We start from the raw sequence: 266445 nt of genomic DNA, 5'->3' as shown, positions 1-266445 counted from the left end.
CTTCCCACCTGAGTATAAAGGGAACGTGTATGCTCAGTGTGGAAAACACAGACGAGAGGGAAAATGGAGCCCGTCCCCGGGCCTCCAGGCCCAGACACAAATGTTCTTTGTGCCATTTCTTTCCAGTCTCTCTCCCTTCCGGTTTGTAAGTGAGGAAGGATGCCGGAGAGACAGTCACTGTTCCCAAACTGTGCGACAGCGCCCCCCCGAGGTACAGCGGCCAACTTGGGGGCGGGCACCAGGTCAGAGGGGGCCTTGGCGGAGAGGGGTGGGGGCTCACCGTGGTGGCGTTGGTGGACCCCGGGTCACTGAGGGGGGACACCAGGAGCACTGGAGACGGCAATACTTCATAGGTGTTGTTGTCACCTGGAGCAGAGGACAAGGGGAGGAAACATCTGCAGGCCCACTGGGGCTGCTGTCGACATTCATTTATTTGTTCAGCTAACATTTGTGCAAATCCCTCTTTTCGCCCAGCCCTATGTCGGGGACAGACCTGTCCCCAGACAGGGAAGAGACAGAGCGAGTAGGGCTGGAGCTGGGGAGCCCAGACAGCTCCTGGAGTGGGGTCAGGGCCTGGAGAGGGATCATGGAGGGCTTCCTGGAGGAGGGGACACCTGAGACTGTAAGGAGAAGTGAAGGGTTTTAAAAAAATATATTTTATGTATTTATTTATACAGAGAGGGGAAAGGAGGGAGAAAGAGAAGGACAGAAACATTGTTGTGTGAGAGATACATTGATTGGCATGTGCCCTGACTGGGAATCAAACAGGTGACCTTTTTGTTTCACAGGCTGGCGCTCAGTCCACTGAGCCACACCAGCCAGGATGAACTTGCCATGTTTGAGGAACTGTTGGGTCTGTCTTTTGTTTTGTTTGTTTGTTTGAGGGTGGGAATGTTACATGGCAGAGACGAAGCCAGATAGACAGTGGGGACCAGTTTATGGGAGTCCCTGAGAGACACGTTAGGGAGCCTGAATTTTATCTTCAGGGCACTGGGGAGCCATGGAGGGTCTGGGAGTAGAGACGCGGTCCGAGTTTTAGAAGGACTCTGCCAGGAATGGGGTGAAGGCTGTCCTGGGAGCTGGGTGGAGGGATCTGGGGGGTGGAGTCTGAGGTGGGTGTGGCCTATTGATGGGTGTGGCCTGTGGGTGGCTTAGGTGGGTGTTAATGGTGACTGGGGACAGGGAGTGCCAGCCATTGAGGAGAAGAGAAAAACAGGTTTGGGGTGAGTACCAATGCACTCGGAATCTATGGGCTGAGTTTGGGAACCCTAGAGAGGTCCGGGTGGGGTAAGCAGTTGCGAGTCCCCCAGTAGCGGAGGGCAAGGGGGTTCCTTGCTGTAGGAGAAGAGGAAAGACTGTGAGGAAGCCCAGGTGGCAGGACAGGGCCCTTGTCTTACCACCGTTACGACGGGGGTCCAGCTCCGGTTTCCCTGTGGTCGCCATCCTGGGGGCACGTGGAGGGAACCAACATTAGTACCGTCAAATGCTCCAGCAGGTAGGCAGAGACCTAGGGGAGCTGGAAAGCCCACCAGTCCGCAGAGAGAGAGGTGGTCCCTGCTTCAGCGTGAGCCAGGATGAGGTCCCCCTCCCCATCTCTTCTCCCATAATCCCCAGCCACGCAGTCCTTCCTCAGTTTCCCAGCCTCCACCTTGCACCAATGAGCAACGTTTCCCCAAAGCTGCCATTTGCACAGACCATCTAAGCAATTCTGCTCCATCCGCCTGTTTCATGGTCTCCTTAACATTTCTCTTTAGGCTCTCTGTCTGTCTGTCTGTCTGTCTTTCTCCACCCTCTTCTTCCCTCAAGGCACGTACTTTCGTGCTCTCTCAGTTGTAAGCTCCAAGGCCCCTTCTTCCCCCTGTAACTTGTTTCCTGAGCCCCCAAAGCCCAGCTGGATTACTTTTATTTTCCAAAAACCCTGTGACTTTCTAAACAAACTTGTTTGTATTTGAAAAAATATTTCTCTGGGCTGTTTTAATTTTTTTGAATAAAAAATATGTTTATTGATTTTAGAAATAGAAGAGGAGAGAGAGAGAGAGAGAGAGAAACGCTAATGTGAGAAAGAAGCATTGATTGGTTGTCTCCCAAATGCACCCTGACTGGGAATCAAACCCGTAACCCAGATATGTGCCCTGACTGGGAATGGACCCCCCCAATCTTTCGGTGTATGAGATGACACTCCAACTAACTGAGCCACACTAGCCCGGGCAAAATATTTCTCTTTAAATAGGCTCATTTGAAGACTCTTATTTAAAAAGCGCACTTGGCATCACTACCTCCAATTTGTAAATTCACTGGATAAATATTTATGGAACACCGACCATGAGCTGGATGCTGTTGAAGGCACGGGGGACACAGCTGGGAACAAGACTGACAAAGATCCCTGGCATTCTGGAGCAGACACTCTAGTGGGGAAAGAGAAAGGTAGAGATAACACTAGATTAGCTGGTCCATAGGGAATTTGAATAAACAATCGACAGTAGAGTGAAAAAATATTATGAAGGAAAATGAGGATGGAAAAGAGCGGAGGGTGGAAGGGGTGCGTGTGTGTGGTTTTAAGTAGGATAGTCTGAGGATCCTTCAATAGCCAAGGGGACCAGATGCGCAGAAATCAGGAACAGAGAGTTCCAGGCAGAGGGGACAGTCTGTGCAAAGGCCCTGAGGCAGGAGCAGGAGCAGCAAAGGAACAGCACGGAGAGGAGAGTGGCTTGGAAGAGAGGCTGTGAGAGTGGGAAATGGTGAGGTCAGGGAGGTGAAGTTGGGTGCGGCAGAAGACGGAACTGGGTCCCGCGTTCACGGTGGCCTTGACTCTGAGGGACCCTGAGCTCATGGAGTTTAACAGGGTATCTCTGGCTGCTGAATGGGCAACAGACTGTGGGCCAGGAGTGGAAGCTGGGAGACCCTTCAGAAGCTGTTACATTATACACAAAAACTTATTCCAACTAGACATAAGCAGAAAACGACTGGGAAAAATTTAAAAAGCCCAACAATGATTTGTAGCTTGGTGTAGCCGCCAATTTTCTCTTGGTAAAAGCCAGCAAATATTAGAAAGGCATTAAAGGCTGACTAGAATTGAATTCTGTTCATTACCGCAATCAGAATGAGGCCAAGAGAACAGAAAAGGGATTTTTTTTGCCTCATGTTCCAAAGCCTTTAAAAATACCAAGCCATTAAAAAAATACTTTTTTATGTGAAACTATTTCAACTTAGAGAAAAAATGACAAAAATGGTACAAAAACCATCTATATAATTTTTACTCAAATTGGCCTATTATTTTTACTCCATTTGCTTCAGCATCTGTCTTCCTCTCTCTTCCCTCATGCATATTTCCCCCCTGAACCATCTCTGGGTAAGGTGCAAAAGGATGGCCTTTTACCCGGAAATACTTCCATGTATTTAAGTATTTTCATGATTCTGCGTTTTTAAAAATATTTTTATTTATTTATTTTTAGAGAGAGGGGAAGGGAAGGAGAAAGAGTGGGAGAGAAACATCAGTGTGTGGTTGCCTCTCATGTGTCCCCTACTGGGGACCTGGCCTGCAACCCATGCATGTGCCCTGACTAGGCATGGAACCAGTAACCCTTTGCTCAATCCACTGAGCAACACCAGCCAGGCTGATTCTGTGTTTTTAATGCCCTGGCCCAGAATGCCATGTTAAGTTGCCTGTAGTTTAGCCAGCACTTTGAGAATCTCTGAGAGTCTGTAGTGGGGGAAAAGCTGGTCAGAGGGTCAGGACACACGGAGCCTAGTTTTGGTCTGGAGCTTGCAAGTCACCGGGTTCTGTCCTGAGAAACTCTTGGCAGTCGCAAGCCAGTTCTAGGCCATTTGGCGAATGACTTCACGCCTCTAAGCTTCAGTTTTCTCTAGAGACTACAGCAAACTATGTGCCAAGGCGCAGATCCTCCCCATCAGCTCCTTAGGTTCCTCTTATGAATTAAGGAGTCTAGTGGGCACGGCTTCCGTGCCTGCTCTACCGTTGATAGGACGGCGTCAGAGCCATTAACCAATCACAGCATCCTTTCCCCTGAACTTAGTTGCAACCTCCAACCCGTTTCCGCGGAATTCTCTTGGGCCTAGAAGAGTGCCTAGTACCTAGTAGGTCCTCAGCAAATATGTGTTGACTGTTTTCCTGATCAGAATTGGGCTAGAAGGTGAAAGCTAAAAATAAAAGGCCAAAAGCAAGAGGCCATGGCTTTTACTTGAAATAAAAAAAAGAAGAGCTATTCAGCAACGGACTCAGGCAGAGATCCAAAAAGCGTTCCCAGGAGGCGGTGAAGCAGGAGGAAGGAAAGGGAAACGACACCAGTAGGAGGCGTTTCTGTTGGTGCCGCTAAGCACACAATGTGTCAAATTATTAAGCTAACAGTCACCAGTTGGGTAGTCACAGCGATCATGTCTGCTTCCGGTTGTCTTTGCAAACAGTGTTATCTTTGGACACAGCGCGGTGTTAGTCCCAGTCCAGAGCCTGTCTTATCCGGTTTTAACATTCCAAAGGTTTGAGAGATAAGAGGTGCAAGGTGCTTCCTCAGGACGGCTGCTCAGGCTCCATTTAATTAATTAGTTAATAGAATTTATCGGGGTGATGTTGGTTAATAAAACTATATAGGTTTTAGGTGTACGGTTCTATAATTCATCATCTATATATTGTAGTGTGTGTTCACCACCCCAAATCAAGTCTCCTTCCATCACCATTCCCCGCCCCTTATCCTCTCTTACTGTAACAGGGTGAAGTCAAGAGGGGGCCCCCAAATAAGGATTTATAATGGGGTCCAGAAGAGCTTGGAGATAATTGGCTCCATACCACAGGGTCACACCTGCCCGTAATGCTGGCAGCTGTGGTCAATTGTGGGAGGAGCCAGAAATGGGGCTGCAGAGGAAGACCGGCTCTGGGATTTAAACCTGGGCACGACAGCCATTAGGCGTCTCTTTTTGGGACCATGCATCTTTTTGGGGACCATGTGGCTTGGGTGTCTTGCTGGGACCATGTGGTTTAGGAAGTGCTCCCTTTTGCCACGTGGATGGTTCCGGGAGCCTGAATCACGGACTTCTACTTCTTTCCTGAGATACGATATTCCAGACCAGGCAGAGGAAGAAGGCAGGACTGTGCATCTGTGGGTATTCTAAAGAACTTTAGTCTGTATAACTTTTATTTTTTTATTTTTTAAAAGATTTCTGGTTCACAGGCCCACACTCAATTCACTGAGCTATACCAGCCAGGTGTATAACTTTTAAATAAATAATAATTCTTTTCCTTTTCACCAATCTCTGGCATTGAGAGACATCTTTCCTCTGGTGGGGGGCAAAACCAACCTAATATGGGGGAGGAACCCCCAGAGAAAAAGAGGAGGTCTTTTATATAGTTCAACCCCCTGCCCCGACTGTTCTGTAACATTACCTCCCCCTATCCCCCTTTCTTTCTGGTAATCACCATACTGTTGTCTGTTTTTTTCTTTTTTAATTTTTTAAATATTAAACTTCTGTTAAATCTTCATCTACATCTTTTTTTTTAAAGAATTTTATTTATTTACCTTTAGGGGGGAAGGGAAGGAGAGAGGGAGAGAAATATCAATGTATGGTTGCTTCTGGTGCACCCCTTGCTGGGAACTGGCCCCTGCTGGGAACTGGCCTGCAACCCACGAATGTGCCCTGACTGGGGATTGAACCGCAATCGTCTGGTTCACAGGCCCACACTCAATCCACTGAGCTACACCAGCCAGGGCTGTTTTTTTCTTAACACCTTCATCTTTTTCACCCAGACCCTCTACTCACTCCCCTCTGACAGCTGTCAGTCTGTCTTCTGTATCTATGAGTCTATTTTGTTTGTTGCTCTGGCTCCATTTTATTTTATTATTACTTTTAAAAATATTTTTTAAAGATTTTTATTTATCTTTAGAGGGGAAGGGAAGGAGAGAGGAAGAGAAACATCCATGTATGGTTGCCTTTCGTGTATCCCCTGCTGGGAACTGGCCTGCAGGGAACCTGCCTGCAACCCAGGCATGTGCCCTGACTGGGAATCAAACCGTGATTGTCTGGTTCGCAGGTCTGCACTCAATCCCCCGAGCTACACCAGCCAGGGCTTGGCTCCATTTTAAAGTGGCTCTGTTTATAGTATTTTTACAGCCCCTTGCCACCCCTAAATTAGGACATCTCAGTAGGAAGAGAAGTAAGGTGGCGAAGGTCAAGAAACCACAACATGCAAGCAAGAGTTGAGGGAAGAGAGAAGATTGCTGTCTTCATTTTCTGGGCATTATGGAGTGGCAGAAAAACTGGACAGTTTATCTCCAACCAGCTCAGAACCAAGTTCTGAAGAGGTTCATCTCAGGAGGGAGGAGTATTTCACGAACAGACTGTCTCCTGGGGGAACAGGTCCCAACTGCTCTCTCCCCACCCACACAGAAGTAGGCACTGTCTGCTGGCTTTGCCTGCTTGCCATTCATTCCACTTCTTTGGCAATAGCATCTAATTTGCCTTTGGGGAAGCCCTCCCCACTCTCAATCCATTTGGTCATGTGAAGCTGGGTCTGTTTCCAGCCCCAGGGCTGCCCAAATAGCCTATGTTTGGACAATTAGAGCATTCCAGTACCTGGCACAGTTATGAGTCCATGTGAGAACATGTGATTTAAGTCAGGCCTTGGGCTTTGGTTGGAACTATCAGGAACATGGGGCAGTTTGTTCTCTGTGGTGACTGATCTGGTGGCGCATAAGCCTGGAGCTACTAGAAGATTTCTTGTCACACTACAAGGTGAGAATCAGCATGAGAATAAAGCTACCATAGAGAAAGGCAGAGTTGAGAGGTGTGTGGAGGAGTTTTTTTCTTTCTTTTCTTTTTTTTTTTTTTCAAATTATTTACTTTTAGAGAAGGGAAAGGAGGGAGAAAGGGAGGGCACCAATGTGTGGTTGCCTCTCACATGCCCCCTACTGGAGACCTGACCTGCAACCCAGGCATGTGCCCTGACTGGGAATTAAACCAGCAACCCTTTGGTTCTCAGGCTTGATGCTCAATCCACTGAGCCTCACCAGCCAGGGCTTTCTTTTCTAAAAAAAATTTTTATTTATTTATTTTAGAGAGAGAGGGAGAGAGACATATTGATTGGTTGCCTCTCATAAAAACCCCAACCAGGCATGTGCCCTGACCAGGAATTGAACCCACAACCTCTTACTTTGCTGGGTGATGCCCAACCAACTAAACCACACTGGTCAGGGCTGAAGGAGTTTCTTCACAAAATTGAAGTCCCTGGATCCAGCCACACCTGAAGCTCAGATAGGACAAAAACATTTTCTAATTCTTTGTAAGTCAGTTCAAGTGTTGGGTTTTTGTCCCTTGCAATGCAGAATTCTATCCAAAATCAGGATGGGAAGATTCTTTCACTTCAGGGGTCCCAAGATTTGATGAAATTGTGTATTGGTCAGATGATGTGACTTGTGGGGTTGATTGAGAGGGCAGGGGGAGGAGAGAAAAGGAAAGCAGAGAGGCCTGGGTCCCCTGTACCTTTGGCTCCGGCCCCTCCAGCCTCTCGTTACCAGGAGATAGGCAATGATTCCGATGAAGAGGGACCCAGCAATAAGAGATCCGATGATGATGGCAGTCATGTTCCCAGTGCTTATGGGCAGCTTTTCTGAAAGATGAGAGAGAGACCAGGCTGTGTGATGACTCAGGAGCACCCTCTACCCCCCACATCAGTGACTATCCACCGAGAGCCGAGGTGTGATCTGGGCAACTTCCCAGCCCAGAGTTCTCTTGTGTGTTTCAGACCTGAGTATCCAACCACCTGTTGACTCCACTGCACGTAAAACCCAATGAGTTCCGGGTGGAGCTCCTTGGCTGCCCCACCTCAAGATTTCAGCTTCCCTAGGATTTTCTACCATTTCTGATGGTAGAAAACCTACCTCTTGATGTTATCCCCTGCCCCACCCCGCCTACCTGCTTTTTTGTGCCTCAGGTATGACATCTTCATTCTTCCAGTGAAAGCGGGAGGTTCTGGGCTGTGTTTTGTGGAGGATATAGAGGACTCGACCAGCAGGGTTCTCAAACTCAACGTGCCAGGTTTGGGACAAAGCCTACCAGACTTCTGGCCCCCAGCCTGAGGCCTCCAGCCTTTAATCTCAAGCTGGACACTTATATCCCAGCCCTCCTTGGTGGCTAAGTTCATAGAGTCTGAGGTCAGAATACTGGGGTTCTAGTCCCTGCTGCCTACTGGCTATGTGACCTTGGGCAGATCACTTAGCCTTTCTGTGTCTCAGTTTTCTCATCTGTGAAATGGGGATCATAAGAATACCTGCTTTGTAGGCTTGCGGGTAAAGACTGAATGGGTTTACACACACACACACACACACACACACACACACACACACCTCTCTCAATTTTCCACCAAAGTAGATTCTGTGCCATTGTACAGATGAGGAAACAGAGGTACAGAGAAGTGAACTGAGGGCTCATGGTAAGTTCATGGTAAGTGCAGTGCTGGGGTCACACCTGGGCTACCTGAACTCCTAATGACCCCTGTGTGTGGCTTCTGAAAGCGGTGCCTAGGTCCCGGGAGCCTTGAATGGTGGGAATGAGCCATTTCATGCTCTGAGCCAGTCAAGACTGTTATTTCCCAGTGGACTAGAGTCTCTCTCTCTTTCTCTTTATATATATATATATGTGTGTGTGTGTGTGTGTGTATGTGTGTATTCAAATTAATAAATGTTTGCCTATTTCATCCATCTTTCTGAAAGCTTATCTGTTCAAAGTGTTCAAAGCCCATGTTCAAGTTTAATCTTGTCCCTGGGAGGAAGTGGGTAGCTGTGTCCAGACTTGTCTGGTATTTGGGCATATTCAGTAGTTGTCTCCCTAACCCTCAGGGAGTTGGCTGAGTTAGGCCCATTTTGCAGATGTACAAACCAAGGCCCAGCAGGTCACTTGGGGCAGAGGGTAGAAGGCTGTCCCTCTTCCAGAAACTGTACCAACAACTTTTGCACCTTCTGTGTCTATGTTATCCAGTTCCCACAACAGCAGGTGGTTATAAGGCGAGTTTTCTGAGTGACTCTGGAGATGGGACGAGGCTGAGGCTGTGTTTGCTGGCTTAGGGAGCCTTCCAGTCCCTGCCCTTCCCCTTTCCTTCCACCAATCGACCAGTCTTCTTACAACATCTGGAGTCCCCTCCTGTCGGGAGCCGACCAGCAGCCGTGCCTTGACACAGTCGGGACGGATGAGATACATCTGCACAGCAGAGGCAACTGTGGCTGGACTTCCTGTCTATCTCTTCCTTGCATATTTGTCTTTGCGATTTTTAGACACCTGCATTTCATGCCCAATGACCCGCAGAATTCCAATGAAGTTGTTCAAAGTGGTTTCTTGGCCAGAGAACAAAGTCCCCCCTAATGAAGTAGCCCCTGAATATCTAAAAGTTGATGGAGTAACAGCCCCTCCTCTACCTTGGACAAGAATATATATCAAGTACAATTAGACAGATAAAAGAAGCAGGACAAGCTAGTTAACTGTTACAAACTAAGCACATAAAAATAATTACCAAAGAGTTACAGTTCATAGTACATAAAGAAATATTTCAGACAGGAAGATAGCTAGCTAAGTTGGACACCACAAATGCCTTGTAATAACTTTCCTATAACCACTGTTCAGTCTAGCGTGTCCTTTTGCCCCATGCCTAATTATAAGAGCTTTAATAAAAAGGCATCTAAAGCTCTGTACATACAGCTAGTTCTAATTCTCTGATTAATGACTCTCCTGGTCAGAATAACCTTTGTTTAACGTAACTGAAACTATGGAATTTCCTGTACTTTTTCTAGTTACCTCTGCATTAATCTTTTCTGCTTCACTGATCATACCATATACCTATTATGTTACAATCTCTATAAAAATAAAGGTTAAATCAAACTCTGGGAGTTTGGTCAGACCCTCAGAGGCTGGCTGTTCTCCGGCATCCAATTGGGTGTCTTACTCTTCATTTGTCGCCTGCGCCATCCATCCTTCGGGGACCCTGAGACCTGCTGAGGCTGGACCCCAGCACCTGCCCCCAGGACCTTCTTGCTCTGGCACCTGCTGTCCAGTCCATCCACCCAGTCTCACCACCCACGACTCCCTCCCTCACTCTCTGAGCTATCCAGCCTTTGTCTATGCTGTTCTCTCTGCCTGGCATGTTCTTCCCCACGTGCTACAACTCCTGCTCACTTTTCCATTCCCAGCTCCTTCTGGAAGCTTTCTTTTATAACCCTAGGCCAAGGAGACTCCTGATACACTTTTTCTTCATAGCTCATGACTTACTTAATTATGCAATTAGTTAATGTTGGTAGAATAGACATGTGGGTGTTTCCCCAGCACCTTCTACCATTCCACAGTTGTGAAGCCTCCAAGATTTCTGAAGGATTGAGGAATCGATTCCAACTCCAGTTCTGGGTGGGGCTCATTAGCATATTCCAATCAGTATAGTTCCACCCCTTGTCACAGTAATTGGATCAGGATGGGCAGACATCCAGATGTAAGCCAATCAGAACTCCTCATTCACTTGGCCTAAGTGATTGGTTTATGCTGGTCCAATCAGAGTGAAGTGAAGGGCTGTAGTTCAGAGCCTGGGAAAAGGACATCCCTTGTTCGGGAAGTTGGTTGTGAAGTTGGGAGGCCCGTGAGCACTGGAGTCCTATTGCTGCTGTTAAGACCTTACCTTTGCCTCCTTAGAAAGAGAACCCTGAGTTTTAACTGGCCAGAAGCCTGCCCCTAATAAAGACATTTTCCAGCCTCATGCATGGACCGCTCATTTAAACCTGCCTTAAAGCACTATGTTAACTAAACAAAACACTGATATTGCTTCTGACACTGAAACCCCCGGGCAACTTCACATACACATTTCTGTGTCCAAATTTCCCCAGTTTATGAGGACACCAAGCATACTAGGTCAGGGCCCCCGTTATGACCTCATTTTACCTTGATTGCCTCTGTAAAGATTCGATTTCCAAATAAGGTTCTATTCTGAGGGATTTCGGGTTAGGACTCAACATATCTTTTGGAGGAGACTTCATTCAACATAAAACACCTCCCAAGCCTGGTTTTCTGTCGTCCTGAGAGTCTGCAAGCTGTTCAGGATTCTTTAATCCATTCTTTTGCTGCCTAAATCAGCCAGAAGCAGTTTCTGGTGCTGAAGCAAGAACCCTGCCTAATTCATATAATTGCCCTCTTTTTATAACTTGATGTGTTTCCTGCCTTTTATAATAGACAGTGAGCATGTAAAGAGAAAGCCTGTGAATCATGGGATTTTCCAAAGTAGATTGCAACAGTATGCTCCTCTGTGATACGACCTCACTATTCCCCTGTCTAGCAGAAAGACCTATGCCCCAACCCCTGCCCCCCACCTTGAATCTGGGCCAACTGTAGTGACTTCCTTGTAACCAAAAGAATTCAGTGTAGTCCTGACCAGTGTGGCTTGGTAGGGCGTTGTCCCAAGAAGCGAAAGTTTGCCAGTTTGATTTCTGGTCAGGGCACATGCCTGGGTTTCAGGTTCAAGCCCTGCTTGGGTTGTGTGTCCATGTTTCTCTTTCACATCGATGTTTCTCTCCCTCTCTTCTTCCCTCCCATCCCCTCTCTCTAAAAATAAATAAACTATTTAAAGAGAAAGAATGCACCGTAGGTGACACTCAGGAGAAGCTGTCTATTTTCTGCCTTGGTCTTTTGGGATACCCACACTCTCTATGTCCGCTCCCTCAGAACCCGGCCACCGCGCTGTGAGGAGGCCCAGGCAGGCACATTGGAGGGGCCATGTGACGCTGATCTGGTCAACAGCCCAGCCGAGGCCCCAGCTGCCAGCCACACACGTGGGCGCAGACACCTCTGGATGGCGCAGCTGCCAGCACTGGGGTAACCGCGGCCTCCTGAGCCTTCTCATTGGAGGCTGCAGACATCGGCCTCCTCCTCCTCCACAAAGCTGAGGACCCATTCCCGCTGTGCCCTCTCTAAATGCCTCATCCCAGAAGTAGAAATCATAGGAAAATAGTGTTTGTTTTATGCCACCGATTGCTCTGCATCGAGGTATAACTGGAACTTGTCCTCACATCCTGTTTCACCTGCTGGGATTGAAAACTTTCTTTTTGGCATTTCTCCTCACTGGTCTCTGGGACCATTTGTACTCAACTCTACTAAAAAGGAATCATCTGGGCCTTCTTCTGCGGACAGGACTTGTCCGTGCTGATATTTGATTAGACACAATCACATCTGAAAGCTCTGAGAGACCATCGTACACACGGACAATGGCCAGACCATCTATTAAAGCAGAATTCTGACCCGCAGCCTGCAGCAAGCAGCCTGGGAAACCAACCCTCTCACAAACAGCCCCGGAAAAGCCAGCCTGCTCTACGCCAGACTGGCAGGAAGCCGGCTTGCTGGCTTTAGCGACTATGGTCCCAGAAGCTAAATAACTTCTGCAACAATCAGCCCCACACGCCCAGAACTTGGTTGATAACTGACAGTTTCCCTAATTTTCATCCCCATTTCTAACTTAGGACCAATTCCGGGGGAGCCAGATACGAGTCCCCACGATGCCCGGCTTCTAGATCGCTCCCCTGTGCCAACAGCCTCCACAGAGGGCGCCCTTGAGCTTTCCCTCCGCCTGCCTTGGAGTCTCCGCCACCGCCACCTTGTGGGTACCGGCTGCTGACTGCCTTGCTGTACAGAGCAAGCTCTGAATAAACAGCCTGTGCTTCTCTCATTTGGTTGGACTCTGTTGATTTGCAGAGCTTCAAAGGCAGCAGCGGCGTAAGGATTTGCCAAGCTCGGTCTGATAACAGCCCCACGCAGGGAGGTGTCATGATTGCCCCCATTGTCAGACGCAGCAATGGAGGCTCTGAGGGGCTTGGCCATCTGATTAAGGGTCAAATGGCCGGTGAGTAGTAAACCCCTGACACCTCACAGTTAGCCTCTCACGATGGCTGTTCACGATGAGACAGAATGCACCAGCCTCTCCTTTACCCACTGGGGATACATTCCAACACCCCCGGTGGATGTCTGAAACCACGGATAATACCAAACCCTACATATACTATGTTTTATTTAAAATTTTTTTATTGATTATGCTGTTACAGTTGTTCTATTCCCCCTTTAGTCCCCTCCACCCTACCCCTCATCCCCACCATTACCCCCCCTTTAGTTTATGACCATGTGTCTCAAGTCCTTTAGATTCTATATTTCCCATGCTATTCTTGCCCCCCCCCATCTATTTTCTATCTACTGTCTATGCTACTTATTTTCTGTACCTTCTCCCCCCTTCTCCTCCTCCCACTCCCCTGTTGCTAACCCTCCTTGAGATCTTCATTTCTATGTTTCCACTCCTGATCTAGCTGTCCTTTTAGTTTGCTTTTGTTTTAGGTGTGGTTGTTAATAACTGTGAGTTTGTTGTCCTTTCACTGTTCATGTTTCTTTAACTTCTTTTTCTTAGATAAGTCCCTTTAACATTTCATATAATAAGGGCTTGGTGATGATGAACTCCTTGAATTTGATCTTATCTGAGAAGCACTTTATCTGTCCTTCCATTCTAAATGAAAGTTTTGCTGGATAGAGCAATCTTGGTTGTAGGTCTTTAGATTTCATGACTTGGAATACCTCTTTCCAGCCCCTTCTTGCCTGTAAGGTCTCTTCTGAGAAATCTGCTGACAGTCTGATGGGGACTCCTTTGTAGGTGACTGTCCCCTTAGCTCTTGCTGCTTCTAGGATTCTCTCCTTCATTTTAATCTTGGCTAATGTAATTATGATGTGCCTTGGTGTGTTCCTTCTTGGGTCCAACTTCTTTGGGACTCTCTGAGCTTCCTGGATTTCCTGGAAGTCTATTTCCTTTGCCAGATTGGGGAAATTCTCCTTTATTATTTGTTCAAATAAGTTTTCCACTGGTGGCTGTGCCTTTCCCCCTTCTGGTACCCCTATAATTCGGATGTTGGAGCGTTTAAAGATGTCCTGGAGGTTCCTAAGACTCTCCTCATTTCTTTGAATTCTTGACTCTTTTCTGTTTGGCCATTATTTGCTTTCTTCTGGTCCACTCCATTGATTTGAGTCCCAGTTTCCTTTTCATTGCTATTGGTGTCCTGTGCAATTCCATTCATTTCAATTAGTTTCGCCTTCATATATTTGTCTAATTTGTCGGTATAATCAACCAGTTCTGTGAGGATCCTGATCACCAATGTTTTTAAACTGTGCGTCTGTGAGTTTTGCTATTTCTTCATCGCTTAGATCTATTGGCTCTGGGGCTCTGAGATCCTCCTGCACCATTCTTGATCTGTTCTGGCCCTTTAAGTGTGAGAAAAGGCGCCTTGGATTCCCAGGTCGCTGGGTTGTGACGCTGTATGTGGGGGCGTGGTCAGAGCGGGGAAATGGCGGCCCCCCTCTGCTGTTTCTCACAGCTGGGTGCGGAGGAACAGCGCCTTAGGTGGTTCACCTGGGCCGGGCCACTCAGAGTCGCTGGGTTATGACGCTGTATGTGGAGGTGGGGTCAGAGCAGGGAAATGGCGGCGCCCTCCACTGCCGCTCGTCGTGGGGACCCGCCCACTCCCTCGCCTGTCCACCCGCGCACAAATGCGCGACCTCAGTCAACATGCAGCCCCGCTGCCTCGCTGTCTCCCCTGCGGTCGCTCGCCTGGTTGCTCGCTCGGTCGCTCGCCTGGTTTCTCGCTCGGTCGCTCACTCGGTCTGACCCTGTGCCTGGATTCCACGCCTGAGTCCGTCTGACCGAATTTTCCTGTGCAACCCTGCTCCGCCAGCCGCTGGTTTCGCCCCTTACCGGTAAGGCTGAAGAATTTGTTGTTAATGGACTTCCGAAAAGTTCAATTTTCCGTGTTGTGGCTGTGTTTTCTGTTGCTAATATTTAGTTTTCTCTAATCTTGGTTGTGTGAGAAGGCACGGCACATCCACCTATGCCTCCATCTTGGCGGAAGTCCACTATGTTTTTTTTTTATACATACGTACCTCTAATAAAGTCTAATTTATAAATTAGGCATAGTAAGGCATTAACAACAATAATAAAACAATTATAACTATATTGTAATAAAAGTTATGTGAATGGGGTCTTTCTGTCTACTAAAGTGCACTGCACTGCACTCTCCTTTCACTTACAGGCAACACTTGAGATTCCGAGTTGAGTATTCGAGTTGCTAACATCACTACTCCTGCCCTTCAGGTGACTGACGGGCAGGGAATGCATTACAGGTCATGCTGGACAAAGGATGAGTGAGTCACATCCTGGGCAGGACGGAGCTGGGTGGCGGGACATTTCATCATGCTACTCAGAATGGCACACAATTGAAAACTTATGAATGGTTTATTTCTGGGACTTTCCATGTAGTATTTTCAGACCACAGGGTCACCAAAATGCAGAAAATGAAACTACAGATGAGGGATGGCGGGGGGGGGGTGAAGGGGGTGCTACTGTAAAGTCGTAGTTAAGAGTGTGGGTTCTGGAGCCAGCCAGCCTGGATTTAAGTCCTGCTCCCCAGCCGGGTGTCCTGGACGTGTTGCTTAAACTCCCTGTGCCTCAGTTTCCCCCCTGAATAATGGGGGTCATGATGCCATGGCTGGGAGGATGCAGAGGATAAATGTGTGTGAACTGCTCTGTGCGTGGCCTGTTAAGGGGTGTGCGGCCCCCTATTCACTGGCCTGGTTGTTGGGGGGCCCGGAAGTCTTTGAGGCGCCCATGTCGCGCAGCTTGAAATCCCCACGACTAGGTTTACAGAACAACAGACACCAGCTGTAAGTGACTGTGACTTCCCTCTGCGCTTTGGAGCCTGGTTTCTGCTGCTTCCTGGCTGTGGGACCTTGGGCCACTGACTTGCCCTCTCTGAGCCTCGGTTTCCTCATCTGTGCCTTGGAGACAGCCAGGCACAGGGTAGCTCCTTGGAGACAGCCAGGCACAGGGTACCTCCATGTCCTGGGTCTTTCTCGTGTTTCCAGGCTACCCTGTGCCTGGGAATCCTCCACCTCAGGAGTCCTGCCAGAGACCTACTTTCTTAGCCTCCTTTTCTTTTTCTTAAAAAAAAAAATATATATATATATATATATATATATATATATATATATATATATATTTATTTATTTTTGGAGAGAGGGGAAGGGAGGGAGAAAGAGAGGGAGAGAAACATCAGTGTGTGGTTGCCTCTCACGCGCCCCCTACTGGCAATCTGGCTGGCAACCCAGGCATGTGCCCTGACTGGGAATGGAACCAGCGACCCTTAGGTTCTCAGGCCAGCACTCAATCCACCCAGCCACACCAGCCGGGGCCTCAGCCTCCTTTTCAGTCTGACCCTCACGTGACCCAGGCTCCCTATCAGATGCATCCGCCGGAGACTAGACTATAGAAACCAGAGACACAGAGACAGTGGCATCGTTGGACCAAGTCTCCGATGGTGGGAACCAGGTCGCCAGGCCCACCGACCTACAAACACGAGGGCAGAACTGTCTGCCCCTTCCTTTTGTAAACGCAGTGCCTCTCACCCAGCAGGGGCTCAGCGGATGTTTGTGGAACGAATAAAGGGCTGAATGAATGCAGCTTCCCGGTGCCCCAGGGGCAGGGGTTCTGGGCCCGGTGCTGTCTGCTTGGGCCACGCTTGTTCCGGGGGTGGGGGTGGGGGTGGGAGCCGTTTTGCTGAGTAATTCATGTCTTGTTCCTGGTTCCCAGCCTTCTGGAGGCCCTGTGAGCACGCGGTGCCCTCTACTAACCCCGCTTCTGCACCCGCAGCTGGGGCGGCTTCTGTTACAGCCCAATCCCCTCATGATTAGGAGAGAGAGAGAGCACCTGAGTTAGGGGGCCGGGCTGGGGGGGGGTGCAGGAAGTGCAACCCCCACCCCACCCCTCACCACATAGCAGCGGAATTTGGGGCTAGGACTGCCCTCAAAAATAAATGCCCTGGTTGCCAAGGAGACCATCCTGACTTGAGGACACTCTCAACTCTGTTCCTAATTCCCACGAATTCAGCTTCCGCCTTTTCCTTTTTATTTATTTATTTTAAATGTTGTCATTAAAAAAATATATTTTTTTTACTGCCCTGACCGGGAAAGGAACCTGTGACCTTTCGCTTTGCAGGACAATGCCCTGCCGGCTGAGCCGCACGGGTCAGGGCCTCCGCCTTCTCCTTTGCTCTTCCTTTTCCATGGACCTGAATGGCTCTGCCTCCCCACTCCCTGTGCTCAGCTCAGCCCCCTGAGAGCCAGGGCGGTTCCCACCCCGTTACTCGCTGTATTCCAAGGGGACCCCTTGGTGCTTCCCTGGAGCCCCGGTTTGGTGGAAGCAGCCTGGATAGAGAATGAGCCAGGTGTCAGGGGCTCAAGGGAATGCGGTGGGACCCAGCTGGAGCCTCGGTCCCCCTCCTCCCAGCAGCATGGTCTAGGGTCCTCTCTGGCCTCAGTTTACCCCTCTGCAAAGACGGGATCGTTCCAGGGCCTTCCCAACAGGGTTCTTGTGGTAATGGAATGAGAGGAGGGGAGATCAGCGCAGGTGCAGGTCCGAGCCTGGCTGTCCCTCATATATATCAAGTTCTCCCTAGATGGGCGACAGCTTTGCAAATATGTATCGGATCCTTAGCGTGTGCTAAGCACTGCCCGGGACACCAGGGGATTCATGGTGAACAAAGTGATAATAAATACATATTATCACTACTAGAAATGGCAGGCGTTGAGTTCTTGCTCCTCTTCCCAGCCCTGACCCCCAGGTCCCAGCTCCGAATCTGGTTTGTCCTACTTGACCCCGCCCCCTTTGGACAAGGGGTGGGCCCTTGACTCAAGGGAAGCAAATGGAAGGCCAGACTCTACTGTCCAGATTCTCTGTCTGTCTGTCTGTTTGTCTTCAGCTCCTTCTAAAAAAAAAATTTCCACATTCTGCAAGAAGGGATTTGGAATTATGCAAAGAAGCTGGGCTAACACAGTCTTTGGTGTCACGTCCTGGTGGGGACACCAGGCTATGGAGAGGGGCACGGAGCCCAAGAGGAGGTGAGACCAGAGGCGGGCGGTGTCCTCTGGAGGAGGAGGGGGCACCGGCCTTCCTGACAACTATTTCCCCCCAGATCTCGTGGGGCTCCCCACCCATTCATTCACTCAGCAGTGGGTCCTGCCCTGCTCTAGGCTCCAGGGAGCAGCTGTGAACCCAGGCCTCGCGGCGCTCACTTCCCAGGGGCTCCCTCAGGGGTTTTACCAGCTCTCCCCACTTTGAGCCAGCCGGGGAGAGCTTCTGTCCTTACCACCTCAGCCCTGGCTCAAAGACATGCTTAGGATGCTCTCCTTGCTTTCAGGCCAGCTCGGCTTATAAGCCCTGCAGCTTCCTGCCACAGGCCCTTTGCACAGGCTGAGCTCTCTGTCGAACTCCTCCCAAAGCTTCTTTCCCTCAACTTAGAACGGCCAGTCATCCATCATTCAAGCTTTGCCGAAGGATCACCTTTCTGGCCCAACCTCCCTGCTACCCCACATACAAATGTATGTGGGTGCCCTACGTACAATCTCATAACCCCTGCACTTGCCTCTCCTTCCCTGCACTGTGTACAGTGATCTGTTTGTGTGTGTGCGCGTGCGTGTGTGTGATTATTTAGTTAATATCTGCCTTCCTTCCTGGGCTGTGAGCACCGGGAAGCCCTTGCCTCCCGGTGGGGCAGGGCTGCCTTGGTCACCGCTGTGTCCCCAGCACCGCTCAGGGTAGGTCGGACACAGACGAGGCTTCGAGGAGGAGGCGCCTGGGGAGTGTTTGCAGAAGGAATAAGTGAACGGGCAAGTTAGTGTCTTCAGAGACAGCCCTGCATTCGAATCCTGCCTCTGCCACTAATTCGAGGACTTGCTGCCTGAAATGGGAGGTGCCTCAAACCCCCTGGGCCTCAGGTGGCTCCTGGATAAAATGCAAATTCAACCTGCACTGAGCTCAACTGGTGGGTTAAACTGTGGCTTCTTGACCATTTATTACCCCACGGCCTACAAGCTTGTCCCCTGAGTGCCTCTCAGACTCACCTACCGACACCCAACTTGTTCATCACCCTGTAGGCCACAGGGTCCTTCTGTCTGTGCTTAGGACGCACCAAACTAGTCTGGCCTCAGGGCCTTTGCACGTGCTGCTCCCGCTGCCGGGAACTTTGTCCCGCAGAAACCTGCACGGCTCCCTCCCTCCCTTGCCTTCTTTTCGTCTCTGCTCAGTGTCCTGTCTCCAGCAAGGCCTCCCTGATTACCTCCCGTCCAAATCACATCATTCTGTTTCATTGGTTTTCACTGAGCAAGTCATAACCTTTCTGCGCCTCAGCTTACCCATCTGTAAAATCGGCCTAATGTACCTCACAGGGCTTCTGTGAGGATTAGATGAGAGACTATGTGCAAAGCTAACATAGGACAAGCTCTAAACAATGCTAGGTATCACTATTAGCATTGAGGTCACTATCTGAAGTGGCATCTTAATTGATTATACATGTTATTATCGGCACCCCACATTTCAATGACTGTGGGAGACTTTTCCTTTTCTCTTTGCAAGGACGTGGTTAACCTCCCAGATCCTGGCATTGTGATTTCATAGGATCATATCTCAGCTCTACCATTTTCTGTGCCACGGTTTTCTCATCTGTAAAATGGAAACAATAATGGCACCTGCCTCTTGGAGTTTTTTTTTAATTAAGATTTTCATTCATTCATTTATTTAGTTGACAAACATTAACTGAGAACCTACTACATCCCGCACACTGGGGTAGCTGTTGGATGATAAAAGGAAGAGTATGCTCCTGTTTCTATCACTTTGAAGAATTATCATCCCAGTGAGACCAGTGTGTAAACTGATACATTAGAATACAAGCCCTGGCTGGTGTGGCTCAGTGGCTCGAGTGCTGGCTGGCAAACTATAGGTTGCTCGTTCGATTCCCAGTCAGGGCACATGCCTGGGTTGCAGGCCAGGTCCCCAGTAGGGGGCGCACAAGAGGCAACCATACATTGATGTTTCTCTCCCTCTCTTTTTCCCTCCCTTCTCCTCTCTCTAAAAATAAATAAATAAAATCTTTAAACACAGAGAGTACATTATGACAGCCAGAAAGGTAGCTCTGGTGACAGAGATGATGAGTAGTCAGTTCTGCTTATCATTTGCCACTCCCTGCCAGCTCCTGCCAGATATCATTGACGTGTAACATTCCGTGGAGTTTTTTAAAGGCAAAAATGAGTTACTACAGGGCAGTGGTTCTCAGTCGGGGTGATTTCGTCCCCGGGGGACATTTGGCAATGTCTGGAGACATTTTGGGCTGTCATGACGGGAGGGGCACTACTGGCATGAAAAGGGGACAGGCCAGGGAGGCTGCTCAATGTCCACGGGGCACAGGATGGCCCCCCTGCCATAAAGAATTAGTGGGTTCAAATGTCAGCCATTCCTAGGCTGAGGAGCTACATTCTAGCAAGGGTGTCTGACCCGCGGCCCGCGGGCCACATGCCGCCCGGGATGGCTACGAATTTAGCCCAACACAAAAATGTAAATCTACTTAAAACATTACAAGTTTGTTTGCTTGCTTTTTTTGTGATTACTTGTCTCCATGTATTTCATGTGCGGCCCAAGACAACTCTTCTTCCAGTGTGTCCCAGAGTTTGGACACCCCGGCTCAGGGCGTGTTTACAATGGTCCCATAGCAAGTGCCCAAGAAATGTTAGCTTTTGCTGTTGTCCACTACCCTGATTCTAGCGCCTTCCTTGCCCACAGTGGGTTCACCAAAAAACACTTGAGTGTGAACATGAGGCTAGGCAAACACTAGGTGCTCAATAAATGTTTCATTGATGACTACACGTGAGGAGTCAGTGAGACGGTCCATTCTGCAGCTCTGGCTCCGTGTTTGGCGCTCTATAGATTTGTTTTACTCGTTAATGTGTGTGGGGAGTAAATCTCTTCAGGGCCTGGTACACAGTAAGCACTCAATCAATGTGTATTGAATAGAGGTAGTATCTGCACCGGGCTGAGCACACAGTAGCTGCTCAGGGAGCATTAACTCCCCACTTCCTCCCCCAGCATCCAGCACTCACCGAGTACCTGGACCTCGGTCTTGGCCCGCATGGTCCAGGCAGGGTTAATGGTGACTTCTACGTGATAGGTGCCGCTGTCGTTGGGCTGGGCGTTACGCAGCAGCATGGAGCCGTTGGGGAAGCCAACGATGTCTCGTTGCTTCATGGCATTGCCGTCTCTCTGGGGTCGCTGTAGATCAGGGATGTAGGAGAACAGCCTTGTGCCACCATCTGTCTCCTCCCCCTGGTACCACACAATGTCCTGGAAGGTGTCTGGGAGGCCCTGGACAGACAGGAGGAGGTTCTGGTTCTTTTGAGGTCGCTCTGGAATCTTCTGGATGTGGAGGGCTGCCCAGGAGCCTTGTAGGATGCAGAGGGCCAGGACTGAGGCTGTCGGGAGTGAAAGGGAGGCCTGAAGTCAGAAGTGTGTTGGGCAGGGATCACAGCATTCTCTGCCCTCTAAGTCTTCATCTGGGGGTTAGAACTCCGAGTGCTGTTCACTGGAAACAGTGCTGGGATCGATTAGTGATGTCTGCCCTGGGTTCAGGAGAGGACATCCAGGTATGCATGCCACAGGTTTGCCATCCCGTTGGTCCAGAAGATTTTTCTGCCCTGAGACGCTGTGTGGCCTGCCTGTAAGCACTCAGAGCCTCTGAATTCATTAATTCATTCACCTAACCAATACTTATAGGCACATATATTACTTATGCCACAACACCAATTATATATGATATATGTAAAATTCCCTAGATTTCTAGGCACTGGAGATACAGCAGGGGACTGAGTACAGATAAATTCCTGCCCTCGTGGTCCTAACATTCTAGAATATTCCATAGGTAAAATGGTGATGGGTTTGTACCTCTGCTGCTTTCCCCTTCATTTTACTCTAATAATTTCAACTTTCCTGACAATCCTCTGTTCTTCCACAGAAAAACCTCAACCCCCGGGTCGAATCCCGCCTTCTTGCCTAGGCCCTGGGGATACATTTCCTTCTTACCTGAGAGTAGGAGGCCCTTGGAGAAGTGGCAGTGGGTCCCCATGGGAATTTCCATCTTGATGTCCTGCGGAGACTCCAAGAGTCCACCCGCTGGACACTGAGGGGGCCCGAGGGCCGGGCCCTGGCTGTCTGCAGCGGGCCTGCTCAGTGAGGATCCTGGGGGTGCCTACGAGACATGGCCGAGCCAGGCACCCCCTTTCCGAAGGCTCCGGAGACTCCTCCTGTGCTCCCCAGAATGAATGTGTATACACTGGATCAACCAGTTTCCCAGGGTGGCGGGGGAGCTTCCCGGAGCTTCCCCACACTCCTCCCTTGACCTGCTTCCGTCTCTTCTCAGCACTCAGTGTGACTGTCAGTAGCAACTACAGTCACAGTGGCTCTTGGCTGAGCAACATACCCCAGCCTGTGCCGGGCCCAACACACATGACGTCATGCGACACCCACCATGCAGCGTGGTGCCCATTTCAGAGATGAGGAAACTGAGGAGAGGGAGAGAGACAGGGGAGTCTCCCAGAAGGGGCAGATGGGATTTGACCTATGGCTGGCTTACTCTAAAACTCTTCCCATGGTTTTTCAAAATCATTCATTCATTCATCTCAACTCACACTCCTTATGCCCAACCCCACGCTGGGCGGTCCTGGGGACGCAATGACTATTAAGACAGCTCCTGCCCTGCCCTCGGTCCACAGTGGGACAGACCCACCTCCAGATAATGATGGTCCAGAGTGATCAGGGCTGGCATGGAGGAGCCAGGGGGCTGGGAGAGCCCAAAGGGACGCTTCACTCAGTCTGACGGGCAGGAAGGGCTTCCTGGAGGAGGGGACAGCTGAGATTTGGAGTAGGAATAGGAATGAGGCAGATAATGGGATGGGGTGGGTTGAGGTGGGGTGCGGTGAGTGTAAACAGCGCAAGCAAGCAGAAGCAGAAGGCTACACGCCGTGGAGATGCTTCGAGGAAGCTGCGGAGTCATGGACTGGTGGGCGCAGGTGGCTAGAGAAGTGGGAGGGGTCGCTTACAGTTTTGAGCTCTGTCGGGACAGAGTCTGGGTGATGGAGAGTCCAGGGTTGTGCCAATACTGTAACCACTAGCTAAATATGGCCATTGAAATATACATTTACATTAATGAAAGTTTAATGCCTTAAAAAACTTAGTCCCCCCAAACCAGTCACTTCCAAGTGCTCAATAGCCCCCTGTGACTCATGGCTATGATGTTAGGCACAGAAGATGTGGAACAGTGGTCCCTGGCCTTTTTGGCACCAGCGACTGTTTTGTGGAAGATGACTTTTCCACGGGCCAGGGCTTGCAGGGGGCGGGATGGAGCTTCGATCACTGGCCCACCAGTCATCACCTGTTGTGCAGCTGGGTTCCTGATAGGCCACAGACTGGCACCTGTCTGGGGTCCCCGGGGGCTGGAGACCCCTGATCTGGAACGTTTCCATCATCACTGCAGAAAGTTCTCTCGGACAGCTCTGGTCTAGGGGTCGGGGAGGGGGCGGAAGGTGAAATAGAGCTATGGGAAACTTCTGGGTCTGCAGGGTGAGAGAACACCAAGTTGGTGTGTGTGTGTGTGTGTGTGTGTGTGTGTGTGTGTGTGTGTGTCCTGGGCACACATCAGACTGTGGGAGGTGAAGGCGTCTTTCAGAGTCTCCAGGTTGGAGTGAGAGAGAAATCTCGACTCTGAACCACCTGGAGGGCGATGTGGCCTTGGGCTGTACTGGTTTCCCAAACGGCCACGGTCTCCAGTGCGGTGCTATTGCCGGTTGTGAGCAATGCCAGGCAGTGTGTATAGCCAGTTACTCTGGATTTTCCAGTTGCGGAATCTCTCTCTCAATAAAAACTTTGATTCCATTTGCATGCTTTAAAAAGGAGTTGGTTTGCTACAGAAATTTAGACAGTAGAGACTCAAAAAGAAGAGAGTAAAATTCAGAGGGAGGGTTATTGCTAATAGTAGATGCCCAGGCTTCTATCTCCTCTCCTGTATCCTTCATCCCCTTTTCTCCCCAGCTCCAGAGGGCAGATCCTGATTGGTTCAAGCTTCCCAGGCCATCCCATGCTTCTGGCCAGGGATTGGTTGAGTGGTGGGCAGTACTGGCCAATGAGATCTAAGGAGAGTCCGCTGGGGAAGCTCCCCCAGGATGGGGTGGGCTGCTTCTCCGGGTCCAGATCTGGCTGCGATACCCAGAATGCAGCAGCCATCCTGGCACCAGCCTGTGGACGATGCCAATAAATGAAGGGAAAAAAACAAACGGCAGAGACTCAGAGCTGAACTCCACACATGGTGCCTGGGGTAGAACTAGACCATCCAGTGTCTTGTTTTTAATTCCAGCCTGGACATTACATTTTTAAAAAAGATTTTATTTATTTCTTTTTAGAGACAGTGGAAGAGAAGGAGAAAGAGAGGGAGAGAAACATCATTGTGTGTCTGTCGCTCGTGCGCCCCCTACTGGGGACCTGGCCCGAAACCCAGGCATGTGCCCTGACTGGGAATCCAACCGGTGACCCTTTGGTTCACAGGATTAAGCCTGTGCTTAATCCACTGGGCTACACCAGCCAGGGCCCTATTTCTATAGCCTGACAAAAATCCTCTCATTGACCAATTTCTACTCAGGATCCCCTGGACCCTCTTCTAACTCTGCTCTGACTTTTGGGCTCCCGTGTTCATCCCTTCATTGTCCAAACTTCAGCAAGAACCCTCCCAAATCAGTTCAACTGGAACTTCCCACCCTTGATACGTGAGCAGAGTTAGAAAAGGTTTCCGGGAGCCTCATCTTCCAGCGTCCCCAGGTGATGTCTGGTCGCCCTGGCCTGCCTTCTGCCAGATCCCATTAGGCGGGTTTACCCAGAATCCTTCCTGGCCCTGGATGTTTCCTCTCAGCGATTTCCATCCACTGACTCCCACCTGCTCTTGGGCCCCACACTCCCACGGGCCCATGCCGCACTTGGAGTTGAGTCCCATCTCTGCAGCCTCCCATTGCGGTGGTCCCCACGCCCCCCTTGAATGAAGTCTGTCGTATCACACATTAAGAAATGTCATTGTACAATGTTTTTCTTCACCAGTCAGAATATAACCTGTTCTTCAACAACTCACGCATCCTTCCAGTCGTGAATTTGGTTGGGTCCTGCAAATTCTGCCAGTAAGAGTGAGGAAACGAAAAGAAATTTTTTCTGTAAGAACTTTTTTTTATTGTGGTAAAACACATACCAAACTTAGAATTTGAGCTTCTTTAAAGCACACAGTCCAGTGGCACTTGGCACATTCCCAGTGTCGTGGGACCATCCCCACTGCTATTTCTACAACATAGTTTATCTCCCCGGAAGGAAACCTGGCACCCACTAAGCTCCTTTCTGTCTTTATGGGTTTGCCTATATCAGACACTTCTTGTAGACGGAATTCCACGACGTGTGGCCTTTGGTGTCTGTCTTCTTTCACTCAGCACGGTGTTCTCTCAAGGTTCACCCATGTTGTAGTGCGGGTCGGTTTTGTGGTTGAATAGTGTTGCGTTGTGTGGTTGGAGCACGGGTTGTTCATCCATTGAGCCACTGATCCCCCTGGGCTGTCTCTACGTTTTGACTGAGGTACAGAGTGCTGCTATGAGCGTCTGCGTCCATGAATTTATTTGGGTAGTCAATCATTTTGGGGATCTACCTAGGAGTGTAATTTTTGGGTCACCTCATTGGTTTTGTAATTTACTTAATCTTCACCTGGGGACACTTTTTCACTGCTTTGTAGAGACAGGGGAAGGGAGGGAGGGAGAGAAAGAAACATCAATGGTTGCCTCCCGTTCATGCCCAGACTGGGGATTAGACTCGAAATTTAGGTATACCCCCTGACTGGGAATCGAACCCATGGTCAAAAGGTTGTGGAACGACGCTCCAACCGACTGAGCCACTCGGGCTGAGGCAACATTGTTTTTTAGTAAGTCAGATTTCGGTAGCACACGCATGCTCACCCAGAGAGGTCCTCACCGCAGAGGCTTCTGGAACCTCACAGCCACTCACAGCGGGCGAATGTCTGCTCAGACCCCGCCCCCACTCACTGGGCGCAGAACAGTGCAGGGGTGGGGGTGCCCTTGCAGCCTCTACGTGACCTGCACCACGCCCTCTCCCTTCCCTCCTCTCATACCTGTACTTGTGGTTTTGTCAGTGTTACGTGAAGCCGTACAACACCTAAACCCAAATTCTGGGCCACTCCGCTGCTGCGGCGCCCACAGCTTCTTCCCCAAAACACAGGCCGTCACGTCCACTGCTGGTGGGAACAGAGATCAATCAGTTCCACTCCTACGAGACACGGTCTGTCAATGTCTACCGAGTCAATATCAACTCGGCAGTTGCGCCTCCAGTGGGTCCCCACACCCACGCTCAGTGACAGTCACTAGGACGCTGTGATTGTAAAAGGGCAGAAACCACACGAACGCCCGTCCCCAGGGGCCTGGTGGAAAAAGTCCACGTGGCGGCTGTGAAAGGGCTGAAAGACGCCCTCTGACCTTCCAGGAGCCTCCAGCGAGGGAACCAAGGTGCAGGGCGGAGTGCGAGACGTTGCCTCGCGGGCACAGACTAGTGCACACTGTTGTACCTAAACTCGCCAGGAGGCAGCGCTATGCTCATCGGCGGTGGGACAGGGGCCCTGGGTGGGGGTGGCAAATAATAATGGGCCCCCAAAGCCATCTGGGTCCCCATCCCAGGAACCTCTGAACATGCTATCTCACAGCAGCAGAGGCTTTGCAGATGTGATGGCGTGAAGGGCCTCGTGTGGGGAGTTATCGTGGATGAGCTGGATGGGCAGAGAAGTCACAGGGCCCTGGCTGGGGAAGGAGGGAGGCAGCACCCTCTCCCTGACCAGGGAGAGAGAGTCGGGGGCGGGGATGGCTGTGCGCGTGGGCTGCACACCCAGGTACACAGGCTGGAGAGGCCAGGGAAGGGTCCTGTCCTGAGGGAGGAGCCAGCTGCCCACAGCTTGATTTTAGCTCGGTGAGACCCATTTTGGACTTCGGATTTCCAGAACTTTAAGAGAAATTGTTTCATGTTTTTCAAGCCGCTAAGTTTGTGGTAATAGTCCCCCAAAGCGTACCATTGAATGATTTCGAAGCGTTGCATGAAACGGTTTAAAAAATTGTGTGTGGGGGGAGAGATGACAAAAATCTGCCACTTTAGCCACTTTTAAGTGTATAATTTCACGGCACTAGTGACATTCAAGTGTTCTGCAAAACTGGGCGTCCCCCTGAATAAGAAGGAAGCTGGACCCTTCCCTTTGCCCTACACAGAAATGAACGCAGAGGGGCCCCCTGATGTCTTTTTATGATTGTAGATTTGCAGATGGCTACGTGTTCCGTAGTTAAAAGAATCAAAAAGAGAGTCCCGGCCGGTGTGGCTCAAGTCAGTCGGGTGTCATCCTGCAAACTGCAAGGCAGCCGGTCTGATGCCCCACCAGGGTCACAGGTTCCATCCCCAGTCCGGGCGTGGAGGAAAGGCGGTCTGTGTTTCTTTCTCATTTCATGTTTCTCTCCTTCCTTCTCCCTCCCGCCCCCTCTTTCTAAAAATAAATAAATAAATAAATAGGAATCAGGCGAGCTCTCTGCACAGTGTCTGAGAACCCTGGGGACACGTGTCCACCTTGTGACCTTCCCAATTCAGGGTCTTGCTTCCATCTCTCCGGGTCCATCCCACACGGTAACAGCCCACTGTCTGGGGGCTGGGGACGGACGCAGGGTTTTTTACATGGCAGCAAAGCCGCTAGTCTTCCCCCTTGTCCTCGACACTGCGGGGGTCCCACTGGCCTGGCCACCCCCAGAAACCCTCACCCTCACCATCCCGCTGGGTCCTGTCTCTTCCCCAGCCCCACACTCTCCCGCTTCTGCCCAGAGCCAGTCCCAAATCCTTCCAGGTTTTCCTAGCACAGCAGCTCACGCCTCGCTCTCCGGTTCAGCATCCCAGCCCGAGGTGTCACCTCCCTGAGTTACATTCCCCAGCACACAGCTGTCACTCTGAGAGGAATTCTGATGATCACAGACCCTTTCAAAGGGAGCGCGTCAGGCTGGGCAGCTCTGCCTCCTGGTCTCGGGCCGGTCCGTTCTGCTCTGGGGGGCGTGTGTTGGGCACAGCGGCTCCCCGGGCACCTCTTCCTCTACCTTTCGGGAACAGACATCTGCTTTCCTTAGTGGGTTACTGGCACCCCTGTCCTGGGGTCCTGTCAACTCCAGCCAGCTGGTGACAGATGCTCTCCTCTGAAGGAGGTGCCCGGAGCTGCTAACCTCCAAATTCACATCTACAAGTTCCTCCTGCTCCTGGAACAGCCCCAGGCAGTTGTGTCCCAGCCTCTGGCTCTCTCCTTGGTGACGCGTCACAGCGGCTGTTTTTTTGGAGCCACAAAAATTCGACTGACGTGGAGATTCGGAAGCTCAAGGCCAAAGGTAAAAAGTCTCATCAAAATTCTCCGGCAGTTGGAACATCCAGTGTGACCCCGTGACCCCGCAGTGCAGGAAAAGATTGATTTTGCCCAGAGAGAGATTTGACCTTTTGTCACGGGAGATAACCTCTGAGTTCTTGCGGTGTCTTGGCTGATAGTGGCTCTTGTTTCCAGAGATTTATGATGGCCCCAGGCCACCACACCTGGGTCACCTGCGGGGGTGCTTGACACTAAGGTTGGCTATGTCAGCTTGACTGACCCCTAACGGGAGCTCTGGAAGCCGAGCCTGAGATGAGTTTTCCCAGTTGGTGGAAGCCTGTATGTTGTCACACGTCGTTCCTGGGAGAAGAAAGTGCTGTCCTGTGGCTCCCCCGGGAGCGGACAGCTGGGTGCGCAGGCCGGGTTCCTCCCACCGTGTCACATTGCTGACACGAACCTCACTGAACCGTGACCCGGAGTGTGGCACCGACCCTGAGTTCTGGGAGTCTTTAGTGAGTACGCCGAGCCTGAGGGGGCTCTGGGGTCTCTGAACAGACACCCGCCTGCTGCCTTGCAACACAGAGGGGGCGTCCTGAAGTCTGGTGCCGAGACGGTGGTCTGTTTCTTTGGAGAGAGACTTTACCCACTGCGGCGGGGGTCCAGCTGCAAGGCCCTCGTTCTCACTGGCTGCGGTCTCTCTCCATTCAGTCCAGAAGCCGTCACCCTGTGCTGACTGCCTGCAGGTCCTGGGGAGAGCTGGCCTCGGAGTTGACAGCGGAATAGGAGACTTCCTAGAAAAGGGACATTTCAACTTTAGCCTCAGGGCCCTTTCAGATAAGTCTTCCCCCTGAAGGCCTTGTGTGGAGCCGCAGGCCTGCCCCTCCCCTTCCCCCTCCCTGGGAGCCAGGGCAGAACTTTCAGGTGCAATGCGACCAGCAGGAAGGGGCACCAATGCCAGTGTAGATCCCAGGTCCCAGCACAGACCCATCAGACCAGACTCTCAGGGACTGAGCTCCAGGAACCTGCATCTCAGCAAACGTGCCGGGGGGCTTCTGCCCGGCAGGAAGGGCCGGGGATGGCTGGCTGCTCTGGGCATCTCCAGAAAAGATCCAGCACCCGGCTCCCGAGGCCATGCCGGCTTCTGGGCAAGGCCCACCCAGAGTTGTCTGCCCCCTCTTTGGGGGAAGCCCGCAGCAATCAGTATGTGGTTCATGCAGGAATGACCGCCCCCTGCCCCCCACACACTCTCTGCTCCGTCGACACACTTACATTGTTTTCGGAGGGGCTGCCTCGGTTCCGACCTGGGAAATAGGAGAAGTTGTCAGAGATGAATGACCGTGTGGGAAGCACAGGAAGTCAACACGGGTGGGTGGCAGGGACACTGAATGCTAGGACCAGCTCTGCTCTTGACACGGGGGGTGCCTCTTCCCAGAGCGGTTTATACATTTGTAGAACAGAAATGGGATAGGTTCTTCCTCCAGTTATTAAGGATAAATAAATTCTGTTTGCGGATGGCTCTGGAACCCGATGGAAGGGTTCAAATCCCAGCTCTGTCCTTTAGGAGCTGTGTGACCTTGGGCGAATGACTTAACCTCTCTGTGCCTCACTGTCCTCAACCATCAGAGATTTATTTAGCAAATAGTACATGTCTACATTGTGCCAGGGGCATTCTGGGAGCTGGGGATACAACTGTGAACAAAACAGACAACGCGGCCTGTTCTCATGGAGTTTCCACTAATAATTATAGTAACAGCAGCACCAATCAGAGCTTAGATACCTCGAGCATGGCTTACAATGAGCCAGATGTTGTGCTGACTGCTTCACCTGGATTATCAGGTACGGTTGCTCCCATTTCACAGATGAGGAAACTGAGTCATTTGCCCAAGGGCCATACAATGGATAAAGCGGCAGAGGGCCCGGACATAGGCAGCCTGGCTCTGCAGATGACACATCCAGCAAAGGCTCCCTCAAAGGCCCCCTTTGTGCCTGGTCTGGTGGTAGGTGGTGCTGGGGACATGGCTGTGACCGGGGGGGCAGTTCTAGTGCTGCCCTCCTGGGGCTCACAGTCCACTGGAGAGACAGACAAGTCCCCACAGAGTGATGTCCCAGAGTCAGCAAGGCATGGGTGAGGGAGCCCAGAGCAGATGCTTGGATCATGCTGGAGGATCAGGGAGGGCTTCCTGGAGGAGGGCACCCTGGCTGGGATGTGAGGAGGGAGTTTTGTTTAGTGGTTGAGGGAACAAGCTTTGTAGCCAAGGGAGTTGCCCTTCTACTCTAGTCTTACAAGCTGTGAGCCAACTGGCAGGTGACCTTTCTTCCTCTGTGACCGTGGGGCTCACAGGAGCACTCACTTTGCTGGGAGGTTTGTGAGCACTCAGGGGGGCTGTGCCCAGACAGTGCCTGGCACATAGAAAGAGCTTGGCAAACTGTAGCTCTTTTGAGGATAGAATTAGCTGAAGAAGCCCTGGCTGGCATGGCTCAGTGGATTGAGCACTGGCCTGAGAACCAAAGGGTCACTGGTTCAATTCCCAGTCAGGGCACATGCCTAGGTTGCAGGCTATGTCCCCAGTAGGGGGCGTGCAAGAGGCAACTATACATCGATGTTTCTCTGCCTCTCTTTCTCCCCTCTCTCTAAAAATAAATAAAATCTTAAAAATTAGCTGCAGGACTTTGCCAGAAGGAGCCATGTGGAGGGTGCTCCAGGCAGGGAAACAGCCTACGCGGAGCCTTTGAGGTGAGAGACCAGGGCTGCTTAGAGCTGGGGTTTGGGGTGTCGGTTCCTGCCACCCTCCCCCCTTTCTGTGAGGGCAGTTAGGGTGTCACTCCTGAGCAAGACCGACAGAGGAAAGCAGGGGGCAGTTAAGGCCTCGCCTGTCCTCCATTCACCCTGTGTCACCTGGATGAAAAGCCAAAATCCTTACTGTGGCCTTTGAGGCCTGACAGAATCTGTCCCGACTCCCTGAATATTTGTCAGATCAATCAATGATCCAATGACCAGGACTTCCTGATGTGACTGTCCCTGCCTGTAAAATGGTGGAACCTTGTGGCGTCAGGGGGCGGGTTCAGAGAGAAGCTGTCATGCGAAGGGTGAGCACACTAGGTGCTCAGCCAAGGCGGCTGTGGTGACGTTCGCTCATGGCAGACAGGCAGGGGATGTGTCAAAGAGGAGGGGACTCACAGGAGAATCTGGACCGTAGGAAATAAATCAGGAACCCCAGACCAACCAGACCAACCAGGACTGGGATCAGGATTGCAAATAAATGGTTGTCCGCAGAGGACTGATCCTTGGGACGTTCTCCTGAAAGAGAAGAAGGAAGCAGGGATTTAGGTTCAGAGATTTTGGGGTTTGACCTGCCCCGCAAATATCATCCCTTATTCCTTTCGGAAGTTACCATTCTGCCTCAGTCTGTACGGTTCAGGTGGACTCCACCCTACCCTCTGGTTCCTAGGATGGGACTTTGACCTAGACCTGGCCAATCAGAGCATTCCATTCTCTGTGGCTGCCGTGATTGATTCATAGGGTAGCTGTGACCTAAGTAGAGCCAATGAGAGCCAGCCCTGGGACTTTGGCTAGAGCTACTGAAAGTGGTGTATCTTTTGCCCTGGGAGTGCTACACTATGGGGATGTCAGCCTGCCGCTGTTTATTCTCAGGTGGAGCATCTGCCTGGAAATAAAACCAGCACGGAGAAAAACAGAGACAAGAGAAGTAAAGAAAAGCTCCTGGATTACACCCCTGGAGCACCTGGGTTTAATTATAACTGCAGGTACATTTTCAATGAAGTCCCCCTTTTGCTTGGATTATTTTGACTTGTTCTGCTATCGATTGCAACTGATAAAGTTCTGCCTAACGCGTTCGGACAGGCCTTTCTGCCAGGGGAAGGGGCACTGTATGATGGCCCCAGCCTGGGTTTGCAGAGCAGGGTACCCGAGCAGCTGTGCAGTGGGGCCAGTGGCACAGACGATGGGCCCACAGAAAGTGAAGCTGACCCTGTTGGTGCTTTCTCGAGAGAGCAGGGGGAGGATGGAAGTCAGAGAGTGGTCCTGGGGCTGAGGGACCCCCTCACCCAGGTACCCAGGTGCCTCCTCACCTCTGAGCAGGACAGTCTGCTCTGCCTTGCCTGTCCCTAGGGCATTGGTGGCACTGCAGATGAAAGTCGTGTTGATGGCCTCGTCCACGGGATGGATCAGGAGCTGGGGGCCCTGGGCGATGGCAGAGGGTGGCAGGGGACCCGTGGCCCTGGGAGAGACAGCTGGGTAAGGAAGTGGCCTCATGGGAGGCCTGGGTGGCAGGCGACTAGGCACTCTCGGCACGCCAGGGGTGCCGACACCCGCCCTGAAACTCTCCCGACGCCCTCTCTCACACCCACACCCACACCCAGCCTGTCGGCAGCTCCTGTCTGCCCGCCTTCAAAATCCATCCAGATTGGCCACTCCTTAAAGCCTCCCCTGCCACCACCCTGGTCTGATGCCCCTATGCCGCTGTGGCCACCTTCTCACTGGGCTCCCCGCTTCCACCCCTGTCCCCCCACTCCAATCTGTCCCCCGCTCAGCAGCCTGTGCCATCCCTCCCATGGCTCCCGCTTCACTGGGAGTAAAATCCAAAGTCCTTACCACGGCCACAGGCCCTACGTAAGCCAGCGTCGATACCACTGAATACATTGTCTGTTACGCCCCCCTGGCTGATTCTCGAACAATCCAGCTATGCTCCAGCTCAGAGTCTTCGCATATGCTGTTCCCTCTGCCTGGAATGCTCTTCCCCCAGGTACTGGTACAGCTCACCCTCACCTCCCTCAGGCCTCTGCTCACACGTCACCTCAGTGACACCTTCCTTGGCCACCCTATTTCAACTGCAGCAGCCCCTTCTCTGCTTCATCTTTTCCATGGCTTTATGTAGTTGACCATGCTATCCGATTACTTCTCTCCCCTCTGGAAGGAAGCTCCATGAGTGAAGGGAATCGGGTCTGCTTTATGTACCAAAGGCATGACAGGAAATAGCATCCGGCACACAGCGAACGGCCGAGCAACATTGGTTTAGTGGACGGAGGAGAGACAGGCATGGAGATTTGGGCATCTGCGGAGCTGGGGTGGAAACCCTGCCACGTGGCCTCGTGGCAGGGCCGGAAAGTGGCATCTGTCAACACCCGTGGGAAGCCTGTGACCGGCAGACAACACCTTTGGCAGATGATTAAGAATCATGGACTGTGGCTTCCACAGAGGTGGGCAGATCAGGATGGTTACCACCACGGCATTTGCAGAGATGAAAATGGGAGAGTGTGGCCACGTCCCACACTTGGGGGTTGGTGAAGTCATGGATGTCATGCACACAGAGGGAAGCCCAGCAGCATTAAAAAGGGGCTGCGGGCATTTTGACATGCGTAGAAGATGAGGACTGAGGGACGGATGGAGAGAGGGACGGACTGATGGGCAGAATGTGATAAAACAACCAACATAGTGGAATGTTAGCGGAAGAAGCCCCGTGGTGGGTTTTTGAATGTTCGCTGGGAAATTCTTACAATTTCTCTGTATGTTTGAAAATTGTCCTCATAAACCCCTGGCTGGTGTGGCTCAGTGGACTGAGTGGCGGCCTGTAAACCAAAGGGTCACTGGTTTGATTCCCAGGCAGGACATGTGCCTGGGTTGTGGGCCAGGTCCCCGGTAGGGGGCGTGTGAGAGGCAACCACACATGGATGTTTCTCTCTTTGTCTTTCACCCTCCCTTCCCCTCTCTAAAAATAAGTAAATAAAATCTTTAAAAAAAGACAAAGAAAATTTTCCTCATAAAATTTGGTAGAGACAGAGATGTGGATGTATGTGCTTTGATGTAGGAAGGGGTTCACAAGGTAGAAGAAAAGGTTAAATTTGCATCAGCAGCAGTTTTTGTTTAGAAACACACAGGAAAAAAGGACAGGAAGGGCCTGTGACAAGAGGTGACAGTGGCTATTTCTGGAAGTGGCTGGCTACTTTCACTGTATATGCAATATTCTTCTTTTGGTCACAATTGTCTGAAGTGTCCACAATGGTATCATGTTACTTTTGTAATAAGAAAAAAAGCCCGATAGAAATGATCTCATGCAATTTTCCCTTTTGCCTCTCGCTTCCGCCACCCTTAATGCCGGCGCTGGTAGGAATTTGAGGGTAACTTCTGTTTGCCCCGCGCCTCAGAGTGCTGGTCCAGAGTAGGAACAGCGTTCACTCCCTCAGAGATGACCACACAGGCTGCATGAGGTGACCGGGGAGGGGGCTCAGCCCAGAGGTCAGGGGACTGAGTTTGGAGTCAGCTGCCCTCATGGCTGTGTGACCTGGGCAAAGGATGGCACCTATTGGGGCCCAGCTGGTCTTTAACCCAGGGATGCGCTAGAATTCGAGGATCCCACGGGATGAGTTAAGTACTGGGCACACAGCGGGCAGGCCATAAAGAGCAGGGGTGGCCCTGACCGATGTGGCTCAGTGGGTTGAGCCTCGTCCCGCAAAGCGAAAGGTTTCTAGTTCAATTCCTGGTCAGGACACATGCGTACGTTGTGGGTTTGAGAGGCAACGGATCGATATTTCTCTCCCTCTCTTTCTCCCTCCCTCTCCCTCTCTCTAAAAATAAAAAAATAAATGAGAAAAAAAATTAGTGAAAACCTGAAAAAAAAAAAAAGAGCAGGTGTGTCAGTGAACCTGACCTAACCCCCTCATAAACTCTGAGTTTGCCATTCAGAAAAATTTTCAGGGTCCCAAGTTGACTTTTTCTTTTTTTTAAAGATTTTATTTATTTATTTATTTAAATAAAAGATTTTATTTTATTTCTTTATCTCTCTCATATTTAGAGAGAGAAGAAGAAAGGGAGGAAGAGAGGGAGAGAAACCTCAATGCGTGGTTGCCTCTCGTGCGCCCCCAACCGGCCACCCTGCCCACAACCCAGCAATGTGCCCTGACTGGGAATTGAACCAGCGACTCTTTGATTCACAGGCCGGTGCTCAATCCACTGAGCCACACAAGCCAGGGCCCTAGTCGACGTTTTTCTGTTTTTACTTTCCTGCATCTTCTCCTCCCTCGGACCCCCCCCCCCCCAGTCCAGGTCCCCCCAGGACTCACGTGCTCCAGACATAGTCTGTGGGCTCTGGCTTGCTGCGGACGTCACAACGCAGGGCAGCGTCACTGCGGCCGACGTACCAGTCGTCATCATAGCCCGAGATGGAGACCTCTGGGGGGTCTGGGTGAAACAGACACGCAAACTCAGAGACAGGGAGCCTTCGGAGGGGACTGAAGACCGGCGAGATTCACGCCAGGACAGGAAAAAGCCTCAGCACGTTTGGGGAACAGCCCCAGACAGAGAGGCCTGTGAGGAGTTTGGGGCAATGGGGACACAGCTCCCCAGAGCCGATGGCCTAGGTGACCGGGGACAACAGGGGCAGCGCTATGTGTGGGCTAGAGGAGCCAGTGTAGACTAGGGCGAGGCAGTGTAGACAGTGGACAAGGGAGCCGGTGCGGACAGCAGGCGAAGCAGTGTAGCACACGGGAAAGGTCAGTGCGGGCAGCGCCCAGGGAGCAGGCGGAGGTGGTGGGTGGAGACTGTGCTCCAGGAGCCGGTGCAGACAGGGTGGGGGTCAGGGCAGACCACCGGGGGAGCAGCGTGGACGGTGGCCTGAGAAGTTGCTGTAGTTCAAATGAAGAAGCGTGTTGCTCGTGGGCAGTGGTTCCCACGCTCGCTCACACGCGGGCACACTCACAGGGCACGCTGAGGATCACAGACAGCAGGACGGGTTTCTCGAAGGTCTCGTGCTCCACTGTGCAGCTGACATTTGTGCCGTCCACCTGGCTCGAGGGTGCTAAGATTAGGAGGCTGACAATGTTGAATGTGCCGGGCAGGGTTCCCGGCTCCTGGCTCTTATTGTCCTTCATGTCCGAGGACCAGGAGATTCGGGCAGGTGGGCGGCCGGCCATGGACATGCAGCGGGCCACAGGCACAAGCTCCTGGCCGAGCAGGTGGAGCGGGACCTCCTCCGTCTCAGCCTTGTTCTGGGGCTTGGCTGGGGAGAGGAGCAAAAGGGACAGGTCACTCCTCACCTGCAATCACTGATTAATGACAAACATGTCGGCAGCAGAGGAAGGTGGCTTAACCGAGGATGTGGGACAGACAGGTTCAAATCCCAGCTCTAGCCCTGAGTACTTGGGGGGCCTCCAGCAAATCTGTGCCTCAGTTTCCCTGTCTGTCAACCGGGGATAAAGACAGGACCACGGGCAATGAGAATCTGCACGCAAAGCTCTTAAAGTGGTATTGGCACATGATAAGGGCTCGGTAAATGTTGTTATTATTATGGGTCACTGAAGACACGGCCTGGCCTGGGATGGGCAGTGTTAGGAATCCAGCAATGACTGGGAGACCTCCACCCCTGCCTCCATGGGTTGTCCAGCACAAAGGGAGGGCAGATACTCCCCCAGGCAGTGACGCCTGAGGAAGGCTGAGATCGGGGGGCCCAGAGGGGTGCCTGGGTGGAGGTGGGCAGGGAGGGCTTTGTGGAGGAAAGGAGGGCAGAGCTGTGCTCTGGGGGTTAACAGGGGGAGCGCCTAGCTGGAGGCTGCGAGTGACAGAGCTGCTTTGTGCTCCAGGTGTTGCCTCTTAATCATCATTCTGGTTATTCCCAAACCTGGGGCTTCACTCGGTTCCTTCCCTATCATTCCCTGGGGTTATTAGTTACGGAAGGTTTCTCTTTAAGTTGACTCACGGGTGGTTTTCTGTCGCCCTCATCCTAAACCGAAAGACCTGAAGCCCTAGGCTCGCTGAAATGTCCACAACGGTTTTTCCTCGGGTGCTCCAAGCACTTGCCTCATCATGAGTCACTCAGCCAAAACCAGGAACAGTACCGGGCACATAAGTGGAAAATAAACGTCAGCTCTTATTCATCCTCATAGCTATGTCCGTTTCACAGAGAAGGAAACTGAGGCACAGAAACTTCCCTATTTCCAAGAAGGTCCTCTTCTTCCCGGTGCTCCAGAAAGTGAACCCACGAGTCCCTAATACGCCAGAGGGCGCCGGGGTCCCGCCGGTAAAGCAGCTCCCGGGCTGGGAACAAGAGCCCCTTCCCTTCCAGCCAGGCCTTTCAACAACCTGTTCCTAGAACTCGGGAGTGACAAGAGCTGGCAGCTCTCAGGGGCTCACGGGGACCTCTGTTCTAAGCGGGTCACCTGGATAACCTTCCGGGACCCCGTGGACAGCTTGCACTCGGAAACCCAAGCCACCAGGGTGGCCTGCAAGCCCACTCCCGCCACTTCCCAGGCTCTGCCTACTTTTGTCCCCGCAGGTCCTCTGCTCCCGGGGGGGCCTCGCTCCCTCCCGGGCCTTTTCCACTCTGCTTTCCCGCCTCCCCCTTTGTCCCCTTTCTCCCCGCTCACCCAGCACGCGGAGCCAGGTGCGGGCGCTCTTGCTGCCCTGCGGGAACGTGGCGATGTGGCAGGTGTAGTTCGCCTCGTCCGCGGCGCGCAGCCCCAACACCACCAGCGACGCGTCCCGCAGCTTCTCGCCGGGCCTGGCGGCCACGAACTGCAGCCGCCCGCTCTCGGGGAAGCTGCTGCCCTGGGTCGGGTGGAAGACGGCCACGGTGCGGGAGGCCCCCGTGGCGTCCTGCCGCTGCCACGTCACCAGCGTCACCTGCAGGTCGTCCTCCTGTGTGTGCACCTTACACTGCAGCGTGGCGTTGTGGTCCAGGAAGCCGCGCACCTCGGGGAGCACCCGCACCTCGAAGGACTGGGTGCTTGCCTCTGCCGGGAAACGGGGGCGGGGGGTGCGAGTCAGACCTGGGCATCCGGGTCTGGAGGGGGAGGGGCGCCTAGAAGGCCGTGCGCCTGGGGCCTAGAGTCCCTTGTGTGTGCGTGTGCGTGTTTTGGGGGGTCCAGTCCCCACCCGGGCGCTGGTGAGAGGGAGAGCGGATGGATGGGGTCTGCGACCTGGTGGATGCCGCTTCCCTGGGCTATGACTACCGTATTTTTTTCTATTACGACCGTTGCTCCATCCTAGCATCACTGATTTTTAAGATAGCGTTTAAAAAATTAAATTTGGCCCTGGCTGGTGTAGCTCGATGTATTGAGCGCGGGCCTGAGAACCAGACAACCACGGTTTTATTCCCAGTCAGGCCACATGCCTGGGTTGCAGGCCAGGTCCGAGCAGGGGACGCACGAGAGGCAACCATACATGGATATTTCTCTCTCTCTCTCTCCCTTCCCCTCTAAAGATAAATAAATAAAATCTTAAAAAAATAAAATTGCAGTGTAAGCCACTCTAAAGTGTACAGTTTAGTGAGATTAATTACATTCACGGTGCTTTGTAAACATCACCACTACCTAGTTCCACGCGGTGGGCACATTTTCATCACCCCACGCCATCAATTTTAAGATGCAATTTCTAGTGGTGCTGGCATTTACAGCAGGGCTCCATGTCAATATTTAGGGCATCTCTGATTTAGGGGAGTAAAGAAGGGGAGAGACTCCAGGTCTTAGAATCTATAAGAAATGTGGTATATTTATTATTATTATTATTATTATTATTACTCTGTGTGGACTCGGCCTGGGAGAATGTTTGTAGGGGATCCTGGCCCAAGAAAAGAGAGGCAATTAGAGCTCCAGGCTTTTGGATCCATTGCGATCTCTGCTGTGAGGCTTCAGGCAGTTTACTTAACCTCTCTGATTCTTTTCAGTTTGTGAACTGGGACCAACAACAGTGAATGCTCATGGGTCGCTTACACAGATCAGAGGCTGTTCTGCGTGCTTCACGCACCTCTCAGCATTTAGTCCTCCAAGAGCTCCTTGAGGCCAGTACCGCTGTCAGCCCCACTTTATAGACACTTTATAGACTTATGTACAGAGCCATGTGCTCTAGGTGATGCAGGGGGTAAGTGGCCGAGGTGGGATTTGAACCTGGGCCATCTGCAGTCAAGAGCCCCGCTAAGCCACCAGGTTCCACAGGAGACTCTCTCTGCTAGGGGCCCCAGCACATAATAGGCACTCGACATAGGTGAGCTCTTACTGACATGAATAAACACAATGCTGTGTGTGTATTAATAGTAACAAGGGTAACGGAGAAGGTGGGAAGGGAAAGAGTTACATTTTTGGAACCTCATCCCTGCCACTCACTCGATGTGGCCCTCTGTTCGGGTGGTTTCCCCCCTCAGAGCCTCAGTTTCCCCATTGGTAACATGCAGGTGCTCTAAACTTAGGGTTGCTGGGGGGACTCGGTGATGAAATCCACGTGGAGGGCTAGCAATGTCAAGCACTCTGAAGGGCAGATGTTATAATCATCATCATTGTGAGGAAGAGGAAGCCAGCGGGTAGTGGACGGGGGCTTCACGGAGGGGAGCGTGGTCTGGACACAGGGAACTGTGGCGTGATGGGCATGCTGGTCTGGGTTCGAATGCCAGCTCTACCACGGATGCGCTGTGCAGCTCTGGGCAAGGGAGTCTCCTTCTCTGGTGACCTCCTCCACCAGAGGGCGGAGTTTCCTTAACAAGGCTGCCATGCAGATGAAATTGGGTCAAGTGGCCTTTCTTTCAGCGTGTCCCTGTGTCATCCTCACACTGGAGCCAGACACTGAACTGCTCCCTGAAGTGTGACCTTGTCTAAACCTCTCCATGGCCCCAAGACATAGGTGCCGGTATTTTTATCACCTTGGTCAGAGGGGGCAAGTGAGCCCCTGAGGGTCAAGCCTCAGCCGGGGCTAACCAGCAAACAAGGGGCAGAGCCTGGGTTCAGACCCTGGCCGGGCCTGGCCACTGTCTCAGTTCACACTCATTGGCTCCGCTACCTCCTGCTGGGCGCCTTGGGGGAATTACTGTCCCTCTCTGTGCCTCAGTCTCCTCATCAAACCTTGGCACTCTCTTTCCTGGGGAGAAGCATCGGGTGTTCTGTGAATCGACTTCTCAGAGATGCTGAGATGAGGGACTCCGGCGTCCCTAGGTCTAGATTCAGTATCACTATTGTTCCTATGAACGATCATTGCCCTCTGTTCGTCTGGAGTGCCGGTGTGCTCAGCATCTCCCTAGGCAGGCGGGATTCCCCACCCCCAACACATTGTTAGGGGAGCAGGGAGCTCAGGTACCTTTTCTGAGCTCTCACGGGTATTAATGCCTAAAGATGTTTTGAACCCAGGGGTGTCTGACATCAGAGCGGTATCCCTGGGCCTGGCCAGGTGGCTCGCGGGTTTGGAGCGTCATCCCACGCACCAAAAGGTGGTGGGTTGGATCCCTGGTCAGGGCACATGCCTGGGTTGCAGGTTTGATCACCGGGCGGGGTTCTCTCTCACATCGATGTTTCTCTTTCTCTCTCTCCCTCACCCTCCCATCAATAACGACATCTTCTCGGGTGAGGGTGGGGGGCGGGGCGGGGGCGGGGAATGAATGAATGGCCAAGCCATTACAGCCCTACACGGGGTTAGAAGGAGGCCGACCCCGACCCCCTGTTCTCCATTAGACCTCTGTCTGGGCACGGTGAGCAGGGCCATGAATGACCTCCGCTGAGTGTTCTGGAGAATGAGTCACCCTTCTAATAGGAATGAGAAACCTGCTCTACGTTACAGGAAACCGGCGATTTCTGGGAGCCAGAGAAGGGTCCTGGCCCCTAGGATCCTCCAACCCTTGGAATGAAGGGGGTCTGAGTGCCCCGGCAGGTGGGGAGGGACAGAGGGAGCAGGGCCCGCGGACCGCGGGAACTCACCGGCGGGCGCCCAGGAAGGCCACAGCAGCAGCAGCAGCAGCAGCGTCAGCAGCGGCCCCGCAGCTCCGGCCATGGTGCGAGAGAACAGCTCCCCGCGCCGATCCAGACGTCCTAGGGACTTCGGAGACACCGGCCCAGAAACCAGTGCACACCAGCCGAGGGCGGTGCGCAGGGCGGGCGCGGGGAGGCGGGGCAGTTTCCGGGAGGCGTGGGTCCCGCGCGCCCGCAGATACGCGGATCCCCGCTGGACTCCCCTCTGAACCGGGTGAAGGCGCAGGCGACAGAGACAGTCAGGGACTTTCTGCAGCTCTTTGCTGTAAGTGACACAGCTGAGATTCAAAACCTACAATCGGGGCAGGCCGTGAGTTCTTAACCAACCTGTTGAACCTCCTCCCCCGCGCTCTGCGCCCCCGGACTTGGGAACCAGCCAGTGGTACGGTGCTGCTCCTCTTGGGAGCAGTTTCCTCTCCTCAGTTTCCTCACTGGGCTGATGATGTAAGACGTAGGCAACTGCTTAGCCCGATTCCTGGCAGCTCTAAGAATAACAAGTATCATCAGTCACCTTGTAGTTATCATCAAATACTAATGTTGGTGAGAGTTCGACTTGCCTTTATTGAGGGGGTTGCCAGGAGCTGGGGAGAGGCAGGAACGGGGAGTTCTTGTTTCATGGAGAAACAGTTTCTGTTTTGAAGATGAGAAAAGCTCTGGGGCTGGTTGGTGGTGAGAGCTGCTTAATACCAGGGAACCGTGTGCTTGAAATGGTTAAGATGTTGCATTTTACGTCCTGTGTATTTTACCACGATTAAAAAAATAAAACCCTAAAACACGAAACACAAATATGTTGTTTATTGAGCTAGACAGTATTCCAGGTACAGGGATGTGCCAGGAATAAATACAGCCCCAAATTCCTGCCTTTACGGAGCCCGCCCTGTTTGGGAGAGAAACAGACCATTCACGGGTTAGCACCCCGAAAGCTCTCCTAGTCCCCAGCCACGTGCTCCAGCAGCCTTTTCTCGGTGGTCTGTGTCGTACCCCCCAGCTCCCCCCTTCCCGCTCCTGCTGACATTCCGGCTCCAGATAGGGGACCTGACTCACCCCATACTCTGCATCTTCCCCTTGGGTATCTACCTAGGTGACTTCTTGGCGACAGGAACAAGAGCCTCTCTCTGAAAACAAAGCCCGAGCCTTGGTCCTGAACAGTTCCACACAATGGCAGTGATACAGGCTGCCGGCCGCTGAAACTCAAGAGTGGGGCCAAGGCAGGGCTGGGGACCCAGAGCGGGGTGAGGTTCAGGGATGTAATCAGAGGTGGGGTCAAGGAGAGGCAGGGTCTCAGGGATGGGGGCTAGGATGTGGTGAGGGCCGGTGGAGGGGGGAGGGTCTTCAGTGGCTGGTATTCCTGAGCCAGAAAAAAAAGTTAAGTTCGGTCAGTAAATACTTGGGAAGGCCAAAGGATCCAAGCTGTCAAAATGGCTGCATTCGCCCTGGCTGGTGTGGCTCAGTGGGGTAAGTGCAGGCCTGCGAATCACTGGGTTGACGGTTCGATTCCCAGTCAGGGCGCATGCCTGGGTTGTGGGCACTGGTCCCCAGTGCAAGGTATGCGAGAGGCAACCACACATGGATGTTTCTCTTCCTCTCTTTCTCTCTCCTTTCCTTTCTCTAAAAAATAAATAAGTAAAATCTTTTTTAAAATATTTTATTTATTTATTTTTAGAGAGAGGGGAAGGGAAGGAGAAAGAGTGGGAGAGAAACATCCATGTGTGGTTGCCTCTCCTGTGTCCCCTACTGGGGACCTGGCCTGCAAACCAGGCATGTGCCCTGACTGGGAATCCAACCCGTGACCCTTTGCTTCACAGGCCCGTGCTCATTCCACTGAGCTACACCAGCCAGGGCATAAGTAAAATCTTTTTAAAAATTGCTGCATTCAATAAAATGTCTTGTGTCAAGTCTAGATGAAATTGGGTGAGGATGTGCCATGGCTCAGTGGATTGAGCACTGGCCTGTGAAGCTCAAAGTTGCTGGTTCGATTCCCAGTCAGGGCACGTGCCTGGGTTGTGGGCTTGGTCTCTGGTTGGTGTGCATGTGATAGGCAAGCAATTGATGTTCCTCTCACACATTGATGTTTCTCTCCCCCTTCCTCTATATCTAAAAACAAATAAATAAAATCTGTAAAAAAAGGGAACAGAGTAAGGAGACGAGGAAGAATTTCTTCAAATGCCTTCCTTTGTGGCTGCCCAACACTTTTCGTCCCCTCCCCTCAAGGTCCCCTCCCCAAGGCGTAAATCAAAAGCTCCCAGCTCCCAGCTCCCAGGATTAGTATTTCTAGTAGCAGGTGGGAGCCTTTGAAGGGGACAATGCAACCTGGTTCTGAGCAGATGTTTTATTTGTTAATTTATTTTTTTTTAAATTATTGATTTTAGAGAGGGAGGAAGAGACATCTCATTATTCTACTTATTTATGTACTCAATGGTTGATTCTTGCATGGGTGTGCTGGTGAGGGATCGAACCTGCAACCTTGGCGTATCAGGACCACGCTCCGACCCAATGAGCCACGTGGCCAGGGCCCTGGGTGGATGTTTTAAAGCCGTGGCCTGATTTTTTTCCCTCCGCTCGCCCTGTCCCAGGTGGGGCTGCTCCTTCTGCCAGGACCTGAGGATGAGGACAATGTGGGAAGAGCCACAGCCCATGGGGGTCATGGGTAATATGAATGAGAAATTGATGATGCAAGCCACCAAGAATTGGGGGTGATTTCTTATTACAGCAAAATCTAATGGAAGCTGACGGATGGAAACACCACCTCTGAGCTGGCGAGTTTCAGCAGAGACCTAAATGAAGTCAGCTCCGCAAATGACTGCGGTATTTCAGGCACAGGAAGGAGCAAATGCAAAGGCCCTGAGGCAGAAACCTGTTTGATGACGGAGGACCGGCAAAGGGGCCACTGTGGCTAGAACAAAAGAGTGATGGAGAGTGAAAGGCATAATTGAAAGAGGTATGAAGGGGCCAATTGATGATGAACACTCCTGGGCCTAGTAGGCCGTGGAGAGATGTTTACGTTTCCTGGCGATGACAAGACCTGAGAGAGTTGCCTGCTGAGGGCGTGACTGGACTTGTGTTTTAACAGGATCCCTCTGTGGGGAGCGGGGCTGGGGGTGTGGAGGGGGAGGGTTGACGTCAGTTGGGAAGTGACTGCAATGGAGGGAGGCTCATTTCAGGGTGGTGGTGGGGGGAGGCGGGAAGTGGTTGGATTCCACCGCGCTCTGAAGGCGGGGTCCCAGGGCACTGCTTACAGTCTGGGTGTGGGGTATGCAGCCGCCTCTTTGTCACCCAGGACCTCAGGCTCTGGCCCGTGGGGAGGAGGTGGTCCCTTTGACAGACATGGGGGGACGGGGCGTAGCAGCAGGTTTGGAAGGAAGAGCGACTTTGGTTTGGGGAACATCTGCTTGTTTCTCTGTGTCTTCCAGGCACAGGGCTGCATGGTTCAAGGGTCAAGGTCGGTTCTAGCCACTTGTCTTCACTCGGGGGCCGATGTATCTATCGAAAGAATAAATAAGCGAATGAGTATCTCCAGTGGACCTGTTCAAGTTCCTTGGAGTCCGGCCATGGGTTTCCAACTTCTGGATGGAACTTCCTTACTCTCCCGTCCCAATTTAGAAAAATAAACAGTGGTATTGTTCTGCCTCTTCCTGCTTTTCACTTCCCTCCACGATCTTTCCACAAAAGGATGTAGCCAGCTACCTCATTCATTCCCTCCCTTCCTTACTCACTCACAGCTCTGTAATGTTCCGTGAACACGCCATACATTCCGAACCCGCTCCCAGCAGACCTTTGCCCTTACAGAGCGTGCCGCCCTGGGCAGCTGTGTCCCTGCCATTCCCCGCACGTGTGACTGCATCAGTTCCACACGTGCTCCGAAGCTGGGTCCAAGGCCATGCATGTGTGTGGTTTCGGGGGCTCTTGCCAGCCAGGTAGGAACCTGGCCCTGGATTCTACTTAGGGATGCTCAGGGTAGTGAACGGAATCTTTTACCATTTCAGGTGTGAAGCTTTGCCCCAAAGGATCTACTGTAGGAACCCAGGGGGTAAGGAGGTGAAGAGAAAGAAAGAAAGGGAGGCAGAAAGCAGAGTGGGAAGAAGAGAGGGAGGAAAGAGAAATTGCGGGGAGGGGAGGGGAGGGGTCTGGGAACCGGGGAGCAGGGGCAGGGCTTTCCGAGTGTGACTTCCTCCATTCAAACTCATTTCACCAGTTAATAGCTGGTGACCCTAAGACACCTGTATCGAGTCTCTCACCTTCTCTTTCTCCCTTGAAAAATAGGGGATCATAAAAACCTGGGGGTGATGGTTAAATGAGTTATTTGGCAATAAGTGACGTGGTCACAAAGCTGTGTATGTGTACAGCTGTTCAACACATGGCAGCAAGGACGATGGGTGTCCCGAGGCTGTGACAGCCCCCTGTGTGACCCTGCGGGGCACCCCTGATTGGGAACCATTGCCATGGGCAGGAGGGAGCCGTAGAGAATTTCATACGAGGCCAGGACCCGAGTGCAGCTGGATCTGGGGTCCCTCTCCAGAGGAACGGCGAGGGTCCCCATCCCTGCCCTCTTTGTGGTGCCGCGGAGGCGGGAAGAGAATGTGATGTCGGGTTGGGGCAGAGCTTCCCTCCTGCCCACTCTGAGGCTCAGCGGGAAAAAACTGGGGGAAAATCCCGCCCGCAAACAACAGCTACCTGCCTGTTTTCCCCGAGAGGTGGCTGGCCACCTGAGGGGTCGTTTCCACTTCCTCGCCTCCCACCAACCCCTGCCCACACGCCCATCCCCGTCCATTCCGAGTACAGCCAGGCTCCCAGCGGGTGATCCCCTCCCGGCTTCCCAAAGCCCAGAAAAGGAAGTGAAATCTACACCCCCCGCCCCACTTCTACTCTGTGATCTGCAACGGAAGCCACACCCAGTCTCCCAGGTCAGTGGGACAGAGGCCAGATTCCTTTTTTTTTTTCTTTTTTTAACAAAGACTAATTTTTTATTATTTTACTTTAGATTTTATTTATTTATGTATCTTTAGAAGGGAAAGGAAGGAGAGAGGGAGAGAAATATCAATGTATGGTTGCCTCTCGTAGGTCCCCTGCTGGGAACTGGCCTGCAACCCAGGCATGTGCCCGGACTGGGAATCAAACCGAGATTCTCTGGTTCGCAGGCCCGTGCTCAATCCGCTGAGCTACACCAGCCAGGGGTGACTTTATTTTAAACGTTTCAGTTAAAGTGTATTAGTTTCAGGTGTACAACGTAGTGTTGGACATTTCTATACCTTACAAGGTGATCACCAGGATAAGTCTAGTAATCACCCAGCAGTGCATGAAGTTATTATGTTATTACCAACATATTCCCCGTGCTGGCCATTGCAGCCCCGTGGCTTATTTATTTTACAACTGGAAATTTGTACCTCTTATTCCCCTTCATCTTTTCCACCCATCCTTCCACCCTTCTTCCCCTCTGGCAATCAGAAGTTTGCTATTTTTATTGTGGATGAAAAACACCCCAGGCACCACACCTGATGGACCAGCTCAGGGGAGGCCCCCGTGGCAAGAGTCACCAACTCCGAAAGTGAAAGTCACCTCCCAGGATGGTCTGAAATGAAAACTTGGCAATCCAAAGTGAGTCATGGTGGGTAGTGATGTCCTGGGGCTGTATCTTCCCTGAAGAAGGTCCCTCTTTACCTTCATTGTCTTTGGGCATCTCCGATGACGTACCTCATACCTCGGGAATGTCAGAGCTTCCCTTTTCCGGACCCCTGCAGACGGAGTTACTGCAGCGGAGCAGACGCTAAAGAACCGTTACTGTTGCCGTGTTAATTGCCGTTGCTAACTATTACCATCCTGTACTCACCAGTGTCAGGGAAATATTTGCCTCTTCGTTTTACCTCTTTCCCCAGTCTCAGAGATTACCCTCCTCTTTGCTTTCTCTTTCCTCCCTATTCTACCCCCAATGGATTTCCTGTAACCACCCCCCCCCACACACACACACAGGCCTCCTCCTTGGACTGTAGTGAATAAAACAATAAAACACTGTCCTCCCGAGCACCCCCTCCACCCACTGCGATTTTGTTTCCGGGCACTGGTTGTTAGTTGGTCTCCAATAAACTCAACACAAATTCTCACAGGGGTGTGAATCTTTCTCAAATCCGTGTTATTTACGGGTCCAGTTCTGTTTTGCATACAGAGATATAGACATTATTCATGTTGACGAAAGAAACACCCAGACTGTAGAGAATTTTTACTTTGGCCACACTGACAGTTGCCAGGAAGCACGGACTTAATAGATTGAGAAGAATGTTGTAGAGAATGCTTATTTTATACGTGAAAATCACAGAGAAACGGGGAAAGCTGGCGTTCCTGCTGCCTGTCACCTACCAGACAGATGGGAACTGGATCTTTATGGGCGCGTCATTCAGATGGCCGTTGATCTGAGAAGACCCTAATGGACCGTTTTAAAGTCCATTTTAAACGGACCCTTTTACTAGGGAAAAGAAAAGTGTAGGTAAGGGGTTTGGAATTCGGGGGGAAAAGTTAATCAGATGAGAGCTGTGGCATTCTTCATCCGTGTCCTGGGTGGTGGTCATCTGACCCCGGAGCACAATGCCTTGGATTCATTCCCTCGTGATGGCCCACAGTCCCTCCTGAGGCACAAAGGTGGAACCGCTCCTGGTCTCCTGGAGTCAGGGCGGGCCACACCTGCAGTTCCTGGAACCATAGCTTTTACAGGCATGGATTACTAAGCTTATTCACTATTATTTAGACCAAAAATTTTCCTACATTTGAATCCTCCATCAACAGGAGAAGACATGAGGAGGGTTACAGGAAATCCATTGATGGTAGAGGAAGTGGGGGCGGGGAGCAAAGCGGGGACCGCTCCGCGTGGATAAAAGCTGAGATGGAGAAGCGCATACTTCTTTTGCACTGGTGAGCACAGGATGTTTAACAATGAACATTTATATACACAGCACACAGAGGTGCTATTTGGAACACAATTAGGATGGCGGGATACAGAGTGTGGAGAGGTGTGTGGGAGAGCAATTTCTCAAGCCCTTATCTCACTCTGGGTACAGGTGCTCACCTGCCTCCCCGGGCCACCCACTGAGCCCCTCCTCTACCCTCACCTCCTCACCCTCGCCCGGCAACCACTACGCCCAGCCCCTGGGCTGGGTGGGCACACTCCCACCTGTGCACTGAGCCCCTCTTTGCCTGGACCTTTCCACAGCTGTGCACACAGCTCGCCCCTCACCTCCAGCTCATCTCTGCCCGAACGTTCCCTGCTCAGACAAACCCTCCTGACTTCAAGCAGCTGTCCTCTTTCTGCTTTTCATTCCTCCACGGCAGCATCACTATCTGATGCACTGTGTATATATGTGTGTGTGTGTGTGTGTGTGTATTAAAAGGTTTTATTTATTTGTCATATTTTTAGAGAGGAGAGAATGGAGAGAGAAAGCCAGGGAGAGAAACATTGATCGGTTGGCTCTCCTACGCGCCAAAACAGACCAAACCTGTAACCCAGGCATGGGCCCCAGCCAGGAATCAAACCAGCGACCTTTGGCTCTGTGGGAGGAAGCCCAGCCAAGCTGTACCGGTCGACCCACTATATACTTGACCTTTTGCCACGTTTTACAGCCCACCCCACCCTACCTGTGGAAGTGCCATTAAGGCAGACGTTGGTGAAGTCCCGAGGTGTAGGGACCACGGTCTGTCTGTTGGGGCTCTGTCACTCCAAGTGTGGGAAATACAGTTTCCAACGCAGAGTTGAGTTTCCAAATGCACCTTCATTGGTTAGGTTCTAAAGTCAGTTGTCCCGACCCCCCGTAAAGTCCTTGAGCGGCCTGTGAGCTCAGAGGCACCAACATGTCCCTGCTGCCCTCAGGTGACACCATGTACACTACCGGGCCCGGTCCCCTTCTGAGCCTGGCCCTCCCCAAGTTCAAAGCCGGGGACTGGGCCCAGCATTTCAGCGCTTCTTTCTCTTTTTGTTCTGGGTGCAGGGAATCCACGTAAATCACACGGAGTGGGGGGTGGGGATTCCACTGTGCTAAGCACTTTGCTGTGAGTGGTAAATTCTGCTTGGGCATGTTTCAAAAAAACACTTTGGTGAGTGTGTGAGAAAAGAGACAGAATCAGTGGGAGCAGTGGCGGGGGCACTGGGCATGAGTCAGGGCCCCTGTGTAGCCAGGGAGCACCTAACGGGTGCTTGTCTCTTTAATCCTCACCCAAGGATGGGTGGATGATGTTTTTTCGAGAGAGACAGGAAGGGAGGGACCGAGAGAGACAGAGAGAAACACTGATTGGTTGCCTCCCGTAGGGGCCCAGACCGGGATGGAGCCTGGAACCCAGGTGTGTGCCGTGACCAGGGAGCGAACCTGCGACCTGCTGGTGTACGGGACGAGGCTCCAAGCCACTGAGCAACCTGGCCAGGGCAAGGCCGCTGTCTTGCTGGCTGTCACCTCAGCACTGCACCTGCTCCTGCCGTTGGAGGGTGAGCCGAACAACGCCTCTTTGAAGACTAAGTGAATATCAGTTGAGACTTTAGACTTTTTTTTAATCAGTAAGGGCATTTCCGGAGTGGAAGGCGGTCTTCTGATGTGTGAGTCATAGAACAAAGTACACCTACCTGGCTAAGACAAGGCAGTCCCAGGTGTCACAGACTTTCGAGGGAATATCCAAAACAGTTCTTCCGTCCCAGCCGGCAGGGGTAGATGCCTCAGGTCACGTGTCCATTTGGAGCAACGTGAGTTTAGTTCAACTGCCACGCACGGTTTCATATAATGCAATGCTGATTCCATGTGTTCCCACGCGTCCCTCTCACTTTGTAGAATCCGTGTCCTCGTCACAGACGCCAGCCCCGTGTCCTGTCACGGCTGAGCCCCCCGCTGTCCCCTACCGGGACACATCCATTTTTCTCAGGTTTTTTCATCATTCCTGTTGCACAGCTTCTTACTACATGCTCTTTAACACGGTGTTTACGGCGCCATCCCACTGAGCCAGGCCAGTGAGCCAGGTCGAGTGGAGTTGGGAAACTGAGGCAGGCAGCTACACAAACTGGCTGAGCAATTTACAGCCAGGTGCAGAAGCTCCCCTCCCTGGACACAACATCCAGGCCTCAGCTGTACTTCAGCTCCAGGCCCAGAAAGGCGGCAAAACCAGGGAGCGGCACCAGGACCAGGTGCGGTGACTAAGGACCCCCTGCCCTGGCACTGACCGTTCAGCGGAGAGTGACTCTGACAGGGCTTGCCAGGAAAAGGGATGAATATTCTGCTGAAATCCTGCCTGGAGCCTCCCCTGAGGTTCTCACTTGCAAGAGGGAGATCAAAGCCTCAAGGTGAAGGGCCACCCACGTGCACTCTACCTCTGGGGAGCAAGCAGCCTGTGACATTCCTTTCCCCTCTTCTTCTCTCACTGCTTCCCCCAGAGGCACGTCCCAGGCTAATCCCCCCCATCCTGTCTCCAAGTCCCCCTTTTCTCTGACTTCCCAGTGAGCTAAGGCAGCCCAGCCCAGGCTCTCCTTTTGCTTCTTTTATGCTAAGCCCTTCCTGGTTTCACTCTCCCCAGCTTCACTAAACACACCCTACCCTTGGCGGGTGTAGCTCAGTGGACTGAGTGCGGGCCTGCAAACTGAAGGGTCGCTGGTTCGATTTCCAGTCAGGCCACATGCCTGGGTTGCGGGCCAGTCCCCGAACTGGGGGCGCTCTAGAGGCAACCACACGTTGATATTTCTCTTCCTCTCTTTCTCCTTCCCTTCCCCTCCCCTCTCTACAAATAAATAAATAAAATATTTTAAAAATTAAATATAAACTCACCCTCATAGTCACCTGGACTCATGTGAAAGGTTGCCTGCATGAAGCTAAGAACACACACGCTAGTGACTGGCCCCGGCCAGACCCCTGTCTGGAAACAGGGTTTCATGCCAGGAATAATTACTTCCCTGGTTTGGGCTTTTTTCTTTTGACTGCTTTCACCCAGGTGACCTCTAGAAAGCAGCATGTCACGCTGCTACTGAAGTCACTGCAACTTATGTTCTTCCTCACCCAGCAGTACTCTGTCTCAAGGAATTGAAACTGCCCTGTGATGTTAGGAATTGAAATTCCCAGCGACCCTCACTGTTCTGAGGGGAAATGAGGGAGGCTCGGGTGCAGGTTCAGGCGGATACAGGAGCTCAGAGCACTTGAAGGCAGGAAGGCAAAGCCATTCTCTTGGTGATGTAGAGGTTTGCTCTCCCCCTGGGACTTAGGGATCTTGGGCAAGCCCTGGAGGCAGGCTGAGCTCCTTGCCTTGGCCAGAAGGTCAGCAGGTATTTGTATTTGAAACTCTTCCAGCTGGGTGGGTGGGGACGGTGCAGAGGCTGTGGCGCTTGGCTGCTCTTCTAGGCCTGGTGGTTTTTCCTGGATCAGCGGAGCAAGTCTTGAGTCTCTGATAACTAATCAAAATAGAGTTGGCCCGGGCAGCTGTCTCTGGGGAGCACAGCCACGCGTTTTCCAGCCTCTCTCTTCCCGGCTCGTCCTCTCTTGCCACACAGACACTTGTCCCCCTTTGCTTTCTTTCTTCAAGGCGACTTCCATTTGCTTCTCTCTGTTCTAGAAGCTCCAAAAGCCCTTCCTTTTTAAACATTTTTATTGTATCCTCATCTGAGGACATTTTTCTCATCACTTTTTTCCAAGAGAGAGGGAGGGGGAAAGAGAAACACTCATATGAGAAAGAAACATTGATTACTTCCAGAATGTGGCTGGCCCCGGGGGGTGGAACCCGCAATCCTTTGGTTATGGGGGCGACGCTCCCACCAACTGAGATTCTGTAACTTGTTTCCTGAGCACATTTCTTCTATCACTCCCTTCTTCTTCCTCTGTGACTTTCTAAATAGACCTTCTCTTACACGTTGGGAAAAAAAACCCCAGAATCAATCTGCAGGCTGACCGCTTTGTGCCAGCTTCGTGAAGGCAGAGGCAAGGAAGTTTTCTTTCCAGGGCTCCGTTCTAATCGCCTAAGCGATACTCGTTGAGACTCGTGGAGTTCCCAAAACGAGTCCGCCTTTTAGTGACCAAGTCCCGCCTGTTTGACAAGTGCGGATGACTTGTTTATCCAGGTGGGTGCCGCTGGATTTGTTATTCTGTCCTTATTCTCTCCTGTCTGGACTTCCTTCTGTGTCAACAGCAGGGCATACAACCCAGCACCCGAGTCCCGCCCCGTCTGGGACGCACCCAAGGGCTGGACGTGATGGCGGCAGGAGGAGATGGAGGCCTGAGTGCTAACTCCTGACCGCAGCTCCAGCTGCCTTGGACAAGCCCTGTGACTTCCCCAGTCTCAGTTTTGTTATGCGGCTCTTGGGATTTTCTTGCCCGCCCTTGTCTGCCCGGTGACCTGCTGGCTCTCCAGTCTGGGTCTCTGAGGCTGGAGCTACCTTGGATGGTGGCCTTTACGTTCCAGGGACAGGTCTGGACCCTCAGTTTTACTGGAACGCTGGGAGGGAACCTGCCAGGGAGAACCGGTCCACGTTGCCCAACTTGTCCGAGAGCAGGAGAAAGACCATGGTGCCATCTTACAAGAGCGGAGAGTGAGCCCACAGCTCGGCGCTCCTTGGAGCATTTCTTTTCCAAAGGGCAAAACCGGGCGCAGCCAGATTTCTGGGCAGAGAAAGAATACTTGCAAATGTACCACAATTACAGGGACCATTTTGAGGAAGGAACGTCAAAGGAGCTGCCCATGCGAGAAACATAAAAAGTTTCTGTCTGTGTGTTTCTAGGTCAACAAGCCATCGAAATCCCCGCGACCCAGAGAAAAACGACTCTTGACATCGGCTGTGTACTACCCAGCTGGCCCTGGAACAACGCGGACCTGAGGGGTGCCGGCCCCCCACCCCCATTCAGCGTCACAAATCCACACGTAACCTTTCGCTCTCCCCAAACTTAACTACCAATAGCCCACTGTCAACCAGACACTCTACCGATAACATGAACAGTCAGTTAACACGTTTTGTATGTTTTCTATACTGTCTTCTTAGGATAAAGTAATCTAGAGAAAAACTGTTAACAAAATTGTAAGGAAGAAAAAATACATTTGTTGTGGTTATGGGAAAAAAAATCCATGCACGAGGGAACCCTCCCAGTTCCAACCCGTTGTGCAAGGGTCGGCCGTATAGGTAGACGCTCACTTTTTCTTCTTTCCTTATCTCCCCCTCTAGAAGCCCGAAGACTCCCTCCCGCCACCTGGCCCTCTGCAGAGACCCCCAGCCCACCAGCACCCGGGGAAGATGGAGCCCTGGTTTTATGCCGAGAGGTGAGGTCCAAGAAAAACTCAGTGCGTTTGTGGATTCCCAAGAAATAACCCAGAGGGCTGGCTGTGAAAGACATGAGTTTGCTAGGACCTGCGTGCATGCTGACCGGCCAGTGCTGTGTCCCTCAAACCAGGCTTCCCAGTGTGGGGTCACAGACAGCACAGGAAACTGAGCAGAACGGGCACTGAGGGTGGTTCTGTGAGACCAAAACACCGGTGCTTTCTGAGCCGTTGTTTGCCCTCCGGGCTCACATGCAGGGCAGTTTCTCCCTTGACTGAGTTGCTGGCCGGGCTCCCAAGGTCTCACAGTCCGCTTGCCAATGACCTTCGCTGTGCTCCCCCAGGGCGGGAGCAGGGAGCTGGCTCCTGGGAGCGGCCCATGTTCCCATACACCACACCCCTGGTAGCTGGGGCCCAGCGTGGGGCACGTTTGGGTGAGTCGTTTGCCCTCCCTGAGCCTCAGTTTCTTTCTCTGTAAAAAGGGGACTGTCATCATTGGTTACCACCCACGCTGCAAGGAGAGAACACCTGCTGAATACTGGTCCTGAGGCTTGACACATACTTGGCACCCAGAAGGGTTTTCTTTGGGGAAGAGGTGGAGGGGACATCCTGCCAGCTGCTGAGGCTCTGGGGGTTCACAGCTCCAGCCCCGTACTTCCCTCCTCTTCTTGGGGGAGAGAGGGAGGGGGAAAGATGGGGAGAAAGACGGGGAGCAAATAATTGTTTGCATTACCTGTACTGGGGGAGACCCCAGCGGAGCATGAGAAAGCTGCTATATGCAAAAAAAAAAAAAAAAAAAAAAAAAAAAAAAATCCGAGAGAGACTACACTGGCTGCTCTCAATCAGAAGCCAGGTGGAAAGACAGTGGGGCTACTGGGTGTCACCTGGAGAGCAGCCAGGCCTCACAGAACTGCAAGGAGGGCAGTGACCCCCAGTGTACACCGGGCTCTCCCACAGGGCTGGCATCTGAGATAGACAGACAGACACAGATGGTTGTGAAGGGATGGTCAGACCGCTGCCACAAGTTCCTGCCAATGCACACTTTTAAAGCAGAATCATGCTGCATGTACCGCTTTTACATTCCTTCTTCACTCAGTGCTCTATCAAGACCACTTTTCTGTCAATAAAAATAATTACATGATTTTTTGCAGGGGTGAGTACACTTACGCTGTGTAGGTAGACCAGATGGGCAGCCAATCCCCCTGGTTGAACGTTGAAAGTGAGTCAGAAAGAATGTACAGCCCTGACCCGTGTGGCTTGGCTGGGCGCCATCCCGAAAAGGGAAAGGTCGCTGGTTTGATTCCCAGTCCGGACACATGCCTGGGTTTCATGTTCAGTCCTGATCTGGGTACATTCTAGAGGCAACCGATCGAAGTTTCTTTCTTTCATCGATGTTTCTCTCCCTTTCCCTCTCTCTAAAAAGAAATAAATAGCCCTGGTTGGTGTAGCTCAGCGGATTGAGCGCGGGCCTGTGAACCACACGATCGCGGTTTGATTCCCAGTCAGGGCACATGCCTGGGTTGCAGGCCGGTTCCCTGCAGGCCAGTTCCCAGCAGGGGACGCACAAAAGGCAACCATACATTGATGTTTCTCTCCCTCTCTCCTTCCCCCCTTCCCCTCTAAAGATAAATAAATAAAATCTTTAAAAAAATAAATAAAATCTTTAAAAAAAAGAATCTATAGGTAGCAAAACTGTCAGCTATAAAGGTCGTGCTAACCTGCTCCACTGTGGCCTGTGCACTGTTGACCGGGAGTCACAGTGGTTTGCCAAGAGCTCAGCCCGGTGTACGCTGGGCGGTCACTGTCCTCCTTGCAGTTCCCTGAGGCCTGGCTGCTCTCCAGGTGACACCCAGTAGCCCCACTGTCTTTCCACCTGGCTTCTGGTTGAGAGCAGCCAATGTAGTCTCCCTCAGATTTTTTTTTTCATATGCCAGCTTTCTCATGCTCCACTGGAGTCTCCTCCAGTACAGGTCATGCAAACAATTATTTGCGTTTATGGAACCCCTGAGCTACCATGTAGTTCTCCATACACGACCTCTTCATACAGGACCTCATTTATGTCTCAGCAGAGCGCAGAGAAAACAGGCTCTAGACAGTTCAGTGGCCTGGTGGCTGGTGTGACACTTAGTTCGTGTGGGGACAGTCCCTGCCCTTCCTTCTGGCTTAGCCTGTGCCCTTGTGGCTCCAGCCTCCGCAATGTCAGGTGGAAGGGCACAGCTGGTCGCATTTGGGGACATTGGCTTAGGCTGCTGCGTTAGCTCTGATGGCTTGCCATGATACCTCCGATCAGGAGGGACGGGCAGGGCTGGGTGGAAGGGGAACGGGCTGGTGGGAAAACAAGAGCTGCTTTCCGGTCCTTTGCAGGTCTTGCCTTGAAGTATTTAGATACCTAAGGCATCAGATACTTCCAAGTTCAAGTGTAAAAAGAAATGGTTCGCAGCTACAGGGGATGCAATCAAAGGGAGGGGGGAGCGTCTCTCTGGTCCTGCCTCCGTTAGGAAGAACAGTGGAAAGCGGGCCGTGGTCGGTTCCCGCCGGCCGGTGCTGGACCTGGTCTCCGAGGGCCGGGCGGGGCGGCGGGAGCAGGAGGAAGCCGAGTCACTGGGAGCCCGCAAGGGGCGCTTCCCACTGAGGCAGCGCCTGCTCAGATCCCCGAGTTTCCCGCCCCGCCCCTGCCACTGCTGCTCTCGAGCGCCATCTCCCCCCCTGCTGGCCTGGTCTGGCTCCTGCTTTGGGTCCCGTCCTTCCGAACTTCCCCGGTCCCTTAGACTTTTCTGCGCGCCTTTGGTCACAGTTAGTGATTGGATTGGGGGGTTTTGGTGTGATTAGTAATACCTGCGCCCTCGCCCCGCCCCCACCACGTCATCGTAAGCTTCTGGAAGGCAGGGACTTTACCTCCCTCCCTTGCCTCTTCCCCAGCCTGTACCCTGCACTCGGCGCTACAAACGATCTTATGCCCAGACCCCGGGAATGAGGGAACAGGACCGTATGTGGCGTTACCCAGGGAGCCAGCAGTCACTCCTGACAAGCAGGTGCCCCAGTTCTCAGGACGCCTCACACCCTGTGATCCTTCATGGCTTACCCAGGTCCAGGTCACGGTTCCCACCCAGCGTCCAAAGTGGGCAAGTTGGGTGTGGGCCATGGAGTCACGAGTGGGCCAGGCCGCCCCGCCCCCCTCAAGGGAGGGGTGGGTGGGTGGGTGTGCCCTGAGGGGGTCTGAAGAAGGAGATCACTGATATTTCAAAGGTGTGTTATCACAGACACAAAAAGACCATAAACAATGATTTCACTCACGTGGAATCTAATGAACAAACTGAACTAACAAGCAAAGTAGAGACAGACTCATAGATGGAGAGCAGGCTGACTGCTCTGGAGACATGGGTTACAGGGTGGAGGGATCGGGCAAAAAAGAAAAAGGACTCACGGACACGGAGTGGCGATTGGGGGGAGGAGGGGGTGGGGGGAGGTGGAGAAGGGTATAAGGTAGACAAATGGTAATGGAGAAAATGCAATAAAAAAATATATATTTTAAAGAGACGCAGAGAAAAATCAATGTGTGGTTGCCTCTTACATGAGCCCCACTGGGGACTTGAATTGCAACCCCAGCATGTGCCCTGACTGGGAATCGAACTGGCGACCCTTTGGTTTGTGGCCCGTGCTCAATCCACTGAGCTACACCGGCCAGGGCCAATAAGAATAAATTTTTGAAAAATATGACAGGCTCACTTAGGGTAAAGATCGACTTTTGTCAAGGACTTTGAAGGCCTAGAGGACATGACTACCTGCTTTGACTCACTTTTAATCAGGAATTTTTATGTTCAGGCCTCCTGTGTGGTCACTTCAGGTCTCTGTGTTTATAAGCCCCACCGTGCAGGCCTCCCCTGGGCTGGGTAGATTTAACATGTGCCCCGCCCCCCTTTTTTATCCACACTCAGCAATGAAAAAAAAAAAGAAAAAAGAGAAATCTGGTCATTTGTGACAATACCCTCCATATGGATGAACCCAGAGGGCATTGTGCTAAGTGAAATAAGTCAGACATCAGTGAAATAAGAAACAAAACAGCATGATTTCCCTTATATGTGGGATCTAAAAAACAAAACAAATGAATAAACAGCTAGACTAAATAAAGCCACATTTGCTCACCTCCTGGATGGAGCACTTGTACTCACTTCTTCATCTAACTCATGGCCACTAACACTTCAGGTCATGGCTGAGCCACTCCTCCTCCAGGAAGCCTTCCTGGATTCCCAGGCTGGGCAGTCCCTTCTCTGGCCTCCCAAATGCTCCTCAGCTCCTCTGTCCCACTCTGACTTGTCACTCTGCAGGGCTGGGTCTGCGTCACTCACCAGACTGTAACTTCCAGGGAGATAGGTTTCAGGGCTGTGCAACCCACCGCTGGGCAGGGACAATTCAATTCAATTTCCTCATTTGTAAAGGGGAACTATTAATAGCATCCACTTTCCAGGGTTTGGGGAAATACAAGGAAATGATGCATGATAGCTCTTTAGCTGTCCTGTCTGATAAATAGCACCTTCCGGAGACATGAGTGCTCTCATTATTAATCATCTTAATGTGTTCGCCAAGAACGTTGACTCCTCCCCCGGGAAGCCTTCCTGGATCCCCAGGCTGGATCAGGAGCTCCATCTGGGCTTCCGCACCCCAGCCCTGGCTACTCTGGCTGTCGCTCTGTCTTTGCCACCGGACTGTGAACCCTGGGAGGCCAGGCCTGTGGCTGTCTGTCCAGAGGCAAGGGATCCCTACTGACTAGGCACTGGAAGGAGGCGTGCTGAGTGAGCAAATGAGCTAAGGGCTTTCGCCATTATTCTGCCTCTGATTGTTACGTGTCCATTAGCTCTCTTTCCCACGCACACCTACAGAACTGTTTTCTGTAAACACCATAACTTTGAGAAAATGTACTCAGGAAGTTGTGTGTGTGAGAGAGAGAGCTTGAGTGTGCCATCTATTATTTTAAATTTTATTTATTTTTTATTGAATTGATTGGGGTGACATCGGTTAGTGAAATTCTATAGGTTTCATCTGTATACATCATCTGTATATTGTATTGTGTGCCCACCACCCAAGCCAAGTCTCCTCCATCCCCATTTCTCCCCCTCCCCCTCCTCCCCTCCCCTCCCCCTCCCCTCTTCCCCTCCTCCCCCTCCCCCTCCTCCCCTCCCCCTTTCCCCCTGGTAATCACCATACTGTTGTCTGTGTCTATGAATTTTTTTCTTCTTCATCCCTTCATCTTTTTCTCCCAGCTGCCACACAACGACCTGCTCTGTGGTGTTGCTCTGACAGTTGTCATGGAGCAATCTGGACAGAGCTTGAGGAAGTGAGTTTAGACGTGTTTCAGAAAAGGGAAGAGGTTGGTGGGAAGCAGGGAGCGGGGAGGACCTGTGCAAGGAATGGCCGGCTTTTGGAGATGGAGTCTGTTCCTTCTGTGAGGGCAGAGGCCTTGCCTGTCTTGCTCGCGCTCTGTCTCCAGCACGTAGCACAGAGCCAGCCACTCGGAAGGGGCTCGGTGAACATTTACTGGGTGAATGAAGGAGCCAGGCATTGCTGAGGCGGCCCGGGCATCTTGCTGCCCCTCTGTAACTGTGAATCCCAGCATCCTCTGAGTAAGGAGTAAAGATCTTCTGGTCCCCCTCGGGGAGGAGAGAGGATGCCACACCGTGCAGAGGGGCAGGGGAGGCAGCTAGGGGACCCACGGCCACTCTCTGCCCCACGCTCTCAGCAGACATCCGTCACCAATGCCGGCACTCCTTCCACAGGCAGGACCTGTGTCTGTCATACAGCAGGTGTCAGTACACGTTTGCTAATGAGAGGATCGGGCAGACTTGAATTGGCATCACACGCAGCTGTGTGACCCTGGGCAAGTCACTTGCCCTCTCTGAGCCTCTGTACATGTGCACAGTGACATTTACCTGACATAGGAGGTGGGGGCCTGAGAGAAAAGGGGGAGGGGCTTCTGGCCTCAGGGAGGGAGCGACAGGGGAGTGGGGTGATTGGAGACAGAAGTCTCAGGCAGCCTGGTTTGGAGGCCATGTGTCACCTGGGTGACCCCATGTCACCTGGGTGACCCCGAACGAGTCACTTACCCTGTCTCGGAGCTTCACCTGTTCTATCTGTAAAATGGGGGTGGGTGCTCCTTTTCCCCCGTGGGTGCAGTGAGGGTGATGTAAGATGTGACTCACAAGAGGGACGTGAGTCCCTGCGGCTGGCACGGGGACAGCCCTCAACAGACGAGATTTCAACTCAGGTCGGCTACTGTTACTGCTGAGTGTGACGACCTGTAGGCGGCTCTCTGTTGGTCACAGAAGCACGGAATGGTCCCCGAATGATAGATATTTGCATATGGGAGTTTCAGCTGTACTCACTGCCCCTCTGCCTGCCACAGGCCAGGGCCAGGACTCCCCAGCAGCTCCGAGGCGAGTGGTCAATCTTTTTTTTTTAAAGACTTTATTTATTTATCTTTAGAGGGGAAGGGGAGGGAGAGAAACATCAATGTATGGTTGCCTCTCGTGGGTCCCCTGCTGGGAGCTGGCCTGCAACCCAGCCTGACTGGGAATTGAACCTCGATCCTCTGGTTCGCAGGGCCGGGCGCTCAATCCACTGAGCTACACCAGCCAGGGCTGTCTTTTCTTCTTTTTGAAAGGGGCAAACGTAAGCTGCATGTGTGGCAGACACATTTTGAGGTATCAACGGGGGCGGGTTAGGAGCTGGGACTAGGACTGAGGCAGGGTTTTGGCTTCGAATCCTTTCTCTCTGCAGCTGCTGGTCTGGGCCGGTGACTCCTCCTTGAGGCTTTAGTTCCTCATCGACAAAAATGAGATCTTCGTCCCAACCCCGCCCCTCCACCCTCGCCGAGCTCTTGTAGCAATTAAATAGAATGATGTCTACCAAGCCCATCATAGGTGCTCAATACTGGTAAGATATGGGAGTATTATAATAATAGGTAACACCTCTAAGATTAAAAGGTTTTCTCATCTCAGAGAAAATGCCAAGTCTTACATGACCAGCAAACCCTCCCTCTCTGATCTCACATCCTGTGTCTCTTCCCGCTCCTCACCTCATCTCAGCCGTACTGGCCTCGATGCTATTTCCTTACTGTTTTTAATCTTCACCTGAGGACATGCTGATTCATTTTAGAGAGAGCGAGGAAGGGAGTGGGGAGGAGAGGAAGAGAAATCGATGCAAGAAAGAAACATTGATTGGTGCCATGACCCGCCACGACCAGGGACCGAACCCACCGCCTGCGTATGTGCCTTGACTGGGAATCAAACCGGCGACTTACGGTTGACAGGACAGGGCTCCAACCAACTGAGTCACACCCGCCAGGGCCTTTCTTGAACATGACAGGCAAGTCCCACCTCAGGGCCTTTGCACTCACTGTTCCCTCTACTGGGTGAGCCCTTCCCCCACATACCCACTGGCTTCCGTCCTCCTTTCCTGTGCTTTAGTGCCTCTGCCGAAAGGTCTCTTTCTCAGGGAGGTCTTTGCTGACTTGGTTAAATGGCGCCTCATCCCCTCACTCCCCGTCCCCCTTCCGGCCCTTCTCCTGTCCTTCATGGTCCTTGTCTCTCAACATGTTATCTCCATTTCACTGGGTCACCACGTGGCTGTTGGTACGTCCACCTGGGATGAAAGGTGTCCCACTGTGAATTCCCACAATGTCCCCAGTGCCTGGCGCATCGTGGGAACTCAGCAGGTACGTGTAGAAGGAATGAATAGGACACTGTCCCAGACTCTGCTTTAAACGCTTTAGAAATAGTAGCTTGTTTAATCCTCACAGCAGCGCTGGGAGGCAGGTAGTACTAGTATCACCCCCATTTTGCAGGCAGACAAACTGAGGCACGGAAAGGGGAAGAGACTTGCCCATGGCTTCACTGCGGGTGAATAACGGAGCTGGGATTTGCCCCTGAGCAGACCAGCTCCAGAACCCTCTTCTGTCTCTTTTGGGGTCCCCATGGGAACTGACGAGGCAGAGGGCCTGGTCACCAGGGGTCCATGCCGTCTTCTCTGAGCGAGCCCAGACCTCCTGGCGCTGAGGCTGTTGGTTTGGTTTCTGTCTTGCTGCCGAGTGGGCTCCGTGTCTCCTCAATCCATCTCATCCTTCCATCCTCTGAGCCTCTGCCCCGGCCGATCGGCGGGTAAATACACACTCTCGGAGTCCGGAACCGAATTGATAAAAATTTTAATGGCCAAAGATTTTCCTGCGCAGGGGCGAACTTCCCCAACTGTGACCGGAGTCAGGTAGCTACTCAGAGCTACCAAATGGAAGTCGCGCCTGGCTTACAGACTACTGGGTATTTATATTTTCTAGCAAGCAAGCAAAGGCATACAGAAGCAGAGGTGGCGGTTAGCTATTGGCTTATTTAAAAACGGCGAGGGTCCCTGATTGGTGGGTGCTGCTGCTGCTGGCGGGCACTTTCTGGTGGGCCCGGGTTAGTTATCTTATTTGGCTAGAATTTTAAACCCAGTTGTTCCCGGATGTTTGTTCATTACCCTGTTCCAGGAACTGCAGATTTAGGGTTGGGTAATGCCCTAGCTGTAATTTTCCTAGCTGGGTGTAACACCCACCTCCTTGCCACAGGGAAGTCAGAGCCGTGTCTCTAAAGCTCAAACCGGGTCCTGTACCGCCTCTGCTCAGAATCTTGCCATGGCTCCCCAGGCCCCGGGGAAGGAAGTGTCCCTCACCTTGACCTTCCGGGCTCTGTCCCCTGGCCAAACTCATCTCTCTTCACCCCCAGCTTTATAACCCAGCCCCACTGAACTCCACTCAATTACCTAAGCTCACCCCTCTCTCTCCTGCTTCTGGGCCTTTGTTTGTGCCCCTAGAATGCCTTTTATACCATTTTCTCCCCTTTCGGCTGGATGATTCTTATGTATTCTGGTTTTAACTCAGATGTCTCCTCCTCCAGGAAGCCCTCCCTGAACCCCTTGCTGGGTCAGGCAGTCCCTTGGGTCCCACAGCCCTGGAGGCTCCCCCCCCCCCCCCCGCTCTGGCCATTACCATTTATGGACAGGTCTGCTCCCTGCAGGACTTGGGAGTCCTGGGGAGGCAGGGCCAGGGACATCCGTCTTCATCACCAGAGCATTCCCTAGCACTATCCAGCCCTGCCGGTAACACAAGCAGACCTGTTTATTGAGCGATTGAGTATCGCTCAATAAACATTTCCATAATAGTTGATGAATGAGTAAAGGCATTCTCAGAAGTTTTGCCATTTTCCATGAATACATCAGGGTCACCAGGTGCTACAGGATTTCACTTTGTCTTTTGTTTTTATCTCTCGGTGAATCATCTCCAAATCACATCCTGAAGCTCCCACTAGACGCGGGCTCTTTGGGACCCAGCCAAGCCAACCTTTCCGTCATCCCCACCCTTTCCACGTTCTGGACCTTTGCGCATGCGGCCTCTGCAGCCCGGCTCCTCCCGGTCCGCCGAGCCGCTTGTCCTCCGCAAATGAAAACAGGAAAAATGCTCGTCATGACCACTGCTGCTACTTAAGGCACCTGCTGCTAAGGCACCCATTCTGCCTCTTCATACCTGCATTATTTCAGTTCCTTACAACAACCCGCTAGACACGGGAGGAAAAAGAGGCTCAGAGAAGGGAAGTCACTTGTCCTAAGTCCCCTGGCCAGGGGGGCGCGGAGACAGCTTCCGCAAGCTCCCAAACCACTTTCCTGATCCCAGCAACTAGCTGTCCTTGTCGTTGCTGCCCGGGATTCCATGCACCCTCCTGCCTGTGGAAATCATCATAAAATTAATAGTATCAACAATGCTAATTGCAGTGAGGCTACTAGCTGGTGTTTATTGAGTACTCAGTAGTGTTCAATAATAGTACCAGGCACTCTTATGTTTAGCTGCCCACGTGCTCATCTCAAGGAATGCTCACCACCGCACTTTGGGTGGGCACTGTTAGTCTTCCAGTTTTACAGAGGGGGAAACTGAGGCACGGCGCTGTCCAGGTACTGGTCCTAAGTCGCGCAGCCAGGACATGGAGCCAGAATTCAAATCCCGAAGCCCATGCTTGTAACTATTCGCTATATTACCCCACACTTTCTTTCTTTTTTTTTTTTAATTTATTTTTTTAAATTGATTATGCTGTTACAGTTGTTCTATTCCCCCCTTCATTCCCCTCCACCCTGCCCCCCCATCCCCACCATTACCCCCCTTTAGTTTATGTCCATGTGTCTCAAGTCCTTCAGGTTCTATATTTCCCATGCTATTCTTGCCCCCCCCCATCTATTTTCTATCTACTGTCTATGCTACTTATTTTCTGTACCTTCTCCCCCCATCTCCTCCTCCCACTCCCCTGTTGCTAACCCTCCTTGAGATCTTCATTTCTATGTTTCCACTCCTGATCTAGCTGTTCTTTTAGTTTGCTTTCGTTTTAGGTGTGGTTGTTAATAACTGTGAGCTTGTTGTTCTTTCACTGTTCATGTTTCTTTAACTTCTTTTTCTTAGATAAGTCCCTTTAACATTTCATATAATAAGGGCTTGGTGATGATGAACTCCTTGAATTTGATCTTATCTGAGAAGCACCTTATCTGTCCTTCCATTCTAAATGAAAGTTTTGCTGGATAGAGCAATCTTGGTTGTAGGTCTTTAGATTTCATGACTTGGAATATTTCTTTCCAGCCCCTTCTTGCCTGTAAGGTCTCTTTTGAGAAATCTGCTGACAGTCTGATGGGGACTCCTTTGTAGGTGATTGTCCCCTTAGCTCTTGCTGCTTCTAGGATTCTCTCCTTCATTTGAATCTTGGCTAATGTAATTATGATATGCCTTGGTGTGTTTCTTCTTGAGTCCAACTTTTTTTGGTACTCTCTGAGCTTCTTGGATTTCTTGGAAGTCTATTTCCTTTGCCAGATTGGGGAAATTTTCTTTTATTATTTGTTCAAATAATTTTTCCACTGGTGGCTGTGACTTTCCCCCTTCTGGTACCCCTATAATTCGGATATTGGAGCGTTTAAAGATGTCCTGGAGGTTCCTAAGACTCTCCTCATTTCTTTGAATTCTTGCTCCTTGACTCTTTTCTGTTTGGCCATTATTTGCTTTCTTCTGGTCCACTCCATTGATTTGAGTCCCAGTTTCCTTTTCATCTCTATGGGTTTCCTGTGGAATTCCATTAATTTCCCTTAGTTTCGCCTTCATATGTTTCTCTAATTTGTCGGCTATAATCCACCAGATCTGTGAGGATCCTGATGACCAGTGTTTTAAACTGTGCGTCTGAGAGTTTTGCTATTTCTTCGTCGCTTAGATTTATCTCTGGGGCTTTGAGGTCTTCCTGCGACATTTTTGGTCTGTTCTGGCCCTTTAAATGTGAGAAGCGGCGCCTTGGACTCCCAGGTCGCTGGGTTGTGACGCTGTATGTGGGGGCGTGGTCAGAGCAGGGAAATGGCGGCGCCCTCTACTGCCGCAGGCCACGGGGACTGCCGGGGCCCCGGTCCAAGCGCCCACTCCCTCGCCTGTCCGCTCGCGCGCAGATAGGCGACCGCAGTCAACACGCAGCACCGCCTCCCCACTGTCTCCTCTGCAGTCGCTCACCCGGTGGGTTGCTCGGTCGCTCACTAGGTCCAATCCTGCGTTTGGAACCCGTGCGTCTGGATTCGCACGTCTGGATTCCGCGCCTGGGTCCGTCCGACCGGAGCCCTCCTGTGCAACCCCTCACGAGACGCCGGTTTCGCCCCTTACCGGTCAGGCTGAAGAATTTGTTGTTAACGGGCTTCCAAAAAGTTCAATTTTCCGTGTTCTGGTTGTGTTTTCTGATGCTAATATTTAGTTGTCCCTAAACTTGGTTGTGTGAGAAGGCATGGCACATCCACCTATACCTCCATCTTGGCGGAAGTCCTACCCCACACTTTCTTTCCCTGGCATGTGCCGAGACCCTGAGAGGCGCAAGGGCCTCCCAAATTCACACAGCCAGCAAACGGTGGGAGCTGGGACCTAGGCGGTGGCTCCAGACCCTGAGCGGAGCTTCCATTAGAGTTCACCCTTTGGAGATGCAGCTTCTCGTTTGTACAATGGGCTGATAGTGTGTTGTAGACAGCTCTGCCTGGTTTTAGGAATTGTATCTTGACCCCTTGTGACTAAGGGCAAGAGACAACCTTTGGAATGCCAGCTGCAGGAGACAAAGCCTGTCTCCAGTAGCAAATGCTGCCTCAGTTCCTCTCCCTGCCCCCAAAGCTTGGTCGGAAGTCAATGACGGGTAAGACCCCTCACAGCAGGGGGCAACCTAAGCCAGACTCGATCACCTGGGAGGCCTTCCTGGAAGGACTCGGGGGCCTGCAACAGAGAGCAATGGACTCTCGCCCCCCTGGCTTTGACAAAGCCTGAGTCCCCATGTTCTCTGGGAGAAGCGCTTCCTGGCTCTAATCCCCTTAAGCCTGAATACCTGTTGGGGAGAGGTACAGCTCCTTGCTTTGCTAGTGCTTATCCTGGGGGAAAATCTGGCATCACAAAGACTTCCTGATAAACCTGTGAAATCTGCTCTGCTAAGAGTGCTTTCATTCATATGTTAAGGGTCCGAGAGGAAATGAGTATGTCTCCCAAAGTTTCCGCAACTCTCTTCCTGACAGACTCTGACTCATAGTAAGCCCTCAGACCTCTTTGAAATGTTATCTACTGTTTGATCCTTGCCGCCCTGTATTCCTGTGTATTACAACCCAATAAAAGCCCTGAAGCAGGGAGGGGGTTTGGGGCCTTTTCCTCCTCGGAAAAAGTGACTGCTGGTGGCCTTTGTCTCCCCTGAGAAACTGGCCACTGCTCACTTCTCCTCCCCAAGCAGATCACCTCATATCTTGGTCATATTCACTCGTGTCCATGGTACCCGGGGGGACTCGCGAGGAAAGTCGCTCCCACAGTAGTGCCCAACCCACCAGGTGGATGGGAGAACGGGGATGACCTCTTGGTTATAAAGGGTCTCAGAGGGTTTTGCTCATAGAAGGTGGCTCGGTGGAACCAGGAAAGCTGGCCACCGACCAGCTAGGGCATAGGGCTCTGGGGCGGGAGCGGGGCCTCATGGGACAGTGAGATATTCATAGGCCTGGAGAAATGCTGCTTCAGGTCGTGGGTGACCATGCACACGTAGGAACCCAAGTGTTCCCCAGACAACCACTGGATGACCAGCCTGTCCTCGGTCCAGCAGGGCTTCCCACTGAAGGTCCAGTACAGCACGGGCTTGAGGCTGAGCACGGTCCGACACTCCAGGACCACGGCGTAGCTGAGGTCACTATGGATGAGTACTGGATGTTCTCTGGAAATGTCCGTATCCACACTAGCTCAGAGCTGGCTATGTGAGCAGGGAGTAAGGTCACAGGGGTGGGGAGCACTCAAAGAGGCTGAACACCTCTTCTGCCCACCACAGAGCCATTCATTCATTCATTCATTCACCAACAAGTGTGTTTGCCATGCCTGGTCTGTGCCTTGCGCTGCTCCAGACACTGGGTATGGCTGAGCTGTTGGGGCCCCGCTCCACATACTCTCCACTTCCAACAGCCAGCGCTGCACCTGTTGCCTGAGGGCGGTTGCTGGCTGCCAGAGCCTGTTCTGCCAGGAGGCAGCAGACCAGCAGCTGGGGAAACTGGGGGACAGGGAACGGACACCGTGTGGGCAGGTGGCTCTGAACCATGACTCACTTGGGAGGCATATTAATATCCCAGCTCTCTCACCTCGGCTGAACCAGGGCAAGGCCGAGGAGCTGGGAGGAACGGTTGGATTCTGGATTGGATGTGGGTCAGGGAGAAGGAATGCACTCAAGGGGTCTCCCAACGTTTGAGGCTTGAGCCACTGGCCGCTGCTGGGGGGTGCTCTTTACAGAGAAGGGACATACACAAGTCTCACCCTAGTCCTAGTTCCATGTTTTGTTTTTTTTCCTTCAGCTGAACTTTGAGGTTTGGTTTCTTAGAGACAGGTCTCCCGGTCAGAAAGAGCACAGCTGGAATTTGAACCTGGAGAGTGTGATGTCATGGTGAATGAATACTGGGAACTTCCTCACAGAGCTGATTTCTGATTTCAGGGCAATATAATGGAAAGGAACTTTAGCACACCTGGAGAACTCACCGAAGGCTTCCTGGAGGAGGAGGTGGTGCCTGCGCTAAAAGCCTTGCAGGAGGAGAAAGAGCCCAGAGGGGGGGGGGGACAAGAATCAATGGAACAGCCTCCTAGACTGTGCTCTTGCTACAAGCCAAATGCCGCTGTAAATACATTAACTCACAGTTTGTTATACTGCAAGAGAGACCCCGGCTTGGGGGAAATCATTTAATGGGTTGTTATCAGCATTGAAAATACAAAACGAAACAGTGGAAAATGACAGAAGGCATCAGTCATCACAGTAAGTATTATTTTATGACACCTGTCTTTTAGTTCTTTGTGGTGCGTGAATACAGGCATACTGGGTCATGTGTGAAATGCATTTCTTTTTTTGAAAAGATTTTGTTTGTTTGTTTTTAGAGTGGGGGGAAGGGAGGGAGAAAGAGAGGGAGAAGTACATCCAGGTGAGAGAGAAACATCAATCAGTCGCCTCTCACCCACCCTCCCGGACCGGGACTCAGCCCACAGGCCTGACTGGGCATCAAACCCGCGGCCTTTTGCTTTGCAGGGTGATTCCCAACCAGCGGAGCCACACCCATCAGGGCATGAAATGCATTTCTTAATGTGGGTCATGGCTGGAAACGTTTCAAAGGCACTGGATTTACTCGTTTACTCTTCCCAACAGCCCCAATGAGGTAGAGCTTCTTGTCGTTAACCCCATTTTGGTGGGAAAACAAAAGCTTCAGGAGGCCGAGTCCCTCGGCATACACACGTGTGACCTGCGCTGACCCTGTGCCGGCGTCCGGGCCGGGCACTTGACCTGCGCGAATGCATTCGCTCCCTACATCAGCTCCGTGAGGTGGGTTCTACAATGGCTCTATCTTACAGGTGAGGGCACTAAGGCACAGAAATGGGAAGGCCCCTTTTAGAGGACACAAGGCTGCTAAGTGGTGGAGCCGGGGCCTGAATGCAGGTTTTTCCTGTTTCAAAACCTGCGCTAGCACCAGGCTGAGAACCGCACAGACAGAGCTGTGGGGGCCAGGCCTCTAGGGAAAGAATCAACCTTCAACTTCTGCAAAGCAGACGGACGGACCTCAGCAGCCTTACCAGTCCCTGGTGGAGGTGAAAAAGCCTCCAGCACAAAAGCGGGGTGGCAAGCCATCAACCACACCTTTGCATTGTACCATAAAGATGTGGTTAGGCTAGAGAGGCAGCTTGGGGTGGGGGGAGGGGAGTTCTGGGATCTGCAGCCACGGAGAATCCCAGCTTGGCCTTTGCTTTCCTTGACCACAGGCTATTGACGTCACCTCTCTGAGCCTAAAGCTTCCTGACGGGTGCCAAGGGGTTGGTGCTAAAACTACCCGCTTTTCTCAGTTGTGAGATTGCCCCAGTGTTTTCTTTGATGTATGTCCCTTGCCCAAGGAGCTATACCAGAAAAAAAATAATTGGTAGGGTTTTACTGCCTGTTTTCATCTAGGATTCTAATGCTTTTGAGCCCGGCATTGAAGGCTTTAATCCATTTTGAGTTTATTGATGTATGTGTTGCAAGATGGTAGTCTAGTTTAAATTTTTTTTTTTTTTGCAGGGATCTGTTCACTTTTCTCAACATCATTTATTGAATAACCTAGCTTTACCCCATTGTATGTTCTTGCCTCCTTTGTCAAATATTAATTGACCATAAAGGTGTGGGTTTATTTTTGTATGTCTGTTTTTATGCCAGTACCATGCTTTTTTTTTTTAAAGATTTTTATTTATTTATCTTTTAGAGGGGAAGGGAAGGAGAGAGGGAGAGAAACATCAATGTGTGGTTGCTTTTCGTGCGTCCCCTGCTGGGAATTGGCCTGCAGGGAACTGGCCTGCAACCCAGGAATGTGCCCTGACTGGGAATCAAACCGCGATTGTCTGGTTTGCAGGCCCGTGCTCAATCCACTGAGCTACACCAGCCAGGGCCCAGTATCATGCTGTTTTGATTACTAGTGTGATTCCTCCAACTTTGTTCTTCTTTCTTAAGCTTGCTGTGGCTATTCAGGGTCTTTTGTGGTTCCATATACAGTTTTGGAATATTTGTTCTAGTTCTGTAAAATACACTATTGGTGTCTTGATAGGAATTGTGTTGAAACTACTGATTGCTTTGGGTAGTATGGGCAATTCTTCCTCTCCATAAACACGGTATTTGCTTTCACTTATTTGCATTTCCTTCAATTTCTTTCTTCTCTGTTAAAATTTTCCAAGTACAGGTGTTTTACATCCTTGGTTAAATTCATTCCTAGGTATTTTATTATTTTTAAAAGATTTTATTTACTTATTTATTTTTAGAGAGGGGAAGGGAAGGAGAAAGAGGGAAACAGCAATGTGTGATTGCCTCTCATGCGCCCCCTACTGGGGGCTTGACCTGCAACCCAGGCATGTGCGCTGACTGGGAATCGAATCTCGATCCCTTAGTTTGCAGGCCCACGCTCCATCCACTGAGCTACACCAGCCAGGGCTGTTCCTAATTTTTAAAAATTCTTTCTTCTTTTTGCTGCTCTGATTGATGTTTTTTTGTTACCTCAACTTCCAAACTGCTGATTAAATCCTCCGCTTCATCCAACCTACTACTTATTCCTTCTAGCGTCTTCTTCACTTCAGATATTGTAGTCTTCATTTCCGACTGGTTCTTTTTCGTGGATTCCACGTCCCTTTCCACAATGCTGTGGCTCTCACTGTGTTCTTGGGCATCCTTAGAACCATGTTTTTGAGCTCTATGTCTGACAAATTGCTCGACTCCATTTTATTTAGCTCTTTTTCTGGAGATTTCTCCTGTTCTTTCATTTGGTGGCACGTTTTTCTCTTCCCCATTTTGGCTTCCTCTTTGTTTGTTTTGAATATATTAGGTAGATCTGCCGAGACCTCCCAGTCTTGGCAGGGTGGCCTTATGTAGTAGTTGGGTCTCGCGTGGTCTTACGTAGTCACCTGTGACTGGTCCTGGGCAACATGTTCAGAGCTGCAGCCACAGTGACCTGCTGTTTGTGGGTTGCCTCTGCTGGGCCTGGATGTGTGTGAGAAGGAGCAAGCTGAGAACCAGAGCAGGCTTTTACCAGTACCAGGCCCAGGGGTAGGTCAGTGAAAGTCCCAAGAGATCTGCCTCCTCCTGCCTGCTGCCTCTTAGGCTCCGTCACTGGAAGAGTCTCGGGCAGGACGTGAGTTGGACGAGGCAGGTGCTCAGTGAGTCAGCAGGCAGGGCTGAGTGGCTTTCACCAGACTGATACAGGTTCAAATTCAGTGCTGGGTCTGAGGCCACTCAGCAAGCGTCCCGGGCTATACCGAATCTAGCTACCACCTGCTTGCACACTGTTGTGGGGGTGTGGGGAGTCTCAGGGAGTTGTCAGGGTGCGGAATTTGTCAGGCCCAAGCAGACTAAGATTTGGCCACGTGAAGGGAGGGCTCTGCACTGCTGTGGCATGGGACGGATAAATGGCATCTGTCCTAGAGCCACACAACTCAGTCTGTGCAAGATCCTGCTGGGAGGCCCAGCTGAGCAGGGCGGGACCACTGGGAGTCAGAGGGTGGGGCTGGTGAGGGGGAGGTGCGGGTCCTGCTTGGGAGAAGATGGAAGGTGTGAACCCATCCCAGCCACACATCCCCACTGGTCCTGGATCCTGCCCAGAGCTCCGGTGGGTGAGGCCACCAAGAGTAGGGAGGCTGGGGCTGCCAGCAGCTCCGAGGGTGGGCTGGTGGATCTCCCATGAGGTGGTGGTGCCAGTCAGGTTCACGGGAAAGTGGAGGGAACGGCCTCCACCCCAAACCCACACAACGCAGCCACTGACACTCCCTTAGTCTGGCCAGACCTCTGCGCCCAGGCAGCTGACTCCTCAGCAGGGCACAGTCCTTGCAGGGTGGGGCCATGGCTTTCTCCCATACAGATGCCCTGTGGAGGGGAGGGCTCCACCCAAGAACAAGGGCGACTGCAGTGTGGGGGAGGGACTCAGCACGGGGATCCTGGTGGCTCTCCCTTCAGTTTTCTCCCCAGAGCCACGGACCCCAGTCTCTCCTCCCACGAGTCTAGTCTCCTCTGCCCTCCCTCCGCTGGAGCCCAGGGTGAGCGGCTATGAACGAGACTTTGTGTGTTGGTCCTTTAAGAGGGCAACTGTGTCTCTAGCTGACTCCTATCTCAGCCTGGCAGGTGGAATCCCTCCCCCCCCCTCCCGATTTATGTGGGCTCCTCTTCCTGGTTCTCATGCTCTGGGCTGGGGAGCCCAGTTTATGCTTCTCAGGGCGAAACTGCGGCTGAGATATCTCTCTGGAATGTCAGCTGACACCTGTGGGGGCGGAGCCAGCCCTCTCACATCTCCGCCCTTCCTACAGGTCTCCGTGCAGCTTCTTCGCAAGGGTGGTTCTTCCCCTAAAGGCCTGCTGCCCACCTTTCCCTGTGCTGTTCTCAGCCTGGTGCTTGCACAGGGTTTGAAACCGGAAGAACCTGTATTCAAGCCCCAGCTCAACCGCTTAGCAGCCGTGTGTTCTCTAACAGGGGTTTCCCATCTGTTGCCCTAGGGCCCTCACCTGTGAGATGGAGTCAGAGTAGAATCAACCTCACAGGATGATTGCAGCTCTACGTGGTCCCCAGTGGGGTCAGACACCTTCTTTGGTTCTCACATCTCCCTGCCTAGCACTCCAGCACCATCGAAGACAGAGAAGGCACTTATGAAGCATTTGATAGCCCTGGCTGGTGTGGCTCAGTGGATTGAGCGTGGGCCTGTGCATCAAAGGGTCGCCAGTTTGATGCTCAGTCAGGGCACATGCCTGGGTTGCAGGCCAGTTCCCAGCAGGGGATGCACGAGAGGCAACCACACATTGATGTTTCTCTCCCTCTCTCCTCTTCCCCTCTAAAGATAAATCAATAAAAATCTTTAAAAAAATGTAGAAATGAAAGGGGACATGCACAAGAACCTCCTGTAAAGCCAGGTGCTGTTCTAAGCACTGAGCCTGTGATACCACACCCGTTCCTTATACATCGACCCCACAAAGCACGTACTACACTGGACCATTAGGTCCACTCTCTCACCTTTGCTCGGCTGTGCGCCCTGAAAGGCTGACTTCTCGGAGCTCCACTGTTGGGGTCCCTTGCCTTTTGCATCTGCCAGTGGGAGTGACCTTGAGGTTACGAGTCACAGCTCCAGCTCCCTCCCTGCTGCATCCTCACAGGCTGGCTGTGCCCTCTGCTAAAGCACCTATCGGGCGGCCATCTCCATGCACCGCTCTCTTTTGGTTGGGCATCCTCTGTCCCTCTTACAGCTTCTAGCCCAGGGGAGGTAACAGCTTCCCACTGCTGCTTGCCCCTGGGTGCCCCACAGTCCCTTGTCACTGCACCTGTACCCTGCCTACACCTCCGCAAATGGTCCCGTTAGCAAACCCTTCTCATTCCTCCTTTTTTTAAAATACTCACCCAAGATTGAGCGCGGGCCTGTGAACCAGAGTATTGCGGTTCGATTCCCAGTCAGGGCACATGCCTGGGTTGCAGGCCAGTTCCCAGCAGGGGACGCATAAGAGGCAACCATACATTGATATTTCTCTCCCTGTCTCCTTCCCTTCCCTTCTCTCAAAAAATAAATAAATAAAATATTTTTAAAAAATACTCACCCAAGAACATTTTTTCATTGTTTTTTTTGAGAGAGAGGGGCAGAGAGAGAGAGAGAGAGAGAGAGAGAAACATTGACTGGCTCTCTTCTTGTACATGCCCAAACCAGGGATGGAACCCGTAACATGGGTATGTGCCCTGACTGGGAATCGAACCTGTGACCTTTTGGTGTATGGGACGCTGCTCCAACCAACTGAGCCCCCACTGGCTAGGGCTCATGACTCCTTTTGAGTTGACTGTCTCTTTCTTGCCTCAATCCTTACCAGTACAACTATGCTACCCCTAGTAGAGGTGAAGAAGCAAAGATTCAGAGAGGTGAAGACATTTTTCCTGGATGTCATAGGTGATAAGGGCAAAATTCTCAACCACTGAACTATGTTGTCCAGTGTGTCCCCGGCCCCCAGCGTCTCTCACTTCCTTCACCAAGTTTCCGTGTTGCTTATGGCTTGGACAGAGTGCTGCCGGTCCGGCCCTGCCAGACGCTCAGCCTGCTGCTGCCTCTCACGGGGACGGGAGACTGTCGTGGTGAGAGCACAGGCTACAGCCAGAAAAGACGGAAAAGTTTGACATAAACATAAAAAGAAACTTCTGCCAAGGTTGCAAAACCAAACGCCACCCACAAACTCCAAAGAACAATGACATACTGGAAAAAATCATTTGCAGCTGATATCACAGAGAGCTCATTTCACTAACACATAAAGAGCTCCTAGATATCGATAAGCAAAATGTCAACAGCCTGCCAGAAAAATACAGGAAAGATAGGGGTAGGCAGTTACTAGAAAAGAAAATTCAAACGTCTCTGGAGGAAGGGAGGGTGTTCAGCTGTCCTCACAGTGAGAGACATGGAAATTAAATCAAACTGAGAGGATACTTTGCACCTAGCAGATTATCAAAGGTCCAAAAGTCTGACACTGTGTTGGTGAGGCCAAGGGACAGAAGTGTCACATGCCGCCACAACCCCATGCGGAGGGCAGGCCAGCAAAGTCTTTCAAGATCAGAAACTCCTACATCTAATGCTTGCGAAGTGCTTAGAACAGTGGACTAATGAGGCAGCTTCCAGATGACAATTCCAAGCACTGGGTGTATTGTAAATATGCCTTTTAAAGATTTTTTTAAAACCCACAAAATAAGTGGTTATGTATTAAGCATCAGGAATACCCAGTTATAGAACAAATGGCAAAACATCGGCTCTGTCTTTTAAGTTTTTTTAATCCTCACCCGAGCATGTTTTACTGATTTTAGAGAGGAAGGAAGGAAGAGAGAGAGAGAGAAAAACATCAATGTGAGAGAGAAACGTAAATCAGTTGCCTCCTGTACAATCCCCAGTTGGGGATCGAATCCACCATCCAGGTATGTGTCGTGACCATGTTTCAAACTCACAACCTTTCATTGCACAGGACAGCACTCTAACCAGCTGAGCCACCTGGCCATCAACTTCTCTTCTTGGTAAAAGAATGAGAAATAGTGGGGGGTAGAATGACTTCCAGGGCAGTGGCAGCAGCATCAGACACAAATGCTAAGCTCTGGAGGGGGTGTGAGAGGGAGTGGGGTGTGAGAGGGAGGGGTGTGAGGGGGAGTGGGGTGTGGGGGTGGTGGTGTGAGACAGAGGGGTGTGAGGGGGAAGGGTGTGAGAGGAGGGGTGTGAGAGGGAGGGATGTGAGGGGGTGGGGTGTGAGGGGGAGTGGGGTGAGGGGAGGGGGTGAGGGGTGGGGGGGGGAGAGGGTGGGGGGGAGGGGTGTGAGAGGAGGGGTGTGAGAGGGAGGGATGTGAGGGGGAGTGGGGTGTGAGGGGGAGGGGTGTGAGGGGAGGGGGTGAGGGGTGGGGGGGGAGTGGGGTGTGAGGGGGAGGGGTGTGAGGGGGAGTGGGGTGTGAGGGGGAGTGGGGTGTGAGGGGGAGGGGTGTGAGGGGGTGGGGTGTGAGGGGGAGGGGTGTGAGGGGGAGGGGTGTGAGAGGGAGGGGTGTGAGGGGGAGGGAGTGTGAGGGGGAGTGGGGTGTGAGGGGGGAGGGATGTGAGAGGGAGTGGGGTGTGAGGGGGAGTGGGGTGTGAGGGGGAGGGGTGTGAGGGGGGGGGCGTGAGAGGGAGGGGTGTGAGGGGGGGGGGTGTGAGGGGGTGGGGTGTGAGGGGGAGGGTGTGAGGGGAGGGGTGTGAGGGGGAGGGGTGTGAGGGGAGTGGGGTGTGAGGGGAGGGGTGTGAGGGGAGGGGTGTGAGGGGGTGGGGTGTGAGGGGGAGGGGTGTGAGGGGGAGGGGTGTGAGAGGGAGGGGTTTGAGGGGGAGGGGTGTGAGGGGGTGGGGTGTGAGGGGGAGGGGTGTGAGGGGGAGGGGTGTGAGAGGGAGGGGTGTGAGGGGAGGGAGGGGGGGGTGTGAGGGGAGGGGTGTGAGGGGGTGGGGTGTGAGGGGGAGGGGTGTGAGGGGGGGTGTGAGGGGAGGGGTGGAGGGGAGGGGTGTGAGGGGTGGGGTGTGAGGGGGAGGGGTGTAAGGGGAGGGGTGTGAGAGGGAGTGGGGTGTGAGGGGGAGTGGTGTGAGAGGGAGGGGTGTGAGAGGGAGTGGGGTGTGAGGGGGAGGGGTGTGAGGGGGTGGGGTGTGAGGGGGAGGGGTGTGAGAGGGAGTGGGTGTGAGAGGTCTCAGAAGGCAGCTCTAGGTGACCAGCCAGGGAACGTGCCAGATTCTCCCATCCATGACCTCACTGATCCCCTCAACAACAAAGGTTGGTTCTAATCTGTTTTACAGAAGGGAAACCGAGGCACAGTAAGCTTGAGTCTCAGACCCAAGGCCATAAGTGGGAGCTGGGAGTTCTTTCACTATAGGGTCTTCAGGGAGGCTCTTTCTTTCTACCTTCACTGGTTTTACTTCTGGGTTGGCAGCTGGTGGGACTTATCTACTCCCCTGCTCATACACCTTCCATGGCTGCCTAGTGCCCTCAGGACACCGTGCAGACTCCTTTGCAGGGCACCCCTGCTACACCCTGTGCTGTTCTCCCCGTTCTTCCCTCATTCTCTGCATCAGCCACACTGAGCTCTGTGCAGTCTTTGCCCATGCTATTCCCCCTACCTAGGATGCTGTTTCCCTCTCTCTTTCTGGCTGTGATTCGAGTTCAGCTCAGGTGTCTCCCTGAAGTCTTCCTGAAGACTTCCCAGGCCCTCTGCGGTGCTTGGTAACAGACGTTACAATGTTTGGGCAGGGATCTCAACTGCCTTGATGGGCTGGCGGGAGGGGCTCTTGCCACCAAGTGGCGGAATGAAGTCTCGCCCCCAAGCACCTGCTCAAGGTTTTACTTTCCTATCTTGGTGACTTTGCATTCTTTTTTTTTTTTTTTTTTTAAGATTTTATTTATTTTTAGAGAGGGGAAGGGAGGAAGAGAGAAACATCAGTGCCTGGCTGCCTCTCACATGGCCCCCACTGGGGACCCCGCCCACAACCCAGGCATGTCCCCTGACTGGGAACCAAACCTGTGACCCTTTGGTTTGCAGCCCGCGCTCAATCCACTGAGCCACACCAGCCAGGGCAAAGATTTGCATTCTTAGATGTTTATGAAACAAGGAGCACAGGGATTCCCTTTGCATAACTGATGTCATCCCTTTCTGAGGCCATGTTTTGATTTTGACAGCTTTGAAAGGTGCTTCTCCCTTCCCCCCGCCCAATGCCCCAGCTTCAGACCTCAGCCCTCTGGGTCCCCCCACCCCCACCCCATTCCTGCCCCACCCCAGTGCGTTACCACTGTGTTTTCCCTCTGGACTGGGAGCCCCAGGAGGCGGGGTTGGGGCCGGCTCCTTCACTGCTGCACCCCCAGCCCCACCCAGCACATGCTGGGCAGAGGACAGTGTCTGCTGAATAGGTGACCAAAGGGTCATGCAGTGTGCGTGCTGGAATCCGGTTCTGAATGTGACAGTTGCAGGCACCCGGGGAGCCGGGGAGCGCGCCCAAAGCATCCTCGGGAGAAGACGGGACACCTCAGCAATGCTCAGTCCGGCTGACGCAGAATCGTGGTTTCACTTGTGCGCGCAGAGGCCTTGGGGCCTGGTTTTATAACTTGGACTCTGCTGCGTATTACTTCTGGGCTCCGAGCCTCAGTTTCCCCACTTATCAAGGAGGGTGGTCGGCAGTAAGCATTTCACAGGGGTGCCTCAGATGCAATGAGATCATGAATTTTCAGGGCTGAGGACAGTCTAACTTTGGTATTTCATTCACAAATTAAATTATGTTAATAAATACAATATTAATACATTTATTATCTATAACTATATCCTATAATAATTATATATTATAGTAATTACATATAATATATAGGCCATATATAGAATACAATATATAGAATATATGTGTGTTCTATATATAGAATTATGTGTATAATTATATATAATAGTATATAGAATTATGTATATAATTATATATTTATAGATAGTGTATTGATTTTATAATTTAACAATACATAAATATAAATTATATTAATAAATATAAAGATATTTGACATTTATTTAAGATGTCTGTCTATGCAGGGTGGGGCAAAAGGTTTACGGTTGTGAGTATACTAAAACACAGACTTTATTCTTGTATTATTATTTATTAATTATTGCATTATCTTCCATACAAACAACTGTGAACCTACTTTTGCCCCACCCTGCATGATATATATAAACAAGTAAGTAAATATTCTTTTTAAGCATGCCAGATGAAGGATGGCATTTCAGGGCTGGAGCCCTAGAGAGGATTCCAGAACTCACTTTACAGGAGCATGGTGATTTTACTTAATCTCTAACCTTTAATCCAAGGAGAAGAAGTCGCTATTCAATTTTTCCCAGTTTGAGTCAGGGACACTCCCCGCATCACCGGATACAGCGCGGGGAGTCTAGTCAATAATATCGTAATAACTACGTGTGGGGCCGGGTGGGGACTGGAAATATTGGGGGAGCCCTTTGTCAAGTGTATGACAGCCTAACCTCTATGCTGTGCACCCAAAACTAAGACAGCACGATAATGAAAAATACAGAGCCATGGAGAGGGAGAGGGGGCGCAGAGCGGGGCCTCCAGGGTGGGAGGGCGGCCAGTTGAGAATGAACCTGAGTCCTGGGGGAGGGGGAGGGGGAGGGAGGGGAGATGTAGGGGAGGAGAAATGAGGGGGAGGGGAGGGGGAAGGAGGGAAGGGGGAGAAGAAGGGAGGGGGGTAGGGGTAGGAAGATTGAGGGCCACCCCGCTTTTCTCCTCCACAGGCCAAGGAGGGCAGCTCCAACGGGACCTCCTAGACAAACAGGGAAGTGTCCCTTCTAATTCTCCCGGGGCCCACACCTCCTCCAACACCTGAGAGAACAACAGAGGCGTCTACATGTTTCCCACGAGCCGGTGGCGGATGCCCCCTAAGGGCCCAGGCAGAGAGGCTGCCCTGGCAAAGACCCTCACGGGAGGGGGAGGGGGAGGCGGCTTGCTGACCTGTGACCTCGGCAGAAAGAGGCTGGAGGCCCGGGGAGGGCAGCGAGCCTCGGGGAAGCCACATCATGGAAGCCTTAGGAAGACCTGTAAAAGGAGGCAAATCACTTATTATCTGAGAGGCGGAGGCATGCGGCCTCTGGAAGGTGTGATGGCCGTAGCCAGACTATCAGGGTTCATATGCTCCCTCTGTCAGTTCCAAGCCTTGTGGCCCAGGGAGGGCACACAACCTCTCTGTGCCTCCATTGCCTCCTCTGTGAAATGGGGATCATAGGGCCCTCGCCTTGTGGGGTTCAGAATTAAATGTCGCGATGTGGAAGCACTTAGAACAGGAGGGCATGCAGAAATAGTCACAGTGACCTCTCTATATTAGGACTATTGTTGTTACTTTATGATTATTTCTATTGCTATTTTAAAATTATGATTGGATGTGGCGAGCTGGGCAAGACTGGGTGCGCTTGTGGAAGGGGGCTGGGGTGGGCTCCTGAATTCTGATTCTGCCCTCGCCAGCCCTGTGATCTCGGGCAGGTGGCCCCGGCCCAGTCTGCCCCCCCACCCGCACCCCCAGCGCCCTCCTGTGTGACAGGGGCCCGTAGCGCGGGTGCCTGCGCTGCATGGGATTCAGACTGACTGGAGCAGGAGCTCTGAGCACAGCAACTCGTTCTTGGATAGAGACTCTCCAAGGTGTACCCTCTCCTTGTCCCCATCCCTTGGGTGGAATCACCGTCTCTCACACACCTGGTAGGAGCAGTCTCCTCCATGCAGGGCTGTGGACGGAACTAGTGTTCAGCGGCCCTCTCATGTTGCGTTCTGTCCAGGGGCCAGAGAGGGGAGGTCACCCTGTCAGGAGTGGGGTTTCCAAGACAGCACAGTTAAGTCCTCAGCCTTGGCCCCGCCCCCGCACCTGCAGGCCTGGCCCCTGCCCCGGCCCCCCCCCCGCCCCCCCCTTCCGCCCAGCCCCAGGCTCCCTCCCGCTGCTGTTGGCTGGAAAGCCACCTCTGGGCCTGCGCTCTTCTCAAGCAGGGGGGTTGGTGGTAGTGGTGGGAGGGGAGCAGGCTAGGGGGCAGGGTTCCTGGGGGAGGAGCTCCGAGGCTTTGCTTCCCTCCCTCTCTGCACCCCCCTCTCCCAGGCTGGGAGAGCAATAAAGGTGAAGCAGAATTGTCACCCCAATCAGAGATGACAAATGGCCAAAGGTCATCATCAGGTAGGAGGTGGAGTAGCCTTGTGCTGTCCCTCTGGCTTTGCTCCAGACTGTGTGGCTCTCAGCTCTGAGCCTCAGTTTTCCTCATCTGTAAGATGGGGATGGTGGTACTAGTACCCACCCCAGAGTCAGGCCGGTGGCAGACATCTGGAGATAGTAGGTGCTCATCGAGTGGTTGTAGTTATTAAAATAATGCTCGTTATTAACATTGGTGTCCGGGATGTCTTGGGGCATGTTCAGAGGCCTATTTCAGGGCCTTGCTCAATACTACATCTTTAAATTTTTTTTAATCTTATTTATTTTTAGAGAAAGGGGAAGGGAGGGAGAAAGAAAGAAACGTCGATGTGTGAGAGAAACACCAATTGGTTGCCTCTTTCACATTCCCACCTGGGGACCTGGCCTGCAACCCAGGCATGTGCCCTGACTGGGAATTGAACCAGCGACCTTTCAGTTCGCAGGCTGGCGCTTAATTCACTGAGCCACACCAGCCAGGGCTCATGCTATATCTTGCAGTTTGGATTCGGGAAGGATAAGCCACAGAAGCTCCTTTCTCTCACCAAGCCAATTCTTTGATCCTCCAAGCCCACTCTCCTCGAATTAACAACTGTTTTGCTCAAACTCAGAGCTGGTGTTTATTGGACACCTATGCTCGCCAGGCACAGCATAAGCCCTTTAACAGGCATCTGACCGGATCCTCATAGCAACCCTGAGGGGTCTCCATGATCATCCTCATTTCCCAGGGGAATGCGGAGACTGAGTCACGTAACAGCCTACAGCATTCACAGAAGCTTTTCCCAGTTCTTTTTTAAAAATTAAAAAATATATATACTTGTAAAGATTTTATTTATTTATTTTTAGAGAGAGAGGAAGGGAGGGAGAAAGAGAAGGGGAGAAACATCAATGTGTGGTTGCCTGTTGTGCGCCCCCTACCGGGGATCTGGCCTGCAGTCAGGCATGTGCCCTGACTGGGAATTGAACCAGCAACCCTTTGGTTCACAGGCTGCTGCTCAATCCACTGAGCCACACCAGCCAGGGGCTTCTGTCAGTTCTCAGAGGAAGCTGCCTCAAGGTCTCAGCACTTGCTGCTCCTCCTTCTTAGAGTCTTACCCAAATCATCTCATGCTGACTACGCCTCACCACACGGTTACATTTCCTTTACAATATTTACTACTGTCTGAAACCCTTTCTTCCTTTGTCCATGTTTCATTACCTCTCTCCCCTCCTTCAGGGCCACCTTCCAGTGTCCCAGGTGCCTGGAACAGTCAGTACCTGGCTCAGCACATACTGTTCCAGTGAAGGGATAAGTAAGTAAGGTTCATGAGGGTACAGAGAATTAAAGGCAGATCTGACTGAGAAGCTTAGTCTATTCCTTCCCAGAGAGATTCCAGGCTCCATCTGGGGTAAAGTTTCACCCATGAGTCTCTAAAAATAATCCTTATCAAGTGACTTGGTTATGTGTTTACTGGCATCAGTGGCACTGCCTCTTATGATTTTGCCTCTGTCAGGCCAGGGGAGTACTAATGGGTGGTCCACAAACATCCGCAACACCATGAATAACCATCGCGTGTTGAGGACTCTGTGCTTTCTGCTCATCCAGCATCCATTCTCTTCTTTCTAGCTAACAGTTCCTTACGGTTCGCGCAGGCCTGGCCAGTCAGAGCACTTCATCCTACAACCACAGTGATTGGGTAAGGGCTAGCCATGTGACCCAAGCCTGGCCAATCAGAGCATTCCAACCCCAGGCTTCAGTGATTGCTTGAAAGCTGGGTACACCACCCAAAGCAGACTGGGGAAGAGCAGTCTGGGGACTTTTGTTAGAATTCTGGGGAATAAACCATTTTCTTTCTGCTGGGTTTGCTATGCCGAAGGGATCTAAGTGTGGAACTGTGGAGGGTCCTCTTTCTACCATGAGTAGAAAGAGGCCTATGTGAAGCCAACACATAGGAAAGGAAATCAGTAGATGGACAGAAATTTCTGATGACCTAATTTAAACGCCTAGATCCAGCTGTGCCTGAAGCTGTCAGTAATCTTGCAAATTTTGTGTTATGTGAGTCTACATATTCCCATTGATTTTCCCAGACAGTTTGATTTGGGATTCAACCACTTGCCTCCAAAATACCTTAGATTGAAAAGAAAGGCAAGAAACAGAGTTCCGAGAGCATGTGACTTGGAATCTGCCAAGACTGAAAAGGGGGAAGGGAAGCACCCTGGGGAGAAGATGGCTAGACTGACCCTGGGGGGTGGAAGGAGGAGGATTTAGCAGGTTTGCACTTCCAAACCTCATTCTTTCTCACACCACATCATAATTCCTTCCGTATGCACACCCCACCTAAACTTTCATTTATTTACTTAATAACTTTCTTTAAAACGACTCATCTAAAACAAGCTCAACCCAGTTTTTAAACAATAACATCGGCAAAATTATATATCCCTATGCTAATGATATTAATGCAGACAAAAAACAAAAACACAATGATAAAAATAAAACATCTGTCCACATAATGCTGCAAAGTTTGTTGGTGTGTCGCCAAAAGAACACGAGTCCCAATCAATGTGAAGATACTTAACGTTACTGCCCTGTACCTTAAACATGATTGAGATGGTGAATTTGAGCCCTGGCTGGTGTGGCTCAGTAGGTTGGAGCGCCCTCCCATAAACCAAAAGGTTGCAGGTTTGATCCCCTGTAGGGGCACATACGGGAGGCAACCAATCAATGTTTCTCTCTCACATTGATGTTTCTCTCTCTCTCTCCCCCTTCCTCTCCCTCTGGAATCAATGACTATATCCTCAGGTGAGGATTAAAAAAAAAAAGGATGGGAAGTTTTATATATTTAAACCACAATGAACGTTTTAAAAAATTGTTTAAAAAAAGAGAGAGAAGACCCGAGGCAATCATGTACATAGACTGCATTTACAGTCTAACTAAGGTAGAATAAAGTCGCTTATACTCCAAGAAATAGCTAAGTTACATCTGCAGAAAGCATATCAAACCATCATCAAATCCATAGGAAACTTGGGGAAGGGATTGACTACTCAAGGAGGAAGAAAGAAAGGGCAGATGTAACATCTAGTAAGTCACTCCTTTTAAAAAAGTTTTGATTTGTTGATTTGAGAGAGAGAGAGAGACATTTGTTGTTCCATTGATGTGTTCATTAGTTGCTTCTTGTATGCGACCTGAGATTTTGAACCTGCAACCTTGGAGTATTGGGATGACTCTCTAACCAACTGAACTACCGGGCCAGGGCCTAATCAGTCACTTCTCTTTCATTAGGGCCGCATAGTTTAACCAGCTGAGCAAGTGACTTTGGCATCGCTGTTGATGCCACGGGAATGTTATGTAGCACTGGGTATGTGATTAGGAGAGCAGTTCACCTCTGTGGCATTTCCCCCGCAAACCCAGACCCTCAGTCCCAGTCGGAGGAAAACTCAGACAAACCCCAACTGGGGCACATTCCGCAGAATATCTGACCAGCATTCTTCAAAACGGTCACAGCCACAGAAAACAAAATAAGATGGAAAAACTGTCCCCAAGGAGCCTTAGGAGATGTGGCAACAAAGGCAATGTGGCATCCGGATTGGGCCCTGGCACAGAGGGAGGACCTCAGTGGAAAAGTTGGTGAAGTTTGCCTGAAGGGTAGGGGGCCGTTTAAAAAGAAACAATGGCAACAGCAACATGTGAGTCCTGCCTGGAGGAAATGGGACAGTGGCTGACATTTACAGAGAACTTGACTCTGAGGTGGCCACTGCTCTAAATACTTGATATATATATAAAATATTTTATTTATCTATTTTTAGAGAGGGGAAGGGAGGGAGAAAGAGAGGGAGAGAAACATCAGCGTGTGGTTGCCTCTCACGTGGCCCCCAGTGGGGACCTGGCCTGCAACCCAGGTAGAAGCCCAGTTCAAACCCCAGTTTTCTGACTGGGAATTGAACTGGCGACCCCTTGCTTCACAGCCTGCACTCAATCCACTGAGCTACACCAGCCAGGGCTGATGCGTGACATATGTTAACTCATCTATCCCTTCAACAGCCCTGGGAGGCAGGTGCTGCCATTCTCCTATGACAGGATGAGGCACAGAGAGGGTAAGTGACTTACCCTACGGCAAACAGCTGCTGGGTGGCCGGGCAGACCCAGGCATCTGTGATCTTTTTAGAAGTGTTTTTTTTTTTTAAGATTATTTACTTATTTTTAGAGAAGGGAGGGGAGGGAGAAAGAGGGAGAGAAACATCACTGTGTGATGTTTCCCTCTCACACACTCCTCACTGGGGACTGGCCTATAACTCAGGCATGTGCCCTGACCAGAATTGAACCAGTGACCCCTTGGTTCTCAGGCTGGCGCTCAATCCACTGAGCCACACCCGCCGTGGCTGGCGTTTGTGGTCTGAAGCATTATACAAGTATACGACCATCTTTTCAAGTCACTTGGGCCTCCTCACATTCCTAGGTGGTATATTTTATTGTTTGCATTTTTTCATAGGAGAAAACACAGATACTTGGATGGGGTTAAATTTAAACAACAACCACCACACATAAGTCACTCTCAGCCCAATCCAGCCTCATTTCCTTCCTCCGGGCTTCAGACAATGAGTTTCCAGGGGGCAGAAGGTCCGTCCTGTTTTCCTGGCTCCTTGAGTCCTTGCCTCAACACTCTTTCCTCCTGTAGGGGGCGGTGTGGGGGGAGGTTAGGGTGAAGCTGTGCGGGAGGAAGCAGCAAAGCATTGTCTTGTTCACACAGGTAACGGGGCAAAGAGCCGGTATTTTTCCGGGTCTGGACGAAGCTGATTGTAAAAAAGCAGCCGGAAGACCAGAAGGACTCGCTGTCTCCCTAGGGGCTAAGTTGGGTCAGGGGACAACTTAATGCATGTGTCTCACTCACATTTCCGTGGAAGGACGCCTCTGTCATCCATCCGAGGCAGCCCCAGCCCCTTCCAGGAGGGTCAGGGAGAGAAAACCAAGCCTGTGCAGCTCAGACCCTTTCTCTCTCTGCTTTTGGTCCTGCCTCTGTCCAGAAATGGTACCTTTTGGTCTGCCATGTGGTCAAGGGCCTATTCGAGGTAAGTTTATATGGAGGAGAAACTATCAGTCCCTCCACCCCCGTCTATCAGCCCCCTCTTTCATAGCCAAAGGAGTTTTACCCTGGCTGGGGTAGCTCAGTGGATTGAGTGCTGGCCTGTGAACCAAAGGGTCACTGGTTCGATTCCCAGTCAGGGCACATGCCTGGGATGCGGGCCAGGTCCCCAGTAGGGGGGAGTGCAACAGACAATTGTACATTGATGTGTCTCTCCCTCTCTTTCTCCCTCCCTTCCCCTGTTTCTAAAATAAAATAATAAAATCTTTTTTTTAAAAGAAGTTTTAGGTGGGCACATGGTTGGCTGGAATAAAGATGCCATTTCCCAGGCTCCCTTGCAGCAAGCGTGGCCCCGGGGCCAGGCTCTGGTGGATGGGATGTGAGCAGAAGTACAGCTTTTACTCCTAAAGAGAGAGGGCTGTCCTTTCTCATTGTCCCTTCCTTCGGGCTGGAGTGGGGACATTGTGGGGTGGCATCTTGGGCCCCGGGGACGAGTGCAACACCAAATGGAGGGCCAGGAACAGGACAAAAGAGCCCGGGCAGCCTCTCGAGATCTTCCCAGAGCGGAGCTGCACCCCAGCTTGAAATGAGGGAAATGCATTTCCGTGTCATTGAAGCCATTGTTATTTTGAATCGGTCATAGGCAGCCCCATTTTTTTAATCCTCACCTGAGGACACTTTTTTCATTTATTTAGAGAAAGAGGAGAGGGGAGAGAAAGAGAAAGAGAGAGAGACATTGATTTATGCCATCTCGTACGTGCCCCAGTGACCGGGGATGGAAGCCGCAACCCAGGTGTGTGCCCCGACTGGGAATCGAACACGAGACCTTTCTGTTACAGGATGACGCTTCAGCAGACTGAGCCACAGGGGCCGGAGCCCGCAGCCACATTTTTGTCCAAAGCCGCTGCTCAGTGTAGGGGAGCAGGAAGGAGGGTGGGGGTGGCTAATTCGTTGGACCACACAGCTCGGCCTGTTCTCTGGTGTTGTTCACTGTTCAGGTGATCATACTGCCATATTGTCTTTCACTCTTGCCTCTCTCTCTGATTGGTTCCGCCTTCAGGCCCGGACCAATGGTGTTATTCACTGAGATCTTCAATCTCCACCCAGTTGCTAGGAGAAAAGGAGGTACAAGTGAACCAGACATTATCTTGACCTTCCTCTGCAAAGCAGGCCCTGTCTTCGCAGGGGAAAGGTCACGCGTGGGTTTCCCCGGGGTTGGAGGAGGCCGAGGAGAAAATGTCCCAGGGATTTTAGATGGTGCATTTGATGGCTCACCCTCGGAGCCTTCCCGTACTGCCGAGGCTGGGAAGCTAAAATGACACTTCCCTCACTTCCCTTGAAGCTAGAGTTCTGGTCAATCTGACATTCTCGCACTGACATCTGGAAAGTGGAAGTGAGATGCAGGTTGTGCTTACGAAGGCTCCATTTGTGGCAGGCACAGGCAGGGAGAAGTTGGTATTTTTCCCCAGGGCGCCACCAGTGACTGGTTTTGTGAGGCTCTCATCCGTGTGCATCCAGAAGGCTGGTGTTGGTTCTGCACTTCAGTCGAGGCAGCATTTTGACTTCTCACCTTTCTGTGTGGTGGGGGCTGTAGCTCCCACAACTGTGCCCCTCCCCCGCCCCCAGGGTCAGTTCTGCAACTTGGGGGTCCCGGTAGAGTGACCTTCCTTTCCCTTTTCCATCCGAGGGCTCCCAGGGTCTGTCTCCTTCAGCCTCCAGGCATTTGAATATCCAACCCATTAGATCAGGCTGAACAGTGAAGCATAAACTGAAACTACACTTTTTCACCTCCTTTGAAGGGAGGGTTCAAGCAGATAGCAAAACACAAGTGTGATGGATGGCACTTCCGAAGGGAAGTCGATTTTCTCACCTTGCTGTTTTCAGCCACAGCCCACAATTGGATGGGATGGAAAACATTAATCTACATGAGACCAAGACTATCCTTTGTTTAAGTACAAAGATCTAACAGACAGAGGGCAGGGGTGGGGGACTGGGTGAAAACGGTGAAGGGATTAAGAAGTACAAATCAGCCCTGGCTGGTGTGGTTCAGTGGACTGAGCACCGGCCTGTGAACCAAAGGGTTGCTGGTTGGATTCCCAGTCAGGGCACATGCCTGGCTTGCAGGCCAGGTCCCCACTGGGGGGCGCACAAGAGGCAACCACACATTGGTGTTTCTCTCCCTCTCTTTCTCCCCTCCTTCCCCTCTCTCTAAGTAAATAAATGAAATCTTTTTTAAAAAAAGTATAAGTCAGTAGGTAGTTACAGAGCTGACACAGACATGTAACTTACAATATGGGGAATATAGCCGATATTATCCTACTGTGTACAGTGCCAGGTGGGTACTGGAAGTATCGATGGACCACAGTGCAGTGTGAAGTAGCTGATTGTCTAACCAGTATGCTGTATATCTCATGTCCACTGTAATTGAAAAATAAATAAAAAAAGAAAAGAGAAAATCAGTGTTAAAAAAAAAGATCTAACAGAATGGTGGGTGTTTTTAGCTCCATGAGCATGAACGAGAGAAGTAGCGATGAAAACTCTCAATTCTTTGCACTTTTCAGGAAAAGGGGGGTCAGGGTAGAAGGTAACTTTGCCACCTCTGCTTTGCCCTTCCCCCAGCACCTCTGTGGTGACCCCCGTCTCTGCCATTCTCACGCTGTCACCTTAGGCACAGCCCACATCACGGAATCATTCTCCTTAGCTCGTGTCTGTCTTTCACTCCCGCACCCAATCTGTCAACGCATCCGGTCACTCCGCCTCCGCCTCCGCAATAGCTCGGAATCTCCCTTTGCTTTCCCTGCACCACCCCCATGCCGGTCTTCCTTTTCATCGCTGCATAGTGGTCCCTTGCGTGGGGACCCCACGGTTTGTTCATCCTGGCCCCTGGCTTGTCCCAGTTTGGAGAAATTAGGACCACTCTGGTCTGGGCACCACCACTGGGGGTCTGGGTGGTCGCAACCACCCCTCCCTGCTCTCCTGCTCCTGCCCTCTTCCCCCACATGTACCCATACGGATTTCATGAAAACCTAAATTGTGTCTCAAGTAGGGTCAAAGCCAAAATCCACGCCACACCCACCTATTCATCCCGCCCTTCCCTCACCTCGCAGGCTCTCCCTCCCTCATTCTCCTCCAGCCACACCCTGCCTTAGCTGGACGCTCAGTGACCACCTAGGCCAGGCCCCAGCTCCGGGCGCGCACCACACACTCAGGTGCTGCCCGGCTGTTCCCTCGTCTCGCGCCCCTCCCCGAGATCCGGCTGTTCTCTCGTCTCGCGCCCCTCCCCGAGATCCGCACTGGCTCCCCCACGCGCCTCCGCTTCCTCAGATTCCTCTGTGTCTTCCCAGCTTTCCCACCCCTTCTCTCCCTTCCCTGCTGTTTCTGACCCGCACTGATCACCGACTCGCGTACCCTGTCATTTACGCATTTGCACTGTCCATTACTGCCCCCGTCCCCAGTGGGCAGGGACTCTTACTCCCTGCCACACCCCAGCACCCAGCACAGTGCCCAGCACACAGTAGGTGCTCAGTGAGTGGCTAGGAGTGGACAGGCTTAACCGGCATCCCAGTTCTGCTGTGCTGTGTGAAGCTCCCCCCGCCCCCCATCCCTCTATTGGTGACCACAGCCTCTCCTATCACGGCCCAACTCCGGTGACCTCCCAGTCCCCAAAGCACCACGGGCCTCCTCTGTGCTCCTCCCTGTTTTGTTAATACTCTCACGAAGGCAAATTGTTCACCCTGTAAAAAAAGCCCACTCCCAGCTGCCTTCCCAGGCGACTCCAGGCCTGCAGAAAAGTGGCTAAGACTTTCCACGCCCCGGCGACACCTTCCCTCCTCCAGCCGCTGTCTCGGCCTTTCTCACATCACTGGGTACAAATGAACTTGCTTCTCTCTCTGAGGAGTCTCGATGACTGTCCACTGTGTTGTTAGGACCCAGGGATTCAAGGCATGTAAAGTCCCTGGCTCTGAGGAGACATTCTGTGGCAGTCAGTTCCCCCCACGCTGGGGGACGTCCAGCTGTGTCAGGCCTGGCATTTGTGCCTGGGAAATTTATGGTGCGGTGAGGACAGACCAAAGTCGTCAGGGCGACACGGGAAGGGGAAGCTGCGTTCTGGGAATCTGGAGAGGAGGTTGCTTCCTACTTGGTGCAGAAAGATGAGTCTTAAATCCTTCCAGCATTCATTCATCCCTGCGTTCATTCATTTCTTAGTTTGCTCAGCCACCATCCGCCCATGACGCACTCAGCTAACTTGCCTGGGTGTATGTGGTATGAACACTTCCTCAATCAGAATTACTTACACTAATTTGAGATTACCTTCACTTTATTTTTAATACATTTCAATTAACTCGAGCTCACTGAAATTCCTTTTGCACCTACGCACCGTAACTAGTGTTTTCTATAAAAATTTCAAGGCCACTTCCAAACCTGGATAAGATTGCCCTAGACCAAATTAGTGAATCGTTTTAGAATACCTAAATGCAAAACTGATTTTGTACTACAAATGACTGATGTCGAATATTGCTTAAAACCACGGAAAATGAATTTTCTACAGAACTGCAACCACCAAAATAGCTTTTTTAGGCTTTGTGCACATTGAAAAATAAATTGATTTATGTGTTTATCCCACTCACCACCACCCCCGCCTCTCTTGTGTTCTGCAACGATCAGCTTATTCTGTCTGTGGGTCTGTTTTTCTTTTGTTTTGTTTATTCACTTATTTTGAGGTGTGAAGACTTCAAACCAGCATGTGTTGCTTGGACCACACAGTGTTTGGAAAATTCCTTCCAGTCGCTGTCAACTTTTATAAGTGCAAAAATTGTGCAAATGAAGGCCGGGTTTCCAAACTCTCTTGAAAAACAGAAAGATGGGCTACAGGTGCCTGTACAACAGCCCGGCCCCTTCTGGTCTGTCGTCCTGGGAGGGGGCTCTCCCTGGTGAGGTCCTCCCCCTCTTGCTCCTGGTGGGGCGCCGCCATTAGAGGCATCTCTGAGAGACTGGAGGGAGGTTCAGAACGAGGTCTAGTCCAGGCTGGTGTGGCTTAGCTGATTGGAGTGTCGTCCCATAATCCAAAGTTTGCAGGTTCGATTCCCGGTCAGGGCACATACCTAGGTTGCTGGTTCAATCCCTCGTCCAGGTACATACAATCCCTAGCCCAGGCACATACAGGAGGCAACCAATCAACGTTTCTCACACTGATGTTTCTCTCTCTCCAAAAACAAAGAAAAAATGTCCTTGGATGAGGATTAAAAAATAACAGTATTGCAATGATCAAACTAAGTTTTAAAAATGATGTCTAATTTGTTTCCCTAGCATTCTCTGCTGTACTTCTCTGCAAAAGGCCGCACCCCCTATTGGGCAGCCCGTTCTGCACCTGCAGCGGTGGTTCTGGTCTGTCTGGGTCCTGGCACCAACCCCTCTCCCCCCTCCCCTCGCCCCGCCCCTCAGGCCATAGACTGGGCGTGGCCTCTTAGCTTTTGTTAGTCTCCATGAGCCACCTCAGCCATTATTGGCTCCACAAACCCGTCCAAACCTGAACACCACAAATGCTTCTTAAATAAAGTCTTCCTGAAGGCCATCTGTTTCCTGCTAGGACACGGACAAGAGCACCCCAAAATCCACCTCTCAGCCCTCACACAGAGTGTTCGTGATGTTTGCGCAGCATAACACACGCACAGAAACGGGCCCGTCACGATGCAAAGCTGGGTGAATTTTCACAAACAAACTGGGCACACCTGTCGAACCTGGACCCAGGTGGAAAACAGAGTGTTCTCCCAACACGCCAACCACCCCCCCAGCACCCCTCCCAGTCTTATCTCCGGAAGGGTGACTGCCATCCTGACTTCTACCAGCACAGGTTTGCTCTGCCCGTGTTTGTGTTTTATGTGTAAATGGAGTCGGCTGTCGTACACTCTTGGGTCTCACTTCCCTTGCTCAGCATTCCTTTTGCACGACTCAGAACTGCATTGTCGAAGTTGCTGATATTTAGCCATTTTTTCCAGATCAGACGAGATCGAGCACGTGCGGGGTGCTATGCCCGTAGACTTAGCCATTTTTTGATTTACACAAATGGCACGTTATAGGGTTTCATTCTCACCCCCTGTAGAATGCCGCCATCCGCACAGACCACCATGCGTTCACCCCATGTACTGGGACGTGCGGTGCTTTCCCGTCAACAGACGTAAGAGCAAAGTGAAATGCGGTTGACCCTTGAACAACACAGGGCTCAGTCGCGCTGAGCACCACAAAGTCGAACATCCAGGTATAACTGAAGTCGGCCCCCATATATGTGTCTTTCCAACTATACAGATCAGAAATACAGTTTACCCCGGAGCAACTGCATGGGTCTGCTTACACGCAGATTTTTAAAGTTTTAAATTCTGCACCTGCTTAGGCTTGACGCTTTTCAAAACCTGGGTTGCTCCAGGTCAACTGCATTTCTTGAAGCTGCGTCTCTCTCGATGGTGTGGGAATAGCCAGTGGAGCCAGAGGGCTACATGCATTTTTTGTAACGGTGGCGGGGAGCATGCGTCTCTGCGGAAGTGGGCGTAGTTTATAACACGGCGGATCTGCAGCCTGGACCTGCCGGCCTGGATTCTTTTCATTGCCCTGGACAGGGAGTGTGCAATCTCACTTCTCTGACATTCACACACTCTGTGCCAAGAGGAGTCAAGTGCAGAAAGATCAACTTACATACTTCAGCTTAGAGGACCTGGGCTGCAATAACAAAGTACCACGAACCAGGGGGTCAGAAGCAACAGACACTTAATTTTCCCACAGTTCTGGAGGCCAGAAATCCAAAACCAAGGTGTCGACAGGCTGGCTCCTTCTGAGCTTCAGTCTCTCTGAGCTTCTGCTGTCCTCAGGAGTACAACAGGCCTTGGTCCTTAGCCATTTTTTCCATTTCTTCACTTTGTCTTCCCTCTGTGGATGTGTGTCCCTCTGTCCAAATCTCCCCTTTGTATAAGGACACAGTCACATGGGGTTAGGGGCCACCCTAGGGATCCCATCTTAACTCGATCCTCTACAAAGACCCTATTTGCAAATAAGGCCCCATTCACAGGTCCCATTTTGGAGGACACGGTTGAAGCACATGGTAAGCCTTTTGCCTCAGTTTGGGCCGACCCAATCCCAGAACTCCCTGTGGGGTCTTGGGGTGGACCAATGCTTCACTTGCCACCTCACGAACATGGATCTGAGGCTGCTCCCATCGCTGTCTCAGAGTCTGTTTCCTGGACACCCAAGTCATCGAGCAAACCCAGGCACACCAACTTCCAGAGCCAATTTTGTGTGCAGCGAAGGCTGGCGATGTAGTCAGAAGGGGCCGCTGTCTTGGGCGCACACAGTGTGACCACGTCCTGTACCACGTGCTGCTTCGGTAGCAGGGCAGCAAAGGCCTCATGCTGGATGGCCCTGGTGCTGGATGGCCAGGCTTCCAATTCCGGTTCTGTGTGATCTTGTGAAATTGCTGAACCTCTCTGGTCATGTCTAATGGGGCTGAAAAGACGCTACACTCCAAACTCCCAGTTTCCTCCGACGGCCTCTTTCTTTATAAAAGCCCTTTTGAATTCCTCTGCCTTCCTCTATAAGAGAATGCTCCTCTTTTTCATTTTCCAGATTTGTTTATGGTTTTTCCATAGCCTATATACCCTGAGTTGCAATCACCTGCTATCCCTGGACAAACCCAGTTTTGCTGGTAAAGTAACTTTTATTTTGACGGTCATCAGTGCCTGAGGTCCTAGGTGGCTCCTGCTAGGGAATCAACGGCATTGCTTCTGATTAATTGGTTTTGTTAGCAGTGTATAAACAGCTCCGAGTGTCAGAGCTGTGGACTCAGAACCAACCTCAGTTCAGCAACCTCGGTACTTGAGTGCTGGCCAGGAAAGGATTCAGAGTCCAGTCTCAAGCTGTAAGAGAAAGTTCATTTAGAAAGTCACAGGGGTAGAAGAAGTGAGCTGTAGAAGACACAAGCTCAGGGGAAAAGTTACAGAGGCCAAAGAAGGGCCCTTGGATCTTAGAAGAGAGGGAGAGATGTGGATTTTGAAGGATGAAAGAGGGGAGAGAAGCACAGGTGTGCTCCAGAAAAGAGAGAGAGAGAGAGCAGGCGCTGGGTCCTCTTTCCTGAGGGTTTTTCTCTCCAGTCTCAGGAGAGAATCTCAACAGAAAATTCATCAGACGTGCCCCATCGTGGTCTCCCCTGATTGGTTGGCGCCAGAGGGTTGTTAGCCAATGCAGCTGGTCCTGATGTCAGCCAAGGTGTCTCTATGTCAGATTTTCCTGCCTCTCTGGGCCTGGAGCTGAAACACAGCCAAGGCCTAGATGCCATCTTCCAGGGGCTAATGCTTCAGGGAGTGGTCATGCAAGGGCTTATAGTTTTGCCCGTTGCTAGGCACCCAGGTTCTCCACCTGGTGACCCTCTGCACCTGGCCTATTGTTCCTACTCTGCTTCTGCATGTTTAACTGTCTACTATAGTTTGAGGTTTGTTCTTATATACTGCTCGTTATTTCTGATTCATAGCTCCTGCCTGGAAGTGTCTTCAAATCATGGGACTCCCATGTCAGTTTTTACGGTACCCCTGAGGAGAACGCAGGATCTTTTTTTTTTAAGACTTTATTTATTTATCTTTAGAGGGGAAGGGAAGGAGGGAGAGAAACATCAATGTATGGTTGCCTCTTGTGCGTCCCCTGCTGGGAACTGGCCCGCAACCCAGGCATGTGCCCTGACTGGGAATTGAACCACGATCCTTTGGTTCATAGGCCCGCGCTCAATCCGCTGAGCTACACCAGCCAGGGCAGCATGCAAGGTCTTTGATGTCCATGGGAAGTAAGTAAGCAGGACTGTGCCTGGATGCACTGCTCTCTCCCAAGCAGCCCCATATTCACCCTCTGTGCCTTCCCCATTCGTGAGAAATCAATGTTGACACGTGCCCAAGACTGATGTTTTTAAATGATCTTTATTTTCAGTTACAGTGGTATGCATTATTACATTAGTTTCAGGTGTAATATCGAATCACCCCAGTGATTCGATATTACGTAAGTTAGTAAGGGATCGTCCTGAGAAGTCTCACACACTTCTGACACCATACGTAGTCATTAGACTGTTATTGACTATAGTCCCTTTGCTGTGTTTTACATCCTGTGACTATTCTGTAACTACCGATTTATATTTCTTCATCCCTTCACCTTTTTGGCTCATCCTCTTAACCCCTCCCATCAGGCCACCATCAAAACATTCTCTGTATCTGTGATTCTGCTTCTGTTCTGCTTGTTCATTTATTTTGTTTTTCTTTTTTTTTTTTAAAGATTTTATTTATTTATCTTTAGAAGGGAAGGGAAGGAGAGAGGGAGAGAAACATCAATGTATGGTTGCCTTTTGTGCATCCTCTGCTGGGAATTGGCCTGCAGGGAACTGGTCTGCAACCCAGGCATGTGCCCTGACTGGGAATCGAACCGCGATTGTCTGGTTCGCAGGCCCGTGCTCAATCTATTTTGTTTTTCTATTCAGTTGTTGATACATATGTATTTATGGCCACTTACTTGTTCATATTTTTACCTTTTTCTTAAAGAAGATCCTTTAACGTTTCATAGGATACTGGTTTGGTGATGATAAACTCCCTTAGCTTTTTCTTGTCTTTATTTGCCTTTTGATTCTAAATGATAGCTTTGCTGGGTAGAGTAAACTTGGTTGTAAGTCTTTGCTTTTCATCACTTTGAATATTTCTGGCCAATTCCTTCTGTCCTGTAAAGTTTTTCTTGAGAAATCAGCTGACAGTCTTATGGGAGCTCCCTTGTAGGTAACTAATGGCTGCTTGTAAGATTCTCTCTTTGTCTTTAACTTTGGTATTTTAATTATGATGTGTCGTGGTGTGGTTCTCTTTGGGTTCATCACATTTGGGATTCTCTGCACTTCTTGGACTTGTATGACTCTTTCGTCCACCAAGTTAAGGAACTGTTTTCTGTCATTATTTTTTCAAGTAGGATTTTAATTTCTTGCTCTCCTTCTTTCAGCACCCCTATGGTGCAAATGTTGGTACCCATGAAGTTGTCCCAGAGGCCCCTTATACTACCTCCTGTTTTAATTCTTTTTCCTTTTTGTTGTTCTTGATTGGGTGTTTTTTGCTTCCTTATATTCGAAATCGCTGATCTGATTCTCAGCTTCATCAAGTCTACTGTCGATTCGCTATGTTATTCTTCATTTCAATTAGTGCGTCCTTCGTTTCTGACTCATTCTTTTTTAAGGCGTTGAGGTTCTCACTAACTTCCTTGAGCATCCTTATCACCAGTGTTTTGAACTCTGCATGTAGTAGATTGCTTCTCTCCAGTTGGTTTAGTTCTTTTTCTGCAGTTTTGATCTGTCCTTTCATTTGGGCCACGTTTCTTTTTCTCCTCATTTTGGCAGCCTCCCTGTGATTGTTTCTATGTATTAGGTAGAACTGCTATGTCTCCAAGCCTTGGTAGAGTGGCCTAATGAAGTAGGTGTCTTGTAGCATCTAGTGGTACAGCCTCCTCTAAGACCCAAGCTGGGTAAACAAGGTGAACCCCCCATGGGCTATATACCACCTCTCTTGTAGTTAAGACTGGATTGCTGCTGGGAGATCAATGAGAAGGATTTACTCCCAGGCCCATCAGCTACAAGGACTGGCTATGACCACTGACCTTTGACCACCATGGAGGATCAGCTGTGCAGGGAGCCACCCCACAGAGCAGGACTGACCTCAGCGGGGCTCTGCCCATTAAGTCTGCCCCTTGAGTCTGTCACTTAGCGAAGTGGTTGGGTGGTGATGCTTTGATGTGGTCTGAAGTTGTCCACTGAGTGTGATGGCTCTGGGGCCTCCTGAGAGGTGCGGGCCAGGGTCAGCTGCGGCCTGTGTTCTTCCTGCAGCCGCTCAGCATAAGCTACAAAGCAATCTGCAGGTGGCTGCTACCCGGCCTGGATGGGGCCAAGTTGCGAACCAGGGCTGCTACCGCTAGTGCCAGTGTGAGGCCGTTCAGTGAGAAGTACAGGGTTTGCTGAGGCCATACGCTGCTTGGTTTAGAGAATTTAGGAAAACCTGAAGCATGAGCCAAGATAAGCCATTTGAATGGAAAAGTCACTGGAAACAGCTTGGCTAGACCTGGAAGTTGGGTGCGGCCAGGCCTCGGGGAATCACCTGGGTGGGGCAAACGGTGTGAGCCAGGTTGATGAAACTCAGCTATGGCACTCACCTGCCTGCTCTGTGGCTTTGTGGGAAGAGAGCTCATCAGAGGAACAATGGTCTCTGTCAGCTCTTCTGTCTCAGAGAAAGCTATCCCTCAGCTCTTGCCCCGATGCCAAACTATCCAGATACCAAACAATCCTCCCTGTATATTGCCGGTGCCTTTCAAGGTGCTAGGGGCACCAGAGGGAGTGAGTCTGAGTAAGTTTGTGTGCAGGCCACGCCCCTTTAAGAGAAACTGCCTGGCACTCGCTAGTCTCCTGTCTCCCTCAGTCTCAACTCTGACTGGTTTTTACAGCCAGAAGTTGTGGGGACTTCTCTTCCTGGCACTGGAATCCTGGTGTGGGGCTGGGACCCCCTCGCACCTCAGGGGGGACCTCCAAAGCTGAGATGGGTCTCCCAGTTTTTATCCGCCACACATGGGCATGGAACCAGTCCTTTCTGCCCCCCCGCCTCTCCTACCAGCCTCGATGTGATTTCTTCTTTAATTCTGTAGTTGTAGGACTTCCATTCAGCTTGATTTCAGGCGGTTCTAAATGATGGTTGTTCTGTAGTTTAGTTGTAGCTCTGATGTGGTTACGGAGGAGGTGAGTTCCATGTTTTCCTACGCCATCATCTCGACCAGAAGTCCCTCGAGGCTGATTTCAGAAATTCATGTCCAGCGCCTTCCACCCAGGGGCCTGGGATAGATTAGGAGCCTTGGGGTGAGGGACTAGGGGCGTCCAACTGTCCCCTCTGAATGTCCCCAGACAGGGACTGACCCAGAGCAGGTGTGCCTCAGGGTGGTCCATAGCATGTGGGTTCCTGACTTCACATAGGAAAGATTTTACAACCTGAGTCCAGGTGATTTTGAGAGCATGTTTGTTAAGGCTGGAGACAGTGATGCAAAGGAAAAGACTTAGAGGAGAAGGAGTAACAGGAGAGAGCCTGGGCGGGGATGCTTTGGCTGTTACAGGGGAAAGAGTGAGCCAAGGTGGAGCTGCAGTTAGCTCACGGGGAAGTCAGAGAGAAAGGGAGCTTTGGAGACAGGGTCAGGGGGTAAGCTTGGGGCTAGATGCTGCTCCCCCATTGCTCCCCCAATTGCAAGTCTTACGGGAACCCTTAGAGCTGAGGAGAAAGTAAAAAGTTCACACCCAGGAAGGGGTAGGAACATGTTCGAGAGTGAACTCACACTGAGTCTCTGTCCTGAGGGCTTTTCATCTCTTTCATTGCAAGTGGGAATCTTAGGGGAGGGTTTCGGCAGAACATTCAGCAGTTTTCCGGGTGCGTTTTTTAGTATGCTGATGTATCACCATGAGCACAGAGGGAGGTTTGGGAAGATGCTTGGGGCTGCTGTACTATTTTATTTTTCTCTTGAGTCTCTCTGGCTTTTAATAGAGTTTTTGTTATTTGTTCCCCTGACTTCATGGCCTTGGCTTTGGCTGGCACAGATGGCTTTAATTGGGTCTGTGCTCTCTCTGTGTTCCCAGCCCAGGGGCATTGAAGCTCTGTATTCTCTGGTGAGGAAGGGAGGGCCAGGAAGAACCATTTGCTCTCAGGTAACCTTGGTTGGCAGAGGTAAGGTCCTCCGATTCACCAGTTCGCTGTAAGTTTCTCCAACTCCTTGGCCTTGTTTAATTTCCTTGTCTCAATTCCCCTATTCTACTCGCCAGGAATTTTCCTAACTTCTTACCATCCTGTCCCATTGGTGCCCTGTTATGCAAAGAGCCGAGGTCCGAGAAAATCTCAGAGTGCGTCCATAGATTCCAAAGAAATAACCCAAAGGACCGGCTATGAAAACCATGGTTTTTTCAGGACCGACGTGTGCATCACGGGCAGCTGTCCCATGACAGTTTCTGCGACCTGGGCTTTTCCAGCACAGGGTTATACAGAGTACAGAAAGCAAAGTAAAAACAGGGCTTCCGTGGGGAGGGGCACATAAGCATGTAAACTGTGGGAGATCAAAACACTAGCTGTTTCTGTGCCGTTTATTGACCGTTCATTGACCGAGGAGTTGGCCAGGCTCCCAAGGTATCATATTCTGTTTACAAATGGCGTTCATCATATGCCAACAGGGGGTGGGGAGGTTGGAGCGTGGGAAGGGGCCCGCGTTCTCACATACCACGCATACCCACACTACAGTCTCAGGTGCCGAAGCCGAACAGGTATGGCTTGCTGCTGACTGGGTCATAACCTACAGCAAGTGACTTACATTTGCTGAGCCTCCGTTTCCTCATCTGTGAAACGGGTATTGAAGACTACTTATCCGTGAATCTGTAAAATAGCTTTTGTTCATTAACTTCCAAGGATGAAATGTGGAGCAGTGTCATTCTCTAAAATCGACTATTTGGGACTCGGCAATTTGAAATCCACATCCAATTTGAAATCTCCCTCTTGCCGGGGGGACCGCAGCGACCCTGACGGAGACTCAGCCTAGACTGCCAGCCCAGGGGCAACGCTTCACAGAAGGAATTTCCAGACTTCGTGTGGCCCACTTACCTTCGCTTTGCTGCTTCCAGAGAAACGGGGCTGAGCGCTCCTCGCAGCCCAGGCCCTTCCTCCCCGCTGTGCTTTTCCTCATGCCAATTGCAACACTGTGTCATTCCAATTTCACTTCACCTCTCCGCTTCCCCAGATCTGGTCCGAGCCCGAGGTAGACAGGTCGTTCCCGATCACTGCGCAGCTGCGTGATTTTGGGCAAGCGGCCAAGGCTTTCCGAGCCTGTGAGATGAGGAGAACCGCCTGCTCTCCCTCTCTGGCTCCCAGGCTGGTTTGCGTTTCCGTTCGCTGCGGCCATGCACGAGGTAACGACCACCTTGTGATGATGCTGCCTCTCGCCCACCTGGAATCTGCTTCCTGCCCTGGCCAGCTCTCTCCTCCTCCAGCTCCAGCGCTGACTCAGGTGCCCCTGCCTCACTCTCCGTCACCCGGAGGACGAGGACCTCGCTGAATTCCAAGTCTGAGGTCCTCTGGGGCCCCTGCCATCAACAGACAAGGCCCCCGGAGCCCAAGAGGAATGGGAAACGGACCTGTGTACTGCAGGGCAATGAGAAATGAGGTCCCGGACAAGGCTGGACTGAACGCGACTCCGTTCATTCATTGGCAAAGAGCCTACCATATGACAGGACGTGCAAGACGGGAACGTGGGTGCACAGGCCCTGTCCACTCAGAGATTCCAGTCCAGCGGACGTTCCGAATTACTGCCCACCCTTCTGCATTTTATAGACGAGAGAGAAAAGGCGGCCCAGGAGAGGACGTGACTACCACGTGGTCACACGGCCAGCTGGTGGACTCGACAGGATGAAAAAAACCCACCTTGTGAAGACGAAATGAGCGCAGGCCGAGGGCCCGGGACCTACCTAGTGACAACTCCATACAAGTTCCTGTTGGGTTTCCAGACTGTAGGGGCCTGTCTCTTTGTCCCATGCACCCCTCCCCCCGCCGCGTTGGTCCCAGTTTCCAGCCTTACTCACATGTTGCAGCGGGTTTTTAAAATGTGACGGAGCCTCCCCCAAGATGAAATCGACAGAAGGCGGGTGGGAACGACAGTGGGCTCTGGGCCAGGGCGTTTTAGTCTCTTATTCGGCCAGTGCCCGTGGAGAGCTCTCCTTGTGGGAGGCCCTGGGGCGACACTGCCGAGCGCCCACAAGCCCCCTATCCTCTAGGAATTCATGTTTTAATGGGGATGGGGGTTGGACAAGCGGCGGCACTGAAGGCAGACAGTTTCCACAGGAGATAAGGATTATGACGTCAGGTGCAGGGCGATAGTGAAGATGAACCAGATAGTGAGTTTCGGGTTGGTGGAGGTGAAAGAGGAGGGTGGAGACAGGCTCCTGAGATTCCCTTTCAAGGGAGGCAGGATTTGGATGGGCCTCTGATCTGCTCCCACACGCCAGTCTCCGGAGCTCAGCCGCTGGAATCAAGGTTTCAGTACTGAGAGCTTCTCTCCCCTGCCCAGCCGCCCCCACCCCCCACCCCCAGGAGGTAATGCACGCAGGGAATAGGCCCCCTTCAGGTCTCAGCGACCTCCCTCCGTTACAATCTGGAATCAGGAGTAAAAGCAACACGCAGAGACCAGAACCATTCCTCTGAGGCCCTGCGCCCCGGTTGTCCAGTCTGTAAAACGGGGACTTAACCTGCCCAGGAAAACGGCTCTGGAGCTGATTCCCAGGAAACGGGAGCGGAGCCTGCAGCCTGAGGAACTGCAGAAAACATTTCATTCCAGGACAGCGCTCACGCTGGGGACTGTGAGGGCACCCCCACTCCACGTGGACGGAAAGCCACCCCGTCCTCCACCCAGCCAGGCCCTCTTGGCAGTCTGGGTGCCTGTTCATTGGTGATTTCGTTTGGGCACCAAAGACTTCCTGGGGACTTGGGGGGCCCTGCCTCCGGTAATCAGGTGGCCCTGGAGTGGGCGGCCTCGGAGCCAGCAGCCTGGTTCTCATCACCAAGGGGCCGGGGTCCCCCAGCCCACCTCATGACTAGGGGTCAATCGAGGTCAGTCTTGACTGCACTTCAAGACCCAACTTGACAAGGTCAGGAGCCTTCCTAGGAGATCGGACACGCAGAGGAAAGGAGGTGAGGAGGGGAGGCAGACCTGATGGAGAGACTTTCTGGCCCTAACCCTGTGACCAGCAGGGGTCACCGTGGCCACCCACCTGCCTCCCGGTGGGACTGCCCCTAACATACTAAGGAAATGATGGAAACCTGCCCTGTTCTTGAGAATAGCCGTTTGCAAAGAACACAGCCCCCCTGCCCCCGCCCCCAGAGGAAGGAAGTGGATGAGCAGCAGGGGTGCCGAATTCTGGGCGAGCTCAGAAAAGAGAAAGCAGCTCCCGACTCTGGAGCCGGGGCTCAGCCTGTGGATATCCCCCAGTGTGGGATTCGAACCCCCCTGCCACGGCATCTCTAACCCTAACTGACCCGTCTGTCTGTGGGAAATAGTCCCAGTGTCTCTGTCGAATAAGCTTTATTATGCCTCCTAATTTTTCTGGGTTGGCTGAAAAAAACATTCAAAGTGCCCGGCAGATTTCTTGTCTTGTCAGTTGCATTAATCGCGGTTTTAACTTTTCTCTGTTAGGACGCAGCCTCTGAAGGGGCTGCACCTCCCCAGGCCAGCTGGTTCCTAGAGATGACAGATGGCCCGCCTGTGGCTTGCCACATGCCCTAAGCCCCCCAGGGCCAGGCACTGGACGACCAGGGACAGCCCCTGTACCCCAGAGCCCTCTGAAATGACTCAGACTAACCAACTTTAAACCTGTTTTGCCTGACTTACCCTGCTTCCCCCATTTCTTCCTGCAAAAACCACAATAACACCCTCGTCCACAGTTCACTGCTCCCTCCTGTCCCCCCCCCCCATCTGTCTGCCACCGATCTTGCTGTTCTCTCCTGTGGCCCTTTGTGACACAGTGCACCCTCCTCGTCCGGGGCGCTGTGATGAGTCATAAATTATCTTTTCATTGAATATCTTCTCCTGACCTGTGGGCCTCCCCTTGCCCGAATGAAAACATGTTTTACATTTTCAGACTCTGTTCCACAGGTGCACAAACCTCATTTGCACAGACTCCAGGGGGTGAGCCCCCATTGTCCCTCCGCCCAGGGCCTGTGGTTCTCATCGGCTCCTGACCCCTGCAGAGACCAGGCTCTACAGACCGAGCCAGTGTCCAGCAGACGCTGCCTGCTCTGGGTCCTTGCAGACGGGAGGGGAGCAAGGGGGAGGGGGAGGGCCAGGACCTCTCCCTGTCCTGGCCTTTCCTCTGTTGGGGGGGCCACATGCAGGGCTGCCCAGAGTCTCCAGCCCCCTCCCCCGAGCTGCACCTGCCTCCACTCTTCCCTGGGGCTTCATTCCCGGGTGAGCCTCAGCAGCCGGGACCGCTTCAAATGGATGACCAGGTGTGGTGTACACCTGCATCTTCGTCCAAACACCTGTCTTCTGGTTCTCTGAGGAGTCATTGCCCCTCTCCCCGTGAGTGAACAATCTCGTCTCAAACCTGCCCCACCCGCGAGGCGTGAGAGCCGTTGCCTTTGGGGAGGGGGGTGAAGTGACTGGCAGGATTCCGGCTCGTGCTTGAGCGATACACTTAGGTGCCGTGTGATTTGTCCTAACGTGTTAGAAACATGTCAGCGTGGTACGTGAAAGCGAAGGTGGGAAAACGTGACCACTTTGTGCATCTAGGTAAAGGGGCGTAGATAGATAGATGTTCCTTCTGCTACTCTTACCTTGTCGGTAAGTTTGACAATTTTCCTATTTCAAAGTTGGGTACAGTTACCCGCCAAAACCCAAACCCACGTTTAAAGCTAAAACCAAAGCCCGACCCACTGTGTGCGAGTCTGTCTGGGTTCAGTGTCAGGGCCTCGCTCACACGGCGCTCCCCCCCCCCTTCAGGAAATCACTAAACCCACCCCCCACCGTCTTCCCCACCCTGGAGCCTCAATGTTTTCTGAAGAAGAAAACACCCACCCCTGACTCAGACCTCAGTCCAGGCTCCAGCGCTGCCTCTTTCTGCAGTAAGGGTATCCGTTCTCCTTTGCTGTGGAACAGGTCGCCCCCAAACGTCATTGCGGCCAAAACAACAGACGGTTGGGTGACATACATGGGGGCACCCGTCTGAGCGACCCCGAGGAGGCGGAACCCGCCCAGGCAGCCCCTCCTGCACTTCTGGCCCCGAGAAGGCGGGAAAGAGAACACACGCGGTGGCTGTACAGGCTGCGCAGGGGTGGGGCGCTGAGTCGCGCGGCAGGGGTCCCCGGGACGCCTTCCAGAAGCAAAGCACAGCGTGTCCTGGGACCCCGCACGCTGTGGGTGGGAGGGCCGCCAGGCCTCGGGACAGAGGCAGAAGCAGAGGGCACCTGAGCCCCTCTGTCCCCCTGTTTTCTCCGCCGCCCCCCCCCCCCCCCTGTTCCTGCAGCTCCTCTCCCCGCGCCGCTCCCAAATCCCCCGGGGAAAGGCGCCTCTGGCCTGCACCCGTCCGGTGTTCACACTGGGATTCTGAACTAGCTCGGGCTGTGCTGGGCCCCTGGGGAGGCCGACCCCTGGCCTCCCTCTGCCGGGGGCGGCACCTGGTCAGGGGGCCTGAGGGGTAGGCTTCGGGGCTCCCGGAAGCATCTCTCGTGATTTGGATTAAGTGCGCGGGGTGGAGTTAGTAGCCTGATCCCAGGAACCCCCCCTCCCCCGGAGGTGGGGTGGGAAGTGAGAGGGGAGGGAGCCTGCATCCCTGGGGGGCTGTGAGCACGTCTGGGGGGGGGCGGACCTCCAGGAGCCGCTGTGAAACCTCACCTCGAGTTCCCCTCCTTGAGGGGCAGGGAGCTGCTTGGGGCCGATTTGTGTGCCCCCCGAAATTCATGTGTTAAAGCTTTGATCCCCAAAGGGACTCTATGTGGAGATAGGGCCTCTGAGAGTTTCCTTTTCCTGCCTTTGCACGAATAAATAATCCATGGGGAGGTACTTTGGTGTTATGTAAATATCTTTTGCTCATCACACTTCCACTTTACTCATGAATTAATTTATATAAATTAGTATTTATGGACCAATATGGACTTGCGGATTCCTACTTTATTCGGTGCATTATAATCTGTTACTGTCTGTTGTGGGTTGAATTGTGTCGCATGTTGAAGTCCTAACTCCCCAGTACCTCAGACTCTGACCTTGTTTAGAAATAGGTTTGTTGCAGATGTAATTAGCTAAGATGAAGATGAGGTCATAGTGGAGTAGAGTGGACCCTAATTCAATGACTGGTATCTATAGAGAGGGGACATTTGGCCCTGACTGGTGTGGTCCAGTTGGTTGGGTATCATCTCACACAGCGAGAGGTCGCTGGTTCAATTCCCAGTCAGGGCACATGCCTGGGTTTGCGGGGTCTGGTCCAGCTCAGGGCACATACTGTGTTTTTCTCTCATATCGATGTTTCTCTTCTCTTTCTCCCCCCTTTTTAAAGATTTATTTATTTTTTAGAGAGAGGGGAAGGGAAGGAGAAAGAGTGGAAGAGAAACATCAATGTGTGGTTGCCTCTCATGTATCCCCTCCTGGGAACTGGCCTGCAATCCCAGGCATGTGTCCTGATTGGGAATCGAACTGGCCACCCTTTGCTTCACAGGCCTGTGCTCAATCCGCTGAGCTACACCAGCCAGGGCTCTTCCTCCCCTCTTTGGAACAAATAAGTAAATGGTAGGATTTGGACACAGACACACACAGGGAGAAGCCATGTGAAGATGAAGGCAGAGACAGGGTGATGCTTCTCTGTAAGCCGAGGAAGGCCCACAGTTGCCTGCAAACCACAGGACTCAGAGGAGACGCAGGAAACAGATTTCCCCTCACGGCCTCAGAAGGAACCAGCCCTGCTCTTGGACTCCAGGACTGGGAGACCATCTGTTTCTGTTATTTGAGCTGCTTTGTTCCATCAGCCTCAGCAAAGGAAAACACTGTCATTATTTATTTGGTGCTCAAATGACACATTCCTTCTTCGACCAGAAGAGTTCAGGTGGCTGAGCATTCTGGTGACACGACCTTGTCTTCCCTCGCACATGTCTTTACTGTCTGGCGCAAGATGTTCCAAGTACATCTCGAAATTTTGCTGCTCTGGCCTTGGACTCAGCCATGTCTCCAAGGAACCCTGGCTTTTTGTAGTGACTGGTGGTTCTCAGAGGCCACCGCTGCATGCTCAGCACACACACGTGGACATCTACCTTTATTTCTCTACCTCTGACTGCCTGTGGACAACTTCAAGTTCATGCTGAGGCCTCCATGCCCACCCACCGTGATGGTGTCAGGCCAGCTTTCTCCCTTCCTCCCACTCTGACACTGAGAAATCCAGCTCCTCTGTCCTTAATTCATCTGCTTCCTTGGTCGGCCCTCTTATGCGCCCAACGCATCTCTCTCCCAGGCCTGGTCCCTGCCCCACGGGTACCACACCCTTCAACCCACCGGGCTCTGACTCCCTCCCTGCTGTTCATGTCCATGAGTTGTACTTAGAAGTTCTTTGGCTTCTCCATGTCCTATACTGTTCTTAATCCCCCCACCCCCGTCTATTTTGTGCCTACCTATTCCACTTCTTATTCCCTATACCTTTTCCCCGAATTCTCTACCTCCCCCTCCCCACTAATAATTCTCCATGTGATCTCCATTTCTGTGGTTCTGTTCCTGTTACTAGTTGTTTGCTTAGTTTTTGTTTTCTAGGTTCAGTTGTTGATAGTTGTGAGTTTATTGACATTTTACTGTTCTTAGTTTTTGATCTTCTATTTCTTAGATAAGTCCTTTTAACATTTCATATAATAAGGGCTTGGTGATGATGAACTCCTTTAACTTGACCTTATCTGGGAAGCACTTTATCTGCCCTTCCATGCTAGATGAGAGCTTTGCTGGGTAGAGTCATCTTGGTTGTAGGTCCTTGCCTTTCATGACTTTAAATATTTCTTTCCAGCCCCTTCTTGTCTGTAAGGTTTCTTTTGAGAAATCAGCTGATAGCCTTATGAGAACTCCTCTGTAGGTAACTGTCTCCTTTTCTCTTAATGCTTTTAAGATTCTCTCCTTATCTTTAATCTCGGGTAACTTAATTATAATGTATTGTGGTGTGTTCTTTCTTGGGTCCAATTTCTTTGGGACTCTCTTGGCTCCCTGGAATTCCTGAAAGTCTATTTTCTTTGCCAGGTTGGGGAAGTTTTCCTTCATTATTTGTTCAAATAAATTTTCAGTATCTTGCTTGTCCGGCACTCCTGTGATTCAGATGTTGGAACGCTTAAAGTTGTCCCAGAGGTTCCTAAGCCTCTCCTCATTGTTTTGCATTCTTGTTTCTTCATTCTGGTCTGGTTGGATGCTTAGTTCTTCCTCTTGTTCCAAATCATTGATGTGAGTCTTGGTTTTTTTCTCTTCTCTGTTGGGTTCCTGTATGTTTTCGTTTATTTCACTCTGTGTAGCCTTCATTTCTTCCTTCATTTTTATGACCAAGCTCAATCAATTCTGTGAGCATCCTGATCACCAGTGTTTTGAACTTTGCATCAGATAGATTATCTATCTCCTTGTTGATTAGTTCTTTTTCTGGAGTTTGGATCTGTTCTTTCATTTGGGCCATAGTTCTTTGTCTTGGCACACAATCTGAATAAATGTTTCTTTAACTCCTTTGTTGCTGGACTCCCATGCAAATATTTTTCTGGCAGTTCTGGTTGTTCTTTGTTTTTATTTTTTTAAAAGATTTTATTTATGTATCTTTAGAGGGGAAGGGAAGGAGAGAGGGAGAGAAATATCAATGTATGGTTGCCTTGCCTCTTGTGCGTCTCCTGCTGGGAACTGGTCTGCAACCTAGGCACATGCCCTGACTGGGAATTGAACCACGATCCTTTGGTTTACAGGCCTGCGCTCAATCCACTGAGCTACACCAGCCAGCTGTTCTTTGTTTTTAAATGGGTTATTATCCTTCTTTTGGTGGTGGGAGAAAGTGAAGCGTTTCTGCCTACGCCTCCATCTTGGCCAGAAGTCTAATCAATCTGATGGTTTTGGACCAAAGTATTTAGGGAGGGGCCATGGGCAGGGGCTTAACTGCAGAACCACCCTGTCCCCATGGTCACAAGCTGATCCCGTGTCTGTTCTTCCCTCCCCTGCCCACATAGGCTATTGTGACAGCCAATTCTTTCATGACCCTGGGGAGAAACATCAGACAGGGCCATATGTTTCTGGTCCTCTTTGGTCATAAAAGACCCTAAAGTCACTGTTTGTCCCAAGAGCTATCTTGGTTCAGTCATAAAAGTATATAGCCCCTCTGGGTTCATCAGAGCCCCCTGAGAGCCTGGTGTCAGGGAGCCACTGGGGGCAGGCAGCTGAGCTGGCAAGTAGGGGGTGTGATGTCCTCGCCGGGACAAACCCACCATCTACTGGGGTGTGTTTTCAGGATGGAGAAATTTCCACAAAGGTTAGGCAAAGGACGAGAAGCCGTAACACAGGCAATGTGAAGCCCACAGCCCAAGATGCCGTGGGCCTGTAGTGGTTGCCTTTATTTTTTGTCTTGCAACAGGCTGGAGAGCTTTCTTTTCCTACTGTTGAGGTTGAAACTGCCAGTGTCCAACGAATGAAATGTTTGAAGACATTCTAACAGAATCAGCACAGACCAGGCTGTTGCTGGCTGGGAGATTCATAAATTTAGATTCCCTGCACACTTCAGGTTATTCTGGGAGGGAGCTATTTGCCTACACAGCATGTCCTGATAACCAGGCATGAAATTAAAAAAAAAACAAAAAACATACCACTTATTTTGGCGTCAAAAAATAAGATACTTCAGGATACATTTAACAAAAATATGAACAAGACCTGCACCCTGTAAATTACAATGCATTGCACAGAGAAAAATTTAAAGACCTAATAAGTAAAGCAATATATCATATTTATGGATTGAAAAAATCTTAATATTGTTAAGATATTAATTCTTCCCAAGTTGATTTACAGATTTAATATTATCTCTACGAAAATCCCAGCAGGGTTTTTATATAACTTGACAAGCTTAATCTAAAATTTATATGGAAATGCAAAGCACTTAGAATAGGTCCTTGAATATTGACCTACTGAATATTGTTTCAAAAAACAGTTTTGAAAAACAAGAACAAAGGGAGAAGATTTACAATAATTTTTAAAAATACAACGGGGTTTGCCTCTAGCATGAATCATTTCATAAAAATGAAATGGAGGAGTTCACTTCTTAACTTTCTTAAATTCAATGAGCATAACATATTTTTTAAAAGAGATTTTGTTTACTTAGAAAGAGGGGAAGGGAGGAAGAGAAACACCAATGTGTGGTTGCCTCTTGTGCGCCCCCCAGTGGGGACCTGGCCCACAACTCAGGCATGTGCCCTGACTGGGAATCGAACTAGCGACCCTTTGGTTCACAGGCTGGTACTCAATCCACTGAGCTACACCAGCCAGGGCACATAACACATTTTTATTTTAAGAATCATAACATCCTAATCCATGTAAGAGGCCCAGAAATGTCATGGACAAACTGGAAGGAAAGGAAAACATTTGGTACATGCATGTAAAAGGTAGATAAAACTCAGAGTCATGTTTCACTCTAATTTGGATATTTTATTCCTTCACAAAATGTGTGTTCTCACAGCAGCAGGATTATACTCTCTTGTGTATTTTAGGAATTACTGGCCATAAGAAGTGTATTAATTCTTCCATGCCTAAATGAGTAATCCCCAATAAGAGCATAGGATACATTTTTAATCCCTAGCCATATTCCAGTGAAACATTTTCTTTTTTAAAATTTTTATTAGTATTTTATTTCTTTTTAAACAATTACTCTTGGCTGGTGTGGCTCAGTGGATTGAGCGTCAGTCTGGGAACCAAAGGGTTCAATTCCCAGTCAGGGCACATGTCTGGGTTGAGGGCCAGGTCCCCAGTAGGGGGCGTGTGAGAGGCAACTGCACATTGATGTTTCTCTCCCACTCTTTCTCCCTTCCCCTCACTCTAAAAATAAATAAAACCTTTAAATAAAAAAATTATTGGGGTGGCATTGGCGAATACAATTATGTAGGTTTCAGGGGTACGATCCCATAATCCATCACCCGTATATTGTATCATGTGTGCGAAAGTCTCCTTCCATCACCATTTATCCCCCCTTCACCCTCTTTTGCCTCCTACCACAGGTCCATGTTAACAAATGGGAGCCAGAGACTTCCAGTGTGTCAACGACTCGAGGAGTGGAAGGTGAGCCATTTAAAGCTGCCTTCAATACTTCATACCCCGAGGGTCCTGTGTATTGTGCTGGCTAAATAAGTCTGAAAGTTTTGATGGTTACATAAATAAGCATTATGATCATTTAAACCACTGCTTAATGATTAAACAGCCTCAATTATCCTAACGTCCTGCAACTGGCTGTAGTTAATATTTATCCATGTCCTTTGAAGTTATTTCAAATTAAGAGCTTAAGGGGACAGTACACTTACTGAGTCCAAGATCATTTCTTAGAAAGTTCATTGCGCAACAGGTTAAATGAGACGCAAACATGCGCCACCCTCACAAAGAGAAGTACACAGCTCCATTTCCTCGTTAAGATTCTCGCTTCTCCCAGTGGGGTTGGCTCTAGGCTGTCAGTCAAGGGCAAGACACAGAGGGTAGGGGACTCTACTTCCTCTGCTTGGATTTCTGAGCCCTCCCTCTTTAAGGCTGAGCCCTGGAGGCACCTGGAAAGCTCTGGGTTGGCAGGCGGAGCTTGGGCAAGCTGGTCCCTGCTGCTCTCCATTCGGGCCAGGAGGGGGAGCTTTTGTGGGTCGGATTCCCGAGCCCTAGGCACTCGGCCCCAGAATCCATGGGCCACCTTTGTGTAATAATCACAATGAGAAGGCCCTGGCTGGTGCAGCCAGTTGATTGGGTGTCCACCCGAAAAGCAAAAGGTCACAGGTTCGATTCCCAGTCAGGGCATGTGCCTGGGTTGTGGGTTCAGTCCCTGGCTGGGTACAACTGGTCCATGATTCTTTCATATATCGACCTTTTCACAAAGCTGATCATTGATGGGGGCCGCCCCCCCACAGAGCACAACCGCAATTTGAGGCTGAAAGAGAGCCGCCACACAAAGAGTTGTGAAGGAATGTTTAAAGCATGAATTTTATTCACAAAAGCCCCAACTGGGAGTAACACAAATGTCTGTGGACAGGCAAACGGCAGAACAACTGTAAAAATCCACTCAGCAGTGAAATGCAATGAGCTAATGGTACGTTCGACAACACACATGAATTTCAATGCACGACCCTGAGCTAAAGAAGCTAAACTTGAAAGACTATATAATATCCAATTCCATTCTCACGAACTGTATGGAAAAGAGGCCTCGCTGAGTGTCCAAGACTGTGGCCCCAGCAGGCTTCCAGGAGAACTCGTTTCTGGCATTTAAAACCAGAGGAGTTCTGGCCAAGATGGAGGCGTAGGTAGAAACCCCTGGCTTCCTCACACAACCAGAAGGAGGATAACAACCAATCTAAAATCAATAAACAACCAAAATCGCCAGGAAATCAAACTGCATGGAACTCCAACAACCAAGGAATTAAAGAAAAAATCAACCAGAACAACCAGACGGGTAAGGCAGACCACAGGGGTTGACTCAGAAAAACCCACGGTGAGGTGGCTGAAGGGCGGGGCTGACTGCTGAGCTTGGCCAAGCTGCGCTGGAGGGACTAACGTAAGGGGAAAACTGAGACCTCAGAGCTGACTGTGGGCTAAGGCTGGAGTTGCCGTGGTTGGAGAGACTTCCAGTCTGGCGCTCGAGTCTGTGGGAAAGTGCACTACAGATAAGCAGGCGAGCTGCACTGTTCCCTCTCTGGCTTCTCCCACACAGGCAGTGCAGCAAAGAGGGTTGCTCTGCCCTGGTGAATACCTAAGGGCCCACCCCTAACAACCTATCAGTTGCCAAGACAAAGAAATATGACCAAATGAAAGAACAGAGCAAAATCTCAGAAAGACAACTAAGTGATGAGGAGATTGCCAACGTATCTGATGGAGAGTTTAGAGCCCTGGTAATCAGAATGCTCTCAGAAATGATTGAGCTTGGTCAAAAATGAAAGAACAAATGAAAGATACCCAAAATGAAATAAAGCAAAATATTCAGGGAACCCGCAGTGACAAGAAGGAAACCAGGATTCATAGCAACAATTTGGAACAAGAGGAAGAAATAAGCATCCAACTGGATTGAAGAAAGAAACAAGAATTCAAAAAAAATGAAGAGAGGCTGAGGACCCTCTGGAACAACCTGAAACGTTCCAAAATGTGAATTATATGGGTGCCAGAAGGAGAAGACCAGCAGCAAGAAATTGTATTTGAACAAATAATAAAGGAGAACTCCTCCAATCTGGCAAAGGAAATAGACTTCCAGGAAGTCCAGGAAGCCAAGAGAGTCCCAAAGAAATTGGACCCAAGAAGGAACATACCACAATACACCATCATTAAATTACCCAAGATTAAAGATAAAGAGAAAATCCTAAAAGCAGCAAGAGAAAAGGAGACAGTTACCTACAGAGGAGTTCCCATAAGGCTATCAGCTGATTTCTCAAAAGAAACCTTACAGACAAGAAGGGGCTGGAAAGAAATATTTGAAGTCATGAAAGGCAAGGACCTGCGTCCAATATGACTCTGTCCAGCAAAGCTTTCATTTAGAATAGAAGGGCAGATAAAGTGCTTCCCAGATAAGGTCAAGTTAAAGGAGTTCATCATCACCAAGCCCTCATTATATGAAACTTTAAAGGGATTTCTCTAAGAAAAAGAAGATAAAAATATGAACAACAAAATGACGATAAACTCACAACTATCAAGAAATGAACCTAAAAGAGAAGAAAAACAATAAAAACAAAAACTAAGCAAACAACGGAACAAGAACAGAATCAGAGAAATGGACATCACACAGAGGGAGTTCAGTGGGGAGGGGGAAGGGAGGAATCGGGAGGAAAAGGTACAGGGAAGAAGAAGCATAATTAGTAGGCATAAAATAGACAGGGAAAGATAAAAAATGGTATAGGAAATGAAGGACTCAAAGAACTTATACATACAACCCGTGGACATGAACTAAGGGGGAGATGCTGGAGGGTTGGGGGGCAGGGTGGAGGGGGGATAAAGTGGGAAAGATTGGGAAAACTTTAATAGCATAATCAATGAAAAATACTTTAAAAAATACACACGAACACACGCAAAATTAAACCAGAGCGTCACGCGCCCTCTAGTGGCTATCTTTGAGAGACACAAAGCCAGGGAACCATGACAACCATTTTTTCCACCTGGTTGGAGCCTCGTCCTGTGAGGCAAAAGGTTGCCGGTTTGATTCCCATTCAGGGCACACGCCTAAGTTGTGGGTTCGGTCCCCAGTTGTGAGACATATGAGAGGCAAAACTGATCAATGTTTTTCTTTTTTAAAAAATTATATTTTAGTGATTATGCTATTACAGTTGTCCTGATTTCTCCCCCTCTACCACCTCCAGTACCCTATAGTCAGGCAGTTCCCACACAACTGTTCGTGTCCATGGGTCATGTGTATAAGTTCTTTGGCCACTCCATTTCCTGTACTGAACTTTACGTCCCCATGGCTATTCTGTAGCTACGTATTTGTACTTCTTTATCCCCTCACTTCTTCCCCCATCTTCTCCCACCCCTCACATCTGGCAGCCACCAAAACGTTCTTAATATCCATGATTCTGTCTCTGTTCTTCTTGTTTGCTTAGTTTGTTTTTTTAATTCAGTTGACGACAAGTATATATTTATTGCCATTTTATTGTTCATAGTTTTGATCTTCTTTTCTTAAATAAGTCCCTTTAACATTTCTTATAATGATGGTTTGGTGATGATGAACTCCTTTAGTTTTTCCTTGTCTGGGAAGTTCTTTATCTGCCCTTTTATTCTAAATGATAGCTTTGCTGGGTAGAGCAATCTTGGCCGGAGGTCCCTGCTTTTCATGACTTTGAATATTTCTAGCCAGTCCCTTCTAGCCTGCAGAGTTTCTTTCGAGAAATCAGCTGACAGACTTATGGGAACTCCTATGTAGCTAACTAACTGCTTTTCTCTTGCTGTTTTTAAGATGCTCTTTATCTTTAACCTTTGGCATTTTAATTATGACGTGTCTTGGAGTGGGCCTCTTCACATCCAACTTGTTTGGGACTCTCTGTGCCTTCTGAACTCGCATGTCTATTTCCTTTATCAAACTAGGGAACTTTTTCTTTTACTATTTCTTCAAATAGATTTCCGATTTCTTGTTCTTTCCCTTCTCCTTCTGGCACCCCTATGGTGCAAATGTTGGAATACTTAAAGTTGTTCCACAGGTTACTTATAGTAGCCTTGTTTTTTTTTGGAATCTTTTTTCTTCTCATTCTGATTGGTCGTTTTTTCTTCCTTATGTTCTAAATCATTGATTTGATTCTCGGCTTCATCTGCTCTACTGTTATTTTCTTGTAAATTGTTCTTTATTTTAATTAGTGTATCCTTCATTTCTGACTGGATCTTTCTTATGCTGTTGAGGTCCTCATTAGGTTTCTTGAGCATCCTTATAACCATTGTTTCAAATTGTGCATCTGATAGATTGCTTATCTCCATTTCGTTTAGCTCTTTTTCTGGAGTTTGATCTGTCCTTTCATTTGGGCCATGTTTCTTTGTCTCCACATTTTGTCAGCCTTCCTGTGTTTGTTTCTTAGGTATTGGGTAGAGCTTTTTGATTCCGTGTCTTGGTAGTGCGGCCTAATGTAGTAGGTGTCCTGTGGGGTCCAGTGGTAAAGTCTCTCTTATCACCTAAGCTGGGTACTTGAGGTGCACCCTTTGTTGTAACAGGGTGCAGCCAAAAGGGGCCCCCAAATAGGGATTTGTAATGGGGTTCAGAACTCAGGGTGTCCAGGAAATATTAGAAAAATACATATATATATATAGGATGTCCTCACCCCCACAAGTCTGAGCTGGGGAATGGGACACATGGAGCAGGGCCATTGAGAGTTGTTTTGCATAGCAACAGTTTTGCAGATAACCCCTAGAATGGTCATTTAATGTACCTATAAACTTTAACTAGTTTCATAGATATGTTAAATAGCTGTGACCATGCTTTGAGCCAGGGGGGTGGAAGTGACTTCAACCCATGATGCAACTGGGAGGCAACTTTCTCTGGGTACAGCACCTGCATAAAAGCTTGCAGATGATTGGCTCCATGCCATGGGGCCACACCTGCCCAGACTTACTATGGCAGCCCAGTAAAGCTGGAAGAATACGGGGATGCTGGCAGGTGTAACTGATTGTGGGAGGAGTCGGAAATGGGGCTGCAGAGGAAGATTGGCACTGGGATTCAAACCCAGGTGCGGCAGCCATGCTGGAGCTTTTGGGGACCATGTGGCTTTGGTGAAAGTCGGGACCGTGCAGCTTTGGGGTGTGCCCTTTTTGCCACATGGCTTAGGAAGCGGGAGAGACTCTGCATGGAAGAAAAGTGGTGAAAGGATTCTTGCTGGTGGAACATGAGAAGGTGCCATATGGCTTTGGATTAACTGGAGATCTTGGTGGTGACACAGCTGATGGTGCCAGAACTGAGGGGCTGCCTGAACCACAGACTTGCATTTCTTCTCCTGAGATACAGTACCCCGGACTGGGCAGAGGGGAGAAGGACTGTGCGTTTGTGGGTATTCTAAAGGACTTTTGTATTTTTAATGAAGACATTAAGTCATTACTCTAAATCTGTATAACTTTTAAAATAAATAATCCCTCTCCTTTTCAGCGATCTCTGGCATTGAGAGCTATCTTTCCCTGGCGGCAGGCAAGGTGAACCTAGTACTGGGGCAGGGGGACCCCAGAGCACAAGGGTAGGTCCATTCAGTAATAGTATATCATTCACCATCACCACCCTGGGTCTGTTCTGTAACAGGCTGAGTACACCTTCCTCTTGTAGTTGAGCCTTGGTTGCTGTTGGCAGGTCAATGGAAGGGATTTACCCAGGCCAGTCAGCTGCAAGGACTGGCTGTGACCACTGACCACGAATTTCCACCCTTTGTGGAGGACCAGCTGTGCAGGGGCAGGGTGGTGATGTTCCAACATGTCTGGAACTGTCCAGTGGGCGCGCTGGCCCTGGGATTTTCCAGGTGATGCAGGCCAAGGTCCAGTCCCACTGGTATTTTGCCCAGGGCACCTTGCCTGAGCTACAAAGCAATCTGAGGTGGCTGTTACTTGTGCTGGGCTTGGAGATTTCCAGGCAAAGCCAAGCTGTGAATCCAGGCTGGCTGCTGCTAATGCTGGGCCTGGGGCTCACTGAAACCAGCTATTTTGATACCATGCAGGAGATTGTGAAGCACTAGACAAGACCAGACATTTACAGGGAAAAGCAGCTTGGGTGGCCCTTTAAGTTGGGTGGGGCTGAGTCTCTGGGGATCTCCATGTTGCTGGAATCTCAGATATGGCACCAACCTGCCAGCTCTGTGGGGGGAGGGTTTAGAAAAGGGACTATGGCCTCAGCCTTCCTTGATGTCAGACTTGCTTTTCTCCCTGTGTACCAGCGGGGACTTACAAGCTGAGTCTGAGTAGGTGCGGACCTTGAGATGAGGAGAGTATCCTGGTTTATCTAATGGACCCAATGTAGTCAGTCACAGGGGTCATTCAAAGAGGGAATCAGGAAAATGAGAGTCAGAGGAGAAACCATGGTGGAAGTAGAGGTTGGAACCATTCAGAGAAGGAGCCACAGGCTCAACTGAGGACGGCAGACAGGCCCTGGCTGGGCGGCTCCGTTGGTTGGAGCACTGTCCCATACACCAAAAGGCTGTGGGTTCGATTCTCAGTCAGGGCACACACCTAGGTTGTGGGTTCTATCCCCGATTGGGGCTTGTAGGGGAGGCAACTGGTCGATGTCTTTCTCCCTCAAAACCAATAAATCATGTCTTTAAAAAGAAAATAACAACTTTAAGCAACACAGAGAGCATCTAGAAGCTGGAAAGGGTGAGGAAATGGACTCTGTCCTAGAACCCAGAAGGCATTCTGAGCCGTTTCCGACTTCTGGTGACTTCTGGAGTTGCGAGGTAATGCATCTGTGTTTTCCTAAGCCACGAAGTTCGTTGTAATGTGTACAGTGGCCACAGGAAAGTAACAAAGAGGACAGATCACTGGGTCCAGACAGCAGACCACACGGCGCGGATGAAACAGGAAGTGAAAGAGTCTGACGTCACCGAGTAACGCAAGGGGGTTTTGGAAGTGGGAAGCAGGAGGAACCATGGAAACGACCCAACCAAAGGCATTTGTTATGAACAATCTAATAGTGGGAATAAAAGGGCTTCCTAGGATTCCTCAGGCTGAAGGATGAGTGAATGAGCTGGAAGGCCAGAGAACCTTCCATGAGTCCGCGCAGGGTCCGGGGCCTGCGGGGAGGGCAAGGCCGCCACCCACCCACTTCTAGTCACATTTGAATCGCCTGGTGCGTATTTCACCCACATACAAATTGCATGTTTTTCTTCTTCCTGGTGTTTTTCAGGGCCTTTGTATTCTAGGGATGTTAAGCATTTGCCTGTTCTCAGTGTCACCCTTGTTGGTGCTCCAATTACCTGTGGCTGTGACAATTCACTGATATCACTGGGGCTTAGCCAATGTCTGCTCATGGGAAATGGTTACTAAGTCTACCTGCTACTAATAATATTGTTAGCCCTGGCTGGCGTGGCTCAGTGGATTGAGCACCAGCCTGTGAACCAAAGGGTCGCCGGTTTGATTCCCAGGCAGGGCACATGCCTGGGTTGTGGGCCAGGTCCCCCATAGGGGGCGCTTGAGAGGCAACCACACATTGATATTTCTCCCCCTCTTTCTCCCTTCCTTCCCTTCTCTAAAAATAAATAAAATCTTTAAAAATATTATTAAAATAGACACATTTAGTTATAACTAACATTATATAGTGCCCACTAAATTCTAGCTATTATAATGACATCATTGTTAATCATAAATATTACTCGTTAAATTACAAAGAACTAACAAGGCACAATGTTGGGTTTACTCAGGAAATCCATCTAACCATTTTAGGAAGACGCTACGGCTGTTATTCTTTCCGGTTGAGAGGAGGGTAAACTGAGGCTCAGAGAATCAGAGAGACTTGGCCAGGGTCGCGTAGGACCTGCACTTGACCTCACACCCAGAGACCTGGGTTCAAATTCTTGTTCCACCACTTCTGGGCTTCGGTCATCTCGGGCGACTTCTTTACCCTCCTGGTCTGTAAAATGAGGCTGATAGTAGGGCCTCCATCGGTGGGTTATTAGGAGTTAGAGTTGATACCTGCCCCTGTGCAGGGAAAATACAAATGTTAAAAAAATGAATGAACTTAATTAACCATCAATGAACTGTCTTTAAATGAATTAAAAATTAACTTCAGGGACTTCCGCCAAGATGGAGGTATAGGTGGATGTGCCGTGCCTTCTCACACAACCAAGTTTAGGGACAACTAAATATTAGCATCAGAAAACACAACCAGAACACGGAAAATTGAACTTTTCGGAAGTCCGTAAACAACAAATTCTTCAGCCCGACCGGTAAGGGGCGAAACCGGCATCTGGTGAGGGGTTGCACAGGAGGACTCCGGTCGGACGGACCCAGGCGCGGAATCCAGACGCACAGGTTCCAAACGCAGGATTGGACCTAGTGAGCGACAGAGCAACCCACCAGGTGAGCGACTGCAGAGGAGACAGTGGGGAAGCGGTGCTGCATGTTGACTGCGGTGGCCTGTTTGCGCGAGAGCGGACAGGCGAGGGAGTGGGCAGTTGGACCGGGCCCGTCCCCGCCGCATTCGGCAGTAGAGGGCGCAGCCATTTCCCCGCTCTGACCACGCCCCCACATACAGCGTCACAACCCAGCGACCTGGGAGTCCAAGGCGCCACTTCTCTCACTTAAAGGGCCAGAACAGACCAAAAATGTCGCAAGAAGACCTCAAAGCCCCAGAGATAAATCTAAGCGACGAAGAAATAGCAAAACTCTCAGACGCACAGTTTAAAACACTGGTCATCAGGATCCTCACGGATCTGGTTGATTATAGCCACAAATTAGAGAAGCATATGAAGGCTAAACTAATGGAAATGAATGGAATTCCACAGAAAACCAGTAGCGATGAAAAGGAAACTGGGACTCAAATCAATGGAGTGGACCAGAAGAAAGCAAATAATGGTCAAACAGAAAAGAGTCAAGGAGCAAGAATTCAAAGAAATGAGGAGAGTCTTAGGAACCTCCAGGACACCTTTAAACGCTCCAATATCCGAATTATAGGGGTACCAGAAGGGGGAAAGGCACAGCCACCAGTGGAAAACTTATTTGAACAAATAATAAAGAAAATTTCCCCAATCTGGCAAAGGAAATAGACTTCCAAGAAATCCAAGAAGCTCAGAGAGTACCAAAAAAGTTGGACTCAAGAAGAAACACACCAAGGCACATCATAATTACATTAGCCAAAATTAAAATGAAGGAGAGAATCCTAGAAGCAGCAAGAGCTAAGGGGACAATCACCTACAAAGGAGTCCCCATCAGACTGTCAGCAGATTTCTCAAAAGAGACCTTACAGGCAAGAAGGGGCTGGAAAGAAATATTCCAAGTCATGAAATCTAAAGACCTACAACCAAGATTGCTCTATTCAGCAAAACTTTCATTTAGAATGGAAGGACAGATAAGGTGCTTCTCAGATAAGATCAAATTCAAGGAGTTCATCATCACCAAGCCCTTATTATATGAAATGTTAAAGGGACTTATCTAAGAAAAAGAAGTTAAAGAAACATGAACAGTGAAAGGACAACAAACTCACAGTTATTAACAACCACACCTAAAACAAAAGCAAACTAAAAGGACAGCTAGATCAGGAGTGGAAACATAGAAATGAAGATCTCAAGGAGGGTTAGCAACAGGGGAGTGGGAGGAGGAGATGGGGGGAGAAGGGGTACAGAGAATAAGTAGCATAGACAGTAGATAGAAAATAGATGGGGGGGCAAGAATAGCATGGGAAATATAGAACCTAAAGGACTTGAGACACATGGACATAAACTAAAGGGGGGTAATGGTGGGGATGGGGGGGCAGGGTGGAGGGGAATAAAGGGGGGAATAGAACAACTGTAACAGCATAATCAATTTAAAAAAATAAAAAAAATAAAAAAATAAAAAAAACCACATTACAGCATGGAAAAAAAATAAAATAAAATAAAAATTAACTTCACCCTCTGCCGAGCTTTTGGGTTCAGCATCTCATCGCGTCATTGAGAGGGTGGTGCCATGGTTACGCCCATTACGCAGAAGAAGAAACTGAGACTTAAGGAGCGTCGGCCTCTTGCTCAAGGTCACACAGCCAGTGGGTAGGGGATCTGGGCTTCGAACCCATTTCTGTCTGACCCAGCCCTTACCCACTCTGCTGTAGGGCTCCCCAAAACACATGAAGACTGGAGCAGGGGGGCGGGCGCATCACCTCTGTGCCCATGCGGACAGACGCCAGATAAGCCTCGCTTGCTGGGATGGACCCCAAAGCTACGCACCACGACACCATGAGACTTGCCCTGCCTTCCTGGCTCCCTCGAACATCAGGCTCATCTCTGAAGCAGAAATCTCATCTCCCGCCCCCCCCCTTTGCCTCCTATTTAAAGGTGGGGTGCATTTTGCTTACCCAAAGAGGCAGGCACTTTCCCACCCTTCTCTTAGGGGTTGAGCCTTCTCTCCAGCCCAGGAGATCTATGCAGTTCAGCTCAGCAAGATAAGGATGCAGTGTTCTGTTTAGAGGAAAAACAGCCTCCAAAATGCATGTAGGGAGTGGCTGCGAGCCCCCTCCTGCTGTGTGCAAAGGCTGTTCTATAGGGTCAGCAGGGGGGTCTCAGGCCTCCCGATTTAGAAGGGAGGGACTCTAATTCAGAACTGGGATTTGAGAAGGTGACCAGCCTGTGGTGGGGGGATTGGAGAATTTAAGTCTAGAGACAATGGAGGCCAGGGGTGAAGGTGGTGTCATTTCACAGGTGACAGAAGATGGCGGTGTTGCCTAGGGCAAGATAACAGGGAGGAGGAGAAGGGGATAGATAAAATAGTTCATTAAAAGAGAACCATACATTGATGTTTCTCTCCCTCTCTCCTTCCCTTCCCCTCTAAAGATAAATAAATAAATAAAATCTTTAAAAAAAAAAAAAGAGAGAGAGAAGCCACCCTGGCTGGTGTGGCTCACTAGGCTGGTCACTGACCTGCAAACCAAAAGGTCACTGGTTCAATTCCAGTCAAGGCACAGGCCTGGGCTGTCAGCCAGGACTCCAGCTGGGGGCATGTGAGAGGCAACCAATCGATGTTTCTCTCTCTTTCCTTCTTCCTTCCTTTCTTTCTTTCCTTCTTTCTAAATGTTATTTACTTATTTATAGAGAAAGGAAGGGAGGAAGGCGGAGAAACATCAATGTGTGGTTGCCTCTTGTGCGCCCCCTACTGGGGACCTGGCCTGCAACCCAGGCACGTGCCCTGACTGGGAATTGAACTGGCGACCGTTTCCTTAGCAGGCCCATGCTGAATCCACTGAGCTACACCAACCAGCACTCTCTCCCTCTCTTTCTTCCTCCTTGCCCCGCTCTCTGTAAATAAATAAATAAAATCTTTAAAAAACAGATGGAATCCATGAGATTTGGTGACTGATTGGATGTTGGAGGTGAGCTAGGGAATAAGGCAGCTGGACAGGAATCTCTTCCCAGACAGAGCAATGAGCCTGAGCAGGCTCCTTCTCCAAGAAGTTTTACTGCTCGCTAGACAAAGGACACAAGCGTCATTGGCTCTAGGCTTCTAGGGGATCGGGGTTTTGATCATGAAGTGAGCAATTCCAACAAACCTTTCCGATGGTGACTGAACAGGGTACCAGGTGGGATGCATTCAGCTGCAAACAAAAGACAACCTGGTTCCCGGTGGCAAAAACCGTAACTGTGACTTTATCAGGGGCCCCAGGCTTATTTCATGGCTCAGTGAAATCCTTTTTTCCATTCTCTGTCCTTGGTTTGTTGAGTATCTTTCCCAGCTTCCTACCTCATGGTCTCAAAAAGGCTGCCTCAACTCCAGATAACATGCCATCATGTGATATGATTAGATTATGTTATGAACCTGTGAATGTGTTACGTGATATAGAAAAAAGGACTTTACAGATTTAATTAGGGTAGAGAGAACCCGGGCCCCCAGGGCTCCGTTGACTGGGCGTTGTCCTGCAAAGCCAGAGGTCTCCGGCTGGATCCCCGGTTGGGGCATGTGCCTTGGTTGTGGGCCTGATCTTCAGCTGGGGCACAAGCAAGAGGCAACTGATCCATGTTTCTCTCACACATTGATGTTTCTCTCCCTCTCTCTAAAATGAAAAAAAAAAAAAAAAGAAGGAAAGATAGGGAGAGTAGCCTGATTATCCAGGTGGTCCCAGTCCCAAGACACAAGCCATTCAAGACAAAAGACACAAGAACTTTCTCCACCCGGAGGCAGTAGAGAGATTCGGCCGGAAGAAAAGCCAGAGAGATTCTGGGAGTGAGAGGTACTTGTGTGCTGCTGTCTCTCAGATGCAGGGCTCACGCACTATCGGGGGCTAAGGGCAGTTAGGTCCCTTGCTGACAGCCAGCAAAGACATGGGGACCTCGGTCTCACAGCTCCCAGGGCCTGGATTCTGCCACCAACCTGAATGAGCTTGGGAGCAGGTTCTCCCCACGGCCCCTCCAGAAGAGCCCAGCTGGCAACACCATTTTCAGCAGAGAAACCGCTGGGCCAACCTGCACTTCTGACCTGCAGGACTGTGTGAGATGATGAATTTGTGTTATTCCAAGTGGCTTGATGGTAATGGATTGTGAATATATTTTATGAAGAGCTCACACAGTTACTTAAATACAAGAAGCAGGGATGGCTTCTCGGGACGCTGTCTCCGTTTTTTTCAGATGTGGATCAATTTCCAGGCACCTCCAGACACCTCTGTCTCACCCTCTCCCTTGAAGTTGTTGCCCAAAACGCTGTTCTATCCTGACCACCCAGCTCAGTCCTGCATCCTGTGTGCCTGCCTAGCACTCTGGAAATACTTAACGAGCGGAAATGATGCTTATGACCTTGACCCCCGCCCACGACACTCATCCATTTCTAAACATCATAGACAATTCGAGATTTACCATGTTTCTCACTTTTTGTCTCCCCCTCCCCCTCTCCCCGCCCTCCATACAGTGTCATCCCTTTAAGAACAGAAGTCTGGGTCTGTTTCATTTGCTGCTGTGCCCTAAGCTCCTAAAACAATGCTTGACCCCGAGTAGGGCCAAAGAAATCTTCGCTGAGGGCAGCCAGGGTCACGCACGGACTGGGAGGTCAGTCAGGGTCATGCATGAGAAGGCGCAGCTGGGAGCCAGCCTGCGTGACTGGGGCTGGTCGGTGAGGGGGCAGGCGGGACGGAACTGGGTTGATTCTCACTTGTTAGAAACAAAGTAGACGTTGTGCTACAGGGAGGAGTCCAAAAAGCCCCGTTCGCTTGCTGGGGCAAGAAAAGAGGGAACCTGCCAGGGGTGGAGAGGGGGCAGGGACTTGGGGGTAGGGGGAGACCATGTTCCTTGATCTGGGAAGTCCGCTCTAGTGGGGGCTCGTCCTGTTGGTGGGGCGGAGGGTGGGGCCAAGCAGAGGCCGTCTGGGGGACGCCTGGCTGAGGAACAGTGGGGAATCAGAAGACTCGGACATTCTGGGCAGAACGGGGTGGATGACTGGGGGTGGGGGAGTCTTGGACGCCAACGTGTTACCGGCACCATGGACTTGGGGAGTGTGGTGGGTGATTGACTGGCGTACAGAGGAGATCGGGCTGCAGGCAACGGGAAGCCGGGGCAGGCCTGCGGGAGGCGGCGCACTGAGAGGCGGACTGCCTGGCAGCCGGAACCCCTGGCCCAGAGGCCCTGCGACTTTGGGCGAGTCACCTCCCTCCTGCGAGCTTCAGTGCCCCAGCCGCTGAGGCCGGAGAGTGAGCTGCTAAGAAAGTTCCCGGGCAAGTGGAATGAGGAAACAAACAGATGACCGAACAAACCAGGTCACCCAGGTACAGAAGGTCACCAGGGCAAGTGGAAAGCCCTGGTTGGCTAGCAACAAGCAAAACCAGCGCTGGATCTTGCCTTCCGGGCGGCCTTTTCTCCCCGGCAGGCTGGCCCTGTGGTTCCGACCCCTGACCTTCGCTCCCTGGAGATGACACCTAGGCCTCAGGTGGACTTTGGCTCCAGGTCCAGAAGAGCAGCCAGACCAGGCTGGGCCGCCCGTGTCTCCCACCCCCTCCCCGAGCCCTGGAATCCTTATCAAGGGCGTCATTTCGGCTCCTTCAGGGTTTCCAGGCTGCTGGTGGTGAACTTGGCACTGGACCTGAGTGTGTGAAGCTGTCAACAACCAGGAGCCATTATTGTTGTTGTTTTCCTTGCTGTCCACCATCACAATCTCAGGCCCTGGTTCCTTTCAGGCTCCAGTTGTCCCTTCCTTCTCCTGGGGTGGCTCTGTGTCCTGGCAAAGATGGGGGGAGGGGAGGCTGGGGCAGCATCATTCTCAAGAGGGCCCTGGGCCAAGAGGAAGGATGTGTTTTCTTTCTTTGTCCACCTTGGGGAAACCCCGGGGGTTCCTGGGGCTCCTGTTTGCTGCGCTGGGTCAAGGAAGCAAAGTGAGGGCACTGGGGGTGGAGGGTGAAGGTGGCACCAGTCCCTCCCCTGCCGCCACCACCCATTTGTCCTGGGAGCTGCTGTCACCCGAGCGAGCGCCTGTGAGTTTGCAGCAGGCCAGAGGGGAAGAGCAGGGTGCTGGAGTGAGGACGGTGTCCCTGTGTGCAAGCCGGGCCGCACCGAAGCCAGGCACTGGGAGCCATGGGGCCCCCTGGCTCCTACGGTCCCCAATGGGCAGGCATCCTGCTCTCAGGTGAGTGTCCTGCTCCCTGCAGATGCGAGTGGGGTGGGGGTTCTGTGCGTGTGTACAGGTACACCGAGACAGAGCACGGAGAAATAGAGACCCATAGAGACAGACAGAAAGAGACTTGACAGAGGGGGACAGAGACCAGGGACGGTGACACATACACAGAGAGAGACAGAGAGATGGAGTTAGAACCACAGAACCAGAGAGAGAGAGAGAGGCTGGAAGAGAGACTGGCAGGGAAGACTGGAACGGAACAGACAGACAGACAGACAAGCGGGAGTGAGACAGGCGGAGGGAGGATGCGCCCCCTCCCAGCGGGTCAGGAAGTCATGCATCCGCGTTCTCTGAGGAAGACTGTTCTGGAAATAGGTTCTCCCGCAGTGTAGTGGGGAAGGAATGTCAGGTCCCACGTAGGGGAGGATTTTGAGCAACAGCGTCAAGATTTGTCAGAAGGCGCCTCGAAGAGGCTGCCGCACTCGATGTGGCCCTTCCCCGGCCCTCAGCTGGTGGAGCGCGTCCGCTGTGCCCAGGTGCACCTCACCTGGCGTCTCATTTACAACCAGGTGGTTCAGCTCCGTCTCCCTGGGGGAGACGTCCAGCTTCCAGGGCCACAGGCCTGCACCTGCGCCCGACAGGTCCAGGAGGGCGGGGCCCGGACTGGGTCACGACCCCGTGCAGTCTCAGCTCTCCCGCTACAGAGACTGGGGCTTCCTTGTGCTTCCTCGGGCTTGGAAGAAAGCAGGGTTTCTTCCAAACTATATAATCTCTTTCCTGACTTTTCCAAGGCCTGCGTCCTCATCCTATCAGATCTTTTCCCCAGATTTTCCTGGGTTTATTTCCTTCCCTCTGCGGCTTCCATCCTGGCTTCCATTGCGCCTGCGCCCAGTGAAAGAATTTTCCTCTCCGCCATTCCCCACCCCCCACCCCCCATCCCCCTTAGTGGGGCAGACTCCCTGGGGTGACTGTAAAGCCTCTTTCTTTTTCTTTCTTTCTTTCTTTCCTTCCTTCTTTCTTTCTTTCTTTCTTTCTTTCTTTCTTTCTTTCTTTCTTTCTTTCTTTCTTTCTTTCTTTCTCTCTCTCTCTCTCTCTCTCTCTCTTTCTTTCTTTCTTTTTTTAGAAATATTCTTTCCTTTTTAAAAAATTTGTCTTTAGAGGGGAAGAGAAGGAGCGAGGGAAATATCAATGTGAGGTTGCTTCTCGTGCATCCCCTGCTGGGAATTGGCCTGCGACCCAAGCATGTGCCCTGACTGGGAATCAAACCAGTGATCCTTTGGTTTGCAGGCCCACGCTCAATCCACTGAGCTACACCAGCCAGGGCTTAAAGCCTCTTTTTTCATGACTCCGACACCCCAAGTCAGAGTCCTTTCCTCGGTAATCGAGCTGTTTTTGTTCTGCTCCCTCTCTTTTTGTTAATATGTAGCTAACTTCTACTGTAACATCAAGACAGAGGATGGAGGTGAAACTTATGCTTAATGGGTATCCGAGGCAAAAGGCGGAAACTGCAGTATTTTGATACAAAAAGCATTTTGTAGGCGAAGATGTGGTTTGCGATGTGTGGTGTGCAGAGGTGAGGGCTCAGCTTGACTGCAGGGGCTCCAGAGTCCTGCTGCGGGGAGAAGGGGGGAGAGAGAGAGAGAGACTGTGCATTGCTCTGCAAAGTCGGCTTCCTCCTGGTGCACAGAAGGCCGGACTCGGGAGGAGGCAGGAGGGTGGGTGCCCAGTGAAGACCCCACAGAGGGATATTCACTTCAGACGGGTGTGGTGAGGCCCCCACTGATGCTTTCACTCACATTTTTTCATTCATCCTTACAACAGTTCAATGAGGCAGGGACTATTATGATCCCAGTCTACAGATGGGGAAACTGAGACTCGGACAGAGAACATCACCTGCCCCCGCACAAATGGCAAAGCTAGGATTCAAACCCAGGCGGGTGGACTCTGAGCCTGTGTGTGGACTTAACCGCTAACGGCATTGGCTGCAGAAAATCCAGACATAAGAGATTAGAGTAATAATGCGACTGAACACTTACTGTGAACTGTTGTAATAAGCGTGTCGCCCCTGAGATCTCAACAGACTTCACAGCAACCCGAGGCACTAGGCTCTACTATTCTCCCCATTGCGCGGTTGAAAAAACTGAGGCTCACGAAGACAGAGCCCCTTGCCCCTTGCCCATGATAGCAGAGCCAGTAGGCATCAGAGTTAGTATTTGCTCCCAAAAGGCTGAGCAGGGGACGGGGTAGTGCTGGGGCCAGACTGGGGACATTGAGGGTGTAGAGAAAAATGGTCATCGGCCCCTGTTAATTGGGCTGCAGGGAAGGGTGAGGGCGTGTCAAGGTCAGCTGCACCAGACCATGGCTGCTGAGCTTAGGGGCCCCTACCCATGCCCACCTCTCGTCAGGCCTCCAGGAAACTGTGCAGCGTGGCCAGGCGTAAAACCGGAGACTCTTACTATCTGGTTTCCCTTTTCTCCCTCATGCAAGGGACGTCTCTGCCTGGGAGCAAGTCTGAGGAAGAGCCAGGGAAATTCCTCACCCACCCCCAGAAGAGCACAAGTGCCCTTCATCAGGGGTAGGATCTGGGCCCATCCCTGGGCTTGTGGGGTTGTTGAGAACACAGTCTGGAGGAGCTGGCAGGCCAGGTCCAAGGTTGGCTTCTGCCACCTCCTGTGTGGTCTTAGAAAATGACTTCATCTCTCTGAGCGTCTCTCCCGCTCTGGGTGCAATTGGGTGGCTGATCACGCACCTCCCCCAGAGGGAGCCGGTGCTCGCTACCACCCCACGACAGCCCTAGGATGCGGGTGGGACTGTGCCCATCTCACAGCTGGGAAAACTGAGGCTCAGAGAAGATAGAAACATGCCACAAGTCCCACAGCCAGTAAGTATCGAGGAGGAGTCCGGCCTCTGGGGATGGAGATCCTTTGCTGATGAGGAACAGAACTGGACGCCCTCCCCTCTCAACATACCTCTCCCTCCATAAGTACCTCCTCTCTCCCCGACCAGCCTCACTTTTGACCCTGTGGAGCCTGCCCGCTGTAACCCAGCTCAACCTTGACGCCGACCTGCTCAACATCAGCTCAAGTGAGAAGGACTGTTTCTGTGCTGGGGACCCCTTAGGCACTCCAGACTCATGGCTGATTCAGAGATGTGGGCACAGAAAACGAGGCTGTGATTCTCAAGCGCCCGTCAAAGCTCCATGTCCAAAATCCCAACAGGACGAACCCGATGGGCCCGGCTGGGGTCTAGCAACCACTGGTTGGATCCGCTGCACCGGGGGGCCGGGGGGAAGGCGGCAGGCAGTGTGGCCATAGCCACGGGTGGGGGAGGTCAGCTGCCATCCCTGGTGCCAGGCTGGCTTGATTCTCTTTGGAGCTGATATTCATCAACCCAGTATCAGGTCCCGGACCTTCTGCTGTATTTTTACAACCGCGTGAGACAAATGTACAGAGGGGGGAAGTAAGTTGCCCAAGCCCACGCCCAGAATGAGCAGTAGCTCCAGGATTTGAGCTCAAGCCCTGAGCTTATGTGTCTTCTGACCATGTCAACCTCTCCCTGTCTCTCTGGGCTCCTCTGTTGACTATGTCTCGCTTGGTCTTTCTCTGTGCATGTCTGCCTCTCTCTCTCTCTCTCTCTCTCTCTCCCTCCCTGTGCAGGGTTGCTGGCCAAGCCCACCATTTCCATCAACCCGGGCATTGTCACAGAGCATGCGGAAAATGTGACCTTCCAATGTGACACCAAGGACATCAGCCCTGTCATCCACTGGGTCTTCAGCAATCGCCCGCTGGTGGTGCATGAGCGCATTCAGCTGTCCCCAGATGCCAAGGTGCTCACCATCTCCCCTGTCTTGCGGGGGGACGCCGGGAGCTACCAGTGCGAAGCTTGGGATAGCCAGGGGTCCCAGAGCAGCGACCCCACCTACCTGGTCGTGAACTGTGAGTCCCTTTCCGTGCCCCTAACCCCTTGCTGACATCCACCTCCTTGGTGTTTTCGTTTAGTCACGTAGCTTCGAATACCACCCAAATGCGGACTTGTCTACCCTTAAACTCCAGGTGTGTAATTGGTTTAATACCTCCGCCTGGATTCTACCAGAAGCATCCAACTCAATGTATCTAAAACTGAGCTTAACCTTCCCCTGTTTGATTCAAAGTCTTGCCTGGGTCGGAAGAAGGAAAAAGCACTTGCTGGCATGTTTCCTATGTCTTCCGATCCTGTCCCGTCCAGGAACACGGCTGGCATTTTCTCTCCATTAGATGCCTGCATCTCCTCATGATCGGTCCAGAGCTTGGGTGGGGAGAAGAGAAAGAGCAGTATTATCCCAGTCAGATCCTCTAAGAGAGCGGGTGCTGATGCTATTGTTTGCTGCTGTGACCTCCTTTGTCCTCCCAGATGGTCCTGACCCCTTTGACATCAAGGTGGCGCCCAGCGCGCCCAGCGGAGAGGTGGTGAGCGTGGTAGAGGGTTCCAACGTGACCTTCTCGGTGACAACGCAGTCTCGCCCAGTCCCAACCTATTCCTGGTTCCTCCCCAACGACTCCTCCCCATCGTTCACCAAGAGAACATTCACCATCCACGCCGTGTCCAGGGAACACGAGGGCACGTACAGGTGCTTGGTGAACAACAGTGCCACCCAGCTGTCCCGCCTGGGTGCTCTCAGGGTCCAAGTCATTGGTGAGTCTCTTCTGCTCTGCTCCTTTCCTTGGTTCCCACGAGAATCAGAGCCCCCCAGAGTTTGAGGAGGACCCAGAGCAGCGGGGGTGTCCCCTGTGGCTGGTGGCAGAGCCGGGCTCCGACCACAGGGGAGGAGGGCCCTGCTGCTGCCTCGGTACACCCTCCACGAGATCTGCCTGGTCTCCGTGGTCGTCATGATCCGCTTCTCCGGAAGTTGGGGGTTCGTTCTCAACAGACAGAAATACTGACACAACACTCACACACGTACACACACACAGAGTCGCCCACACAAATGATAGTCACATGTGCGCAGCACACAAGAGACACAAACCACACAAGCACAACATGTAACACAAGCACAACATGTACGACCACAGACATGACACACTCACATAAAACACATGTAACATGCATATAATAGACATAGACGAGACAATACACAGCACATAACACATTGCAGACACACACACCATACCCCACCCACAACACATGTGTCCAATACACACACATGTGCATGATACAAACCAACACGCAGGATATGCATATAAAACACAGACACATGTCTCTCTCATACAACACACCTACAATGAACAAAACCACAAACACACAAATTCACTCCCACAAAAAACACGTATATGCACAATGGAACATGGGGCAAAAGTAGGTTTACAGTTGTTCATATGGAAAACATGCAATAATTAAAATATATACAAGGATAAACTCTGTTTTGTGTACTCACAACTGTGAACCTGCTTTTGTCCCACCCCTTTGTTGTGTGTAGATAACATACACACAGCACACACGTCACACTCAACATTTCCACACGCAACACAGAAAACACCATGTGCCATGCATTCAACATGCCCCACGTACAACTGACATGCAGCACACAGTGTATCCACAGACTACATGCACCACACAGCCATGTACAAAGCATGTGCTTACACCACACAACACATACATGTGACACATATGGTGTGACACCACAGACACACAACACATACTTTTGTACAGAAACAAATTTACAGACAGCACACACTCACACACACATGCATACATATAACAACCGCACCTCAGAGTCACAAAACACACACACATACCACACATACAACAGACACAAACGCACCTAAAATACAACCACATACTCCATACACACAAAACCCACAATATGTTCACATCATTGTCACCATACAATACACACTCATACACAAAAGACTTGCACATCCCACCCACACAATATAGTCACATGCAAAGCACACACACACACACACCACACATGACACATGCACACACATCCTTGGAAAGCCCCGTGGGCCTGGCCTGGGCAGGAGACTGGGGAAGTGTCCCCGAACCTTCTCCTCTATGTCTGTGTTGCCAGAAGTCACGACCAAGCCTCTCATCATGACCCCAAGCCTGAGCGTCGTGGAGAATGCCAACACCGTGTCCCTGACCTGCCTGACCAGCCACGAGGGGCTTCCAGTCCAGTGGTTAGTGAGGGGCCGGCCCCTCCTGCCCAGCCAGCACCTGGTGCTGTCTGCTGACAACAGGACCCTGGTCATCCGCCGCCTCTGGAGGAACGACACGGGGCCCTATGCGTGTGAGGTCTGGCACGGGGACAGCTGGACCCGCAGCGACCCTCTCAGCCTGACCATCCACTGTGAGTCAGCCCAGCCTGGACCTTCTCCGACTCCCTCCCTCCCTCGCTTGTAGTTTTTTCTCTAGCCACTCATTCCACAATTACTGGGTATCTGCTCTCTGCCAGGCATGTCTGGGTACGAAGAAGACAAAGCCGCTGCCCTGGAGGAGGCCACACAGTAGTGGGGGAGACAGACCATGAACAGCTTAGCGGGAGAGACGCGTGGTGTGTCCCACGGTGCTAAGGCCAAGGAGAGCCACGAGGCAGCGACAGGGCCAGGGAGGGCCAGGAGGGGGAGGTGTTGCAGGGGGAGGTAGTCAGGGGGGGCCTCCTGGAGGAGGTGGCCTTGGGGCAGAACTGGAAGGAGGCAGGCAGTGAGTCGTGCAGGCAGCTAAGGGAAGAGAGCTCCAGGGGGAGGGAATAGGCCGTGTGTGGCACGCCAGAGGGCCGCAAGGGAAACAAGACGACCAGAGAGGTGAATCAGAGGGGAGAGTGGAACAGGAGAGGTCAGCAGGTGACAGCGTCGGGGCGGGTCACGCAGGGCACTGCGGGCAGCGGTGGGGGCACCAGAACCACAGAGGCGCTGAGCAGCGGAGGGATAAGTCCAGACAGGTTCATAGGTCTCCCTGGCTCTTGTCTACAGAGCGGAAGCAGCGGGGAGGGTGGAGGCTGTAGAAAGGGTGTGTTCGGGTCCTTGGAGAAGCAGCCCCCAAGGTGGGATGACATGGGAATAGGTGTGCAAAGATTTTATTAAGGGAGATGCTCCTGGGACAAAAAGTAGAGTTGGAGCCAGGAAGGCTGGGAGAGCCGTGGGGCTGGGACGCGAGCCTGACCCAGAGTGAGAGGGAAAGGGAGGGATCCCTGGGCTGGGTGGAAGCATGTGGACCACCATGCAGTCTAAGAAACGTTGTCGAGGCTGTCGGGAGTCCCATGGCTCCCGGGAAGGGGCCTGCCTCAGTTTCCCCAGCACACTCAGATACTGGCAGGGTGCAGCCCACAGGAAGGCAGGGAGTGGATTTCAGGGCGGAGCAGCTGGACCTTCGGTTAATTCAACTCAGGCCGTTGGAGGGCTGCAAGGCGCCCCCTGGTGGTGACCGAGCGCAATTGTCTAACAAGACGTGATGGGGCTGGGCCAGGGTGGCGTCTGTGGGTGGTGACGAGAGGTGGTCAAATTACGGATATATTCGGAATATCAAACTCACAGGATTTGCTACCGGTTAACATAAAGCAAAAGAGAAAGAGAGCAGTCAAGAACAAGTCCAAGGCTTTTTGCCCGAGCTACTCAAAGGATGTAGAAACTAGGAGCTGAGGTGGAGAAGATTGGGGGGGAAGAGGTTCCGGCAGCAGGAGGAAGCAGGGGTCCGCTTTTTATACACGTTGCTGTAGCACGGAGATGCAGATAAAGGGCTAAATGCAATACCTTTCTCCTCTTTCCGCTCCTCTGTTGCTCTCTCTTTCCTTTCGCTTTCCGTCATTAAACCAAAACTTCCTATTTTGTCCTCTCTATGCTGATCAGCGTGTTGGGAGCTTGGTGAGAGCCAGCATGACTTCCGGAGCTCACAGCCTACTCGGGTCTGGGAGAGCAACCACCAGGCAAAGAACACAGAGTGCCATAAGCGCTGCCGTGGGATGAGAGGATTTGGGGAACCCATAGGACGCCCAGCCAGCCAGCGGGGTGTGGGAAGGCTCACAGTGAGGGGCGGTGTCTTTCCTGAGATCTGATGCACCAGCACGTCAGCTAGGTAGAGCAGACTCAGGCAACAGCATCCCAGAGAAGAGAGAGAACACGGAGTGGCTTTGAGGCAAGAGGGGAACATGACGAGGGTGGAATAACGAAGCGGGGTCTTATTCCTGGATTGAGCGTGGAAGGTGTGGAGAGGTGAGTGAGGCGGTTGGAGGGGCCAGCGCAGGCCAGAGGGTGAGAGAGCTCGTTAGCCATGGGCTTTATCCTGGGGAGACTGGGGAGCCAGGGAGGGCTCTCAGCAAGGGTGGGGGAGTGTCCTGGTCGCCCTTGGAAAGACCCCTCTGGCTGCTGTGTGGAGGATTTGAGACCAGGAAGCAGTGGGCAGAGGAGGGAGCTTGGTGGACCCCGGGTTAGGACGGGGAGAAAAGAACAGATTCAAAGATATTTAGCAGAGGGCAGGGGCAGGATTTTCCTCCTTTCCCGGAATGTTCCAACTAGAAACTCTTTGCACGCTTCTTTCCCAGTAGCTGACGATAATTTAAACAAGACAAGACTCAAACTCTTGGCTTGCAGGAGAAATCCACCAGACTTTTCATTTGTTTCCTTCACGGATGTGAGAAGACAGCAAATGCTCTTTACAAAGAAAACCCACTGGGGTCTCTACCACAGAGAATACATAGACGTAAAAGTACATATTGTTACAGAGCCACGTGTTGTTAAATAAGAAATCCCATCAGAATTTCTTTGGAAATTCACAGGACACGGCAACAATTTCTGAAGCCCAGCTTGTGATGAGGCTCCTTTGTTAGCATTCGCTTTTGGCAGGGGGAGGGTGTTTCGGTTTTGATTTTGATTTGCCTTCTTCCATGTTGCAAATTACTATCTACTCACTAGGCAGCTCAGGGGGAAAGGGAGGGTTTTCTTCTTATGTTGCCGAGATGCCTTTCACCTGCAGTTAAAAGAGCCTTTGCTGCCTGGGGTACAACCTGGAATTCATCCGAGTTAGAATTGAGAAGAGGCCGGGTCCGGCGGCTCGGTTGGTGGGAACATCGTCCCATACGCCGGAAGGTTGTGGGTTTGATTCCCAGTCGGGATGCTTATGGGACGCAACTGATCAATATTTGTCTCTCACATCAAAGTCTCTTTCTCTCTCACATCAATAAACACATTCTTGGGTGAAGATTAAAAAAAAATTAGAGAAAGAAAAAGACGAAACTTGCAATGTGGAAGAAGATACGATAACTCGTCAGTGGAGGGTGGACACATGTTTGGCTTTGCACACAGATGGCCCTGACCACGTGGACATCACCAGGGGGTCGCAGTCCGGGGTGGTCAGCCGCGTCCAGGCGGAGCTCAGCTCCAGCCTGACTCTGCAGTGTTGGGCCAAGTCCCAGCCAGACGCCGAGTATCGCTGGACCCTTGAACACTTCACCGCTGTGTATACGGGGGAGAAGCTGGTCATCGAGTCCCTGAGCTGGGAACATCAGGGGACCTACAACTGCACGGCGCTCAACCCTCAGACCCGCCTGGCCCACTCCGCCTCGGTCCTGGTCAGTGTGGTTGGTGAGTCCTTCAGTTGCACTGCCTTCTCCTGGGGGTAAAAGTGGCTTTTCCTGGGCTAGAGGTGTAGAAATGAGTGCACTGCATGGGCAGGCTGCCAGCCCTGGGCTGTTCAACCCTAACCCCTAACGCCCGGGCCCTAGAACCTCTACTTTCTAGCCGCGTGCCCTGGAGACCTCTGAGGCTGCTCCAAGCCTCAGTTTTCCTGCCGGAGTAGATGGGGTATGTGATGCCTGCCTTTCATAGCTGCCTAGAAGTACAATGAGCCAGGGAGAGAAGGAGTGAGCTGCTGAGGGAATTGGGAATTACATCAGTAGCTACCGGGTGTGACTGGCAGTGAGTCTCTCTATGTCTGTCTTGAGGTCTTGAGCAGGCAACACAATGTCACTATTAGTGGGGCTCACATCCTGGCTCCAGTGCTTATAAAGCTGTGTGACCGTGGGCATGTTACTTAACCTCTCTGGGCTTCTGATCCCTTACCTGTAAAACAAACAAAATAATTATGCTTTATATATATATATTTATATATATATATATATATATATATACACACATACATATGCATATATATGCACATACATACATACACACACATATATATATATAAATCATAGGTTTGTTGAAGACTAATTAATGTGTAAAGTTCTATGGCAGTGCCTGACATTGCATTTGTTAAACAGATAGAATTATTCTTTATTGAGTCTGCACCACACGCCTGGAGCAAGTCTTTCTATGTATAATATCCGCAAATAGTTCTTGGGCATCTCTGCCTGCCAGCTATGAGGCGGACCTGCATCTCTATTGGACAGTGGAGACTCCGGCCCTGTCCTTAGGGTTGCAAACCAGGCTGGCTGCCTCCAGAGCAACCTTCTCAGTTGTCCACTAAGCAGAGGACCCCATGCGGCTTCCCGAATTACCTCATTTATTCTTCGGACAAGCCCCCTGGTCTTGTTCGGACCATTTCCTGGGTGGAGAACCAGAGGCTCAGAAGAGGAAGCAGTGAGTTCACTTGATGTTCCCGGGATGTAGGATTTGAATGAGATGCAGTAGGAAAGACTCTTAGAGCTTAGAGCTTGGTGGATGTCAGTTTCTATCATCATCATCGTCATCATCATCACCTTTTATTGAGTCCTCACTATGTGCCAGGCACAGACGCTGGGGCTTTTCCACATGATCTCATTGCATCCCTTAAAAAGCCTGTAGGGATATAAATCGCTATGCTTGTTTGACATGTAAAGAAATGGAAGCTCCGTGAATGAAACCGAGAACCGCTCAGGCACCTGGGAAACCCCTCCTGCTCCTCCAGTGCCCACCCCCTTCCTCGTAGCCCGACCCTATTGGCTGCCTTCTCGATCCCTGTGGCTGAACGTAGCCCCTTTGAGAAAGGTTCTGGGCAGAAGCAGGATGGGCACACAGTAGGCCAATATTAATAATAACCACTGTCATTTATGAATCCATCCCCTACTGCGTGCCTAATATTAACATTCAAGATCTCATTTCACCTTCACAACAGTCCTGGGCAGTGGGTATCACTTCCCTCACTTTGCAGATGAAGAAATAAGCCTTGAAGGGGAAGTCACTTGTCCTGGGTCGCAGGGTCCCAGAGAGTGAAGGGTGATGCAGGGGAAAGCCAGGTTTCGGTTGTCAAAGCCCTCTCCTGTGGAAGCCACCTTTTTGATCCATCATCCTAAGCGGGATCATTGTCACAGCCGCACAGCCGTGTGAAGTTGACCCTCTTATTCCCATTTTACAGAAGAGACAACTGGAGCACAGAGAGGTTAACAGCAAGGTCAAGGTCACACAGCTGCTAGGTCAGGCTATTGCTACCACAAATTTCTAGCTCTCCGTGATTGGAAAACCAGCCTCGTCAAATGAGGTGGCGATGAAGCCACAGGCTTGGGAGTGGGGCTGGGAGCAGGGCTGGGAGGGTGCCAGGTCCAGCCCCCCCCACCCCGTTCTCTCTTCTGACCCAGGTCCCCAGGCATCGCTGTCTGCAGGGTCCGTGGCTGGCATTACCATCGGGATCCTGACAGTCGTTGCCCTGTCCGTCGGGCTGGGCTGTTTGCTTTACATCAGAAATGCCAGATGGTAAAACTGGGAATGGGTTGGGAGGTGTGGCCTTTGGGGGCCCTGCCGTGCAGTGTGTGTGGGGGTAGGGTGGGGGGGTGTTGCTTACCATGAGCTGTGTCCCGGGCACATGGGGAATTCAGAGGGTGTGCGGCATGGCCTACGAATGCATGTACCACGTGAGCGGAGCCCCTGGAGATGGGATGGACTAGATGCACAGAAGCATGAGGACTTTGTGGGGTTTCAGGCCCTCAAGGAAAAGAGCAAAGGACCCCATCCATGAGGCCGCCACACGTACCTCCAAGGAGAAGCACCCTGCCCAGCCCAGTTCGGGTAAGTGGCTTTGTAGCTGATACCCAGGGCAGTTGTGAGGGCTGGGGAAGGGGCGGGTGCTGGGAGCCCTCCTGCTCTCAGCTTGGCCACCAGGTCACTATGATCTTATGGGCAAGCCCTGCTTTCTCCAAGCCTCAGTGTCTCCATCTGGAAAATGGGTGAGATTAGAGTGAGGAACTCTTGAGTTCTGTCTGCTCCAACAGCCACAGTGAAAACAAGGCACCCATGCTGCCCTTCTCTCTTCCCTCAAGCTCGGAAAAGTTTGTTGATTGATTGCTACAGACAGAAGGAATCAATCACAACACTCCTCTCTGCTGATTCCAAACCTGCCTCAGAATCCATCTCAACACAGTGGACCAGGCACCTCTACTGATGGGTGGGAGTTGACCAGAGGCAAAGGGAAACATCTTTGCCATCACTAGCCTAGAATTCTGGAAGGATGGTCCTCAGCAGGCAGAAGTCCTCCAGAGACTGTCCAGTCTCGCTCAGTTTGGACAAACCCATGTGACTGGGGACCCAGTCGTGCAGCTGGGGCTAGGTCTTAGATTTCTGTTTCATCTGCTTCATCAAAGAGCCTTCTCTGACCAGGAGCTAGTTTTCTGGGACATCTCCGGTCAAGCTTGCTGGAGATTGGTGAGGAGTCCTGGAGAGAGAGAGAGAGAGAGAGAGAGAGAGAGAGAGAGAGAGAGAGAGAGAGAGAGAAAGGAAGGTTGCTATCACTTCCTTCCTGGGAATAGCAGTGACCCGGGAAAACAGCCCCTCCCCTCAGATTTCTTCCTAACTCCAGCCCTGGGCTGGCATTTGATTTCTCTAGATCGGCCAAGGACTGTGTACGACAATATACTTGAACTTCAAGATCAGGTCAAGGTCAAAAAGGTGGGTGATGCTCCAGAGGGACCCTCCCTGCTCCTCTGCCTGGCTCTTCTTCTTCAGCCTAGAAGGGCTGTTCCAGTCCCATATCTTGGGGTGGGAGGGGGTCGGGCATGTTTCCTTGACGACCCTAGTGCCAGCTTGCATTTCCTGTTCTGTCATCTCAGGGGATCCCAAGGGCCTCCTGGCTTTTCCACCTCTTCTCCTTGTCCTCTTGTTCTTCACTGTGACAGTGCACAGCCTTGAGCCCCCCTGGGAATCAGAAGAGATGTAACTGCCTCTGAGGTTAATGCCACTTCTGAGAATTTCTGTCGTGGCCCCAGTCCCAAGCCCTGTGACCTCTTCATTTCTTTTTCTGTCCCCAGACGCTGCCTCCAGAGCCCCCAGAGCAGTTGTATGAGGTACATTGACTCTGCTGGATTTGATTTTAAAGCTGCAGAGGGAACACAATCCTAGAGTTTTAGATTTGGCAAGTATGAGGAACCATCTTGCCTACATCTTTCTGGGGCATTGCAGGGCCAGGGATGGGGAGAAAGTAGAAAGTGCAAATCGGTACTTTCCAGACAGTGTGATTTTAAGGCAGTCTGCGCCTGTGGACGCTAATCAGTCTCTCCGTTCACCTGCAGATGAAACCGCCTTCTGCAACCTCTGAGGGCTATTCTCACGGCCCCAGGAACCCATCGCCCCAACTTGCGTTGCATCCACCAAAAGGAAACACAGAGCCAATCTATGAGGTATTTTTTTATGTCGTGTAGAGTCTTTAGAGAGGTTGAGAGCTATGGCCAATTTGCTTGTCCCTCCTTGCTGAAGAATCTGTGAAATAAACTATCGAGAGATTTTCCCTTTAAGGACCTTTTCAACCCCACCTCATCCATTTCCATCTCATCGCGTCACTTCATCGCCATCCTCTTCCTCTCCATCTCATCCCATTCCTGCTCTTTCCAGCTCTCTGTTTAACCCAGCCCATCCTCTCTGTTCCTTAGCCCTCGCTTCCTCTCCGGTCCACGTCCCTACTTACATTCGTTGCCACGTGATCGGCTTTCATTTCATCCCACTGTGTTCTGTTTCTTCTCATTCTATACATTTTTTTCTATTCGCTTTTTTTCTTTCCATTTCCTTCTTTCTTTTCCCTAATTTCCTTGTTCCCATCCCTTCCCCTTCCATTCGATTCTGTTTCACTGCTTTCCATTCCCTTTCGCTTGACTCTCTTCCTTTTATCCTTTTTCATTCCTCTCTACCCATTCGCGCTACTGTATTCCGTTCCACTCCATTGAATTCCACTCCATGCTTTCATTTCCACCTGCTCCTGCTGTTTTCCTCCATTGCACTCCAGTTCCATACGTCTTTGTTACTTTCCATTCCATACTTCCCACTTAATTTCCTACCCTTATTCCCTTTTATTTCATGCTATTGCATCAGTTTCACTCAATGCCATTTAATTATTTTAGAGTCTGCAGTCTTTCCCACTCAGTTCCATTGTGACCCTGCCTTCGTTTTCATTACTCGTCTTTCCACTTTATTGTATCTGACTTCATTGTTTTCCACCGTAATTTTCCCTTCCATTCCATTCCATTTCTCTCCATCTCACCCATGCCTTCCCCGTCCCTGTCAGCTGCATTGCTGACCTAGTCCTTTTAACTCATTTCTTTTTATTTCCGATCCTTCATTTCTTTCATGATATTTACTCCCCTACATTTCTCCCTTGGGGGACTTGAGGCAGTTCACAGCAGGCTTATAAAATGGTGCTATAATCACACCACATTATAAAATGGGGCTAAATCAGAAATAGGAATCACAATCAGAAAAAGTATTTTTAACAATAGTAGGAAGTCAAGATGTGGATAAAATGTAAAAATGCGCTGGACCTGCCTAGTGTTTGTCCCTATACGTCTTATTTGTCTCTGAGTTCCCTGGTGGCCAAATGAAAAAGAGAAATACTATCAGTTTCATCACCTGAAAGGAAGAAAAACCACTGGCTCATCCAGACATAAGTGGGGCTTCCCATAGCAAGGTCGGCTAACTTGGGTGATGGCTTCCGAGTTCTAAGGGCAAGTGAAATTAGAGAACTCAAGTGATAACACCTGTTGTTGGAACTGGCCAGGTTACTCCCTGTCCAGGGATGAACTTCACAGCCTGTAGTCTAAGGGAGGCCGTCACCGATGGACTTTGAAGAGCTCAGAGGTGGAAGGGCAAATCCATGGCCTTCCAATCCAATGTTTGGAAGGCCAAACACTGTCCTATTGACAATGTTTTGTTAGGTTTGGAAAAGAGACAGTTTAGGGGCATAGAATTCAAGTATTTTAGTGTCTGAAGGCTGGCTTAAAGTAGAGAGACAAATGTGTTCCCTGTTATTCCAGGGGATAAGTCAGTCAATTGCCTTGGAGGCAATTCAAGGATAGCAAACTTTAGCCCGATTGTCAGAGGAACCATTCTCGAAAGATGTGAATGCCCCGCGTAGCTTAGAGATTCTTAAAAATCCTCATCCAATGATATGTTTGTTGATTTTAGAGAGAGAGAGAGGAAGGAAGACACAGAGAGAGAAAGAGAGAGAGAGACATTGATGTGAATGAGAAACATTGATCGTTGCCTCCCCTATGTGCCCCAACCAAGGATTGAACCTACAACCTAGGTGTGTCCCCTGACCAGGAATCGAACCCAAAACCTTTTGGTGTATGGGACAATCAACTGAGCCACCTCCCAGGGCTATTTTACAAGGCAAACCCTCTGAAAGTAGTTCAGCTAAAATGGGGATTCATTGGAAGAACACTGGGGAATCTCAGATAATTCCATTTCAGAAATTACTTGTGGGCCACATGGGGCCCAAAATCTTATCAGGAAGATTTTTCTCTCTTATGGGACTGCTCACTTTAGCCGATCTGTGAATTGGTTCCATTTTTCTGAGTCCAGGTTGAAACCCTAGGCAACTTTTCTGGTCCCTCCTCTTCCATGACTTCCGATTATATAAAACATCCTCTACTATGTTAGGGTTTCTAGGTTCACATTCTTCAGCGAAGAATCAGACTGGCTCAGACTGTTGCATGGACCGTGTTTAGGTTGGTCAGTTTTCCCATCAGCTATGAACTGGTACAAAGTTAGCCTCCTTGGCACCTCTCTTTATCAGGGTCTTGGGACACGTTTGTTCCCTTTTATCAGTAAAAGAAATGTTCTTCCTGGAAGTCTCACCTACCAAACTTCCTTTTATATCTCTTTCGCGTAAATGCTGTCACATGATGGTCCATGTTGCAAGGAAGGCTGAGAAAGTGAGGTGGTACCCTTCCCAGTCTCTTCACAAAAGCAGGCGAGGGAGAAACATGGGGAAGGGTGTCAGGTCAGTCAACTCAGTGTCTGCTACAGTCTGGAGGGATGAGCAGGAGTGAATCATGCAGAGGGTCTGGAGTGGAACGTTCCAAGTTGAGGGGCATCAAGTTAAAAGGCGCTGAGGTGGGTGTATTGGTGATCTGTTGCTGCATAATGAAGTACCACAAACTTATCAAATTAAAGCAACATACGTTTACTTTCTCACAATTTATGTTCATCAGGAGTCCAGGCACTGCTCATATTGGTCTTCTGCAAGGTTATAATCAAGGTGTTGGCCAAGACTCAGATCTTACCCAAGGATTGACTGGGAGAAGCATCCTCTTTTAAGCTTATGTGGTTATTGGCAGCACTCAGGTCCTTGCAGGTCATCATCTGAGGGCTTCGGTATCTTGCTGGCTGTCAGCTGGAGGCCACCCCCCTCCTTTGCCATGTGGGCTTCTGCACAGGCAGGTCACAATACTACTTCAAAGCCAAGAAAGAAGTCGCAATCTTATGTAACAGAATCATGTGCATACAATCCTGTACTTCAGGGCACCTTTGTCGTATTCCACTGGTTAGAGGCAAGTCACAGGTCTGGCCCTCAAGGTCAGGGGGTGGGGATAACATCAAGGCACAGATACCAGGGTATGGGGGTTATGGGCGCCACCTTAGCCACTGTCCTCCACTGTGGAGAAATATATGGGCCATTCCAGGAACAGTGAGGGGCCAGTGTGACTGAAGTGCAATAACACAGACGGATGACTTTTTGAATTTTCAGTGTTGAGGAAGGAGAGTGCTAGGGTGCTGGGGTCCTGGGTGACAGCAAGTAGAAGGAGGGCTCACCTAGAAGATGGAACTCACCTTTTCTCCTTGTGTAACAGGTGCTTGTGAATCCAGAATGCAGCATTTACTGCCAAATGAAGCCCTCGGTGTAATGGAAGGGAAAGATCCTTTCTCCAGAAATTCTACAGAAACCATGCTCAGTCATACGTTCAATGACATTTATTGGATGCATATTGTATTCCAGCCACTCTCTTTGCAAACTTTGGGACATTCTGTTTCAATGTGTTATTCAGGCTTTGGACTCTAGATCTCACTAAATCTTAGGCTTTTTTTTTTTTTTTAAAGATTTTATTTATTTATCTTTAGAGGGGAAGGGAAGGAGAGAGGGAGAGAAACATCAATGTATGGTTGCCTTTCGTGTGTCCCCTGCTGGGAACTGGCCTGCAGGGAACCAGCCTGCAACCCAGGCATATGCCCTGACTGGGAATCGAACCGCAATTGTCTCGTTCGCAGGCCCGCGCTCAATCCACTGAGCTACACCAGCCAGGGCAATCTTAGGCTTTTGACTCATATTTTTTTTAAAAACAACAGAGACAGGGAAAAAGTAATCTGGAATTAGAGGGCCAGTGTTTGAGACCCAGCCGCTGGCGTGGCCATAGCTGCATCATAAGAATAGGCAACACCACCGATGGACACAGCATTCAGAGAGAAGTGTGTGAGTCAGCCAAAGATCTTAGGCTTTTAACATTGTTTTGAAAATAGTAGCCAAATGCAACCCAACATGAAAGGGGATATCTGGTTAAAAATACTTAAGAGATGGAATTATTATCTGTAGATGATTATCTCACTACGAGAGCCAAGAGAATCAAATGGAATACTCTAAGAATTCATAACATTTCAGTAGGTTAACCAGATATAAAAGAAATATATATATTTTTAAAACCCTCATCTGAGGACATAGTTCCATTGATTTTTGGAGAGAGAGAAAGAGATCAATGGGCTGCCTCCTGAACCCACTCCAACAGGGGATGGAACCCACAACCTACACATGTGCCCTGACAGAGAATTAAATCAGCAACTTTTTCGCGCACTGAATGACATTCCAACCTACTGAGCAGTGTGGCCAGGGCAAAATAAATATTTCTTATAAAAGCAATGACAAAGTTATAAGGAACTCTAAGGGTAGAAATTATATTTCAAATAGAATATTTATTGTAGCTGTTAAAGGTCAGAATATATGTGAGGAAAACTAGGAGTGTTTTGGAAGCATTTAAAGAAACTTAAAAATACTGTATTTTCACACAACTGGGCTCCAATTTTCTGCTTCCTCCCTGGTGGGAAGGAAATATCACAATTCCCTTAGTGTGACTGGGCTGATTAATGAGATGTTGGCTGTTAATGTGTTTAACATAGAACCAGGAACCTTTATTTATTCAAAACAAGTATTTATTTAGCATCTATTATTGCAAGGTACCTTAGGAGCTGGGACTAAGGCAGTAATAAAATAGATACAAATCCTTTCTTTTAAGGAGCTGACAGTTTAGTGGTGAGGGCAGACGGACAACAGACAACATAAATATGTGAAATACATTATGTGTTCCATAGTGAAAAGTTTTCTGAAAATAAAGATGAGGTGGGACACAGGGATTATGTGGGGAATGAAGGATTTGTTTGCAAGTTTACAATGGTTGGGGGGGCAATGCCTCAAGAGAAGGTGACCAGATTGTGGGAGATCCTCAGAGGAAGAGTCTGCCAGGCAGCATAAACAGCACATGCAAAGGTCCTGAGGTGAGAGTCTTCTTGAATTGTCAGAGAAAATAGAAATGCCGGCATGACTGGGGCTGAAGCAAAAAAAAAAAAAAAAAAAAAAAGGTCGAGATGAAGGCAAAGGGAAGAGAGGGAGGGTACAAAAATAAGATTCTTCAAGGGCTTCAAATGAGCTCTCGGGACTGTCTAATGAGTTTGTAGCAGCTGTCTTTGGCCTTGAGGACCAATGAGGCAGTGCGTGCCAAGATTCCGACACGCAGGTGCTTGGGAAGGCTCCAGTGGAGTCCATCAGATCCCAATTTCTTGGCCCCTCCTGGGCGTCAAGTCGGGGCCTGGGCCAGTCTTTTCCCAAGTTTGCCACTCCTCACGCATTGGCATCTCATCCTCTGCCTTCCGGTTCCACTTCTCCTGGCGCTACACAATCTCGTACACCTAGGGCATCTCCCAGCTCCGCCCTAAACCGCTTGCCCAGGTCTGGTACTGGAGCGTCCCCACGCCCACATACCCTGAGGCTCTGGGGCCCCGCCCAAGCGCCGCCGAGGCCTCTGGGAATTGTAGTCCGGACTCGACGAGCCCAAATGCACTTCCGGGTTCGGCCAGACGCGCAGCCATTGTCCACCGCGCGGACGCTGACTGTGGCCCCGAGCCTCGGCCCTTGGAGGTTAACCCGAGCGGCTTTTCGAATGCCGAGTTGGGGAGGGGCAGAGCTAGCGTAACCTGAATCTGTCGTGTGCAGAATCGGGGCAGGGGATTCACCAAGCAGGTCCGCGGCCACAGAACCGTAACGGACAGTGAGCCTGGGACAGGCCCGGCCTGGGCGGCGAACCTGTTGACGCCCAGGTTGGTGAGGGGCGGGGCAGAGCGGATTGTCCCCTGAGCGCACGCGCAGCGTCTAGGCGGGAAGCTGGGATTGGGGGTGTGGGTGGGCAATCTGGGACCTACGCCGGCACTGATGCAACTGCAGATTCCGACACTGCTTTGCACGCGTGCGTGAGTCCTGGGTCAGGTGGTGTTCTTGTCTAGATTCTGAGGGTTACCAGGTCGGTGGAAGGCACGCTGTGAGCATCGGTGTTGAGGGGGTGGGTCCTGAGAACCCCTCCTCCCCTCATCCAAGGCTAGGCCTAGTTAGTGGAGGAGGACTTGAGGACCACTGGGTTGATGAAGTACTCATTTTCAGATTCTGGTTCCTGGAGGAGAGGGACTGTGGCATTGTTCCTATACCCTTGAGCAGGTGTTTGAGTAGGAAGCACAAGGTTAGAGGTGAGATCCTGGGCACTTGACTCTGGGACCCTGGAGCAGGTACTGCCCTTGAAGGCCTGGAGGCCCCCTGAGTAATGGAGAGACCAGGTGGGAGTTGCAGATTCTTGCTCTTGGAGAGGCAGTGTTGCTTCAGCGAACCCTCAGTGGGAATGGCTGATGGACTGCAGACTCTCAGGTGGAAGGAAGAACCAGGGCCTAGAGGCAGGTCCTAGCCAAAGTGCTCCCTGCACATGCGGGCGGAGTGCGGTGTGGTGGTTCAGAATGGGAAGCAGGAATTTGGACTGGTAGTGTTGGGTCTCATGTAGGCTGGTGCAGAGCCCTAGGACATTTAGGCTTGGTGGAGACACGTTGGAGGTATAGAATCGGAGCCCAGGAAGGAGAGTCTCAGCAGCTGCCATCACATGGGCAGCTGTGTGGGAGTGAATCAGGATGCTGCCAGCGTGATTACGAAGTAGGTGTTCCCGGGACCTTTGGTCAGGGGCTACTCTGCTTGCAGGCGTGATCATGCCCAGGTTGGTAAAGGGACAGACAGGGATTGTGCTGCAGACTTGAACCTGGAAGGGGCTGTATTCATTATGGCACCCAGGTGCTCACGTTTGGGTGAGAGGAAGTGGAATGTCCCAGTTCCCCTGGGAGCTGGTCCCTCACGGGCTTGACAACCCTCAGGCCAGTGCCCAAGTCCTGGGGCTGCTTTTGGAGCTTTGTGCTCAAGCTGCTGTTTGGGGTGTTTGGATGTTTTTGCGGCAAGAAGGCAGCGGAAACGGGACCCCGGAATCTTCACAGAGACTTGCAGGTGCTGTTTGTGTCTCAGGTGGGTTGAGGCACAGAAGGGGAGATACGTCAATAGATTCTCATCTGAAAAGCAGGAACTGTGTAAGACCTGTGGGCTGGCGGAGGGCCAGGTCCTGGATGCAGGTTCTGGGTGTGAGCCTGCTCTGTGGATGCGAGCAAGAGGAGGGAACCTGGGTGGGTGACCTCTGTGCAGTGGCCCCTGCAAAGAGAGCCAGGATAGACCCCTGGGAGTGCAGGCCTGGGGGCCCCGTTTTGGAGCAGCAGGTTCTGGTCTTGGGGTCCCTCCAGCTTCAGTCTGCACATGTGCTGGCGTTTGAGCAGAATGGAGAGGCGTGGGCAGTCCTAGGGCCCAGGTACTTGCCTGAGGATGCTCAGGTGGGCAGAGGGCACAGCTGCAGAGGGGTAAGGCTGCACCAGGTCTCCACACACACACAGGTGTTTTGGTGAGAAACAAGAGGCTAGAGTATTAGACAAGGGCGCTGGGGTCTTTGCGCAGATGGCACTCCAGTCACAGCCTGGGGATGCCCAGGTTGGTAAAACGACAGCACCTTTCTGCGCTGCAGGTGCCCAGGAAGATGTTTGGGCAGGAGTCTGAGCAGGTGTGGCTCCAGTGGTGGCCTGTGGAAGTTGCGGAGGAAACGGTTTGGGTGCAGAATCAGGGTACAGTGGCCTTGTGACCCACACTATACTGGTTGAATGAGATTCCCATGCGGGTGAGGGGATGGGTAAGAGGGAGGGGTGTGGTGGGGGTGGGATGCATAGGTTGGGATTTGCTGGGGCTGTTCTAGTCTCATCTTGGGCCCAGAATCGTCGAGTTGGTACAAAGATAACTGAAGTACACATTCTGGGCCTGCGAGGGGCAGGCACGTGCTGGGATCTGTCAGGAGGCTCCCAGTGCCAGGCTCTGCTGCCAGTTTAGGCCTGAGGACATCCAGGACGGTGGAGGGACCAGGTCAGAGCTGCACCTTCAGGGCCCAGGAGGGTTTGGAGTGGGAATCTGGGCTGGTGCCGACCCCCGAGTGGTGTCAGGAGCAGGTCGGGGTGCAGCTGAGCTCTGTGCATATGCTCGGCTATTTTGGCGGGACTTGGGAAGCAATTGATGACAGGCAGGTAGAGTCGGGTCAGGGTAAAGGGAGGGGAGGGTCCTGTTCTGGGAGGGGCTGGATCACGGGCTTCCTGCATTTAGTCAGGGAGTGTGATTCGGCACCCATCAATCCCAGAGCCCTGCTGCTTGTCCTAGGAAGAGGTGCTGGTTTGGGGCTGCAGATTCCAGGTTGGGAAGGAAGGGGTACACACCAGGGGGTCCTTGGTGAGCATGCCAGGTGTTTGTGGGGATCCCAGGATCCAGTGGGATAGTGGGGAACTGGTTTGTGCTGCACGTGGTGGTGGGCAAAGGCTGCATTTGGACGTGAGGTGGGCTTACTGGTGTGTGGCCCAGAAGCCCACGATAGTGGAGGAACCAGTTTGCAGCTGCAGAGTCTTGGCTCGGGAGAGGCTCCAAGGGAACCTAGGTGTGTGCACAGCTCTTCGGGCTAGAGTCTGGGCAGGAACCTCTAGAAATCTGCACACTTCTTATGGGGAGTGCATCCTGGAAGCGGAGACTAATCCAGGGAGCAGGGTGCTACGGTGGACCTGCAGGAGGGTGCTGTTCTCAGGGCTCCTCCCCTTGCAGCTCAGGACCTCAGGCCCCTGCCCGAGGGAGGAGAGCATGGAAGAGCAGGATGAGAAGCCTCCTGGGACCCTGGAGGCCTGTGTGCAGGTGAGTGAGCTTCTCCCCACCCCACCCTGGAGACCCAGAGCTTGCTCCCATCCAGGTCCCACCACCCAGCCCTCTGGGCTTGGGAGCCTGGCCTGGCCCCCTGCAGGGTTCTAACACACACCATGTATTTAATGAGGCTCCCAGCATTTCTTCACCCTTGTAACCCACATAACTCTTTCTGGGAAGAATTTGGCATGCTGTGTCAAAAGCCCTTAGAATACGGATTGCCCTTTGGCCAGCAGCACGGCTTTGCTGCAGAATGAACACCTGGAAAGAAGGTTTGAGAATGCGTAATGCAAGGGGAGAGTTCGATGAGTTATGGTAAGACCGTGAAATGGAACATACTGTAGTCATTGAGATGGTAATGAGTATTTACCAACATAAAACAATACTTATGTATGATCTGTGTTAAGTCGGTAGCATTTAGAATGACCACCTTTTAAAAAATGGATGTAGTTTGTGTAGAGAAAATATGTTAAGAGACTGTAAATACAGTAGTTAACAAAGATTATCTGTATGTCACATTTGAGATGACTTTATTTTTTCATTTATTTATCTATATTTTAGCACTTCTGTACAGTGCATTTTAAGGTTAAGAAATGAACGATATAAAGCATTTCCCTACAGCAAATATTCTCTGAAAACATCTGATTTCTTTAAAATGTTAAATGAGGGTATCACCTTTGCCTTCCTGAACACTGCAGTCCCGAAGCCTTTGTGGGGCAGAGCTAGGCAGGCGTCTGCAGTTGAGGGAGGGCTCCCGGTGTGAGGTGTCACAGCCTGATCTGGGTGAGGAGGGCGTCTGTATGCGGGGGCGTCAGTAACCCAGTGGGGTGAGGAAGGTGGCAATGGGGGTCTGCGCCCATGTCAGGTGAGGTGAGTGTCCATATGGGTTTGGGGTGCTGGGGCCAGAGCAGGATGACATGCAACACATGGGGGAGGGGGTGCATCCTCAGGTGGTGTAGCATATTCTGAGCAAGTCGAGGGCATACATACACGAGGGTAGCCTGGTGTTGGGGTATCAGAGCCCAAGCCCGTTGTCCAGGACACTCACACAGAGTCCAGGTCCAAGGGGCATGAGAGTGAGTCCATAAGAAGAGGCCACCCGGCCTTCAGAGTCAGAGCCCAAGCAGGGTGTGGAGGGCCCCTTGGCGGAGGGTGGCCTCCGTGGGGCTGCAGAGCCCAGGTGGACCAAGGAGCATCTCGCTAGGGTTCTCACCGTCCGAGACAGAGAGAGAGAGAACCCTGGGATGAGCAGTGGTGTCAGCGGGCATGCGAGGTATCAGTGCGGCTCCTGGTTTCCAGTGTGTCGGACGTAGAGGTGTGTGTGTGTGCTAGGTGGATGGGCACGTATGTGTATAGACACACGTCTGTATTCCCTGTCCCTGTCCACTCTTGAGGCCCTGGGAGTGGACATTCTGATAGTGGCGTGCACACCTGGTGCCCAGATTTCGACTCCTGAATGCCTGCTGCAGATTTTATGGCCTTATTGTTAATGGATATTTAGTGTTCGGTATTTCCTATTATAATGGCACTGCTGTAAATGTTTTTGTATGTGCTCCTTTGTTCACATGCACAAGAGTTTTCAAGGGAGTTACGCAAATATAAGTTTACATTCATGTTTTTATCAAAACTACAGGCATAACGCATTTTGTTGTGATCATTGGCATTCTACCATAAGCTAGTGATTTCGTGTCTTTTCTCGTAATCTTAAAGGTCTTTCTTCTATGTCATACAACTGAATTAGCAATCTGATCGTGATAATGTTTACGTTCCTCACATATTTATTTATTTATTTATTTATTTAAAAGATTTTATTTATTTATCTTTAGAGGGGAAGAGAAGGAGAGAGAGAGAGAGAGAAACATCAATGTATGGTTGCTTTTCATGCACCCCCTGCTGGGAACTGGCCTGCAACCCAGGCCTGTGCCCTGACTGGGAATTGAACCACGATTGTCTGGTCCGCAGGCCCGCGCTCAGTCCACTGAGCTACACCAGCCAGGGCCTCCTCACATATTTATTGATTGCCTAACCAGCGTAAAGCCCTATGTGAGGCACCGGGGAGAAAGATGACATAGTTCTCATAGACAGAACTGTGCTTCTTATATACCCCAAGGTTACATAGGAAAAGCAAAAACAACTTTGTTCTTGTATTAGTTGCCCATGGCTGCATAGCTCGGAACTTAGCAGCTTAAAACAACCAACATGTATTATCTCACACATTTTCTGAGGGTCAGGCATCTGGGAGCAGTTTCTCTGGATGCTTCTGGCACTGGGGTCTCTGACGAAGGTGCCAGGTTGTTGGCTGGGGCTGCTGCCCTCAGAAGCTTGACTGAGTCTCAGGATGACCCTTTGTAGGGTCACTCATGTGGTTGTTGGCAAGAGGCCCCGGTTCCATACCACGTAGCCCTCTCTCCAGGACTGTACACCACAGCAGCTGGTTTTTCCCTGCACAGGTGACTGGGGGCGGGGGGGGGCAGAGAGCAAGAACAAGAACATGCTTAAATGCATACAACCAAGATGGAAGCCATAGTGTCTTTTATCACCTGATCTCAGAACTGACACATCATCACTTCCTCTGTAATCTGTTGGTGTAACCACCAGGAGGCGCCATCATTGGAAGCCATCTTGGAGGCTGGCTACCATACTTCTCAAATCTGAATGTCTTCTAGTTAATTTTCTTAACTAGGTAACTGTCAGGCCCAGGTACTTTGGGCCTGGCAGATATTAAATAGAGCCATGGCAGGGAGAGAACTCAAGGGAACCCAAGTCTTGGCTTTGAATGATGGACACGAGTCCACTGAACTGGCCTAGGAAGAGACTGTATTGGGGCATCGTCTGAGAGATTTCAGTGATTTACACACCTGGAAGTAGCTGGACTGGGGGAGACCTTGAGGCGACTCTGAGCCCTGCCTGCCTTCAGAGCCTGAGACCCAAAATCCTGCCAGGGGTGTGTGGTGGAGGCTCACCTGTTCCCTATCATTGTCAACATTCAGAGACGGCAGGTTGTCTGTGAGGTGGTTACTCCATGGTGGAGGGTCTGTTGTGTGTACCTGAGTTATTCATGGATACTCGTCATTATTCATGGTGATCGTGGAGGGTGGGAGAGAGAGGGTTTTTTTGTGCATGAGAACCAGCAAGACCCTCTCTGGTCAGGAGGATCAGTGAGAAAGTCAGGCAGGGAACCTGCAGCTTTCTCAGCAGGGTGGCAGGTGATGTTACCCCAGGGCCCTGTATATCACACCCCTTGCACTGAAGTGTTACCCCTTCGTCTCTCGAGGGTAATGAGAGAAATAAACACAGCAAAGAGGGAAAGTCTCCTGCCATGATTGATGCCTATCTGAGTTAGCATTCCAACCTCCTTCACAGATTTAGAGGGTTTCCAGCCGGCATATCCCAAATGCAGAGCTTCCGCGACTGAGTTCAGTACTAATTCTGTGATTTGACTGGAAGCTTGTTTTTTTCCCAAGAACCGCCCCCTTCCTCGTGGTGGGAAGGGTATGTTTGGTCAACTTTATTTATAGGTAAGGAAATAGCAGAGGAGTCCTATGTCTGATTTGACTACAGGCTCATGTGACAGGTTACTCCATGACAGCTGTACTCATCCCTGTTCCTCTGGGTCATGTGTATTTCTACCCATGTCATAGGACAATTATCTTCTGCCTATAACTGTTCTCTGTGCGGAAGTTCAATGGTCTGGTTCCTGTTCCCAATCTGAAAAGCATGCAAAGAAAAAAGGAAACTTTCCTCATTCCATGGAGAGGTGACAGTAGAACAAAAATGATAATTTTAAAATGATCCAGCCCTGGCCGGTGTGGCTTAGTTGGTTGGAGCATCGTCCAACTAAGTTGGTTATGGGTTTGATCCCCAGTTCACACACATGAGGGAGACAACTGATCAGTGTCCCCCTAACATTGATGGTTCTCCCTCTCTGTTCTTCTCCCTTCCTCTCTCTCTAAAAGCAATGAAAAAAAATGTCCTCTGGTGAGGATGAAATACTCCAGAAGGATAGACGCTAAGTGAAATAAGCCAGACACAGAAGGACAGATACTACATGATCGTTTTTCTCTGTGGAATCTAAAACAGCTGAACTCGTAAGAGCAGAGAGTGGTGGCTGCCAGGGGCTGGAGTTGGGGCGACATGGGAAAATGTTGGTCACAGGCGCAAAGGTCTAGTCAGGTGGGATGAGTAATTCCTGGAGGCCTAGTGTGCAATGTGTGGACTGAAGTTAACAGTGATGTACTGTGAACTTGAAGTTGGCTAGGAAAGTTGATCTTAAGTGGTCTCACCATACAAAATAATCACAAAATAATGGTAACTATGTGAGGTGATGGGTATGTTAATTAGCTTGCTTGTGGTACTCATTCCACAATGTATACATACAATCAACGTATCATGTTGTACACTTTAAATATGTACAAATTTTATTTGTCAAGTATACCTCCAACGTTGCAAAATAGTGGAGAAAAAATGGCCCAGAGCACACAGAAGTAGGGGTAAAGGCTTTTAATTAGACTCGTATATCCCAACCCTGAATATATATCTAGTCCTGTCAAATTCAGATGACTCAATGCTGGGGAGAATACAAAGTAGAAAAATATACTGTTTTTACAGTATAGAATTCATGACCCACAGAAGAGGCATATAGATAAGTAATATGAAGAGCGATTTTACTGGAACAGTAAGAATCTGGTAAAAACAGCTAAGAAATCCTAAGGAAATAAGGGATGAAACTTAGTGCTATCTGGGAATGCTTCATGGGAGAGGTGGCATTTGATCTGAGGCTTGAATGATCAGAGTTTGAGCAGTGGAGCAGTGGAAAGGGGAGGAGTGCGGATCAGGCAGTCGGTGTGTGGGCCATCCCCAGTGAACTCCATGGACTGAAATGCGTTAACTAAACTTTACAACCATTCATTTCTGTGTGGGTAAAATAGACATCACTCCTCCGAAAAGTTAGGTAGCTGTGTGAGATATTCTGTGTTGAAGTACTCTGTGTGTTGTTAAACATAGTAGGCAAATGATAGATGGTAGGAGTGAAGCTATAGATAAGATATTATACTGATTATACTGGAGACCTTCCTAAAATAGTCAGTAACCCAGAATGGCTAGGAAGAGTGTAGACGTGTGTGTGTGTGTGTGTGTTCACTTGTGCGACAAGATGGTTCTTGAGCATTTAGTTTGAGAGAGAAAGTTGGGAGTAGGTTCTTGAGGATGAAGCTCTGAATCTTCTGAGAAGGAAGGACTCCCAAAGAGGTTTCTTTCAGCTGCAGGGGGGACTTGAGCTCAGCCATAGTTTGGTGACTTCAGGAACCATGGGGACAAATGTATAGGCTCAGGTAGCACATGCCATGTCCTTTTGCTCAGTGATTGTGTTACTGTCAGCACACATTTTTGAAGTGCCTCCTGTGTGTCAGTACTGATTTGAGCCCAGTGAAAGCCTGGTGAACAGGAGAGCTCAGCATTTACTGAACCCACTCTAGTGGGAGTGGAATTAAAAGCAAAACAAAGGTGTAAAGTGAAAGCAGGGTAAGAGGCAGAGTGGACTGTTTGGATGGGACAGGGAAGGATATTTGATGCAGAGTTGACTGACTGAGCTGAACTTGTCTCCCTTTTACTTTCCCTCTGAAAACTTCTGTTTTACTTATTTATTTTATTGATCCTCACTCTAGGACATTTTTTCATTGCTTTGAGAGAGAGAGAGAGAAACAGTAATGTGAGAAACATTGATTGGTTGCCTCTCCTATGTGCCCCAACCCGGGATTGAACCTGCAACCTTTCAGTCTATAGGACGATGCTCCAGTCAACTAAGACACACCAGCCACAGCCTCTGTGAAAACTTTTAAAGCAAAAGATGTTGAACACAATTTTGAGTGTGTTGCAGGTGCCTGGGTTGTGGGCTAGGTCCCCAGTTGGGGATGTGCCAGAGGCAGCTGACTGTTGTTTCTCTCTGTCACCGATGTTTCCTTCCCTCACGTTCTCCCTTCCTCTCTCTGGCTCTGAAAATAAGTAGAATCTTAGAACAAAAAAGAATTATTAAAAAAATAGATATAGTGTTAAAACAATGAATCTGCTCCTTAGTTTTTCTGCTCCCCAAAGTGATTGATTTTAATGCTTTGAAGACTGTCCTTCCTGACTTTTCTGTGTATTTTTATATTCTATAAAAATCTGTTCTTGTTCTATAGACTATTCATAGTCTTTTTCATTCAGCAATGTATTATAGACATCTTTCTGTCATTTATACTCCTCAGTTCATGCAAATCTGTCTCTTCTCTTGCCTGCTAAATAGTATTTAGTTATCTGGATAAAGCATAATTTATTTAACCGGGCACTTATTAATGGCCATTTAATCCATCCTCCCATTTTTGCCAGGATAATGTAACCCTTTAATAAGACTTCCTGAGACTTCTGGCCAAGATGGAGGCATAGGTAGACACACTGCCTCCTCGCACAACCAAAAGAAGGACAACAATTTAAAAACAAAAAGCAACCAGAACTAACAGAAAATCGAACTATATGGAAGTCTGACAACCAATGAGTTAAAGAAGACACATTCATCCAGACTGGTAGGAGGGGCAGAGCCCAGTGGAGGGGACTTGTGGCAAGGCGGCGGCTGGTGGACCCAGCGAGGTGGTGGATTGCAGACTGGGTGGTTACACATTTGCACACAGGTAAACCGGGAGGAACAACTGGGGAGCGAGACAGACCTCACAACCCAGGGCTCCAGTATGGGGAAATAAAGCTTCAAACCTCTGATTGAAAAGACTTGTGGGAGTTGAAGCTGCGCAAGAAACTCCCAGCCTCGTAGGAGATGTCGTTGGAGAGACCCACAAGCTCCCAAAACTACACAAGCCCACCCACCCAAGAATCAGCACCAGAAGGGCTAGCAGGGAAAGTGACTGAAAATGGGCAGAGAGCAGAGCAAGCGCCATTGTTCCCTCTCAGACCCCTTCCCCACATACAGCATCACAATAGCAATGTGGGGTGCCCAGCCATGGTGAACACCTAGGGCTCTGCCCTTATACATAACAGGCATGCCAAGACCAAAAAAAATGGCCTAAACGTAAGAACAGATCAGAGCTCCAGAAAAAATACAACTAAGTGATGAAAAGATAGCCAACCTATCAGATGTACACTTCAAAACACTGGTGATCAGGATACCCACAGAATTGATTGAATTTGACCACAAATTAGATGAACAAATACAGGCTATGCTAAGTGAAATAAAGGAAAATATACAGGGAACCAACAGCGACGGGAAGAAACTGGGACTCAAATCAATGGTGTGGACCAGAAGGAAGAAAGAAACGTCCAGCCAGAAAAAAATGAAGAAACAAGAATTTAAAGAAACGAGGAGAGGCTTTGGAACCTCCAGGACATTTTTTTAAAAGATTTTATTCATTTATTTTTAGAGGGGAAGGGAAGCAGAGAGGGAGAGAAATATCATTGTATAGTTGCCTCTTGTGTGTCCCCCGCTGGGAACTGGCCTGCAACCCAGGCATGTGCCCTGACTGGGAATCGAACCACAATCATCTACTTCCCAGGCCCGCACTCAATCCACTGAGTTACACCAGCCAGGGCTCCAGGACATCTTTAAACATTCCAACATCCGAATTATAGGGGTACCAGAAGGAAAAGAGGAAGAGCAAGAAATTGAAAACTTATTTGAACAAATAATGAAGGAGAACTTTTCCAATCAGGCAAAGGAAATAGACTTCCAGGAAGCTCAAAGAGTCCCAAAGAAGTTGGACCCAAGGAGGAACACATCAAGGCACATCATAATTACATTACCAAAGATTAAAATTAAGGAGAGAATCTTAAAAGCAGCAAGAGAAAAGGAGACAGCAGGAGAAAAAGAGACAAAGGAGTTCCCATTAAGACTGTCACCTGATTTCTCAAAAGAGACCTTACGGGCAAGAAGGGGCTGGAAAGAAGTATTCCTAGTCATGAAAGGCAAGGACCTACATCCAAGATTGCTCTATCCAGCAAAGCTTTCATTTAGAATGGAAGGGCAAAGTTGAAGGAGTTCATCATCACCAAGCACTTATTATATGAAATGTTAAAGGGACTTATTTTAAAAAAAGATTAAAACTATGGACAGTAAAATGATAGCAAACTCACAACCATTAACAACCACACCTAAAACAAAAACGAAAGCAAACTAAGCAAACAACTAGGACAGGAACAGAAACACAGAAATGGAGATCACATGGAAGGTTAGCAACAGGGGAGTGGGAGGAGGAGCTGGGGAAGAAGGTACAGAGAATAAGCATAGACGGTGGGGAGAAAATGGGAGGGCAAAAGTAGTGTGGGAAATGTAGAAGCTAAAGAACTTAAGACACATGGACATGAACTAAAGGAGGGGAATGTGGGTGGGAGAGGGTGTGTAGGGTAGAGGGGAATGAAGGGGGGAAACGGGACAACCGTTATAGCATAATCAATAAAATATATTTAAAAAGACTTCCTGTGCATACATAAGTGTATTTTCTACAATATTTCTTAAGGAAATACAGGTAGACTTACTGAATATTACATTATGGTTTTAAAAATATTCCCATTGAAAAGACAAAAAGAAAAGCAAAAGGTATCTACTAACACTGACAAAATCTGAGTAAAGTGTGTGCCTGTGTTTGAAATATTGTTCCAGTATCAGTTTCCAGGTTTTGACAGTGGGCTGTGGTTGTGTCTGGTACTAGCATTGGGGGGAGCTGGGTGAAGGGTACACAGGAATTCTGTTCTATTTTTGCAGCTTCTTGTAAGTCTTAAACTACTTCAAAGCAAAATTATATTTAAAAACATGTATTGCCAGTCCAGAAAGATTGTATGAACTTAAACATCCACTCAGAGGGTCATCCACTATATGACCCTCTTGACCAGCGGGCCACCATAGGAAGAGTCGTTAGCAACAGGCTAACATGGCCTACTTCACGTGGTTGGAATTTTGGTTACATATAGGTTTTTTTTTTTAAAGATTTTATTTATCTTTAGAAGGGAAGGGAAGGAGAGAGAGGGAAACATCAATGTATGGTTGCCTTTCACGTGTCCCCCGCTGGAACTGGCCTGCAACCCAGGCATGTGCCCTGACTGGGAATTGAACCACAATCCTTTGGTTCACAGCCCGCACTCAATCCACTGAGCTACACCAGCCAGTGCCTACATATAGGGGTTTTGAGCAAATCAGTAAATAGAAAGAGGATAATGGGAGGCGGAGAAGAAAGTTACAAATATGGAAAGCAGGAAGGCTAGAATAAAATGTATTGAAATGTAATCAGAGGTACCAGTGTGAATTTATGGTCTAATATATAGAGATAGAGAATCAGAAAGAGTTTCAGTTTTATTTGATTCAAAGAGGTGAACATCTTTTTGTATGTCCACTGGCCATTTTGTTTCTTTCTAGTTGAGCTACATTGCATTTTCCTTTGCCCATTTTTCTGTCAAGGCTACCTTTTTCTTATTGACTTGGAAGACATATGTTAAGATATTTATTGCTGGTGCCTTTATGGTGCTACTTCCTGCCAAATGTTTTGTGAAGTTAATGTATAATTTTTTTTCTTGGTAATGCTGTATTCTGTCTTATTTGCTCACAAGTCTGAGATCCAGGCATTTGGACCAGGCCCAGCTGGACAGTGCTTTTCATCTGCTTAGTGCCTGGGTCACTTACAGCTCCATTCAGCTAGGAGCAGGGCTGGCCTGGAAGATCCATAAAGACCTCATACGCACATCTGATGTTTCAATGCCCTTCCAGAGTTACCCCCCATTTCCTTTTGGCTCCCATGAACTTACTGATGGGAGGGAGCAGAAGTTTGGTGGGATGCGTAAAACAGGTGGTATGTCAAATTCTAGTCTACTCACAATGAAAGTTTTGAGCTGTCCCTTAGCTCCCTTTATTTTCCTTTCTCTTGTCTATTTTACCTTCTTAGGACTCTCTCCTTCCTCAAGAAGTGATCATCAAGGTCGAGAGAGAAGATGCTGGGTCATTGGCCATCCCATCCCAGGTGAGTTGGACATATGGCCTCTTCACATTGAGAAGTGTGTGTGGCTGGTTGGTGGCGGAAGCCAGATTGAAGTGAACTGGGAAGTGAGTATAAAGTAATGGAAATGGAGATAAAAGAGTGGGCAACTTTTACAGAGTTTGGTTATCATGTGAGAGATTGAAGAGAGTAATAGCTCTGAGGAAATTTGAGCTTGAGGGACTTTTTTTTTTTTTTTTTAAGGATCGAAAAGGTTTGACTCTAAGTGGTTGCCGGGAGGAGTTAGTGGAGAACAAGAAGTTAATGATCAGGAGAGGTGAGATAAAACTATAAGACAGAGTCCTTGATTAGGGCCAGGGGAACCAGTTCAGAGCATATGTGAATAAACTGTCTCTACAGAGGAAGAAGACGCATATAGGATGGATGAGGTTGAGGGAGTTACATGAAAGCTTGGATTTGCTCTGAGCAAGCAGGTGGAATTATCTGTTAGGCATGATGGTGGGGACTGGAATGGAGAGCTGGTTGTGAAGTGTGGAGAAGCCTTGCAACAGTGATTTGGGATTACGGGAGAGCAGGCTGCTCCAGGAAGCCTGTCAGGGTGCTGGTGGGTCTGAAAGGATCATTCCAAGATAGGACCATTAATTGATAACACACTATCCAGCTGCTTTTGTGGGTTCCCCCCAAAGGGGGGCATACTGTATCCTACTCTCCACAGATGGCAGATTGACATTCAGATTTGTTTAGTTGTTGTAGCCATGTGCATTCAGTGGAAGCCCCATAGATCGAGGTAATATTTGAAAGAGAATTTTTGGATGTATTTGATAGGATTAAAATGAATGAGCCACAGACTCTAAACTGAGCAATTAAAATGGAAAAGATAAGGAGGACACTAACTAGAAAGGAAAAGAATATAGACTGGTAGAAAGTAATAGTAGACATATCAGTAGAGTTAATGGCCCCAAACCATCCAAGGACAAGAAGGGTAAAGGGAATAATTGAGCAAGTAAAGTGGAGAATTCTGCTAGAGGGGTGAGGGGGCTGGAGGACTAGGTAAAAATGGTGAAAGGATTGAGAAATACTGATTCGTAGTTAAAAAACAGTCTTGAGGATGTAAAGTACAGCATAGGGTGTATAGTGAGTAGTATTGTAACAACTATGTATTTCCAGTGCCAAGTGGGTACTGGGAATATCAGGGGGACACTTTGTGAAGTATACGATTGTCTAACCACTGACTGTACACCCGAAACTAATACAAAATAATACTGAATGTAAACTAATTGAAAATAAAATGTAAAGATAGTCTGATGTAATCAAAAATAATAATCTGATTTAACCCAAGAGTAGGCAGTTGTGTGTGTGATTTGAGAGATGGAGTACTTTATGTTCATTAAGTCTGGGGTCTCTCTCTAAGAGTGAGGTGCTGAAGAGCAATTCCAGGGTCTGGGAGTTTGGCTACCTATGTGACGTGATGACTGAGAGCACACGCTCTGATGTCAAGCAACCTTGAGTTTGTATCCCAGCTACCAGCCTTAGGCGCATGTGTTAAATTCTCTAGTCCTTCATCTGAAAAATGGCCCTGCTAATAGAATTTTCTCACAGGGACCTTGTGAGAATTAAGTGAATGATAATTTGTGATATGGACAGCACACTGCTTAACACCACATAGTAATGCTATATTCAAGTCAGTTATGTTTGTAGTATTGTCAGAGAACTGTACAAATAGATGTTATAGACCAGTGATTTTCAACCAGCGGGCCACAAGAATTTTTAAAACATGCAATACTTGACTATTTGTTCAGGGACACTGACTTCTTTTCCCTTTGATTGTCAAGTAAAAAATGACAACAGCCAGCATAACAGTAGCCATCCAATGTGAATGCCATGTCTTGAATCATGAACATGTAGGTCATATAATAGAGTTACATCTTATTGGTCACATCATATAATCAGGTTGCATCTGATCAGTTAATTCTGGGTACAAGAAATCCTTATATACAAATATAGGCACCCAATTTTCTTTTAAAAGTCACTTAGAAGCAAAAAAATAAAATTACTATTTTATTTTCTGTAAATCAATAAAAATTAGACCTATTTTTGGTCAGATCAGCAAAAAAAAAATTTTTTTAGTGTGTCACAGAATTTTAGGAATTAGTTTAAGAGGCTGTGAGATGAAGAAGGTTGAAAATCACTGCTATAGGCAGTGGGAGACAAAGCAATTCAAGTTCTTAGAATGGGAGGAGAATCCTAGGTATTCTCAGTCTTCAGGGGGTGGGGATGGTGGTGTTTTAGGACAGAGCTCTAAGAAGTGAGGTAAATGATAAGGATTTCAGTGTAACCAGGAGACTCACCCCCTTCGCCTTTGATGCTGAGACCCTGGGGTGGAAGAGCATGTCCACCCTAAGCTTGTGAGGACTGTGGAGAAGGGAGTCCGCAGCAGGGAGGGTAGGTTTCCATTAATGGATGTGGAGGGAATATTTGGTGAACATGTTGAAGCTGTAGGGTGTCATTATTAGAAGATGAGTTCTGAAGGGCACGGTTGAAGGGTTTGGGAAGGGATTTGGAAGAGTTGGGGCCAAATGAGAGGAAGAATAGATTGTGTGGAGATAGAAGTTAAGAAAAGCCAGTGTCCACATGTTGAAGGACTTTTTTTTCAGTCCTTACCCAAAGATATATTTATTGAATTTTAGAGAGAGAAAGGAAGGGGAGGAGAGAGAAAAACATCTATCAGTTGCTTCCCGTACACGCCTCTTCCAGGGATCAAATCCACAACCTAGGTATGTGCCCTGACCAGGAATCAAACCTGCAACCTTTTGGTGTATAGGACAGTGCTCCAACCCACTGAGCCACTTAGCCAGGGCTTCAAGGACTTTTTCATATGGGTATTTGATAGGCTCTGAGTTTTAGGTGAGAGAAGACCTAAATCAGAATTTGGACCAGGATTATTTTGATACATTACAAAGTTAATTCTATAGACTCATATAGTGACATAATTTACCAGATATGTATTTAATATTTACTATACACCAACACTGCTAATCATTGAAGTTAGAGTTGCATACTATAAGTGCTTTGTACCTGCTTGTACTCCTCATGGACTGTAGACTAATGACAAAGATGACCATTATGCAAATGATAAGAAAGTGTGCGACTTTGCCAACATATAGCTGGGGTAGAGTGGGAGGTGCTAATCTAGTCTAGTATTACTTATTTGATATTTGAACAAGGTCAATCACAAAGATACCTACATTAAATAGCAAAGAGGAGTACAGGGATGGCCGAAAGTGTGTTTACAGATAAGAGCATGTGAAACACAGTTTATTCTTGCATTAGTATAATTATAACTTGCAGTCTTTCCATATGTACAACTGTAAACCTGCTTTTGCCCACCCCTATATATTAAATTTATTAGATGGAAGCATGGATTAGAAGTTGGAAAACAGTACTGTAGGTCCATATTCAGCAGAGGCTGCAGTTTGTAAGTTATATTTCTCAATCCCATTTTGGGCTAATCAGGAAAACCTTTGAGATTCTGGTGAAACTTATGACCCCAACTTAGAAGAATGCAGTACAGCAGCCTTTTGCATGGAGTTTCATGGGATCCATGGACCCTCTGTCCTATTCATGAATTACAGCTTAATATCTGTAACACTTGCTCTGTTTAAAAAGTTGTTAGTGGCAAGTGGCATGGACTTTCCTGGCTTTTGCTGCCTTCGGGTGAGACTAGATCACGCTCAGCACTTCTTTTTTAGATCAAAATTTCTGCCCACTAGTATGAGAAGAGGTCCTTTCCTGCTCAGAGGAGGCGGTCCCTCCTACTGTGTATGGCAGTCATGACTGAACATCCCCTAAAGTCGGCCTGCGGTGGTGCAGATCTGAGTGTGGACAAGCTGGAAATGTCATCTGAAGTCTAAAGATTCAGGATAAAGTCCACATTGGCTATCACTTAATTTCTCAGGGTTTTCAGACGTAATGATAATTGCCAGCCTTTATGTTGTGTTCAGTAAACACTGCTAATGGCTATATATATATATATCTTCACAATTAACTGATGCAATATATATACATTCATCACTATATGTATATATTTACCATTAAATACATATTCAACACTGTATATATATCATCACTGACTCAATTAACTGACTCAAAAACCCAGTAAGTTGGATATGATTAAGCCTAATAAGTAGAAATAGAATTAAACTCACCATTAAAACACAGATTATCAGATTAGGTATCTTTTTTTTTTTTTTTAATTTAGACATACGCTATTTATAGGTGAGAAAACCCAAGTCTCTTTTCTTTCAAAACCAGTGCTCTTAAGCTCTACTTCATTAGGGCCCACATTTCATCTCCTATTTCAGGCATTAGCAAAGTGGGGCCTATAGACCAAGTGTGGCCTACCACCTGTTTCTTTTTTTTTTTTAATAAAATTTTATTGTAATAAAGCCACACCCATTTGTTTATTTTTTGTACCTGCTATCTTGCTACAGCAGCAGAACTGAGTAGTTACAATAAATTATATAGTTTGCAAAGCCTAAAATATTTACTCTTTGGCATTTGGTAGAAAAAGTTTACTGATCCTTGTTCTGTTAGTTTCTTGGGAATTTGGAGGGAATTCTGTATACCTGTGCAAAAAGCTGAGTAAGCGTTTTCTTTAAGGTGATCAAAAGAGAAAATTTATATTAGTTCTTATCTAGCGTTTTTCTTTGGGGTTGTAAGAGCAGATCCAGCACCCAAAACACAAAGGGGCTCACCTAAAAGACACACGTACACCTTGACTAGAATTCATTGAACACTGGTTATCTCAGGGCAACTTCTGGGCCATCAAATTTCCTTTCTTCCATCTGTCAAACTTTTGTTCCTCTACGAACATTAGAAGGAAATGACGCAGGGATGTGTGTCCTGTTTTAGGAAGGAGGGAACTTCAAAGTTGTCACTGTGGACTTCACTCAGGAAGAGGGCATTTTGAACCCTGCTCACAGGACTCTGGACAGAGATGCGATCCTGGAGAACCACAGGGACTTGGTCTCTTGGGGTAAGGATATAGTCTCTCTTAGTGAAGTGTGCATGTTGAAATTATTTCTTGTTTTCATTGATTAAGAATTCTGGAGTTCAGCCCTGGCTAGTGTGGCTCAGTGGATTGAGTGCCAGCCTGAGAACCAAAGGGCCACCAGTTTGATTCCCAAAACAGGGCACAAGCCTAAGTTGCAGGCCAGGTCCCCAGTAAGGGACAAATGAGAGGCAACCCCACATTGATTCTTCTCTTCCTCTCTTTGTACCTGCTTTCCCCTCTGTCTAAAAATGAATAAATAAAATCTTTAAAAAAAAGTTACGGAGTTCAAAGGTAAGATTAGCCACACATAGATTTTTTTTGTGTGTTTTTTATTCCCTAGTGAAGATTTAATTTTAATTCGTAAGGTAGAAAAGCTTCTTGGGTTTGAGCTTGTTTGATCTTCATAGTTCCCAAAGGCCAAAGATTGGGACCAAATTCTGCAGTAATTTTCTTTTGTCTCTAGCCAAGAAATGCAGAATCCTATATCTTAACCTACCAGCTTTTCAAAACAGACAAAATTTTCTACTTGGAGCAAGGGGATGAGTATAAAAAGAATTTCCCTGTACACATATGCTGGTAAGAAACAGACACACAGGAGTCCTTATAGATACAGAAGGTTTGATTGAAAAATTCCTAAAGGGCATGCCACATTTTTCTCCCTTTTCCATCTCCTAGTGAACAGTATACATCACCACTTTTGCAGGTATTCTCTAATGCTTTATTAGCCACCCAGGCTTCTGCTTATGGGTTAACCTCCATTCTCTCTCACTGGGAATGACAGGAATCCAGAGGGCCATTTTAGCTCCTAAGGCATTTAGGGGACTCTGGAATAACAGTGTCCCCATTCTTCTTCCTTGTTCAGAGTTGTTTGCTCATGTCTTACTGATATAGGCTCTGCTAGCAAGTTTCATGCCTTCAGAAATTCCTAGAAATGTAGACACTAATTTCTATTTCAGTGAACGTGTGTTTAGCACTAAAGAGGGTGGAAAGGGCCCTTTATTACTTTGCTAAGAATTACAAAATTATTTTGAGGTTCTTTTAGTCTGTATAGGCGATCTTAATTTGGAATATGGAAGTTTAGATTTTGTATCTAAAGTCTCAAATATTCAGTAAAACTAAGATTAAATCATTCCATTTTAATGCCATCTTATACTATTGGGCTTTGGTGGTTTTCTTCTTACTGCTTTATCCCACCCTTTTGCTTCTCCATCCAAGTTCTAATAGCTGAAGACAAATCTATTTATACTGATATTTTGCATCCTTTCTTGTCAGCTGTGTTCCACTATTCTAGCTCTAACATTTTTTTTGGCTAGGATGTTTTATTTTGCTTTCTTCTAGACTCAGCAACTGCACTTGGAAGAAGAGAATCAACATCAAAGCAGAGAATTTTTGGTGATGAACCATCCCATGGAGTGAAGTTAGAAAGGTTGGCAAGAGATGATCCTCGGTTATTTTCATGTGAAGAAGTTTGGGTTTGTAAGGACCAGTTGGAGAAGCAACAAGAAAAACCAGAAAGACTTTTGAAGAAAGTGACATTCACTCAAAAGAATGCTAATACTCATGAGAGAGTCTGTAAAAGTGATGAACTTGAGGAGAAGGGTGGTCTGAATTCCAGCCTTCTTTCACCTGAGATGATACCCATAAGAAACCATTTTCACAAACATACCTCACATGTTAAAAAATTACATCGTTCAGTTATGAATGGTCATCAGATAACTGATGACAGTGAGAAACTATGTGAAAATAATGAATGTGGAAAGAAAACGCAGAGCATTCACCTTATTCAGTTTACAAGAACTCAAACAGAAGATAAATCCTATAGATTTAGCAACAGTATTCAATCTTTTAGCCATGGTCTACCCCTAAATATACATGAGAAAATACATGCAAGAGAGAAATCCTTTGATTTTAAGGAATATGGGCAAGTTTTGAACCATAGCATATCCCATAATGAACAGCAGAGAATTTCTGCTGAAGAGAGACAATATAAATGTAGTAAAATCTCCCAGAATTCATCGCTTGCATCGAACATGAGAGATTCTGAAGAAAAGCCCTTTGAATGTAACCAATGCGGGAAATCCTTCAGCTGGAGCTCTCATCTTGTTGCACATCAGAGAACTCATACAGGGGAGAAACCTTACGAATGTAACGAGTGTGGGAAATCCTTCAGCCGGAGTTCTCACCTTGTTTCCCATCAGAGAACTCATACTGGAGAGAAACCTTACAGATGTAATCAGTGTGGGAAATCCTTTAGCCAGAGCTATGTCCTTGTTGTGCATCAGAGAACTCATACTGGAGAGAAGCCTTATGAGTGCAGTCAGTGTGGAAAGTCATTCAGGCAGAGCTACAAGCTTATTGCACATCAAAGAACTCATACTGGAGAGAAGCCCTATGAATGTAATCAATGTGGAAAATCATTTATCCAGAGCTATAAGCTTATTGCACATCAAAGAATTCATACTGGAGAAAAACCCTATGAATGCAACCAGTGTGGAAAGTCCTTTAGTCAGAGTTACAAACTTGTTGCCCATCAGAGAACTCACACAGGAGAAAAACCATTTGAATGTAATCAGTGTGGGAAATCCTTTAGCTGGAGCTCTCAGCTTGTTGCACATCAGAGAACTCATACTGGAGAGAAACCCTATGAATGTAACGAGTGTGGAAAATCTTTCAACCGCAGTTCTCACCTTGTTATGCATCAGAGAACTCATACAGGAGAAAAACCCTATGAATGTAATCAGTGTGGGAAGTCTTTCAGCCAGAGTTATGTTCTTGTTGTACATCAGCGAACTCATACTGGAGAAAAGCCCTATGAATGCAGTCAGTGTGGGAAATCCTTCAGACAGAGTTCATGCCTTACTCAACATCAGAGAACTCATACTGGAGAGAAACCTTATGAATGTAATCAGTGTGGGAAAACATTCAGCTTGAGTGCTCGACTTATTGTACATCAAAGAACACACACTGGAGAGAAACCCTTTACATGTAATCAATGTGGGAAAGCTTTTATTAACAGCTCTAAACTTCTTAGGCATCAGGCAACTCATACTGAAGAGAAACCTTATGAATGCAACTAGTTTGGAAATTTTCTAGCCAGAGTCTATTCCTTTCTTCCTCCCTCCCTCCCGTCCAAGGAAGCACATGTATGGGAAAGAAAATGTATAAAAATAATGCATATAGAAAAGCTTTTAGGTAGCCCTCTGTTATTATGTATCTGAAAATTTCTTGTGGAGAAGAAATGGGGGACTATGGATCATACATCTTACTTAGCAATTTCATATGCAAAATCAGACTTAGTCTTTTGTTTAAGTCTTTTGTTTAATGATACATTTTAAACAAAAGTAATAAATATTGGCACTTTTCTTTGCAGAAAGCACTTAGAGAGAATTACCATGATCATTAAGTGGAGAGTATTCTGTGGAGCGATTGCCAGTGAGGTAGACCTCTTTTCCAAAAAGAGTAAATGAGAAGGCTAACACTGGTGGTGGTGTTGAGGAGTTTGAAAATTGCTGTAGTTGTTAGAAATTAGGCTGGAAAACAATATTTCAATGTATCATCTTAAAACATGATTTTCCTACTAACTACTTTGTAGTTTTTCATATAGCACTTTCTCTTACATATGAAGATATTATAAAAATTAGGAACATGGCTATGATACAAAGTGGATACACAGGACAAGAGTATGGAACATTCATTTCTCAAACCATTGTGATAAGATATTTGTGTTGTGAATCAGAATTAAAAGGGATTCTAGGTATTTCTATTTGACTTTTAGGTTTATGCCTGTTGGTTTTTGTGGGAGGAATGTATACTTTTTTTTTCAAGATTTTATTTATTTTAGAGGGGAAGGGAGGGGGGAAGGGAGGGAGAAATAGAGGGAGCGAAACATCAATGTATGGTTGCCTCTTACTGTGCCCCCCCCCCCACTGGGGACCTGACCTGGCCCTCAACCCAGGCATGTGCCCTGACTGGGAATTGAGCCGGCAACCCTATGGTTCACAGGCTGGTGTGCTCAGTCCACTGAGCCACACCAGTCAGGGACTGTTTTTGGTATAATAAATGATATGATGAGTTTACATTAGTCACAAGAAAGAGAAAGAAAGATTTTCATCTCCTTTGACCGTTCAGAAAAGACTGGACAGTCATATAACAAAGTTTCCTTGGGGTTCTGAAATTCCCATCTGGATTAGCGTGATCAGGTCACTTAGATAGAACTTAGATTACCCAGGAATATTCCCCATTGAAAATAAAATATTTCCATGGGAATGTGGAACTGGAAATTTAGGTCAGAAAGTGTTTCATAGGAGGGATTGAGATTCATGGACAGTGTAAGGGCATGTAGAATTTTTTTCATATATCCAAAGCAATGTAAAGGAGTTCTATTTTTCAGGTGGTTTTCGCCTCTCCCCTCATGTAGATTGTCTTTTTTTTTTTTTTGTCTGAAATATGTTCCTTTATGTGAGAGTCCTCTGAATGGGAAGGCACTGCCCTGGCTAAGTGCTCATCACTTATGCTCACAAGAAAGCTTTTAGTGAGGTAAGATTTGTATCTTCTCATTGATTTGTTTAAGATTTGGTTCATATGTCTGCCTGGCCTTTCCCCCTTAATCATGAATTCTAACCCTATGGATTATGGACCTGGAACCTCTCCTCCCAGAGAATTAATAAAAAAATAATTGGAGTTGAACAGAGAGACCTGAGAATAGAGATGAATTCTCTGGAGAGAAAAAGAAAAGGCTACAGTGACATCTGATGAGGTATTTTCCCAGTAAAATTCTGTTTCTGGGACATGACCCTAAGCAAAGCCATCTCAATGAGGATTAAGCCTGACAGTGCACCAGGAAGTGACTGGAGTTCTGGGGGAACAAGTGTCAATGGCTGGAAAACTGGCTTTCCACCCCATGAGAATCTGTGGTTAGTTCATGACTGTAGAGGAACAGCAGGGGTTCTCCATGCATTGCCTTTTGGAGAGGACATAAAATTGTGAAAACCTGACTAGCTCCCCTGGCACAAATCATAGGTAAAATTGATGCCAGTGCTAGGTACAAGTGGACTATTGTCACTGGGTATGTTGAATCTCACTTTGAAGGTAAGGAGCCATGATTTTAAAAGTATGTATAAAGCCAGATAGCTAAGAAAGAGGGCTCTAAAGATTTGAAGTTTGGGAAGTGATCTATTGCAAAGTAATCTCTTGAGTAAATGTTAAAAATATGTCATTAAAAATGAGAAGTTGATAAAATGGCAAAAACAATTTTTGAAGCGAGTGTGCGTGTGATTTTCTTGGCCAGGTTGAATATGAGAGTCATCTGTGTGTGTTGTATTAGTTCATAGGTGGTGATTTATGGTTACCAAATGTTTTGAATAGGACATTCAATAAATAAACAAAAACGTTAATTTCCATCATTTTCTCAATAATTTCCTTTTGTTGGAAAGGTAGTCTTTTAATTACAAAAATGGTCAACCGAAAATGTAAAGTAATTAAAGTAAAAAATATACCAAAAATATGTAATTAAGCTTCTGAAACTAAAATTCAGGATTAAAAAAGGGAATCAATATCTTGACTTTAATTACATGTGTATATATACACACATATATAATCATATATGTGATATATATTAATCTATATGTGTGTATATATACACATATACCACATAATTTATATGTAATACCTCCCTTACATTAAAAGTGTATAAAACTCATAAAAATAAAATAATGCATTGCTATAGAACAAAAGAGATTTTACAGGTGAAGTTTCTTTTACCATACTCCAGTAAAATTAGAAATAAATGAAAGGTGACCAAAATGTTTTTAACTACATGGGTGTTGAAAAGTACTCCTAGAACCATTTGTGTTTTACATATTTCCAGTTTTATTGAGATACAGTTGACAAGCTTAAGGTGCACAAATGACTTACATATATGTTAAGTGATTACCACAGTTAATTAACATTTGTCATTTCATATAGATATAAAAAAAGGACAAAACGTTTTTTTCCTTGTAATTGGAATTCTTATGATTTACTCTTAGCAACTGTCAGTTATACCACACAGCACTGCTTCTTTCATACATGATTTTTGTATGTTTTAATTTCTTCTGGATTTTAATATTATGTATTCTGTATATTTTTGTTTGTATACTTGATAAGACCAATTAATCTTACCTCAGCCTTTAAAACTTTATCTTTAAAAAATCAGTATTTTTTCACCTCTGCTGGTGTGACCCAGTGGATTGAACACAGGCCTGCAAATCAAGGGGTTGCGGGTTCAACTCCCGGTCAGGGCACATGCCTGGGTGGTGGGCTGGGTCCCCCAGTATGGGCTGCTTGAGAGGCAACCACATATTGATGCTTTTCTTCCTCTCTCTCTAAAAATAAATAAAATCTTTTAAAAAATAAAATAAAATAATCAGTATTTTTTCCATTTGAAGAAGTTGCACATGGATTCAGTTTCCCTCTAGAAGACTTGATGAGTCACATCAGTAAATAGCATTTGGCTCTTCATAAATTGTAGCAGCCTGGGTTCTTAGTTGGAAAGCACATGAGCCAACTCTAGCAAGTTGATTCAGAAAGAGTTCATTAAAAGGGTATTAGGTGGCTCCCATTATTGGCAAGAAAGACTATGTTGATGGCTTTGTTAACAAAAGCAATTAGCAAATCATGCTGCAGGGTCTCTGAGAGTACCTTAATCTTCTCAAAGTTCCTTAAGACACATTAATTTCTTTAATATATCTCTGCATTGATTACTTCTGGTCGCAGGTCTGGGGCAGGTGCCTAGGTCTGGTGGAAGCTACGTGGGAGGTTGGGAAGTCAGGGACGCCATTGTCTTGTGTTTCCTGGAGAGTCCATGGAAAGTTGTAGTAGGTGGGCTGTGCCTTCCACTCACTGTAATTGTGTGGGCAATTTGTCATTCACAGAATTGGTATTCATTTGCTAAGCGGCGGCAAAGAAAAGAAAAGGGTTTCTAGTGTAGCCCACCCTTTCTCCTAGCCATTATGTCAACACTTTCTTCACTTTCTATACTTACATTGTAGATGTAGCCTCCTACTTAACACAATATGTCTCTCTTACCACCAAAGAATGTGTGCACCCCCTTTTGTCATTGCATCCAGTTCCAAGTCTGAGATCTCTGGGTGGTGTCCATTCCTTTTCTATAGTTCAGAGGCTGAGCATTAAGAGAAAAGATAATTAAACCAGGTCACATTTTACTAAGCTAATTTCAGTAACCTCGCTTGTTACCGGTAGGTATTTGGAGGCTTTCTTGAATCACTTGTGAAACCACCATGTTGGTGACATAGTTTTTACTGCTTAGGATAACTTAGTCTGTATTGGGGTTCAGGTGGAGTCTGACTAAATCCATGACTTTCATTATTTTGCATTAAAAATAGTGTTTTAAAAATTTCACTTTTGACATTTGATAAGTGGATTTTTATGTTTGAACAGTAATGTTGGATTTTCAAAATATCCTGTGGCCCATATGTATTGATTTGTAATCCACTGAGGATGGCATTTTGGTGGATGTAGGCTGATAAATGCAACTGGTAAACCTTTCCATAGTCCTCACATCACCTGTCTGGACTCTTCAACATCTATGTTCTATTGAGTGTTCATTCTGAGGTCATGACAGTCTTCGTGATCATTGCCTCTCCTTTAGGGAGGATCGCTAGAATTTCACTGTTGGGTGAAGTTCTTGAAACATGGATAGTCTTGGATATCATACCTCCCTCTTGTTCAGACTCTGCTAGTTCATTCCCTGGCAGTGGTTGCTGAGGTCTGGACTGTTGATATCTATGCCTTTGATTGGCTGCATCATAGATCCAACAGGTTGGTGATTCTTTTCCCCATAAGCACTTCTTGTTCTGTATTTGGTTTGTCTGTATTTTTTCCTCCATCGTTATTTGCTTTCTGAAAGGAAAAGAACCACATTACTCCTGCAGGCTGGAACCTTCTGTGGGTGTAAGTTCCTGATTTTTTTGTGCATTACAGAAATGTCAAGACCATGCCATTAACCTGGGTTGGTAATTTCTTTTTTTAAAACATACAAATATGTAGAATGCAATCATAAGTGGAATATGCTGAATTTTTAGAGCAGTGATTAGGTTATAAAACAACAAAATGGAAAAGCCAGAGGGGATTATTCTGATGAAATCTCGAACTGTTTGTTTGTATTCTCTAATACCGCTATTATCTACTAATTGCATGGGGATGTATTGGATAATACTGGTGAATTCCCTGCTTTAGTATTTTTTTTATTAAATATTTGCACTGGGGTAGAGTTTGTTGGATGCTCTTCACAATCTGGTGCTTTAAGTAAATATTGAGTGTTGATGAGTGTTGATCATCTAGACCTGTATACAGTACAGCCAATTCCAAGATGTGTCCCCAAGAAACTGGACACCCAGTCACCACAAGCTACACCCATCTTGAGTGCTGCAGCCTCTATCTGTGGATGAGTGTCCAGTTACAGCTGTTATGTCCAAACAGGAAGATGGGAAGACTGCTGCGTTTGGGGTACTGTTCTGTTACTGCTGGGTAGAGTTCAGTTGTGTTTCTTTTAGAAAAGGAAAACTAAAGTTTCTAGCTTTAAAAGACACTGAGGAATTGTGGGGTATTTTTGTATTTATGAAATATTCAACTTTGTTAGAAAACACAATGAAAAAAAAGTTTAAGTAAAAGATGGAGACTAGGTTAAAACAAGAGTTAAATTGGAAACAGCAGCATTAGTTCATACTCTTTTAAAATTTTTATTTATATATTTTTAGAGAGAGGGGGAGGGGGGAGAAATATCAATGTGTGGTTGCCTCACGTGGCCCCCACTGGGGACCTGGCCCACAACCTAGGCATGTACCCTGACTGGGAATCAAACCCGTGACACTTCGGTTCACAGATCGCACACAATTCACTGAGCTACACCAGCCAGGGCAAGTTCATACTCTTAAAGGCAGGGTACCCTTTGGGTTGCACATCATTCTGAGGATCCATCAATTATGCAGGAGCAACATGGAACCAGGGCTGTTTGGTGAGTAGCTTATCTCAAGGCAGAAAAATAGAAATGGACTTGTAATATCTTGCAGCTAATAGATAAAAATGTTTTCAGATACATTCATATGATGTGACACTGGCCATAGGGGCCCCTAACCTGAGTGGAATTCCTACCAGCCATTAGGAACACTTGGAGCATTGAGAAACCATTAGCTATGAACAGCTGGACCACGGTACGTCTGCACAGAGCCATGAGTTCATTGTGAGAACTTTTGCATCACATGCTGCAAAAAGGCACTGTCCTAGTTTGCTCACGACGCAAATACAAAAATACCACAGACTAGGTGGCTGAAGCAACAAACAAGATCAAGACATCAGCAGATGTGGTGTCTGTTGATGGCCCGTCTTGCTGTGTCCTTACGTGGGAGGATAGTTGAAACGGCACCGCGGCTCCTTTTATAAGGGCACAAATTCTATTCATGTGGACTTGACTGTCATGACCTAATCACCCCCCAAAGGCCTTCACCTCCTACTACAATCACATTGGGAGTTAGGATTTCAACATATGAATTTTGGGAGCACACAAGCATTCAGTCCATAACAGGTGCAAACTCAACTTCTAGTAGTCTTCTCAAAAGATGCTTATTGATTAGTCCAAATCATCCTGCAGGCAAGTGTTGGGTCAGCATCTAAGCTTATGACAAATGATAAAATAGGCCTGTCTATGGATTCATACAGGAAATAAAACCTTCACAAGACTGATGATTTAGAAACTAAGGTTTCATCTCTGGTTGAAATGGGCATCTAAAATTCCTACTTGGGCCCCTCACTAACACTCAAAGGTTGGCCTCTATTTTATGTCGCTGGTGGATAGACCATGAGCTGTGTAAGGAAACATAAATGGGCCCATCCTCACTTGGTTATGTTTATCATTGTAAGGAGCAGGTTTTAAGAAGTGATTGGGATTACTGACAATTCACCTTAGTGAGAGCCCTTATTTTCCCTGTTAGAGCTCAGGAAGAAAACAGGAAAAATAATGAATATGACCCATGTCATTACATGCAAAGTGTAAATTATCTGGGAGAAATATGAATACCAACTCTAAAGCAAGGCTTAGGAACCACATATCTAAATGGGATTTCAGTTGATACTTTTTTTTCCAGTTTTTCTTAGTCCTCCTGCTTCTAACAGTTGCTCCCATCATTCAGGGTTGATGGACCCCACACCACTCAGGATTTTCTCAGAATTGTTTAGCAGATGTGCTAGAACCAGGTTGAAAATGTGGGCTTACTTCCTCTTGAGGAAAACTGTATCTGGGGTACCACCATGCATCTGCCATGCGTCTGAGACAAGTAAACAAAGTTTTATTTATAAATCTATGAAATAAACTTTTAACAAACAAAACTCTGGGTGCAGATGACTTCTCTAGTTAGTTCTGCTCTTCTAAAAAGACGCAGAAAACACATTTTAAAACATTTACCACTCATTCATGATTTTTAAAAAATCAGTAAACTAGGAATGAAAGTAAACTTTGTGATCAAAGGATTCTGCAAAAATCCTAATAGTTAAATACTGAATGCTTTCTCCCTGATACTAGACACAAGACAAGGATATCTTTCACCATTTCTGTTTAACATTTTATGAGGCCCTAGCTGGTAGAATAAGGCAAAAGCTACTGAATAACTATGGGGTCAAGGAAGAAATAAAAGGGGAAATGAAAAGATATATAGAGACAAATGAAAATACAACATACCATGATCTTTGGGATGCAGCAAAAGCAGCATAAGAGGGAAATTTATAGCAATATGGGTCTATCTCAAAGAAGTCAGGAAAACTTCAAATAATCTTACACTTTAAGGGACTAGAAAATGAGCAGGTCCAATGTCAGTAGAAGGAAGGAAATAATAAAAATTAGAGCAAAAATAAATGAAAGACTAAAAAGACAACAGAAAAGATTGATAAAACAAAGAGCTTGTTCCTTGAAAAGGTGCAAAATTTATAAACCTTAGCTAGCCTTACTAAGGAAAAAAAGAAGATTCAAATAAAATCAGAAATGAGCCATGATGGGTGTAGCTCAGTAGGTTAAGTGTCCTCCTGCAAAGTGAAAGGTCACTGGTTTGATTCCCAGTCAGGGTACATGCCTGGGTTGTGGGCCCAGTCCCAGGGTGGGGCATGTGTGACGAGCAACCAATTGTTGTTTCTCTCACACATTGATGTTTCTCTCCCTCTCTGCCTCCCTTCCCACCTCTCTGAAAATTAACACATAAAATCTTTAAGGAAAAATCATAAATGAAAGGGAAGTTAAAATGAATGCCACAGAAATACAAATAATAATAAAATAATACTGTAAAAGGCTATATACCACCAAGTTGGACAACCTAGAAGAAATGGATAAATTTTCAAAATGATGTACCTTCTTAGGCTGAATCATGAAAAAATAGAAAATTGGAACAGACCTATCTCTAGTAAGGAAATGGAAACAATAATCAAAAACCTCCTAAAAAATGAAAGTTCAGGATACGTGGCTTCAACGTTGAATTCTACCAAATATTCAAAGATGATTTAATGTATACCCTTCTCAAAGTCTTAAAAAAAAAACAAAACCCACGAATAGGTGGAAATTCTTTCTAACTCATTTTTACAAGGTCAACATTACCCTGATAACAAAACTAGTTAAGGACAACGCAAAAAAGAAAATTACAGGTCAGTATATCTGATGAATGTAGATGCAAAAATCCTCAAAAGAATATTAGCAAATCGAATACAACAATACAAGGAACATACACCATGATCAAGTTGGATTTATTCCAGGGACGCAGGACAGTTTAACATCTGCAAATCGATCAACATGATACACCATATTAACAAAATGAAAGATAAAACATATGATCATCTCAACAGATGCAGGAAATACATTTGACAAATTACAACATAACTTTATGTTTAAAAACACAATAAAGTAGGTATAGAAGGACAGTACACCAACAAAAGGGACATATATGACAAATCCTTAGCTACTATTATACTTAATGGTGAAAAATGAAAAGCTTTTTCTCTTAAGATCAGAAACAAAACAAGGATGCTCACTCTCAACACTTTTATTCTATGTAGTACAGGAAGTCCTACACAAAGCAATTAGCAAGAAAAATAAAAGGCATCAAAATTGGAAAGGAAGAAGTAAAACTGTCACTATTTGTTGACACTATAGAGAAAACACTAAAGAGTCCACCAAAAACCATTAGAAATAATAAGTACAGTTGTGTAGCAGGATACAAAATCAGTATATAAAAATGTTGCATTTCTATACACTAATAACAAACTATCAAACTTCCAAAAATAAAAGTAAAACAATGCTATGTATAATTGCTACAAAAAAGAATAAAATATCCATGAATAAACTTAAAGGAGGTGAAAGTACTGTACACTGAAAACTACAAGATGTTGAAAGAAGTTCAAAAAGACACAAAGAAGTGGAAAGAGATTTCGTGCTCATGGATTGGAAAAATTAAAATGGTTACACTGTCCATATTACCTAAAGCAATCTATATTTTAGTGCAATCCCTATCAATATCCCAATGACATTTTTCAGAAACAGAAAAAAATAATCCTAAAGTCTACAGGGAGTCACAAAAGACTCCAATAGCCAAAGCAATCCTGAGAAAAAAGAACAAAGCTAGAGGTATCACACTCCCTGATTTCCAGCTATACTACAAATAGTTGGAACCACAGCAGTATGGTATGGGTGGAACAACACAGAGTGGGAAGAATTGAGAGACCAGTTAGAAACCTGCACATATATGGACAACTAGCTTACAACGAAGAAGCCAAGAGAAAAAAAGCTCTCTTCAATAGATGGTATTGGGAAAACTGGATAAGCCACATGCACAAGAATGAAACTAGACCACCATCCTCCATCACACATAAAAATTAACTAAAAATGAAGTAAAGAATGTAAGTCCTGATACAATAAAATACATACAATAACACATAGGCACTAAGCTTCTGGGCATCAGTCTTAATGATGCTTTTGTGAATTTGACTGCAAAGACAAGGGAAATGAAAATAAATCAGACCACAGTACACTAAAAAGCTTCTGCACAGCAAAGGAAACCATTAACAAAACAAAATGGCAACCAGGCTAATCAGAGAATATGTTTGCAAATGATACTTCTGATAAGGAGTTAATATCCAAAACACATAGAAAAAACTCATACAACTGAAAAAAATCTGGTAAAAATGGGCAGAGGATCTAAATTGACATTTTTGTTTCATGCAGGTGGCCACAGGCACATTTAAAGATTTTCAACACCACTAATGATTAAGGAAATGCAAATCAAAACCACAATGAGCTCTCACCTCACACCTGTTAGAACAGCTATTATCAAAAACAGAAGAAATAACAAGTGCTGGAAAGGGTGTGGAGAAAATAGATTGTGGGTTTGTAAACTGGTGCAGCCATTATGGAAAACAACAGAAGTTTCTATAAAAAGTTAAAACTAGAAATACCATATGATCCAGCAACTCCTCTTCTGGGTATTTATCCAAAGAATATGAAAACACTAATTTGGAGAGATACATGCATCGTATGCTCATTGCAGCATTATTCACACTAGTCAAGATTTGTAAACAACCTAAGCGTCTACCAATAGATGAATGGATAAAGATATAACCTACACACCTACACACAGAGGAATATAACTGAGCCATAAAAAGATAAAATATTGCTATGTGTGACATGAGTAGATCTTAAGGGTATTATGCTAAGTGAAATAAATCAGAAAAGAAGAAAAACCATATGATTTTACTCATGTGGAATATAAAACAAGAAGGAAAAAATGAACAGAACAAACTTGTGGGTACAGACAACAGATTAGTGTTTACTGGAAGGAAAAAGGAGTAAAGGTGAGCAAAATGGGTAAAGAGGGTGAAACATGGTGGTAGAAAGGAACTACACTTTCAGTTGTGAGCATGCTAAAGTGTATATGAATATTGAAGTATAATGCTGTACACCTGAAACTTATTAACCAATGTAATCTCAATCAATAAATTTATTGTTACATAGTGAGGCTAGTATGATATAGAGAACAAACTGTTGGTTGACAGATTGGATGAGAGGTGGGTAAAAAATATGAAGGGGATTAAGAAGTACATATTGCCCTGGCTGGTGTGGCTCAGTGGATTGAGCTCGGGCCTGCGAACCAGACAATCGCGGTTCGATTCCCAGTCAGGGCACTTGCCTGTGTTGCAGGCCGGTTCCCTGCAGGCCAGTTCCCAGCAGGGGATGCACAAAGAGCAACCATACATTGATGTTTCTCTCCCTTTCTCCTTCCCTTCCCCTCTAAAGATAAATAAATAAATTTTTTAAAAAGTATTAACTCATTAAAAAAAGTATATATTGCCAATTATAAAAATAGTCACAGGGATGTAAAGTACAGCACAGGGAATATAGTCAGTAATATTGTAGTATCTTCCAGTCAAGACGGCAGCATAGATAAATGCAGTGCTTGAATCCTCCCACAACCACACCAAAATTACAACTAAACTCTTAAACAGCCATCATTCAGAACTGCCTGAAACCTAGCTCAACAAAAGTCCTACAACTAATGATATAAAGAAGCCACAGGGCCCTGGTTGGGTAGCTCGGTGAGGTAGAGAATTGTCCTGGTGCTCCAAGGTTGTGGGTTTGATCCCCTGTCAGAGTACATACAAGAAGCAACCAATGAATGCATAAATAAGTGGAACAACAAATCAGCGTTTCTCTTTCCCTTCCTTTCTCACTCTCTCAAAATAAATCAATAATTTTTTTTAAAAAAGAAGAAGCCACATCCAGACTGGTAAGAAGGGCGGAGATACAGAAAGACTGGTCTCAGGCCCATATGCGGTGGATAAAAATCAGGATGGCCTGGCTGGTGTAGCTCAGTGGATTGAGCAGGGGCCTGTGAACCAGAGGATTGCAGTTCGATTCCCAGTCAGGGCACATGCCTGGATTGCAGGCAGGTTCCCTGCAGGCCAGTTCCCTGCAGGGGATGCACTAGAGGCAACCATACATTGATATTTCTCTCCCTCTCTCCTCCCCTTCTCCTCTAAAGATAAATAACTTTAAAAAAAATCGGGATGGATATCTTGGCTGTGGAACTTCCCCCTGAGGAGCCAGGTGTCCCAGCCCCAAACCAGGCCCCCCTGCCATCCCATTCCAATGCCGGGAAGAAAAGTCCCCATAACTTCTGGCTGTAAAAATCAGTGGGGATTGTGGCTCAGTGAGAGAGAGGGCTTCTGGAGCCCCAGGCGTGTCTCTTCAAGTGCCCACACATGAACTTACTTGGACTAACTCCCTCTAAGCTCCAGTGTTGGGACAGCAGCTTAAAAGGCATTAGGGACATACAGGAAGGAACTGGATTTACTGAGATCAGGGCAAGAGCGGGAAGGACAGCTTTCTCCCAGACAGAAGTGCTGGCAGAGGCTGTTGTTCCTTTGCCGAGCCCCACCCCCACAGGGACACCATATCTGAGGCTCCATCAGCTTGGCTGACGTGTTCACCTGGCCCTTGTCATGCCCTGAGACCTTACTCCACCCAACTTGTAGGACCACCCAAGCTATTCCCAGTGGATTTTCCACATAAATGGCCTGTCTTAGCTTCAAAGTTCCCTAATATCTCTCGAACAAGCAGCATCTAGCTTTAACATGCCCTGTAGCTATAGCTAAGTTGGCCCCAGACATGATATTATTGGCAGCTGTACTTGGTTTGAAGCTTAGCCTCTCCTGGGCACCTCCAAGCCCAGCAGAGGTAGCAGCCATCTGAAGATAATTTTGTAGCTCAAGATGGGAGGCCTTAGCAGAAAACAAGTGTTTACTGGCCTTGATCTGCACCTCCTGGGAGGCCCCAGAGCCAGTGCAACTGGTGGACAGCCTCAGCCCACTTCAAAGCACCACCCAACCACATCCACAAAGGACACACTCAAGGGTCAGACTTGGGGCACCAGGTCCCTGCTGATGTAAGTCCAGCTCTGTTGGGGCACACCTGAAGTGAACTGTTCAGGTGAATAGGAGACTGCCGCTGGACTGTACAGGACACCTACTATATTAGGCCACTCTACCAAGCCTAGGAGATGTGGCAGCTCTACCTAATACACAGAAACAAACACAGGGAGGCTGCCAAAATGAGGAGACAGAAATATGGCCCAAATGAAAGAACAGAACAAAACTCCAGAAAAAGAACTAAACACAATGGAGACAGGCAATCTACTAGATGCAGAGTTCAAAACACTGGTGATAAAGATGTTCAGCGAACTTAGGGGGAGAGTAGATGCATTTAGTGAGAATTTCAATAGCATAAAAAAAGGACACGAAACCTATGAAAAGAACTAGTCAGAAATGAAGGATACGCTAACTGAAATGAATAATTTATAAGGAATCATCAGTAGAGTCAATGAAGCTGAGAATCAAATCAGTGATTGGAATATAAGGAAGCAAAAAGCACCCAATTACAATACCAAAAAGAAAAAATAATTTTAAAATGAGGGTAGTGTAAGGAACCGCTGGGAAAACTTCAAGTTTGCATCATGGGGGTTACTCAGAGGAGGAGAGAGAGCACAAGAAATTGAAAACCTATTTGAAAAAAATGATAGAAAACTTCTCTAACCTGGTGAGGAAAATATACAAGTCTAGGAAGTGCAGAGTCCCAAACAAGGTGAACCCAAAGAGGCCCACACCAAGACACATCATAATTAAGATGCAAAAGTTAAAGGCAGAGAGATTATTTTAAAAGAAGCAAGAGAAAAGCAGTTAGTTACTTACAAGGGAGCTCCCATAAAACTTTTGGCTGATTTCTCAGCAGAAACTTTGCAAGCCAGAGGGATTGGCAAGGAATTTAGAATCGAATGACAGGCCATGCCCAGGCAGCTTAGTTGGTTAGAATGTTGTCCTAATATGCCAAGGTCATGGGGTTGATCCCCAGTCAGGGCACATACAAGAATAAGCCACTGAATGCATAAGTAAGTGGAACAACTAATCAATATTTCTCTCTCTCTCTAAAATCAATAATTTTTTTTAAATTGAAGGACAGTTCTGGCTGGTGTAGCTCAGTGGATTGAGTGCTGACCTGTGACCTGAAGGGTCACCAGTTCAATTCTCAGGGCACATGACTGGTTTGTGGGCCAGGTCCCCAGTTAGGGGTGTTCAAGAAGCAATCGATTGATTTATCTCTAAAACATCAAAGTTTCTCTCCCTTTCTCCTTCCTTTCCCCTCTCTCTAAAAGTGAATAAATCTTCAAAAAAAGAATTTTTTCTAATAAAAACAAATGGATTTTTGTTCTGACAAAAACTAGGCCAAATTTATAATATCAACAAAGGTAAAATATCTAGGCATAAATTTGATTTTATGTGAATAAAACTTGAAATAATTAAAAGGATTTGAAATAATTGAGGGATATAAAGAACACTTGAATACACCAACTGTTCTTGTATAATAAATCTCATTTACACAGGGTAGCTGCTTTTCCAAAGTTAATCCATAAATACAGTGAGACCATATAAAATTTCCAAGATAGTTCAGTGACTCTGAAGAAAGAATGAGGTGGGATTTATGAGAGGGCTCATCAAAAAATGATACCACAGGTTGGCCATTCGGGGAAAAATGAAGCTGGCTTCCTACCTCATTTCATACCGTTAGTGATTGTACTGCCCATGTCCATGCCCCCTGCCCCCGTGTTAGGGGTCACCAAGGATAAATCCAGAGACGCCCGGGAATCTTTCTCATGCTGGACCCAGCTGGACTCTGTCACAAACTCTGTGAGGAATAGCCCGGCGATACCTGCTGAGATGTGGGGTCTCCTGCAGAGCCAGCACATCAGGTTCAAATGGAGCCACTGTGTTTGCCTATCAGCTGTTTACAGAGGATTCCTGGGAGCCCTGATGGTCGTCTCCTCAGTAGTCATAGGACCAGCATCTGTCCTGATTCCATCTCCTTTGTCAGTCCGACTGACGCTGTACATGGAGTTTGAGGTTTAACATGTACAAGGTTTAACATGTTCAGGGTATGCCCACTAGTTCTCTTCCTGCCTGTTTTTTGCCCAGCATGGACCTCAAGTCTTCTCCCACAGACCCAGACTCTAGGTTGTTCCAAAGTATTAAATGTGAAGAAAAACCTCAAATTTCCTTCTATGAAGCAACTATGCCTATGTAATAATAATGAAAGGCATAATTATTGGGAGGAGAAACACATTCACAGACAATGTGGTTGTTTGCTTGCAAAAAATCAAAGAATCTACAAAATTTATGGGAATTTAGAAGTGAATTTAGCCAGTGAGTATATTACTAAAATTGCACAAAATCATTCATATTCTATATAACAGCAATAAACAAATAGAAATAGATTTTAAAAAACAATTATAGCACAAAAACTCACATACTTTAGAATAAATCTAATACACATTGTGTGGAAGTCTTACACTGTAAGACCTCTACACTGAAAACTAAAAAAAATGTTGACACAAATATAAAGATGACTGGAGTAAATAATACCATGTTCATGAAACCAAAGAATTAATATTGTAAGATATCAATTCTTGACAAATGAATCTAGAGGTTCAAAGCTTTTGAATATCAATAGAGATTTGGTGGAAATGGACCAGCTGATTGAAAAATTATGTGGAGGGGTGGGGGGTAAATGCAGACAACTGTACTTGAACAACAATAAAATAATTTTTTAAAAAATATGCGGAAAAGAAAAGGTCCACCAACATTAGTCAAAGAAATGTTGAGAAAAAGGAATGAAGCTGGAGAACTTATAGTAACAGACAACAGGACTTATCTTAAATCTATTAGCAGTAAGATACTATAATATTGCCCTTGCTGGTGTGGCTCAGTGGATTGAGTGCAGGCCATCGAACCAAAGGGTCGCTGGTTTGTTTCCCAGTCAGGGCACGTGCCTGGGTTGTGGGCCAGGCCCCCGGTGGGGGGCCCACAAGAGGCAACCACACATTGAAAAAGAAAAACGGGGAAAAAAGATACTATAATAGTATCCTAAGATAGACAAATTGACCAGTGAGACAGAATGGAGAATCTGTATACATGATCGCCTGAATTTGAGTCAGTAAAAGAAACAATTGGATATTCTTGCGGAAAACTATTCTGAGTCCTACCTCACTCCATTTACAAAACTAAATGGCAGAAAGATTAAAATTAAGAACTTTTGCTCATCAAGAGGCACTACTAAAAGATGATAAAATAAGCCATATAGTAATAGCTTATATTTGAAAATATGTATCAGACAAGACTAATAACCAGAGTACATAGACATATAAATTGTTTTATATATAAAATACATATCACACAAAACTATAACAATACAGCATAATATATGTATATATTGAATAATAGTATTAATAATACTATTAATAATAGCTTTAATGCAGCAGAATATCTAGATCAGCAATTTTCTTTTTTTTTAAGATTTTATTTATTTATTTATTTATTTATTTGTTTATTTATTTATTTATTTATTTTAGAGAAAGGAATGGAGGGAGAAAGAAGGGGAGAGAAACATCGATGTGTGGTAGCCTCTTGCAAGCCCGCTGCTGAGTTCCTGGCCTGCAACCCCAGCAGGTGCCCTGACAGGGAATTGATCAGGGACTCTTTGACTGACAGGTGGGGCACTCAACCACTGAGCCATACCAATCAGGACCAGATCAGCAATTTCCAACCAGTGTAGCACAAGAATTTTTAATAAAGGCAATACTTGACTATTTAGTCAGGGGCTCTGACCTTTTTCCTGTACATCAGGGCTGTCAAACTCATTTTCACTAGGGGCCACATCAGCCTTGTGGTTGCCTTCAAAGGGTGGAAATAATTTTAGGACTGTATAAATGTAAGTACTCCTTAGCTGTTAAGGAGTTGAAATTACATTTGGCCCTTTGAAGGCAACCGCGAAGCTGATGTGACTCTGGGTGAAAATGAGTTTGACACCCCTGGCTTAGATTGTCAAATTAAAAAAAAAGGCAACAGCCAACACAATAGCTGTCCTGTGTGAATGAATCAAAATTACACCTATTTTTTGTCAGATCATCAAAAATATATGTTTTTTGGTGTGCTGCAGAAATTTAGTAATTAATTTATGAGTGCCATGAGATGAAAAGTGAAAATAGCTGTTTTGATAATCAGCATAGTTGTGTACTTGGATGACTGTGCTTCTTACTCAGTAGATTAATTTTAACAGGCCACCACATTCTCTGAAGTGTCTTTAAAGGCCACGAAGGTCACAGCTTGGGGGAGGCAAAGATCTGTCAGCGTTTGTGTTCTGATGGCTTGGACACTTCACACATACGTGAGAAAACAAAATCAGACACCCGGAGTGTCACATTAGGGGATTCATTCTTATTTCCATGACATAATTCTTACCACATTTGTCATCCTTGAAAATACTGTTGACTCTGACATGATTTTCAGAAACAAAAAAACCCTGCAAGAATGTTAGAGAGACTATATCAAGTCCAACACTACACGTGTCTGTAGCAGAAGGAATGCTTTCATCCATAATTTTCAGGAAAACTTGCTTTATATTTGGGGCGGCTTTTGTTGTTGTTTGATCGGCGTGGCGGTTGAACAATATTTCCGAGGGTCCGTTTTCATTTTATGCTCCTGCTTTGCTGTCTACACGAAATGCTTTGCTTTATAGCCAAGTCCCCTCAGTATTGTACTATGCAATAATGTGATCGCATGCTTGGCCTATCAAATTGGAAAAAATTCAAGACAATGAATGTTTCTGGTTTCGATGATATACTGAGATTGGAAATATAATTTCATTGGTGGACTAGGTGGTGAAGTATCTAAAACTACAGGATCCGAAACAACCTCTTAAAGTGATTTAATTATTAAGGATATGAAGTGAGAGAAAAAACAAACTGTTCCAAATATTGGGATGACAATTTTGTGGGGGGAAAAAAACTCAAATATATATTTACTCACATAGGAGATGAGGAACTATATTGGCCAAAGTACTAGTAATGCTTTTTTCTGGGTGCTAGAATTATAGAAGACTTTTCAATTTTTTTCCTTTTCTTAACATTCTTTTTTGTTTCCTTTTCCCCTTACTTTTAACATTGACTACGCACTACTTCTGGAATAAAAAAAAAAAACCCAGCCTAACAGTAACTTGTACCAAAACATGAACAGTATTTTATATATCCCCTGGTGATGGGATTATGTATTTGTCTAAGAATAGTCAGACTTTATACAACATGAACACGTTAATACTGAGTAATCACATTTTTTTAACGAAAGAAAAGAAAGGTGTAGCAGCGTCCCAAAGCCTAGCGCCGAAACATCACGTATCTCCCGACTCCCCTGGATACACTCGCTGAACAAGCAACCCCGCACGGGACCCCGCGGTCAGAGCTCCAGGTGTACGCTTCCGTACTTCATCTAAGGCACCCTAAATACGTCCGAGCGCCGAAGAGGGTTCTGGGAGTTGTAGTCCGCACTCTACCAAGGCGCTCACTTCCGCTTCTGGGGGCGCACCGCTGCTGTCATTTCCTTTGCGTTGGTGAGCGGGCTAAAGGACGTGAGTCTTCTAGGTCTTCGTCCGGCTGCAGGAACAAGCGCTGGATGTTTAGGACGAAAGGGGCGGCGTGTGGTGGAGGTTCAGAGCTTAAAGTGGCGGAGGAAGAGTTTGAGGAGGCGGGTCACAGAGTATCCTGGGTTGGCGTGAGGGGTGGGGTTCGGGCTGGCACCACGTGGCACCCCCACCTCCCCAGGCTTGAAAGGGACAGTTCCAGACTGGCTTCTCCAGGTTTAAAACGGGAATCTTTCGGTTTGGGAGACTCCTTCCTGTTCGGGCTAGCGCGGATCGATAATATCTTGAATTTTTTCACAGTAGCCGCTCCCTGGATCGGTGTTTATTTTTAAACTTTGCTTATGTACATGCCCTGTTTTTCCTCTTAAATATCTCTGGGATCTCTGATTTCTTCTTGTTTTATGGCGGTGCCAGCTCTCTCTCCAAACCAAGCCTGCTCTCCTGACCTCATTCTTTATCCCGTGGTTTTGACAAATGTCCGTTCACGCCCCTTTGCCATAATAGCTGCCTTCTCCCAGAAATGAGTTTCTTCTAAGGTTGAGCAATTTCCCAACACTACAGGAGATAGTGTCCTTACCTACTGTATTCTCTCCCTGGCTCCTAGTAGGGGTTCATTTGGTCAGTATATCACTCTGCTTACTGTGTTTCAGGGCAATGCTAGGTACAGGATAAGTGTAAAGTGCGTATTATATGCCAGTTATGCCGAGGGCATTCACTACTGTATCTTTAGTACCTGGAACAGCACTTGGCATAGAGTAGTCTCTCAGAAAATATCTGAACGAGTAAATACATTTAATTTGTTCAGCAACATTGTAAGTTAGGTATTATTAGTCCCGTGTTATAGATAAGAAGTCTGAGCCTTACAAGGTTAAGAAGTTAACAAATGTCACTTGGCCAGGAGATGTTATAACCAGAAGTCAGGGCCTTTGCCCTTTCCGTTCCCTCTGCGCTTATCCCAGATCTTTGCACAGCTGATTTCTCTTCCTGCAGGTCTTAGAGACCGTAGGTGACAACCTGCTTTAAGGTTACCCCTCTGACACTTGCCACCTATGGTCCATCCAAAGAGAACTTAATGTTCTGGCTGGTGAACAAGAAGTTATCACATACATTTTATTTTCTTCATTTCCTGTTTTGTAAGCAAAGATCACCGTGTTTGTAGATTTGTGTGCCCACCAGAATACAAGCATCATAAAACACGTACCACATCCAGTGGTATTTACTGCTGTGTCCCCAGTGTTTGTTACCGTGGCCGAGGTGCAGTTGGAGACTGAAGGTATTTGTTAAATGAACAGATGCCTGTGTTCCTAGGGTAGTGCTCAAATGAATGTATAATAGTAGTTTGTTGGAGATTATCTATGTGCCAGGTACTGGGCTCTGTCACTTTATTCAGACAGACACGTGTCTGTGTGTGAGAGAGAGAAAGACTTAATTCAACTTTGCAAGTAAGTATTATCTTCACTCAACAGAAGGAAGAACAGACTCAGACGTTTGTCACTCGACTAGTGTCAGTACAACTACACAGTGGCTGAGCTAGAATTAAACCCACCATTCGACAGCGCCAGTATTGGGAGGTAAACTGCACCTTCCAACACCCTGCTCCTCCTCTTGCTGTCTGGAGTAGAGGTTCATAGTTTACGCATTTTCCTTATGGTTCAACCCCAGATGCATTGTTACTTGATTTCTCCTCCTTTTTATTCCCACGTGTCCATCTAGTCCTGTTACTTCTTTTTTTTTTTTAAGATTTTATTTATTTATCTTTAGAGGGGAAGGGAAGAGAAGGAGAGAGTGAGAGAAATATCAATATATGGTTGCCTCTCATGCGTCCCCTGCTGGGAACTGGCCTGCAACCAAGGCATGTGCCCTGACTGGGAATCGAACCACAATTGTTTGGTTCACAGGCCTGCGCTCAATCCACTGAGTTACACCAGCCAGGGCTAGTCCTGTTACTTCTGCTCTTATTCCTATTATCTCTATCCTTTTGTTGCTGGGTATTTCTGCATCCTCTCTATCTCCCCAGAGTGAGTGCGCCACATGGTCAGGGACTGTATCCTTCTTTCTTTTTATTTTATTTATTTTTAGAGAGAGGAGAAGGGTGGAAAAAGGGGGAGAAAAACATCAGTGTGAGGGTCCCTCTCATGGTGCCCCCCATTGTGGACCTGGCCCACAACCCAGGCATGGGCCCTGACTGGGAAACGAACAAGTGACCCTTTGCTTTACAGCCTGTGCTCAAGCCAGGCTGTATCTTTCTTTATAGTCTTAAGTATCTGACACATAGTCAAATTTCAGTAAGTGTCTGCTGTCTTCCCAGCTAAAATGTCAGCTGCTTGAATGCAGAGTCCTTGTCTGGCCTGGTCACCATCATGGCCGAAGGTCCTTAGCATGTGCTTTACTAAGTGAATGGTGTGAGGCACAAAACCCATCCTGCCCTGTCTCTGGTATCAAAAGGCCCAGGATCCAGGTATCAGCAGGATGAGTTCAGGTTAGTCCCATTCTCCCGTTGAAGTATTTAGTGAGCACTTGCATTGTTTCGGGCACAGACTAAAATCCCAGCCCTCGTGAAGCTCATGTTCTAGTGGGTGCAGAAAGTCAGGAGAGGAGAACGATGGATGGCAGATTAGCTGCTCAGTTTCATGGGGGGAAATGGAGCAGGGAAGGGGCTGGCAGAGGGAGCTGCACTCTAAGTAGGGTACTCGGGCACGGCTTCCCTGGGAAGATGGTGCCTGTGGAGGGACACCAGAGAAGGCCCGAGGCGGGGCGTGACTGGTCTGTTTGCAGAACAGTAAGGAGGCCAGAGGGGGTGAGCAGAATAAGAAAGAGGAGAGATGAGTAAGAAATTGGGTATTGGGAGAGGCCAGGGAGTGAAGGGTTTTTTGCCCATTGAAAGATTTTGGTGAAGGTTATGGCCGGAGGAGTGACATGACTTTTTTTTTTTTTTTTTTTTAAAGATCCGCCCTGGGCTGATGTGGCTCAATAGGTTGAGCACTGGCCTTTGAACCAAAGGGTCGCTGGTTCGATTTCCAGTCGGAGCACATGCCTGGGTTGCAGGCCAGGTCCCCAGTCGGGGGTGTGTGAGAGGCAACTACACATTGATGTTTCTCTCCTTCTCTCTCTTTGTCCTGCCCCCTCTCTCTAAAATAAATAAATAAAATCTTTTAAAAAAAGATAGCTGTGGCTGCTGGGTAGGATATAGACTCTAAGGGAACAGTCATAGTAGCAGAGAGACCAGTGAGGAGACTATTGCAGTAATTCTGGTGGGAGGCGAGGGTGGTATGTTCAGTAGCAGGAAGAAGAATTGGTCTGATTCTGGCTATAAGTTGAAGGTGTTGGCTGATGAATGAGAGAGAAATCAGGCATCACCCCCAAATCTTTGTCCTCATTGGAAAAGAAAGAAGCACATCTGGAGTCAGTTTTGGGGCATCTTGAGTTTGAGGTGCCTTTTAGGCATCCAAATGGAGATAGATGTCCAGCTGGTGCTGAGTGAAGGCGTGAGGTTGGCTGTGTCGACCAAGGGAATGAATGAGTTTACAGAGAACTTCATGGGTTACATCTCAAGGCAGTCCTAACCTTTAGAGGTCGGGGATGTAAGGAGGAGCCATCTGGAAATTTAACACAAACCAGAAGCTCCTGGAAACCCTGAAAATGAGCCATTCAGGGGAAGCGAGAGTATCTTAACACACGCTACTCACAGTGTGGTCCCGGGGCAGCTGTATCGGCATCCCCTAAAAACGTAGAAATACAGATTCTCAGGCTTCACTGCTGAGCTAGTGAGTCGGAGTCTTTGGAAGAGGGGTCCAGAGGTCTGTTTTAACAACCTCTCATGAATTTTAAGCACTCTAATGTTCCCAAGGCACAGCCCTGGAGGGTCAGGAAGTTTTTAAGATTTTATTTTTATTTTATTTTTAGAGGGAGAGAGAAACATCAGTGTGTGGTTGCCGCTCATGCACTCCCTACTGGGGACCCTGCCTGCAACCAGGCAAGTGACCTGACTGGGAATTGAATCAGCGACCCTTCGGTTCACAGGCCGGCACTCAGTCCACTGGGCCACACCAGCCAGGGCTGAAGAGCTGATCATAAATGGCACTGGTGTGGGGGGCTCGTTACTTATTTGGCTTCTACTCTGCACTTCCTCTTTGTCCTCCAGATGGGAAGTTAGCATGTTGCCGGTCCCTGACACTTGCTTCAGAGAATGACCCTAGTGCAGGGCAGTGCCCACACGGTGCCACACAGGCCTCGTCCCAGTGGGCTGTGCAGGGGCCTGGGACAGATGCTTAGAGGAAAAGCGGGGACTTGGGCTCCTGAAGCAGCAGAACCTGGGGGGTGTCTTAGAGTGGACGTCAAGCGTGTGCATCTGTTTGTCTGAACTTGCCCTGTGGCTTGGATCTCAGGAGAAAACAGGCAAGGCCTGAGGAGCTCGTGGTCAGCATCGTGGCACTACCTGCTGACCAGCTCCAGGCTGGCGCCAAGAGCTCTGTTCAGCTCCGTGCATCACACCCTGCTGGTAGGATTGGCCAAGTGGGCCTGTGTCAGAGCAAGGCAGGATGGAGAAGATAGAGAAAGAAAAAAGGCTCCGTTCCCTTGACTTAGAGAGTTTAACAGGGCGGGCGGCTGTGTGGAAGGTGGTGAACCAGCCATTTCAACCAAGTGTCGCTGGGTCCCAGAGTGATTAGTCCCAGTCTGGTGGTGGCTGGAGAAGGAGAGCTGATCAGTGGGCTTAACGCTGCAGGTCCCTGAACTGGAGTTGGGGTGGGGAGGGGGGAGATTTTTACTAGTTGAGCTGGAAATTAGCATTTCCTTTCATTACGACTGTACACAACAAACCACAGTGGTATTAGCAGAACCTGTGACTTGGTTATTCAAGTAAATCAAAGAGATATTTTTATATCATAGTTTGTGTCGACTTTTCAAAATACTGTTCACAGCCATTTTTTTTTGAAATTATGGCAGTTAATTTATTCTTGGTATTTAATGTGTTAATGAAGAAGCACATACTTGGTGTTTTAACAGTTCTGAAGGTTGTATTTCAGTGTAATTAGCTTTTAAAATAATACTGATTTTTTATGGAGAGAGAGAAAGGTGTGGAGGGAGACACACAGAGACAGAGGGATGGAAGGAGAGACAAAAGCATCGATTTGTTGTTCCTCTTATTTCTTTTTTTTATTTTTTAATTAATTTTATTTAGTTATTTTTCAAGTACAGTTTTTTGTCTATTTCTCCCAGCCCAGCCCCCCCACCCCATGCTCCCCACCTCCCTCCCATTCCCACACCCCTTGGTTCTCGTCCCTGTGTCCTTCCTATTTGTTCCTCCAAATCCCTCCCCCTTTTTCCCCTGTTCCTCTTATTTCTGCTTTCATTAGTGGATTCTTGTATGTGCTCTGACAGGGGATCAAACCCACGACCTTGATGTATTGGGACAGTGCTCCAACCAACTGAGCTACCCAGCCAGGGCTCTTGTGTGTTTTACTTTACACATTTGAAACATTGTAAGTGGGAGTCCATAAGTATCACCAGACTGCCAAAAGAGGCCTGGATCAAAAAGGTTATAAATTTGTACTTAGATAACATTTGCTGATCTGTATCGTGATTTTTAGAATCCTTTGGTGCAGGGGTATGATTCGTTTTTTATATTTGCAGCCCCCACCGTATTGCATTATTAAAGCTGCCACACTGCGGTTTTCCTTCACAGGGCGCGCGTCCGCCATGTCTGTGGGGCTCCGCACCCGACCGTGAGGCGCTGTGTCTCACCACGACGCTCTGCCCAGCCCTGGCCCCTCCGTACAGGCAGTCCTTCTGCACCATTCTGGCTCCCTGTACTGCGACCCCTTCAGAACGGAGACTGCGCACAGCTGCTCAGTAAGTGCCCCCCGAATAAACAGCATCCAGAGGGTGTGAATCCTACTGGAGACGCAGAACTCTGGGGCCCAGGAGAAAGAACTCGGACAAAGTCAAGTTCCCTCTTGAGCCCCCAGGGCCTTGGAGTGTGGGCACCACCCAGGCTGTAGAGAATGGAGGTGGAGGCAGGCACTTGTGACCTCACGCGTTCATCCGACACTCCTTGTCAGAGCTTGGGGTGTCTTAAGGATGAAGAAGGCCTAGATTTTCTGCTTTTCCAGCGTCGGAAGATCAGAGAATAAGTAAAATTGCCGCTGCTCTTGGAAAACTTGGGAGAGGAGACCATGAAGACTTTGACTTTAAGACGTGAGGAAAGAGGTGAGAGTTGATGAAGGGAATGGGGCGCGGGTGGGGGTCCAAGTGGGGCGAGGAGAGAGAGGAAGTTAGGTGGACAAGGACTTGCCAGAAACCAGTGTGTAAGGGGCAGGCGTTCCTGAGGCCCAGCTAGACCTGAGCACAGGCCGGCACCTTCCCCTGCCCCCCGTCTCACGGCTTCTTTCTCCTCCAGCTCTGTGTTCTCGAACCTCAGCCCTTTCCCAGCACAGGGAGGAGAAGACCAGATTTCAGGTGGGTTGAGTTTTCCTTTCTCCCTGGAAATACAACTGTAGGCATCAGGGCAAACATCTCCCTAACCTAGTGGAAGGGAAAAGAGGAAAAAAAGTGATGCGTTAGGTGAATATATTCCATTCCTCATTGCATTTGTTCACAAAATGGCCAGTTTCCAAAGGCCTTGCCCATTCTAATCTTGGTCAGGAAGACACCTAAGTATTTTTTTTAATATTTACATTAAAATTTTGAAATCTCTAATATGACCAACTTATTTTTGTGAAAGGCATATGGTCAACGTTTAACTTCGTTTTCTTCAAGATGGATATTAATTATGATAACACCATTTATTAATCATTTGCAAGTCAGTCCAAACGCCATCCTTATCATTATGTACGTGTATGTAGTTGTATAAGTATGCGTGTATTTGAAATCCTTATGTATATTACATATAGAAAGAGAGAGAGAAAGACAGATGTCCACAGATTCATCATGCACACAATCGGACTGTTCCCGCATTCTGTACTCGGTCCACGGAGTCGCTTGTACACCTCAGCATTGTCTTACTATCGGAGGACAAAACGGACAGCATCCCTGTCCTTGGGGGGCGACATTCTAGAAGGGGGAGGCAGGTGATAAGGTTGAAAGCAAGATAATGGCTCTCAAGTACTTAAAGGGACACAGTCAGGAGGACTCACAGTACCTGCAGTCATCGAAGGGAAAGGTGATGGGTGGATAGATTTGAATTGGACTTGGAAAAATAGTTGGCAGCCTCTTTTATGAATGAGATTTGAGAAAAGAGGACAGGGGAAGAATCTGAGATGATTCTAAGGTAGACGTACTGTTTGCCCACACGGGGATGTTAGGAGAGGACAGTTAGAGGGAAGACTCAGTTCTCACCGGGCTTTTTCGGGCCGGCAGTGCCTTTCAGATGTCTGAGTGGTAGGTGGATGTGGCAGGACTCAGTGCAGGTGCCAGAGCCGGAATCAAAGATTTGGGGATGAGTGACCAGCGGACGGCCTCTGGCCCAGCCTTTCTCCCTGTCACGCTGCCTCTGGCCTGGGGGTGGACCTGGGACTCTGCTGGGAAATGTGCTCTGTGGGCAGCACTCATTCTCGAGGCCACGTGGGTTCCTCTGGCCTGTGGTCCTTCCGGTCTCATCGGGCTGGCAGTGCAGCCGAGGAGTCACAACATCGTGTTGATCAGGCTGCCCAGGTGCAGTTCTGATGCTGCTTTTATTAGATGTGTGTTCGGAAACCAGTGGCGTTCACTTTTCTCACCTGTGAAACGGGGGTGGCAGTAGTGACTTACCTTGTGGATGTAAAGACAATAAGTAATGAAGCACTTGCGACACGTGAGAGGGAGGGACAAAGACACAGTCCGACAGAGACAGGACGAGATAGGAGCTTTGTGGGTCACAGGACTGCAGAACATGTAACTGCCATTTTGTTCTCACTGGACTGGAGCGATTCCCATAAAAACTTGGCCCATGATTTATTGCTAAGGCTGACACAGCACAACTTGAAACTATAGTTTGAACCGCTGCTTTAGAGGTCTCCTCTGGTTGGGGAGATGGTTGTGTAAACACATTGGTTGTTACTGTCAAGTGCTGACTTGGAAACCCGTTTGTGATCCTGGCTGGCTGGGTGGCCCAGTTGGTTGGAGGGTTGTCCCATACACCGTAAGGTTATGGGTTCCATTCGCAGGGCACATACCTAGGTTGCGGTTTGATCCCGGTCGGGGTGCATATGGGAGGCAGCCAGTCAATGTTTCTCTCTCACATTGATGTTCTCCCCTCGACCCCGCTCCCTCCCTCCCTCCTTCTCTTTCTCAAATCAATAAACATTTCCTCAGGTGAGGTTTTTTTAAAAAGTGTCTGTGGATAAGGTGGGGGACCACTGCAGTAAAGAGTAGGATTTGCCCAAATTTGGGGGTGTGTGGGGACGTGGGCAGGGCAAAGCTAGGTGCTCTTGGAACTGTCAGTTGTCACAGCTTCTCCGAAGGCAGGGTTGGTAATCCACACAGTGGAGCCAAACTGTAAAGTGTGCAGGCCCTGTGGTTCAGCCACTCCGGTTCTAGGAAACCGCCCTTGGAAGTGCTCACACTGAGCGGAGGATGTTCTGTTTACTCTTGGGATGACCACGGAAGAGCATTTGTTATAATCAAAATCACTGGCACAGAACAGCACTCACACTTGACTTGACTGGCAGACTGAGTACTTTTCTTGCTTGCTTTTCTCCTTGTCTTAATGATGCCAAGTAAGTTACAGCAAACTTAAAGTACTTTTCATCAAGTGAGTATTTTCTTAGTGGTGCTTCACATTGTAGGAGCCCTTGACCTTCAAGGACGTGGCTGTGGTCTTCACGGAGGAGGAGCTGGGGCTGCTGGACCCGTCCCAGAGGATGCTGTACCGAGACGTGATGCTGGAGAACTTCCGGAACCTGGTCTCACTGGGTGAGGGGAACCTCTGGGTAATTGAAACTTAGCTTATTGGAGTGTTCTTGTTCCCCAGGAAGAGGATGTTTTTGCTCTTTGTACATAAATTAAACCCTTTTTTATGGAGCTTTTATAAAGGAGTTTCATTTGACCAGTCCCAATCTTTCCCATTCGTCTTGCAAAGGCTGGTAGGTCAAAGGATCAGGGCAGCATTTTCAGGTAATTTTTTGCACTTCAGAAATGAGCCTCAATAAGCCTTGCATTTTCTTCCATTTTCAGGGCAGCCTTTCAGACCTGCTAAGAGACCCCATTTGGAACAAGACAGAGAGATTTGGGTGACAGGGAGAGGAACTCTAAGAGAATCACGTCCAGGTGAGAACCGTGGAGCCTGCAGGCGTGGCTGGGCAGTGAGGCGGTGAGCTTGTTACACAGGCCCATTCTGCACCTCGGTCGTTTCGGGCGCACTGCTAGTACCATTGTAGGTAATTGTTCTGCAGCCTTGTTTCTGCTCCCCGGGCCCTGCCTTCTCGTGGTTCCTTCATGCTTTTCAGAGGATGACACACCCACAGTGAGTGAAGGATCTCTAGACTTCCTTCCTCTGGAGAGAAGCAGCCAGGTGGTGGCAGAGACTGTTCTAGAATGTGGAGAGCCTGCTGATGGCTTTCTCACTTGGCTCTAGAATCCTACACGCCCCCAGATAGAAACAGATTTGTGTAGCCTCAGCCCTTAAAGAGGAAAATAGCTGATGAAGAATGTCAGGAACCCTGGACACGTTTTTTAAACCATCTGTAACTGTGTCATAAATATGAACTTATTGTCTCACACTCAGTAATGGGGATGAGTTGCTATTTTGGGGTCGCTGTGCCTTATCAGTGTCATCTGCATTCATGTTTCGTGTACTCAAAGGAGACACAGCTGATGCACTTTGGAGAACTTGGTGCTCTGTTCCCTTCCCAAGTTCAACTCACAGTCCCGGAGTCACGTGGGAGGCAGTGTGGTGTGAGCGCTAAGTGTGGCTGTAAAACCGGACCTCTGCCTTTGAACCCTGGCTCAGCCCTGCCTCTCAGCATGGCGGGGTCACTTAAGTGGTGTACTTACCTCTCTGTGCCTTGGTTTCCTCATGTGTAAAATGAAGATAGTGATGGCTCCTACCTCAGTGTTATTCTGAGGGTTGAAGAAGCTGATGTACATACATTGTTGGCATGCAGGTGTCATAGCGGAGTTAGATGTTACAATTATTAGCAACAACAGCATTATTCAGTGGAGAAGAGAATTTTTCCCTGTAAAAATCTGTTCAGAATTTCTTTTTTTCTTGGCAACGATATGATTAAACTAAGTTTATTACTAATAGAATCAAGTTAAGTTTTAGCTTAAGCCCTGGCTGGTGTGGCTCAGTGGATTGAGTGTCGTCCTGGGAACCACAAGGTTGCCAGTTCAATTCCCAATCAGGGCACATGTCTGGGTTGTGGGCCAGGTCCCCAGCTAGGGGTGTGCGAGAGGCACCCAAGTGATGTTTGTCTCACACATTGATGTTTTCTTCCCTCTCTGTCTTCCTCCCTTCCCCTCTCTCTAAAAATAAGTAAAAGAAGAAAAAAGATTTAGCTTCAGAGGTCATTTATAGGAGCCTCTTCCCTTTTTCAGACATAAAAATAAGTGCCTTGAAATGCCATCACTGGACCCAGTGTTTTCTGGTTCAGTCGAGTACTCGTTCTCATACCTGAATTGTCTTTAACCCCATAGGAGACAAGAATGTAAAGGAAATGAAGTATATTCAAGAAAGAGAATTAAAGTTCCTTTTATGCAGAGAGCTCTCCTACTGGAAAATCTGGGAACAGGAGGCTGGTGAATTAACTGGGAGTCAAGACCGTAGAGCAGATCTTCAAGGGAAAGATGTCCAGGGCCCAGACGATGCTTCCCTGTGTCAGGAGTGGGGAGGAGCATCTGCTCTGGGTTCACAAGTTGAAAGTTCAGTGAACAGCCCTCAAGGAGATGGGTCCATCGGTTTGGAAAATCAAGAGCTTCCCACCTGGAAAGCTATGAGACGGGTTTCCATTCAAGAATCTCAGACAAAAGCCTTTGTGAATGAACCATGGAATGTTCTAGAAAGGAGTAAGAATCTCAGAGTGGAGGATATAATATGTAAATGTGAGTGGGATGGCTATGGCTTCAGCTGTAAGTCAGGTTGTCACAGCGACCACAGATTAGCTGAAAGAGAGAAATCAAGTAATTGCGACAAATGTAGAGAAGACTGCAATAAACAGTCAGTACTTCATCACCCCAACCCCGGAGAGAATGGCTTGATAAGCAGTGAATGTGGAAATGGCTGTGGGGATGATTCAAACCAGCCTGCTTTTCCAAGAGTCGCTTTGGAAGAGAAACCCTACACATTTCCTGAATTTGGTCAGGATGTGAGGCGGACTGCCTATCTTGAGAGACACGAAAGAATTCCCTCAGGAGAGAAATCCTATAAAAGTAACAAGTACAGTCTGGGCTTCAAGCAGGACACAAGACCTCACGACTGCCTTGGGGTCCCGGCAGGAGAGATGCCCTACAGATGTGACGTGTGTGGGAAGGGGTTCGAGTACAAGTTGATTCTTCTGATCCATCAGTGGATGCACACGAGGAAGAAGCCCTACAGATGCAAAGAGTGTGGGAAGGCCTTTGATCAGAGCTCCAACCTGCTTGTTCACCAGAGAGTCCATGGTGGAGAGGAACTGTATAAAGGCCCTGAGTGTGGGAAGGGCCTCAGCTACAACTCGGTGCTTCGGGTCCACCGGAGGCTGCACACTGGGGAGAAGCCCTACACTTGTGGCGAGTGTGGCGAAGGGTTCCACTCCAAGTCTGCACTGCACAAGCATCAGCGCGCCCACCCGGGAGAAAAAAGCCACAGCTGTGGTGACTGCGGTAACCTCAGCAGTTGTCAGAAGACGTACACAGGAGCAGAATCCCTCCGGCGTGACACGGGTGATAGAGGTTTCAGTCACAATTCATACCTTCGGGCTCTCGAGACAGTTCGCACAGGCAAGCGCCCGCATGCATGTGACGTGTGTGGGAAGAGTTTCAGTTACAGGTCGGGGCTCCTCAGGCATCAGAGGCTGCACACGGGAGAGAAGCCCTACAAATGCGAGTGTGGGAAGAGCTTCGGCCGCAGCTCCGACCTCCGTGTGCACGAGAGAGTCCACACAGGAGAGAAACCCTATATGTGTGTGGAGTGTGGGAAGGGCTTCCGGCGGAATTCAGATCTTCATAGTCACCAGAAGGTCCACACGGGAGAGAGGCCCTACCTATGTGACATGTGTGGGAAGAGCTTTATTTACAACTTCGACCTGGTCATCCACCAGAGGGTCCACACAGGGGAGAAACCCTATAAATGCGCTGAGTGTGGCAAAGGCTTCAATCACAGCTCGGGGTTTCTCATTCACCAGAGGATGCACACAGGTGAGAAACCTTATCGGTGTGAGGAGTGTGGGAAGGGCTTTAGAAGCACCTCAAGCCTTCACAAACATCAGCAAGTCCACACAGGAAAGAAGCCCTATACATGCGATCAGTGTGGCAAGGGATTCAGTTACAGGTCAAATCTTCGCACCCACCAGAGACTGCACACCGGAGAGAAGCCCTACACGTGTTTCGAATGTGGAAAGGGCTTCAAATACGGCTCAGGTCTCCTCAGTCACAAGAGAGTGCACACTGGAGAGAAACCGTATCGCTGTGACGTGTGTGGGAAGGGCTATAGTAAGAGCTCGTATCTTCAGGGTCATCAGAGGGTCCACACTGGGGAGAAGCCCTATAAGTGTGAGGAGTGTGAGAAAGGCTTCAGCTACATCTCAGGTCTGCGAAATCATCAGAGAGTGCACTTTGGTGAGAAGCCTTCCAAGGAGGGGTGAGCTGAGGTCTCTAGTTAGGACTCAGAACTTCATCTGACAGTGAACATGGAGGAAAACTTGATGGGTGTGTTGTATTGGGAGGGCTTGCAGTGGAGGCTGGCATTTTCACAGGTGGCAGCCAGTCTGTATGGAAGGATCCAGAAGTTTGATAAATAGGGAAAGCACTTCAGTCACAAATTTAGTCTCCTGAGTGTTGCACAGCAGAATGGTTCTTAAATGACATGGCAGTAGCTCCAGGAAAATGGATCACTTTCAGAGTTGGTTTAGTGGGAGGACTTGCGAATGATGGGTCGTGAGAAGATATCAAAGGAAGAGGTTATGACCCTGGCTGGTGTGGCTCAGTTGGTTAGCGCCTTGTCCTATACACTGAGAGGTTGCAGGTTTGATTCCCAGTTAGGGCATACCCAAGGTCGCAGGTTCAGTCCTCGGTTGAAGTAAGTATGGGAGGCAACCAATCGATGTTTCTCTCTCTCTGAAAGCAGTGGAAAAAAAAAAATGGTCTTGAGCCCTGGCTGGTGTGGTTCAGTAGATTGAGCATCAGCTTGCAGACCAAAAGTATGCCAGTTCAGTTCCTAGTCGGGGCACTTGGCGCTGGGTTGCGGGCCAGGTCCCCAGTTGGGAGCGTGTAAGGGGCAAACAATTTAATGTTTCTCCCCCTCTCTTTCTCCCTCCTCCGCTCTAAAAATTTTTTTAAATCTCAGGTCAAGATAAAAATAATAAAAATTTTTTAAAAGAAGGAACATACTGTGGACATGTATTCCACGTGGAGGAGAAATTACTACAAATGCGACAAATGTAGAAAAAATAGTCACTTTACTAAAACCAACATTGTGTATGTACCTCTTAGTTTTTATAATATTCAAAGATGATGGCATTAGTTGAGGCAAGTCCGTTGGAGATCGCCAGGGACAGGTACAAGGACATCCTCTGGGCACATCCGGGCAGTGGGTCTCGAGCACACTTCCGTGTTTTTTGACTGTGTTTTATGCCTTAGAGAGAAAGTGTGCTGGAGGTTGTGCTGGACCGCAAGAATATTTTATTTTCTCTAGTTTTAATGCAAAACCCAGTGGGTTTTTAATTGACATTGAATTGCATTTATAAGTTGATTTGGAAAGAACGTGCATCTTTGAAACACTGATTTTTTTTTTTCAATTTTGAAAATGCTATTTGTTTCCACTTACTAAAGTATTTGGAATGACTGCTTCAATATTTTTTAGGGGTTTTTAAGAATAAGCTCTGAATATTTCTTAGTATATTTTCAGGATTTTTCTGTCATGAATATTTTTATCCCATTTCATGGTAGGTTTATTTTTAATGTATAAGACAAATATTAGAACATTTTAAAAAATCAAATGCCATTTTTACTTGTCAGCAGAGCATGGTAAAACAGATTCACCAAGGCCACCACCAGTGGTGATCTGTGGAGATGCACATCTTACACACTTAGTGGTGAGAGTAAAAGGAAGTAGTCCTTTTTAAAAGGATTTCCCAGTATTTTGAATTCAATTTGTATAACCTTTGAAGCAGCAGTATAATAATTTATACTTGGGAAATAGTCACACATGTGAGAAAAGTAGGAATATGACTGAGCTTCGTAGCATTTTCTTACAATAGCAAAAAAGAAAAAGGTAATACTTCTAGAGTAATAAGTTAAGGCATGTGGGGGTGACTTTCCTTATAGTTCCCTCCAGCCACCACGGATGAGAGTAAACATGACTGAGACATGATCTGCTTGGGGTGGAGAGGTGGCCATTTTCCCAGAGGAAAAAGCCTGTGAACAGTGGCCAGTTTCTCAGGGGAAAAAGGCATTGAGCTCTCCCCTCCAGGGGCCTTTATAGGGTTGTAATGCACAGGAATACAGGGTGGCAAGAATCAAACAGGAGATAACATTTCAAAGAAATTGAGGGCTTAGTCTGAGTCAGAGTCTGTCAGGAAGAGAGTTTTAGGGTTTCCTGCTTGAACCCTTAACACATGAATGAAAGCACTCTTAGAGCAGATTTCACAGGTTTATCAGCAAGTGTTTGTGATGCCAGATTTTTTCCCCAGGACACGCTCTAGCAAGGCAAGGAGCTGCACCTCTCCCCATCAGGTATTCAGGCTTAAGGGGATTAGAGCCAGGAAGTGCTTCTCCCAGAGGACATGGGGACTTGGGCTATGTCAAAGGCGGGGGGGGGCGGGGGTGTGTGTGCACCCATTGCTCTTTGTTGTAGCCCCTGAGTCCTTCCATGAAGGCCTCCCAAGTGATCAAGTCTGGCTTAGGTTCCCCCACCCCTGCTGTGAGGGGTCTTAACCGTCATTGACTTCTGACCAAGCTTAGGGGGCAGGGAGAGGAAACCGAGGCAGTGTTTGCTATCAGAGACAAGCTTTGTCTCCTGCGGCTCACATTCCAAAAGTCGTCCCTCGTCCTTAACCACAAGGAGTCGAGATACAATTCCTAGAACCAGGCAGAGCTGTCTACAACAAAGGCACATGCGTACAAGTGAAAACCACTGAAAATATTCAGGTATGCCTATGATGGTGAAGGTTGCCCTGAACTACTTAGTGATCCAGGAAGGCTGTAAAGGTTACAGTTTGACCCCATTTTGTTAATATGTTTTTGTATGTTCATAGAAAAAAAGATGTGTGAAATGCCAGTAAACAGAATATATGTCAATCTCATAAAGACAGTAAGGCTGTTTCAAAAAAATTGGTCTGGTGGAACCCTTATGGTCAAAGGTCGGTGCTGTTGTTGCGGGAAGAAAGTCACACCGAGAGGAGGTAGCGGAAAACATGAGTAGTTTATTATGTGCACGGGCCCAGAGGAGTCAGTCTACAAATTCTGAGCCCCGAACAAAGGGTTCTTGGGGTTTATATAGTCTGCAGGGTCTTCCTGTCTACGTGGCAAAGCGGGATGCAGAAGTGGAATGCGGAAGTTAGTTCTGGCTACAGGGCTTATCTTAGTCCTTGGGAACATCCTATTACTTACTTTCTTAAAGGGCTGGCTAGCTCTTCCCCGGGGTGCTTGGGAGTCGGGTGAACAAAGGCTTTCCAAAGCTTCCCGTGTCAACAGAACTCACCAGAGGACGGAAGCCCAGTGTTGGCAGCAGGAAATGGTCAGCTTCCAGCTGGGGGCAGACTGAAGGATTCTGTGGAACAGCAGCAGGAGCAGGCCTTTGGGTGAGGAGGTCAGTTTTATAGCCAAGACCACAAATAATAGACACAATCCCCTACCATCAAATCTTCCAGGTTTGTGGTTGAAAAGCTAAGCTCAGGATTTACATAGATGAGCAGCAGATTCTTAAAATTGTCTGTCTGGGTGGATTGCCCCCCTTTTCTGGAGCTGGCAGTCAGATGTAGGCACAGTCAGCTGAGCACGTGACCAAGACTTAGAGGGTCTGCCTCCAGGATGGCTTTGGGCAGTGTCTAGCTTTGAGCAGGAGGCCTCCGTTCCTCAGTGGCTGGGGACAAAGATCCAGTTCCTCACCACATGAGCTTCTCTGCAGGGCTGCCCTGGGGCCTTCATGACTCGGTAGCTGACTTCCCCCAGAGCAAGTCATCAGAGAGGAGAGAGCAAGCAGGTAGCCATGGTACCTTGTATAACCCAGTCTCTGAAGTAGCCGTCCCTTGTGGGCAGGGGATATAGCTCTGTCTGGCAAGGAGAAAGATCAGAGGACTTGTGGGTGTATCTTCCAACCAGCACACCTCCTCACCACCTGGGAGAGGAATGAAGATGGAGGGGTGGTTCCCACAGTCAGTCTTCGTGCATTTGTGCTAGTTATCCTGTCTGCTCTGCTACTTTTCAGTCTGCTAGACGCTGTCCTTGTGGTCCCACTGGATTGCCTGAAGCTTAGCTGGGTGCCAGTCAGCTGCCAAGATGTCAGCGGCAACAAGGGATACAAGACAGTCAAGGGCAGGACTCTACAGCCGCTGTAGAATGGATTGTGTTGGGTGTAGACGTGCGGTGCTTTTACGCAAACCCGCAGCAGTGGGATGGGATGGGATGGGATGAGACGGGATGTTCCTCTGTTGTCACTCTGGGAGTGTTATGTGGCAGAAAGGTTAATTCAAGTTTAAGGGGGTTTGGAGAGTTGTAAGCATACCACCTGTGGGGCAGAGGCAGAAACCAAATGATCGGTGATACACGAGGAGGGATGTTGAGCAAGTTGGCTCTGACCGAGATGGGCTGGCAGGGGAGATGAGTCTGGTATAGAATATAAAGTTCATAGGATAGTAAGGACGTGACCCACCAATAGGTCAGTGATGTGGCCATTTTATAGGGCCGAGCCTGAGACTTAAGATACCTGTGGAGCTGAGTGAAGGTTCAGTAAAAGGAAGATTCTCCTTTAGAAGATACCCACTGACTAAAAGGATACCCACTTAAATGTGAAGCTGAACTAAATAGGGGAGGCCAGGCAGGGGCCGGGTTAGCCAGTGGTGCTGCAGTTGTGTCTGATACCTGGGCAGACCCCGTTCTCAAGAAGGTTACTGGGTCTGAAGTGGTAAACAAGCTGACAGCACTACCTCATGAACCGCCGCAATCACGACATGTCTTTGACCATGGCTAGGAGAGGAGGGGACGGAGCAGCGAGACTCCCTCTCGGCACTCCCAGCTTCAACCCCTGAGCTGTGTGTCATGCAGATCAAAAGACTCGGGGGCCCAGGACACAGCTCAAAACTTCTCCATTGATTGTTAACTTAAAAAGAATCAGGATGCACAGTTTAGTAGGATTATCTCATTTGTGCAAAGGAGTAAGTATGCGTCCAGAGACATCTGTCTCCATGTACACAGAAATAGAGAAAGGAGACTTGCTTTTCATTGTCTACACACATTTGTACCTTGGAATTTTTAACTGTGCAGCTGAAGAAAAGCATCTAGCAAATAAAGACTCCTGTCTAAGGAAATCACTTCAGTGCTCACAAGTCTACAACCCTTGGGGTTGGCACAGAGGTGTTATGAAAGGCAGCTGAGTTCTGTGGGGATGTTGGCATCATGGGCTGTCAGATGAGGGGAGCACCTCAGGGTTCCATCCAGCTGGTGTGTACCAGCTTCAGCACCTGCCCAAAGCCAGGACGTGGTAGCGGTCAGATGGCTTCACAAGGAACTCGGACCTACCAAGATGTCTGGAAAACCATCTTTAACATGTTATCCCAGGTGCTGTCAAACATGCGGAACCCTGGGACTGGTTTGTAGAAACCGAAGTTCAGAAGATTAATAGACTCTGCATTGAATCTAGAGTCTGAATTGGGGAAAGCACACAGTAGTCCCAGATGCTAATGCAACAGCAGTTCCAACAGAGAAGAAATTTTCACGAAAGTGCTAGCTAATTGGTCTACATCTGAGGGATGCTACAGGTTACATAGTAGCTGGCAGTATGAATCAAGTTGCTATAGGGCAGTGCTGTCCAGTGGAAATGAATTGCAGAACAATATGGGAGTTTAGTAAGCTTGCCTGTGTGAAATAATCACCAATAACATCCTGGTGCCAACAAGAATGAGGAAGCAACATGGGAAGAGATACCATTTGTACCAGCAGCAAAAAACCCCTAAACATTTGTCCTGGCTCATGTGACTCAGTAGGAGCATTGTCCTGTAAACTGAAAGGTCACAGGTTTGATTCTCAGGCAGGGTACATGCCTTGTTGCAGACTGGATCCCCAGTTGAGGTGTGTAGGAGAGGCAGCCAGTCAGTGTTTTTCTCCTTCTCTCTAAAATAAATGAACATGTCCTCAGATGAGAATAAGAAAAAAAAATCCTAAACATTCAACAATTTTTGTCTGTTCACTGCTATATCACATCTTTAATACTTAGAATGGTACATAACACATAGTAGGCGATCAGAAAGTAAATACAGCATAACAGTTAACACAATGGACAAAATTTCTGTCTTCATGGAGCTTAAATCCTACTATTGTTCCTGAACAGTTCAAGCTGCCTGTTGCCACAAGTAGGCAAACTTACGAGGCCGGTGATGGTGCAAAAGGAAAGGTTTATTCAGGTGCACGAACCCAGGAGAATGGTAGACTGCAGTCTCAACGACCATCTCCCCTCCTGCTAAATAAAGCCTGCAGTTCTTAGAGGGACAGGGGAGGAGAGGGCTTTTTCCCCAATCCAATTATCTTCCTAGCTTTTGGCCACCTGAGGCCCTACCCCTATTTCTAGCTTTCTTCCTGCTCGGTGTAAGGACCTCCCCCTGCTGGCCATCTTGGCCAATGGGCAGATACTCACCTGCCGCACCAAGTGACTTACAGCAGCAGTACGAGGAGGTAAGCAATAACCAAAATACGTAAATTATACAGTATTTTAGAAGGTGAAAAGTACCAAGAGAGGAAGGTGAGCGAGAGAAAAAGAGATTGTTGTCGTCTGTTTTCTGGTGATTTCCTGCAGGCCAGAAGTGTGGGTCACTAGCAAAAAACTCGATTTTCTTAGCCCATTAAGCCACCAAAAAAGAAAAAAAAAGAGATGTTTTCTTTGATAGAAATCTTAAAATGCAAAAAAAAAAAAAAAAAGTTAAATCCCAACAAGGGAGACTTCTCAGAGAGAAAGTGAAAACTTTCCGTATTTTCCCGATGTGTGGAAATAAGAGTCTTTTATGAGCCGTCCAGAGATTCATGCTGTTCCTGATGCAAGGCAGAAGTGACTGCTTGTTAATTCTGTTTCTCCAGTGAAGGGGAAACTGATGGGCTGTAAGTCAGTTGTCAAGTGTGAAAGTGTTTCCAGAGTCTTCTTCAAAAAAGAACAACAAAAAAAACACTACACAACCCGTCAATGAAGTATTTAATTAAATTTTAACTTAGAAGTTGCATGTTTATGTAATTAAATAGTCTGTCTACGGAGTAAGAATCTATAAAAGGATTTTCACAAAAATAAGTGTTCATTTCCAGGTGGTAAGATAGTATTTCCACGGCGTTTTTATCACAGGTGGAGAGTGGCTTGTTTTAATTGTTAACATTCACTGTGTTATCGCTATTGCGATTGTTATTCTAGGTAAGAGGATAAGATTGAGTCCCGAGGGCTGCACCTGCACCTGCGGTGCTCACCTGCGGCAGCTTTGCGCCGGGCTGCCGCGCAGGGGCTGCTGGGGATGGTAGTTCACGGGCTTCGTTGCGCATGCGCCTCGGTCCCGGGCGCACGCCGAGAGCAGTAGTTCCCGCAGCTCTGAAGAAAGTCCGCTGTGTACTGCGCCCCTTTTCAGAGGCGTCGCAGGGTTTGTGGGTGGAGGGTGTGCGGCTGCAGCAGGGGGAGCTGGTAGCAGGCACCGGTGATGGACCATGGGGCCGCCTCCTGGGGGGGGGGCGTGGAGCCGCTCCGGCGCGGCTTTCTCAGGTGGTGTGGGAGAGGTTGGGTGCGGTCTGTGGGGGGGCAACTCCGAGTTTCGGGGTGACCGACTCAGGTAGTGCATCTACAGATTTCAGACTTGGCTGTGCATCACCGGATCGAGGGTTGGTGTCTGTCTTGGGACGTGAATCTCTGGAGCCAAGCGGATGCAGGGGGAGTCAGCTCAGGTTTTGGGAATAATGGTTTGGGCTCTGCGTCCCTTCTTGGGGGCCGAGGTGAGCTCAAGCAGTTCATCTCCGAGCGTTGGGGGGCGGCTTGGGCGCTTCATTCCGCGATTTGACGGAGGCCAAATCTCGGAGTGTTAGATTCTGAGCGCTGTCTGGGGTTTGACATCTCTGATTCTAGGGGCCACTCCTGACGTTAGGGCGCAGGTTCTGGCCTCTGGAAACGGGGGGCCAGAGTCTGCATCCCCGCTCTTTACTAATAAATCAGGAGTATGCCTCTCAATACAGTTTGGAAAGAAGTGCCCCAAATGATTAACGCCATCCTCACCTTGTATGCTATGAGCCAGGAAATGCAAACTGTGAGGATTGTAAGACACGGCAAGTCGTCATTTGTTAAATAGCAGGCAACAAATTGGAAATTTAAACACTGACTTTACGTTTGTTAAAAATTAAAGAATATTAATTATTTTAGGTGTAATGTTAGCACTTTAAGCATTTCAGATCTTTTAAAGCTACATAATAAAGTATGGGTGAAATAGTGTTATATCAAGGGTTTGCTTCAAAATGATATGTGAGGACGTGAGAAGGGGTAGAGGGATATTTGAGAGAGATCACGTGTTGATAATCATTTAAGCTGTGTGACTGGTACATGGGGGGTTCCTTACACTATTTTGTGTACCTCTGCATGTGTGAAATCTTCATAATGAAGTATTTTTGAAGCAGTTTTCCAGCTAACAAACTAGGAAGTACCTCAGCATAGCAAGGTCGGATCCACTCCAAGCTGCACATAGTATGGGGGGGGGGGCAGACCTTGGGAATCCCCCCTCGACCTGGGCCCCTGGGCCCCGGGAGTCACTGTGACTCAGAAGTGCCATCAGAGGTCCAGGCCTTTTAATAACGTTTTCCTCCTTAATGAGATTGATTCATAGGTGTTTTATGAATGGGGTACTTTCCCCCTCTGTTTCTGTAAATATAGGTGTGTTTTTCAAAATCTTAAACCCAGTGTGTTCAGAACTGAGCCCCTGATCCTCTTCTACAACACTCGCCTCTCCTGTGGTCTTCCCCGCCGCCCTGAGTGGCAACTCCACCCTCCTAGTCCCGGAGGCCAACGCCCCCCACTCCTTCCTTCTGTTCCCACCCCGAATGCCGTATGGTCGGTGTAAATGGAGCACCCAGCCCCTTCTCCCTCTACCCCCACCTCTACTGCCCTGATCCAATGCATCTTCATCCCTTACTGAGGTTATGGGATAACTTCCTAACTGTTCTCTTTACTCCCCCTCCTGCCACTGTTAGTCCATTCTTAACAGCAGCCAGAGTAACACTGTTGCTGCCTAAGTTAGATCATGTCACTGCTCTGTTTAAAATTTTCATGTCTCTCCCATTAATGAGAATAACCATCAAAATCCTTTTAAATCAGGGATTTTCAACCTTGCCCATCGCATGGCACACACATAATCACTAAAATTCTGCAGCACACCAAAAAAAATTATATGTATATTTTGCCGATCTGACAAAAATGGATATAATTTTGATTCATTCACACCGAACAGCTATTGTTGTATTGGCTGTTGTCTTTTTTTTTTCCTTGACAATAAGGGAAAAGAGGTCAATGCCCCTGATCCAATAGTCGGGTATTGCCAGCTAGGTTCTTATGGAGAAAGACCTAGGAGAAGAGGACCAGTGACAGAGCCGTGGCCTTGGTCAAGGGACGTGGAGCCTAGCCAGTCCAAAGGGACATCCAGGGAAAGAGTGGGGGAAATAAACACCCCGACTGCCTGCTGGCTTTTCCCATTGGTTGAACCGCTCCTGTAAGCGGTGCAGAGAAGGGAGTTAGGTGCGTGTGGAGTGGCCGGCTCACAGCATTTCTGTCTGCCTGCTTCCTAGTGGGTGCCAAGCACAGTGTGCCGTGAACATTTCCAGAGCAAAAACTGGGCCTCACGTGTAGGTGGGGGTGTCGTCGATACCTGCAAAAATAATGACGCTCCGGAGGATAGAATGAGTGCTAGGAGGAGATGGTTTTGGAAGAGGGGAGTTCAGATCTTAGCTAACCGAGAGTTCATCAGGTCACAGGTCATAGTTACAGGAAAATAGGTCTTGTGTGTGAACGGGCAAGCAGAAGAAGCCCCTCTCCACCCCCTCCGCCCCATCATCCTGAGAGCACCATCCAAATCAGCAATTCTGGAATCTCAGTTACTAGGATGTAGGTACATTCACAAGAATAGGGAAAGGAAAAGGATGTGGCAGTTTTGACCAAAAACTAGTGGGGGGAGAGAGAGGCATTTACACAAGGCTCTGGGACAGGAGTGGGGGCGGGGCGGGGCTCAAGGAGGTGGGAGTTCGGTCTATTAAGACTGAGAAGAGCCCTGGCTGGTATGGCTCAGTGGATTGAGTGCCATCCTGCAAACCAAAAGGTCACAGGTTTGAATCTCAATCAGGGCACATGCCTAGGTTGCAGGCCAGATCCCCGGTTGGAGGTGTGAGAGAGGCAACCAATTTATGTATCTCTTGATCACTGATGTTTCTCTCCTCTCCTTCCCTTCCCCTCTCTAAAAATAAATCAATAAAATATTAAAAAATAAAATAAAACTACACTTAAAGAAAAAAAAAAAAACAAAGACTAAGAAGAGAGCCCTAGCTGACGTGGCTCACTTGTTGGACATTGTCCTTCAAATCAAAAGGTCATGGGTTCAATTCCTGGTCAGGGCACATGCCTGGGTTGCGGGTTCAGTCCCTGGTTGGGGCACAGTCTTGAGGCAGCTGATTGATGTTTTTCCTTCTCACATAGATATTTCCCTCTCTTTCTCCCTGGTCCCCAGCTCTTCTCTCTAAAATAAAAAATAAAGTAAATGTAAAAACACTAACAAGAGAGGAAAAGATATCTTGGGAGAGAAAAATGTGTGAGGAAAACTGTACAGATAAAGAGGAACGAGTACTCACTCACAGCTCGTTAAAGCCTTGGCCTCGTGAGTGCTTCGTCTCTGCAGTTCCGCCTTCTCAGGACCCCACCTTTCCAAGAGGAGGACAGTGTGATTAAGTTCCAGGTGGGTTAAGGTTTCCTTTCTTCCTCTTAAATGCCACGCCCAGTCTGAGGACCTGGGCTCTCTCACTTCTGAAAGGAGGTCAGCAGTGACTGAGGGACAACTTTCATCAGGCACTTTGCCTTGCTGTGTGAGGTGGTGGTTGCTGTTCCTCCCATTGTAGAGCTAAAAAAACCAGGCTCAGATGTCAAATTGTCAAGGTGTCTAACTCAGTGCCACTCCAAGTTACAGTTTATATACCAGTGCCACTCCGCGACTGCTTGTCACTGGTCCACGAGAGAGAAGTACGAAACTCAGGAGTGAGATAGTACAGAAACTTTTATAACCATCTGGTGTTGCCACAGCATCTGGACACAAGGTCAGCATGCACTTGACCCCTCTCTGAGTCGCACTGGTCTAGCAGCAAGATTAGAATGGGTATGTATCAGTCAGGGTTGAGCCAGCAATACAGAACCAGTAGGAGATAGGTCTTAAGAGATTTATTATAAGGGAACTGAGTGATGGGATCATGCGGGCTATGCAAGTTGAAGTTCATAGAGCAGCCGATTAGGAAGGAGGACAGGCTGGAACTCCTGCACCCAGGGAAGCTGCTGCCTGCCAGTGCAACTTCCTTATCTCTCAGGGGAACCTTAGTTTTGCTATTAAGTCCTCTCAACTCATGGAAGCAGCTCACCTAGCTTATCTAGAGTTGCCTTCATTCAAGCCCACCGATTACATAGACTGTATCACATCTACAAAATACCTTCGTGGCAACACCTAGATTTTTGTTTGATTCAGTAATGGACCTGTAGCTTGGCCATGCTAATACATCAAAAACATCATCACAGGGTGGCTCAAGGATTTTTTAAATCATGAAAAAAATTAATTATGAAAATACACAAAAAGAGAAAAGCTACGTAGCACCGTGAATCTCCACATATAATACCCATCACGCCATTTCAACAATGAACATTCTTCTTCATCTCTTTTTTACTTTCCCAGAGCACTTGGAAAGAATTAAGAATAAAGAATAATGCACATAGCTTGCTATTTTATGCTGTAGTGTTTTCTCTGAGCCCATCACTTTACTTCCTCACTATAGGCAGCTACAATCAACAAGCTCATGCTTTCACCCTTCTGCCTGGAATCCGTCTTGCCCAAGCCCACAAATTCATTAGGTACGTTTTCTGTCTTCTAAGTCACTGCCAGCAACAGTTTTACAGAAACGTTTTACAGTCGTATCACCCAGGTTATCATTTCTCCAGCCTCCCATCATAGCTCCCTCAATTATTACCGCCTGGCCCCAGAGCCAGTGCCACGGACGGCACTCTGCTTGTGGTAATGGTTTTTGTGCTGGTTAACTCTGGTGTGAAAGCAGAGGGGTACGAGAACACGCAGCAATGCGTGAGACCTCTGAGGGCATGTGCTTACTACTGGAACCAGTCCTGTGGCCAAACCCAAAGTCAAGGGGTATGGAAATTCACTCTGTTTTTTTAGTGAAATGAGGGAGCATGAGAGAATATTTCTAAATGGGAATCTAATTTATCACACACTCCCGTAGAGTCCAGTATATATTACTAAAAAAAAAAAAGAAATGAACCATCCTGGCCAGGTGACTCAGTTGGTTGGAGTGTCATCCCATTAACCAAAAGGTTGCGTGCTCAATTCCCGGTCAGGGCACATACTTAGATTGTGGGTTTGATCCCCAGTGGGGCATGTAAGGGAGGAAGCCAACTGATGTTTCTCTCTTACATCACTGTTTCTCTCTCCCATCGATGTTTCTCTCTCTCCCTCAAATCAATACACATATCCTCAGGTGAGGATTTCAAAAACTGAACTACTGCCCTGGCTGGTGTGCCTCAGTGGATTGAGTGCCAGCCTGGGAACCAAAGGGCTGCTGGTTCAATTTCCAGTCAGGTCCCCAATAGAGAGTGCGCAAAAGGCAACCACACATTGATGTTTCTCTCCCTCTTTCTCTCTCTCTTCCCCTCTCTAAAAATAAATAAATCTTTTAAAAAAATGAACTAATAAAATTGTCAGTATTCCTTGGTACCATCAAATACGCAAACAATTGTCAAATTTCCATGATTATCTCAAAAGTGCTTCTTCTTTGGTGTCACTCACTATGTTCCTTTCCACAGTATTTCCTGTAAGTGGAAGCACTTGATGATTAGTTTCAGGTTCAAGTGGTTGGTTATAAGAATACGTCATAGGGGGTGCTTTGTGCTAAGAAAAAGATTTTAAGATTTTTGCATTTGTGTCTATTGGCTTCTAAATTTGGTTTACTCATATTTTTAGACTGTCCTTGTACCTGAATTCTATGGCAGTTTCTACATAGGATCCCTACAAGGGACACCTAGCTGCAAAGGTGGTGGCGAAATGGGTGTTTTGTTTTCCTAGACTCTAGCTCGAAGCCAAGAGGGGAGAAAGGGAGGAAGCTGGGTGAGCCTCCATCCCTAACCCCTCATCCCTATAGTGTCTGAGCCCCATGGTTTCCAGGGGACTTGGTTTTCCTGGTTCGCTAGCGCCAACTCTGTTTCCCGCCCCAGCCTTGCAGAATCTCTCTAGGGCCCCCACCCTGTGTCCAAGCCTACCCTAAGGCAAGTTGTTAAAAAGTGTGGCTTGTAGCATTCCAGCTCCAGCATTACAACATGAGGTTTAGAAATGAGGGTTTGGCCCTGGCTGGTGTGGCTCAATGGATTGAGTGCTGGCCTGCAAACCAAAGGGTTGCCATTTTGATTCCTAGTCAGGGCACATGCCTGGGTTGCAGGCCAGTTCCCAACAGGGGATACATGAGAGGCAACCATACATTGATGTTTCTCTCTTCCTCTCTCTCTCCTTTCCTTTCCCTCTCTTTAAAAATAAAATAAATAAAATATTATTTTATTATAAGACACTTTATTGTATTTGTAATATTAACAGTAGGATGAAAGTAAGTTATGTGTTGCTTGAACTTGAGCAAAAACATATTTCAAAATTTTACATATTTGCCTCTTCATATTACAGTAATGTCTCCAATGAGTGGATGCAGCTCCTTTCATTCACTTCAAGCCCAGCATTTTGTAATAAGCCGTTCACATCAAAGTAGAGCCAAAAGGTTTTGCTGCTTCTGCTTTATATCTTTTTTAAATTCCTCTTCTAAAAGTCATTTATTTATATATTATATGCCCAGTATATAATGTGTAGATAAATGTATCCAAGTGTATCGTGCAGTAAAAGGAACGAACCTAGTGGATTAAATAGCACATTATAGAACAAATTCTTGAAAGGTTTCATCTCATATTGGTATGTTTTAATTAAAAATAAAAGAAAAAAGCCTGGCCAGGGCTAGAATGAGACAGGAATATTTCAGAATCCCAGGTAGAGGAAGGCTGTTTGCCTTTTTAGAGAATGCAGGAAGGAATTTAAAGAGCAGGAAACTGAGACACAGAAAAGTTATCTACCAATTACTAAGAGGTCATCCAATTACTAAGAATCGGAGCTGGGAGTTGAACCAAATTATCCTCAGTCCCTAGCCTCATTTCTTTTAATTTTTTTTTTAAATCTTCACATGAGGACATAGTTTTCATTGCTTTTAGACAGAGTGGAATCGAGAAAGAGAGGGAGGGAGAGGGTGAGGGAAGGGTGAGGGGGTAGAGGGGAGTGGAGAGAGAGAGAGACCTGAGAAACATTGACCCACTGCCTCCTTCATTCCCCTGGATCACGGATTCAACCTGCAACCTGGCCTCACTGGGAATCCAACCTTCAACCTTTCCGTGCACAGGACCATGCTCCAACCAACTGAGCTACAGTGGCTGGGGCTGTAGCCTCATTTCTTAATGTTTGTTGTTAGTTTTGGAAGGGATAGTTTGTAAAGGACTGTGAAAGCTGTTAATGAGTCTTGTGCTCTTGACACGCTTTTAAAGGCGTACTTCATTATTTAGTTGTATTTTATTTCAATTAATAGTTGGTATTTTGATTAGTGAAATTATTGGCTGTGTATTGTAGATAATTAAGAGACTATATGAAACTTGAATAAAACTTTGAATCATTTGTATTTTTACAATGTACAGATGACAACTGTTAACATTTTAATGTATTTTTTCAGATTTCTATGTTTATTTACCTACATGTTACAAAAGAGTTGTCATAGGCCTTTGTTTTCCCTCCTTTGCTTTTTACTTTGGGAATTTACAGTATGGCCAAATGCTCAAGAATAGAATAACGTTGCCCCACAGAATCATCAACCAAACTTTGACCCTAGTCAGTATTTGCTCTCTTGTTGCCTCTAACCTTCCTACGCACACCACGCTCTGCCTCCCGGTCACGTCTGAAGAAAAAAAATTCGAGAAAAGAGGGAAGGGGTGGTCAAGCTCGCTCAACGGTATAGAATTAAGATAGACTTCCCTAAAGAGAACAACGACTATCTAAATACTGACTACCCAAAAGGAAAAGGGCAGCCTTGAGGAAAGGGTTGTACTGCGAGATTCAGGAAGCGTAGTCCAGAGAAGATCCGCAGGCAGATAAGATCCGCAGGCAGATAAGATCCAGAGAAGATCCGCAGAGAAGATAAGAGGCAATTACACCCCCGGAAAGCCCCCTTTAAAGCATTTGGTCGGAGCAAATAACACACGTATGCAATAGAGCTCTCTTAAGTTCGGGAGCATTTCGGCTGCAGAAAGGCAGGGTTATGGAATTCGTTCCCTCTGCTAGAAAATACTATCCATACTCTCCGAGTAGCAGCCGGCACTTCCGCCCTAGGAAGGAGAAAAAGTGGCCTGGGAATTCTGGGAAGTGTAGTCCTGGAACCCTGTAGTTGGATAACTTCCTCTCCAGGAGGCGGGGGCTGTGTCCCTGCTCCCGTCAGGAATTCTGGGAAGCGTAGTCTAGGAGGCCTCTGTAGGCAGAGTCGCTTCCGACCCAGGTACTCGAGGCCGCGGCCTTCATTCCTCTCGGAAAGGTGAGCCCGTTAGTCCCAATGGCCCTCTCCCCGCTCGCACTTCTCTCCGCCTTGCTGTGAGCCAGTAGCGAGCGGACCGTAGACCTTGAAAAAGAGAGTCGGCCTGCAGCGAGGGGGGCTTGTGCTTCCTTTGAATGAGCCTGCGGGGTTGGGGGACGGTGGATGCATCCCCCATTCAGGGCCCTGGGATACAGCGCTGGGATTCAGGGTGTCCTGGGTTCTGTGCGTTCCCAGCTCTTTTCCCGACCACCTGCCAGCGTGCCACTTCCTAACAATATAACATTCAAAGAGCATCTTAATGCCTCTGCCTGTTTCTGTAAGCTGGCGTTAATGACTATTTTGAGAGTTAAGTGAGAACGTAGAAGCAAAAGACTTAGAGCCTGGCTTATGGAACAAATACGCCTCTTGTTACTAGCACTTTGTAATTTCCGGAAAAGCACGCAGTTCCCTGAAAGCTCCTGTGAACCCGGGATGGGGTTAGAGCGCCCTGGTGCTCGTCTCACCGCCGAAGGAAGCGAGGCAGTACGCGGGTTTCTATTAATGCTTCTAACTTGAAGTTTTGGAGAGGGTCATGCCTGGCTGTTGTCTGGGATGCGCACTGTAGTGTGTGCCGATTGGATGAAGATTTAATCTCTTCCACCCTCCTCTCCTTTCTAGCCGTGACCCCTCGGAAAAGGCTGCATGGGGGAGGGAATGACCCTTTGGCTCCTGGTCGCAGAGCCTCACCTGACTAGGATTTAGCATATTTCTTCCTCTTTTATCTTCTAAGGGAGGAGCTATTTCCTTCATGCATCCACAAATTTTTCTGCTTCTGAAATGCCATGATATTTGTTGAATACTGCAGGGAGGGATGAGGAGTACTTGGGCATGAGTAATAACGATGATGCTTAATCATTGAGAACTAAATATTCAAGGAGTTTTATATGAATCAGCATTTAATCCTCACCAGAGCCTATGGAGGTCAGGGGTGCTGTTACTCTCGTGTTAAAGATGAAGAACTGAGATGCAGAGAGATGAAGTTGTTTATCCTAAGTCACATAGCTAGTAAGACCTTGAGCTGGGGTTTGAATTTAGGCAGTTTTAGTCCATTGTCTTAGTTGTCGATGTGCTTAGTATCAGGTTGGGAATGCCTGTTTTGGATTTTTGTAGGGGGCCATGAAAGCTATGTCTGTGAGCTTTGAGTTTTTGATAAGTTTTTTTTTTGGCACCTGAAAGTTAATTGTTCTTTATTTGAAATAATATTTTATAGTTCATATTCTGATTGTAGAATTGATAATGCATTATAAAGAATTAAGAAAATATACGAAGTGTAAAGAAAAAGATTTAATTACCCATGACCACAGGATACAGAGGTAATAGTAATATTTTAATGTTTTCCTATTCCATAGGTTTATTTTTGGATTTTTACTTAAGTTTTACAAAACAGGTATCACAGGTCTTATTTTCCCCTTAATTTTTAACTATGGAAATGGACAATCATAGCTAAATGTGGTAACAATATAATGAACCCTTATAGAACCATCACCCCAATTCTGCCCTTGTTAACATTTGTCGGTCTTGTAGCAACCGCTCCCCTCCAGATTTTCACGTTTCACTATTTTGAAGCAAATCCCCAACATTGAGTCAGTGTCATAGTGATGGACTTACTCACATAACTGCCGAAAGTAGATGATCAACCCTGGTTTATATCCAGAACCGAGAAAGGGAGCCCTTAGCAGCTCCTCTAACATGTTCGGTCTTTGCATCGTGGAGAATGGCACTTGCTGAGAAAGCTAAGGGGCGCGGAGTGTGGTTGCACTTTGGAGCCGGATGGTGATGGATTTTGTTTTCTCACTTGCCGTTTGACTCGCCTGTGTCTTGGGGCTTCTGTTCCTTATTTCTCTCTTTCTGTTCACTGAAAGTTCTGTCGTTGGGACCATGTCCTGTTTTTCTCTGTGTTAGCACAAAGAGCAAGGTTGCCCTTAGTGGCTAGTACCGCTCTGCCATCCTCCAGGGCGAAGATCAGGCCACATGTTCTCTAGCGAGCCCATCCCAGCCCCCTCCCTTATCCATTCTGGGTTTGGGGGACCCCTTCTGTGTTCTCCCAGAGGGTCCAGCTTAAACTCTGCTCTGGCATCCACCAGTGTGGTATAATTGCCGATTATCAAATTGTTCTCCCACGCTAGGCTCTGAGCAAACACAGATCTGGGAATTGTATCCCTTCTAGGAGGTGACCCGTCAATATTGGGCGAGTGAAAGGAAACTCATCTCTTTCATTGCTAATTATGGGGCCAAGTTAAGCCTTGTTCTTGGTAGTTATGCATCATTCTGTGGATTCTCCAGCCGTGGCCCTGTGGGCAGGAACTGGGGAGGGGTGGGTATTCTACTAGAGGGGCAGAAAATCTCAGAGGAGCCAAAAGGTCTGCCTTATTCATGGCCAGGACCAGCCCTTTTTTTAGGTCTTTCTCTTTAACAGGTGACCTTGCAGTTGCCCGGGAACAGTAAGTAAGGGAACTAACAATATCCATTGAGAACAGTGAATAATCTTGAGGAAGAACCCAAAGAAATGAAACTTCTGCCTTCCAAATCCTTCCAAGGGCGGAGCGCTGAGTCAGTACGTTTTGCGGCTGAGAAACGTAGTAGCATCTTTCATTATATCCGCATGGGAAGACAATGTGCCATTAAACCTTTCAGGAGGGTCTCAATCCAAACCTACGGCATTTACCCAGGCCACAAATTATGAAGTAGGAAGCTATAATCCCTGCCACCTGCGTGCCTTAAAGACACAAGGGCAAGGCCAGTTTTATGATGTAGAGTAGCATCTGCTTCTTTGCAGCTACAAGACAATAGAAAGTGTTTGTACGTATTACAGTGCTTTTCCACTCCTCACGCGTATACGTCTAACAACGCTCCGGTAGTGCTGGTGTTTTTATCCTAATGTTGTGGATCACAGAGGCGGAGCCTGGGGAGGTTCACTAATACAGCCGTGTATGTAAACATGGAGAGCCGTGCGTGGCCAATATATATATAGCAGTGTCTGGTTTTAAAAGGAATTGTCACCATTTTTTTAAAAAGATTTTATTTATATATTTTTAGAGAGAGGGGAAGGGAGGGAGAAAGAGAGGGAGTGAAACATTGACATGAGAGAGAAACATCAATCAGTTGCCTTTGTAGAACCTGCAACCCAGGCATGTGCCCCGACCAGGAATCCACCAGTCACGTTTTTCCCTTGAGGAATGATGCCCAGCCCACTGAGCCACGCCGGCCAGGGCCAGAGTCCACTTTAACTAGTACATTCCACCGCCTCTCCTTTCCCACATTTCCCAGGATCGGGAGCAGCGCAGGAGCCACGAGGCGTGTGGGGACTGCTGGGCAGGGCCGCGGAGGCTGCCTTGCGAACGCTGGAGTCCAGCTCACGCTCTGCCTGCTGCGGCGTGCGTGGCACAGCGTCTGCCTGGGGAAGGGACACCCTTTTCCAGTTCGCACAAAGACCTATTTCTCTTTCTCTCATGGCTTCGTTCTTATCTTGTTCTCAGGTCTCCCGCTTTCCATAAGAGAAGAAAGAGAAAATGACCAAGTTCCAGGTGAGTTGGGTTTTTATTTCTGTCACTTAACGTGTTATTTGACTTCTCAGGAAGTGGATACTGGTTTTCTCTTCCTTGAGAAGTATAAAGAATGACCACAGACGTTTAATACCGCTTACCTGACATGCTGTTTGTTTCATTTTTTAAAAATTTCCTTTCAGTATTTTTTCATTTTATTTCGCGAGTAATAGTGTAAAAGAGACTAGAAAGTTTATTTTATTTATTTATTTTAGACAGAGTGAAAGGAAGGGAAAAAGAGAGGGAGAGAAACTTCAATGAGTGGTTGCCTCTCACGAGCCTCTGCAACTGGGAACGTGACCTGGTCAAGGTCAAGGGTATACGAGTAGCGCTCCCCTGCTAGAACCTCCACACAAGCTCTCAAGGTCCATTTGAAGGAGAACGTAGGGTAGTCAAGCCTCTGAGACTCCAGACACATCCCAATGAGGCGCTGCACGTGGCAGTCTGCCTTTCTAAAAAAAAAAAAAAATTAATGATTAGCAGCCCGTGATATAGCAAGAGTTCCAGGGTCTTACCTGTAGGTGTGCTAACAAAAGGTAGCGATGTGAAGTACAAGGATTATTTTTCTTGCAGCCGTGGTGGTAGATGGAGTTAGCATTATGGAAGGCAAACAGAGGCAGCTCCTTAAATGTGACTGGGGTGCCTCAGAAGCCAGAACAACATCCTGTACACTTTCTCATAGCTGCCCCCTTTGTGTAAACATACTGTGTGTGTGTTTGGTGTTGTAGGAGGCGGTGACCTTCAAGGACGTGGCTGTGGTCTTCACGGAGGAGGAGCTGGGGCTGCTGGACCCGTCCCAGAGGATGCTGTACCGAGACGTGATGCTGGAGAACTTCCGGAACCTCGTCTCCCTGGGTGAGGACTGGCGCCCTCAGTGACTCAGTGTCAGCCACTTGGGTGTCTTCGTGTGCTCAGGTGCTGAGGCTCCAGGACCCCCGAAATCATCCTCAGAGCTTGGGCAGCTAAGAGTTCTAATAATCTCTGTGCAACAAAGACAAGATTTTTTTTTATAAGATTTTATTTATTTTTTAGAGTGAGAGGGGAAGGGAGGGAAGAAGAGAGGGAAAGAAACATCCTTGTGAGAGAGAAACATCTATCAGTTGCCTCTTGTTTGTACCCCACTGGTGCACTGATCTTGCAACTCAGGCATGTGCCCTGATCAGTAGCCCTTTGCTTTGCAGGACGACGCCCCCCAACCGAGCCACAGCGGTCAGAGCAGAGACAAGATGTTGCCGATGTCGCTGTTCATGTGTAGATCTGTCCCTTGAGCTGTAAAGGAGCATATTGTGGTCCTGCCGCTGTTGGTTTGTTGTGAAATTAATTTAGTTGTTCCGTTTTTTTTTTCCTCAGGGTGTCGGTAACTATTAACTTGAATTTTCAGAGGTTTTTTGTTTTAACAATATATTGGTAAATAACTTGAAACTTACAGAATATTTACCAAAGTAAAAATATAGAACACCTCTGTAGTTTTTACCCAGCTTCACCTATAAGTACATTTTACCCCTTTGCTTAATCATTTACGTTCATATTTACTCTCCATATAACTTTCATATATGTATGTAAATATATGTACATTCATAATATTCTTTTCTGAACCATTTGCAGGTAACATACACATATCATCTCCTTTTATTACCAAATACTTCAGCATGTGTGCAGAGTTTGGTAGTCTCCAAGACTAAACTCAGACCAATTGCAAGTTCAGGGGTCCCCAAGACCACCCTGAAGTGTGATAAGACTCTCAGAATTCACTGAAAGCTGTTTGTTTGTTTATTCCTGTTTTTCTATTATAGCTGTCCTAATTTCCCCCCATTCTTCTCCCTTGCCTCTCTGCTCCCCCTTTTTTTAAAGAGAAGAAGGGAGGGAGAGAAACCTCAATGTGTGGTTGCCTCTCACACGCTCCCAACTGGGGACCAGGCCCACAACTCAGCCATGTGCCCTGACTGGGAATCAAACCAGTGACCTTTTGGTTCACAGGCCAGCGGTCAATCCACTGAGCCACACCAGGCAGGGCTCACTGAAAGCTGTTATACTCGTGGTTGTAGTTTATTACATGGAACGGAAATAGGTTTATATAGTCAGCCAAGGGAAGGGGTGTCTGGGGCAGAGCCCAGGAGGGTTTCCACACCAGCTGCCAGTTGTCATCTTCCAGCGGAGTCACGGGCGGCACTAACTCTTCCCAGCGCCCGTGGCGCACTGCCCCTGAGCCTTGGTGTCCAGAGCTTTTACTGGGCGTGGTTGTGCGGACGTGGTTAGACCTCTGGTTTTCCTTAGTGTCCAGTCTGTCTGCAAAGCAAGCTGATGTCACGTGGCTCAAAGCCCCCACCATAAATCACGTTGTTAAAATCTCTGGCGTGGCCCAAGACTTCTGGGTAAAAAAGAGACTCCTACTACGTGGGGCGTTCCAGGGGCTTAGAAGTCACCTCGCGAGAGCTGCAGGCAAAGGCCAGGCCTCGTTGGGGCACGGTTAATTCTTTAATGAACACAATATTTTGTAGAAGTAAGAGTATTTTCTTACATTTCCCCAGTGCAGAAATAATGCTTTTATCCACTCTTGTCATTTACGCTGTAATTTTATCAATGGAGCCACTTCTGTTCCTTCTAGCATATTTTTCTCCCTCCAGAGTAAGACAGAGCTGGAATCTCGTCTTGCGGTCATGTCCCTTTAACCTCCTTTAATTAGGAACATTTCCGCAGCATTCCTTCATCTTCTGTGACTGACGTCTTTGAAGGGTGCTGTTACCCCGTCCCCCCTGTTTTAGTAGAACATTCCTAATATTTCCTCACATTTGACCCAGGCCATCCTTGCGGGCTGGAAGTCTGCAGTGGTAGCGGTGTGTCCATTTCAGGGCATCGCATCCAGAGACATGGCCTCTGTCCCCCGTTGGTGATGTTCATTGTGATCGCCCAGTCAGGGGGTCCCATTGCTCTACCATAACACTACTGCTGTTTTTCCTCTTGGAATCACAAGGCAGTACTTCTTTAAAAAGATTTTATTATTTTATTTATTTTTTTAGATAGAGGGGAAGGGAGAGAGAAAAACAGAGAGAAACATCGATGTCCGAGAAACATTGATCTGTTGCCTCTCACGTGCCCCCCAACTGGGGATCTGGCGCGAGCCCAGGCAAGTTCCACGACCAGGAATTGTACCAGCAACCTTTTGGCTCATGTGACGATGCCCAACCCACTGAGCCACACTAGGGAGGGCATAATGCAGCACTCTAAGACCACCCAAACTATCATCCAGTGATGATTCTTGCCTTCTCCAGTCTTTGCCATGGTCATTACAGAACGATGATTTTCAGTCTTAGAACTTCCCTCGCATTGAGCGGTCAGCACGTGACTTTCTGCAGTGAGCAAGACCCTGCCTCATTTATTTGTTGTTATTTCCAGGGGTTTGTGAAATGTTCTTTAACATGGCTTATGATTTACTGCTGTCATTATTTTGCTGCTAAAATGATCCCAAATCTAGCCTTTTGAAGCTCTTTTTTGCCCTTGTAATATACCCCAACATTTTTAAAAACACTTTCTTGACTTATACTCATCTTCTTTTGGGTTGGCCAAAAAGGCTGTTTAGTTTTTTCCATAAAATAAAAGACATATTTTTTTATTTTTACCAATAACTATTGGTTTGGATATTTTAAGTATGTCACTGACCTCACGCATGGTATAATGTTCATTGTTCTCAGTTAACATCTCGATTTGATCACTGCCAACTTCAACTGGTCGACCCAACTGGGGAGCAGTCATCCAGCGAGAAATCTCCAGCACGAAACCTCACAAACCACTTTTGACACATTTGATCAGTCCCAGCACCTTCTCCATACACTGCACAAATCTCTTTTTTGTTTGTGTTTCTACCTTCCTTGAAATAACAAAGCATAAGATACCGAAAATGTTGTGCATTTCCTTCCATCTTCAGTATTAAAATGGTTACACAAAACTTCTCCAGTTTTGAAGAGCTGTTTTTTAAATGCACTATCAGCTGTCACAATACAGTCTAACAAAACTTTTCAAATGATGTTAAAGACAACCAAGGGCTACCAGAGCCGTCTTGTGGAAAACCAAATGAACAGTGTGGCCAACCCAGGGCTTTGCTCCAGCTCTGCCTTCATCCTCTTATTAGAGGGTGGTGTTTAACGCCAAGGTCTGGGTGTTGAGTATTGTTATTGCCAGTGGGTTGTTCTCCTGTCTTGGTCTCAGGAATAGAGCTAAGAAGTGGGGTGGGGGGGTGTGCACACACACGTTCACATACATGCATAAATATATGTGCCTGGCTGGTGCAGCTCAGTGGATTGAGCGCGGGCCTGCGATTCCCAGTCAGGGCACAGGCCTGGGTTGCAGGCCAGTTCCCAGCAGGGGACACACGAGAGGCAACCACACAGTGATGTTTCTCTCCCTCTCTCCTTCCCTTCCCCTCTAAAGATAAATAAATAAAATCTTTTAAAAATAATAATAAATACATGTGAATGTATACATACGAATAGTTGTTCAGTTTTACTCAAAACAAGAGATGGTTAATTGAAATTATACTGAAATACCATTTCTGACCCATGGGATTGGCAAAAGTTTTAAAACTTTTTTTGCGAAAAGCCTTGGGAAAGAAAATACTTTCATACATTGAAAGTGGGAATACAAGACAATACAACCCCAAAAGAGGGAAATTTGATAACATCTAACAAAACTGTGTATTAACCCTTTCCTAGCAATTCAATTCTAGGAATTTTTCCTAGAGAGAACAAAATACAAAACAGCATTAATAGCGCAGTATAATTTCTGAAAGAAAGAAGAGGAAATGAGTAACTATATGTATCTCTGCTTATCTTTAATTAGAAGAAGCAAAAGGATTAATCAGAAAACCACAAAATTAAATTTTTAAGCTCATTTTTATTTTTATATATTTTTAAAGATTTTATGTATTTATTTTTAGAGGAGGGGGTGGAAAAAGAGAAACATTAGTGGGTGGTTGCCTCTCACGTGGCCCTTACTAGGAACCTGGCCCGCAACCCAGGCATGTGCCCTGACTGGGAATCAAACTGATGACCCTTTGGTTCTTAGCCCCACACTTGATCTACTGAGCCACACCAGCCAGGGCACGAAGTTAGTTTTTAATAGGGGTTGGAAGTAACAGTGTAGGAGAAATGTTGGAGGGAATCACACCTGTTGAATATATCTTTAGTTTGGACTTCTCAAAATATGTTAGTTCAACACATTACAAAAATTAGATTGCAAAGGAATGATACTCTGAAAGGAAAATGCAATAAATGCACTCAGTTGTGTTTGAAATTGATACCATAACCACATTTGAAAAGAAAGAACTTACGGGAGTAGCTAAGGAACACTGTATTTTATATAACGTTTTACCTTTAGTTTTAGGTACAGTGGTAGAGGGAGGAGAGAATGAACTGCAATCTCAATACTCTTCAGTGGGCTTATTTTTATAGTGGTATAGGGAAGAAGCAATTCTGAAACTGTTTTAGATGTATTACAGGTACCAAGACAATTCAGTGGAGAGGTAGTCTTTTTCGTCTTTTTAAAATTATTTATTTATTTATTTATTTTTAGACCAAGGGGAAGGGAAGGAGAAAGAGAGGGAGAAAAACATCAATGTGTGGTTGCCTCTTGCATGCTCCCTACTTGGGGGCACAACCCAGTAACCCACAACCCAGGCATATGCCCTGACTGGACATCAAACCGTTGACCGTTTGGTTTGCAGGCTGGCACTCAATCCACTGTGCCACACCAGCCATGGAGAGGTAGTCTTTTCAACAGGCAGAGCAGAAACTTTGGATACCTGTAATGATCTCTGTGTGTGCGTCACACCTCACAAAAAATTAACTCAAAATAGATAAGAGATCTAATGTAAATGTAAAGGTATGAAACTTGTCTATAAGGAACAGAGGAAAAATCTTCAAAGCATTCTTTGGACACCAAAAGCATGATTCAGAGAGTAAAGAAAAAGATAAATTGGACTTTCAAATTAAAAATGTTTTCTCTCCTTGCCTTTTTGCAGGGAATCAGCCCTTCAAACCAGACCTTATATGCCAGCTGGAGAGAGAAGAAAAGTGTGTGACGGTGGGGACAGAAACCCAGAGAGATGGGTGTTCAGGTAAGAACGGTCCAGCAGTAACCTAGCAGCCAAAGAGCCCCTTCAAAACATGAGTCGGAAGATACCACGTCTCTGTTTAAACTCTAATGGCTTTCCATTTCCCACATGGTAAAATCTAAAGTAGCTAGTGGCTATGAAACCTGAAGTGTCTGTCTCCTCAACCCCCTCTAGCTTTCTTTATTTTCCTACTGTTGTTTGCTCATTCATTGTCTTCCGGCTGCACTGCCTCACTGCTGCCCATCACACTGGTCGTTTATGCTTCCGCTTCCGGTTCCTTGACTTGATTTTCTCTCTGCTTTGACTGAATGCAGGGATTGGGTAGTGGATACGTGGTCTTTGCTGTCACAAATCCTCTGTTAGATAGCTGGTGGGTATAGAAGAAATCTGTTTAATTGAAGGAGTCTCCAGAATGTGTTCTGTCATCTCATGAATGTTTGTCCTAAGTCTAACTCTTTAGGTGTCCTTGATTATTCATAGGTGGGTAGCCATTATTTCTAAAAGATTAAGAATCACCAGTCAACTAGAGTAAGTACCAAACATGAGCAATGCCAGCATTATGATTGACCCTTCCCATGCAGCAATTTCAGGTGAGACATTTTTGCATTGGCGATTAAGTTCCTATTCATACGCTTAGCTCTTTATCTTCCTGTTCTGTCCTCTCCTCTTCCCCTCCCATCCTCTAACACCTATATAGTCACTTAACCTAACTACAGTTTTGAAGTAGAATTTTCGAGTTGGACAGTTGTGTGAGTCCAAACATCCTGGTGATGTTTCTTCTGCTCTGATCTCCTTTTCTGTCCCAAGTTGAATGTCACTTTCTACAGGGAAAAAGAGAAACAGCGGAGTTTCTCTGCCCCCACCCCACATAACCTTGTTTTTGTTTTTATAACATTATATATTTTCCCCTGTGGACTGAGTTAAAAGTAATTCTAAAGTGATAGCTTCATGGCATGGAGTTGGATGTTGGATCCATTGTTAACGTAGATAATTCAGAAAAGAACTCTTCTTCTCAAGTTCATAGGAAGTGTGGGCCATAAGTCACACCTTAACAAATTTAAAAGAATAAAAATTTTAAAAAATCATAAATTTCTGCTCTAAGGCCAAAATGGAATTAAACTAAAAATCAGTAAATTAAATTACTGGAAAACCCCAAACAAAACACATGGAGGTTAAATAACACATGGGTCAACGAAGACATCTCAAGAAATTAAAAACTATTTTGGGTGACATGAAAATGAAAACAACATATCAAAATTTGTGAGATACAGCAAAAACTTCATAGCATTAAATGCATAGAAAAGAGGAAAGAACTAGAATCAATCATCTCAGCATCCACCATAGGTAACTAGAAAAAGAAGAGCAAATTCAATCCAAAGTAAGCAAATGAAAAGGAGAAGAATTGGAGCTGAAATCAAAGAAATTAAAAACAGAAGTTGAGAATCAATAAAACTAAAAACTGGTTCTTGGGAAAAATGAATAAAATTGATACAAAACTTTAGCCAGGCTGACAAGAAAAAAGAGGACACAAATTACAAATATCAGAAATGAAAGAGGAAACACAACCTCCGAACCTGTGGGCTTTAAAAGGATAATAAAGGAATATTATGAACACATTCTATGGCCACAAACTTTTTAAAATCATTATTTTATAATTACAGTTGGCATACAGTATTATATTAATTCCAGGCGTACACACCCATGATTAGACATTATCTAACTTATTAAATGATCATCCTGATAAAACCTCATAGCCATGTGACACCATACAGAGTTGTTAGAATATTGATTATATTCCCTGTGCTGTACTTTACATCCCCATGAGTGTTCTGTAACCACTGATTTGTACTTATTGATCATTCACCTTTTTCACCCGTCTCCCAGCCTACTTCCCATGTGGCACTTGTCAAAATGTTCTCTGTGTCTGTGCATCTACTTTTTGTTCTTGTTCATTTGTTTTAATTTTTAGATTCAGTTGTTGATAAATATTTATTGTCATTTTATAGCTCATATTTTTTATCTTTTTTTCCTTCTAAAAGAAGACCCTTTAACATTTCATGTGATACTGCTTTGGTGGTGATGAACTTCTTTAGCTTTTTCTTCTCTAGGAAGCTCTTTATCTGCCCTTCGATTCTAAATGACAGCTTTGCTGGGTAGAGTAATGTTGGCTGTAGGTCCCTGCTTTTTGTCACTTTGAATATGTCTTGCCACTCCCTTCTGACCTGCGAAGTTTCTTTTGAGAAATCAGTCTTCTGGGAGCTCCCTTGTAGGTAACTAACTGCTTTTCTCCTGTGACTTTTAAGCTTGTTTCTTTGTCTTTAACCTTTGCTACTTTAATTATGATGTGACTTGGTGTGGGTCTCTTTGGGTTCATCTTGTTTGGGATTCTCTGCACTTTCTGAACTTGTATGTCTATTTCCTTCACCAGGTGAGAGAAATTTTCTGTCATTCTTTCTTCAAATAGATTTTCAGTTTCTTGTTCTGTCACTTCTTCTTCCAGCATCCCCATGATGCAAATATTGGTATGCTTTTAGTTGTTGTATAGGCTTCTTACACTATGTTCATTTTTTAATGGATTCTTTTTTTTTTCTTGCTGTTCTAGTTTGGGGGTGTTTTGCTTTCTTATATTCCAAGTCGCTGATTTGATTCTCAGCGTCATCTGTTCTACTGTTGACTCCCTAGAAATTATTCTTCATTTCAGTTAGTGTATCCTTCATTTGTGACTGGTTCTTTAATGTGGTTTCTATATCCTTTTTTATGCTGCTGAAGTTCTCACTAAGTTTCTTGAGCACCCTTATAACCATCGTTTTGAACTCTGCATCTGATAGTCTGCTTGGTCCACTTCATTTAGTTCTTTTTTTTTGGAGATTTCTCCTCTTCTTTGATTTTGGACCTGTTTCTTTTGACTTTGCATTTTGGCTGCTTCTCTATTTTGTCTCTGTGTATTAGGTAGAGCCGCTGTGTCTCCTGGGCTTGGTAGAGTGGCCTTATATAGCAGATGTCTTGTAGGGCCCAGTGGTGCAATCTCCCCTGTCACCTGAGCCCGGTGCTCCCGGTGCACCCCTCTGTGGGCTGTGTGCCCTGCCCCGTTGTTCTTGGCATCACTGGGAAGGACTGACCCCCAGCCCAATCAACTGCAAGGACCCACCGCAACTACAGTGAAGGAGCTGCTGAGCAGGAGTTGACGCTGCGGAGCAGGACTTGCTTTGGTGGGGCTTTGGTGCTCACTGAGTCTGCCCCTCGAGTGTGTCGCTCATGGGGGTGGTAGGGTTGTAATCTGGCTTTGTCTGAAGCTGTCCACTAGGTGCACTGGCTGTGGGGTGTCCCGGGAGGTGGCAAGTCAGCCACCACCTGTGCCCTGCCTTTGTTCTGGTACAAGCTACAGATGGCTGCTGCTTGTGTTTAGCTTGGAGGTGCCCAAAAGAGACCAAAGTTTGTACCAAGGCAGGCTGCCACTAATGCCAGGCCTAGGGCCACCCAGCAAGAGGTAAGGGGTAAGCTGAGGCCAGATACTGAGAGATTTTGGGAAAGTCTGAAGCATGAGGCAAGAGAGGCCAGTGGTATGGAAAAGCCACTGGATATGGCTCAGGTGGGCCTCCAAGTTAAGTGGGATGGGGTCTCAGGGAATCACCAGGGCAGGGGAAACAGTGTGACCCAGGTCGATGGAGACCCAGATATTGGTTCTGTGCGTGGGGCGGGGTAGGTCTCAGAAAAAGAACAGTGGCCTCTTCCATCACTCACCTGATGCCATACAATTCAGTTCCTCCCCATATGTCCCTTGTTCCTTTTAAACTGCTACCCCAGTGCTGGAGTTAAGTGGTAGTGAGTCTAGGTAATAAGTCCATGCACAGGCCCTTTTAGAGGAATTGCCTGGTACTCCAGAAGCCCTCTGTCTCCTTCAGCTTCAATCCCTGGTGGTTTTTAGAGCCAGAGGTTATGGGGACTTGTCCTCCTGGCACTGGGACCCCCGACTCCTCAGGGAGTACCCCCCGCATCTGAAATATCCCTCCCAATTTTAAACTTCCACATGTCGGTGTGAGACCACCCCTTTTGTATCTCTGCCTTTCCTACTAGTTTTGATGTGGCTTCTTCTTTGAATCCCTAGTTGTAGAACTTCCTTTCAACTAGATTTCAGGCAGTTCTGAGTGATGGTTGTTCTGTAGTTTAGTTGTATTTTTGAAGTGATTCCTGGGTGCTTCGAGTACCATGTTTACGTGTGCCGCCATCTTGACCGGTGGTCTTATGACCATAAATTTAATAACCTAGGTGAAATGGACCAGTTCCTCAAAAGACACAATTCTCTAAAACATACACAAGAAAAAATAGACAATACAAATAGGCCTGTGTCTATTAAAGCAATTGAATGAATAATTAATAACCTTCCAAAACAAATTTAGAATTTATTCAGTCATTACACAAAAAAGGTAGAAACAGACCAAAAGTCAATAAAGGTCAAATATATTCTGTTAAAAGAAAGATAAGCCTCAGGTGTGTTTAATAGAGTAGCCCTTGAGACAGTAGTTTAAGTATTTGTAATCAAAACATTGTTACTGTATCTTCTGTCCAGAAAATGCCTTAATTTTTCTTACTGTCAAGCACTTTTCAACGGTGTGCCATAAGAATTTTTAAAACATGCAATACCTAAGTATTTAGTCATGGGCACTGACCTCTTTTTTCTTAGATTGTCAAATACAAAAATGACAACAGCTGGCACAACAATAGCCATCCAGTGTGAATTTCAAAATTATACCTATATTTTTGACAGATCTGCAAAAATATATTTTTTGGTGTGCCTCAGAATTTCAGTAATTAGTTTATGTGTGCCATGAGATGAAATAGTTGAAAATCACTGATCTAAAAGCATGTTAACGAAGCAGGGTAATATAAGCCTGGGTTGCCTGAGTTGATGTTCTGTTATTTCTAGTTCCTTTGCTTTAAAAAATTTTTTTCAATTACAGTTTACATTCAATATTCTGAGTTGATATTCTTGAGTATTGTTTATTAAAGAAGAGCCCTGGCTGGTGTGGCCCAGTGGATTGAGCGCGGGCCTGTGAACTAAAGGATCTCACTTCAATTCCCAGTCAGGGCACATGTCTGAGTTGCAGGCCAGTTCCCAGCAAGGACACACAAGAGGCAACCACACACTGATATTTCTCTTCCTCCTTCCCTTCCCTTCTAAAGATAAATAAATAAAATCTTTAAAAAAAAAGAGGCTGTGTAGGGATCGGGGGTGTGTTTCTCTCCCACTCTTTCTCCTTCTCCTCCCCTCTCTCTAAAAAATAAATAAATAAAATATTTTAAAAAATAATAATGAGAACTTTTAAAAAAAGAGGAAGAAGAAAAGGAAGGAAAAATATAAACAGATTTTTCTCGTAATTGATTATGGCAAAGTATTAAATTTAAAGATTTGGTATTTACGATAAAGACGACATCTTCATTATTGAGTGATTTAATATAAGATGCTGGAATGGTTGATTTTCTCAAACTGTAAGGAAGGATTACTAGGAAGATAAAGTAAATTCTCCTTCTAGCAAGGTCTTTCAGTGCTTTTTTGCAGTGCATATTTTCCCCATCAAATAAAGTCTATTTATACATTTGATTGCACACAATTTCTCATCAGTACTCTACTGTTGATATGAAAATACAACTTAAATGTTGGGCTGTGGAAATGACAAGGTGCTTTATTATGCACTGTTGATTAAAGGAAATGAAAGGCAATGCTGTTAACTGTGTGATCTTTTCCACAAGAGGCTGAACCTAAGTGAAATCACATTTTCCCCCTCTCCGCCTTTAACCTTAAAACCATTGGTCAGAAAGAAACTTGAATCTCTTTTATGTATTTGAGAGATTCTAATATCGTAAATTTTGTACAAATGTGTATTGAAAAAGTTGCTTTGTGAATTGACTGGCAAGCTGCTTTCAGATTCTCAAGCTACCACGTCAGTTCCAAAGAAACACGACCTCTTAAACTGTCTTCGTGGATGAATATTGAATGTTTTTGATGGTCCCAAAGCAAAGCTATAAGCCTTATGGTTAATTCTAGCATAAAGCCCAGGCTTCTTACATATAAGCTGTTTACTTTATCTGGCATGCGTCCTGTAATATACCTTCTTTCACCTTTAGATGATAAAATATTAATATAATAATTGAAGATTCACCTTTAAGAAGCCAGGCAAATCATAGCATTTTTTAAAGTACTGAGATCTTAAGGAGAAGCCATAAGAGCTACCCTGCAGTCAACGCAGGGTAGTGTCAGACTGTGACGTCACTCAGTCATCAGTGTGGCCTTTTCCTTTTTTTAACTTGGAGATAGAGTGGAGCTACGGGTGAGATTTTGAGTGACAAGAAATACATCAACCTAAAGGTTATTTAAAAAATAAAAAAACATTCAGCCCGGGCTGATGTGACTCTGTGGACTGAGCACTGACCTGTGAATCAGAGGGTCACCGGTTTGATTCCCAGTCAGGGCACATGCCTTGGTTGCAGGCCAGGTCACCAGTAGGGAGCACACGAGAGGCAACCACACGTGTTTCTCTCCCTCTCTTTCTCCCTCCCTTTCCCTCGCTAAAGATAAATAAATAAATAAATAAATAATCTTTAAACAAATTAAAGAGATTCAGTCTGCAGGAGATTCCTTTGACCTTTGCTTTTCTCTTCAGCACGTGATAGAGACCCTGAGCATTGCCATACTTCACCTACGGCCTTTCAGTTTTGCAGCAAAACTTCCATCACTGTCTCTTTTCCCATGCAAAAACAAGTTACATATACATGCCCGTTTAGTTCAGTGAGAATGACTCTTACTGTGGACTATGCTTATTGCACAACTACTATTTGCTAGGAGTGTTGTAGGCAGTGAGGGTAATTCAGTGCACAAAACAAAGTGTCCTTGTGCAAAATACCTTCCAGTGTCGAGAGACAGGCACAAACAGATAAGGAAGAATGATTATGTTTGAAGATAATATGTTATGAAATATATAATTCATACTGCTTTCTTCTCTGGGTGCTGTAGAAAATTAACGCACTGCCAAGTGTTAGGAAAGCACATGCTGCTCTTTAACCCGGTTGAACCAGTTGTCCTCAGTTGAATTGCTCATTGAATCATGAAGCTCTGCTGTTTTCTTATAATCTGAGCTTTAATGACTAAGTGAAAGGCCATTTCCACCCACATGTGCCTGTCTTCAACTCTTTTAGTGACTCAGATCCCCTAAACATGAAACTAAGTTTCCAGTAAGATGATGCAAGCCAATGTCAATGTTCATTGAGTTTTGTTTGATAAGTTGCCTCAAAGGACACCTACAAGGGCCATGAAATTTGGTTCTGCTTACCTACCTCAGCCTCCATTTTTTTCCTGATGTCTTTGGAATTGAATTCAGTCTCAGTTTTTCACATTCTGATCTCCCTGTGGCCCTTGGGAGTTATTACTTATCTTGTAAAAGGAGTGGAAGATGAAAAGGCATATAGTGACTTAGAAGAACTTAATAATTACCATGAAGATAAATAGCTCATTAGACATAGGCGCCATATGGTGCCTCAGGCGTTGATTAAAGGTCTGTGTTCATCATCATCTGCACAGAATTTAACACACGATCTCCTTACAAATCGAAAAAATGAAAACATTACCATGCCCATGTGCCAGAGAAAAAAGAAAAAGTTGTTATTGGGACAAAAAGCATTTGTCTACTTGAAACAGTATTCTTTCTAATTTGAGACTATCCCCATCTGTTTTCTCGTTGGCATCTCCAGACGAGCCATGAACATGCATGTGGTTTTACTCAGCCTTTGAACAGGGCTACTACGTTCAGTGTCTGGCTTGTGTTGCCAAGCCCTGATTTTGAAGCATGCAGATTGCCCCAATTATATGAGTTCTATTACTACTTACATTCCTGATGTAGGCAAAGAAGAGCTATTTTCTAAGTATTCTTACTGGTAGTTGCATGAATATTCCTCTAGTTCATTGAAGTCTCATGTCCTAACCAAAGTGGAAAATCTTGAAATCTCTGAACTAAAGCATTCACTGTGTACATGTCTGAATTCTCTGTATCCTTATAGGAACCGAGAACCAACATAATATGGAGACTATTCAAGAAGTGGGACTAAGCTACCTTTCTCCCAAAGAGCTGACATCTTGGCAGACCTGGCAACAAAGTGCAGGGGGGCTAAACAGGTGTCAAGATTCCATGAAAAATTTTCAAGGAAATATTTCTAAGTTGCAACAACAAGGGGATTCCCCCTGCCAGGTTTCAGCAGGAATACCAATGCAGATTTCTGAAGATGGGAGCTATATATTGACTCATATAGGTAATGGTTCTGATTACATAAAAAATCAAGAATTTTCATCTTGGAGAGCCCAGCATTCTTGGAGGAAAATGTGTCTGCTAGAGTCACGTAATTATCAGTGTAGATGTCAACAAAATTCCATAAAAAATGATTTCTCTAAGTGTGACGCCAGCGGGCTCCCACATCACAATGATAATCTGAGAGTACACACAACAGAAAAAAACTACAGCTGTCATGACTGTGGAGAAGACATCATGAAGGTTTCACTGCATAATCAAGACATAACTCAAACAGGGCAAAAGTCTTGTCCATGTAATGAGTACAGAAAAGCCATCAGTGATGACTTCAGCTCTAAAGTTCGTCAGCAGTTAGACTCAGAAGGGGGGCCCTGTACATACAGTCCATGTGGAAAGGACTGTAGTTATCATTCAGTTCTTCACAAACATCAGCGTGTGCATAGAGGAGATGACTGTGTTCTCGAGAGTTCACATCTGCAATCCCATCAGGGAGAACATACAGAGGAGACGCCATGTAAATGTGAAAATGGTGAGAACTTGAGTCAGTGCTCATCTCATAACATGTATGAAGTTATTCACACAGGAGAGACATTCTATAGTTATGAGAAAGCCTTCAGTCATACCTTAGACCTCAATAATATTTTTAGGGTCAGTACTTGGGAGGAACCCCACAAATACAAGGAGAATGGAAATGTCTTTAATCAGAGTTCTCATCTGCAAGTTCATCGGAAAATCCACACTGAGGAGAAACTATACACAGATGTGGGATGTGAGAAGGGTTTTGTCTGTAGCTCAAATCTTAACATTCAGCCGAGAGTTCACATGGAAGAGATTCCCTGTAATTCTGAGGACTGTAGCAATGGCTTCAGTCTGCCCACACATTTTCAGAATCATCAGAGAGTCCACTCTAGGGAACAACCACATAAACATTCATGTGGTAACAGTTTCAGCCAAAACCCATATCTTCAAGGCCATCAGAAAATTCACATCAGAGAGAAACCCTATAAAGAATGTGGAAATGGCTTCAATTGGAGCTCAAAACTTAAAGATCATCAGACAGTCCACACCGCAGAGAAGCCATACAAATGCAATGCTTGCGGTAAAGGCTTCAGTCACAGATCAGTTTTTAATGTCCATCAGAGAGTCCACACAGGAGAAAAACCTTATAAATGTGAGAAATGTGATAAGGGATTCAGTCGGAGTTCATACCTCCAAGCCCATCAGAGAGTCCACACTGGAGAAAAACCATACAAGTGCGAAGCATGTGGGAGGGGCTTTAGTCGCAATTCATACCTTCAAGGCCATCAGAAAGTTCACACTGGAGAGAAACCATACAAGTGTGAGGAGTGTGGGAAAGGCTTCAGTCGGAGTTCACACCTTCAAGGCCATCAGAGAGTTCACACTGGAGAAAAACCCTACACATGTGAGGAGTGTGGAAAGGGATTCAGCTGGAGCTTCAATCTTCAGATTCATCAGAGGGTTCACACAGGAGAGAAACCCTATAAATGTGGAGAATGTGATAAGGGCTTCAGTAAGGCCTCAACCCTTTTGGCCCATCAGAGAGTTCACACAGGAGAGAAGCCATACCAATGTGATGAGTGTGGGAAGAGCTTCAGTCAGAGATCATACCTTCAAAGCCATCAGAGTGTCCACACTGGGGAGAGACCATACATATGTGAGGTGTGTGGGAAGGGCTTCAGTCAGAGAGCATATCTTCAAGGTCATCAGAGAGTCCACACCAGAGTGAAACCCTATAAATGTGAAATGTGTGGGAAGGGCTTTAGTCAGAGGTCACGCCTTGAAGCACATCGGAGGGTCCACACAGGAGGGAAACCATACAAATGTGAGGTGTGCACGAAGCGCTTCAGTGAGAGTTCACGCCTTCAGGCACATCAGAGGGTCCATGCAGAAGGGAGGCCGTATAAATGTGAACAGTGTGGCAAGGGTTTCAGTGGCTTTTCAAGTCTTCAAGCTCATCACAGAGTCCACACTGGGGAAAAACCATATAAATGTGAATTGTGTGGAAAAGGCTTCAGTCAGAGATCAAATCTTCAGGCTCATCAGAGAGTCCACACAGGAGAGAAACCATATAAGTGCGATGCATGTGGTAAGGGTTTCCGTTGGAGCTCAGGTCTTCTAATTCATCAAAGAGTCCATAGTGATAAATTCTATAAAAGTGAAGAGTATGGTAAAGATTATCCTTCATCAGAGAATCCATATGGAAATGAAGCGCTGTAAAATGTTTTTTTTTTATTTTGTTTTGACGTCTTCAAATGGGTGCTGAGTCTTTCCATTTACTAGATTTCTTATAGAAAAAGAATTTTTTAATGAAAATGTGATGTGTCAATCCAACTTCAACATTCACAGTAGTCAGGAGACCGCACAACAGCCATCAGATGAGAGATTCCATAAGGGATTTTGTCAGAAATGTAGCATCAGTCATTGCACATGCCTGAACTAGTGGCACTGGGGCTTATAAAGATAAGAGTATGGTTGGGAATTTAACAAGAGAACAATGATGAGCATGCTTAAGTCTGTATCCACTCGAATGAGAACTTAAGGGGAGGAGCTTCATTCATTGCTAAGCACATAAAGCCATGACATTGCCCAACTTCGTGGAAGTGCTCTGTACTTTTTCCTAAATGACAACATGTGTATTGAAATTTTTGTTAAGCTCATTCACCTCCCAAGAAAACTTGTATTTGGAGGACTGCAAATAACCTTCATATAATCACTTCAGGTAGGTAAATACTGTTTGAAATTTGGGACAGCAAGGAAATTTGCAGTCTGAAATGGCATGAATTTGGTTGTAACCCTGTTGGGATTGATTTCTGTCCTATATGCCATCTTAAGCTGCGATGAGCTGGATTTCTTACCATCTGGTCTCTTTCTGTACATTGTTGTTTGACTTTAGCTGTGTGTGTCTATGGCTATGTGTACATATGTGCACTTCAAAGACAGTGCAGACTGGTAATGCTTTTGGTTAACTTTGCAGAGATGGAACCCTGCATTTTATATAACTGAATTTTTACTCCTCCCTGTGGGTTAAGGCAGAGTTTTATTGTAATATTTGGACAGTGTCAGAAATGGTCACTAATGAAAAGTACTTTCTTAATAAATGTCAAAATTATAATACTTGCTTTTAGTCTCCATCTTTCCATCAAAACCCTCTGGTCTGACTGATTTCTAAGAATTACAGCTTTTATCCAATTCAAAGCTCTTCAGGCAGGATTGTGATGAGTTTGGAGGACATTCATTTTGTCGGGTTTTCCATCCCCATACTTCTGCTCACACAAAGAAAAGAAAAATACTGAATCTTTAAAACATTTTTATAAGCACATTGATGGTGAAGATAAAGATAATTGCCTTTTACTTGGTGGTCTCAGTGTCCAAGAATGATGTATTTTGTTGGTGGGAGTGGAACGTATGAGCTGTTAGAGAAGAGTCAGTCATACAATATATGTCAGAGTGTCAAATAGACATACCCATCTGCAAATAATAAAATAATTTGATAAAGTAGTGAGAAAAGATGTGTACAATGAGGTAACTTTTTTTTTAAAGATTTTATTTATTTATCTTTAGAGGGGAAGGGAAGGAGAGAGGGAGAGAAACATCAATGTATGGTTGCCTCTCTTTTGTCCCCTGCTGGGAACTGGCCTGCAACCCAGGCATGTGCCTGACTGGGAATCAAACCACAGTTGTTAGGTTCACATTGCCCACGCTCAATCCACTGAGCTACACCAGCCAGGGCTATGAGGTAACTTTTTAAAAACTAAATATATTGGAGTTTGGAAAAACTTCTTTGTGTTCCTATAATTTGAAATTCCAGGAAGTATAGCATAGATCTAAAATGACAGAAAAGGATTATACATACTGTTTAGTGAAAATGTGGATTGGATCTCATCCAGTTAATTTAAGTCTGTACACATGTATAGGTGTGGGTTAAAGTAGGTTATAGTTCTGAGTAAACAAAACAGTTTATTCTTGTATTATTTATTCCATGTGTTATTTTCCATACAAAAAACTGGAAACCCACTTTTGCCCACCCCTGTATGTTCAAACACATGCTTAACAGATAATGTTTGTACATTGTGTAGATTACTGAAAACGTAGGTTACTCACCATAGTGTATACAGTGGTTTTCTCTGGCAAACAAAATATTGGCTTATTTTTTTCTTTTTTGTAGTTCATTTAAAAGTTGGTGCCCTGACTGGTGTAGCTCAGTGGGTTGAGCATAGGCTGCAAACCAAAGGGTCGCTGGTTCAATTCCGAGTCAGGGCACATGCCTGGGTTGCAGGCCAGGTCCCCAGTGAGGGCCATGTGAAAGGCAACCACACACCAATGTTTCTGTCGCTCTCTTTCTCCCTTCCCTTCTTTCTAAAAATAAATAAATAAAACCTTTTAAAAAAATTGTCAAACACTGACCAATTTTAACAAAGTAATAAACACAGATAGTAACCCTTATAATTAAGAATTCATATTGTGCCTGGCTGCTGTAGCTCAGTGAATTGAGCACAGGCCTCTGAAGCAAAGGGTCGCCGGTTCGATGCCCAGTCAGGGCACATGCCTGGGTTGCAGGCCAGGTCCCCAGTAGGGCAAACATGAGAGGCAACCACACATTGATGTTTCTCTCCCACTCTTTCTCCTTCCCCTCTCTCTAAATATAAATAAAATATATTTTTTAAAAGAACTCATATTGTGATTTTTCTGTTTCATCGGATAGCAACAATTGTCCAGATTAGGCCCAGATGTAATGTTCCTCTTTTGAGTGGCCAAATGAGGAAGTACAGCTTTATAATTATGCATTGGGAAACAGTTTGGCTTCAGAGTAACAGATAAACATCAAAAATTTGTGTTACACGTGTCAGCTCAGAAGAACTGGCCTGCGAACACTTAGATATTATGTTTGATTAGTCATTCATGTAAGGATAAAGAAATTGCATGATGACTTTATTTTTCCAGCAAACCATATTTCATAGGTATGTAAATGTCAAGTTTATTTGTAATAGGCAATTTGAACAGAATAGTGATAACATAGAATTTACGTTAACAGGTCCTGATTATCCAAAACACCAGAGTCACCTGGCAGGAAGCACTTCCATGCAGCACACTCTGGAAATTAGTCGAGGCAATTTTTAGTTAGTTAAAAAGCCAAGTGAGAGGCAACAAGCATTTATTTGAGATCAAAGAGTTGCAATACTGGAAGCACTATTCAGGCAGAAACCCAAATAGTGTTTCTAAATATTATGGGATAAAGGCAGCCCTGGCTGGTGTGGCTCAGTGGATTGAGCACTGGCCTGCAGCCAAAGGGTCAGTGGTTCGATTCCCAGTCAGGTCACATGCCTGGGTTGCAGGCCAGGTAACCAGTGTATATGAGAAGCATGTATATATTGATGCTTCTCTCCCTGCTTCCCTTCTCCTCTCAAAATAAATAAAATCTTTTTAAAACAAATATGGAGTGAAGGCAGAGGAATTTTGTGAGAAAGGGAAAGGAAATAATTACATGAATAGAAAAAAGAAAATTCTATTGGTGATAATAAGTTGTTATTCTATAGTTACATATACTAGTGACTGTAAAGAATGTCCATAATTATGTCATTGTGGTTTGGAGGTCTGCTTTCCTGTTGGCTTCACTGAAAGTTATTTGAAGACTTCCGGCCAAAATGGAGGCATAGGTAGACACACTGTGCCTCCTTGCACAGCCAAAAGAAGGACAAGAACAATTTAAAAACAAAACCAACCAGAACTGACAGAGAATCAAACTGTATGGAAGTCCGACAACCAAGGAGTAAAAGAAGAAATGCTCACCCAGACCAGTAGGAGGGATGGAGATAGGCAGCCAGGCAGAGAGGACTCAAGGCAAGGTGGCAGCTGGTGGACCCACTGAGGTGGCAGATTGTGGAGTGGGGCAGGCAAGGCTGCAGCTGGCTGGAAAGGCAGCAGCAGGCAGACCCGGTGAGGCAGCAGCTGGTAGAGCAGGCAGTCCCACATTCTCAAGAAAATAAACCAAGAGAAACACTGGGGAGGGGGCCGGACTGCATAACCCAGGGCCCCAGTGTGAGGAAATAAAGCCTCAAACCTCGATTGAAAATACCTGTGGGGGTTGAGGCGGCGGGAGAAACTCCCAGCCTTTTAGGAGATTTGTTGCAGAAACCCACAGGGTCCTAGAACATAGGCAAATACACCCACCTGGGAATCAGCACCAGAAGGTCCCAATTTGATTGTGGGTAGCAGGGGAAGTGGCTGAAAACCAGCAGAGAGTGGACCTCTTCCCCACATACAGTGTCGCAACACAGCCACGTGGGTTACCCTGCCCAGGGGAATATCTAAGGCTCCGCCCCTCAATACATAACAGGCACATCAAAACAAAACAAATGGCCCAAACAAAAGAACAGATCAAAGCTCCAGAAATAATACAACAAAGCAACGAAGAGATAGCCAACCTATTAGACGCACAGTTCAAAACACTGGTAATCAAGATGCTCACAGAATTAGTTGAATTTGGTTGCAAATTAGATGAAAAAAATGAAGGCTACATTAAGTGAAACAAAGGAAAATGTACAGGGAGCCACTAGTGATGGGAAGGAAACTGGGACTCAAATCAATGGTGTGAATCAGAAGGAAGAAAGAAACATCCAATCAGAAAAGAAAGAAGAAACCAGAATTGAAAAAACAGGAGAGGCTTTGGAGCCTCCAGGACATCTTTAAACCTCCCAACATCTGAATTATGGGGGTACCAGTAGGAGAAGAGGAGAAACAAGTGGAAAAGTTATTTGAACAAATATTAAAGGAGAAGTTCCTCAATCTGGCAAAGGAAATAGACTTCCAGGAAGTCCAGGAAGCTCATAGAGTCCCAAAGAAGTTGGACCCAACAAGGAACACACAAAGGCACATCATAATTACATTACCCAAGAATAAAAATAAGGAGAGAATCTTAGAAGCAGCAAGAGAAAAGGAGACAGTTACCTACAAAGGAGTTCCCATAGGACTGTCAGCTGATTTCTCAAAAGAGACCTTACAGGCAAGAAGGGGCTGGAAAGAAGTATTCCAAGTCATGAAAGGCAAGGACCTACACCCAGGATTGCTCTATCCAGCAAAGCTTTCATTTAGAATGGAATGGCAAAGTTGAAGGAGTTCATCATCACCAAGCACTTATTGGAAAAAGAAGCATAAATGGTAGGTACAAAATAGTATGGGAAATGGAGAAGCCAAAGGACTTATATGTATGACCCGTGGATATGAACTACGGTCCAGGGGCTGGAATGCTGGTGGGTGGGGACTGGGGGTAAGGGCAGAGGGAGATAAAGGGGAGAAAAAAAATAAGACAACTGTAATAGTATAACTAACATAGTATATTTAAATGTATATATAAAATATTAAAAAATAAGCTCCAGTTCTTTGGAGCTTGTTAGGTCTGCTGCAGGCCCACACAGCTGCTAGATCATCATGGTTGTGTGTGTTCCTGGACGAGAGAGAGAGTCACCACAAGAGTGCAGGAGGCAAGTGCATTTCACTGAGAAAGAGAGAACTTCTTTGTTAAGCTAGGTTATTACTACCTTTGGCTTGGGAAGATCCAGGTGCTTCTTCATAATAACCAGCCAACTTCCCAAGCTTTTGCATGCTTCTGATGGGTTCACATCCCAGCAAATGATCCCTTTCTCAGGTTGGACTGACAGGTCTCTAAAGTCAAGCACCTCCACCAGCCCTCCTGCTCCCGAAACAATCCAGTACTGGAGTGGGGAAGGGAGGGCTGTTAATCCCCTTGGAGGAACAGTGCTGATATTCCCTGACATAGGGAATATCATGGGTTGTATGAAGTTGTAGATTCCTGGCTAAGCAAGCAGGCTTATGCTTCCGAGTCCATTAAGCTCAACAATGTTCAATTCTCTTTGCTCCCTCCTTTATTAATATCTAGCTAACTTCCAATAGTAACAGTTCCTTAAAATGTTTTTTTTAATTTAAAACCGCTATTTTTCATATATTTACTACTTTTTGTGTGTTTTTTCCTATTCAGTGGTGCTTTGCCCAGGATTTGAATTGGTGTCTGTTGTTGCATGCATATTTTCTATACCACCTATGAAGTAGCATTCTTTTTCTCAAAATAATCAGGCCTTTAGATTTAGATTTTACTTTACAGGAAACACATAGAATAAAAATTACTTAATGACAAAAAACAAAGAGTGGGAGAAATCCAGAATGTGGGATATTATGACAACTGACCTGATTCCTCAATAGGTCAAAGGCCAGAAAAAGAATGAAGGCATAGCATTCAATAATAAATGCATCTGAGTTGATAAATAAAATGAGTAGACTCTGTACATTGATTTGAACAAACCTTTTGTGAGAGATTTTTATGTACTGATTTTAGAGCAAGGAAGTGTGAGACAGAGACAGCCTTGTTGTTCCACTTATTTATGCATTTACTGGTTGCTTCTTGTATGTGCACTGACTGGTAATCAAACTCACAACCTTTGTGCATTGAGACAACACAGTGATTGAGCTACCTGACCAGGGCTAGTATTGGGAAATATTGAAGACTCATTGGCAATTATTTTATTTGATGTGGTAAAAGTATTATGGTTTTGAAAGAAAAGATTTTTTTATCCTCAAGGTTTTATTGTCACATAATAAAACAAAATGTGAAGCTTAGAACCGGATTATTTGGCCCTTTCTCTTATCTTCTCCCAGTTCAAAATGCATGCATCTCTTAGCCTGGTCAGTGTGGCTGTTGATTGGAGCATCATCCAGTTTGATTCCTGGTCAGGGCGCATACCTAGGTTGCAGAGTCTGTTTCTGGGTCCGGGTGGATACAATCCCTGATACAGACCTGTAGAGGATTCTCTCTTTCTCCTTTCTTGCTTCCCTTCCTCTCTCTCTAAAAGCAATGAAAAAATGTCCACTGATGAGATTTAAAAAATGCTTGCTTCTCTTAATAGCCGTCATCCTATTAGATCTACAAGTAGGCTCAACACATTGTAGCCTCAGCACAATCTTCTTGAGCCTTTAGCCTTTTTGCAGACAATTGGCTTAGTCTGCCCACCATTGCTACTCTGAGAAGAAATGTTTTTCTAAAAATGTTTTATTTATTATTTATTTTTTAGAGAGAGGGGAAGGTAGGGAGAAAGATAGGGACAGAAACATCAACGTGTCGTGGCCCCTCATGCACACCCTATTGGGGACCTGGCCCACAACCCAGGCATGTGCCCTGACTGGGAACCGAGCCTGTGGCCCTTTGGTTTGCAAGCTGGCATTCAATCCATTGAGGCACACCCGCCAGGGCTATTTTCTTAAATACCTGCAATGGAGCTCATTTTGTTTGCTATAACAACTAATATTTTTTTAAAGTTCAAGATATTTCTCTGTTATAGACTAGTCAGTGTTTGCATTGCCAATTTGGAAATTCTTAGCATTTTGGAATGCAGAATTTCATTCCACAAAACAGTGTGAAGAAATCTTAGGTGCCTGTGGATTGCAGGAGGCAAAGGAATTCTATTTATTCCCTTCTCCTTTCCTTCCCTCCTGAGTTGCAGAACTTGGACACCGAAAACTGAGAATTCCTGCCTACTACCTCCCTTCGCGGGATTTCTTTTTGCCTATATCAACATAGGTATTCATTCAGTTGTCATTAGCATGTCTTTACTATTCCAGGTGATTCCTGCCCAAGTAAAGAGGTACATTGTTTATTACAGGAATGTCCACAAGCACCCAACTCTTCCAAAGAAAGTATCAACAGTTTGCACCTAAAGATTCCTTGCCTAGCCCTGCTTGGTGTGGCTCAATGGGTTGGTCGTCCTCCCACAAAGCAAAAGGTCGCAGAGCAAAAGGTCACAGGTTCAATTCCCAGTCAGGACACAGGCCAAGGTTGTTGGCCAGGTCCCCATAGGGGACATTAGGCAACCCTTCAGTGTTTCTCTTAAAAAAAGATTCCTTGTCTACAAAAATCCTTGTTGTTCCCACTAATCCTGAACAAAGCACCATGGCCGTTATGCAATTCTAATCAAGTCCCTCACATTGAAAGATGCCTTAAACCAAATTTGCAATTCTCAATAAATAGCACCTTGCCTTCCTGGCTCTTACACTTTACTGTCCAGGTGTCAAAGCTCTGTGGAGGCGCCGTTCTCCCGTACCACAAAAAGCAATAATCTCCGGAGCGCTAAGAACCTGCCGGGCCCACAGCAGCAAGGGACACCAGGGATGATGGGGATGGGAGCTGTCAGTCTGAGGCTTCACACTGTGCGGGAGTCCCTTCCACTCAGGATGTGCCCCTGACAGCTTTGTACTGTGGAATGTGCTTAATAAAAAACAAAAAGTTGACCTTTGTCCAATAAATTGTTAAGTAATGTCAATAAATCAAGTATGAGTATCATGCAGTACATCTAATCTGGCTTCGTGCAATTGTTACTTCAGCTACTAATCCAACGCCAATACTCTTTAAATAAAGTGTTGCAATACAAAAAAAAATAAATAAAAATAAAAAGCAATAATCTCTGTTTTTATTTTACCAACAGGTGTGTTGATGATATTTGGGGACCGGGCATTTGAAACAAGTTTGTGATCCAGTTTTTTTTGTTGTTGTTGTTCTGTTGAGGCAGCTCAGATTAAGTCACTTACTTTTACGTTTCCAATATTTACCCTACTCTTTGCTTTCCCTAAAACATTTTGTTTTAATATTATTGGCATAGTTTAGGCTTCGCTTTTCTCTCTTACGCTCACGATTTCGAAAATCCGCAACTATTTTCACATAAGCTTTAAGAACTGAATGAAGCAAAAACGAATATGACAGTTAACAGCGCCAGATTAGGAACTCAGACAAAATCCTCTACCAAAACGCTCGCTAGCCAGCACGTGGGTAGCCAGTCCTGCGAGCTGCATCCTGGGAAATGAAGTACAGGAGTGCGTGAAACAAGACGCTCCCCCTGGGGATTCTGGGAAGTGTAGTCCAGGAATCGTGTGTAGCCCGAGGCACTTCCGCTCCCGGAAGGCGAGGTCGGGGTTGGCAAGGTGCGTAGTGAGGTGAGTTAACCCCGCGTCCTAGCGATATATGTGTTTGCCTCGGCGTGGAATGAGCAGTGACTAGGTCCTCTCTCCTGAGCAAGGTAAGCCGCGGCCAGCGGGCAGCGGCAGAGTGCGGCCATGGAGACGACGGCGATGTGCATCCGCTCGGCTGAGCCTACCGAATCTGGGGCGGGCTTGTGTGGTACGTGGAGTTTGAGGGTCTTCAGCGCTCGCCGCTCCCCCAGTCTCCCCGCAGGACCTCCCAGCTAGCTCGGCCTCTTTCTCGCTGTAAAATATCGGGCGATTTCTTTGATCTGTCATTGCCTCAGTTTTTTCATGGCAAAAAAGGGTTAGTCCTTCCCAGTGGTGTTCTTGTGGGAATTAAGTGAGGTTGTATATAAGAAGCTTAAAAATAGTGCCTAGTGCATTGTAAAGTGTTGGCTGTTCACCATAAATTCCCTTGTAAGACTAAGAGAGGAGTCCTATTACTTGGAAGCTCGTGCCAGGCCGGGGTGGGGTGGGAGCTCACTGATCCTGCCTAACGTGGGGCTGTTTCTGCACCTGGTCTCTTTTGAGCTTCTTATTTGTGGAGGGAGAGTAAACTTCAGCCTGGGTTCTGGAGAAAGTCGTCTGTGGATTTTCCCGGACCCAGAAACAGTCGCGATCTTGGATTTGCAGAGTAACTAACTGTCCGTATAGTGAGGCCTTAATAAGTGTGCAATACTGTATAATAAGCCACTCCTGTTGATTTAACTGCCACGGGATTTCTTAGGCTTAGGTTTTTATTAGTCATTATTTTCCCACCTGTATATGGGAGAAGAAACTTTGTTGAGACTCTTCCAGCTTAATAACATTTCAACGAATTACACCTGTTAGGAGGGAAAAAACCCCGTGGAAATTTAACTGTTACCAATAGGGGGAATCTGTGAGATAACCAATCAGAATTAGATTTTTCTAGTGGTAACTCACGGGACAGGACAATCATCTCTGAATTCTGGGTTTCTTAAAAGAGTGATTTTTCTGGAAATCGAATTTGCAAGGGCAGCTTTAGGACTCCTAGACTACTGCTTGCCTTTATCTGCAGGATGTAGGCAACACCGGCATTATTAGTATCCCCTTTACAGGTGATTGGAATGAGGCGCAGAGAGATGAATGATTTGCTCGAGGTTTACATTGCTGAGGAGTAGAAAGTAATAAGTAGAAATGGCAGAATTTGAACCTGGGCATTTTGGGCCCATTAAGGTTATCCTGCCTACCTGCCTGCTTGCATCTCATTTCCTCTAATACTCAGGCTCAGGAATATTCTGGACACTACAAGAGGCACTCAGGTTAGGGCTGTTTTAAGGAATGTTCATGAACAGTGGCAGCTGGCTGGGGGCACAGAGGAAGTGGAGTCCAGTCCCTGTTCTCACTCAGCTTTGTTGCCACTGCTTCTGCCTAGAGAAAGGGGCACCTTTGTGCTCCCATGAAGTGCCAAGTGGACTAGCAGCATCCCTAGCATCTCTCACGATGGCTTTCCCTTCCCAGTTCTGCATCCAGAACTCTGCCTTTCCCCGAAACGAAGAGGAGAAAAATGACCAAGTTCCAGGTGAGTCGGGGGTATGCCTTTCTGTTTCTTAAAATGACATCTCATTCCGCAAAGTTTGGACACATATTTCTCCTGCTTGGCAAGGGAACCAAAGGCGCCAGAAATGTTGTTATGTCGGGTCCTTGCTTTTTTGCTTATTTCCAAATAGCAGTGTGAAAATTAATAGGTATTTTAAAAATTATTTTACTTATTTTTAGACAGAGTGGAAGGGAGGGAGAAAGAGAGGGAGAGAAACATCAATGTGGGGTTGCCTCACACACGCCCCCTACTGGGGACCTGGCTGACAACCCAGGCATGTTCCCTTACTGGGAATTGAACCAGTGACTGGTTCGCAGGCCAGTGCTCAATCCAGTGAGCCACACCAGCCAGGGCAATGGGTATTTTAAAAAAATTAAAAAGAACTCCCACTTTATAAATATGTTTACAAATTTGCTGTTTATTTTCCCATATTCCTTTTCATTTGCATTTACATGTATATATTTGTAATCACAGCTTAGCCATTTTGGATTTTTAAAGTTTAATTTTATATCACCTATGACTCTGGCCACATCATTTTCCAAGTACACCTAATATTTTCCCCCTTTTTATGTAGCTTGTGAATTTTATCATTTTAAAGGTGTTTGCAGTGACAGTGTTTCTACATATAACCTTTCTTCCCAAACAGGAGTTCCGAGAACTCTCCCATTTTTTCCTCTCTTCAAAGTTCTAGGGTCTTAGTTTTCTACTGCATGGAGCGTTACACTTTGTGGAGAGAGTATGTAAAGTATAGCTGTTTGTAACGGGGTCCACCTGATAACTGAACTCAGAGAAAAGAATTTCAGTTGTTTTCAAACGAGAAGAATAAGACTCTTGTCTTTAATTCTAAGTTAAACCATGTATATATCATACTTAAGTATCTGTTTCATTCATTGACATGATTGTGTATTTTAAAGAAGTACATCCCTGGTCTAGGAGCACTTGCCTGATCTTTATTTCATGCAACCGCGGTGTGAGGATATAGATGGTCTTGTTTGCATTTTAACATGAACAGATTTGTGAACTTTCGGACACCTACTGAAGTCTACTCAGTCCCCAGCTGCTGACACTTGTTAACCTGAAAAAAGGTCAAAGTGAGCGGCAACAGGCTTTCATTTGATCCAAAAGAAGTAGCTACTGGGGAAGCAGAGATTCAGGGAGAAGCCCAAATAGTATTCCTGTTAGGAGACAGAGAGAAGGGGGATAATTACATGAGTAGAAAGGAGGTATTTCCTTGGGTGTTATTAAGCTAAGGATGGAATTTCTGCAGGTGCAGATAAGCTAACACGGTGATGCTCATCCTAAAGAATGTCATTAATTTTTGGTCATCCCGTCTGCTTCCGTTAGCTTTGCAAAGGTTATTTAGCCAAGTTACATTCCAGAGGTTTGTGGAGTAAAACTTGCAAGGCAGTTCCTTCTGTATGGTAGCTCCGATTTTATATGAAGTGGATCTGTTTATATTATTTTTTACACACGAATGGTTCAGTTACCTGAGCCAGGAGTTTCAGGTGTCCAATTAGGGTAAATGGAGAGATACAGAAGAAATGCGACTATTGTGCTAAGGAGCCAAGGCCACGCTGTCTGTATACCTGGCTTGTCTGGTGGATGATGGACTCCCAAATTAACACTGCCCCTCCTCGGGGTAGTTTTCTTAGTCTCCAACTCTGTTCCATGTGTATCAACTGGTTTGTTCAGGGAGCCACAGATGCTCAGGCCTCCAGCCAAATGGAATGCAGAGATGAGCAAAGTTCTTTTTTTTTTCAAACAGATTTTACTTATTTACTTTTAGAGAAAGGGGAAGGAAGACAGAAAAAAATGGAAACATCAATTGATTATCTTTCACATGCACCCCAGCCTGGGAGTGAACCCTCAACCCAGGAATGTCCCCTGACCAGGAACCAAACCAGTGACCCTTTGTCCCACAGAATGGTGCCCAACCAACTGAGCCACACTGGTTAGGGCAAGATGAGCAGCCTTTAGATATAATTTTAATTTCCGTAAAGAAAAATGCCATGTACAAAGTTATAAGACAAACAGGAAACAGGAGTGGGAGGGGGTGCGGCTGGGAATTTCTATATGCAAGAAGGCTTAGTATTCTCAGGAGAAATCTTACTGATGCATGAGATTATGAACAAGTGAAATGAACAGGGAATATGTGAAAAAATACAAAGTTGCTAAATAAATGGAAAATTGTAAAAAGCTATTTTTTATCACTTAGCAATTAATGACCCAGCATTTTAAAAAAAATAAGATAACATTGAGTTTTGCCCAGAGTATGGAGAAACAGGGACACTTCTAATCTCTTAAAGGAAAAGTAAATGGGGAAAATTGCCAATTTACTAGCAAAACCAGACAAGTTGGCTGAGATCTGTATAAAAATCTTTCTTTTTTGCAGTATTAACAATTTAAAAATTTTTAAATATTGCATTATTTAATTATTTGGTATGGTTCAATATATTATAGCTCATCACTTTTTTTTTTTTTTTAAGATTTTATTTATTTATCTTTAGAGGGGAAGGGAAGGAGAGAGGGAGAGAAACATCAATGTATGGTTGCCTTTCGTGCGTCCCCTGCTGGGAACTGGCCTGCAGGGAACCTGCCTGCAACCCAGGCATGTGCCCTGACTGGGAATCAAACCTCGATTGTCTGGTTCGCAGGCCCGTGCTCAATCCACTGAGCTACACCAGCCAGGGCCAGCTCATCACTTTTATGAGACACCTTGCGGCCATGAATAATGAGAGTACTGGCTGGCAGTTATTAAGTATTTAACATGGGTCAGATGCTGTCCTAAGTCCTGTACATAGTCTCATTTAATCCCTTCAAGTACCCTGTGATGTCTTGTTCTACTGATGGGGAAATTGAGGTGTTGAGCAGTTAGGTGACATGTTCAAGAAAGCCGGTAACGGACAGAGCCTTAGAGTGTGAACTGAGGCAGTGAGTCTCCAGAGCCTGTGCTCTTAACCTCCACACTGAAAGCTCCTGCATTTGACAGACACAACATGTTCCTAAGAACAGAGAATGGCTTCCGTACCTGCTCCAGAGGTATCCTGAAGGCAAACGCTGTTAGGCTGGCAAACATGGACAGAATAGTGGTACCACTCAGGGAAAGGAGGTGATAGCCACCATTCGATACTGTTGAATCTAAATTAACTCAGTCTTACAGTATCTGGTTCTGTGAGTGTAATTATAAAATGTATGTGCCATGATTTGACAGCAACTGTTCTAGAAGCTTTATTTAACTACATAAAGGGTGCCATGTTAAGTGTACACAGATTTTTTGTTTTCAAACAGTTTTATAATTTTTTAAAATATTTTATTTGTTTATTTTTAGGGAGAGGGAGAAAGAGAGGGAGAGAAATATCAGTGTGGTTGCCTCTCGTGTGCCCCCTACTGGGGACCTGACCTGGCCTGCAACCTAGGCATGTGCCCTGACTAGGAATTGAACTGGTGACCTTTTGGTTCATAGGCTGGCATTCAGTCCACTGAGTCACACCATCCAGGGCCACAGATTTTTAAAATATTTCTCTTGACTCCTTCCTTTCCCACTGTTTTGGTGTGACTGTAGAAGGGGAAGAGGACAAACTCTACCAAGAGATGCTATTCGGGCCCATTAAAGGCTAATACAGCTTCCTGCCTATCTCCACCCTCTCAGTGCTGTCCTCTGCCCAGTTGCAAGGTTCAGTTTGCCTGTGTTTGGTGTTGTAGGAGGCGGTGACGTTCATGGACGTGGCTGTGGTCTTCACGGAGGAGGAGCTGGGGCTGCTGGACTCCGTCCAGAGGAAGCTGTACCGGGATGTGACCCTGGAGAACTTCCGGAACCTGGTTTTAGTGGGTGAGGACAGGCGCCCCCGGTAACATGGCTTCAGCCCCTTGCCCAGGGTTTCTCCATCTTGGCACTGTTGACATTTTCGGCCAGATAATTGTATGTTGTGGAGACTGTTCTGTGCGTTTTAGGGTGTTTGGTAGCATCCCTGACCTCTGCCCACTACTTCAAGGCTTCAGGACCCCTTAGAGACCAGAGTTTTCCAGTGTGTTTGCAAGTAGAGACAAGACGTTTCTAGTCTTTGTTCCAAGGTAAACATTTGACTTATAAATTAACTGTAAATGAACAGTTGGGCTTGGCTGTACCTGCCTCCTTATTTCGTATATCTTTTTAAAAATTTGTGGGTCATGTTCCATTGGTGGGTCATGAAGTGGATTTAGTAAGTTGCATCAAAATGACAAGCACTGGTTTGGGGGAGGGGCAGAGCCTTACATCATGGGATTGGAACCCAAATTTTATAATATTCTTTACCTTTAATGTTTCACTTTAATCTTGTCTTTTCACAGGGCATCAGTCCTGTAAACCTGATATGATAGCCCAGTTGGAGAGAGAGGAAAAGCTTTGGATGACGGAAATCCAAACACTAAGAGGCGGACATTCCACAGAGAGCTCTGCAGCGGGAGTCCCTCAAGGTAACAGCCCATCATTCTCTCTCTGTTCTGAGGGATCTGCTCTCCACACAGCAACCCCAGGGACCCTTGGGCAACATCTGTCACATCCTGCCACCCACTGACTTTCCATTTTACTCAAGACAAAACCCAAAGTATTTAAGGGGCCTGGAAGGCCCTGTAGTGTTTGCTTATTCCCGAGGCTTTACCATTTTGTGTCTTTCTTTTGTCATTTTCCTCCTTTTGATGCTGCCAGCCTTACCTATTTCTGATGTAGAATGCTTATGTCTATGGCCATACCACCCTGAACACACCCGATCTCATCTGATCTAATACAGGGCTATCATGTTTCTGCATCAGAATCTTTTCTGTGGCTGGAATGCTTCCCCATAAACCTTCAAACATGCTTTCTTATTCATATCTCTGCTCAGACATCATGTCATCCAAGTCCTTCTGTAAGCATTCTATTCAGAGTACTGTCTTCTCCTCTCCATGTCTTTAATTTTTTTTTCAAATTTTATTGATTTTATAGAGAAAGAGGAAGGTGGGGAGGGGGGGAGAGAGAGACAGATAGACATTGATTTGTTCTTCTCATTTATGCATTCACTGGTTGCTTCTTGAGATCGAATCCTCAACCTTGGTGACCTTTCACTTTATGGAACAATGTCCAACCAAGTGGGCCACACCAGTCATGGACAGTCAGGGCTATTTTTAATTTTTGAGGAACACCCACACTGTTTTCCACACTAGGAATAATACATTCCCCCTAGGAATGCATAAGGGTTCCAATTTGCTGTGTCTTCACCAGTACCTGGGCTTTTTCCCTTGTTTTTTTTTTGTTTTTTTTTTTAAATAATAAGAGCCACCAGAGCCCTGGCCAAGTTGCTCAGTTGATTAGAGCATTGTCTTGATACACCAAGATCACAGGTTTGATCCCCAGTCAGGGCATATACAAGAATCAACCAATGAATGCATATAAGTGGAACAACAAATCAGTGTTTTTCTTTCTCTCTTCTTCTTTAAAAATAATTAAAAAATAGCCATGCTAATGGGTGTGAAGTGGTATCTTACTGTTTTGTTTTGCATTTCTGTAATGATTAGTGATGTTGAAACCTTTTCATGTGCCTATTGGTCATCTGTATATATCATTTTTTAAACTTTTATCTTTCTATTAAAATTTACGTTCAGTAGTATTTTGTATTAGTTTGAGGAGTACATCTTAGTACAGACAGTCTTAATTTCACGATTCCACTGTTATCTTTTGCTCATATTTGAATCAGGGAGTTTGTTTTTGAATTTGCTTGTTGGTTGTGTTTTTTGTGTCTGCATTATCTTTAAGATTTTCTATAAGCAAGATCATGTCATCTATAAACAATTTTCCTTTTCCTTTCAACTTGGATGGATGTCTTCATTTTGTTTTCTTGCCTGATTTCTATGGTTAGCACTTCTATTACTGTGTTAAACAGAACTGACAATGGCAGGCATCCTTACCTTGATCCTGATGTTAGAGGGAAAGCTTTCACCACTGGTGATCATGTCAGCTGTGCACTTTTCATATAGAGGTATTATGTTGCAGTTTGTTAAGTGTTTTATAATTCAAGGGTGTTACATTTTATCAAGTACTTTTACTGTATCAGTTGAGATGACCATGTTCTCCATTCTTTTGTGGTCTCTATTGCATTGTTGTTGGCTTTTCATGTGATGAACGGTCTTTGCATTACAGGAATAAATCCCACCTGATCATCACGTATAATCCTTTTTGCTGTTGAATTATTTGCTAGTAATTTGTGAAGGATTTTTGCAGTAATAGTTGTCAGGGATATTGGTCTGTAGTTTTTCTATAGTGGCTTTGTCTGGCTTTGGAGTTAGGGTAATGCTAGTCTTATAGAATTCATTTGTAAATGTTCCTTTTGTGATAATAATTCTTTAAATATTTGGTAGAACTTTCCAGTAAAGCCATCTGGTCCTTGGCTTTTCTTTGTTGGCAGGTTTTTTATTACTGTTTCAATCTCTTTACTAGTTAGAGGTTATGTTTAAATTTCTATTCATGATTCAGTTTTGGTAGTTTGTGTACATCTAGGAAATTATTTCATCTAGGTTGTTTAGTATTTAACGTACAATTTTTTTCATAGAATTCTCTTAAAATCCCTTTTATTTCTGTAGAATCACTTGTAATTCTCCTCTTTTTCGAATTTGGCAAAATTCACTAATGAAGCTGTGTGTGCTAGTGGTCCCCTAGAGGTTTTTCATTGTTGAGAAGTTTTTAAGTATTGATTCAGACTCCTTAGTAGTTATAGATCTGTTCAGATATTTTTTTCAATCTTGGTAGATATTGTGTTTCTAGGAATTAATGCATTTCACCTATCTTCTCTAATTTGTTAGTGTACAAAAATATTCATAGTATTTTTTTATAGTCGTTTGTATTTTTGTAAGGTCAGTAGTAATGTTCCACCTTCATTTCTGATTCTAATTATTTTGGTTCTGTTTGTTTAAGTAGCTAAAAGTTTATCAATTTTTTTTTAAAGCAAACATTCTTTTTTTAAAAAATATTTATTTATTTATTTATCTTTAGAGGGGAAGGGAAGGAGAGAGGGAGAGAAACATCAATGTATGAGAGAAACATCAATGTATGGTTGCCTCTAGTGCATCCCCTGCTGGGAACTGGCCTGCAGGGAACTGGCTTGCAACCCAGGCATGTGTCCTGGCTGGGAATTGAACCGCGATCCTCTGGTTTGCAGACCTGTGCTCAATCCACTGAGCTACACCAGCCAGGGCAAGTTTATCAATTTTGATCTTTAGGAAGAACCAAGGCTTGTTTTTGTTGATATTTCTGTAATGTTTTTCTATCCTCTGTTTCATTTCTCTCTGCTCTGATCTTTATTTTCTTTTAGGTTTTTTAGTTTAATTTTTTCTAGTTTTTTAAAAATTGAATTTATCAAGACATTGGTTAATAAAATTATACAGATTTCAGGTATACAATTCTATGTCATCTGTATATTGTATTGTGTGTTCACCACCCTCTTTTTGTAGTTCTTTAATGTATAGAGTTAGGTTGTTGATCTAAGATCTTTTCTAGTGCCAGCATTTACAGGCATAAAAATTCCTCTTAGCATTGTGTTCTCTGCACTCATAAATTCTGGTATGCTGTACTTTTTTTTTTTTTTTTAAGATTTTATTTATCTTTAGAGGGGAAGGGAAGGAGAGAGGGAGAGAAACATCAATGTATGGTTGCCTTTCATGTGTCCCCTGCTGGGAATTGGCTTGCAGGGAACTGGTCTGCAACTCAGGCATGTGCCCTGACTGGGAATCGAACCGCGATTGTCTGGTTCGCAGGCCCGTGCTCAATCCACTGAGCTACACCAGCCAGGGTGGTATGCTGTATTTTTGTTTTTATTTGTTTCCAGATATTTTCTAATTTTCCTTGTGAGTCCTTCTTTGATCCACTGTATGTTAATTTCCACATACTTGGGTTTTCCTTTTGCTATTTCTATTTTTATTCCATTATGATTAGAAAAGATGCTTTGTGTGATTTCAGTCTTTTAAAATTTATTAGCAATTGTTTGTGATCTAGTACATGATCCTTCTGGTAGACTGTTCCATGAGCACTTGAGAAAATGTTTATTCTCCTGTTTGGTGGCGTGTGCTATATGTCTGTTAGGTACAGTTGTTCTATAATATTCAAGTCCTCTGTATTATTTTAAGAAAATGTTGTATTTATTATTTTTAGAGGGGGGAGGGAAAGAGAGGGCGAGAAATATCGATGTGCAAGAGATACATTGATCAATTGCCTTTTGCACACCCCCAGCTGGGAACCTGGCCTGCAAACCAGGCACGTACCCTGACTGGAAATCGAACCAGCAACTCTGGTTTGCAGGTTGGTATTCAATCCACTGAGCCATACCAGCCAGGGCCAAGTCGTCTGTATTCTTATCTTCATTTTGTTTGTTAATGAATATGAAGTGTTGAAATTTGCTACAAGTATAGAGCTGTCTATTTCTTCTTTTAGTTCTGTCAGTGTTTGCTTTATATATTCAAAACCTCTGATGTTTGGTACATGTTTAAAATTGATTTTCTTAATTAATGGACCCTTTTGTCACTGTGTAATGTCCTTTGTGTCTTATACTAGTTTTTGACAAAAGTCTGTTTTGTTTTGTTAGTATAGCTCCCCCTGCTCTTGTTTGGTTACTGTTTGCACAGAGTGTGTTCTATCCTTTTACTTTCTACCTCTACATGTCCTTAGATTCAATGTCTCTTGTAGACAGCATGTAGTGGGATCATGTTGCCTTAATCCATTCTGCCATTCTTTGTCTTTTCTAGTGGAATGTAATCCTTTTTTTCTGTGTCTCATAGCTTTTTTTGTCCTTTTTTTCATCTTTTACTGTTTTCCTTTGTGTTTACTTGAGGTTTTATATTGACATATTTTGATTATCCATTTTCATTTGTGCATATTATTTAGGTGTGTTCTTTGTGGTTACCAAGGAGTTTGCATAAAACGTCCTAGTTATAACAATCTGTTTTAATAAATTAATTTCAACTACTTACAAAAACTTGTTACACACCCTCCCTTAATGTTATTGAGGTTAAAAACATCTTTATATTGTGTACTAATTAACATAGGATTTGAAAGACAAAGCATAACAGTTATAAATCTGTTAACAATAGCAAAAAGTAAGTTATGAACCAAAAATACAATAATGCAGCCTGGCTAAGTGGCTCAGTTGTTAGGAGCACTGTCCCATACACCAAAGGGTTGCAGGTTTGATTCCGGGTCAGGGCACATGGCAGGGTTGAGGGTTCGATCCCTGGTTGGGTTGCGTATGGGAGGCAACTGATCAATGTTTGTCATGTTGATGTTTCTGTCTCTCTCTTCCTTTCCCCATCTTCTCCTCTAAATTCAGCTAAAAAAATCCTCAGGTGAGAATTTTAAAAAGGTCACAGGTTTGATTCCCAGCCAGGGAACATGCCTGGGTTGTGTGCGCTAGGTTCAGTTTGGAGACATGCAAAAGGCAACCAAACCCTTTCTCCCTCCCTTCCTCTCTCTGAAAAGAAATAAAAATCTAAAGAAAAAAGTTAATATAAAGTACCTAATGTAGTAATTTCTTTGGATTAAAAAAAAGAAAATTGAGCATTTGAGAAAACATCTACCAATCTTTGCTGATTAGCTCTTTTCTGGGGAACCTTAATGAGCAGGGTACATTCTAAGCCCTGGGATCTGCCCAGAGTTAGGGCTTGAGGTCTTCCCAGGTCATTTTCTGAGCTGTTGACTTTCCTGGTTCTGTGTATGCCTTTTCAGTTCCCTCTCACATGGATGCTTTTAAGTTTCTCTGTCTTCCAAAAAGTGCTGCTTGAGCATTTCTTGGATTTAGATGTTCTAGTGTGTTCCTTCACACATAATTTCTTGTCTAGGCCTCTGCATGTCTGTAATCCCCACTTCCATGAACAGTGTCTACTGCTGCTTTCTGTTGCTTTTTTCCATTTTGTCTGAGTCAGATAAAGTGGAGACCAGTTCATTGGCATCTCCAAGGTGGGTCAGAGAATTGCAAAAAAAGTCTGCTCTGCTGTATGCAGCTTGAGGTAGGGAATTGAGAAGTGAACCTCTGCATCCTTTAGACCATACCATGCCATAAGTAAAAATGGCAAGGCATTTAAGTAATTGTGTATGGAAGGGAATGGGAAAAAGCACTCACACAGCCTCGGGCAAGACACACGCTTAGAATAGACCTGACAAGACCCTCTCCCCTCAATCTGAGATGGTCTCCAAGTTTCATACCTTTTTTTTTCTTTTTTTTTATTATTTTTTTTAATATAAATTTTATTTAGTTACTTTTCAAGTACATTTTTTTTTTAATCTATTTCTCCCATCCCACCACCCCCCCGCCCGGTCTCCCCCCTCCCTCCCGGTCTCCCCCCTCCCTCCCATCCCCCCCCCAGTCCTCATCTCTGTGTCTTTCATACTTGTTCCTCAAAATCCCTCCCTCATACCTTTTTAAATGTGACTTTTTCACATTTTCATGTTCTCTTGCTTGCTGTAGGTTGCTGTATGTCTTTTGACTGTTTTTCAGAACTCATATTTTTGATAATCTCTAGTGTTTTTTGTCTTTCATTCTTGTTTTTTTTTCTGTTTCATTGGTGGAACAAAGACTTGGGGATTCCTGTCCTATAATCTTGCTGATGTCACTCTCTCCCTAATTCTTTCAGGAGGCAGGTATGAAAATGAGCTGGAGATTCTTCATGAAGCAGGAGTAAGATGCCTTTCATTAGGAGAGCTTTCATGCTGGCAAATCAAGAGTCATGTTGTGAGTAAATTAACAAAAAGTCAAGAGTCCATGATACACGTTGAAGAAAAGATGTTCTCCAAACCACCTAATTCCCCCTGTCAGGTGGGAACAGGAATATTCATGCAGGACAATGTGGACGACAGCTGTGTAATGACTCTTACAGAGAATCATTCTAGTATTAATGAATATCAAGGATTTCCAACAAGGAGAGCTCAGAATTCTTGGAATAAAACATATCTGAACGAGACACAGAATTATCAGGGAAGTTGTAAGCAGATACTAATGAAAAACAAGTTCTGTGTATTTGTTCCACAGGCTAACATCTTCAGTTACAATTCTTACCCCTCTGATGATGATGCAGCACACAAGAGAGATCACGCCCACAGTAAAGAAGATTGTGGTGAGGACATCGCAAAGGTGTCCCCTCTTGTCCAGTTCAGTGTATTCCACACAGGACAGAAAACCTACCAGTGTAATGAATGTGAAAAAGCATTCGGTGATGGCTCCAGTCTTGAGGTCCATCAGCAAGAACACTTGGAAAAGAAGTTCCTTTCACACAGTACACATCAGGATACCAGGTACAACTCAGCCATTCCTGTTCAACAACATGTTCACACAGGGAAAAAACGCTATTGGTGTCATGAGTGTGGGAAGGGTTTTAGTCAGAGCTCAAACCTGCAGACTCATCAGAGAGTTCACACAGGGGAGAAACCGTATTCGTGCCTAGAGTGTGGTAAGAGCTTTAATCAGACCTCCCACCTTTATGCTCACTTGCCTATTCACACAGGGGAGAAACCTTATAGATGTGACAGTTGTGGGAAGGGCTTCAGTCGTAGCACAGATCTGAACATTCACTGCAGAGTTCACACTGGAGAGAAACCTTATAAATGTGAGATCTGTGGAAAGGGCTTCACTCAGAGATCACACCTTCAGGCCCACGAGAGAATCCACACTGGAGAGAAACCCTATAAATGTGCAGATTGTGGTAAACGCTTCAGTTGTAGTTCAAATCTCCATACCCATCAGAGAGTGCACACTGAAGAGAAACCGTACAAATGTGAGGAGTGTGGGAAGTGCTTCAGTTTGAGCTTTAATCTCCATAGTCATCAACGAGTCCACACGGGAGAGAAACCATATAAATGTGAAGAGTGTGGTAAAGGCTTTAGCTCAGCCTCGAGTTTCCAGAGCCATCAGAGAGTTCACACAGGGGAGAAACCATTTCGATGCAATGTGTGTGGTAAAGGCTTTAGTCAGAGTTCATATTTTCAAGCCCATCAAAGAGTCCACACTGGAGAAAAACCCTACAAATGTGAGGTGTGTGGGAAGCGCTTCAATTGGAGCTTGAATCTTCACAATCATCAGAGAGTCCACACAGGAGAGAAGCCATATAAGTGTGAAGAGTGTGGGAAAGGTTTCAGTCAGGCCTCAAATCTTCAAGCTCATCAGAGTGTCCACACTGGGGAGAAGCCATTCAAATGTGACGCGTGTCAGAAGCGATTCAGTCAGAGTTCACATCTTCAAGCCCATCAGAGAGTCCACACTGGAGAGAAACCATATAAGTGTGACACCTGTGGTAAGGCCTTCAGCCAGAGGTCAAATCTTCAAGTCCATCAGATCATTCACACCGGGGAGAAACCATTTAAATGTGAGGAGTGTGGGAAAGAATTCAGCTGGAGTGCTGGGCTCAGTGCTCATCAGAGGGTCCACACAGGAGAGAAACCCTATACGTGTCAACAGTGTGGGAAGGGCTTTAGTCAGGCATCACATTTTCACACACATCAGAGGGTCCACACGGGGGAGAGACCTTACATATGTGATGTATGTTGCAAGGGCTTCAGCCAGAGATCACATCTTGTATATCATCAGAGAATCCACACTGGAGGGAATCTATAGAAGTGTGTGAGATAGCCTTTGGTTAGATGTCCCGTCTCTGTCCATTAGAAGTTCTCTGCTGGTAGCTGTGGAAAGCTCCTTCAGAACCCAGAAGCTTCGAGGGATTGTGCCAGAAAAGCAGCTTTATGAAATGTGTTTTAAGAACTCAGTTGGGAGATGATTCTTTGTAAAAATCAGATTTCACATATAAGAGAAAACTGGTTTTCTAAATGTGGTAAGTGGTTAAAGCAGAGTTTTGAATGTCCCAGTTCTAAAGATGAACACAACAGAATCTTGTATTTTATTAGAGTCTATGGAGAAGAGAGGGCTTATAAATGAAGATTATATACAGGATTCTAACAAAAGTATGATGGACAGATGAAACTGATGTCACCTAAAACATAAGCTCCACATGCGTGGGGTGTTTTTCACCACTGTTTCTTACCTTGTAGAACTGTTTGGCATGTACTAGATGACCAGCAATTACTGAACAAAGTGAAGAAAATCACTATAGTCAGAACAAATATGTGAAAATCTAGCCAGTTCCCTATTATAAATTCATCATAGCATATTCAAAATGAATATTATGCTGCCATCCACAATAATACAAACTAATTTCAACAAGACTTCTGAATGGCTCCCATCCCCCGTTCAGCCTCATTTCATTGTTCAGTGTATTATCTGCGTGAAAAGTGTGCTATTTAATCATTAGTTTGTATTTTATAGACTGAAAAGTACTGTTTTTTCCCCATCTAATTATGGTGAATTTATATAATTGGAAATTTTGAACCCTAATTCATTAAGGTACAGTTTTACTGTAACACTTTGAAAATGTAAAAGTAGTTACTAATGACAAAAAATTTTAGTAAAGTTGAATTGTTAATAATTGGTTTCTTATTATTTTTCTGCAAGCTGAGGTCAGAGTATCTTTTCTATGTAGTCTTTCTTCCATTCACACCTCTTTAGTCAGGGGCTTTGCAGACTTCAAGGACATTAATTTTGTTACATTCCACCCTCATCTTGCTAAAGTAAGGAGGGAGGAAGCAGGACAAGAAACTTGATTGAAATTCATTAAATGTAACAATTTAGATTGTCATTTTCACAGCATTCTGTTTTCAACCACCTCTTTGGAGAAGTAAACAACATTAGCTGGTCAATATGTATCAAAACACCCTTTTACCTAGCAATCCTAGCTTAGGAGAGTGTAGAAAAAGTGAGACAGATCACACACTAAGATGTTTATATTGAATTTCTAAGAAAGGAAATAGGGACTTCCGGCCAAGATGGAGGCGTAGGTACAAACATTGTGCCTCCTCGCACAACCAAGTTTAAAGACAACAAAGTTTTTGTAACAAAAATGCAACCAAAACAGAGAAAATTGAAATGTATGGAAGTCTGACAACAATGAACCATTCAGCCAGACTGATAAAAGGGGTGGAGTCAGTGGCTGGCAGAGCAGGATCACCAGGAAAAATCAGGTGGACCGACCCAGGAGCACAGGCGGCAGTTGGCAGATCCCAGGCATGGGGTGGCAATGGGCAGACCCAGTGAAGGCGCAGGGCAGCTGGCTAACCCCGGGCAGATAAACCAGGCAAGGGAGCGAGCAGTGAGACAAGACTGTGCAGGCTAGGGCCCCAGCGATAAGAATTAAAGCCTAAAAGCCACAATTGGAAAAACTTTTGGGGTCAAGGTGCTGGGAGGAGCTCCCAGACTCACAGAGAGTTTGTTGGAGAGACCCACAGGGTCCTAGAGGATCCACAGGCCCACACACTTGAGAACCAGCACCAGAAGGGCCCAATTTGCTTGCAGGAAGCGGCAGAGGGGACCAAAATCCGAGAGCAGAAAAAGCGCCATTGCCCCTCTCTGACCCCACCCCCACATGCAGTGTCACAACCCACAGACCTGGGCAGCCCCGCCCTGGTGAACACCTAAGGCTCCGCCCCTCATACGTAACAGGCGCAAACAGACCAAAACATCATGGCTTAAGAACAGCTCAAATCCCCAGAGCCAATAATTCTAAGCGACCAAGAGATAGCCAAATTTTCAGGTGCAGGGTTCAAAACACTGGCGATCAGGATGCTCACAGAACTGGTTGATTTTAGTCACAAATTAGAGGAACAAATGAAAGCTAAACTAATTGAAATGAAGGAAAATGTACAGGGAACCAATAGTGATGGGAAGGAAACTGGGACTCAAATCAAAGGAGTGGACCAGAAGGAAGAAAAAAATGACCTAACAGAAAAGAATGAAGAAACAAGAATTCAAAAAAAATGAGAGGCTTAGGAACCTCCAGGACATCTTTAAACATTCCAACATCCGAATTATAGGGGTACCAGAAGGGGAAGAGGAAGAGCAACAAGTGGAAAACTTATTTGAACAAATAATAAAAGAGAATTTCCCCAATCTGGCAAAAACAAAACAAAACAAAAAAAACACCAAAAAAACCCCACCAGACTTCCAGGAAGTACAAGAAGCTCAGAGTCCCAAAGAAGTTGTACCCAAGAAGGAACACACCAAGGCACATCATAATTACATTAGCCAAGATTAAAATGGAGAGAATCCTAGAAGCAGCAAGAGATAAGGGGGCTGTCACCTACAAAGGAGTTCCCATCAGACTCTCAGCAGATTTGTCAAAAGAGACCTTACAGGCAAGAAGGGGCTGGAAAGAAGTATTCCAAGTCATGAAATCCAAAGACCTACATCCAAGATTGCTCTATCCAGCAAAGCTTTCATTTAGAATGGAAGGACAGAGAAAGTGCTTCCCAGATAAGGTCAAGTTCAAGGAGTTTATCAGCACCAAGCCCTTATTATATGAATGTTAAAGGGACTTATCTAAGAAAAAGAAGATAACAAATATGAACAGTGAAAGGACAGTAAACTGACAGTTATTAACAACCACACCTAAAACAAAAGCAAGCTACAGGGACAGCTAAAACAGGAGCGGAACTATAGAAATGGAGATCACATGGATGGATAGCAACAGGGGAGTGGGAGGAGGAGAAAGGGGGGAGCGTACAGAGAATAAGTAGCATAGACAGTAGGTAGAAAATAAACGGGGAAGGGCAAGAATAGTATGGGCAATGTAGAAGCTAAAGAATTTGAGACACATGGAGATGAACTAAAGGGGGATGGAGGGAGGGAGTGTGCAGGGTGGAGGGGAATGAAGAGGTGGAAATGGGACAATTGTAATGGCATAATCAATAAAATACATGTAATGGCATAATCAATAAAATACATATTTTTTAAAAGTAGCTTAGCTGAAACAGATGGTCAAATCAGTAATTTAGAAAACAAGAAGGAAAAAACACCCAGGCACAGCAGAAAAAAGGAAAAGAACTTAAAAAATGAGAGCTTAAGAAACATTTTGAGTAACATGAACTCTCATAACATCTACATCATGGGAATACCAGGAGAAGAGAGTGAGGAAGGAATCGAGAACCTATTTGAAGAAATAATGACTCAACACATCCCCAATCTGGTGAAGGAAAAAGACACACAAGTCCAGGAAGCTCAGAGTCCCAAACAAGTTGGACAAAGAGGCCTACACCAAGACATATCATAATTAAAATGACAAGGCTGAAAGACAAGAAGAGAATCCTAAAATCCACAAAAGTGGGAACTTACCTATGAGAGAGAGCACAGATTAGACTGTCATCTGATTACACATGAGAAATATTTCATGCCAGAAGGGAGTGGCATGAAATATTCAAGGTGATGAAAATCAAGGACCTACAATCAAAGCGACTTTACCCACAAAGGCTATCATTAAAATCAAAGGAGACCACTTGCTGGTGTGGCACAGTGGACTGAGCACCGTCCTAGGAACCTGAAGGTCACTGGTTTGATTCCTAGTCAGGAACCATACCTGGTCAGCTCACCAGCTGGAGGCATGTGAAAGGCAATCAATCAATATATTGTTCACACATGTATGTTTCTGCCCCTTTCTTCCTCCTTTCTCCTCTCTCTAAAAAGTAAAAAAAATAACACTACAATCTCTTAAAAAATAAGATAAAATAAAATAAAATAAACAGCTTCCCAGAAAAGAAAAAGCTAAAGGAGTCGGTTGACACCAAATCAGTACTGCAACAAATGTGAAGGAGATTGCCTTAAGAAAGAGAAAAGAAAAAAGAAAAACACTGTGTCAATAAAGTGTCCCTATGTACTATCTATCAATAATCACCTTAAATATAAATGTCTTAAATGCTCCATCCACAAGGCCTAGGGCAGTTGACTGGATAAGAAAATAAGACCCATATATAGGCTGCCCCACAGAGATCCATCTCAGATTGAAAGGAACACACAGACTAAAAGTACACGATGGAAAAAGACATTTCATGCTAATGGAAAGAAAGAAAGCTGGGGTAGCAGTACTTCTGACAAAATACACTTTGAAACCAAGGCTATAGTAAGAGACAAAGGACACAACAACACAATAAAAGAAACAATCCAACAAGAAATATAATCCCAGGAAACATTTACATTTACACACTCAACACAGGAGCACCCAAATATGTAAGGCAAAATTGATGGATATAAAAGGAGAGATTGACAGAAATAAAGGCATAGCTGGGGAAGTTAACACCCCATTGACTTCAATGGATATATCTTCCAGGCAGAAAATCAACAGACAGTGGCATTAAATGACACACTAGATCAGATGGATTTCATTGGTATCTTTAGAGCATTTCACCACAAAGTAGAACATACATACTTCTCAAATGGACATGACATGTTTTCCACGATAGACCACATGTGAGGACACAAGGCAAGTCTCAATAAATTTAATACATTGAAATTGCATCAAATATCTTCTCAGACTACAATGCTATGAAAACTAGAAATCAATCACAAAAACAACACCGAAAAACACACAAAGACATGGAAGCTAAATAACATGAAACAATGAATGGGTCAAAAACAAGGTCAAGGAATAAAAACATGCTTTGGAACAAATGAAAAAGAGGACACAACAATCCAAAGTCTGTGGGACACTGGGAAAACAATCCTAACAGGGAAAGTCATAGCATTACAGGCCTATCTCATAAAAAAAAAAAAAAAGAAAAAAGGAAAAAGCTGAAATGAACAATCTAACTTTATTTAAAAGACCTTGGAAAACAACGAGGGAAAAGTGAGTAGGAGAAACTGAATAAAGACCAGAGCAGAAATAAATGAAACACGATCTTAAGAAAAAAACCCCACTAAATCCAAGAGCATATTCCTTTATAACATAAACAATGACAAACCTTCAGGCTTATGAAGGGAAAAAGAGAAAGGACCCAAGTAAATAAAATCAGAAATGAAAGAAGAGAAGTAACTGACCCTATAGAAATACACAGGACTATGAGAAAACATTACCAACAACTATATGCCAGCAAACTTGACAACCTAAACAAAATGGATCCTCAAATATCTTCTGATCAGTAGCACCTGGGACTTCCACAGAGATCTGCCAATTCTATCTATTTAGTGGAATAAAATTCACCAACCAGATAAGGGTCTTCTGCATCAGCTCAGTTTTGTCCACAATGTCCAGCAAGATCCTTCTGCCACAACCAAATTCACACAATTGGCTTCTCTGAGTTCTCAAGACCTCTCACCCTTTTGTTCAGGACATTGTCACACCTGGAAGGATCAATATGCCTTCTTTAAAAAAAGGAAAAAAAAATTTTTTTCAAGGGGTTGGGAGGGAGAAAGACAGGAAGAGAAACACCAATATGTGAGAAACACCACATAAGTGCGTTGCCTACCGCGTTCTCCCCACCAGGTACCAGACCGCATTCCAGGAATGTGCCCTTACTAGGAATACAAATTGGTCACCTTTCAATTCACATGCCAGTACTCAACCCATTGAGCCACACCAGCCAGGGAAATCCCTTTATTTTCCTAGAGAACTTTCACCTGCCTTTCAAAAGCCTCCTCAGGTATTGCCTCCAAGAAGCTTTCAATCATTCTCCAGGGATATTTTATTCATCAAACTTCTGTGTTGCCTGAGAGGTGATGATTTCTTACTTGCATTCCTATGGCAGATCTCTTAAATCTATGAAGGGCAGAATGCACAATGAATGGAAGAATGAACCAACCCACGACTGCACAGGGGAGGTGTGGTCCAGGTGACAATGGTGGCTCCCAGGTTAGAGGACTTGGACAGCAGCAGTTTCACTTTCTGAGCACTTCTTCTGGGCCTCTGACCTTACCTGCTGTTCTCAAGCACCTTGAGGACATTCCTGGCATGACGCTGCAGAGAGCAGACATTTCCTGCTGAATCCCTGCTTGGCTGCCCCCTCCTCCACGCCTTCTCTCCCACACATTCCCTGCTAGCCCTTCTTATTCTACCTTATGAAAGAAAAGCGCTTTCTGGTTCAAGCTGAGACACTTGCAGATTCTGAAATGGGAGCATTCTCCCTAACACACGTCTTTTTGAATGCAGTCTTCCCTTTTTAATATCCAAGTGTGTTTTGATTTGACAGACAGCGCTCCCAAGTTAGACATGCAACCAGTCTCTGTGTTGACAGTGTCCACCAGCTCAGTTTCAGATGGTGCCATCAGACAATAAGCCCTTTTCTGGGGTGCTTTCAGGGGACCCACAGAACCCAGCTGCATCCACGATGGGTTTTTTCCACTAATTTGGTGTTGGGAACCTTGCCCAGGTCTCGTACTTCCCCGAAATGAGCACCTGGCCTTTAGCTAAGAACATTGCGGTTAGCCACAAGGCACAGTCCATTGACTATCAGAACCTCTAATCAACAGGAACTTTCCAAATAACCTCCGGCTAGCCTCCCGTGTGCACACGCTCCACAAGCCAATCAGCTACAGGCATGTGAGGTGTCCAAGAGTACAAGTTACACGCGAGTAACCAATAAGCGGGCCCTCCTTTGTCTTAAGCTAGCCAATAGCAAGCAGCCTAATCTCCTTCCTCTCCCTTCTTCCCTATATATATACCAGTACGGAAAACTAAAATTTGCAGGTTGATCAGAATTTACTGTCTTGCTGTCATTCTTCGTGCTTCTTGTCCCCTCAACCAATTTATTCCAGGAAGGTGGTTGAGCTCCAGTTGACTGCTCTGCTGGCCAGAGCAATTGGCGCCAACGTGGGGCCGATAGCTGCCGGAACAAAGCGCCGTCCCCGCCAGTGACTTCCCCGCACGGATCGCCACGACTACTCGACCGCGAGACGGATCCAGGAGCCCCTTCTCTCGATGGCGAACTCGGCCAGGTAAGGCCCAATCATGGGACAAGCATGTTCACAGAATGATATTTTTATAAGTCAATTAAAGCAAACTCTCAAGGTGCGAGGAACTCGAGTTAAGGAAAAAGATTTAGTTTTATTTTTTGACTTTATATTCAAAACGTGCCCCTGGTTCCCCCAAGAGGGGACGACTCACCCGCGGTGTTGAAACCGGGTTGGAGATTGCCTTAACGACTATTATTGAGTCTTTGGCCCCCAGACTGTCCCTATCACCGCCTTCAGTTATTTTAGTCTCATTACGGAAATCTTAGTCACTCATGGGCATTCTCCAGATGTCCAGAACCTCTGTAAAGAAGGGCAAGAAGTTCTAAAATATCAATCGAGGGCCCCTTCAGCCCAAAATCTCTGTAAAGAGGGACAAGAAATTTCAAAAAATCAATCTTGGCCCCCCCTTCAAGGGCCCCCTCAATTTGCCCCTCAATTTCTATCAACATAGAAGAAACTAAAAAACCCCCTGACCCTTCCCGTAATTCCTCAAATAACCATGTCAACCAATTAGACCCAGCAGAAGAGGCCGAACTCGAAGAAGAGGCCGCTCGTTACAATGACCCTGACTGGCCTCCCCTCTCTTCTGCCCCCTTAAAGATCTCCCAGTTTTTCTGCCGCCCCCCTATGCACCCTCAAACCTACCGCCCGCGGCCACCCCTATTCTGGCCCCCATTCTAAACAACCCCAAGCCACCAACAATCCACCAAAAACCCCTTCTCCAAAAAACCTCCATTCAAGAAGCCTTGATTCTCATTTGAGAAATCAAGGCTGTAGCTAAAGAATTCACTGATTTAACCGTATCCACCCCCACTGAATTACTCGCTTTCCCCGTCACCAGAAGCCAAAGTCAGGCCAATGCCCCCTCAAGCAGCCAAGCTGATGCGCCCTCGAGGTAGCCGAGCCCGCGGGACCGACGGCTCCCAACACCCTCTCCCAAGTAGTGAGGATGAACGAGATTCTGATGGCTCTGGCTCTGATGAGGAAGAGGCCTCTGCCTCCGAACCCTCATACTCCCACACCTATAAGCGGCTCAGCTTAAAAACCTTAGAAAAACTAAAAACGGCCATAGCCAACTATGGTCCCACTGCCCCCTTCACAATGGCCTTAATTGAAAACCTTAGTGAACAGTGGCTTACACCCAATGATTGGTTTTTTATGGCCAGAGCCACCCTAAGCGGAGGCAATTTCATACTTTGGAAAAGCGATTATGAAGAGACCTCCAAACAATTCGCTGAACGTAATGCCTATAAAACCTCTTCCAAAAAGTGGACATTAAAAAAAATTCCTAGGCACTAGCCCATATCAACACAATGAAAAACAAGCTCAATATCCCCCCAGACTTTTAACACAAATCCAGTCCGCCAGGTTGAAAGCCTGGAAGCACCTCCCCCCACTTCCCTAGCAAAAATTAGACAAGGTCCTGATGAACCCTGTAGCGACTTTATTAGCCGCTTACAAGAGCTAGCAGAACGCCTATTCGGCACAGGAGAAAGTGAAAGTGCCTTTGTAAAACATCTCGCCTTTGAAAATGCCAATCCTGCTTGCCAAGATGCCATCCGGCCCTATCGCCAGGGGGAGCTCTGCGATTATGTTCGCCTCTGCTCAGGCATTGGCTCGGCTCACGCCCTCAGAGTTGCCATTGGAGCCGCCCTTCAAAATTATACCCCCCAGACACCCCGCAGCCCACTCTGCTATACATGCAAGCAACCTGGACATTTTTCCAAAACCTGTCCCTTACGTACTCAAACTCCATCTACTCTCCTAATACCCCCCAAACCACTGCCACCCCCACCGCTCCTACCCCAAGCCTTCCACCCTCAAAGTGCCCTCGATGTAAAAAAGGCTTTCACTGGGCCTCTGAATGCCGCTCCAAAACAGACATAAATGGACAGCCCGTTCCACCCAAACAGGAAAACTCCAACAGGGGCCAGCCCCAGGGCCCCAACCCAGGGATGAACTCCGGGGCTTCACAGTTCACCCCTCAGACTTACCGCCAGTCAGTCCCCGCTCTCCCGATAATCAGCCACGCCTCCACGTCACAGACCTTTGGAGAGCAACGGCAGGCAGCGCAGGATTGGACCTCTGTGCCACCACCAACACAATATTAACATCAAATAATAGCCCCCTAATACTCCCTACTGGCATATATGGCCCCTTACCACCTGACACCTTTGGTCTTATCTTTGGCTGAGTCAGTTCAGCCCTTCAAGGAGTTCAAGCCCTCCCTGGCGTTCTAGATAATGATTTTGAAGGAGAAATACTTATAATCCTGTCCACCTCCCAAAGCTTAATCACCATCCCAAGAGGAACTAGATTAGCCCAGATAGTTATCCTTCCTCTACATCATATTAACTCTAACTTCCAACAAACCTTTCGAGGACCCAGTACCCCTGGATCCTCTGATACCTATTGGGTTCAACAAATATCTCACCAATGCCCCCTACTTGAACTCAAACTTAATGGAAAACTCTTCACAGGCATTCTAGATACAGGAGCAGATGCCACAGTAATAGCTCAGTCCAACTGGCCAAAATCCTGGCCGCTAACTGCCGTTGCCACTCATTTGCGAGGCATTGGACATGCCACAAACCCCCAACAAAGCTCTCAAGCAATCAAATGGGAAGACTCAGAGGGAAACAGTGGCTTAGTCACCCCTTTTGTCCTCCCAAATTTACCTGTCAATCTCTGGGGGTGAGACATCCTCTCCCAGATGAAATTAATAATGTGTAACCCCAATGACATTGTCACAACCCAGATGCTAAATCAAGGTTTCTTACCTGGACAGGGATCAGGGAAGCAAGGCCAGGGAACTACCCAACCCATCACCATTAGCCCTAAACAAGACAAAACAGGTCTAGGATACCGACAAAATTTTGCCTGACGGCCATTGACAGTCCTGTACCCCATGCAGATAAAATCCTTTGGAAAACTACGGAGCCTGTTTGGGTTGATCAATGGCCTCTTACTCATGAAAAAACTTTAGCTGCCATAATGTTAGTACAGGAACAGCTTGCAGCAGGACATATTGAGCCCACCAACTCTCCATGGAATACCCCTATTTTTATTATTAAGAAAAAATCTGGTAAATGGCGACTTTTACAAGATCTTAGAGCAGTCAATAAGGCTATGGTACCTATGGGAGCACTCCAGCCTGGTCTCCCTTCGCCTATAGCCATTCCTATCAATTATTACAAGATTGTCATTGATCTTAAAGATTGTTTCTTTACTATCCCACTACACCCAGAAGATAGATCCTCCTTTACAGGAAATCTATTTGCTTTTAGTGTCCCTCAAACCAATTTCTAAAGTCCCATGCCCGTTACCATTGGAAAGTATTGCCCCAAGATATGGCCAATAGTCCCACCCTATGCCAAAAATTCATTGCCGCAGCCATTGCCCGTTAGAGCAAAATGGCCTCAGGCTTATATCCTTCATTACATGGACGATATCCTTTTAGCCTGCCCAGACCAAAATACTGCTGAAGCCTGTTATGCTCACATCATTTCTTGCCTTACCCAACAAGGACTACAAATTGCCCCTGATAAAATACAGACATCTGACCCATACTCTTATTTAGGCTTTGAACTATCCCACCAACAAGTACTCACCCCCCGTGTCTGCCTTTGAACTAATAATCTAAAGACACTTAATGACTTCCAAAAACTCCTAGGAGATATCCAATGGCTTCGACCATACCTAAAACTACCCACAGGAGCTCTCCTCCCACTTAATAATATTCTTAAAGGAAGTACAGATCCCTTATCCCCTCGAACACTGACCCCCGAGGCAAAACAATCATTAACCCTAATAAACAAAGCCATCCAAGAACAAACCGCACAACAAATTTCCTATGCCCTACCTCTAATATTTCTATTACTTTCAACTACCCATACCCCCACAGGAGTCTTTTGGCAACCCAATACCTCAGACACCACAAAAAACGGCCATCCCCTTCTCTGGGTCCATTTGCCAGCCTCCCCCTCCCGAGTACTACTCACGTATCCTTCTCTCCTTGCCACCCTAATAATAAAAGGACGGCTCACCAGTCGCCAACTGTTTGGCAAAGACCCCAATTCAATAATTACTCCCTATACACAGGACCAAACAAACTGGCTTTTACAGACCTCTGATGAATGGGCCATAGCATTATCCTCCTTTACAGGAAATCTTGACGACCACTATCCCAGCGATCCCCTCATTCGATTTGCCAAAGCCCACCAATTTATATTTCCTAAACTCACTAAAACAGCTCCACTTCCCAATGCCACCCTCGTCTTTACTGATGGGTCCTCAAATGGCACCGCTGCCTATGTCATCAATAAACAGACTTTTACAATAAAATCCCCTTATTCCTCTGCCCAACTTGTCGAACTGTTTGCTATCCTAGAAGTTTTTACTTCACTTGCCAACCAGCCGTTCAACCTGTACACTGATAGTGCCTACAAAGCGCAGGCAGTCCCTCTCTTAGAAACAGTCCCCTTCATCAAACCCTCCACAAACGCCACCCCCTTATTTACCAAATTACAAAAACAAAACTCATACTGCAAAGACAGCACCCCTTCTACACCGGCCATCTCCGTGCTCACTCAGACCTCCCCGGGCCTCTAACAGAAGGCAACGCCTCAGCAGATGCCGCCACACGAACCATCCTGCCCGTCCTCCGTGAGCCAATAAAAGAGGCTACTCAAGCTCACTCCTTGCACCATTTAAACGCCCATACCCTCCGCCTCCTCTACAAAATTACTAGAGACCAGGCTAGAGACATCGTTAAAGCCTGTCCCCAGTGTATAATCTCAGCTCCTATATCTCACTTAGGCGTCAACCCTCGAGGCCTCATCCCTAATGCAATCTGGCAAATGGATGTTACCCATTTTTCTGCCTTTGGAAAACAAAAATACATCCATGTTACAATTGACACTTTTAGTGGATTCATAGCAGCCACCCTCCAAACTGGCGAGGCTTCAAAAAACATTATCTCCCATACAACCCACTGTCTTACCATTTTAGGCAAACCCCGCGCCATTAAGACTGATAACGGCCCCGGCTATACAGGAAAAAACTTTCGAACCTTTCGTCAACAACTTCAAATTAAGCATATCACAGGAATTCCTTACAACCCTCAAGGACAAGGCATCGTTGAACGAGCACACCAAACTTTGAAAAATGCTATCAGCTGCCTAGCCCATTCCCCAACTTGGATTTACCAAACAACAGCCTCGAAACCTCCTTAATCACGCCCTTTTCCAACTTAACTTCCTTACACTTGACATTAAAGGCTGCTCTGCAGCTGATGGCCTCTGGCACCCGCAGACCTCAGATCAACAGGCCACTGTTACGTGGCGTGATCCTCTTACCAATACCTGGAAAGGCCCAGACCCTGTTCTAATATGGGGGAGAGGTTCAGCTTGCATATATGATCAAAAAGAAGATGGCCCACGCTGGCTTCCCGAGAGACTACCAAAAAAAATCAATCAACTACCCAACACCCACCCTAAAATAGACATAGTACATAATACTAATCAAACCCAGGGATAAGCCATACTCCCTGAGGGACTTCTCTCTCCTTTCTATTACAGGAAACAGAACGCACCGAATAAACATCATTATACTACTCGGAACACTCCCATACCTAAAGACAGACGGAGGACGAGAAGAACCAGCCCAAAACCCCTACCTTGCCCTATTTGGACAA

General features: G+C 47.3%; 7 protein-coding genes across 19 annotated transcripts; 5 read left to right on the top strand and 2 right to left on the bottom strand.

The window, feature by feature from the left end:
* Window positions 1-280: 280 nt before the first annotated feature.
* Window positions 281-22162, bottom strand: CEACAM19 (CEA cell adhesion molecule 19; the record flags this gene model as incomplete). The annotated part of the gene is made up of 6 exons (XM_053663003.1): window positions 21956-22162; window positions 20980-21348; window positions 7489-7615; window positions 2322-2405; window positions 1398-1444; window positions 281-366 (listed from the first exon to the last, which is right to left on the bottom strand). Coding segments are annotated over exons 1-6 (768 nt in total), but the record flags the coding sequence as incomplete, so codon positions are not given.
* Window positions 22163-25127: 2965 nt separating this feature from the next.
* On the bottom strand, window positions 25128-42121 carry LOC119034841 (poliovirus receptor). Its single transcript, XM_037125984.2, has 9 exons — window positions 42117-42121; window positions 41022-41350; window positions 37713-38078; window positions 36050-36349; window positions 35415-35532; window positions 32427-32575; window positions 31516-31635; window positions 29607-29638; window positions 25128-29128 (listed from the first exon to the last, which is right to left on the bottom strand). The coding sequence occupies exons 1-9, from the start codon at window positions 42119-42121 to the stop codon at window positions 29057-29059; spliced, it is 1491 nt and encodes a 496-aa protein (XP_036981879.2). The 3' UTR covers window positions 25128-29056.
* Window positions 42122-122893: 80772 nt separating this feature from the next.
* Window positions 122894-140353, top strand: CEACAM20 (CEA cell adhesion molecule 20). Its single transcript, XM_037125992.2, has 12 exons — window positions 122894-123140; window positions 126135-126212; window positions 126785-127063; window positions 127518-127799; window positions 129178-129456; window positions 132404-132682; window positions 134653-134767; window positions 134994-135079; window positions 135894-135955; window positions 136315-136350; window positions 136576-136683; window positions 140128-140353. The coding sequence occupies exons 1-12, from the start codon at window positions 123089-123091 to the stop codon at window positions 140179-140181; spliced, it is 1710 nt and encodes a 569-aa protein (XP_036981887.2). The 5' UTR covers window positions 122894-123088; the 3' UTR covers window positions 140182-140353.
* Window positions 140354-142336: 1983 nt separating this feature from the next.
* Window positions 142337-164449, top strand: ZNF180 (zinc finger protein 180). 4 transcript variants are annotated; one of them, XM_053662995.1, is made up of 5 exons: window positions 142337-142636; window positions 145521-145607; window positions 155525-155599; window positions 160487-160610; window positions 161942-162056. In XM_053662995.1, exons 2-5 carry the CDS (start codon window positions 145557-145559, stop codon window positions 162022-162024), a joined length of 333 nt encoding a protein of 110 aa, XP_053518970.1. In that variant the 5' UTR covers window positions 142337-142636; window positions 145521-145556; the 3' UTR covers window positions 162025-162056. The 4 variants fall into 4 exon arrangements, with proteins under 4 accessions (XP_053518970.1, XP_053518968.1, XP_036981870.2 ...); XM_053662993.1 differs by having other exon boundaries at window positions 142393-142636; window positions 161967-164449; XM_037125975.2 differs by lacking the exons at window positions 142337-142636; window positions 145521-145607; window positions 160487-160610 and having other exon boundaries at window positions 155531-155599; window positions 161967-164449.
* Window positions 164450-164488: 39 nt separating this feature from the next.
* Window positions 164489-199270, top strand: ZNF229 (zinc finger protein 229). 5 transcript variants are annotated; one of them, XM_053662989.1, is made up of 8 exons: window positions 164489-165164; window positions 183639-183743; window positions 186076-186145; window positions 187856-188022; window positions 188570-188628; window positions 190935-191061; window positions 191323-191415; window positions 192784-199270. In XM_053662989.1, exons 3-8 carry the CDS (start codon window positions 186111-186113, stop codon window positions 194925-194927), a joined length of 2625 nt encoding a protein of 874 aa, XP_053518964.1. In that variant the 5' UTR covers window positions 164489-165164; window positions 183639-183743; window positions 186076-186110; the 3' UTR covers window positions 194928-199270. The 5 variants fall into 5 exon arrangements, with proteins under 5 accessions (XP_053518964.1, XP_053518966.1, XP_053518965.1 ...); XM_053662990.1 differs by lacking the exon at window positions 164489-165164 and adding an exon at window positions 182147-182160; XM_053662988.1 differs by lacking the exon at window positions 164489-165164 and adding an exon at window positions 182168-183445.
* Window positions 199271-210319: 11049 nt separating this feature from the next.
* Window positions 210320-254996, top strand: ZNF235 (zinc finger protein 235). 6 transcript variants are annotated; one of them, XM_053663001.1, is made up of 5 exons: window positions 210320-210360; window positions 213876-213923; window positions 244645-244771; window positions 245269-245394; window positions 251569-254996. In XM_053663001.1, the coding sequence occupies exons 2-5, from the start codon at window positions 213909-213911 to the stop codon at window positions 253539-253541; spliced, it is 2241 nt and encodes a 746-aa protein (XP_053518976.1). In that variant the 5' UTR covers window positions 210320-210360; window positions 213876-213908; the 3' UTR covers window positions 253542-254996. The 6 variants fall into 6 exon arrangements, with proteins under 6 accessions (XP_053518976.1, XP_053518975.1, XP_053518974.1 ...); XM_053663000.1 differs by lacking the exons at window positions 210320-210360; window positions 213876-213923 and adding exons at window positions 239275-239354; window positions 240864-240924; XM_053662999.1 differs by lacking the exons at window positions 210320-210360; window positions 213876-213923 and adding exons at window positions 239326-239354; window positions 240780-240924.
* On the top strand, window positions 213874-231940 carry ZNF112 (zinc finger protein 112). The gene is made up of 4 exons (XM_053662996.1): window positions 213874-213923; window positions 214670-214796; window positions 219955-220050; window positions 228097-231940. The coding sequence occupies exons 1-4, from the start codon at window positions 213909-213911 to the stop codon at window positions 230577-230579; spliced, it is 2721 nt and encodes a 906-aa protein (XP_053518971.1). The 5' UTR covers window positions 213874-213908; the 3' UTR covers window positions 230580-231940.
* Window positions 254997-266445: the final 11449 nt, after the last annotated feature.

This window comes from Artibeus jamaicensis, unplaced genomic scaffold, assembly GCF_021234435.1.
Source record: "Artibeus jamaicensis isolate MK-2021 breed Jamaican fruit bat unplaced genomic scaffold, CSHL_Jam_final contig_3124, whole genome shotgun sequence".
NCBI classification, from domain to species: Eukaryota; Metazoa; Chordata; class Mammalia; order Chiroptera; family Phyllostomidae; genus Artibeus; species Artibeus jamaicensis.
The sequence above is the reverse complement of the archived record's forward strand: the minus strand, read 5'-3'. Positions and strand labels throughout refer to the sequence as shown.

Bases quoted from the DNA above. Each gene is read 5' to 3' on its own strand.
- CEACAM20 (XM_037125992.2), top strand. From the start codon at position 123,089: ATGGGGCCCCCTGGCTCCTACGGTCCCCAATGGGCAGGCATCCTGCTC. The intron at 135,080-135,893 runs GTAAGTGGCTTT...TGATTTCTCTAG, and splicing joins CCCTGCCCAGCCCAGTTCGG to ATCGGCCAAGGACTGTGTAC. The intron at 136,351-136,575 runs GTACATTGACTC...GTTCACCTGCAG, and splicing joins CCCCAGAGCAGTTGTATGAG to ATGAAACCGCCTTCTGCAAC.
- ZNF112 (XM_053662996.1), top strand. The intron at 214,797-219,954 runs GTGAGGACTGGC...GCCTTTTTGCAG, and splicing joins CCGGAACCTCGTCTCCCTGG to GGAATCAGCCCTTCAAACCA. The intron at 220,051-228,096 runs GTAAGAACGGTC...GTATCCTTATAG, and splicing joins CCAGAGAGATGGGTGTTCAG to GAACCGAGAACCAACATAAT.
- LOC119034841 (XM_037125984.2), bottom strand. The intron at 29,639-31,515 runs GTGAGTCCCCTC...CCTATTTCCCAG, and splicing joins CCTACGGTCCAGATTCTCCT to GTCGGAACCGAGGCAGCCCC. The intron at 29,129-29,606 runs GTAAGTGTGTCG...TCCCTTTTCTAG, and splicing joins GCAGCCCCTCCGAAAACAAT to GAAGTCTCCTATTCCGCTGT.
- ZNF180 (XM_053662993.1), top strand. From the start codon at position 145,557: ATGGAAGAGCAGGATGAGAAGCCTCCTGGGACCCTGGAGGCCTGTGTG. The intron at 155,600-160,486 runs GTGAGTTGGACA...GTCCTGTTTTAG, and splicing joins CATTGGCCATCCCATCCCAG to GAAGGAGGGAACTTCAAAGT. The intron at 160,611-161,966 runs GTAAGGATATAG...GCTTTCTTCTAG, and splicing joins CAGGGACTTGGTCTCTTGGG to ACTCAGCAACTGCACTTGGA.
- ZNF229 (XM_053662989.1), top strand. From the start codon at position 186,111: ATGCACTCCCTACTGGGGACCCTGCCTGCAACCAG. The intron at 186,146-187,855 runs GCAAGTGACCTG...TTTCCTTCACAG, and splicing joins GGGACCCTGCCTGCAACCAG to GGCGCGCGTCCGCCATGTCT. The intron at 188,023-188,569 runs GTAAGTGCCCCC...TTTCTCCTCCAG, and splicing joins AGACTGCGCACAGCTGCTCA to CTCTGTGTTCTCGAACCTCA.
- ZNF235 (XM_053663001.1), top strand. The intron at 244,772-245,268 runs GTGAGGACAGGC...GTCTTTTCACAG, and splicing joins CCGGAACCTGGTTTTAGTGG to GGCATCAGTCCTGTAAACCT. The intron at 245,395-251,568 runs GTAACAGCCCAT...TAATTCTTTCAG, and splicing joins TGCAGCGGGAGTCCCTCAAG to GAGGCAGGTATGAAAATGAG.